The 226,313-nt window shown below is 37.7% G+C and overlaps 10 protein-coding genes across 32 annotated transcripts; 5 read left to right on the forward strand and 5 right to left on the reverse strand.

Moving 5' to 3' along the window:
• Positions 1-27,507: 27,507 nt before the first annotated feature.
• On the forward strand, positions 27,508-30,772 carry LOC113049161 (uncharacterized). 3 transcript variants are annotated; one of them, XM_026211250.1, is made up of 9 exons: positions 27,508-27,613; positions 28,439-28,741; positions 28,834-28,893; positions 28,988-29,038; positions 29,143-29,214; positions 29,318-29,395; positions 29,499-29,639; positions 29,723-29,806; positions 29,948-30,772. In XM_026211250.1, exons 2-9 carry the CDS (start codon positions 28,456-28,458, stop codon positions 30,115-30,117), a joined length of 942 nt encoding a protein of 313 aa, XP_026067035.1. In that variant the 5' UTR covers positions 27,508-27,613; positions 28,439-28,455; the 3' UTR covers positions 30,118-30,772. The 3 variants fall into 3 exon arrangements, with proteins under 3 accessions (XP_026067035.1, XP_026067036.1, XP_026067034.1); XM_026211251.1 differs by lacking the exon at positions 27,508-27,613 and adding an exon at positions 27,833-27,848; XM_026211249.1 differs by lacking the exon at positions 27,508-27,613 and having other exon boundaries at positions 27,855-28,741.
• Positions 30,773-34,351: 3,579 nt separating this feature from the next.
• On the reverse strand, positions 34,352-50,331 carry si:dkey-65b12.6 (IgGFc-binding protein). Of its 2 annotated transcripts, XM_026211253.1 has the most exons (26): positions 50,319-50,331; positions 50,174-50,224; positions 47,357-48,538; positions 46,904-47,244; positions 46,231-46,804; positions 45,441-46,045; positions 44,771-45,341; positions 44,054-44,652; positions 43,400-43,964; positions 43,042-43,238; positions 42,797-42,935; positions 42,088-42,692; positions 41,373-41,943; positions 40,668-41,263; positions 40,030-40,594; positions 39,672-39,868; positions 39,440-39,578; positions 38,719-39,323; positions 38,003-38,573; positions 37,298-37,893; positions 36,660-37,224; positions 36,319-36,515; positions 36,096-36,234; positions 35,684-36,012; positions 34,790-35,348; positions 34,352-34,705 (listed from the first exon to the last, which is right to left on the reverse strand). In XM_026211253.1, coding segments are annotated over exons 2-26 (11,058 nt in total). In that variant the 5' UTR covers positions 50,223-50,224; positions 50,319-50,331; the 3' UTR covers positions 34,352-34,703. The 2 variants fall into 2 exon arrangements, with proteins under 2 accessions (XP_026067038.1, XP_026067039.1); XM_026211254.1 differs by lacking the exons at positions 38,719-39,323; positions 39,440-39,578; positions 39,672-39,868; ... (1 more) ...; positions 40,668-41,263; positions 41,373-41,943.
• Positions 50,332-57,622: 7,291 nt separating this feature from the next.
• On the reverse strand, positions 57,623-63,595 carry LOC113049163 (uncharacterized). 2 transcript variants are annotated; one of them, XM_026211255.1, is made up of 8 exons: positions 63,396-63,595; positions 63,021-63,111; positions 62,538-62,903; positions 62,315-62,434; positions 61,520-61,576; positions 61,281-61,349; positions 60,158-60,226; positions 57,625-60,016 (listed from the first exon to the last, which is right to left on the reverse strand). In XM_026211255.1, exons 2-8 carry the CDS (start codon positions 63,088-63,090, stop codon positions 59,916-59,918), a joined length of 852 nt encoding a protein of 283 aa, XP_026067040.1. In that variant the 5' UTR covers positions 63,091-63,111; positions 63,396-63,595; the 3' UTR covers positions 57,625-59,915. The 2 variants fall into 2 exon arrangements, with proteins under 2 accessions (XP_026067041.1, XP_026067040.1); XM_026211256.1 differs by lacking the exon at positions 61,281-61,349 and having other exon boundaries at positions 57,623-60,016; positions 63,021-63,595.
• Positions 63,596-67,783: 4,188 nt separating this feature from the next.
• On the reverse strand, positions 67,784-69,753 carry LOC113049166 (uncharacterized). The gene is made up of 4 exons (XM_026211275.1): positions 69,240-69,753; positions 68,769-69,134; positions 68,546-68,665; positions 67,784-68,221 (listed from the first exon to the last, which is right to left on the reverse strand). The coding sequence occupies exons 1-4, from the start codon at positions 69,310-69,312 to the stop codon at positions 68,166-68,168; spliced, it is 615 nt and encodes a 204-aa protein (XP_026067060.1). The 5' UTR covers positions 69,313-69,753; the 3' UTR covers positions 67,784-68,165.
• Positions 69,754-69,902: 149 nt separating this feature from the next.
• LOC113049164 (nuclear receptor corepressor 1-like) lies at positions 69,903-168,681 on the reverse strand. Of its 15 annotated transcripts, XM_026211258.1 has the most exons (49): positions 145,725-146,008; positions 144,223-144,258; positions 136,928-137,135; positions 130,137-130,228; positions 129,607-129,808; positions 129,277-129,456; positions 126,077-126,190; positions 125,118-125,174; positions 124,972-125,024; positions 121,986-122,052; positions 120,324-120,496; positions 118,545-118,635; positions 117,657-117,835; positions 117,518-117,572; positions 117,212-117,313; positions 107,839-107,969; positions 106,984-107,174; positions 105,887-105,985; positions 103,294-103,356; positions 97,295-97,434; positions 95,567-95,642; positions 92,751-93,210; positions 92,443-92,641; positions 91,881-92,064; positions 90,454-90,618; positions 86,823-86,983; positions 86,586-86,706; positions 86,310-86,405; positions 86,117-86,199; positions 85,858-86,041; positions 85,404-85,508; positions 85,214-85,294; positions 84,306-84,532; positions 83,874-84,204; positions 83,490-83,732; positions 82,347-82,544; positions 81,551-81,700; positions 78,737-78,892; positions 78,487-78,646; positions 76,313-76,779; positions 75,337-75,450; positions 75,057-75,199; positions 74,739-74,977; positions 73,953-74,093; positions 73,574-73,692; positions 73,367-73,420; positions 73,033-73,245; positions 72,115-72,288; positions 69,903-72,021 (listed from the first exon to the last, which is right to left on the reverse strand). In XM_026211258.1, exons 3-49 carry the CDS (start codon positions 137,033-137,035, stop codon positions 71,813-71,815), a joined length of 7,350 nt encoding a protein of 2,449 aa, XP_026067043.1. In that variant the 5' UTR covers positions 137,036-137,135; positions 144,223-144,258; positions 145,725-146,008; the 3' UTR covers positions 69,903-71,812. The 15 variants fall into 15 exon arrangements, with proteins under 15 accessions (XP_026067043.1, XP_026067044.1, XP_026067045.1 ...); XM_026211259.1 differs by lacking the exons at positions 144,223-144,258; positions 145,725-146,008 and adding an exon at positions 168,601-168,681; XM_026211260.1 differs by lacking the exon at positions 144,223-144,258 and having other exon boundaries at positions 107,839-107,966.
• LOC113049165 (N-acetylglucosaminyl-phosphatidylinositol de-N-acetylase-like) lies at positions 146,203-168,510 on the forward strand. The gene is made up of 7 exons (XM_026211274.1): positions 146,203-146,773; positions 147,035-147,134; positions 159,023-159,113; positions 162,527-162,594; positions 164,529-164,560; positions 166,412-166,545; positions 167,075-168,510. The coding sequence occupies exons 1-7, from the start codon at positions 146,440-146,442 to the stop codon at positions 167,201-167,203; spliced, it is 888 nt and encodes a 295-aa protein (XP_026067059.1). The 5' UTR covers positions 146,203-146,439; the 3' UTR covers positions 167,204-168,510.
• A 3,745-nt stretch (positions 168,682-172,426) lies between the features above and the next one.
• Positions 172,427-174,798, forward strand: LOC113049167 (polyubiquitin-B). The gene is made up of 2 exons (XM_026211276.1): positions 172,427-172,629; positions 173,769-174,798. Exon 2 carries the CDS (start codon positions 173,769-173,771, stop codon positions 174,690-174,692), a length of 924 nt encoding a protein of 307 aa, XP_026067061.1. The 5' UTR covers positions 172,427-172,629; the 3' UTR covers positions 174,693-174,798.
• A 3,574-nt stretch (positions 174,799-178,372) lies between these two features.
• Positions 178,373-197,677, forward strand: LOC113049168 (P2X purinoceptor 5-like). 4 transcript variants are annotated; one of them, XM_026211279.1, is made up of 16 exons: positions 178,373-178,968; positions 183,502-183,603; positions 183,740-183,798; positions 186,629-186,727; positions 186,864-186,922; positions 191,366-191,516; positions 191,954-192,025; positions 192,231-192,306; positions 194,229-194,313; positions 194,471-194,551; positions 195,517-195,658; positions 196,158-196,297; positions 196,598-196,691; positions 196,785-196,850; positions 196,962-197,047; positions 197,135-197,677. In XM_026211279.1, coding segments are annotated over exons 5-16 (1,290 nt in total). In that variant the 5' UTR covers positions 178,373-178,968; positions 183,502-183,603; positions 183,740-183,798; positions 186,629-186,727; positions 186,864-186,920; the 3' UTR covers positions 197,430-197,677. The 4 variants fall into 4 exon arrangements, with proteins under 4 accessions (XP_026067064.1, XP_026067063.1, XP_026067065.1 ...); XM_026211278.1 differs by lacking the exon at positions 178,373-178,968 and having other exon boundaries at positions 182,706-183,603; XM_026211280.1 differs by lacking the exons at positions 178,373-178,968; positions 183,502-183,603; positions 183,740-183,798 and having other exon boundaries at positions 185,974-186,727.
• Positions 197,678-205,182: 7,505 nt separating this feature from the next.
• Positions 205,183-206,453, reverse strand: LOC113049169 (ER membrane protein complex subunit 6-like). 2 transcript variants are annotated; one of them, XM_026211283.1, is made up of 2 exons: positions 206,397-206,453; positions 205,183-205,944 (listed from the first exon to the last, which is right to left on the reverse strand). In XM_026211283.1, exon 2 carries the CDS (start codon positions 205,923-205,925, stop codon positions 205,593-205,595), a length of 333 nt encoding a protein of 110 aa, XP_026067068.1. In that variant the 5' UTR covers positions 205,926-205,944; positions 206,397-206,453; the 3' UTR covers positions 205,183-205,592. The 2 variants fall into 2 exon arrangements, with proteins under 2 accessions (XP_026067068.1, XP_026067066.1); XM_026211281.1 differs by lacking the exon at positions 206,397-206,453 and adding an exon at positions 206,047-206,271.
• Positions 206,454-211,842: 5,389 nt separating this feature from the next.
• Positions 211,843-222,747, forward strand: LOC113049170 (transient receptor potential cation channel subfamily V member 1-like). The gene is made up of 16 exons (XM_026211284.1): positions 211,843-212,201; positions 215,019-215,244; positions 215,333-215,490; positions 215,975-216,127; positions 216,308-216,445; positions 217,983-218,281; positions 218,722-218,892; positions 219,039-219,212; positions 219,478-219,573; positions 219,651-219,721; positions 219,929-220,094; positions 220,258-220,324; positions 220,889-221,208; positions 221,352-221,473; positions 221,549-221,652; positions 221,728-222,747. The coding sequence occupies exons 2-16, from the start codon at positions 215,057-215,059 to the stop codon at positions 221,838-221,840; spliced, it is 2,340 nt and encodes a 779-aa protein (XP_026067069.1). The 5' UTR covers positions 211,843-212,201; positions 215,019-215,056; the 3' UTR covers positions 221,841-222,747.
• Positions 222,748-226,313: the final 3,566 nt, after the last annotated feature.

Genomic DNA, 226,313 nt, shown 5'->3' on the forward strand with positions numbered 1-226,313 from the left:
GCCTTCACTAACTGATATTAGTGGTTGTTTGCCACAGTTATGTTAGAAAGCATCTCATTCTTGTTTATGTGGCGGTGCGTCGGTCTTGTCATGAGGTGCCCAGTCCGGAGTGTTGTATGACTGATGCATCAGTTAAATTAAACTTTACGCCAAATATATGAACTTACCTGTTTTAAATACTTTATATTTAACATGTTTGTTTATGTCCAATATTAGTGTTAAACTGTTGGACTTGATGAATTGATTTTCACCGTTTCACCATTATTGGTGATTCCATCGACTCTCTCTCTCGTGCACCTGCGCGGTTTAAAACACCAAATAGTTATTTTAAAGAGTCTCTCTCTTGCTCCACACAAGCATGATAATATTGTGTACCGTCGATCTCACAGATTTGAAAAATGTCCAGTTATGAGGTCATAGTAAATACATATAAATAGGCTACATATACACATAAATACATATATTGTATTGCCGCTTTGACTGTCGGGTAGAAGTCTGCTGCGGGCTTGGCAGAACTGCGGATTGAGGCCGTATAACGACGCAATGGGCCTTCTGTACTCTAAAATGACAAATAGGACACCATGCGGTCTCATGGACTTAATGGACACGCGCACACGGCGGTCATTGTAATTCAGGGTAGAATTAAACAATATCTGTATTGGCACAGAATGGAATGGTTAAGCAACAAGAATGGTTTGACCTGACAGTGGAAAAGCAGCTCAAGTCTTCAGAAGAGCCATGATTGTTATGTGCTCAACTTTCTACAGTTATGGGTAAATAGACATTGAGCTGAAGAATAGAAATTTGTCGTAATACAAATGATGCATTAAGACTTGCATTTACTGACCTAATAAACTCTTTTAGAGTCAAGCAAAATGTCACCAGGCCCACTCATCATTTTAATCATACACTAGATTTAATTATATCACATGGAATCGATCTTACTGCTATAGATATCGTGCCTCGAAGTGATGATGTTACAGACCATTTCCTTGTATTGTGCATGCTGCGTATCACTGATATTAACTATATGTCTCAGTGTTACAGTCTGGGCAGAACTATTGTTCCAGGCACCAAAGACAGATTCGCAAATAACCTGCCTGATCTATCTCAACTGCTATTTGTACCAAAAAATACACATGAATTAGACGAAATTACTCACAACATGGACACTATTTTCTCTAATACATTAGAAGCTGTTGCCCCCATCAAATTGAAAAAGGTTAGAGAAAAACGTACTGTGCCATGGTATAACAGTAGTAATCACTCTCTCAAGAAAGAAACTCGTAGTCTTGAACACAAATGGAGAAAAACTAACTTGGAAGTTTTTAGAATTGCATGGAAAAATAGCATGTCCAGCTATAGACAGGCTCTAAAAACTGCTAGGGCAGAGCATATACACAAACTCATTGAAAATAACCAAAACAATCCAAGGTTTTTATTTAGCACAGTGGCTAAATTAACAAATTACCAGACGCCATCTGATTCAAATATTCCACCAATGTTAAATAGTAATGACTTTATGAATTTCTTCACTGATAAAATAGATAACATTAGAAATACAATAGCGAATGTAGATTCTACAGCATCTAACACTTCAGTTTCATCCCTCGCACCCAAAGATAAACTGCAGTGCTTTACAACCATAGGACAGGAAGAGCTAAATAAACTTATCACTGTATCTAAACCAACAACATGTTTATTAGATCCTGATTCCCCGGGAACACATGATAGGTAAAAATTGTTAGCCTGAATGCACTGTAAGTCGCTTTGGATAAAAGCGTCTGCTAAATGCATACATTTAATTTAATTTTAATTTAAATTACTGAAAGAGTTGTTACCTGTAGCCGAAGAACTGCTTCTCAATATTATTAACTCATCGTTATCTTTAGGTCACGTCCCAAAACCATTCAAGCTGGCGTTTATTACGCCTCTTATTAAGAAACCAAAACTAGATTCTAGTGAACTGGCAAATTATAGGCCTATTTCAAATCTTCCATTTATGTCTTAAATTTTAGAAAAAGTTGCGTCTGCTCAATTGAGCACCTTCCTGAACAAAAATGATCTGTATGAAGAATTTCAGGTCAGCTCAGGTCAGGTCAGGTTTCAGGCCCCACCATAGCACAGAAACTGCACTTGTTAAAATTACAAATGACCTGCTTCTTGCGTCAGATCAAGGCTGCATCTCATTTCTAGTTTTACTTGATCTTAGTGCTGCGTTCGACACCATAGATCATGACATACTCATAGATCGATTACAAAACTATACAGGTATTTAAGGGCAGGTTCTAAGATGGTTTAGATCCTACCCGTACGATTGCTACCATTTTGTTTAATGTTTACCCTTCTATTTTCAATATACAAGTTTTCCCCTTGGTAATATTATTAGAAAATATGGAATTAGCTTCGACTGTTGTGCTGATGATACTCAGCTATATATCTCAACAAGACCAGATGAAACTTCTAAATTGTCTAAGCTAACAGAGTGTGTTAAAAATAGCGGTGGGCCGTTATCAGCATTAACGTGAGACTCTTATTGGGCGATAAAAAAAAATATCGTTGTTAATCTATTCTCAAAGTTGGGTTGGGAGCTGGGTCTATACTAAGCAAGCTATGATGACTTTCACCTTGATATTTTATGTAACCGACTGGCTGAGGCCAGCCTTAAAAGATGCTCAGGACAGTTGACGGGCCACTGCTGCGCATCGTCACAAAAGCTAATCTTTTTCACGTGTTTTTAAGCCTTACCGCTTGTCGATTTAAACATTAAAGCATCCAAAAACAAGACGTGGAAAAGTTGAACAGAGTAGCTGGTTACTTGCGCGCTGTGTTCGGTGCGGAGAGAGAGAGAGAGAGCCACATATCACGGACAGTGACACTGAACCGAGCTCTCTTCTGCAAAGTTCTCCTCGAAGTCCCTGCTGCACCTGAACAAACAAATACAAATCGCAGTTTGAACAAACAAAAAGATGTGAAAGAGCCCAATTCAGTACTCGCGCTGTTCTGGTGTTCAGGGCTCATGCAGAGAGAGGCGTCTCAAAACACTTGAACATCGAATTTGCTTATTTTTGCTCTTGTGCCGACAAATACCGTAATGTTACATACAAAATATGCCAAAATATCCACCTTGGAAATTATGCTAAAAAAAACTGTATTTCTGAAGTAAAAGTAAAAAGTAAAAGTTCAGGAAAAAAATGGGATGTGTATTATATTGGATGCGTTCATCTTCTCTTAAAGTGGCCGCGCCTAATTTAGCTACTGCCTTCTGTAATGTTAATCCAAGAAAACGAAAATGAAAATCACTGCTCTTGACTGAATTACTTTGTAGTTTTAACAGTCAAACCAAAAACTATTCAGACACCAGATATAATTTTTGATATATATAGCAAAACTTTAATAATGTGAGAAATGTTGAAGGTGTCTGAATAAATGTAGGTTTGATTGTATTTTTCATTTTTACATTGAAGACAGGCGTAAGGTTGTTTGCACCTTGTGCAATGTGGAATTAGTTTACAGCTTCTCAAGCAATTTGTGATGCATTTGGAAACATGAAATGAGCCCTTTTTCTAATGGACCACCTAGCTTGATAAACCCCTTCCCAAAGACTTACTGTTTGTCAATTTTATTTGGGTATTACACATATTCTGAATGCCTTCAGCAGAATTCGAATGAGCCATTTTAATCTAGATTAATCTAGATTAATTTCAAGATCACAGTGAGATTAATCTTGAATCAAAAAAATTATCTATGCCCACCATTAGTTAAAAATGTAAAAGATTGGGTGACAAATAATTTTTCCAATTAAATTCGGATAAGACAGAGATATTAATTGTTGGACCAAAAAACACTAAACAGATCTGGGTGTTATATTAGACAGCAACTTGTCTTTTGCAAACATATTTCCCATGTTACAAAAACTGCATTATTCCATCTTAAAAACATTGCCAAGCTACGAAACATGTTTCTGATGCAGAAAAGCTACATCAAGCATTCATGACCTCTAGACTGGACTACTGTAATGCACTTCTAGGTGGTTGTCCTGCTTCGTCAATAAACAAGCTACAGGTAGTCCAAAATGCAGCAGCTAGAGTCCTTACCTGGTCAAAAAAGATTATATTACCCCAATTTTACAGTCCCCGCACTGGCTACCTATTAAGTTCCGTATCAGTTACAAATTATCATTACTTACCTATAAGGCCCTAAATGGTTTAGCTCCTGCATACCTAACTAGCCTTCTACCACGCTACAACCCATCACGCACCCTAAGGTCACAAAACGCTGGACTTTTGGTCGTTCCTAGGATAGCAAAGTCCACTAAAGCAGGTAGAGCTTTCTCACATTTGGCTCCCAAACTCTGGAATAGCCTTCCTGATAATGTTCGGGGTTCAGACACACTCTCTCTGTTTAAATCTAGATTAAAAACACATCTCTTTCGCCAAGCACTCGAATAATGTTTCTTTTTAATTGTGAATGTAGTTGCATCTGATCAAAGGTGCATTTTTATTCATTAGCTTGGGTTAAACTAATTTTACTTTGTTGGATCAGCAGCTATGCTAATGATGTCTGTATTTTGTTTCTATGTTTCGCCACGGGATTTACATCTCGTTGTAACTAGGATTTACACAAGCTCCATTCTGGATCCAGAACACCTGAGAAGAGATGATGCTGACCCTCAGAGGACCCCAGATGATGCTAACCCTGAAACAACATACAGAACAACAGTCTTTAGGAAGTCTTGCTTTTAAAAGTCACACCTGATGGTGGATGTCTAGATGTGCACTACTATCCTCATAATCTGGTGGTCTAGATATGGCAACTACAGTCAAATAGTCTGTAAATGGTCATTATTCCATCTTATATAGCTATAGATATTTTAAATAAATTCTATTTAGATTCAGTGATTTTTTTTTATTTTTCAATGCACATCCAAGATTTTTGTCAAGTCAATGCTTCTTAGTTCCTTAGTCTTTTCATATACAGTCTCTAACAGGACAGTAATAATCATCATTCATCCTAAAAGCCACATTCATGCTTTTGTTGTTTAGGACCCAATCGATAGAATTCCAATACAAAGAAAAATACTTACAGGTGTAGTCTATTCAACTGAAAATACTTGTATCATCCTCACGTCAGTAAATGGTTTGTTTTGCCTTAGACCTATAAAGGCCACAATACACCACAAAAGTATACTACAATCATTAACTAATTTTTAGAATTATAACTTAAAAAAAAGGGACATGACATACGGCAAAGTCAGTGACCCATACTCAGAATTCATACTCTGCTTTTTTCATCCAAACTGCACACTGCTCCGTGGTGTGCAGTTTGGAAACCATCATGGCAAACCTGAAGTATGGCAGCAGCATGGCAAACCATTTATGCTGCGGAGCCCAGGGAGCAATTTGGGGTTCGGTGCCTTGTTCAAGGAAGGACACCTAAGTCGTGGTATTGAAGGTGGAGAGAGCACTTTACATGCATTCCCCCACCTACAATTCCTGCCAGCCCGAGACTCGAACTCACAACCCTTCGATTGCAAATCCGACTCTCTAACCATTATATACTTCAACTATATACTTCTTCTTAACAACTATAATTTTTCAGGTGTTCATTGTAACTTGGTTCCATGAATAGGGAACACGACGCTGCATATTTTTAATAGAAGTGAACCTATAAAAGGAACAGAAGAATATAACCATCAAGGATCGCTTGTTAATGTAACACTCCCACCGTGTGGGCTGTTACGGGATTACCACTAGTAAACCTGCACTGACTCTGAAGGCACAATCGCCATGTCATTACTTGTAATCTTTAGAAAAAATGACTGGGTCTGACTTATAAAGCATTTAACCTTTCCGTCATGTTTATTTGCACTGTTAAATTGATGTAAAATTCAGGTACCTTTGGTATACTCATTTCAAATTTCAACGAACTGTACTATGAATTGGGACCATAGACTGTAAAAAAATGGTACTGCAGTGATTGTGTGAATGGAGTCAATCCCAGTACACCACTGACACCCAGCGACCACACAGTGCAGCGCCATCCTCGTTCTTCCTGTGAGATACTTCGAAAATAGTATATGGCATGCCACAATGCAGGACATTACATTATACAATCGTTCAAAAATAACTATAATTATGATTTAATAGACCACAGTTGCTGGAAATATTCCATTGCAAAGAAGATTAGGGAAGGAGAAAGCAGCTACATCTTAAAAAGGGGTCACATTATGCTTTTTAAAGATCATTATTTTGTGCATTTGGTGTAACAGAATATGTTGACTTTAAATTAATTAATTATGTTTATTGAAATCAGTTTTGTTAATTGCCATTGTCCTCTTGTGATTTTGAGCTGGGTGTTAAAGGTATAGTTTACCCAAAAATGAAAATGCAGTGTTTATTTGCTTAAAATACTTGTAGCCAGGCATTTAAGACATAGGTGACTGTTCTTCAAAAGAACACAAACAAAGATGATAATATATCCATCATAAAATGTCTTCTCTTTCTGATTTCCTATTCTGTGTGAAACCTCAGAAAGCAGTTGCTGGTGGATGTAAAACAGAGGTGAACATCACATTTCCGGCATTTCCGTGGCTTTTGGTGTACCTGTGCACCGTGGTACCTTGCATCTCCCCTTCTTTTTTAGCCATAATCATCCAGTGGGCTGTGGCATCCAGGCGCACATCAGGGACTGGAATTGGAGCAGCGAGCGGGTCCTTTTCTCCTCTTTTCCTCATACTCACCAGCAATTGTGGAACAGGGGCGACCTTTCTGCATGCTCTCCAGGCTCTTTCAACTTTTGCAAAAGCATTCAGCAATGTAGGATTTGAAGGTATACAGCTTCATATGTTCATTCTTTCTCATGCCAGTACCTTCACAATCTCTTCAGTAGAGCAGCCATGTGGTCATGATGATCATATCCAGAAGTTGGAACACCAGCCAGTGGTACCACTTCTTTGATCTGATTTTGATCCGATACAGTGCAAGCAGTGAGTCAAGAAGATCCACCCCACCTATATTCTTGTTGTATTCTTTCACCACAGCAGGGCAGGGGACTTTGGTGATCATCTTTTACTTGCAATCCCACCTGTCAACCTCGGTGACTGGGTGGGCTCCAGTGTAATCACTGAGAAGGGTCACTGAGCGATTATCGGACCACTTTACAGCATACAAGGTGGTTTCTCTCACCTTGGCCATCTTCTGTTCAAAGGATCCACGTCCTGCTCTTTTCAGCTCAGCATCGCACATCAAGTTGACACCTGGTAGTCTGCTGCCCACGAACAGTACCAGTGCAGTGAATTCCCTGCTGAGCCAGTGTAAGCACAAGAGGGACACTCGTAAACCAGTTGTCGAAAAAAACCTTGTAGTTCTTATTTTCACTCTCCTCAAGCTCACTGTCCTCACTGTCAGAAGGAATGACCCTAACTGCTCGATCACGTTCCTTCCGCCCGTAAAATTGTCTTGTGTCCATTTTCTGTAAGTATCAGTAGATGGTAAAAACACTGATCATGAAAAATGCATTTCTTAATGCTGACTGTTCAATGTAATTTGTACACATTATGTGTACTGTTAATAAAGAAGAGAGATAAAGTTTGCCAACACTACTCATTTAGCCAGATTATGAGATGATAGGCAGCATCATCTCTGTGGCAACATAATAATATTATTATTAATAATAATAATAACATAAATTGCACATATATGGTGCATTCACAGAGCTTCCCAGGAGAACTTGAATGCACCATGTGGTCCTAATTTTGCATCCGATCACATCTCCCCTATTTAGCATATTGGCCCCCAAAAAAGTGGTCTAACTGCACAGTGTTGCCCTCAGGCAACAAACAAAAAACCACAGTTTTAATATATAAATAAAATCAAAATGTGTCTTTAAACAATCAAACATACTTCTTTACATACTGATGCACATACATATATATATTTTTTTGTATAAAGTTATTTAATTTTAAACATGTTAAAAAGTGAAATTGAACTTACCAATTGGTGGCACTGTGTCCCATGCGACTTTGCTTCCGGAAAGGACTGCCCCACCCCCAAACAAAAGGCTACAACCACTTTAGTCCCTCAATTTATTGGACAGACATGTCAGGTGATATTATACATTTTTTTATAAAAAAAATTAAAGGGGCAGTGTGAGGTCCAAAAAGGTAGTTTGTTGCCTGAGGGCAACACCATGCCATAGAGGGTTAAGGGTAGGTGTAGGGAGGGCTTTATTGTCCCAATAAGGTGGCATCCATTAAATTAGACTCAATAAGTTATTATTGCACACCGTTTTATAATGTACTACAATACTGAAGTGCAGATAATTGCCACTATTTGTAGTAAGTAGTATAAATAGCAGAAAATACTGCTATTTTAACATAGTATAAAAAGAATCTATAGCTATTTGCACTTAGTGTAAATAGCCGTTGCCTTTTTTGATTACTGCCAGACTAATGCAATGTTGCCAGAAGTTGCTATTAAAATGAACAAAAACCTATAAATATATAAAAAAAAACAGAAATTATTTCAGATATTTTGGAAATTAGATAACATGAAGTTATCGCTTACCCTAAACCATAACTTCCTACTTAAGGGGCTCCGTCTCTCGCTCTCTCGCTTACACTCTGAAGACTGTTCACTTCGGAAGCGTACTCTCAGCGATCATTTTAATACCACGGAAGAAAACATTCTGAATTATACATGCAGACATTCATATGAGGAGTCTAGCAGCCAATTAGTCAACCAGAGAACACATTTTATTTTCAAACATGAAACATTTACCGATGTCCGGTGACCTCGGTGACCTCATAGCTGGCTACGGCCATCCCTTAACTCGTGTAGTTCTGTCAAATTTGGGTTCTAAAAAAACAAAGTTTAAGACATCCAAAAATTATATATAATTTCTTGATATGTGCATGCTCTACAAGAAAAAGAAAGAAAATCTCAATACATATCTTCTTGAGGCCTCAGTCCTAAAAGAAGTTCAGGTTCTGTTTTCTGACTTCTGTTTACTCTGTACTAAGTGTTCCAACACAGCAAACAAATAATTACTACAAGACTAGGAGCTCATTCAGTTTAAACCTTAAATGTGTGATCACGTAATGACTATGATTGTGATGTATTAAAAATGTTGACAGTAAAATTGTCGACTTTATAAGAAGTGGCCAAAGTCTCACAGTGTTATAAAATTATAGAGGGAAGTCAGGTAACATTGCAGAAGATTACTTTAAATAATTAATACTATGAGTGGCACATAAAGATTGACTTAAAGCCTACTGTGAGCTCATCTTGGCGACTTTTGTCATGTTCTTGAACTGTATGTTACCTTGTAATTGTATATTGCTTTAATTTTGAACTAGCAACACATTTTCAATTTGGGAAGGTCTGATGCATAGGGCACACAAAAGAGGAAACACTTCAGGAGTTTCGAAGTTGTCATCGGATTGGTTGGATTATACAGGATTTCCAGGAGACCTATGTGTTGCCGCCTTTAACATTTCGCCTGGAAACTGATGCTGTGACACCAAACCCCCTCACGAAAGAAGAAAGCCAACATGTTTACATCTGTGACAACGAGCACTTATCAGGATCAACTAAACAGTGGATTTTCAAAGTATGTGAAAAAATATAAAGTTTGCGGCACATAGTAAATATGTCTGTTTTTACACAGTGGTCTGTGGTCATGTTGGTCAAACGGCCTCATGGGCCTTGGCCTATGAAAGTTGCCATGAATTCCAAAACTCCAGCCGTCAGTCTGAGGGTCTGGCTATGCGAGACTACTCTCTAACCTACCTTATTTCTTCTTATGTTGTTTTGTTGCACAATGCAACACATTAGTAGCCTACACTGCTGCCTTTCACTGGTGAATTTTAATGTCATCGGTTTTGTTATGGCTTCTTGAATATTTTAAGTAAGAGTTAATCATTGCAAAAAGTTGTTATATTCACCTTAAAATTTATTTAACTTAATAAAACTTAGTAAGTATAACAACTAAGAAAATATAACAAATTAAATCTAAGGTAAACTATTGATTACAGTGTGACTGCAGTCGGTAACTTTTGACGCTCTAGCTGTTAATAAACAGAACTGCTTGCGTCTTGCGGAAGAACATCGCAGCCGGAACTACTTCTCTCTGTTCATGTCTATGAAGAATCATAAAGGTACTGGGTTACTCCGCCGCGGTCTCCCCGAAGTAATCTAAAATAGTCCGAATATAAACACTTATTATAGGTGCACCCTAGTGATTCAGGACAAGCTAAAAACACGGTTTGGAAAATGGATTCATGGAGTACTCGCTTATTATATACATTTTTCTACATTTTGAACACAAACAAAGTTACGGACCGCAGCTCTGATTGGTTGTTTCTTACCGGGAGCGGATGACTTTCTGCAAATGGCAATAGGGCCACTGGGAGGAGCCAGAGGAGCTTGATTTTTTTCACAGATTATCTGTCTCATATTGTACTGTCAGGACATAATGACAGGTTTAACAAATATGTAAAAAATATATTTTTACAAAAGTTACCTACTGCAGCTTTAATATCTGCCAAAGGAAGATTTTTCATATTTTCAAGACAGTTTGAACCGGAATTTGCATTAAACCTGTTTTTCCCACCAGTCACAATAGTGACCATAAAAAGGTTTTCATTTATAAAGCTCTAAAAACCTTACTGACTGATGTTTTAGTGCACTTCCTGCAAATATGGAAAAAAATAAAGGGTGGAAATCAGTGGTTAAATTGTATTTACAACACTTTTTTTCAGAACAGTTCAACCCAAATATTCAGATTTGTGCAGTGCATTTTATGGAGGATAAGGACTGTTTACTCTGAGAGTGGCCTACAATTCTGGTGTGGGGTAATACTTTGCAAGGCCAGCCTGACGCTTCTGACTCATAGTCTGCGAAAGTCAGACAAACTAATGTTTTCATATTTAAAGAATTTGCTACTGATGACTTAAACGCAAGTGTTGAGCAGTGTAGAGTAACTGTTAGAGCTTGTTGTTTGTCGTTTCTCCAATCACAAATGCAGGCATGGTTTTATGTTTATGCAGCACGATATGCATAAAAAGACAGTATGGTAAGGGGCATAACATTTCTGTCATATGCTTGAGGTATTCGGCCAATCAAAATGCACTGGATTGCTGTCAGTCAGAGCACACCTCGCTTTTCAGAACGATGAGCTTTGTAAATATCGACGCATTTCAGAAAAGTGGGCCACAAAGGAGCAACAATAATGTGCAGCATGTGGAAAATAATGTGTTTTTTTAAACTTAAACTACATAAACACATTGCAATATGCCCAATAAATAATTTTAAGCAACATCATATGACCCCTTTAAAATTTTCCTGGCTCTTCCAAGCGTTAGAATCGGAGTAGGTGGGTGTTTTTGTTCAACAGTCCCAAGTAAAGTGCATGGATGATTTATAATAAATTATAATAATTTTCTAACAAAAACGCCTAGATTCAAAACAGGTATTTATTCATCCCCCAGAGCAGTGTGAGGCACTTTTTAATATGGATGGTTGTACTTTTTTTACTACTTTTTTTACTACTTTTGCACTGTTGAACAAAAACTCCTGCCTCACCTCATTCTAATGCTTAGAAGAACCAGAGCAATTTTTTATAAAACATGGATTCGTCTGAAAGAAGAATGTCATATACACCTAGGATGCCTTAAGGGTGAGTAAAACATAGTGTAATTAAATTTTTGGGTTAACTAAACCTTTAATGCAATAGTTTCACAAAGCTATCATGTTCTACAGTTAGCCAAATTTTTCAATCTTGACATACAATGAAAAAAGGTGATGTAACAAGGATAACAAGGAACAGAACTAAAACACTATAAACTGTGAGTGCAACTGAAAACACTAACATAATTGCTAGAAAATCAAGATCTGCCAAAGTACGAGGGCTATTTTTACAAAAGAGGGTAATGAATTAAAATGACATGTTCACAAAATAGAAATGATGAGTATAAACAGGAACGGAACAGAAGAGTCAACATGATACATACAGACTAGCACAGGATATGACTCTTGCTTGTACTGCATCTGTGGTCATGTCTATTTATTGTGTATAGGTAATAATACAAGTAGTGTGGTTGCATCTGACACTACATACTTGGGTACAGTCTCTGTTCAGTGCAACTGACCCAACCATACTTTAAAACTGAAATTTTGTACCGTCATCTTACTGGGTGCAGCCTGTCTGTTAGCACTGATGAGAATGTGCAATAGGTTGCATAACTATAATTCTGCTTTTTCTGTGCAGCCCCAGTGTTTGATTCAACCTTTAAATCCAGGTGTTGCAATATTAAACAATAATGCATAGAGAAATCTGTAGAACAACAGGCTAAAAAGTTCATTTTTTTTATCTCACATTTTAAAAATTGTGATGTTGTGTTTTTCTTTTCATTTCCTGTCTTTGACGGTTGCATATAAGACAGTATCTGATCTGACACAGCCCGAGTCCTCAGTAGAGCTGTTAATAATGTTATCATGCACAAGATCTAGTGAAAGAGACAGAAGCTACATAAGATGCATATCAAAAGAAATAAAGGGTATTGCTATAACTTTACAAGATTACCATTGCTTTCATTGGAGTTGTGTGACCTATAGTTAACCGATGCATAGGTTACTTCATCAGCTGTTTGGCCTGGAAAAAAATAAGAATATTTGTAATTAATAAAAGCCATATTAGGAACAATTTACTTAATCATTAAATCACTCAATTTAATAAATAATCCAAACAGTACAAGAGTACTGACTGCTAATACTTACATTTAAAAACTTTCATTGCGATTATGGTGATTACAATTAGCACTGCTCCTCCAACTGCTGCTCCAGCTATGATCATCCAAGGCCACCGGAAATCCACTGAAACAATGTTAATTGGATTATATGTACTTTAATTGTGCAGTTGCAATCAAATTTATCAAATCCCTTTGACCTGCAAGACATTTTGCTGCAGAGAACAACATTTTATGAAAACAATTTAATAAAGGCATTGGTAAACTACATTAGAGAAGGTTTATTAAAACACATCTGAGTGATTCTGAGAATATAAAGTTAATCAATAATGAAAATAATATTTTATTCTTTATAACCTCCAATAAACAATGCCTGTAAGTGCTTAGAAGCTCCTGTCACCTCTCTACTGCAATCTTAGCCCATTCCTCGCCTGAAAAAGCTTACAGATGATCTTTGGTCAAACTCAACCAAATATTTTCAATGAGAATTAAATCTGGAGACTCAAAACATTCTACAACCAATCCCTGAACACAGCTCGAGTAGATTTGGATGTATACTACGGGATGGCTGTCCACTGATTATCAAGCATCCAAAGGCATCACAATTCTTGCCAAAATGGCCTGATAGTATAAATAATCCATGATGTCATTCATACGGTCAACATTTCCACTTCATGGAAGTGCAAAAATTACCTTTAACAGTACTTGTCCACCTCCATGTCTGACCATGGAGATGATGTTCTTCTGCTTATAAGCTTGGCATGTTTTGCACCCAACATACCTCTCATTCAGTAGATCCAGAAAGTTTATTCACATCACTCCATAAAACATTCTTCCAGAACTCCACAGCTCTATCCAAATTAATTGTAGCTTGTTGAAGTCAACCTTTTATGTTCTTCTCAGCCAAGAGTGGCATTCGACAAAATGTCTCAACATGAAGGTCATACTTGTTTAGTGTTCTTCTTGTACTCTGCATTGAAATGTTTCTCTATCCTTTCATCATGTAATTTTGCTCATCTCTAGCTGTATAATGCAGGTTTTTCTCAGTTGCACTGATTACACATTTTATGATATTGTGATTTTTTTCCTTTGAGGGTTTTCTATAGTAATACATATTTTATGCTTCAGAATAAGGCTGCCAGCTGTGTAGGAACTCTTAATGTCTTGGAAATCCTCATGTAGGCTCAGACTTCTAATGTAATAAAACTATTGTTTCTCTACAGCCTTTACCATATTTGCTACTCAACTACAGCACATGCATGGGCTCACTTTATGTATCTGTAACAGCTCAAGTTAATTATGTTTTTTTTATTTTGTTCCCAACTATACAAATAAATAACTTTAAAATAGCAATGCTGAATAGGGGTTGAATAATTATGACATAGTTGTGTTATTAAAAAATCCTATAACTTAAAAATGTAAAAATTAAATACTGACACATTTACTTTCAATATACCAGTAAACGGTTGCGGATAGAATTTTATTAAATTCTGAATCTTCAGAAAAGCTTGTATTTGTAAACTCCTATAGTTTCTGAATAATTTTGATTGCAACTGTACTTATTTTACAATATTGCCACCAAATGTAGCATGGTTTTGCAAACCTAATCTTAGATCTTGAAAAAATAAAGTACAAGCACTGTGAACATGCACATATTTAGACAGACTCATCAGCTCTCATGGTGATTTGTCTCGCTTGACTGTGAAAATAAAACTTTTTAAGGTAGCATTTCAAGCAGTAGATGCAATTAAGACAGTATATTCTCATTTACCGTTGTGTAGTTCAATCCTCTTATAGGCTAGACGACAGTTCTCTCTGAACAGAGAGCAGTGGTAGACACCTAAATCAGACTGCTGCACATTACGAATCTGGATGGAGAAGTCCAGCAGTTCAGAATCTTGTAATTTTGGGAATGCCTTAATCCGTCCACGTCGGTTATTCCAGAATTTAGCCTCACCATCCAGACTGATCTCCACAATTCCTCCGTTTGTTGAATTGAGGTGAGTCCACACCACACAAGATTCATTTGTCTGGTTTGAATCCAAAAAGTTTGTTTCAAAGACGCAGGGCAGCAGGACTTCAGACTGAAGCTCAGTAGGTAAACTGACATTGCTGATTTGATCTCCCTGACATTCATTCAAACCTGTAATTACTTCTCATTACCATCAATACTGAAAAAATTACAAAATAATTACCAAAAAGTTACAATACACTGTTTGAAATGTGTATTTAATTATTTAATTATAATTTGAATGATTATTAAAAAAACAAAATCTACTGAAAAACTGGTGATATTATACATACACTGAAATAAAATACTCATCTTACCATGTGTACATGTAACTTCAAGGATAAGCATCCTCATCATCCAGTAAATAAGGTCAGTTTTCACGCATGCCATTTTTCAGAAGAGCAGCAGCAGTGTTTTGTGTTATAGTCTTTACAAACAACACTATAAGAAGTCAATATTTTGGGGAGGTATCATTTTACTTCCGTTCAAGGACAAACTGCAGTAGCTGCAGCTGCAATAGCTTGTGTTGCTTTATTCACCTTAAAATAAGCTGTGACTTAATAAAACCTAGTAAGTATAACAACTAAGTAAAGATAACTTATTATACCTAAGTGAGGTAATCTATTGGATTTTAAAGTGTGACTTCAAATCTAAATTTGTATTTTGTTCATATTTTCAAGACAGTTTGAACATGATTTTGCATTTGAAGGGTTAGTTCACCCAAAACATGAAAATTTGCCCATCTTTCACTCACCCTAAAGTCATCTTAATATATACTTTCTTATTTCAGACGAATCCAATCAGAGTAATATAAAAAAATGTCCTGGCTTTTCCAAAGGTTAGAATGGGAGCAGATGGGTTTTTATGTTCAACAGTCCACAGAAGATAAATAAAGTGCATGGATATCATTGATAATTTATATTATGGAAAATAAAAATGGATCATTTTCTAACAAAAATGCATAGATTTGTAACAGGAGGCTTTTATTCATCCCCCAAAGCAGTATGAGTCACTTTTTAATATGGATGGTTGTGCTTTATTTAACTGCTTTTGGACTGTTGAACACCAACACCTGCCTCACCGAATTCTAATGCTTAGAAGAACCAGGGCAATTTTTTTTATAAGATTAGATTCGTCTGAATGAATAAAGTCATATATAGCTAGGATGCCTTAAGTGTGAGTAAAACATGGTGTAATTTTATTTTTTTGGGTTAACTAAACCTTTAATGCAATAGTTTCACAAAGGTATCATGTTCTACAGTTAGCCAAATTTTTCAATCTAGACATACAATGAAAAAAGGTGATGTAGGTGAAGTCTGAGGTAAGGAGAGACCAGAGACAGCGTCTAAATTTAGATAAAATAAGGATAACCACAAAAAACAAAACACTACATAACAAGGAACAGAACTAAAACACTATAAACTGTGAATGCAACTGAAAACACTAACATAATTGCTAGCAAGCCAAGATCTGCCAAAGTACGAGGGCTATATATACAAAAGAGGGTAATGAACTAAAACAACACGTTCACAAAAAAGAAATGATGAGTAGAAACAGGAACGGAGCAGAAGAGTCCACATGATACATACAGACAAGCACAGGATGTGACTCTTGCTTCTACTGCATCTGTGGTCATGTCTATTGTGTATAGGTAATAATTCAAGACACTGCTTCTTAGACATTACAAACTAGGGTACAGTCTCTGTTCAGTGCAACTGACCCAACCATACTTTAAAACAGAAATTTCTCAAACAGTACACTGACTGAACTGCTGTGAAGAGAGAACTGAAGATGAACACCGAGCCGAGCCAGATAAAGAAACAAAAGATTGACTCGTTCATGAGTGAAGAACCGGTTGCATCGGTTTTCGGGTTAACCAGTAGTTCTTTCGGACAGTTCGATTCAATAAACCGGTTGAAGAAAATGGTTCACCAGTTCTTTTGCGCACGATGTAATGGCGTCATTTGCGATGATTGCCCTTCATTCAAGCCTTCGGTTTACCTGGGCTCATAACATTAGCACAGAATCAGTTCTGAATCAATCACCAAAAGAATCAGTTCGGTTCAGATGCTCTGTGTGTCGGTCTGCCTCACGCTGAATCACACATGCGCAGTATCATCAGCTCCTCAGTTCTCGAGATGTATAAAGTCATTCTTTCGTTCATTATCTGGCTCGGCTCGGTGTTCATCTTCAGTTCTCTCTTCACAGCAGTTCAGTCAGTGTACTGTTTGAGTACATTAATTACTCCGGGATATTGGTTTGTTTTAACTCAGAGGGAGTGTCAGCCACTTTAAAAAAGTTAACAGCTTAAGTCATTTTTTGGATTCAGTTTACCTGGGCTCATAACATTAGCACAGAATCAGTTCAGAATCAATCACCAAAAGAATCAGTTCGGTTCAGACGCTCTGTGTGTCGGTCTGCTTCACACTGAATCACACATGTGCAGTATCATCAGCTCCTCGGTTCTCGAATCGGACGCGTCTGACAGAAACGGTTCTTGACTCAAAAATGAGTCAATTGTTTTAATTCAGAGCGAGTGTCAGCCACATTAAAAAAGTTAACAGCATAAATCATTTGTGGATTAATACGTATTGGAGACGCGAACTGTTTAAAACGATTCAGTTCGATTTGGTGAACTGGTTCAAGAAGATCTGGTTACATCGAATGATTAGTAAGTGAACTGGATATGACAAACTGCTTTGTTTTGAAACCTCTCTCACAACAGACACAGAAGAGAAGAAAATGAAGAATAAAGTCATAGTTTTTGCTATTTTTGGACCAAAATGTATTTTCGATGCTTCAAAATATTCTACCTGACCCTCTGATGTCACATGGACTACTTTGATGATGTTTTTCTTACCTTTCTGGACATGGACAGTAGACGTACACACAGCTTCAATGGAGGGACTGAGAGCTCTCGGACTAAATCTAAAATATCTTAAACTGTGTTCAGAAGATAAACGGAGGTCTCACGGGTTTGGAACGACATGAGGGTGAGTTATCAATGACATAATTATGATTTTGGGGTGAACTATCAATTTAAGGGTGGCAGAAGAGTTTCTAGATCACATCCTCATTTTATAGCTCAAATATATTTAGACTTTTTGTAAGTTTAAGTCAAGTATACTTGTGATTTTGAGTATATTTCTGAGAAGTACATAATGCGTATTTCAATCAATCAATCAATCAATCACCTTTATTTATATAGTGCTTTAAACAAAATACATTGCGCCAAAGCACTGAACAACATTCATTTGGAAAACAGTGTCTCAATAATGCAAAATGATAGTTAAAGACAGTTCATCATTGAATTCATTGATGTCATCTCTGTTCAGTTGAAATAGTGTCTGTTTTAATTTGCAATCAAGTCAACGATATCGCTGTAGATGAAGTGACCCCAACTAAGCAAGCCAGAGGCGACAGCGGCAAGGAACCGAAACTCCATCGGTGACAGAATGGAGAAAAAAACCTTGGGAGAAACCAGGCTCAGTTGGGGGGCCAGTTCTCCTCTGACCAGACGAAACCAGTAGTTCAATTCCAGGCTGCAGCAAAGTCAGATTGTTCAGAAGAATCATCTGTTTCCTGTGGTCTTGTCCTGGTGGTCCTCTGAGACAAGGTCTTTACAGGGGATCTGTATCTGGGGCTCTAGTTGTCCTGGTCTCCGCTGTCTTTCAGGGGAGTAGAGGTCCTGTCTAGGTGCTGATCCACCATCTGGTCTGGATACGTACTGGATCCGGGTGACTGCAGTGACCCTCTGATCTGGACACAGACTGGATCTGGTGGCCACGGTGACCTCGGAACAAGAGAGAAACAGACAAATATTAGCGTAGATGCCATTCTTCTAATGATGTAGAAAGTACGGTGTTGTGTGAAGTGTTCCGGTTCCAGTTTACCTAATTAATGCAGCCTAAAAATCCTTTAACGGATTTGGATATTAAAAGCATATTAGTATGTTATGTGTATGCCAGGTTAAAGAGATGGGTCTTTAATCTAGATTTAAACTGCAAGAGTGTGTCTGCCTCCCGAACAATGTTAGGTAGGTTATTCCAGAGTTTAGGCGCCAAATAGGAAAAGGATCTGCCGCCCGCAGTTGATTTTGATATTCTAGGTATTATCAAATTGCCTGAGTTTTGAGAACGTAGCGGACGTAGAGGAGTATAATGTAAAAGGAGCTCATTCAAATACTGAGGTGCTAAACCATTCAGGGCTTTATAAGTAATAAGCAATATTTTAAAATCTATACGATGTTTGATAGGGAGCCAGTGCAGTGTGGACAGGACCGGGCTAATATGGTCATACTTCCTGGTTCTAGTAAGAACTCTTGCTGCTGCATTTTGGACTAGCTGTAGTTTGTTTACCAAGCGTGCAGAACAACCACCCAATAAAGCATTACAGTAGTCTAACCTTGAAGTCATAAATGCATGGATTAACATTTCTGCATTTGACATTGAGAGCATAGGCCGTAATTTAGATATATTTTTGAGATGGAAAAATGCAGTTTTACAAATGCTAGAAACGTGGCTTTCTAAGGAAAGATTGCGATATCAGCTGCGTATCATCAGCATAACAGTGAAAGCTAACACCATGTTTCCTGATGATATCTCCCAAGGGTAACATATAAAGCGTGAAGAGTAGCGGCCCTAGAACTGAGCCTTGAGGTACTCCATACTGCACTTGTGATCGATATGATACATCTTCATTCACTGCTACGAACTGATGGCGGTCATATAAGTACGATTTAAACCATGCTAATGCACTTCCACTGATGCCAACAAAGTGTTCAAGTCTATGCAAAAGAATGTTGTGGTCAATTGTGTCAAACGCAGCACTAAGATCCAATAAAACTAATAGAGAGATACACCCACGATCAGATGATAAGAGCAGATCATTTGTAACTCTAAGGAGAGCAGTTTCAGTACTATGATACGGTCTAAATCCTGACTGGAAATCCTCACATATACCATTTTTCTCTAAGAAGGAATATAATTGTGAGGATACCACCTTTTCTAGTATCTTGGACAGAAAAGGGAGATTCGAGATTGGTCTATAATTAACTAGTTCTCTGGGGTCAAGTTGTGGCTTTTTTATGAGAGGCTTAATAACAGCCAGTTTGAAGGTTTTGGGGACATGTCCTAATAACAATGAGGAATTAATAATAGTCAGAAGAGGACCTCTGAGAAGTACATAAAAAGTAAACTAAAAGCATACTTTCCTATTTTTATTTTAAATAAGTATACTAATAGCACACTTTAATGATCTTTTTTGTAAGGTTAAGGTTACATTTTTAGGTAAAGGTAAAATTTTTAAAACTGCTAGACCTTTGTCACATATTTATCATTCACAATTAATAATGTAAACATGAAAATAAAATATTACAAATCTATATAAAGAGACAAAGAAAATAAAAGCAAGTTAGTTCTGTCATCTAATCTTAATATTGGAAACTAACTACAGTTAGTCAGCTGCTTTAGGGGATGTGGTTTTGTGGTAAGATGTTTCAAACTTCTGTAGGCCCAAGAGAATACACTCATACAAAAAATGATGCTAAATATAACCACTTTAAGTGCTATATTGTGAAATGGTGCTATGCATAAACATAAGAGGAACCTCATTCTCTTCCTTGAATTACTCCATTTTCATATGTTTGCTGAATGGGAATTTATTGCAATGGCAAAAGCTTTTCTGAATTATTTTTGCTTTTCCGAGGTCAAAAAGTCTGATGTGGTGTTCGTGAAATATTTCCTTTTAGGTCTCCCTATGCAAATTGCATATTTTTATTATCCTTTCCTAAAACTAAACTAAGAGGGAGTTATAGAACCTTTAAAGAACTATACAGGGGCTTAACAGGTTCTTTCTATGACAGTTGCTAGCACCTTACCCACCCCATAACCGCTGAAGAACCGTTTGTGTGTTTGTTTTGTCTTTGTGTGTGGTTTATCACATTTATAGTTTTACTATAGTTATTCAAATATTTCACTTCACCATTAAGTTAGATGTCTAGCGCACACTGCTGTGTTATCTAATGTGAATTTCTGTATGACAAATGATGTAGCTGTTGCCTATTGATCACTGAGAGTTTTGAAGCCCTTAAACATTTCCATCAGCAGTAAGCAACAATGCCGGGCAGATGTAGCTAATATAACAGTGATGAGCATCCGTTTTGTAACACCTTTAAAATGTTTATGTAAATCATCAGATAATATCTGATCATTTCTACGAATCATTATGCAGCTTTATTTTAACACCCTACAAAACTCAGAACCCAACTAGCCTTATTTACATATTTCTGTTTTTCTTTCAGTAATCAGTCATCTGAGTTTAGTGGGCATTGACATTTCATCTTTGTGGTGATGGGCTCAATACACCTCTTCTGTTGCACCAGGTTTAGTTCATGTCCTTAATGGTAAGGTCATCAGACACAAATAGTATGCTGTTGAGAAGCCTGTTTCAGTGGCAATGCACCATGTATATATATATATATATATATATATTTTTTAGTATAACTGGATAGACTGCCTGTGTCCTGCTGTTGTGTGTCTAAAGACAAAAGTTTGTTCTGTGCTGTTAAATTTTTCTACAGAGAGCCACTGTTTGTGCATAGTATTTACTTAGTTTATGATGAACAAATACTGATTCAGCAGACTGCGTGTAATACTAAAAGTACAGCACACACACTCCAGACATGCAAAAATAACAGTATCTTTGGTATTACAGCAAAAAGGTTTCCTGTGACACTGAGGAACATTATGACTCTTTGTTCATTACTACATTGTAAAATCGTAGGATTACACGGTTGCTTAAAAAGTACCATTATTTTGTGTTGGATAATGTACAGCACGTGTCTCTTGATGCATATAGATTAAGTTCAGGGGACAAGCGCCACCGTGAGGCAGCTACTAATGTACAAAATGGAAAGGTGGATTCGGTTCAGTTAACATTGCATTTGAAGAAAATCAAATATTTGGTCCACTGAACTTAATGTGCAAATTCCATTGTTTTACAATTTCTAATTTTCTTTAAAGAGTTTATCCTCATCTTCAGCAAATAACACTAAATGTAGGTCTGTTCTTCAAAAAGGCTATCATATGACATCAGAAAAATTAAATATAGTGCATGAGTGGCGTTCAACTACTTTTATAATAGGCTACTTTAATTGTGCATATAATGTTGGGGCTTGAAGTTTTTCCTTCCACATTTGTATTGCATGTAAAAGAATGGCTTCTATAAAACTGCTTTGTTCCACTGAAGAAAGAAATGAGACATGAGGATTTCTTTTTTCCTTTAAATATTTTAAGTTAGTATAAGTGGCATTTTTATTTGCTGCTTGTAATGTAATTTGCATGTAATGAACAGTCACATGCAAAAGAATGAGCAAATACTCAAACACAGCTTTCCTCCCACATGCCTTGAATTATTGACATTGCTGAACTCCACCTTTTAATAAATTTCTGCCCGTAAGTTATTTTCTCCAAAACCCTTAATCGTTACATAAATACACTGTCAAATTTTTTTAGCTCAAGTGACGTAAAAGTGAATGTAAATACACAACGAAGATGTACATACTGTTATGAATCAAATTACAAATTACCATTATTTCACTATACACATATTAGTCACATCAACCTTTTATACACAGTGTAATAAATGTCCAAATGATGCATTAGTAGCCATCCATAAATTTATTCTCAGCCAGACATGTTGCCGTTTTTTAGTGCGTGTATGTGAACAATAATAAGATCAAGAGCTTAAGAAAACTTTTCAGTCAGATGACTGGTACAGTGTACATTTTTTCAGTACTTACCCAAGTTACTTGGCTATTTAATTAACTGTCACTCACAGTTTTGAACATAGACTTTATAGTGCATGTTCCAAACTAACATTTTTATAATTCATTAATGAAAATATTTTGTAACATGATATTGATGTACCATTTACATGGTGATGCAATGTCTGATTTTAAAATGGGTTTAAAAGGATGAATTTTGAGATTTTAAGTTTTCAGTTGAAATATAATTTCTGATCATTTCTAAAATGTGATAGAGAAAAAGGCAATGAAGAAGTCCTTTTTTTTTTAAACAAAGGTCAAAACTCTGGTTATAATGTAGATTTTTGAGGGTGCACTCATCATAAATTAATCTATTACTTTTCCTACATAATTTTTTACAAAAAACATTGGTAAAATATATATTTGGGAGTCTTGGACCTTTCCAACGATATATAGTTTGTCAAGATTAGATTAGATTTGATTGTAATATGGTGAAGTAAATGTAGGTGTCCCGTATACGGGACGGGGTTGACAGTTAAAGGGTTAAAATCATAGGTCAAATTGTATTTCACTGTGGATAACAATATTGATACTGATTTCTCATAAAAGCACCAAATAGTTTATATTATGGTTTATGTAAATATCTACAAAACAATCTATCTACTATTATATTGAATGTGTGGTTATGCTAGATAAACACTGCCTGGCAGACTGTATGACAAGCAAACTGTATAACTGCAGTTAATTAAAAAAATAAATAGTCATTAAACACAGATGCTTTTGATATGAAATATTATATAGCAGTGGCCTTTAAAAATCATTCCAGGATAACAGAAGCATCTGATTTAGCTTAATTTATATGTTCATGCACTGAACATACTGAACACATATATAATTATTTTCTGCTTACCTCATTTTCTAATACAACACGTTTTTTTCATAATTGAGTGCACACTATTTATACTTGCAAAAAAGATATTGTGTTGGGGTTACAAGAATTCATTTTGTTCATTGGTCTGGATGTGCAAGTAAATGGCGATGTTAAGGGTTAATTTATGTTTTGATTTTAAGTTGAGATTCCTATAAGATATTCCCTAAAATGTTAATGAAAATAAAAGAAAACTTTTCTTCAGCTTGTTGAACTTTATTTTTGTTGTATACTGCAAAATGAATGCTGATTACCAAAATGTTTTGAACTGATCTCACTATGTACTCTAGGCAGGAAAGTAGTGTATTTATTAGGTTTTGTGTGTCATACAGTATGAGGAAAAAAATGTGATTTTGCCAAAAAAGAATAATAATGTTTTTGACAAATATTTCATGTTGACATGGAAGCTTGAGGGTGCGAGCTGCTGTGTAATTTTGACATTGTGTTTATACTTGTGAGAAAATGGTCAATTGTTTCATGCTTTGTGTTTTAGCAACTGAGAAAATTATTTTAATTATATTATATTATAAATATAATTATATTGTCTTTATCTTGTGTGTAGCCTACTTGATTTGATCAGACGACGACACGATTATAAATCAGGAGTTTTGTGCAGATTAACATCTTGAAGGATTACTAAACAGTGTTTATCGCACTGGATAGTGGATGCAATTTCTCTTGCATATTCCAGTAAGGGTATTATGCCTCTGTCTGGTTTACATGCTCATTCCCCGAGAGGAATGTTAACAATATGGGCCCTCTTTAAAGGGGTTACGTTACAAGATAATTGTGATGCGGCGAGTTGGTCTTCACCGACAATGCAAAAATTTAAAAATTAAAAAATTTAAAATCGAATGTGATTTTCATGCACATCTCATCAGTAAAGACGCTCCTGTAATTAGAAGTATATCTCCAGCATTTGCGTTCGGATCAGGGTTGCCAGGTTTTCACAACAAACCCTGCCCAGTTGCTTCTCAAAACTAGTCCAAAACTAGCCCAATCGTGCTTCCAGGAGGTTCCCCGATAAAAAATTACTTCCCGGGGTTAAAATATACGTTTTTTAGCAGGGTTGCCTTGGTAAAATTAGCATTTTAAGAGCTAAATATCACGTATTTGTATTGGGGTCGCTTCGACCCACAGACATGAAAAACAACCACAAACTTGGCAACACTGGTTGGCATTTACTACACTGTGCCATAATTCAATGATAATCTACACAAAATCGATGTTAAAATCGCAGACGATTCTTTGTCGATTTTGAAAATGATTTTGTGTTAGTTGTTGGTAGACTACGGCTCTGTGTAGTAACTGTCGCTCCACCTGTACCAGTGTTGCCAAGTCTTCGATTGTTTTTCATATCCGCGGTTTGAAGCAACCCTGCTTATTTTATTTTGAATTGAAAAACGTACACAGACCCTTACAGGTTAATCAACATTAGTTCAGGAGGAATGATTGGGTTAATCAACATTACCGTATTTTCCGGACTATAAATTACACTTTTTTCATAGTTTGGCTGGTCCTGCGACTTATAGTCAGGTACGACTTATCAAAATTAATTTGACATGAACCGAGAGAAATGAACTAAAAGAAATGAACCAAGTGAAAACATAACCATCTCCAGCCGCGAGAGGGCGCTCTATACTGCTCAGTGCTCCTGTAGTCTGCACTGAAAAAATAGAGCATCCTCTCGTGGCGGTAGATGGTAATGTTTTCTCTTGGTTCTTGGTTCTAAATAAATGCGACTTATACTCAGGTGCGACTTATAGTCCGAAAAAATACATTTAGAAATTATGTGATGGTAAATTAAACCCTGCTCACTGGAATGCCCAACCAGTAAAAATACCATAGATTATATAGATTCCAGATTAGTGACTGTACTGGCTGCTAAGATGTCTGCATATTGGAAATGTTAAATACATAGTTTATAATTCATGTTGTAACTATGTAGGTTAACGTTCGTCGTTGCATCGTTTCAATTAATATTGTTTTGTTCAGTCTCATTCAGAGCTGAAATATTAACTGAGTCTAACAATTCCACTTACTACAAAGTCACAAAATATGCGTGCTTGTGTCTTGCTATCATTTCAGGTTTCCTAAAGGAATTAAAGTACAATTTTTTGCTTTTGATTTACACTCAGGAGTGAAGAGCCAGTTTTCAGTATCCATGGCCTCTACTCAAGCCACGATTCAGGCCTGTTACAGGGTGGGTGGTTTTAGTGTGTGTGTGTGTTAACTGTGTGTGTGGGCCCATACCTATTCATATAGTGAGCACTTAAGAACTGTGAGTATTCAGAGTAATATTTTGACACCCGAAGTGAGTTATTTGGTACATTTAATTTCAAGTCTGTTAGTTTGCTCAATTAACCCTCTGGATCGATTAAAGCATATAAGCGTTATGAGTCATTTTCTCCTGATAACCTCGAAAATAAATTAAATTACACTTTCAGTTTTAATCGTACAGATAAGAGCAATACATCAATCGAATCTACTTTTTTTGGGATACAGACATAATAACAACAAAACTTTGTGCACTTATAAAATAAAGATAACAAACAAGGTGTGCTGTCTGCAGCCTTTGTCTGCACTGATCTTCATTTACAAACACATCATTAAAATGAACTGTAACTCTGTGAAAAGGCTACTCAACGAAGATACATGAGAGATATCTATAGAATGCTTTACATGTCTTTTAAACTAAACAAGTGCCGGCGAAAACAAATATTCTGTGATAAAGTAATCCATATGAAAACAACGTGATGTCCGTTTCCACGTCTCACTTCTTTATATCTAATGTGACCACACCCATGCGCTGAACGCGCTATTCAGATTCTAGCATAGCCTCTTCCCAGCTAGCAAAAAATATCCGCACGGCTTCTTTTTGCCGCCGGCCCTAAGCTGTCGGCTATAGGTGCGTCCCGCTGGCGGGGATGAAACGTTTGCCGCCGAATACGTCACTCCCATTTCTTGCGAGATGCCGCCGGCGAAAAGCCGGCGGGCCGACTGCTTCATTTTCTTTGGCGGTTGCCTCCGTCTAATGGACCGCGGCCGGCTGGCGGCAAGCCGCTTTGAAATACAAGGATTTCTACTAAAATCGACCAGCAGCCAAGGCTATGTTTAGCATGTTGGGAGTTAGAATGGAAGTGGAACTGACAGCATTTTAACTACTTTTCACATCTGAAGCGATTATAAAATCATAATAGCCTATATGTGAATTAAATCCCATATTATTATTATTATTATTATTATTTTTTTTTTTTTAAGCCATTAGGGTTTATTCTTGACTCTTGATTCCATGATAAGGTACGGTTTAGGAAATTACATTTAAATTACTTTGAAACTCTGAAGCGATAGAGTAGCCTAATAGGCTATATGTAAAATTATTTTATGCACTTAGGTGAAAATTGTTTACATTTCTTTGATTTATGCACAATTGAGACATGCATAAACCAAAAATAATTCCTTTTGTAAAACTTACTTGGCAATAAATATCTTTCTGATTCTGATTAGGTTTTAAAATAGATATTTAATTCATGGTATGAACAATTTAGCTGAATAAATTGATGAAGTTAGACTTTTCACTAATGCCTGGCTACATCAGTGAACAGTGAAAGACATCTGCAACATGGCCAAAATCTTGGGTAGGTCTATACTTTATAATTTTTTATTAATTTGCAACCATGGTAATAGCCTATCATAAACAGGAAAATCTCTGTTTTGACCTGATCAGAAGGATAAACTAAAATCTAAAAGCTCCTCTGGTTTCACTGCTGCACTGGCAGATTTATGAAATATTTAGAAATATTTCGTCTTTCTGCCATTCCAGGAAATGTCATTTTATGTCTTTCATTTTTTTCCAACCTCGATTTTTTTTTTTTTTTTGACTTTTTACATGTATAAGGGATTAATTTGCAATTGCGACCTGTACAAATGTTTAAGACAGTAAAACACTTAAAAAAATGTAAACACATTATAAATGTTAGAAAGTATAGGTTTTCACCATTGCTGTGTTCAGGATTTTTTTGGGGGCGGAGCTAAAACGGTGGCTCGATGACGCACTGGAGCCACTGAGCTCCTGGCCCCTCCCCAAACAACATAACTAGAGCACACATTTGCGTCAGTTCGCCGTTCAATCGCGAGTTTCTGTGGACTACCATCGTTTAAGTAAGTACATGTTTCCTTAACGCAATATTATGTTTACATTGTTTTTAGTTTATCTTTGTAAAATCTGTAGTCATCTTTGTTCATGCCTTACTAGTCAAGCTAAAGTAAGGCTAAAGTAAGTTAGCCTTGTTTACAAAGTTGCCGCCATGTTACAATTAACTTTCTGTAATAGCTACTTTGTTTCTTCCAGGCGTTGAGTTTTTCTTTCTTCTAAGATACGTATGTTTATACGAGTGTGAGTACGTATGTGTTTTAAGTTAGTTTTGGTCAGTCGAATTAACTACAGTTACTTGTATGGACAATTATGCCGCCGCCCATGTGGTAATGTGGTTCCAGCAGTAGGTAGCAAAATCTACGACAAGACTGATCAGTATAACTTGTGTTGTTTTCTAACTAAACCGAATGATGATACCAGTAACGTTAGGTTGTTTTCATTTGTTTGTTCCGACACGCACGCTGCTAGTCTAGTTCAGAGTGTTAGCTAACACATGCTGTTTCGCCTTTTTTACACTGTTCAAGCATGTTGAAATGTGTATAGCTTCAGTACGTAGCAAAAGCTTTACATCTAGTGTTTTCTTACAAAACTAACGTTGTATATAGGTTGTTTAAATGATTTTGTTTGTCTGAACAAGTAGCTGCTAGTCCAGCTAGCAATTGTTAGCTAACACATGCTGTTGTGCCTTTGTTACAGTAACTTACACACTGAGGTTAAGCAATGTTGCTTGGTTCTGACTTATGCATTTGATTTTCCTGCATTTCATCTGTGTATTTTCTTTGTCTGTTTATGGTGGATAACTGACTTTCATTCATTATTCCCTGCTCTAGAATGTTGGCAAGAGGCGATGAGATATTTGGTGCGCTTCCAAACAGGTTCTAGCGTTGAAACGACGGACGATGACAAGAAGAGAAAGAGAATCTCAAATTCCAAGTACAGACCCCAGGCCTCTTCTGATGAAGAGGAGTCTAGTCTTCCAGATGCACCAGCAGTGCTGTCGTTTGGACAACCTCTTTTGAGCTTTGAAAACATTGTTCCTGGTAACAAGGTTTCAGTGCTGCCCGATGCTCCAGAAGTTGCATCGATTCCAGAAAACCAGGAAAATGTTGTGCCATCTGTAGACTTCAGAGGTGGTATGTAAAATTGCTGTGACGCTTGATTTGTGATCCTGCCACTAAACTATACCCTTTGTTAGATTTTCAAATTTCTGTTTCCTCTTTCTCAGAACCAGGTTTCTCCCCAGAAATTCAGACTCCACTTCACAGAGCCAAGAGTTTGAGTACAAGTAAGTGATATTATTTGTGACGTTTTTTTGTCTTGGAAACTATTGCTTCTATTTAAGATAAGGAATCCTTTAATCATAATCTGTTTTTCATTAGGACACTTGACTGGTTACTCGCCGCAGCAGTTTCTGGATGAAAGGTGTCGAGGTGTGTTGTACATTCCATTAGCATTGCACAGTTCAATTATAGTTTCATTACTGAATATGCAATACTCTGCACTGAAGTTAAAGCTGTTATGTTTGCTCTTCCAGCTCGTCAAGTACTAAGCTTTACACCCCCAGCAGCAAATTTACCCTGGCAGCATATGGGTGAAAACGCTGGAGGTATGTAATATGTTGCGCTAAACTAAGTGTTCCATTTTAAGTCCAATTCATTAAATGTATGCAATAACTTCAAACATATTTTTACGTCAATGATTATCAATAGGAGAAAGTCATCGCTCTGTAATTGGCCCTTGGACTCCCCTGGCATCTCGTGTACAGCATGAAGTTTTCAGCTATGAAGGTATATTTTAGGCCTATGTCTTAGTGTCCAGTGTTTTAAAAGTATTGAAAATAGTGCCTTTAGGTGTTTTTTTTTGTTGTTGTTGTTTTGTTTTTTAATGTAGATTTCCAGAGACTCCAGAATGAAAAACAAGCCGTGATGGAGGAGAACCAAGCCCTTAGGGAGGAGAACCAAGCTCTGAGGGAGGAGAACCAAGCTCTGAGGGAGGAGAACCAAGCTCTGAGGGAAAGCACTGCACGAGCAGGTAAGAACATGCACAAAAAAGTCAAACTTAGGAAAGAGTATGTGATGTATGTACAAAATTACCATATGCCTTTCATTTTGTAGCTTCGGATGACAGCGGCTCACTTCAAGAGCAGGTGAAGCAAGTTGGGACAATGTTGAAGACGTTTGCTCGCACTGGGCAAACAGGTACAACTTTCAAACAACACCTGTGGTTGTTGGTTTAATTCCCACTGGGGCCACCTATACATGTAGTAGACCTAGATATAAATGTCATAGTTTAGTAGTTGAGGGACCAGGACTGACTATTATTTTATTTAACCCCTGTAGGTGCAGATCAGACCTTAATGCTGCGACGTCTTGGAGAGTTTGGCGTGAAGGCGGAAAAAGGCGCCGCACAGCTGAGAGGGACCCACAGCCGACCCCTTAAACCTAGGCTGACTACTGACATCCCAGCATCACTGACAACTGGAACCCTTTCTTTATCCTGCAGTCAGTAACATCAAGACCCCTAAAGAAGCCAGAAGTGTCAGACTGCACCCCCCAATCCACACTGTTCACTGTGGATATTATCATAGTGCTTAACTTATTATATTGTTAAATATAGCTTGTAAATCCTTGTGCCACAGGTCAGCATTGCAGTTATATCTGTTCTACTACTTTTTTTACCTCAGTATTTTTTATATATATTTGAAGATGTTTATCACAGATACAAGAGACATCTTGTACCCCAGGTCAGCAATGCCATTATAATGGTCTATTCTACTCCTGAGCTTTATTCTAAATTATTACCACTTATCTTATTGTTAGAAATGGCTTGTAAATGTGATGTTATACCTGAATTTTTTTTGGTGTCCTGCACATTCTTTGGTACCAGATATACTCATTACTTATGTTTACTGGTAATTCTTTTCATGCCAGAGCTGACCTCTTTATATTATTAACAATTATTGTAAGTGTTATAATTTGCTTGTAAGCTAAGGCTGTTTTTTTTTTTTTTACAATTTAATTGGAAACCTGCATGTGTGTGTGTGTGTGTGTATTTATTTATTTTTTTTCTCTTTTTTTCTGTTATTTATATTTCAGGGATCTGACATCATGTTTCAATGACAGTTACTGTACTTTGAAATGTGGAATTAAAACGTCAAATGGAAATTTGTCTGGTTTGATCAATCATTATTCTTGATAAACTGCATAATATATATATATATAATATATATATAAATAAATAAATAAGCAAGCGGCGACCGATCGCTCGAAAATAGCGTTTGCCTCCGACGGGCCGTGGAAGGGTCGCCTTTGATATAACGGCGGCGGGACGGCGGTTGGCCCGCGGGCCGGCCGCGGAACGAAGGCGGTAGGAAGGCGGCTGCCGCTTCTAAAAAGCGGCTGCCGCCGGCGGTGCACCGTCAAACGTGTTTGCGATTACGCTATTCTGACGCTTCTACTGCCGCCGGAGCGCCGCCGGCGGTCCGCCGACTCATTGCTATCTGGGTTGTCACCTAGAAACTGTGATAGCTGATGTAGACGAGTGACAGTAACATTGTACTTGAAGTAGAGCTGAAGATCTTTGCCCGAACCCGAGGGTTCGGTCGGGTTCGGGCTTAATTTCTATCATCTTACGCGGGCTCGGGCCGGGCTCGGGCTTGCGCTCCGGTTTGCGAGGTAAACGAGCAGTCATGTAATGTGTTTCGATTAGCGTGAGAAAGATGCAAAAATGAATGCTGAGCAGGTGTAATGGAGGCTTGCCTCTGGTGATTACGTCTTGGTTGCACCAGCAGGCACCAGCAACTAAAGCAAACTCGTGAGCGAGAAGTGGAAAAGTTTTGACCATGTCTATAATGAGAATAATGAGTGAATAATGACGCACCATCAGTGAGCGCAGGAACGCGCTGAAGACATCTACAGTGGATTCAATCATTTTCCTCCACAAAAACATGTAGACCTAGCCTAATCTCTGTGAGTAAAGGTTTTACAAATGATAACTAAATATTCATTGAGTCTTAAATGCATAATGTTGACAGAGTATTTACCATGCGCGTAATTTGCAGGGGGGTTAGGGGGGTCATGACCCCCCCAAAAATCAGATCCAACTAATATAACCCCCTCAATATCATCAAACCATTCAGATTTAAATAATATGAAATATTCAGAATAAACATTTTTGTTCGTTTTCTTTATTAATTTCATTTGCCAGCAAAGATAGTATCATATTTTAAATAATCTGTAATGTACCCCCCGCCCCCCGCACCGACTACTTGGTATTACCCAACCTTCTTTCTCTACCAAGTTTGTTCACTATTTTGCGCAGTCCCTTGGATGAATGGGTGGGAAAAGCTGACGGAAAGATGAAAAGGATACTGAAAGGCAGCCAGACAACAATTTTTCATTGTTTGTCGACACCAGCCAGAAAAAAAAAAAAGAAAAGAAAATCCTGATCAAACGGAGGTACCCCGCTAAATTGGCTGTTAAGTTAGCTGAGCGTTTCTCATAGTGCGGGGAGTAGATACATGACAAACATGTTTTGTGCCCATCTTTTTAATTACTTTATTTATTGACCATACACTCAAAACAAAACAAAGACACATTTAAAAGTAAACGTTACTTAACCTTTTCACACGTAAGTTTAAAAGTTTTTCAAGGCGACCGTTATTGATCTTAGTATCGCTTTATGGTTCCCATGGAGACAAATCATTCATTGCTTGTCAGCGCTGATGACTGATGATCTGCTATTATTTCCTTTTTTATTCTAATTTCACAAATTTGTTAGCTATAGCAGGATATATCTGATATTCCGATTGTCAAATATGTGGAAGTGGATGTGTTTTGTTGTTCTAACACCTTTATAATGATCGCGTTAATTGAGTTGTATGCGCAACGTATTTTAGGTATCTATCTTATTAAAATACCTAAAAAATTACGTAACGTTAATATATTATTAGGAATTTACCACCTCCAGTTCAATTTGAGATGATTATAATATATTATATATATATTTTTTTTTTTTGCATGGAGTTTGCAAAGTGACAAAATGAATCAAAGCACAACTAAGGTTAACGTCAGTCCACACTTGTATTTTCTCAGTTTCTGAATTTAATGTTATCAGAGGCTAAATGCAAACACAATTTGAGTCTTATTTCATGCAAAGTGATTATATAATTGCACTTTAATTTTCTCTATTTGAAAGTTTTTAATGCTGTTATTTTTGTTTTTGTTATTATGCTGTTTTGTTGACTGGAGTTGGCTGGCTAGATATTGGTTTGCCAGTGTCCTGTGAGGTAAAGCCAGAGGGTGCCAGGGACTGTGTAGAACCAATGTCACAGAATTGTAACTTAAGTTGCTGTTTGCTCCAATACAGTCACCCGTTTTTTTTTTTTTTTTTGGGGGGGGGGGGGTGTTACATAATTAAATTATGCAAATTAGCATGTTACCTTTTACACAAGAAAATTATTTTAAAAATTAATTAATTAATAAATATGCCGCAAGTTTAACCCCCCCAATGGTAGACCCAAAGTTACGCCCTTGGTATTTACGCTAATGTTGGCATTATTCTTTTATTAAATAAAGCAAATCCGGCGGAGCCTTTATCTTAATTTCGTTATTGCCAAATACCCATCTTAATTTAAAATTTATCTTAATTTAATTTTTTTTAAAAGACTCGTTTTTATTGGTGCGTTGGTCTATTTATAGGTTAAATGAGCCCATATGTCTAGAATGCTGAGATGTTACGATATACAGAGGACTTATTTTATTTCTTTATTCCAACTTCCAAGTGGTCTAGTCTTCGTTAGTTATGAGTAAATTGTGTTAAAACATGAATAAATTACTCATTGTTGACAAAAGGCAAAAGAGCTGTGTGCGTGCGCACATTTGAATAATGTCGGGCTGTAAACGGGTTCGGGCTTTAAAAAAGCTGTCAATCAAAATGTACTTGTCGGGCTCGGGCCGAAACCTGTCGGGCTCGGGTCCTGTCGGGCCTAACTTTTAAGGCCCGATTACAGCTCTAACTTGAAGTGTATTTGGCACAGAGGTCAATTCAGTAATTATGTTTTAAGACATTTGTGATATTTCCCTTTTGGGGTTAAATTGTTTTAAACTTGAGATCAACTTGATTGTGTTACTTCACAACTTTGAAATTTGAGCTATTTCTACTAATAATTAAGTCATTAATATTTTGCTACTTATCAAAGTGTTTTATTTATTCAAAACTAGTTTATTCTTGACAAATATAACTTGTGTATGTCTATAATCTTTTCTGAGTACTGTAATTTTCTAAAAGAGAAGCATTTCATTCAGTGACATCAGAGGAGCCATAATACAGCATCTCTTTGGCATTTGTTTATTAAACCTGGTGCTGCTCCTTACTAGTCTGTTATAAAAGAAGGTAGGGCGCGCTACACTAGTCAATAATAAATATCATTGATCATCTAAATGCCCTGATTCTTACAAATATAGCTGCACAGTCTTGTGGCATTTTCAATAAAGATGTATTGGTTTCTTAGTGTGAGTGATGAGCAGGATCTGAAATGTTGACCATTGTAAAATGGTGGACATCCAGACGTATCCGGAGCAGTCAAATGTGGCATCTACATATATCTATTTTCTATAAATACATATCTACATATATCTATATCTATACTTACTAATTATTGATATGACAATATAAGAGGCTGACATACGGTTGGCATAACCTACATTTCTGTTATGATGAAACGACACAGCTAAACGAAATGATGCAAGAATTTAAGAAGTTTAATAATAACATATATTTAAAATATTATATTTTTGAAGACATTTGAAGGAAAATACAAAACAGTTTACAGTTTAACCCAAGATTAATTATAGACTGATTTGTGGACAGCACAAGTTGACATCCATGAATATATTGTCATTTAAAAAAAGAAACTTGCTTAAACATCCATTTAAAACACCAAATCACAAATGAAGTAATATGATATGAAGCAATGACAGAAACTGAGATACTGTTATATTTCAATATATTGTGAAATGCACCAGTTAATTATTTAATCATTTTAATTTTCACTTCTTTAAGGGATACACAAAACATGGTGGAAAAAAATCTTCATCCTGTTGAGAATAAAAGACAAGGAAGGTGTTAGCATTAATGAAATATCCATTTAACAAAGATCTTGAGTCAAAGTCATCACTTACAGCAGTTGGTGAGTTGCTTCCACTCTGGAGACACGTCAGCCTTTACAGATGAACAAGTGGACACATAATTATTGAAGGCATTGCAGAAAGCGTTCTGACTTCCATTATTGAGACACATCTGGAAAAGGCAGTCAGCAGCAAATCGCCTCTTTGATATTATGTCATGGCACTGGGCAAATGGGCCTGTTTCATTCTCTAACAAGCCACAGTAGCTCTGTCCCCTATATAGCGATTTCTTTTCATCTGAGCAAGGGGGAAAGTGCCAGCAATTGCTGTTGCTTTCAGGGACATTCCAAGACATTGCCCATTCTGTGATGTCTGTCATGCTGTTACCACTCGGTGTGACATAATCATCCTCCAAATCATTGTTGTAGGTTCCACACATCCCGACTATGTTATTGTAGTAGCTGCTGGACAATGTCACCATAAGGGTATCTGCCCAGTTAAACTTGACCTCCAAGCCAAAATCTGTCTGCAAGACCCCTATACTGCCTGAGAGGGTGATGCTGATCCCCTCAGAATTCAAACTCACAGGAAGGTTGGAAACTGTGCCATCAATCTGGATAGGAAAAAAAGAGAGGAAGCAACAGATGTAATTTCCAGAGTGTAGAGGGGCCAACCCTGCTCCTAGAGGGCTACAAACTGTAGATTTGAACTCTACCCCAAATTACACACACGTTAAATGTTAAATCAAGATGTTAATGACTACTTAAGGAAATAACAAGTATGGGTGTTATAGCAGGGTTGTAACTGCAGTCTGCATGGTAGCCCTCGAGGAACAAGCTGGCTATGTCTGGTGCACATTATTACCACTGATATGTTTTAATATTGACTTAATGGATATTATGTCTGGATGTTTGATCTTTCTGTATTTTATGTTATGTACTGACTTACTGTCACACGATTGCGGTTGCCTTGGATGAATGTGATTTCATGTCCTTTGACTGTAATGGTGGCTGACTTGACGTAAGATCCACGTGTGCCTTTGAGCATATCATTCTTGTTGACAATGTTGAAAGGTGTCAGTGTTTGGTCTTTGCCTGAAGTTTTAACTAAAGTATAGGTGCAAGTGCCCTGGAAGGAGAAGTGGTTGCCATCAAAGGTTCTGTAATGAGGGTCTCCCTTGGCAATGCAAGAGGCCTTTGATTTTGCAATGCACATTGCCTTGTCGTCCTTCACAGTGCAGTACTCTTTTTCACGACACTCATGGTTACTGCAAGGATCTAAAACATGGATGCACATCTGTATTATAGTTTCATTTAAAACCTGCAGTACTTGGGAAATGATGTACAAAGTTTGTACTTACCTTTCTTGTAACACCCAGTGACTCCTTCTTTTTTGTCACATATCTGATCGGCACTGCATATCAAAGGTTCACAGGAGAATACTCCAGCTCTGCAGAGGCATTTTTCAGTACACTCATCCTGAATGGTTGTCTCACCAGACTGCAAAACAATCAAGACACAATTAGTTTCAGTGACTTGTAGGATGTTTGACTACTGCAGGAATGAAATGGAATGTTTTCTCACCTTGTAAAATTTTCCATCTACTTGACAACCACAATCCTGGAAAGTCTTACATTCACCTCCATCAAACAAGAAGCCATCATCACACTGACATCCCTCCTGACATGGTGGACATCTCTTTGAGGTAGTCAGACTGGCACAGGTTGAGGAACAGGTGTCGGCGCAAAGCTCATAATGACTGTTACCTGAACACTCAAGTGCTGCAAGAATACAAGATTGTTTTAGGGACTGCTCAGGAATTTGTTTTGAGGGAGAAAACTGCACTCTACACCTCATTAAAGGCCACGTAAAGGCCAGCAATAGGATAAGAAAAAAAGGTTATTTTGCAACCTGCAGCCACTTACGACAGAAGGTGTAATTCCTCCAGATGTTGATTGACGTCCCAATCTCTTGACAGCTGGCAACATACCTTTGTATGTGGCGACAGTGCACTGTCTTGTCATTTGGTTGGGCTGCCACATCTTTCACACATTCATCAAAGAATGTCTGAGGTGGTATTTTTTCGTAACAACCAGAAAATGGCCCCTTCTCTGAGATTAGTATACTGCAAGCTGTCTCTGCCTTTTTCTGTTGGTCTTTGTCGGGATTGAAACAATTGAAGGCACAGCCGGTTTTACACATCATTTTGTCTGATGGTGAAACCCAGGCCTCGGCAAAGTATTCCACAGAAGAAGTCTGAATGCCACCTGGCAAGAGAAAATCATCTGCACTGTTTCCATTGTAGTTACCGCAGAGACCTTTAACTGCATTTTTAAAAGTGGATGGGATCTCGATTTTGGCCATGGAAATAGTATCATATGTCAGTTTCAATCCAGAGTCTGTTTCCACAACAATATTAACACCACTCTGAAAGACTTGGACAAATCCTCCATTTAGAGTCACTGGGAGATTGGTTTGAACTTTGTTCACCTGTAAAAAAACACAATACCTTTTAGAAAGTGTTTTTGATTTTTTAAACTATGGTCAGTAACGAGTACATTACCTGAACCTCCCAGATGTGGCCAGGCAGCAAAGTTATGGTGGCTTGTCCTATTTGTATTTCAACTCTTCGAGTGAAGACAGTCTCAGAGGAGGACTGCTGTTTCACTAACACACTGAAAGAGCTCTCCTTATTTGTGTTCTGAGCCGTCTCTGCCAATCTGTACTCACAGTCTCCTTCAACAGTAAAGGATTTCCCATCAAATGACTGATAAAGCCCTAAACCTGTCACTGAGCAAACTGCTTTGCCATCAGGGAAACAGCCCTGAACCCCATTCAGGACCTGGCACTTCTCGTTTGGTTTGCAGGTGAATCCATCATCACACTGAACTCTTCCGTTCTCTTTGCACACACATTTCTGATTGCACTTGTCTTGAGGGAAGAACTCCTGGCCCAGCTGGTAGTACAGGCCCTTGTAAGTACAGCCACACTGCTGCGCAGCCACACAATCACCATCACTCAGGATAAAACCTTTGTCACATGTGCAGCCTTCAACACAGGGAGTGCCCTTACAGTTCTTGGGCTCAGTGAGGCCACGGCAGGTCTGGGGGCATCCTGTTGCACAAACCTCATAGTGGCTGTTTGCCTTGCAGGTTGTAGCTGTAGATATAGCATATTAAGGATGAATGTCACGATGTCTTTAATACAAACCAGTAAACTACTGTAATGTGGATTTCAAATTACTTGAGATAAACAATGTAATACTAACGGCAGAAACTGTTGGTTCTCCAGGATTCCACTTGGCCAAGTGCCTCTTGGCAAGCAGCTGTGTATGCAGTAAGAGCACTGCAGAGGGCAGATGAATGGCCACCGTACATACACATATCATACACACAATCTTCATAAAACTGATTTGGATTCACTTTATCATGGCAACCTTTAAATGGTCCCTGTTTGTCTGTGATCTTGCTGCAAGGCTTTGTAAAAGTGACTTGGTTTCTTTCTGTCGCATCACATTTAGGACATGCTTTGCCCTGACATGCATCTGAGCATCCAGGGTCATCTTTGACTTTCCAACTGGTTCCAAAAATTGTTGGGTTTGAAACAAGGGTGTTGTTAGGAGTCAGCAAATCATCATTGGCATTGCCGTTCCAGTTTCCACAAAGCCCTCCCAACTCACCGGAGTAAGTGCTGGGGAGAGTCAGGACTACATGGCTATCCCAGTTGAATTTTAAAGTCAGATCAAAGTCAGTTTTTATCACACCAAAGTTCCCGCTGTAGAATATTGAGAGCCGGCCATCTTCTAGTTCAAATGGCAATTTCACATACAGATCATTGACCTTAAAGAAAAATGTATTCCATCAATTATGTTTTAACTCAAGCCTTTATTTTTTCTTTTGGAGGTGAGTGTATAGTAAAATTAATTCAATGTATGGATGCAGTTATTCATATTATGGTGTAAAAGTGTGTTTTTGAAGAACTGACCTTTACTTTGCGTGGGCTTTCCTTACTTAAGACAATTGTGTATCCATAGACAGTTAATGATACAGTCTTGGTATAAGCAACTGCCATGTTCCTTCCTCTGTTCTCATTCTTGACCAGTACCTCAAAAGGTATCAGTGATGGGTCAACTGTATTGAGTAGTTTGGACAAATAATAAGTGCAGGTTCCTTGGAAGTCAAAGGTTTTACCATCAAAAGTGCGGTAGTGTGGATCCCCTGCACCCTGACAGGTACTATAGGACAATGGGTAACAGTCTTTCACTCCATTCTGTGTGCCACACACTAGAGAATTCTTACACTTTGTTGGTGTACATTCAACATTTCCAGTTTGAGGGTTGCACACGCATTTCTCTGTGCATTGTTTCTCGCCCCAAAATGTCTGCCCAGGTAGATACAGTTGGCCTTTGTATTCGCAGCCACACTTTTTCACAGGTATGCATTCAACCCCTTTAAGGACAAAACCTGCATTGCAGAGGCAGCCGTCTACACATGGCAGTGTGCACACATTTGGACTATCTCGATTAGCACAGGTCACAGGACAAGCTGAGCCGCAGGCCTCATAATGCATGTTGACTGGACAGTATGTGTCTTTTAGGGATTAAAGAAAGAAAAGAAAGAAAAAAAAATGAAAAAAAATGAATGAAACATCTGGCATATATGCAAATATTCTGCTTTTATGGTACACTTATTATAATTATTAATACCTTTGTTGTAGCATCCGATGGCACCATCTTTTTTGCCACAAATCTGATCTTTAACACATTCCAAGGTTTCACAGGAGAACACTCCAGCTTTACAGGTGCATTTCTCTTTACACTCTCCTCGAATTACTGTCTGACCAGACTGCAAAATAATATTTTGGTGGGAAGGACAAAAAGTTACAGTTTGATTACTATTAGCAAAAAACAAAAAATAACTGACCAGATAGGTTCTCACCTTGTAAAATGTCCCATCTACATGACAACCACAGCTATCCAAAGTCCTACATTCACCTCCATCAAACAAAAAGCCATCATCACACTGACATCCTTCCTGACACAATGGGCATTTCTGTGACTTTGTCAGACTTGCACAGGTCGTGGAACAGGTGTCAGCGCAGAGCTCATAGTGACTATTTTTGAAACATGTGAGTGCTGGAAGAAAAGAGAGCATTTTAAATTATCCAGTTCAAGGTAGGACAATTTATATTCCAAATCTCCATTGGCATATCTTACAGGAAATGTAAAAGTATTAAGGGGCATTTAGATAAGCTAGAGGAGAGTTATTGTTAAACCTGAAGAATGCAGTCACTTACGACAGAAGGTGTTATTCCTCCAGATGTTGATTGACGTCCCAATCTCTTGACAGCTGGCAACATACCTTTGTATGTGGCGACAGTGCACTGTCTTGTCATTTGGTTGGGCTGCCACATCTTTCACACATTCATCAAAGAATGTCTGAGGTGGTATTTTTTCGTAACAACCGGAAAATGGCCCCTTCTCTGAGATTAGTATACTGCAAGCTGTCTCTGCCTTTTTCTGTTGGTCTTTGTCAGGATTGAAACAATTGAGTGCACAGCCTGTTTTACACATCATTTTGTCTGATGGTGAAACCCAGGCCTCGGCAAAGTATTCCACAGAAGAAGGCTGAATACCACCTGGCAGGAGAAAATCATCTGAACTGTTTCCATTGTAGTTACCGCAGAGACCTTTAACTGCATTTTTAAAAGTGGATGGGATCTCGATTTTGGCCATAGAAATAGTATCATATGTCAGTTTCAATCCAGAGTCTGTTTCCACAACAATATTAACACCACTCTGATAGACTTGGACAAATCCTCCATTTAGAGTCACTGGGAGATTGGTTTGAACTTTGTTCACCTGTAAAAAAACACAATACCTTTTAGAAAGTGTTTTTGATTTTTTAAACTATGGTCAGTAACGAGTACATTACCTGAACCTCCCAGATGTGGCCAGGCAGCAAAGTTATGGTGGCTTGTCCTATTTGTATTTCAACTCTTCGAGTGAAGACAGTCTCAGAGGAGGACTGCTGTTTCACTAACACACTGAAAGAGCTCTCCTTATTTGTGTTCTGAGCCGTCTCTGCCAATCTGTACTCACAGTCTCCTTCAACAGTAAAGGATTTCCCATCAAATGACTGATAAAGCCCTAAACCTGTCACTGAGCAAACTGCTTTGCCATCAGGGAAACAGCCCTGAACCCCATTCAGGACCTGGCACTTCTCGTTTGGTTTGCAGGTGAATCCATCATCACACTGAACTCTTCCGTTCTCTTTGCACACACATTTCTGATTGCACTTGTCTTGAGGGAAGAACTCCTGGCCCAGCTGGTAGTACAGGCCCTTGTAAGTACAGCCACACTGCTGCGCAGCCACACAATCACCATCACTCAGGATAAAACCTTTGTCACATGTGCAGCCTTCAACACAGGGAGTGCCCTTACAGTTCTTGGGCTCAGTGAGGCCACGGCAGGTCTGGGGGCATCCTGTTGCACAAACCTCATAGTGGCTGTTTGCCTTGCAGGTTGTAGCTGTAGATATAGCATATTAAGGATGAATGTCACGATGTCTTTAATACAAACCAGTAAACTACTGTAATGTGGATTTCAAATTACTTGAGATAAACAATGTAATACTAACGGCAGAAACTGTTGGTTCTCCAGGATTCCACTTGGCCAAGTGCCTCTTGGCAAGCAGCTGTGTATGCAGTAAGAGCACTGCAGAGGGCAGATGAATGGCCACCGTACATACACATATCATACACACAATCTTCATAAAACTGATTTGGATTCACTTTATCATGGCAACCTTTAAATGGTCCCTGTTTGTCTGTGATCTTGCTGCAAGGCTTTGTAAAAGTGACTTGGTTTCTTTCTGTCACATCACATTTAGGACATGCTTTGCCCTGACATGCATTTGAGCATCCAGGGTCATCTTTGACTTTCCAACTGGTTCCAAAAATTGTTGGGTTTGAAACAAGGGTGTTGTTAGGAGTCAGCAAATCATCATTGGCATTGCCGTTCCAGTTTCCACAAAGCCCTCCCAACTCACCGGAGTAAGTGCTGGGGAGAGTCAGGACTACATGGCTATCCCAGTTGAATTTTAAAGTCAGATCAAAGTCAGTTTTTATCACACCAAAGTACCCACTGTAGAATATTGAGAGCCGACCATCTTCTAGTTCAAATGGCAATTTCACATACAGATTGTTGACCTTCAAGAAAAATGTATTCCATCAATTATGTTTAAAGTCAAGCATTTGTTTTTCTTTTGGAGGCGAGTGTATTGAAAAATTAACTCAATTTATGCATGCAGTCATTCATATTACGGTGTAAGAGTATGTTTTTGAAAAACTGACCTTTACGTTCCGTGGGTTTTCCTTACTTAAGACAATTGTGTATCCATAGACAGTTAATGATACAGTCTTGGTATAAGCAACTGCCATGTTCCTTCCTCTGTTCTCATTCTTGACCAGTACCTCAAAGGGTATCCGTGATGAGTCAGCTGTATTCAGTAGTTTGGACAAATAATAAGTGCAGGTTCCTTGGAAGTCAAAGGTTTTACCATCAAAAGTCCGGTAGTGTGGATCCCCTGCACCCTGACAGGTACTATAGGACAATGGGTAACAGTCTTTCACTCCATTCTGTGTGCCACACACTAGAGAATTCTTACACTTTGTTGGTGTACATTCAACATTTCCAGTTTGAGGGTTGCACACGCATTTCTCTGTGCATTGTTTCTCGCCCCAAAATGTCTGCCCAGGTAGATAATATTGGCCTTTGTATTCGCAGCCACACTTTTTCACAGGTATGCATTCATCCCCTTTAAGGACAAAACCTGCATTGCAGAGGCAGCCGTCTACACATGGCAGTGTGCACTCATTTGGACTATCTCGATTAGCACAGGTCACAGGACAAGCTGAGCCGCAGGCCTCATAATGCATGTTGACTGGACAGTATGTGTCTTTTAGGGATTAAAGAAAGAAAAGAAAGAAAAAAATGAATGAAACATCTGGCATATATGCAAATATTCTGCTTTTATGGTACACTTATTATAATTATTAATACCTTTGTTGTAGCATCCAACGGCACCATCTTTTTTGCCACAAATCTGATCTTCACCACATTCCAAGGTTTCACAGGAGAACACTCCAGCTTTACAGGTGCATTTCTCTTTACACTCTCCTCGAATTACTGTCTGACCAGACTGCAAAATAATATTTTGGTGGGAAAGACAAAAAAGTTACAATTTGATTACTATTAGCAAAAACAAACAAACAACAAAGAAAATAACTGACCAGATAGGTTCTCACCTTGTAAAATGTCCCATCTACATGACAACCACAGCTATCCAAAGTCCTACATTCACCTCCATCAAACAAAAAGCCATCATCACACTGACATCCTTCCTGACACAATGGGCATTTCTGTGACTTTGTCAGACTTGCACAGGTCGTGGAACAGGTGTCAGCGCAGAGCTCATAGTGACTATTTTTGAAACATGTGAGTGCTGGAAGAAAAGAGAGCATTTTAAATTATCCAGTTCAAGGTAGGACAATTTATATTCCAAATCTCCATTGGCATATCTTACAGGAAATGTAAAAGTATTAAGGGGCATTTAGATAAGCTAGAGGAGAGTTATTGTTAAACCTGAAGAATGCAGTCACTTACGACAGAAGGTGTTATTCCTCCAGATGTTGATTGACGTCCCAATCTCTTGACAGCTGGCAACATACCTTTGTATGTGGCGACAGTGCACTGTCTTGTCATTTGGTTGGGCTGCCACATCTTTCACACATTCATCAAAGAATGTCTGAGGTGGTATTTTTTCGTAACAACCAGAAAATGGCCCCTTCTCTGATGTTAGTATACTGCAAGCTGTCTCTGCCTTTTTCTGTTGGTCTTTGTCAGGATTGATACAACTCAAGGCACAGCCTGTTTGACACATCATTTTGTCTGATGGTGAAACCCAGGCATCTGCAAAATCTACCACGGAAGGTGCCTGAATACCACCAGGCAAAAGAAAATCATCTGCACTGTCTCCATTGTAGTTACCACAGAGGCCTTTGACTGCATTTTTAAAAGTGGATGGTATCTCAATTTTGGCCATGGAAATAGTATCATATGTCAGTTTCAATCCAAAGTTTGTTTCCACAACAATGTTAATACCGCTCTGATAGACTTGTGCCAGTCCTTCATCCACAGTTGTGGGGAGATGGGTTTGAACATTGTCCACCTGCAAAGAAAACACCAACATAAAACTTAAAACTCTGCAGGCAGCAGTTCCTGATCTCCTAAAACAATGACCATTAATGAGTACATTACCTGAACCTCCCAGATGTGGCCAGGCAGCAAAGTGATTGTGGATTGTTCTATTTGTATTTCAACTCTTCGAGTGAAGACAGTGTCAGAGGAGGACTGCTTTTTCACTAATACACTAAAAAAGCTTATATCCTCATCTTTGCCTTGAACCGTCTCTGCAAATCTATACTCACAGTCTCCTTCAACAGTAAAGGATTTCCCATCAAATGACTTATAAAGCCCAAAGCCTGACACAGAGCAAACTGCTTTTCCATCAGGAAAACAACCCTGAACCCCATTCAGGACCTGGCACTTCTCGTTTGGTTTGCAGGTGAATCCATCATCACACTGAACTCTTCCGTTCTCTTTGCACACACATCTCTGATTGCACTTGTCTTGAAGGAAGAACTCCTGGCCAAGCTGGTAGTACAGGCCCTTGTAAGAACAGCCACATCGTTCCATAGCCACACACTCACCATTGCTCAGGACAAAGCCTTCATCACATATACAGCCTTCAATGCAAGGAGTGCCCTCACATGCCTTGGGCTCAATGAGGCCATGGCAGGTCTGGGAACATCCTGTTGCGCAAACCTCATAGTGGCCGTTTTCCATACAGGATGCAGCTGTGGAGAAACAGTATAGAAAATTAATTTTACAATATTTCTTGCATCAATCCTGAGTTATGTATAATTCAAAATCTTAAAGAGAGGTAAACAATGAAACAATGAAATGAATACTAACGGCAGAAACTGTCAGTTCTCCAGTCTTCCACTTGGCCAAGTGCCTCTTGGCAAGCAGCTGTGTATGCAGTAAGAGCACTGCAGAGGGCAGATGAATGGCCACCGTACATACACATATCATACACACAATCTTCATAAAACTGATTTGGATTTACTTTAACATGGCAACCTTTAAATGGTCCCAGTTTGTCTGTGATCTTGCTGCAAGGCTTTGTAAAAGTGACTTGGTTTCTTTCTGTCACATCACATTTAGGACATGCTTTGCCCTGACATGCATCTGAGCATCCAGGGTCATCTTTGACTTTCCAACTGGTTCCAAAAATTGCTGGGGTTGAAGCAGGAGTTTTGTCAGGAGTGAGAAAATCATCGTTGTTGTTATTGTTCCAGTTGCCGCAAAGCCCTCCCACTTCACCAGAGTAAGTGCTGGGGAGAGTCAGGACTACATGGCTATCCCAGTTGAATTTTAAAGTCAAATCAAAGTCTGTTTTTATTACACCAAAGTACCCACTCCGGTATATGGAGAATCGACCTTCTTCTTGTTCAAATGGCAAATTCACAAACATATTGTTGACCTTTAGGACACAAATTACCAATTAATTAACAATTTTAGTTAAAAGTATTTTGAAGGTCAGTCTGTAATGAGTTTTTAAACACAGTTTTAATGTACTTACCTTCACTTTCCCTGAATCATCTTTACTCATGACAATTGTGTATCCATAGACAGTTAATGATACAGTCTTGGTATAAGCAACTGCCATGTTTCTTCCTCTGTTTTCATTCTTGACCAGTACCTCAAAAGGTATCAGTGATGGGTCAACTGTATTGAGTAGTTTGGACAAATAATAAGTGCAGGTTCCTTGGAAGTCAAAGGCTTTACCATCAAAAGTGCGGTAGTGTGGATCCCCTGCACCCTGACAGGTACCATAGGACGTTGGATAACAATCTCTCACTCCATTCCGTGTTTCACACACTTGGGATTTCTTACATTTTGTCACTGAACAATCAACTTTTCCAGTTTGAGAGTTGCACACACATCTCTCTGTACATTTTTGGTCCCCCCAAAATGTCTGCTCAGGTAGATAATATCGACCGTTGTATGTGCAGCCACACTTTTTCAAAGGTATGCATTCATCTCCACTGCGGACAAAACCTGTGTTGCATTGACAGCCCTCCACACATGGCAGCGTGCACTTGCTTAGGGCATCTCGATCAGCACAAGAGGCAGCACAGGCTGTGCCACAGTCATCATAATGCATGTTGACTGGACAATCCAGTGCTGGGAGGAGAAGAGGAAAACCAAAATATAAATAATCTGATTATCTAGCACATTAATTGTATGTCAAATTGTTAACTCTATTAACAAAACCACAATTTGACAAACAGTACCATGTAAATTTTCAGTTCACATTCATAAATCCAAATATGAAATGAATTTAAACGTATACCCATATACACACTTACGGCAGTTGGAAAGTGTCCTCCACTTTCCAGGAATCTTGATTCCAGCTGACATGCAAGCACCGACGTAGCTTTGAATGTTATTGCAGAGGAAGTTTCTCATGCCATTATTAATACAGACATCATAGACACAGTTATCTACATACATCTGAGGATCGACAGTGTTGTGGCAAATAGCAAATGGCCCATCCGTTTTAGCCATGACACCACAGTTTGTGTCTTTTTTGTACTCCTCTTGAAGACTTAAAGAGCAACTTGGGCATTGTCCATTGCAGTCATCATTGCAAAACAAATCATTATCTGGAACTTTCCAGGTCTTAGCGAACGCAATGACATTGGAGAGCACTTGGCCTTTGGGATCAATAAGTTCATCTCTTCGGTCACCATTATAGTTTCCACAAAGACCACCTAAAGTCTGGAAATAGCTACTTGGAGCTGTAATGTACAACATCATATTCCAGTCATATTTTACCTCTAAGCCAAAATCCGTCGATATAATGACATTCCATCCCCTCTGATCCACTTTTATTTTGCCGCCATCGATAGTTAAAGGCAGGTAAGTGTTTTCTCCATCAAGCTAAAATGAGAAACACCAAAGAGAGAGATTTATTTATTCTTCAGAATGGTTATAATTACATTAAGTATGTAAAAGTTGTGAAGTGCTTTTCATTTTTACCTCTACTACTCCCCTTTGGCTGCCAGCCACCACTTTATGATTGTACACAAGGACAGAAACTGTCCTTACATATGCCACCCTAGTGCTTCCCCTGTGATTATTCTTTGCCAAGATGGTAAAAGGTGTGAGGCCTTTTTGAGGCTTTGTATTGTTTACCATGATGTATGTACAAGTTCCCTGAAAGTCATACAGTTTCCCATCAAAAGTTTTGTAATGGGGATCACCAACTGCATGGCATGTGGCAGTGGAAGTGGGAACGCAGACACCCTTTCTGCACTCCTCCTGCTGACGGCATTTAACAGTCTCACAGGGGTCTGGTGGAGCCGGAATTGTCGTAAAAGCTTAGGGAACAAAGACATTGTTTTTTTGTTTGTTTTTCACCCAGATTTAAGTCAGTTGCAATTCGTACGCCATTACTCAGTCATTTGTTGTTATTCAGCCATGATTTCTTACCTGTGTTGCACACTCCTGTTGTGGCATAACCATGCCTTATTTTTCCACCAAAAACATAAGCAGCCATCAGCGAATCACCAGATACAGTGATGGGACCTTTTCGTGTACCGAGTGACTTGGTAGCCCATACATATTTTTGATTAGCAGGGAATGTTTTCCACTTCAATGAACCACTGATAGTGGAGGCTGATGCTGCTTCAGCAACAACAACAAGAGTGTTATCATAGCCATCTTGAGCATGAATGGTCCATGATTTCGACATCTCAGAAGTGGGTATGACATTGGTTAGAAACTCGTCATTGGGAAAATTGCTACTGAAATACATAACCATTACGTTTTTGCTACTTTGAATGAGCTTAGCATTTGTGCTCACATCAACCGCTAAAACGTCTCCAGCATTTAGCTTGTTCTTGTTGTGAAACCAACTATTCCCACTGAAAACTGACACAATAGTGTTGTCCTCTGGAGCAACCACATAGGCTGTGTCCTTGCTGGAGGTCTGATGCATTGCAGGGACCAGGTATTCATTGGCGAGAGACTCAACTGGCACCAGCTGCTCAAAGACATGCTCACAGGTGCCTACAAGCATGGAGCACTCGTGTCCTGCCAGAACAGCCACTGGAGACGTGGATTTAATTTTTGTTCCAGTCAAAGTTTCAAGACTGCGAAGCTGATAAACTTCGTAGGGAGCCAAACTAATGGTTCTGGTCTTTCCAAAAATGGCGTTCAAAAGATTTCCTGAATTGGAGGCAATCTCGACTGTGTTCATATAATTGCCATTGATTATGGCTACCAGCTTTTTATACGGACTTGGACCCGTGTTCGGAGTAAAAACTACATAACGCTGGCCTAGTTGATTTATCGGGAAGATCACACTGCTGTCTCCAGTGAATTCCTTTATGTTGGATGAAACGACTGAGATATCAGCAGTGGAAGAGATGTACACGGTTTTGCGGAACGTTCCATCACCTTCAATCTCAGTGTTTTGTGGGAGGACAATCCATTTGGTTTCACCTTGTCCAATATTCACTGTTTCACTGTAACTCAGTGCCTTTATCTCAATTTTCACAGTGGCAGGGGAATTATGTGCTGTTATGGAGAGAGTCAGACTGGCTTTTCCATATTGGTAATTTGTCATGAAAGCAGTGATGAACTCCCGACCTATAGGACACCCGCTGACTGCTGTAGTAAAACAGGAAGACAGGTTATATATTAATCACTGGGGTAAAAAACAAACAAACAAACAAACAAACATTGTATGGGTCAAAATGATGGATTTTCTTTTATCCCCAAAATTATTAGGATATAAAGTAAAGATCATGTCCCATGAAGATATTTTGTACATTTCCTACCATAAATATACCAAACCCTTATTTTTGATTAGTAATACGTATTGCTAAGAACTTCATTTGGACAACTTTAAAGGTGATTTTCTCATTATTTTGTTTTTTCTGCACCCTCAGATTACAGATTTTCAAATAGTTGCATCTAAGTCAAATAATGTCCCCCCACATGAAAAGAACCTATATGAGGATATATGCGCATATATGAAACTTATATGCAGTTTATATGCACATATATGCTGCATATATACAGCATATATGATAATATATATGCTGCAAATGTGCCTATATATGCCACATAATGGCATCAGTCAGAGCGACAAGTACCAGTCAGGTAAGAAAATCTAAAGTTTTCCTTGTGTTAAGTCAAAGTCTTTAATTTCTCTTTGAGTGTCTGTCTTGGGGTTTTGCATTCTAATATTGTGTACTGGTAATTTGTTTATTGCGCTGTTAATAGATGATTTTGAGTGGTTGGGAGATGTGAAAGCACATGACTCTCTGTAACAGTGGTTTGATCTAGTATCTAATGTGTGAGCCTGGAATAATGCGGTTTGACCAGTGTGGCTCTGTAGCGCAAAACTGTATTACAACTCTCCTGATTCAGTTGAAAAAAATAAGACAGCGCTTCAGTTAACCTGAGAACCTGAGGCTGAGCGGTGTTTGGATGAATATTTAAATATATACTGAGCTCCTACCTCTCAATAACTAAATAAACACAACAAAAACTGACTTCGATGTAAAAGCAGCACTTAAGAACACATTTGATTACAGCAATGTTGATGTTTGCATGAACTCTGAGGTTCGGCACTCCATTAAAGAAAAGTCCACCCACATGGAAATAACCTATATAAACATATATTTTAGTTTTGATATAGTTTTTTTAATATATGTGACATATATAAAATTGGCCATTTTGTAATATAGGAAAACAGACAATTTTATATATGTCACATATATTAAAAACATATATCAAAACCTATATTAAAACATATATGTTTGTATAGGTTATTTCCATGTGGGCTGACATAATACATCAACTGAAAGCTTATTTATTTAGCTTTCAGATTATGTAAAAATCTCATTTTCAAGAAATGGACCCTTGTGATTGGTTTTGTGGTCCAGGGTCACACATACTTATATATATCTATATATATATATCTATATATATATATCTATATATATATATATATATATATATATATATATATATATATATATATATATATATATATATATATATATATATATATATATAGATATATAGATAGATATATATATATATATATATAGATATAGATATATATATATATATATATATATATATATATATATATATATATATATATATATATATATATATATAAAGCACACATTATTAGTAATAGTATAGCTTATCAAATGAAAAAAAATATTACTTTGCACTGAACAATTTTATGGAGTAAAAATATATTACCAAAAAAAAAAAATAACTTACCAGTTACTGTTAAAACTGCCAGCCAGAAAAGAAAAGATTGTTTCTCCATGGCTGTAAAAGAAGAAAAACATATTTACCCATCCTAAGGATTTTAGTTTTAAGTCTTACAAGGAAAACACAATTCTCAAGAGAGAGCAATACTTACCTGTAGGCCAGGTTTCTTGTGAACAAAATATTCGATAAAGGGAGGGCTTATATAGTATTGCTGTGATGGGAAAAAAAAGTACTTTCCGGAAACAGGAACTAATTTTTAATGTAAATAAAATGTGTGTAAATTAAAGCTAATAAGCGTTCTGCATCACAGCTTTTGCAAACATGAAACTGATGACAGAAAGGCAGAAATAATGTTATTTCACACAATATTTGTGTGTTTCTAAAACAAATATACTTAAAGGAGGGAAGGATTCATATGGTTTGAAGTGTGTGTATATGGATTTAACTGAACACACCACTGTGTACATTTCCTCCTCCTAAAACCAACAAACTTAACCATGTGTTCGCTAAATACATTGAAGATTCACGAAAAACAAATGAGCTGTCACTGGGATGCTAGAACAGTCATTTTGCAGTGGTGGCTTCAGAGAAAAAATTTCCCATCAGTCACATGCTTATCAGAGTGTTCACATTAATCAATCAATGTGGGTGATTATGTTGTAAATGCATTTCAAGTTTATTTGCACATATGCATGTTATGTAATGTGAGTTTAGTATTTAATTTCTACAATCTTTGTCAGGGATTGAGTGTACTATGACACATTGTTCACACAGAAACAAGGCAGATGACTTGGGGTAGAAGATATTTGCGCAACTTTCCTGTTGAAATGGATTGTATGAGCAATTCTGACAGTACAAACAGAAACTGATGTGTTTTAATTATTTTGTTTGCCTGACATGTTTGCCTAGATAGTGTCGGTTGATTTTTTCCAGTATACTTTTTCTAGTCAAACTAGTTAATCCTCCACTTGAAGAGATCGAACTCCTCAGAACTGCTTCTGTTTATTTCCCTAATCCAATTCAAACCTGCCTCCAGAAAAGTTAATGAGTTCATGTCACCTGTCATTTGAAGATTAATATTACAAGATATTCGGTAGCACTCTTATTTAGGTTGGGGCCAAATAACTGAATAATTTGTGAATTCAACTTTTAATGGAAATCATTTATAATGGGAAGAACAAAGTGCCTTGAATCTGTCCATAGTATGATGACATCATAAAGAGGGTATTTTCACACTTGGTCCTTTTTAGGGCTCTGAGCGCGTTCACGTGATTTTTGGCCCATACAACCCATACGGTTCACTAAAAACACAAATCAGCCTGGGCTTGATTTTTCCATTCACGAATTCCGTTGTTGTTTGGTCATCGGATGTCTCCGTACATTCAGCTGTTCATAATGGTCAGATCTCTACAAATTATTTACTCACAACGTACGCTGGTTTATTTTAATTTCAACCTCTTCCGAGAGAGACGCATCTGTGCGTCCTGCCATTTTTGATATGTGGTTCTATATATGGTTCTACAACTACAAGCACGCACATCCTAACCTGGGGTTACTGAACTATACTACTCTCTATTATGATTAAACTTTCAAAAACACCCATAGTTCACATTAACAAAGTTGGTTTTGTCTCAATCGAATGTACACATCTGGGAAAGAAATCGCATGTGTATCAATAATGATCTGTGCTTTACTGTAGTTCTACTACAACAGCCTATGACAATCAGTAAAATCTATATTATTTTATCACTAATACGCTGTGTGGGAAGTTGTGGCCTAGTGGTTGGAGAGTTTGACTCCGTGGGCTGAGTCTCAGGCCGGCAATACCACGACCACGGTGCCCTTGAGCAAGGCCCTAAACCACCAACTGCTCCCCAGACACCGCAGCATTATTGGCTGCCCACTGCTCCGGATGTGTGTTCACTGTGTGTGTGCACTTTGGATGGGTTAAATGCACAGCAAGAATTCTGAGAATGGTTCACCATATGATTGTTCCATACTTGATTGCTGCTTTTAAGGATACATCTAGGCCTACCTGAAAAATTTAAAGCAGTTGAATACATATATATATTTTTTTAAATTTTCTTTTCCCCCACAATGTCTTCCATGTGGTATAAAATAGACTCAATTAGGCTACATAAACAAGGAAAACAATTCTATTTTATATTTATTGTTACAACCGCTAGGGGTAAGCCGTAACAGGCAAAGGAAGAGAGTCTCAGAAGCAGAGAGATGTTGAATAACAATAATTTATTTAAAAAGATGGGACTTAGCATCAGGGGCAGACAAGGCCAAAATAACAAACAAAGATCCTCTTTTTGTTAACCCTTTACACTTCCTAAATCAAAATGAAAGAAAACAAGTTTCAACATACCTGACTCTCTAAACCCAAAACAATGTGAAAAGTGACATCAAAATAAAATGGCATCTAACCCGCTACATAACTTAAAAAAAAAAAAAAAAAAAAAAAAAGATTAACAAAATGTTTACAAGAGATATATACAAGTTAAGAACCAACATTGTACAATCGGAACCCAAAATCGTAGTCAATCAGGCTTGGGTCAAGTTAACCGGGAATATCACAGAATAGAGGCAAATAAACAATACAACAGAATTCTCACAGAACACAATCACAATCTTATACAGCAACACACTATCTCTCTGGTAAGACACAAAAAGATATATATCAAAAATTTAAACAAACAACAATAACTAGGCAAACGGCACACTATCGAGTCACACACGACGGCACAATCATGGCCCCGATGAGTGTTTGGGGCAGTCCTTATCTCTGGGTCAGGTGAATAAGAGAACCAAGAACGCAGCCTCCAACAAATTATCTCCAGGAACCGCCCATCTGAAGCAAACATACACAGAGAGAACACAGGGCACAGGGCAGAATGGAAACAACCAACAAATGTCTTAGGTTCATAACTATATATATATAGTCTAAAAATGCTGTACCATTTTGTGTACCATGAAAGTCCAGTAGAAACACATGATATATCAGACATGAAAGTATATATATATATATATATATATATATATATATATATATATATATATATATATATATATATAGTATGTGTAGATGTTAAATAAAACTGATCAAGAATGTCTGAAGATTCAGTTCTGCATCTTTATCTAAAACCCATTAACATGACTGTATGTTAAATAAATAAACTGTTACTTTAAAAAAAAAGTTTTGTCTTGTAAGTCCTACAGTTGCTAATTTCTAATCGGTTAAACCGCTGGTGCTAGAAAACTGTCTAGTCTCTCCTACATTGAAAGCAGTTATCATTACTACATTTTTGATCATATGTGCCACATCGGACTCGTACACATCCCTAGTAGAAGTAATACTGTATATTATAATGTTATGTTGTCATTTTTTAATTACAAAAATGTATTTGAAATAACCCAGTAAAATTATAAAACATCTTACCTTTGGGGATTTTAAATAAGTCATCCAAACGTATGATTGTTTTATAGAACACTTTGAATTTGAAGAAGTGTTTTGAGGAGGGGTGTGAAGGGCATACAAGATACTCTTAACGTAACTTAAGTACAAAGACAAGCAGCAAACATCAGCTGAGAAAATTTTTATTCTAGAGCACTTACAGTAGTTCTGGTTAGTTCTAGGAGTCAGTCAACTATAGTAGAATCAGAGGTCATTTGCTCTTACCTTAAAGAGATTCAGAAGTTATTGACATTTATGGCTAGGTTGTGAGTCACAACTTGTGGCAAGAATCAGAAAGACATTGGCGCCCCCTATAGGGAAGGTAAAGTCGTGGGAAACCAAATTTAGATAAACTGCAGTGGGATGTACTGTAATGTATTTTATCCAGTCTTCTATACAGACTCTAGACCCATATTGTAAAGGCCCTATATAGGTGTAATTTAAAAGCTGTAATGTATCCAATTTATCAATGTATCAAAATAAGGCATCTAGGTAGTGATATCAAAATAAAATCTCTGTAATGACTGTGGTTTACAAAGTTCATGTTACCTGTAAATCATTTTAGACATGCTGATTTTTTTCTGGAGCACCTTGAGCTGGGTGTCTATGAGGTTTTGAGCAAGGCAGGTGAAACTACATCTTAAGCCATGTCTCACAGATTTGTAAAGTGTGAACCATCATAACACATCTGCATTACCACATTTCTGTCAACACTTCACCACACAACCTAAGAAACAAACAACAGAGGATATATGATTCCCATGTCTAGATAGATCTAACAATGTGAAGTTATTGCTGAAATAAGACCCAAACTCCCAGTTTATGCAAAAACGGAATAATCAGTTTTAAATTAAGTGAACCATTTAAAGTGACAAAAACATTACATTGTATTCCTTTTAGGACTTCAAATTAAGCACAAAACAATTGTGTGTGTGTGTGTGTGTGTGTACTGTATTCAGTCAGTAGCTGTGTTGGCATCTACATACTTTTATGAGAATTTTGGAATATCAGATTTAAAAAATGCTGGATAGTAATATCAATATGTGCATAAATCCTAAACGTGCTCTAAACATGTGCACTAAAGACATATGTGCTCATTTGAAGTGAAAAATCCAGTGTTCCAGTGTTACTGACAATGAATTAGTGGCATCATGCACTTATTATTTTTGAGGGGGCACGAGTGGGGAGTGACGGGTGGTGGTCAGGGCCACTGCTGGCCAAATCAGTGCCCTAAGCTGAAATGTATTGTTGTGCCCCCTCCCCCAAATATTGTAGAAATTAAAACACACACACACACACACAGCTACTAAAGGGGTCAAAATAGAACTTTAATAAAAAGTTAATTAATTAATTGTAATTAAATTATATTATTTAAAAATTACAATTGTAGCTCGACAGAAAAAAAATACAAACTAAAATTACACACATTAAATAAAACATTTAAAAAGATTAAATATCAAAATAAACAAATAATAAATTAAATCAAAAATCAACGACAGTGGCTGGAGGCTATTTACACTATGTGCAAATAGCAATTAGTTACTATTTACACTAAGTGCAAATAGCTATGGATTCTATTTACACTAAGTGACAATAGTAGTATTTCTTTGAGATATTCTATTCACCAAGTGCAAATATCTATAGATTTAATTTACATCATCATCATCCCCGGTGCTACAGCTCTCAGAGAGCCTCGGCCTGCAACAGTCTGCCTCCAGAGGTGCCTGTCCTTTGTCAAAGTCCTCCATCTTCTGACTCCCATATGTCTGAGGTCGTCTTCCACCTGATCTTGCCGCCTCAGTCTGGGGTGTCCTCTTAAACGTCTACCTCCTGGCTTTCCTTGGTAAACCTTCTTTGCTGCTCTTTCATCCAGCATCCTTTCTACATGACCAATCATCCTCAATCTTCCTTTGCAGATCTCACTGACTATATCTGACCTCCCGTAGATTCCACTTCCATTATGATGAAATAGCAGGATTTTCTGAAATGTATACTACTTATTTCAAAAGAGTGGCAATTATCTGCACCTCTGTATTGTAGTAAAATATAAAACACTACGCATTAATAACATATTGAGTGTAAATTCTGATTTTAATAAAAATAAAAAATAAAAATGGATGCAACCTTATTGGGACAATAAAGCCCTCCCTACACCTAGCCTAAACCTACACGATACTTTATTTGCAAACGAAATAAATTATTTTCGAAAGAACTAAAGTTCGGCAAAAGGTGGATTCGAACTCGTGTCTTTTGTAGTGTTGACTATACCAACCACACGAAGGTGGGCAGAGTTAGTGTAAATAAATAATTTTTTTTTTTGTGAATTGTTAGCCTTCTGGAAAGTATGTTAATTTACTATACATGTACTCAATACTTGGTTGGGGCACCTTTTGCTTTAATTTCTGCCTCAGTTCAGCGTGGCGTGGAGGTAATCAGTTTGTGGCACTGCTGAGGTGGCATGGAAGCCCAGGTTTCTTTGACAGTGGCCTTCAGCTCATCTAAATTTTTTGGTCTCTTGTTTCTCATTTTCCTCTTGACAATAGATTCTCTCTGGGGTTCAGGTCTGGTGTGTTTGCTGTCCAGTCAAGCACACCAACACCATAGTCATTTAACCAACCTTTGGTGCTTTTGGCAGTGTGGAAAATGAAACCAGCATCTTCAAAAAGCTGGACAGCAGAAGGAAGCATGAAGTGCTGCAAAATGTCTTGGTAAACGGGTGCAGTGATGTTGGTTTTCAAAAAACACAATGGACCAACACCAGCAGATGACATTGCACCCCAAATCATCACAGACTGTGGAAACTTAACACTGAACTTCAATCAACTTGGGCTATGAGCTTCTCCACCCTTCCTCCAGACTCTAGGACCTTGGATTTCAAATTTAATACAAAACTTGCTCTCGTCTGTAAAGAGGACTTTGGACCACTGGGCAACAGTCCAGTTCTTCTCCATAGCCCAGGTAAGATACCTCTGTGGTTCAGGAGTGGTTTAACAAGAGGAATACGACAACTGTAGCCAAATTCCTAGACACGTCTGTATGCCTTGACCCCAGCCTCAATCCATTACTTGTGAGGTTCACGCAAATTGATTTTGCTTGACAATCCTCATAAGGCTACGGTTCTCTCCGTTGGTTGTGCATCTTTTTCTTCCACACTTTTTTCTTCCACTCAACTTTCTGTTAACATGCTTGGATACAGCACTCTGTGAACTGTGTGTTTGTGGCTTACCCTCCTTGTGAAGGGTGTCAATGATTATCTTCTGGACAACTGTCAGATCAGCAGTCTTCCCCATGATTGTGTAGCCTATTGAACCAAACTGAGAGACCATTTTGAAGGCTCAGGAAACCTTTGCAGGTGTTTTGAGTTGACTAGCGAATTGGCATGTCACCATATTATAATTTGTTGTTTGTGTATTGGTGGGTATTTGTTAAATGAGCCAAAATCATCATAATTAAAAGAACATCCAAAAAGCCAAAAAAGCTTCACCGGATTATTAAAGTACCTGAAATGAATGCACTGTCTTCATCTGGGGCTTTTTTTACTTTTTCTTTTCTCTGCGCCGGACTGCCGGACTGCTGATGTTTTTTTTCCCAGGGCATAGCTGTCCATCAATTATGATTATTTGCAGTCAGAGGCAAACATGAGGAGAGGTCGGGCGTGGACATCGATGCGGGAATGGTGCGTCATGTGTGCTTAGCCTAGCCTACTGTGTTCACAGTAAAATGCATTTTTTATAATTATGTATATATGTTCATGTTTATTTTTTATATTCATGTATATGCATGTTAATATTACTATAGAACAAAATTATAACAACATAAAATTGATGGTATTTACTAGTTGCCATATCAACACTTTGAACTTCTGAGACATACAATAGACACACAGTGCATTAACATGCAGACATCTGTTCCCACATCTCACAGAAAGAAAATGCAGGAAAACACCTCTCACATATGCACTGGATAACTTCCCCTCACCCAGCTTCTTCAAATCTGTAAGTAGTAAAATATAATGTTCTACATGAATGCAAGTGCTATTTACAGTCATGTTTGGTGTCATTTGTATTGTCTCAGGGCATCTGGTACAATGGTCTCAGTTTTACAAGTAGACTAAAAGGTGATAAAGATCCTAAGAGTTAAGAGATATTTTGCTCACTGTAGGAGGTGTGCCATTTCTCAATGTCTTTCGTGCAAATGTCAGAAGAAGAACAATTAGAGACAGACAATCAACCAATTTGCCTTTCAACCTAATTTCAAGGTCATACTAAAATAGAGTCAGATTAAACAATAAAATGGAGTCAGATTAGAATTTAACATAAATTGAATAACTTTGCACACTGAAAAGACAGAACACACAAGAATCCTTCAGCCAGCACCGGATACCTTCTTTGGACCGAGTGCGTGGACCTTACACACTTAACATGAAAAAAGTGTATTTCTGGCTTAAGTAAATTTTTCATCTCAGTTTTTAGTATTAATTTAACATGAGGCAAATCTGCTATTATTTTACTCTCCAATCTGTTATTTATCAGTTTTAGTTTTTTAATGCTTCACTAACTAGCAGAAGACACTTTAAATTCCAGTTGCACAGATGGGGCACCTTGTAACATTGAATAAAATGTTCTATTCTTTGACATTAGCAATGCAATTTACACTATTTAGTTTAATGAAATGTAATAAGAAACCACAAGGAAGAGGTGAATAAAGACGGACAGTCAATGTTTAATGTTTAGAAGGTATTGTTTCAAGAAAAGTAAAGAACTTTTGTTAATTTATCAAAAACACCTTTATTGTATTTAAAAAAAGTTCATAATTTATCTTATTTGACAAAATATTTTAGTTTGTCTTGTATATTTGTCTTGTATCATTATATAATCATGTTTATTGTAATTATCACATTAACTTATTCTCTTAAATGGCCTGGGTATGCAGAGAATTCACATCTTATATGGACGAAACACCACTAGTAATCTTTTTACATAGCTACCACATATTGATGGTGTCATGCCATAACATATTTTTAATGTGACTGACATTGTAATTAAAGTGAATTTAATAAAAACAATGCAAGTTACTAATTACACTTTCATTGCACAGAAAGATAGTAAAGAACATTTAGGCTACATTACCAAATAACATTATAATTTCATTATCAGAATTTCAGTCTAACCAGAGTTTAAGCACTCTCAAAATCTCTCATTTTAATCACTGAAGCCGTTTACACTGTGAAATGCATATCTTACTTGCATCGTATGCACTTTGCTGTTTCTGATGAGAGAATTCAGTAAGTGAGCGTGCACACTGAAAACAGGAGTTACAGTGATGACTCATCAGAACGCTTCTGATTGGCTATTGCATTCATAAGCTCAGAATCGTGTGTGATTGGTTATAGTGCGCAGAGCTCTAAAACACATCTGTGCCTGGCTCAGTGGCAGCAGTGAACAAAGTTATGAATTTAGCAGCTGGTGATGTGACGCACTGAATGTTCTAATCAAATATATTCATTAAAAAAATATTAATCAGCTATTTTTTGTCTTTTGCAAGCTGAATTCAAAATCCACTTGGCTCGGGTTGAATGGGCATGATGCCTCTGAATTGAATAGTTCAACAACTGTTCTTTGAAGTCAGGTCTATTGTAAATCTAATGTACTGGCACAATTGACAATTGTAACGTACACATCGAGCTTACGAGCTTAATCTCAAGTATTTTCACACAACTTTTCACACTATGTGACAAAACAGAAGCTATAACTTATTTGTGAAGAAGCTGATGGATATGAGAATTTCCACTCGTTTCCTGTGAGCATCTTGGCCTCGAGTAGCTAACTACTCATAGACACATAGACACAGTTTATCCTGTCTTACTGTTGCATGTGAGACTCTGTCACGTTGTCTGCAAAGAATTCAGTGGTTTAGGTGATAAAGTAGCTTAGTTTAGTTTCACACTCTTCATCTATAGTTACAACAACCAGTCTCATGCAGCTGAGCCAAGAAAATTATATATTATAAAATTACAAAAAACAACCAAGAGATAAATATAAAGCCAATATACATGAAGGATATATATTAGACTCTTTCCACAATTACAACTACAAGGGTATGAATTAGTTTACTTTGGTTTCCCTAGTGCTTTAGAAAATGTCCTAATGATGTTAATGAGTTACTGTAACAATATCAAACATTAAGTATTTCTTGTCAAATAAAATCAAACAATACAAGCTGGGAGTTCCATAAAAATATAGTGTATTTCTTGAGTGCTTTAATTTGTCTGTTTTGCTGCTCTCTTGCTCATCTTCCCTCTCTTTGCTTGAGGGTAGAGTAAAGGACCGTCTCTGGGTTGACCATGGTTTCTGATGCAGAGCCTTTTACAGGTTTATTATTCAGAAGAACTGATGAGGAAGTAGATAAAAAATAAGTAAATACAAAAATGTATCGTGAGAAAAATGTCTCGCAAAAGAGAGACTTTTAGCTGTCACAAGTTTGATGTAGTGTAAGCAAAACATCTGTAATAAAACATAACTGACAGTTACCTTCACTGTCATGGCAGTTGTGTGATTTAAGAGCAACTGATGCATAGGTTATTTCATCATTTTTTGGTCCTAAAGAACAAAGAAAACAATAATGCCTTTATATATTTAAATTCCCATTTATATTTATATACAATTATATAAATATATACGGTGCCTTCCGTAAGTATTGGAACAGTAAAGACAAAATTGTTCTGTTTGCTGTGGAGTCAAGAAATCTGTAAATATGATTAAAAGATGAATATCAGACAAAACTACAGAATGTCACATTTTATTATTGGGTGATTCAACACAAAGATGTTTTACCAGCTAAGAAGATCAGCACTTTTAGAGTTTCATCTCCTTATCTGATGTGAGCATACGTAATGGAAAAGTTGCCTCACAGGTCTTTCTGTGTCCTAAAGTCTATGATGGCAGTAGAAGAATGAATTTGGAAGGGTACAAAATCATCTTACCAATATTCAAGAAAATGCCACCAAACTCATTAGTAAGCACTTTATATTAGATCAGGACAATGACCCAAAACACTCCACCAGTTCAGTCAAGGACTTTATCAGGGCAAAGAAATGTCAAGTCTTAGATTGCCCAAATCAATCTCCAGATTTCAATCCGATTGAACCTTCATTTCATCAGCTGAAGAGGAGACTAAAGACAGAAACTCCCCAAAACACGCAACAGTTGGAATTGGCTGCAATAAGGGCTGGAGAAAAGCATTTCAAAGCATAAGACCAAGAGTCTGGTGATGTCTGTGGGTTGCAGACTCACTGCTTTTAATCTTTTACTTAAATTCAACTTTTCCAATATTTATGCTCAGATCAAATAGTGGGATGAACTCTAAAAGTGCTGTCCTTTTATTTGGTAAAACGTGTCTAAAACCTTATAATAAAAGGTGACATTCTGTAGGTTTGTCGCATATTTATCTTTTAATCATATTTGCAAATGTCTTGACTCCACAGCAGAGAAAGCAATTTTGTGTGTATATATATACATTATTGAATTGATGTAGTATTCGAGCATTTCTCAAGATTATTCCATCACAAAATATCCAGACTCATTCTAGACCACAACAGGCATCAGTTTATATAACAATATACAGTATTCTGAATTTCTGAGAAATAAGATTCACCTTCACTGTTATGGCAATTGTGTGACTTAGGAACAACTGACGCATAGGTTATTTCATCATTTTTTTGTCCTGAAAGAACAAAGAAATCAATACGGCCAGTTTCAATCTTTTTTTTTTTTATATAATTGAAGCATTTCTCAAGATTACTCCATCACAAAATAGCTAGATTCATTCTAGAGTAGACCACTGGCATTGGTTTATATGACAATATACGGTATATACTGAGAAATAAGACTTACCTTCACTGTCATGACAATTGTGTGATGTGTGGTTGACTGATGCATCAACTGTTTGTCCTTAGAACAGAAAATATTCTTATTTGTTTATAAAGTATAATACAGTAATCACCAAAATTACATGGGGAGCTTAGGCACACTTATTTAATCATTAATTACTCACCCTCATGTCGTTATAAACCAAACCATTTTGGAACACAAATTAAGATATTTTTTAATGAAAAAATTACTGTCTCTAACACTGTTTTCTTTGTGCATAAAAAGTATACTCATAAAATTAAGGTTGAACCGCTGATATGTTGTTCTTACCTTTCTAGATCTTGAATGTGGTAGTTGCTTTACTGTCCGTGTAAGGTTAGAAAGCTCTCAGATTTGATCAAAATGATCTTGTGTTCAGAAGACAAAAATATTCTTATGGGTTTGGAATGACATGAGGGCGAGTTATTCATGACAGAATTATCATTTTTGAGTTAAGGACTTGAGGTGTCGAAAATGTCACTCTGGTCAGTTTCTAAAGATTACATTTTATGTATGTGCGGTTCAGCAATGAAATTAATAAAGTTTCTGGAAGAGCAGATCAAAGAGTTCATTTATAATTGTTTTTTCCCTATAATGTGCTACCTTATAAAACGCCATTTGTTTTAACAGGCTTCTCAAGTAACCATTCCAGAGAGACATGATCACGTGTTGAATATTGCCTACTTATAATTACTTTCACCAGCATTTGTAACTAGCTCAGCATATTTATTTACATTTATATGGTTTGCTTTAACATCATAGCAGAGTGGTTTGACTCACGTTTTGTCCATGTCCAGTAAACACACACGGTGATCAGACAGAGAAGAAGGAATCCTCCTCCTCCTCCTGCAGCAACTATGAGCTGCCAGTTATTGAGCGGTGAAAACTCAGCAGCCAGACCTGATCAAGATCATAAATACATCCACTTTATAACACAATATCAGGTTTTACACACCAATAGTCTATTAATGTCCTTGTAAAGAGTTATAATTTAAATACTCACTGATGTTTATCTCTTTATAGCCCAGAGAACAGTTGGTATCTATGAAATGTTCACAGCGGTAGAGCCCCAGATCAGACAGCTGCACATCTTCAATCAGGATGGAGAAGTTTCCAGATGCAGCAGCAGCACCGAATGCCTTAATTCTATTGCCTCTGTTATTCCAGAAGATTTCATGATCATTTACTTTGATCTCTACAATGCCGTCAGTGGTTTCAGTAATGTGATTCCACACAGCAAGTGAACTCATGTTCAGGTTTGATCCAATGAGAGCTGCTTCAAAAAGGCACGGCAGCAGGATTTCAGACTGTAGTTCTGTGGTTAAATTGATTCTGGTAATGAACTTCCCTACACTGCACACACCTTGACCTGTGTGAAAGATTGACATAGACAAGAGCTTGATAAAGTGGAAAAAAATCAAATAAGAAGTGCAATAAAAGCAGTATAGGTTATAATACAGATAATAAACAGAAGACATCTACTGACCTCTGCCACACACAAGACAGCAGCAGCACAATATGCACACAGCAGAAAAACAGAGTCCAAACGGCTTCATGGTTTTATCTGATCACTGAAGCTGCAACAGAAAAGAAGAGTGAGCTCCAGAGCAGCGAGGTGAGAAATTGTTGAGCATGTCACTTCCTGAAAAAGCTGAAAAAAATAGGTTTACTTGGTAAAACCACAATGATGATGCTCAATTAACAATTGATTTATTGAAAACAGTTTTCTGGTTTCTTTTTTTAAACAATTTCAAACAAATCAAACAGCAATTATAATGCTGTTCAAAAAGTTTATATATTTTACATGGTATGTGTTCAGACAAGTGCATTTTTTGGTTTTCAATCTTCATTTCATAAAAACCTCTTCATAGCAGCAGACACTGATGTTTATCTGCTTCAGGAACTAGATGCCTTTTCAGTAAAGGAATTTTGATTCTGTTCTTCAAGTGAAGCTGTCCGTCTGTCTGTGTACTGATGCTGAAGCACAGCTGGCTCATGCTGCAAGACAATGATCTGAAACGTCTCAGGCCTCAGAATAAAGGTTTGAAAACAGGGCGCTTCATGTTTGCACTTTAACTCCACTGAAATGCTGTGGCAACCCAAATCATGCTCAAAAACGACAATGTCACCGAGTAGGACTGAGACACAGCAGAGTGAAATGCATAAATAACTACAGGAAATGTTTTCTGCAGGTATTGCTGCTAATTGCGTTGTAACCAGTTCCTGAGTAATCTAAAGGAAGCAACCACTGGTTGTTACAGAAATACATCAAAGATGAATCCCATTGTATTTGTTCATTTGTTTTATGCATCCATAGGTTTTGCTTGGGGAAAAAAATACAGAAAATCTGTCAAAACAAAAACAAAACCATTAAAAAAAGTTACTCAAAATAAAGTAAACATTAGCTTAATTTTATATATATATATATATATATATATATATATATATATATATATATATATATATATATATATATATATATATATACACACACACACACACACAAAGAGTTTTCTTTATTTTCATGACTATGAAAATTGTAAAATTGATTCACACAGAAGGCATCAAAACTATGAATTAGCAGATGTGGAATTATATACATAACAAAAAAAGTGTTAAACAACTGAAACTATGTCATATTGTAGGTTCTTCAAAGTAGCCACTTTTTGCTTTGATTACTGCTTTGCACACTCTTGGCATTCTCTTGATGAGCTTCAAGAGGTATCACCTGAAATGGTCTTCCAACAGTCTTGGAGGAGTTCCCCGAGAGATGCTTAGCACTTGTTGGCCCTTTTGTCTTCAGTTTGCGGTCCAGCTCACCCCTAAACCATCTCGACTGGGTTCAGGTCTGGTGACTGTGGAGACCAGGTCATCTGGCGCAGCACCCCATCACTCTCCTTCTTGGTCAAATAGCCCTTGATGCCTTCAGTGTGACTCTACAATTTTCAGAGTCATGAAAATAAAGAAACTCTTTGAATGAGAAGGTGTCCAAACTTTTGGTCTGTACTGTACACATATAGATATATAATTTTTTTTTTTTATTAAAACCTATAACAGTATATATTAATGACACTGAAATGTATTTTTGGTTCAGTTGGTTTAGTTTTTTAGCTTCATAAACATAGCATAGAAATAGTTTGATAATGTAAAAAAACAGTAATGGTTTTAAAATTAGTTTAACTACAAGGAACCAAGCAGTTAGAAAAGAAAAGTGAAATTTATTTTGAGCATCGTCTTCTGCAATTTTGTTGCATTTGAACAGCTGGTGAAACGGAGTACATCTCACATGACACTTCAGCTGTTATCTCCACAAACAGCCTTCTGTCTGTCGCCTTCACCACAAAACCAATTCACTGACAACCATCAAAAGCAGAAAAACATCATTTTAGACCTACAGGTATAACACTGCTAGACACCGGGAACATGGATAAAGTAATCAGAAGTTATCAAACTATCCGTCTTTGTCCAAAACAATTCTGTATTTCACACTTCATCATGATGAGCATCACAGAACGATTCACACATGAAGAATAAAGCATTTTATAGCTACAAACAAAAATGAATTCTTTGTATTCTTTGCTATTCACCCAAAGGATAAATTAATAAAAATAAATTATATATAAATATAGAAGAACAGTTAAAATAAAGCCAAGTAACTTTCTGTCTGTATAGCCTGGCTATGCTCATATTCCAAATTTGTATCCCTAGTATTTGTCATACTGAAACACACACTGGTGTGTTGAGAAAGACAGGTACGAATGAGAGACTTAAGGGACTCATCTCTCAGGGAAAATAAAATATTTCAAAGGGTAATTAGTTAAATATGATATAAAAATAATCACTGTCCAACAGCAAACTGACACTTCAATTGATCTACTCCTGTTATTCCAGAAGTTTTTCTGTCCGATGGCGATGTGCTGTGGAGGGTAACATGGTTTAAGAAGGACCATGGGAACATCACCTCAGCTTGCCTGTTGCAGCTTTATGGTTAAGGTGATGCTACTCATTCACACCTACATCTTGCAAAGCATTACTCTAACTGTGAGCTGTGTTCAGACCCTGTGAACTCAGGCGTTTTAACTCTATCTTTTGGAAATTGCACAGACTGGCTAAATAAAAATAAGCACCATCTCATCGAGGTTTGATGCCAATGGCTCCTCTGTGTTCACAGTGAAAGAAACCGTTATTCTAAACTGAACTCAAGAGCTTTAAAAACGATCAACATACATTTGATGGAATATCCATTAATGTTAGTTTAGTTTATCAGTATGTTAGTTTTAGTTTACAGTGGTTGCCAAAATGAACACTAGTGTTTTCACCAGCTAAAAATGTTTAAGTCAGTAATTTCTATCTTTAGCTATAGTGTGTCAGAAGATAATACGTTTACATTTCCAAACATGCATTTTGCCATTAACTGTAATAATCCAGTGAGATTTTTGTCTAACAGCAGACAGTGCTCCACACAGAGATCTGATTCTGATCATCATCAGTCTGTCTGGAATAACATGAAGAAACAGAACAAACTGAGATGGACTCAATCCAGAAGAACTGTGGCAACGTCTCCAAGATGCTTCAAGAGACCTGCAAAGCTCCAGTACTGTTAAACCTTTTAGGCACTTGTGTAGAAATGCTGTAAAACGAGGATGTTGTCAAAAATAATGTCATAGATTTCCTTTATTAATTATCTTCTATTAACTAAATTTAATCAACATTTGGTGTGAGCATGCTTTGCGTTTAGAGCAGCTTTTGCCCTCGGTGCACTCGTGCACAGTATTTCAGGTAGCTTTGCAGACAGGTTTCTTGGAGACGTTGATTGAGTCCGTCTCAGTTTGTTCTGTTTCTTCATGTCATTACAGACAGACTGATGATGATCAGATCTCTGTGTGATGCACTGGCACTTAGTGCAAAATAATAATAATAAACTAAAATGGATTGTTACAGTTAATGGCAAAATTAATGTTTTGAAATGTAAACATATTTCCTTCTGACACACTGCAGCAAAAGAAAGAACTGACTTAAAACCATTTTTCAGTTGGTGAATATACTAGTGTCCTAATCATTCTGGCCCTCTTCTGTCGTTTTTGACTGAACATTTCTATATTTTGAAATTTAAAAAAATCTTTTAAAAAAGCTTCATCGGAATGAGATGACACTTGTTGACTTTTGTCACATTAGCAATATGAACACACAAAAAAATCATGGACATGATTTGGATATGTTAAAGAGTCAAAAAAAAAAAAAAAAAAAAAAAAAAAAAAAAACTTGGTGTATCTTTTGGTGGTACAAACTACAAATCAGCCACTGGTCAGGAAAAAAGTGTGCAGCAATCAAGGGGTGACTCCAGAATATAAGGAGTGCAAAATAGACACCAATCAATAAATGGAAAATATACAAAAGGGTCTCTCTCTCTCTCACACACACACAGAAATGAACCGGTAAGACTGCAAGAGAGCACATTGTGAGAATATGTGAAATCAATAAATGAGGGGAAAAAAAGGCTTGCTTTCTCTCTCTCACACACAGAAATGAAGACTGCAACGTTAACATTTACTGAAGTACATTGAATGAAATATTAATTACAAAATGTACAGTGCTTTGAATGATCATTTTTCCTTCCTTATTTTGTTAGATTTTTTTATTGAACAAATACTGAATAACAAAAATGCTTTCTCTGTGTTCCCTTTCTAACAAGGTTTTATTGTTTGACTGTAATCATAATGTAACCAAAAATATCTTAACGTTGACAAAAAGTAATCTTTTAGAATGTCTAGATATAGATCTAAATGCAAAACCTAAAAAAATAAAAAATGAGATGAGGTCTAAAAAACTATGGGAATCCAAAAGCCTCTGTATATATACGGTGCTAATACAAGAGGTTATGCAACATTACACAAGTTTTAATCTTTTTAATGCCTCCATATTGCCCAATTCTCACATCAAAAAATGGATTTTAAATATTTTCACTCTATTTTAATGTGAAATGCTGCATTTATTAAAAAATTTTAAATAAATGAGATATAAAATATATATATTAATTCTAATGGAGAAAATAGTTGAAAATAAAATTTTATAAATATTGCATAGTATCATAAAATACCATAAAAATCATAAAAGATTATAAAAAAAAATATTATTGAACAAAAATATATTACATAGGTTTTCCTGAAGAACTGAAAAAAAAAAAAAAAAAAGTTACATTTCAAGGCTGCGAAGAAGGTATGTGTGACTCCTAAACGAAGAGGGCCAAAGGGTTAAACATAGTTCACTTGACAGTTCTAAAATAAATGATCCTGTGAGTGGAAAGAAAGACAGAGATTCTGAGAAGTATTCATAAACTTCATGTATTCAGCTGCAACATTTATAATATATGACACACAAACTGCTGATATTTATATACCCTGGTTTTGCAGTTTTATTTCCATTATTCAGGAAAGTAAGGCTGGAAATTAGAAATGTGTTGTGAAATGTAGCCTGCCCCCACAGCCATGTTATAAAGATACAGTACAGTACGTCTCCAAGTGTCAACTGAGTTTATATGTTATACAAACAATGCTTTTTACACACAGTATATAAATCTACTGTACAGTCTACTGTATCAATGCATTTAATTATGACAAATGCACTCTTGCTTTCATGGCAGACCCTCATAGACAACTGTTGTGTAGGTCAGCGCATCAACTGCTGGACCTGAAAGATGATGTGAAGAGAAAATGTTAAAGATATGAAGCTTTGCACATGTTCTTTAGATTTAAGCATGTGCATTCTAGAGCAGTTTTGCATTGAAAACTATTCTATAGTGTCATGAATTAAATCCAGAATCATATTGTCATCACACAAATCGTTTTTTTTTACTTGTTTTGTTTGTCTTCACAACATGTGACTTTCACTTCATTTGCTGTATTGCAGTAGCATGTGTGTGTGTTGTGTGAATTATTTTACATTGTTATGGTTTGTTTTATAATATTAATAGAATTTACTCATCAGGTCTCATAGCAGATTTATGACACTCACGTTTTGTCCATGTCCAGTAAACACACACGGTGATCAGACAGAGAAGGAGGAATCCTCCTCCTCCTCCTGCAGCAACTATGAGCTGCCAGTTATTGAGCGGTGAAAACTCAGCAGCCAGACCTGATCAAGATCATAAATACATCCACTTTATAACACAATATCAGGTTTTACACCCCAATAGTCTATTAATGTCCTTGTAAAGAGTTATAATTTAAATACTCACTGATGTTTATCTCTTTATAGCCCAGAGAACAGTTGGTATCTCTGAAGAGTTCACAGCGGTAGAGCCCCAGATCAGACAGCTGCACATCTTCAATCAGGATGGAGAAGTTTCCAGATGCAGCAGCAGCACCGAATGCCTTAATTCTATTGCCTCTGTTATTCCAGAAGATTTCATGATCATTTACTTTGATCTCTACAATGCCGTCAGTGGTTTCAGTAATGTGATTCCACACAGCAAGTGAACTCATGTTCAGGTTTGATCCAGTGAGAGCTGCTTCAAAAAGGCACGGCAGCAGGATTTCAGACTGTAGTTCTGTGATTAAATTGATTCTGGTAAGGAGCTTCCCTAAACTGCACACACCTTGATCTGTGTGAAAGATTAGAAAAGAACAAGACTTTGATACTTTGCACACTTTAAAGGGTCAAATAAGATAAATGTACAATTGATAAACAATTCAGAAAATGTACTGACCTCTGCCACAGACAAGACAGCAGCAGCGGCACAATATCCAGACAGCAGAGAAATACAGTCCAAACCGCTTCATAGTCTCATCTGATCACTGACGCTGCAGTAGAGGTGAGAAAGGGTGTATTTTCCTCACAAATTGAACACATTAAGTGTTCACGAATGCATAAGCAACAGTATCAAATAGTCTTCTCACATGATGATGAATGTGTGAATGCTGCGTCTGACAGTTTTTTGTTCAACCAATGAGATTCTAACTGGCATGTAAAGCTATGAACAGATATCTCAGTATTAACCTCAGGCCAGTCAGATACTTAACTGACTTTTATCTACATTGAAAAAACTAATTCTACCAACCCCAAAACCCTGGTTGGATTTTTATATTTTTAAGGTGGTTGTGTACACATCGCCAACACAATTTCAGTTCAAACACCTTGTAGCTACCTTGTGCATGTAGCTTTATATGACCCCTTTAAGTAAATGATCTGATGCTATAATAATCAGTTCTGTTCTGACTAATGCAGCAGCATTCAGAAGCAGAAGTGATGCTGGGAAACTTAAAAGGGGAAGTATACCCCAAATTGAGAATTGTCCTCCTTTATTCTCCATCTCATTCCAGAATCTTATTTTCTTTATTTGATTGGAAAGAAACACAGTAGAGACAGGAAATACAGCGCTGTTTGTTTCAGAGAGGAGGAGCTCTGTTCTACTTTATTGATTGGTCTGCACATTTCTCATCCACTACCAAGGAGACAGTGACACAAACACTGGATTTTCAAAACCAGGGGACAAGTTACTTTTTTCCAAGTCTTGATTCAGAACAGACCAGAAAAAAAAAAAAAAAAAAAAAAAAAAAAATGAAAGTCACCCTTGCAAAGCTGGACTGTAAAATAGACTTGACGCAATGAGAAATTTTAATTTTCTTTAAGATTCAAGTTTCACCATTTTTTGTCAATGCCATTGTAAACACTTGACATCCCGTTAAAACAGGATGCTGAAAAATATAATAAAAGAACAAGCAAAAAACCAAACATGAGCTCAACATTTTTTTAGACTTCAGAAGAAAACGAATCCATCATATTAAAGGTGGTGTTATTTGAACAAAGCAGAAGCACATGAAGTGGGGAAAAAAGCAGGATCAAGAGATGCCTCCATTAGCTTCCATCACATTGAACTATTTCTGCAAGTAACTAAAACTGAGCTTATTCACTTTCAGACTGAGACATTCAGATCTCCGATCGAGTGCTGCTACTAAGACAAATGGTACCGATTTTATACTAGCTCAGATTTCCAAGAATTGAAAATGCAGATGGAGTAAGAGACTGAAACATGAATATATCTGAAAGCGTCCCAGACCTCTTTATGACATTGAATAACTTAGATTACAGGTAGTATGATTTTTAAGCTTCTCAAAATTACTAAAGAAAAAAAGTGCAACAATGGTGCAGAGATGTATCAAGTTTGGTACTTCCTCTTTTTATCTTTGTATTTTTGCTTTGTGGTCTAAGAAAATCACAAGTTGATAGAACATACACGTCATACGTGCTCCTTTATGATTAGTAAAAGAGGATTTACAAGTATATTCTCCGCAGAAACAAATGCATCTTCAAAAAGCAAAAAGGTTACAGGTGATGGGTGGCGGACCTTGTACAACCTCTAAGAAAACAAGGGCGTAAGAACAGTTAGCAACCACAAAAAAAAAAGCCAAACACTCCGATCAGATCTGCAACAGGCCACTACTGAAAACTAGAATTTGAAAAGAAAAAGAGAGAGAAAAACAGAAGAAACATTCATCTCATGTCTGAAGTGATCCAGACAAGCTCCTACACCAGAAAAGGCTGATGTTTTGTCCTCCTAATACAGCTGACGAATGATTGTGACTGCCTCCCTAAAGTAACAGGGCAGAGAACATCTCAACAGTGCTGCACAGACAGGCTCCGGATCTGGAGGGACAACGGTAATCAAGTCCTTTTTGCGTTTTATTTGGAGTAGTTTCGATTAGATAATTACTGTCAGATGCTGGAAGCTCAACGCTCTTCGCCCGACTGACCACAAAAATCTCCACAGTGTCTTGTTGCACCCACCGATCCATCCGACTGGAATTTAAAAAGCAATGTTAAAATGCAGAAGAAGAAAAAAAAAACGAGCTAAAGGAAAAACACAGCAAAAGGTTACTCTATTTACAGACATCGATTTTCTTTTTTAAAGACAAAAAAAAATCTTTACAAAAACAAATTTTTCAGCAAACAAGTCTCTTTCTTTACAAGTTCTTCATCCTTTTGACGTTCACGTCTCTATTCACTTGGGATTCGTCTAGTTCTCATCCCCAAATGGGCCAAAAAATAACGAAATAAAAATCATAGCATCGGATTTAATCCTGAAAAATCAGTGGCTCTCTGCAATGCTCGCTCTGACCACCGATGGGCACCAAAGTAGCACCAAACGTGCATCCTCCTTCCCAGCAGAATCTCACTCTCAAATGGCAGTGAGTGGGATTCAGAAAAACAGCGGAAGGAGGTTGATGGTGAACAGGAGTGGGGCGTGGACTCTTGTGTCGGAGAGGGAGGCGGTCCCCTGCCTCAGTCGTCGCTGTCTGAGAGGGTCTCGTACTGCTCTGAAAGAAGCGGTGGCTCTCTCTCCCATGCACGTGTTGAGGCCACGGGGCCAGAGGTGCCACCCTGTTGCTGCTGCTGGGACTGCATGGAGGGAGATGGGCAGGCCATGGAGGTGGGAGGGGTACTACTGAGCATACGCATCGTCAGGGGGTTATAGGGGAACTGCATGGAACCTGAAGCAGGATGAAAGAGAGAAACATCTTAATTTTCAACTAATGTCACCAACAAAACAATTTCATCTAACAATACACAATCAAGGCGGTCACCTGTGGATGAAGGCCGGTCCTCCCAAGCCCAGGTGGGAGCCTGTCTGTGGTAATCACCCTCCGAATGAACCGAGGACACAGAAGAGGGCCGCTCTCCAGCAGAGTACGCCTGGCCTGGGTTAGGAGACTTTGATTTCCTGCTGCTAGCTTTGCTCTGAAGCTTCTGCTTTCCTGCTGTGGAAGCATAAAGATCGACAGAGATGTCAGCAGTGAGGTTTATGTCCTAGACACAGATTTGGTCGGGTCTTGAATGAAAACATTCAGAGCAGAGGTATCACAATATTTGACTCTCTGGTTTTCAGAGTAGCCGGTGAGATCACACCTTGTCGCTGGTTGCCACCGGTTACAAAACTGAAAGACGACGGTGACGCAGTTTGTAGGATCTTACTGACGCACCAAAGCATGCTGGAAGTGGTGACAGACAAAAGCAAAACACTCTACGGGCATCTAAAAAAAATTATCTTGCTAATGTGGGGTTTTTTTTACACTTTTTTTTAACAAAAACAAAAGTTGAGACAGTCTGTAGGAAGAGCCAATCAACAGCAGAAACTTTTATATAGTTTCAAACACTCTCTCCACCTCCCCAAACTCATATCTGGAGTGCGATTCATTCGTCAAGAAAGAAGAAAACAAAGATAAATGTGACAGATCATCATTTGGCATGGCATGATTTATATCTTTTCTTTTCGATAGATAAGATGAAAATATGATTATTGTGAATTCTTTTGTCTGTGATAACCGATGTGACTGCCCAAATCCAGAGTGATAACCCACAGAAGACCAGTGTTAGCTGGGTATTTATCACACACAGATTACACTTTTCTGTGGCCATTAGCCAAACCACAAAGCAATCTGTAGAGAGTTCAGCATGTTAGTAGGGAAAATGTATGTTCATAGATTTGAATGTAGAGTATGAACCTGTGTTAGGGGACGGGCTGGCCTCCTGTCGGCCGTCTGAAATACTGCTCATGCTGCCTGAGCTGTTTCCTGTCCCCAGCTGGGCTTGCTGCTGCTGCTGTGGCTCCTCCTGCTTCTCCTCCATGTTCCCCATCAGAGCCTTCCTGATGATGTCCTCCAGACCCAGATTACTGGCTGGATCACTAAACGAGTGGTTTCTGGGGTTTACACTGTCTGTAGAACAAACACATATGCACGTAAGGGAAGCACAGAAAACCAGTTTCAGTGTTTAAACTATAACAAACACAAACAAATGAAAATACATAAATCATACTGATGATGCTGTGAAACTCACTTGACGATGTTACTGCTGGGAGATTGAAGATCTCTGTGCCTGGCTGAGCATTACCTGTTGAGAAAAGGAGCAAATGGGAATAAGAATTAGGTGCTAATCAAGTGGCAACTGTCTAAATAAATGACATCAGTGTATCAGTGCAGTGAAGTACATTTTCTAAACTTGAATGTCAGTTTCTGAGAAAATGGGCTTGCTGTTGTCACTCACCGACTTCTGCCTTCCGGATGATCTCCTGCTTTTTGGACATGACCATAGGAGACGTGCTTTCCAGTTTGGTGAAGAAAGAGGGGAGGTAACTGCTGCTGCCTGGTGACCGCGAGTCAGTCCTGACACAAAAGAAAGGTCTAAAGGTCACAACAGTGCATGTGTCATAGGAAATCTGGGTAGCCCAAAATAACAGACAATAAACAGACAACAGTTTCAGGTATATAGGCAGTCCACATTGCATTTAAACTGTTTTATTACATTTTCACTTTAGTATTTTTTCTTCACCGTTCTAAACAAAAGCCTGAAAAATGACATGTAATAAAAAAAGAAAGATAAATAAAGCCTTATACTTTGAAGTAGAACCACCATTCATTTGTACCTCTGTTCAGGGAGATCCTGCTCTCGTCTCTGACTCTGAACTACAGTGGCGTCCTGTTTATCCAACCCAGAATAACCCTGAGGGGGAGAGATGGGCTCATAGCTCTCTGGTCCTCGTCCTCGATCAGGAGACCTACCTGGCCTACGAGAGACAGATGGATAAGAGGCTGCTGTTTTCAGTGTGTAAAAAGCATCTCATGCATTTTGGAAGGATTTGCGTATGTGACCAAAAGATCTCAGATCAGGTTTCACCGATTATTTAAAGAGATCGTAAGCAATGTTAGTCCTTCTAGAACTTCAGCCAGACGTGGTCAATCAACTTTATTTTTTCAAAACCTGCCAGTAAAGACACTGTTGTATGAATGACAATGTTGTATTTAGAGACAGGGCAAAAGAGCAGTGTTGTCACAATTGTACAGCTAAAATGTCACTGATCTGATTTAAATATTATGATCTCAGCTTCCTACTTTAGGTAAAAGCCCATGAATGCCTTTCCTGTGAATGAGCAAAAACTACAAGATTTGTGATTGACTAAAAGAATCTAACTTTAACTTTGAATTGTTTTTTTTTCTTTTATTATTTGGCAGATTACAAAACCTTTAGCATGCATTAAGGGGCATTTAAGTGAACCTTTACGGTGTTTTCAATAGAAACCGTTTGTTGGGTGTGCCCATATACAAATATTTACATACACCATAATTTAAAAGTTTGGGGTAGAGCAAGACCATTATAATGTTTTTGTAAGACTGAGTGAAATGTTTGGAGGTGTGTTTGTGTTCATATGTACCTGGCTCTGGGTTTATCGGAGGAGTTCTCAGGGGAAACTCTGCTTGGTGGTCTCTGGTGGTGTGCAGTAGGAGCTGGGTTTTCGGGGCTATAGCGGTTATGGGGTTTAACTCGACCTACTCCTCCTCCCATACCAGAGCTGAAAGTGGAGGAGAGCGAGGAGGAGGATGAAGAGGAAGGCAGCGAGCTGGATGATGGGGGAAGATCTTGGCTCTTGGCGAAGTCTTGCGTAATGATATGCTGCAAGACAGAGAGAAAAAGTGAGGGCAGTGACAGAGGAGTGACGTGACAAAGCATCCAGAGTATAAGTGGGACTTACCGAAATGTGGTCAGCTAAGGTCATGATGCGGTGCGTTTTCGGGACAGGCCCATAACTGTCTGCCTGCGAGGAAGGGGGCTGTTGAGGCGCAGATGGTCCTGAATCTCCCGACTGCCTGAACCGGTTAATGTCAAACCTTAATCCTATAAAACATAAGATCAGATAAATTTCTTAAATGTTTTCTGTCATTTTTACAATTTACTAATTTTGTTCTTTTTGTTGGTGAAACCTGGGTGTGTTCCTGAAATATTTAACAAGATTCAGGGATCTGAAGTCTCACCTGAGCTCTTTTCTGATGGGAAAGGGCCTTCGTTCTTCTCTTCTCTTAAGGCTGGAGAGTTAGCTGGGCTGATCACCTCAATTCCACCCTGAGCGTCGTAACGACTGGACGACACTGAACGACAAGTACACATGATGTTACAGCCTTTTAAGTAAATAAAGTTGGTTTGTTAGTATTTTAAGAAGAGGTTGTGCTATCTACACCCTTAGCACACTGTCTTCAACCTGTATCTAAATAAACACTAGCTAGTGTTCAACAGAAAAACAAACTAGTTTAATTAAATCCATCTATTAATATCTATGTTAATATTGAAACCTTAAGTGTGTATCATGGCATCCGCACAATGTGGCATAAAAAATGAGCAGATTACCCTGAAGTTGGCATCGATTTGATTCCTGTGCTAAGAGCTACACTCCCTTTAATGGAATTCCCCAGTCAAATCTGAGGTCAGGGGTTTGTGACTGTTGTCAGTCTCCGTTCCAGCTGGGTCACAGGTTGTGCTATCCAGGTTTGCTAAGACTATTAGGTCTCATGGCCTCAATGGCACTAGCAATCCTATTAGGTGTCCTGTCAATGCCCTCTGTTAGCAAATCCCTAATTATATGCCTTGACTTTGTTTTTTATGTTGTTCAGTTTCTTGAATCATTCGTTTTGCCTCTGAACAGGATATAAAGATGCTGGTGGCACTGTGACCAAATTGCACAAATCCTGCATATGGTGAAACATATCACTTCCTGTTTGCTCTGCTTTGTGACAACTACTGCTCAAAAGTTTGTAGCCAAGAAGATTTTTCTTTCTGAAAAGAGGATACTTCTATTTAGCAAGAATGCATTAAATCAATCGAAAGAATATCAAAGTCTGATGATATGTACTCAAGTCATAAACTGTACAGAGTTACGCAACCTTGTTAGTAAACGGATCATCATTATTATTACTCAACATATATAAAATAAAGAGTCTATCTGATGGCACTCACTGCTGCTGGAGGAGTCCGAGCTCTGTGAGCCTCTCTCACGGGAATCCTTATCTGGGGCAATCTGGCGCGTGATGATGACATCAATAAAGTTTGCAGCAGTTATGGTGGTCTTCCCATGTGTGCGTAGCTCCTCCTCCATGCGTGATTTGGTCGGTGGGGCTTTCTCTTTGCTCCCTGCAGCTCCTCCACCCTCTGCATACGCAGGATGGGGAGGTTTCCCACTAGGATGTGACATGTCCCCATATGGAGACTGCACGGAACGACGCTCCACCTCTTGCGACTCCTGTGCTGCTCGCCGTGATGTCATCATGTCCTCCTCCCGGGAGCTACTGTTACTATGCTTGCCCTCCTTGACTTTTGCAACCTCCATCTGCGGGGCAGAGGCAGCAGCGTCCACCAGGGCGGCGAGGGCATCAGCTGCACTGTATCGGCTGGCTTGAGATGTAGCTGCTTGTGGGGGCATTTGCCTGGACAACCAAAACAGGAAAGAAGTTTAATAGAGCTTTAATAAGTGTAATATATATATATATATATATATATATATATATATATATATATATATTAGGGCTGGTAAGTGATTAAAATTCTTTAATTACGATGTGGTGATTAATTAATCGAATAAAATCACAAATTTGGAAAATCACAAAATTACTCTGAAAAGATAATTTAAAGTCATTGTTGTGCAAAGCATCAAACAGAGATTACAAAAAGTAGGGTTCAGCAAAGAAATATTTTGTTTGATAAAATTTATTACATATATTCTTTTAGATCATATGAGTAAATTATGACAGAATTGTTTTTTTTGTTATGTGAACTATAACTTTAATAATTTTCTTAATTTTATTATTATTACTGTGAAAATATGAAATTATTTCTTTTATGAAATGTTACTCTAAATGATAAACGAAAACTGCCAGTAGGTGGTGGTAAATGTCTAAATGATTAAGTCATCGAGTCATTTATTCATTCGTTTGATTCGTTCAAATGGCTGATTCATTCAGGAGTGAAGTAAATGGTTCTTTATGAATGGTTCATTGAATCATTAGGCTTGTTCGACTTGAAGCAGGTCATCAGCATCAGACCGATCTGTGTGTGACATCAAAGAACCGCAAGAGCTTTGATTGCAGACGAGTCCTTGTGCTTTTGGATCGCTCTCGCAGTACTTTAATGTCATACACCGATCGGTCTGTGCAGCACCACTTCAAATCCAACGCGACTATGGCCAATGGTTCAACCCACCAAATGGTTCACCCAATTCGTTCAAAACATGGATTAAGAAATTAAATGCGGCTGTGTGTTGCTCAGAAATGAACAATTCTGATTCGTCTTTATCTTCTGGTTGGAAAAATTGAGAAAACGGATAACATTTTGTCTAAAATAACACAATATTTACTTATTAATAAACTGTTGTATGAGTATCACATTTGCACTCATGTGATATTTTATTGTGTGATTTTTCTTAACAATGTGGTCTAAATATGAGAATTTCAAATGGGAATTTTGCTCCATATCTTGAACATTTTCTAGGCTCCATCACGCAGTAAGTTGTTGCTCTGCCTCATATTAGTCATCAGTTGACTGTATGAAATGGCAGATGATCCACATAGGTCTGGGGCGGGGACAATTGCGTTAAATGCGTTCATTTTAACGCATTATTTTTCTTCATAATCTAATTAACGCACTAAATTACCAGCCCTAATATATATAAATATATATATATATATATATAAAATGTTCATTAAAGTGACTGCATAAGAATTGAATGGTTTAACTTAAGTGTTCTGAATAGGTATGATCACTGATGACCAGATATTTAGGCTTTTATTAACATGCACACATTAATCAACAAACATGGAAAGCAGAAGGCCAACTGTACTTCCTTGATGTTTGAGAACCAGTGAGGTTTTATGCTTCGAGCAAGTTAAAAATATGCTCATTAGTTCATTTTCACACTTTTTTTTTGGTTTGGGTGAACTATCCCTTTAAAGCCAAAAAAAGTAAATAGATAAATAAAAACAAATTAGATAAAATATAAAATGGTTTATAAGTTTATAATACAGTAAGTTAATATAAAGTATATATAATATAAATAAAGTTAATATGAGCATGTAATTATTCATAATAAAACTAGTAAATGATTATTAGATTGCGGTCATAAATAGTGCATTGCTCACATGAGTGGTGTAATGACGCTCTTGGAGTTGGTGCCCTGGAAGATGCTCGGCCGCTGTTGGACGACGCCTTCCTGTGATCTCACAGAAGGTGAAGTGGAACGCAGAAAACTACGGCTACCTGGTCGGCCAGGTTGCTCAGAACCTGCAAAATAAACAAGTCCTGAAAATTTTGTCAGAACACATCAGTTTGTTACATATCAAGATGAAAGAACATTTATTGGTGATATAATTTCCTTCAGAGTAGTCTTACCTCCACGCATATATTCCACCGCTGCGCGTTCCCGTTCTCTCTGATCCATTTCTCGCACCCGGTCTCTTTCCCTTTCCCTCTCGCGTTCCTTCTCTCTCTGACTCTCTCTCTCCCTCTCCACAATAGCTGCAGTGGCACTGTGATGGGCAGGATGTCCTGTGAAGTGAAGAACAGGAAACACACAAAAAGTGGGGTTACAACCAAAAAGGCCCTTTACACTTGCTGCACTTTGAGAGGGCCAGCTGTGCTGCTGTTAGGATTACCAGAATGATATCAGTGATGTAAAATTGCACAGATATACAAACGTATATGAATAAACAAGGCACTAATCCATCAACCAAGGCATTCTCTTTAGTACATGTTTGCATGTATTATTACCCCTTTTTGACTGAAATGGCTAGTTCCCATGGGTGGGGGGAAATGCAAAGCTCTCCAAGACAATGACATTAATATATAAGTACAAAAGCTGCCCACAAACAAACATGCCTCACCTTTGTCTTTGTTTAGAAGTATTACAAAAACACCAGAGTATTCACAAGTTATTTTCAGTGTTTTATGCAATCACAATCTACTTTTGTTACAACAGTCAAGAGGTTACAACAAATACAATTCTAACCAATCGATGGACACACAATATTTGTAAATAAAATCAATGTGTTACATGCAACACGACATATAATGGGATGTCTGTGAACTGTGCATCACTGCACCAGGTTTTTCATTGGTTAGAATCAAGCCAGCTAGTTTCCTTGTAAGCCAGCCTTGCCAGATGGAGAAACCTGAATTGAAAAACTAAGGTGCCTTCCATTCAGAAGTTTGGTGTCACTTTAAAACCTTTTATACATTATGAAACAAATTGTGTTTTTGTGAAGAGTCATTTAAATGGTGAATACTCAGAAGAGATTAGGACTACACCGAGTACTATATTTCAATCACACGTAAAAAAGTTTGCGCCTCTATGTACTTAACCATGTTAAAATATGTTTTATTGAACGTTAAAAGAATCCTCGTGCTTATTGGCTGCTTCCTCTATAGGAGCGTAACTTTGTGTGGTGGAGTAAAGAGCAAAAATAAACATGGACTATGCAGACGCTTATTACTATGCTTCACCAGCAGATACAATGGAAGAATCAGTACCTGCAGAGCCGAACAAAAAATGAGTGAAAATATGGGCAACACTACTCAGGATTGTCTTTAAATCTTAAACCTTAATCTGACATTAAGCTTGCTTGTTTAAGTTCAGCAAGAGAGCTGCCTTCTTCTGGAATCGCCAGCAAATGTGGTTTGCGCACCAGCACCTTGACGGTTTAAAACGAGTACAAAGCAAAATATTAAACTTGAACTATTCTTGTGTATATGTGTACTCGTGTACAAGATTCAAACCATATGCAAAGACAGCACATGGAATGATGCTAAAGATCAGCACAGGACTGGTGTTGTAGAATAACAGACACAGGAGCCATTAAACAGTTCGAAAAGCATACTCACACAGATAGCAAATATATCCAGCAATATCATTTTTTTTTAGATTCATTTGTCAAAATTCCCCTCAGCTCTACTTACCTTCAGATCACCTGCGCTCCCAAGACAATCTTTAAATATGACACTACTGAGCCAAGGCCAATGCTTGCCTTCAACTCAATATGATGTTTGAGAATAAGCGGGCAGTAAAGGCAGCTTCTCAGGGAAGAGCAACAGAGAGGGCTAGCACTTCAGTTGACTAATATCCTACGTGCACATACATCTTAAGATCAGCAGCTCTCTTCATTCTTTGTAACTGCTAATATGCTCAATCGAATCCCTTATGTGTCACCACACAGAAAACCCAGCAGGAAGCCAGCCAAGTCGATAAACTGATCTGAACAGATTGTGCATCTTCTTGATTGATTCATTAAAATAATTTTTTGTTTGTGAATTCAACTAAACTAGTGCTGCATGTTTGGTTTCGCTAGTAGCCAGTGAAAAAGAATATAAACTTGAGCCCTTCAGAGTCGCACTAGATGGGTGCCTTATGGGTCGTGTGTGATATTAGTAGCCTTTTGTTCCAGGTAATTTTAAATGACTGTCCTGGAGATTAATATCAACAAATTTCCTTGTCATTTGATGTGTGATTGACAAATTTGAAAGTTAACGAGTGGTTTATTTTTGTGGATTTGTGGAAAAACCCAAAATTATATCATAACTGTACATTTTTGTATTTTTTACTTACACAAAGTATTACAAAGGCTACATTATTTGCCAAAATGAGTTCAAATCTTAGAATTTCATCTACAAATAAAGGAAGATGATGGGACCACTTCTAAACCTACACATGCTGTGCGGTTTCTAATTTTGGTCTTGGGACATCGCTGATTTTTGCATTCAGCTCCAAGAAAATAAAATAAAAAGTCCGCCGGGTCAGTTGCACTCGGGTTTGTCTGTCACAAACCGGGTTTTTCTTTTTAAAATAATAAATGATGCACATCTGGTTCGGGTAGGAAGCGATTTTGGTCAGGTACTGGTTTTAGGACCAAAAAAGATTGTTGTTTTTTGTATTGTAACACAATAAATCGCAGCAATCAATTCAGACAAGCTCATACATCAGATGACATGTAGTTCCTTTTGCCACAATGCTGTAGATTTAGTAGCAGAGCATTGCCACCATAGTGATGCAGAAAACAGCTGTAGTTAGTTTTAGGTGGAAGAAAGAGCCTCGATTAAAACAGCAAAACTGATCTCAGAGCAGCAGCGAAGGGCGAGTTTCTAAAGCACCACCTCCAGGACTAGAAGGGGAAGTTCAGGTGTTGGATAGGAGAGGCGGGGTGGGATCCTCACCTGGAGATATGGAGGCAGGGTTGAATGCCCTAGGAGGGAAAGGGGTCTGAGGTCCAGGGATGTAGGTGATGCGGTCCAGGGAGGGGGAACCTGTCCCCCCAGGGTGAGGTAACAGGATGGTAGGTGGCATCTGGGCTAGATCAATTATTCCTTTTACAGACAGAAGCAAAGGGCCAGAGGGTGAGCATCCAAAACCAATCAGCCTTAACTTTAAAGAGCCAACACCCTCTACTGATCTTCTAATGACTAAGAGACTAGAAGAGGAATTGAAAAATTTGAAGTAACTCATTAATCATCTATATCTTATCAAGAGCTTAGTTACTAAATATAACAAGATACCAAGGCTGAAAGCTGGTTTCTACTAAGCAAAACAAAATCAAAACTAGAAAAATGGTGCAATGTGGATTGGAGATGTATGCAGCAGGACCTGCTAAAGGTCTGAGCTCAAACTCCTTCAGATTGAAACTGTACAGTTACTAGGATTTATTTTTTCAACTTTTAACAGGTAACCTTGTTCCTGTAGATGTTTTTGAACATGCATAACCAATAAAAAAAAAGTGAGCCTCTTTAACAGATGGGTTTAGTGGATGTTTAGGGAACAGCCCCAGTCCTGGATTTAAATATTGTTTTGAATTAAAAACAATTTTCACGTGCAATGAGAATTGGCTTGAGGGTCATTTGCTTCTGATGGTCTGGAAAAGGATGCCACTAGTTCACACAAACACAATATTTACAGACTACACTTTTAATCACTTTCACAAACAAACATACACATTCAGACAATCATGCCCCTTACCTCTAGCTGGTGGGTATGGGATGGCAATGGACTGTTCCCGTGGGGACAGTCCCCTCGTGACATCAGGGCGCGGTATGACCTGCATCTGCTGCGAGGTGATGTAATCGTTCAGAATGGTCTGCCGAGTGTTTTCCATGGTGTACAGCTGGTATGTGTTGGGGTAACCGGTCGGCGACTGTTGCCGTGGGAACATGTACGCTGTTGAAATGTACAGAGGACAACAAGGACGAGTGGTGAAAAGACAGCTGTTCTCGTCTTGACGTCAATGCTGCGGATTTGCCACAGTAGTGGAGAGTTGAGCAGGAAATGCTATTATCTAATGCATGAGAGCAGGTTGAAAAACCAAAACATAATGTTTACCAATGAGATAGGAATAGTGCTTTTAAGAGAGAACCATTACACGGAACATCAATCAATTTTGTGTGTGACGCATGAACTGTTTTTCCTGCGAGCCTGTTTGTACAAAGCATGGTTTCAGAACAGAACTAATTCATAATTCACAAATTCTCCATTCCTTGGCAAAGCGTAGCCCACTAGCCATGTGCTCTGAGCCCGATTAAGTCATGTATCAACGGGTCAGATTTAAAAAACAACTTTTTTTTTTTTTTTTTTTTAATATAGTAAAAAAGTTATAATAATAATAATAATAATACAATGTTCCTTACAGAGACTTTAAATGGAGACTGTTCTATAAGAGACATTTTTAAAATCAATAAGAATGGTCCTTATATTTGTTTTCTTTGTGCACAAAAAGTATTCTTCTAGACTCAAAAAATTAGGGTTGAACCACTGATGTCATATGGACTATTTTACCAATGTCCTTGCTATGTTTCTAGACCTGGGAACATAGCAGTTGTGTTGTGGTCTATGGAGGGTCTGAGAGCTCTCTGATTGAATAAAAAGTATCTTAATTTGTGTTCTACAGATGAAAAGGTCGTGCAGGGTTTGGAACGACATGAGGGTGAATAATTAATGACAGCATTTAACATTTTGGGTGAACTAACCCTTTAAAGCTTCTTCCAGGAAAAAAAAAAAAAAGAAAATAAAAAGTTTTTATAAAGTTTTAAAGATCAACATGAACTACATTATTAATCCAAATAACTTTATTTGTTCTGAAGGAGATTCCATAATGCCTTAAATTACCTGGGTCGAGGACTCGTGAAAAAGATGACTGGTGAAAAGCGAGGCTGGGGTCCAGGTGTGGTGGCAGGTGAGTCCTGTACACTTCTCCAGGTACCACAGGTCTATGGTGGGGGTCAAATGGGCTGTGAGAAGCACGAGGTTCACCCCCAGACACCGGTGACTTGGCGGGCACACTGTCCCTCTGGGTTGGAGTCAGTGTGTTCTTCCTCTCGTGAGAAGCTGGTTTACCTGTTGTTATACTTCCTGTTTGAGAAAAAAAAAAAAACAGTTCAATGAGCTGTACAATTGACTGCTAGGCATAAGCTAATGATCAGGGTTTAATTGTTATAAGAACAACTGTCTGGGGACAATTGAAAGGGTAAACGAGAGGTGCCGCATTCATACCGTCTTGCCCTCGCAGCAGAGGTGAACTTCTGGATATGGAGGTGCCGGTGTATGTAGGGGTTCTGCGTGCATTGCTGTCCTCATACATGATTGGACTGAGCTGAGATTTTCCCGCTTCTGTGTGTGTGGAGCGCAGGACAGATGTGGAGTTCACTACAGAGGTGTGCCGGACGCGTTCGGACGACTTCACATCATCGTACTTGGCCCTCTCACGCTCAGCTGCCTCCATGGCAGAGTGTGAGATCTTCATTGGGCTTGTGATCAGAGACTTAACATTGTGCTTGATGGCGGACGGGTTCACAGTACTGCCCTCGTACTTCAGAGGAATACCCTGGAGAGATGCACATTAAGAAAATTAGGAGAACGATAAACTGTTGTCTGAAGGCATCTTTCATTTTGTGTGGGAAACACTAACAGTCTCAAATCAAGTACCTGAGTAATGGATCCTTCCAGAACAGGAGTTTTACGACTATCTTGAGTCTCCTTACGGGGAATCTCGTGAATTGAGCGGCCCATCTCCTTTATGGTGTTCACCGCCTCATACGGTTTACCCTTTGTGATGCCTCCCTCAAAAGAGCGTATGGGTGGACTTTCCCTCTTGATCTGTTTACCGTACATGGACGCCTCATCATAGACTTCAGCAGAGGCTCTTGGTGTTCCTGAAGCATGGCAGAGAAGATTAAGCATGATGCAGAGATTTCCTTACATTTTCTGAAAAATGTGCAATTACCGTATTTTCCGGACTATAAGTCACACTTTTTTTTCATAGTTTGGATTGTCCTGCGACTTACAGTCAGGTGCAACTTATTTATCAAAATTAATTTAACATGAACCGAGAGAAATGAGCTAAGAGTAATGAACCAAGAGAAAACATTACCGTCTCCAGCTGCAAGAGGGCGCTCTATGCTCCTCATTGTCAGTGCTCCTGTTGTCTACATTGAGGACATAGAGCGCCTCTCGCGGCTGTAGACGGTAATGTTTTCTCTTGGTTCTTGGTTTTAAATAAATTAGACTTCTAGTCCAGTGCGACGTATATATGTTTTTTCCTCGTCATCACGTATTTTTGTACTGATGTGACTTATACTTAGGTGCGACTTATAGTCCGAAAAATACGGTACTAAAATTATAGTGGTTATAGTTTTCTCCTTATGTGGCTCTTTAAGCTGTCAGAAATATTTTGCATTGTATTATTATTTGAAATGATTCGCAATCATTTATGCTAATACATACTAATCAACTACAGTTGAAAACATCTAGTCTTTATATTTTTTATTAAATTAAAAAATAAATGACAATTTCAGAACGGAAGTAAGGAAGTGTGATGTCATCATCAGCATTACCTTGCATGATGGATCCTGTGAGTATGGCTCGATCCTTGGACTCGTGAGGACTTTCTCTTGGCAATGCTCTACTGATCAAACCTGACAGTAAAACAGGAAAAATGTCTTTAAAAGATTCTCTAGTGGCAAACACACTCTCCACTTGAAATCTTTTGTGCTTTACTATTCTCAGATAAACAACATGACTAACCTTCATAAGGTGCGGTATCACGTGTTGGGTGTCCACGGGACCCCTCCATGATGTCATATGGGCGCTTGAGTGGGCTTCTAGTGCCCTCTCTAGAGTTCTTAATGGCTGTTGGAACACAGAGCGAGATTTATTATGGTAATACAATGAACTAAGAACATCAATAGAGCATGTCAAAATAAACTCCTGGTAAGCTCTGGCACTCCATAAAAATAGAAACGGCTCTTGTTGTACTGCTAACAAACATGTTATTTAGCCCTTGAAAAGAAGCACTTCACCATCCCACTCCACTTGTGCCGGGAAATACAGCAGAAACTGATCAGTGATCACACTATAATTTTAGCCTTTTGACAAAATAAAATATATAAACCATAAAAAGCATATTAAAATAACTAATTGTCACAAAAACAACTTAAATATTCAATATCATTGGGGTATACTGTTCTCGCAAGCACACCAGAAAGGAAGCAGCTCTGGCTCTGACCATCAAAAGAGAGGATGTGTCCGCTTTTGCCTTCGTAGATAACGCGAGCTTCAGCTCGGCTCTTCTCTGGGCTGCTCAGGTCCTCTGTGGCCAGTTTAGCAATAGTGCCTTTCAACAGATCTGCTGCTACACTGGACTGAGTCAGGGCAGGAGTGCCCTACAAAGACAGAGTGAGAGTGAGAAACACTACAAAATGACTCAAATACTAGAGCAAGGCCTATAATGAAGATACCTGCGTAATGGAGCCTCCTCTGAAAGTCATGCCCTCGGAGCCTTTTCCAGGTGGCCCTCTCATGTCTGGAATCTGTATGGGTCCTAATGGGAGCAGAGGAGAGGAAGAAAAACATTGTTTGGTTTGTGTTTGAATGCTTAGACTGTTTACAATGAACCTTTAGAAGTTTATAGTATATTTTTAGTCATCTCACCTCTGACAACTCCATCATACTGAGCTCTGGATAAGAGTCCCTCCGCCTGAGCGCTCTGTCCACGTGGAGAACACTCCTCCTGCTTAATATATGACACTAAGCACACACACAAACACAATCAGGTGTTTAGATTACACATTTCATGCACCACATGATGTATTCATCTTCTAAACTTCATAACGAAACTCAGGCACAGAAGCTATGGCTGAGTCTAGTTAAGCTGAGTTTAATTGCGGGATTAAGATGTATTTATACTCTCAAATCTCTCTTGCTCACCAGGTTTGGCAGGGTCCTGCTGTCTTGGTAAACCGAGTGAGATTGACCCTCCAGTGGTCTTGACTACCTCCGGTACGTACACAGCGTGCGTTTGAGAAGGAAGGTACGTTCCTGGCGTTCCCTGCAGGGAACACACAAATCTTGATCCCCTGCCTTGATCCCATTACATGTAGGAAGTATTTAAACTTAGCAGAAGCACAGAGAGTCTTAAATAACACTCAAAAGCAATTCTCTTACCTGTGAAATGGAGCCTCCCTGAATGAAGGAGGGCTTGTCGGTGGGTTTGGAAGTGGGAATGAGGGGCGGAGGAGACGGAATGTTGGGCGGCCTGTGACGGGAAAACGTCATGCGGACATCTGAAAGATTCTGAACCGCCTGGTTTGGTGCCGGCTGGAGAACTGTGGGAATAAAAGGATAAGAGGCACAAGGGATGAAAAGAGGCGGGGAAATAGGATCACACTTTATCCTTGCACAGTTGACAAAAGTCTTTCTCTCTAAAGCCCAGAATATACTATGGTTTTTATGTGTATGCTAGGTAATGCTTATATTGCTAGTGTCATACATTTCTTGCATACTGCAACCACACTTTTTTTTTCTATCCTGGCCTGCATACATTGTGCGGTTAGCACATGTGCCTCGATTTTTTTGCACTAATTAGTTTGTGCACAAAGCAGAAACACTGCCCCATAGTTTCACAGTCCAAAAAACACAAACAAAACAAACAACAACAACTAACTACTGGGGCCTTAACGATGATAGATAGGCTAAATCAGTTTTATATTTTTGGGAACAGTTCATTTATAACAGTTCATTCAGGGGAACAGTATATTTATAACAGTTCTATTATGGGAACCTATTAAGAAAGACTTACATTTTTAATATGATATAGTGGTCACAAGCTGTCAAATGTGGCTTTTTCAAGTACTAGTGGAAACCGCAAACACAATATTGCTTTGTTTAAGGGCGCTTCAGTGGTACTTTAAGGTTTATTATACTAAGTAGTTCAGTTCCTGACTTCTGATTGGTCAGCACACTGTTAAAAAAAGCATGGAAAAATCCACAACACCGTACCAGCTCTGACATCAGACACTGTATCACTGCAGATCTCTTATATGGTATTGTTATGTTTGTTGCATAGCAAAAATCTGTTATGTCATTGGCTGGATCTGGAAGGACACCACTTGAGGAATTTTCTTAACAGAAAAAAAACAAAAACCCCTAATACAACTATATAAATCAACAAGTCACTCAAGGCTGTGCTTTCCTTTAAACTGCATTGAGCATCGTACTTAACAGTGACCTTCAGTCGTGACTATTCACACTACCGAATGGTGACTCTTCCCTTATTGCTTAAATGTAGACTCCAAGTCTCACAGGTCAGATTCACTGCTCTGTACTTCTGACCTTCTGCACACAACCTGCCAAACTTGTGTAGGACCTGCAAATGACCTTTCTCAAAACTGACTAGCTTACAAAAACTAGACCACAAAAGACAAAGAGCAAGTTAAAAGCTCACCAAAATGGAGAGTGCCTCAAACAAAAACCTGTGATTAAAGCCAGACAAAGAAACACAGACCTGAGTCTAACCTGAAGCTCTTAGCATGCGAGGAATGAAGTCTTCCTTCACTGCTGCTCACCCATGACTCAGCCCTACTAAAAGCACCTCTCCCCTTTTCAGACAGCCCAGCCTCTCACTTATCTCTTCTGAAATATTGAGTCGTGAACTCTCGTCTCCTCCAGTGTAAAAAGCCTAGAGTGTAGAGGTGAGATCGGGTGGTCTCTGCGGTTCTGTACTGCAGGGTGTGATGTTTTATTAATGTAATCGCTTAACTGTTGTTATCATGCGTTTCCTGACTATTCTTATGCACTCTTTCTATTAATTACTGTACAGGACAACATTATAATTTTTCATTATAATTTTGAAAAACGTCTCCATTTTGGCCTTCTGTCCACACTGTGATGCTGTTTTTGAATGTATACGGATTAATGTTGTAAAGTATAAAAACAATCGACAGGCCATTGGCGCCCTTCTACAGGCATTTGATATAATACATAATGTACCTAAGTTTTTATTATATTATTACATTATATTTTTTTAATGGCTTTGTTCAATAAAACTGTATTATTACTTTGTTTTGATTCTTTTTATCTGAACAGTTATTGCCTAATTGCTATTATATAACTATATTAAGTACTTTTAAAGTCTATTGTCTATTTTTAAAACCAAAAAATAAAAAATAAAAAATAAACCTTACCGACCCCTAAATGTTTGAACGGTAGTGTACATTTTGATTGCATGATAATGTTTACATATTTAATTTAGATTTAATTAGTTTAAAATAATAAAACAATGTTTATACAGACACAGTAATAATGATAATAGTAATAATAATAATAATAATATTTATTATTATTCCTAAGGTTGTTTCCTATTCTACAAAACCAAAGTGTGATATCCCTCGTTTTTCTGAACCTCCAAGTAAGGTAATTCCTTGTCAATTACAGCTGCCGCATCATCAGTAGCGGTCATGTTATTGATGTAGCATGCATGTAGGACACAGAGGTCAGTAACGCAAACAGCAGAGGTCACTGAAGACCAAAGTCTCAAGCCAAAAGTTAATTATGAAACCTGATCATCATAAAACAAATAAACCTGCCGGAGTGACACAGTCCTAACGGAACATTCCATTTACTAAATGGATGCTGTATTTGTATTCTCTCCCTAAGAGAAACATCTAGTGTCTCATATAAGTGCTTGTCTCCATGAGAACAGTTTCCAGGTTGTAAGGGTAGGGCTGATAAGGGAATCAGTCACATGTGCTGAGCCTCGTGAGAGCTTTAAGATTTCCTTCAGGGAGAAATTCACTGACCTGACTCGTAAAAGCCACGCAACTTACAAACAAATGAGAGCTCCTCTAAAAGACGAAGAAGCACAGGGTGGGTCTTAATCAGTTTTCTAGTGACACAAACACTGTCAGGTTATACCAGGTGTCAAACTCATTCCTGTAGAGTTTTGTTCCAACTCTGCTCCAACACCCATACCATGTAGTTTTCAAATAAGCCTGAAGGAGGACTTATTAGGTTTAATTAGCGTTAAATCTAAATTCTGCAAGGCAGTTTGACCGCCCTGGGTTACACGATCCAGACAAAGTTACTAATGACTGAAATAAAAAAAAACTTGTGTACTTAATTGTTTGCAGGTCTAAAACACGGAGGCAAAAACATTTCATATGGCTTGAAAATGTATGACAAAGTAAAACAGAAATGTATTCTTTTTATTATAACTATTACATATTTTTTTGTTTTTGTTTTTCAAAGTGACTTCCAGCAATGCATGCTTCAAATTTTCTTGTAAAAGCCAACAATCTTTTGAAGTGCAATGTAGATTAGTACACATTCCAGAGAAGATATAAAATCCAGAAAAGTAGACATACAGTTAACCTTTTAAATTTTATTTTAAATAAAAATCAACATATTTCTATTTTTATTATTTGTGTTTATTATTAATAGTTATGTTATAAATTATTTATTAAGATATTTTGAAATTTTTCTATCGTAAATATATCAAAACTTAATTTTTGATTAGTACTATACATTGCTAAGAATTAATTTGGATAATTTAAAGGCGATTTTCTCAGTATTTAGATTTTTTTGTATCTCAGCCAAATATTGTCTGATCATAATAAACCATATATCAACGGAAATGTTCAGCTTTCAGATTATGTATAAATCTCAATTTATTGGCACTCAAGACACATCTTACTCTCATTTGGTGAGTGTGGCTGAGAGTTTATATTGGAGCTCAAACCTTCTTGAAAAAAAGGTTTCTAACAATGTGGCCTGGATACAGGGTGTATAGAGTGCTTACCTGGAGGTACACTGTAGCGGTTGGCGTTACTGGCATCGGGCTGGGGTGAGGCTTTGTTAGGCTCACGAGGAGATAGTCTGTACGGAGAACCCGGTCTGCCCACTCCACCGTGAGATTCCTGCTCCATCAGCTTCAGGTCATATGGCATATAAGTGAATGGCTTACCTGGGGACAGAACAAAGAAAAAAGTCAGCTACTCAAAGACACCAAAGACGACAAGTGTCCTTTCTATTGGGGATCAAGAAAACATCTTATTCAAACTATACAGACTCATCATGCATTAATCACAGGAATAGAAGATATAGAAAGGTTAATGGAGTGCTATTCATTGCAAATGCACTGGTAAGAGAAATGTCAAGGCAGGTTTTTATAGCTACAGGCTGTAAAGGTCTGTAAAGACGAGGTCGACCAAAACTTGGTGTTTCTAATGGATATCACTACAAGAGAGTGACCTAATGTTCCTTTTGGTTGGCTGCGTCTGTCTGGCTCTATCAAAAACAGCACTGTGTTTCTTAGCTGTGAAGAGCAAAGTCCACCGTCTCTCTCTCCTGTGCGCTCGACACCCTTCAGAAATCTGTTTTGGAGACCCATTATAAAACAGAGAGGAGGAGGAGGAAAAACAGAAAAGCGTCTGTCTTTGCTCAAACTTCCTGGCATGTAAAAACTGAGCGAGAGTGCATGGGAGGATAGAACAGAGGCACTACAGGCACATCACAATCTATTTGTTTTGCAGCGGTCCATCTGCTTGTCTTTCAGTCTGTTTGTCTCAGGGGTGATTCTGTAACCTCAATTTTATATTGTTCACTGCTCTCTTCCCTTCAGAAACAGTTCCTTTGGCCAGGAGTTCTCCAAAACAAAAAGTGACAAATGCTCCATTCGGATGAGATTACTTTCATATTGAGGAGATTAGGTTGATGCCATTATTACCAAAGCTTCTCTGTAAACCCCTTATTAACTGCCCAAGATATTAAAATGTCTGGACATTATATGAACACACACGTAATGCATATATATGAAATGCATATGAAACGCATGCAATTGATAGATTAGGTTATCAATGATAGATAGATAGATACTCTTAAAAATGAAGAAATGCCCACAAATAAACAAATTCACATGTTGGTTCAATCCATTTCGTTATTGTGAACTATTCATCCATGAATGCATTTCATCTTTTAACAATTGCTTTGACCTCATAACTATTATCCAAACATTACTCAGCCTCCTGATGAAAACAACGTCTCTCTGGTGGCGAATGCTGGATTTCAACAATCATTTAAACAATCAACTGCAAGCTCACATTCAGATCTGCTCCATCTAATTAACCATTTGGTAGATCCAAAAGAAATTTACCAATTCCACTTCTTCATGACATTATAAGCTTGTGAATCTACTCGGTCGGAGTATTTTTGGGCGTTATTTCTCACCTTCTCTGTCCACTACAGTGGGGCTGTGGGTAGTGACCCGCGGTCTGCGGTCAGACTCGTTCTGATCCAGTCTCTGCTTGTCCTCCTGCACCGACTCATGTACAGCTTTGATTTGGTGCTGGAACATAGCAAAGCCGCTCAACGCTCCTCCGGGAACGTTGCTGTGACCGTATGGAGCTGAAACCTAAACAAACCATTCAGGAACAGAGAGGATTCAAATGGGGGCTACATGCTGGACTAATGTTCACTGCTCCATTAGAAAATGTTTAATGATTAAATATTTAAATGCATGACTATTGTTTGCTGTGCACCAATGCTACATTTTCATGAACCTTGTGAATGGCCAATCAGGGCCTCAGTTAGATTAAATCCATTTCACAGCCACACCAAATCGCCACAACATACACCAACAAAAAGCACAACTAATCAGCCCAACAGAGCAGCCAAACGTCATCATTTCAGTGTGGAAAATCAATTGGTATTTGCTGATTCGTTTGCTGATTGCCGCAGAAGCGAATCACAGCGCGGGATCTGCGGAGGTGTAGATGGAGGCAGGACTCACGTGGCGGGGTGGCTGGGCCCTGTCTCTGTCCAGAGGGGCATATCTGAATGCTAAGTGGGGGTAGAGGCTATGGGGACTGACCATAGGGGGGATGGTGGCGGCCCGATGCTGTAGCTGCTGCACGTTGAGGAATTTGGGTGAGGACACGACCACTGAGCCTGCAGGGCCAAGCAATGACGGCTTCTCCAGAGAGAAAAGTCTGCCACAGGAAGGAACAACATAATCAAATGTATTAGCTACTGAAACTCTACTGCTAGTCACATTTAAAGAGGTTTAACAGAACATAACATAAGCGTTGGCGTTTTCACCTTTGTCGGTCAGGTTCAGCCTCCACATCCTCATCCGCACTGCAGGTGGCGCTAGAGTCATTATCGGAGTGGTGTTGCTCCACCTGTTTTTCCTCCTTGTCCTTGACCTTCGGCTCGGTCTTCACCTGCACCTGTGCTCTTTCGCTGCTCGGAGTGGTCATCTCCACATCCTGTGTCTCACTTTTCGGATGGATCTGCATTTCGTATGCAGTGTGTGCACGCTCATCCTGAGGAAGCATGTCTTCAGCTCCTCCTTCTGGACTCTTCTCAACTTTCACCTGTAGCTCACCATACGGAGGCTCCTGGCCCTTGGCATCTGCCACTGGGCCTTTGTTTGCCGTGACGTCCTGGTCTGACACACCATCCAGAGCTGAATTGGGATGAGTTAGCCCGTCGGATTTGGTGGGATCCGTTTGAGTTGGAGAAGGCGCACTCTCTGTGTCAGAACTGTAATCGGGACCTGAGGAAAGGAGATGATAAAGCGTATGATTGAGCCATCACATCCTCTTTAAATTCTTCACAAAGAGTATCAAACCTAATTTGTCAATCTCTGCTACAGAAACACAAAGGACGAGCAGCAGAGAACCCAAACAACCCTTCCGTGGCAGAGAAGAGGCAGCATCTGAGGTCACCATCGCTGCACATGGCATCACACAATCAAGTTAATGGACTTAAACAGCAAACATCTTTTGGCCAATCACTACCTTTCCACTCTTGCCATATGATGACACACCCTCCAGGGTCACAGGAAGTGCAACATATAAAATACATGAAGCACTGCATAAACATACCATCCAAATGTTTAGGGTTGGTAAAAAAAAATTTGATGTCTTGGACAATTCTGTTAAGCTCACCAAGGCTAAATTTATAAAACTTTGCACAAACATTTTACAATTAACGGTTACCTATTTTAATTTTTATTCCTGTAATGGCAAAGCTCAATTTACAGCAGCCACTGTTCCAAGTCTTTAGTGTCACATGATCCTTCAGAATTTACATGTTGATTCACGGCAGTTATTTGAAACCGAAATCTTTTGCAACAATGCAAGTCTATATTGTAAATTATTCAGTGACCTTGGTGAATAAAAGTTTTTTTTTTCTCATTCTTACTGATCCCGAAACTTTTAAAAGTAGTGTGTATACATATATAACCTACAGGCTAACTTACATATCCACATCACAGGCAAAAATCACAGCGGCCCACAGGCTGCAAAGAGCCAAGTTGCCTCGAGAGTAAAACACATCCAACCACTAGGAAGCAACTATCCTTTTCTCTGAAAATGACTCCTCTTCCTCATCTATAATTCCTCCCTCCTCTTGCTGTGTGGACCCTCTCTGCCACTCTCACAGTCTATCTGTTATCTGTCCCTCTGAGAGGGGGATGAAGGCTAACCTGCTTGGCTTCAGGTGCCTGTCAGCAGGTGCTACTCCAAAAACAGACATGGAGAAAAAGATTTGAGGGAAGGAGAACAGAAGAAAGCAGCATCTAGCACATGACAAGGAAAGCAGACTAGGGAAGCAGCCTTGCAGGTTTCTTTTTTAGAAAGGAGAATCTGAATAAAGTATATAATGCACCAAGGCACAGTATTATGTTAAGAGGAAAGAAAGTATACTTTACTTTTATTTAGCAAGGATGCACTGAATAAGTTTTACAAAAGATTCTATTCCAAATAAATTATGTTCTTTTGAACTTTCTATCCATAAAATGTTTCCACAACAATACTAAAAAGCAAAAACGTTGATAAAAATTGGAAATGTTTCTTGGGCACCAAATCAGCATATTAGAATGATGTCTAAATCATGTGACAGTGAAGACAGGAGTCAATCTGCTTTGCCATCCCAGGAAGAAATTGCCACCAAACTTTTGAACGGTAGTGTAGATGGGCTGGAAGAAGGTGAAGTGAACAAACGGGCATCCAAAGGGAAGGAAAGAGCTGACGTGTAACTAATAATTACTCTAATTTAAATGCACAAGTGTTGTTCCAAGAATGCCGATACAAAGTGTTGGACAAGACAGGTATCGCTAGGTCTGAAATGATTTTTTTTTGTGTGCAAGTAACTACTCTTATGTTTAAAAAGCAAGCTACTCAGTATGAAGCAATTTGGTATAGAATCAAATAAACACTTGAAGCTGTGTTGTAGCACTAAAAAAAAAAAAAAAAAAAAAAAAAAACCCACACAACCATATCTGAATAAAAGCACAACAGATCAAACATGCTCAGCAGGAGCACTTGGTTTCCTTACAGCGTACTTTTTTTTTTGAGGCTTTAAAGCCAGGGAATGCTTACATAAGAGCTAGTGTGGCAGACAGAATTAGACCCGATCTCTTATCCTTTCTGTACATTCCCCCCATTTCCACGCTCTTTTCTTTGTGTTTCTATCTTATTCACTTGTTTCCTCTCCCTTCCATCCAGCTCTCCCCCACCCGTCTGGTTCTCTCCTCATTTGCTCCTGATTCCCACTCATTAGGCGTACAGACAGAAGTAGAGGGAGGATGTTGACCTCTGTGGCAGTGCAGAGCGGTCTGGGGTTTTGCTGTCAGATCTAATCAAACGCACTGCAGTCAGACAGGTCAGCACACTGCTACTACTGCTCCCTCACTTCATCCCTCTTTGTGTGTCAGTCTGTCTGTTTCTGTTCTCATTACATTATGGCTCGGCTGCTTCTCTTTCTCTCCGCTTGATCAGACTCTGGGTTCATGGGTCACAGAGCAAGAGACTGACAGCGATGGGTTTTAGGGTGTTTGTTTAGGCATTAGAGCTTATGTTGGAAGCAGCCGGCTGTAAAAGACTTTAAATCACAGCGAGAGATCATACCGTCACTCTCCTCATCATCATCAGGCGCAGGATCGCTCTGTGATGGGTCTCGATTTCCACGGAGCCGCCGGGAACCCTGCACACAACGACACAAGAGGTGCAAATCATAAGATACATGTTAAGAATAGTTCAAGACAATAGATGACACCACAGTCACATGCGTTCGCAAGACATTTTTCAGTTTTTGTCTCCCTACAGCACCTTTTCAGTGACGCGACTTTCTGATGCCTTTCAAGTGTCATGCTTAAAAACAGCAAAGCCACTGTTACTAGTAGGAAACTAGTAACTAGGAAAGATATATATATATACTATTTTTCAAAATTTTGGGGGTCAGTAAGATTTTATTTAATTTTTTATTTCATTTTATTCAGCAAGGAATTTTCCAGAAACTTTCCATGGGAACTTCGTCTGGGGAATTTTGGAAATATTCCAAGTTGTAAACTTACCAGGAATTCACGGGAAATAATTGGAAATTTGGGGCAATTTATAAAACTGTGTCATATACAAACATAAATATAAAAATTTTGTTTGATCATAAGCTAAATTATTATTATTTTTTTAAGACAACATTTTGGGAATTTTGGGGTGAATCTGTGATGCTTTTTTCAGGATTTATTGATGAATAAAAACTAAAGAACTGTTTATTCAAAATAGTATTTTTTTCTAACAAAATGCCTTTACTATTACTTGTTATTAATTTTACATCCTTGTTGAATAAAAGATTTAAAAAAAAAAAGATTAAAAAAATTCTGACACCAAACTTTTGAACAGTAGTGTATTGTTTAAAAAAAGATTTGTATTTTAAATAAATGCGGTTCTCTTTATTCATCAAAGAGTCCTGAAGAGAGGATCACAGGTAATAAAAAAATACTAAGCAGCACAACGGTTTCCAAAATTGGTAATAAATCATTTCTGAATCTCTGAAGAATCATCGACACTGAAGACTAGAGTAATGATGTTCATTTTTAATGGGGGTCATTTTAAAACTTGTTTTATTATTATCATCACCTAAATGTTTGTTCAGTCAGTATATTTGTTTTTACAATTTTATAATTTAGTTGCACAGTATATTAAACATAGCACTAGGAACTTTTTAAAACTTTTTGTAATATATTCACCAAGATGGACATTTTGATGTCTTATGTGCAGGATTTAAGAAATTATCTGTGCAAGTCATGGAGGAATGCACAGTGCATGCAGTGTGCATCTGATTAAGCAATATGTAGGGTAGAAATTAAACTGGAATAGTTTTAACTGAGATTACGCAGCAAGATTTTTTTAACAGTTTATTCCTGTTAACTCCCATAGAAAGTTTCCAGTCTTGAAAATTCCGGAGCATTAAATTGATCGAAGGGTGACAGTAAAAATAAAGTACAAAGAATATAAATGAAATGCTGTATTTCTGAACTTTTCTATTTCTCAAAAATAATAATAATAATAATAATTTCTGAAGGATCATGTCATGCTGAAGACTGGAGTGAAAATTCTGCATTAACATCACAAGAATAAAAAAAGAAAATATGCACTAAAATTATAATAACATTTTGCAATATCACCGTTTATTATTGTATTGTTGACTAATTAAATGCATATTAAATAAGCAAAAGAGACTGCTTTCATAAATCTTTCTGACCTCCAATTTTTGTACAGTAGTTTAAAGATCTAAACACAGAAATATTGACTTCCTAAAAAAATGTTTTTGTTTGGATGTAGCAGATAGATCTGTACCTGTACCTTGTGTTGCCGTAGTAGATTGTCTAGGCTGTATCGTCTCTTGTTGTTGAAGTAAAAGTTCTTACACTGAGCTTCACTTTTAGTGCCTACCATCTTAGCAATGGCTGTCCAGTCCCTACCATGTTCAACCAGCCCTGTGCACAAGAGAAAGGGGGAAGGTTATGAATGCGCAGACTGGTCACTGATGTCAAACAAAACTCTTAGTAATTAACTGTTTACATGTATTACTAATGGTTTTCTAGATGGATGGAGCCTAATATTAACCACAAGATCGTTCAACAGGTCCCGCTGTGAGATGAAAATAACACCCTCTATCAGCACCACTATTTAAACACATGAAACATGTCGGGGTTTTAGTTAGCAATGACTGTGCCACTCCTCCTGCCTCAGCGGTGCAGATAATCCTGCCAGCTTAGCTAGAATGGATGAACCAGTTAAGGATGGATGTGCAGGGCACCACAAGGTTGAAGCAGCCCGATTAGCTGAACTCCTGATGAGCATTATCATGAGACTCAGCCTGATTTTACAATATCCCAAAAGATGACACGCTATTGATGATTCTTAAGGTTGCAAGGGATGCAAAATAACTTAGCATTAGGTCAAGAAATCAGAAAGGACAGTTATTTACAGATATCTTAACAATAACTCTCTTAATGTGATATCACATTAGTTAAATATCTACTAAAGTTGGTACAAATGCCCATTATCAATAGATCGAACCTAATCTTAACAGCCTGACAACAGTATGAATGGCAAGACTACGGACTACTGGTTTGGAAAAATGTGTTTGATTCTGGCTTTTCTCAGGTTCTTGAAATGTCCCAATTTGGTAGCAAATTAAAATGAATAAATAACTGAAAAAGATCAATTTTAGATTAAATTAGTAAAGGGACTTTACCCTGCGAATGTGTATGTCATCTGTATTTGTCTATTCAGGGTTCTAGTACACATGACCAGGACCACACGCATGCCCAAAAGCAGTTGTCAGCTTCAGAGATCAAATGATTAACACTGAATAAACACACTGTTTTCCCCATGTATTCCTTCTTTATTATGATATTGTAAGTGATCTCCATAAAGTACTCGAGCTACGCAAACAGCACAGATAACAAATGACGTCTGTGATGCTGTATGTGGCTTTGTGTTCACAAATCGAAGTTTGGACCAGATCAGAGCAGATCACGTCACTGATCACAACCATGACCATGCATGAGATATTTACACGCACAAATGTCCTGTGTATGTGTATATATATATATACACACACACACACACACACACACACACACACACACACACACATACACATTTAAAGGAACACTGCTTTTTTTTGAAGATAGGCTCATTTTCCAAGTTAAACAGTTGTGTTTTAGCGTTTTCAAATTCATTCAACCAATCTCTGGGTCTGACAGTAGCACTTTTAGCTTAGCATAGATCATTGAATCTGATTAGACTGTTAGCATCTTGCTCAAAAATGACCAAAGTTTTTCTATTTAAAACTTGACTCTTCTGTAGTTACATTTTCAGGCGCTGAGTAATATCACTGTGCCTGCTGCACTCATGGTACTGCAGCAAAGTTCCTTGATTATTACGCCAAAATGAGAGTATAGTTCCTAGACATATCAGTCTACAAAATCTTAACTTTTTATTTTCCGTTGGCCTTAGTACACAATGTATGCAAGTTTTAAATAAGAAAAAATAAATAAACTCTTTGGTCATTTTTGAGCGAGATGCTAATAGTCTAATCAGATTCAATGAGCTAATCTAAGATTAAGCAAATAATAAAATGGCTCCAAAGGCAACATGCAACTGTACAGTAGCAAGTTGTGGAAAAACTTTGTATCACCTTCCTTATATTCCAAACATTAGAAAAGATTGCATACATTTAAATTTTATCATGGATTCGTTTACAAACAAGGCACAATTCTACACAGGATTCAAAACGACTGAAATTAAAAGATGATATCGAGCCGAATATATTGGATCGTACTGTAATGTTGCACCACACAAGTGTGAGTAATTGTTTTTATTACGTGGTCGTTATTGCTTTATCTGTTATTATAGATTGTTCGATATGTACGGAGTATTTGTGTTTTTAACCTAAATTACAGCGGCATCCATCTATGAAGGAGGTAGGCTGTGAAACATATACAAACATTAGCCAATCACAGCAGTGGGCGTTTACTTCTACAATCTGCCACGGCTATTCAAACAGAGCGTTCTGATGATGGGGTTCAAAATAGCCTATTATTTCTTAATATGATGTTTTATGATGTACAAACCTCGATAACATTAAAAATGGACCTCAGGGAACAGTACAAAATAACAGAAAAGGTTCATAAACATTTACATTTAGTCATTAGCAGATGCTTTTATCCAAAGCAACCTACAAATAAGGACAATGGAATCAATCAAAAAGAAATGAGAAATGATATGCAAGTGCTATGAAAGTCTCAGTTAGGTCAATGCCATACACATAGCAAGCTTTTATTATATAAATTAATATATATTATATATTATATCATTGCCCAATTAATGAATCTACCAAACATTATACAAACTGTACAAATGCTCAGTAAACAAGCGGAGATGGAATTCAGATGACATCTTCTCCACCTGCCACATCTCTATCTATATGTACGCATATCATCTTAAAAAGCCCACCAGTGGATCTTTTTAGCCGCTAACCGGTCAAAGCTCCTCGATGTCCTACTAAGAACCAAATGTCCTGAAATGACACAGGTTTAAAGAGTGTTTGTCATTTGTCAAGTCCTACATAAAAAATGCCACGGTTCTTGACTTAATCTGTAATCGCACGTTGTAGAAGTTGGCCACAGTGTGATGGAAAGGAGGCCACAACCAGCACCAAAACTCATAATGAAAGTGTGTGGGATGTACTGATTGAGTACTCATGGTGTCACGAGTACTGAATTAATCACTGCAAACATCATGGTTCAAGATCAACCGCAGTGGTTTACCTTGATACGCTCCTAACACATTATCTTTTTTCACTGGCCCTGTGCGACAGAGTAAAACCTGGCTTATGCTTGATGTGATAATACAAACAAGAAGGTGAGTGATTAAATGAACTAAATAAACTTCTGATGAGCTGTATATTTTCTGCTCATGGCCACCTGTGTTCCAGCAAACAGAGCAGCGCTTCTCAACAGAATACGAAACACTCAGTTTCTCTAAACAAATACTCAAGCTCAGTGTGCAGTTCCCCTAGTCCCCAATCCGTCATGTTAAGACTGTCCTCCAATTAAACTGAACTGTGCAGCGACATTGATGGCTCACCTGAGGTCTGTGCAAAAGATACAGGGAGAAACACACACACACACACACACACACACACCTTCATGTTTGTTCCTCAGTGGAATGAACTTCCCCTCCACTAAAGAGAGGACTAAAAAAAGAGCACAAAGAAAGAGGAAGCAAAAGGAATGCACTCAGATGACTGCAGTCTGACCTGAAAACACTTCTGCAAACTCCGATGCTTTAAAGAGTCCTAGGGGTAGGTTGGTACTTTAATGCTTCTGTGAGTGCTTTTAATTTTTTATTTATATAAACATTTACTGCACTTAAATTTGTGTATCTGTCAATATGTGTGTGTCAATGTTCTTAAAAATATAAGTGTGCCTTCATCTTTGGATATACATCCATTTAAATTTCAAAAGTGATATATAAATAATAAACAGTCCACAAATCCATAACGACCAGGTCTCAGAAGGGTTGATTAACAAATTCAGAAAAACGGTTTCACAAAAGTTGTGGTTTTAATCTAAATAAAGCTAATTTCTACTGTCCTCCTTTCCAGACAGTTAATACAATCAGTCAAAAACAACAACCAGTAAATTACCAGTGTTTGGATTCAGTGCAAACAAGGCAAATATTATTTTCCTTCATCAATTTCTGCTGTGACACTGACAGTGACTAGGGATGCATGATATTATTGGACTAGTATTGGAATTGGACAATACTGGCTTTAAATGAAAATATCGGCATCGGCCCGATATGAAAAATTATGCCAATATGTCTTGCCGATAAGAGGAATACGTTAACTCACATGTGCTCAGGATGTGCTAGCGGGGAGATCACGTCAGCAGTATGACTAATACCTGAAGCAAAGTTTTGCCTGAATGATGAATGATCATTTGAACTGAGAATGCACATACAGAATGAAGCCCTTGGTGTGAGATTTAGTCAGTTCAATTCAAGATTACTGGTATAGTGCTTTTTACGATACAAATCGTTGCAAAGCAAATTACTTTTCTACAATATTTAGTAGTAGGAGTAGTATCAGTGGTGACTGTCAGTTAATATACATGTCAAATGTATGGAAAAATAAATGTAAAAAACGTAAACAGTAATTATTATATGATGCAATCGAACTATAACAAAATTTGGTATTTCTTTATGTTGTTTCAGGGTTGGCTTCTTCTGAGGTCCTCTGATATAGTCAACAGTAATAGCACATGTAGCAACAGCCTCCCCAGGGTCCTAATGCCCGTTTGGTGAGGAGATTTAATTCCGTAGGGGGTGCTGTTTGCCTACTTCGAATAAAATTAAAGTAAAATACACATAATATTTAGTCTTTCTGATTAAATGGAGTAACTGATGCCATAAAATCATGAGTATGTTTTGATTTAAAAGGTCAAAAGCTATAGCCTTTGTGTTCTGAAGATAAACGGATCTCTTAAGGGTTTCAACGACATGCAGGGTGAGCAATTAATGACAGAATTCACAAATCACAAACATAGCACTCAATTAAATAATCTGATTTACACAGACTTATTAATTAATGTGTAACATGTTGTATTTTTTAAACAAATTATGAGTTTTTAAATATTTTTTGAATTTTAAAACTCTTTTGCTTTAGACCATTTACAAATATTAAATAAAAAAATACAATATTAAGGTTACCACAGCATCTTTCTGAGAAAAAAAATTGCAGTGATTAATATATAGTTTATTAATAGTTATTTTCAAAACTTCAATGTACTGTAATTATAAAATAACTTTATTCATGTTTATTTAATTCTAACAAATAAGTTATTGTTACAAACTAACAAAAATTAAAAATAATTATATATCTGTATCGGCTATCGGTCAAAATGAGTTGCAAATTATCGGAATATCGGGAAAATCCAATATCTTGCATCACTAACAGTGCATACTTGCAAACTGAACCCCAACTTGTTCAAGAGAATCTTGTGAAAGCTGTCAAGATCATGTCCAAGTCATATTTCACCAATAAATCTAGAGGAGGAAACTGGAAATTCTATTCTCTTGAAAAAGTGAACCACATTTAAAGACCTACAAAAAAATAACTCATTACTGCAAATGCAAAAAATACACCATGTTAGTGTCTTGCAAATATGAAGAAAATACTGTAATCAATTTATTTTAGCAATCAAAATTAAGGAGATTCACTATAGAATAGTTAGTATCTTGGTTACATATAAATGTGCAAATAAACACAGCTGATTGAGCTGCACTCCTCTGTGCTCGATAAACAATGCAATGCATTTAAAATTTTGAATGCAGTAATAAGAATTTAGTGAACTGTCATGAAATAATGACATGTAACCTGGGAATGTTTTCAGAGAGATTTGCAAAAAAAAAAAAAAAAGAACACTTAATTAAAAACCCATTAAACTACAAACTCAAGACCTGGGGGTGAATTCTGTATAGAAATGATTGGTTGTCTTGTAAAGTTTCTAGTATGTCAAACAGTCACACAGTTACTTCAGTTTCTTCTGTACAATCCTAATCTGAATAATCACTACAAAGAGGATGCTCACAAATGCAACCACAACCCACTTCCCCCAACATGAGAAAACATGCAACACCAGAGACATCAAATAAGCAGAGCAAAAGTGAGGTGAAAAGTTTGTGCATGTGTGAAATCATACGAGATCAGACAGAGCCAATTGAGAACCAGAGAAGGAGAGGGGGTGGGGGAGGGAGATGAAGTAAAAGTCAAGCAGTACCTTTTTTGGCGATCTCCATCTCCTCCTCCGTCCAGCGAGACGTCTCTCCAGCTTCAACTGCGCCTGTAGCGACACACACTGTCAGTGTCAGTGAGGAAAAACTCGAGCAGAGCTACACGACACGGCTCATCTCACACCCTCCCTTTCTATCTGTTTACACATGAGCACTGCGGAGACCTCCAACCTCCCACAGTCTCGCTCTCTCTCCGTCCTCAAATGCTTTCTGTCCTTTTCTCTGTTTATTGCTTTCCCTCCCTGGTGCTTACTGGACTCAACTAGGCAGGCTCACCTCTCTCTTTCTCCTGTCTCTCTTGCTCGGTCTCTAAGAGAGTCCAGTCAGCTGATCTCAAGCAGACAGTGGAGGAGTGCAGAAGCACCACCCTTCTGGGTCTAAGACCAGCACACACTCTCACTCCCTCACCCATATCATTAGGCAGTCTGTCTTATAACAGTAGCCAAACTGAAGCGAGCAGCGCAACAACCCCTCCCTACATAATTTCCACTCAAACTACAGCAAGAGTGAGAGTGAGAGAGAGAGAGAGAGAAAGACAGAGACCGAGAGAAAGACAGCATGGTAGAGAAAGACAGCCTGTGCTCTCCTCTCCCGCCCATCCCGAGGTTCTCCTTGAAATTGACTAAACACTAAGACAGATTTAGCACAGTGTGAACCTCTGACATTTATGTGAGAGTGCGTGTGTGTCCCCGCAGTGTTTGGATGACTTGTGCGGCGAGTCTCTGCTAAAACTCTTCAAATAAACGTCTCTTTGGTGACCCACTAGACACAGTTTGCGTTGCCCCATGACCCCTGAACACGTGTGTGTGTGTGTTACATGCATATGCTTGTAGTCCACGGTTTTATCATGTTGATGGTGGCTTAGACATGGAATTGGTGCATTATGGCTATTGAGCACAGAATGATAAGAAAAAAAAAAAATCAAGCACAGACAAGACTTTTCAGGCAAAGCGAAAATAATATCTGGGCCAATGAGGGCTTGAGGTTTAAAGGAAAAAGTTCAAACAAAAATGGAATTTCTGTCATTAATTACCCTGCATGTCATTGAAACCCTTAAGAGATCGGTTCGTCTTCAGAACACAAATAAAAATACTTTTGATGAAATCCGAGAGCTTTCTGACCCTCCATAAACAGCAATGCAACTGACACGTACAATGCTCAGAAACTTAAGATCATCATTAATCAGTGGTCCAACCATAATTTCAAGAAGCTACGACAATACTTTTTGTGCACAAAGAAAACAAAATAACTTTATTCAACAATTCTTGTCCTCCTCATCCCATCCTCCGCCATTACTGAGAATACCACGACACATGTGCATGCTGCTGCTGATGTGGAAGAAGCATACACTGCGCCTTGTTTACAAGCAGAGGAATTCAAGCACAGGAGGAGAAAAACCATTGAATAAACTCCTTAATATTGTTTTCTTTGTGCACGAATTTCTCATAGCTTCATAAAATTAAAGCTGAAACACTAGTCACACTGACTACTTTAATGATGTCTTTAATACCTTTTTGGGCCTTAAATGTGTCAGCTGCGTAGCTGTCTATTCAGGGTCAGAAAGCTCTCGGATTTAATCAAGAATATCTTAATTTGTCTGCTGAAGATTAATACATTTCTTACAGGTTTGGAACAGCATTTAGGTGAGAAATTACTCACAGAATTTCCATTTTGGGTTGAACTAACCCTTTAAACAGCTTTACTGGTCCATCAGATCATAATACAGAGGACGAAGTCAGCCTCTGAGTCTGAGTCTAAAGTTTAGTTACCAGAAACACACCTGGTGACTAAACTTCAAGGTACAGCGTGCTAATCAGCTACAACCGCTCACCAGGACGCTGACTACGTTCAGGGGTAAACGTAAACACGGTTTACAGAACAATGAGGTCTCTTAATTCATTTTAAAGTGGCACCGAAAGCTAAATGAAACAAACAGGCCGTTCTTTCATTCCTCTTTTCGCTCTAATCAAACTCCTCCTGAGACTCGCCGAGTTTACCTGCCTCTCATTACTGTCTCCATGGCGATCCCTCCACCCGCTGTCACCACGGCAACACAAACTCAGAGACCTTGAGTCTGGCGTTGGGTGGCAGAAAGAAGAGAGGGACAAACAATCTCACAGAAAAGTGCGCGAGAGAGAGAGACGGAGCAAAAGAGCAGCAGCAAAACGAGGAAACAAAAGAGTGCAAAGGGAATAAACAGTAAAATGAAGAGAAACAGTCTAGATGTCATAACAGTGAAAGAACAGAAGAGAAGTATTGGTGATTTGTCAGCCTCGGGGATCAAATCCTCAGTGTTTCTGTACTGCAGCCCTGCGATCACGATAACATTTGAATCAAACACTACTAGTGCACACGTAGACCACATTGCGGCCAGAGAAAGCAGCAAACTAGGTGACATTCAGGCTTTGTAATGAGGTCACGGAGGAACGGCTCACAGACTGACCACATGATCAGCAGACAGACAGACATCACGGCACAGATGCACCTTTCTGAGAGGTGACCGTGAATGAGTGTGTTAATGTGAGAAGCTATTTGAACAGAAAGAGAGGGAAAGTATGTGGGGAAGAAGGCGGTGCTTACCTCGTGTCTCTGTGCTGGCTGCAGGTGAGGGTTTTGCAGGCTCTCGTGTTGGTTTCTGCACCGGCTCGGGTTTAGAGGAGGGTGTGGGCTCCGGCAGAACTAAGTAACACAGAATAAACCACAATGACTTGGCCTCATTTGTGTGTATGTGTACGTGCCCTATTATTGGGAAGTTGGATGCATTATAAGCAAATCAGTTTGTTCGGACTAATCATGAAAAAAAGAAACAAAAGAAAGAAAAAAAAAGAAAATTTCTAGTTCTCAGTTGGTCCCCTGTTGTTATTTTTTACATTTCAGTTTGTGAAACTGTTTTACTTAATAAAAATGAGTTAAATTCATACAACAATGTAAGATTAAAAACAAAACTTTTTACTTATGTTTTTTCCAGCTAGATCTCAGAAACTCATGTTTACTTACAATTTTACTGGCCCCATATTTGTTTTGTTCGCCCTTAAATTTTTATTTATAATTCATATTTATGTGTTCATTTTCTTTTAGAATTTTTTGGTCATAAAATCATTTAACAGAACAATTTATTAGGTTTTTGATTAGCAAATATTGCTAAAAGTGACAGTAAAGACCTTTATAATTTTAAGATTTGGTCTCACTTTATTTCAAGGTCCAATTCTCGCTACTAACAAAGCATTAACCATTTACTTTTTCCTCAAACTCACGATTTGCTACTTATTAATAGTATTAGTAAGGTCATTCTTAAGTTTAGGTATTGGGTAGGATTATGGATGTAGAATATGGTCATGCAGAACATGCGCTTTAGAAGTACTAATAAACAGCCAATGTTAATGCTGATAACTAACTACTTAATAGTGAGCATTGGTCCCCTATACTAAAGTGTTATTTAAAATTGCTATTTTTTTTTTTACATTTTCATTTAATTTCTATTCATCAAAGAATCCAGACAAAATGGGATTTACACACATATTAAGCATCACAACTGCTGATGTAAAATGCTGATGTAAATGTAATTGTAATGTAAATGTAAAAAGCTGATGTAAAATGAATAGCAAAAATATTAAATGCAAGCCAAATCTTTAAGCTTGCACGTCAAAAAAAAAAAACACACGCTCAACAAATGTTACCTGGTTCAGGTGGTTGTGGAGGTGTTTCCTCTGCCACCACAGATGCAGCTTCGTTATTGGCCATGGAGCGGGTGGTGATGCGGCCCTTACGGCGTCCCTGGCTGTTTGCGGTCTTTCGGCCGCGTGCCGTGCTTTGCTCCTTACCCTCTTCCTCCTCTCCCTCACACTTCTCTTTATCTTTACTGATGTCCCTGCGGAGGCAAAGGTGAGGAATAAAGGCTCTCCTCCGCACTGAACTCAATTCAAACATCTATTCAGATGGTCAGAGCGAGTAGAACACAGAGTTACGAATGCAGATCCTGTGCGAGTTTCTCCCCTGCTGATGTATTAGGTCTTTTAGAGTTTATCACAGAGCTTCCATAACATGAGCTCTCACAGATCTTAAAACCACTTCTGTATGGTTTTGTGTGTTCACAGAAAATTCAAAAATCCCATTTTTTTCATAATTAATTCAACTTTTTGTTGAATTCTTGGTAGTGACATAACAGGTCCCGAGTAAACATGCAGTCTCCTCCAAACCAAATGAGTTAATGAGGTTAATCTTAAGCCCATGTTACAATAAGGCTCACCTCACAGAAAACAGATCATCTCACCTACTTTAACCACTGCACACTTAATAAGAGAGCAATCTATCCATTATATGGGTGGTTTTGGAGAACATTGCAATTTCATTATTTAATCGTGCAGTCTGTACCAACATAACAATAAATGTGCTGTTGTCACTTACATTTTCAGTGTGCATGTGCCCTTTAAGATTTCACAGTGGGATTGGAGCAAAAAGGGGAGTTGAGGCCAGTTCATCACAACTATCTAATGAAAACGGTAGGAAAACAAAGACAAAAACCTGGGACTTACTTAGAGTCCTCTTTTTCATCTTTCTCCTCCTCTTCCTTCTTCTCCTCGTCCTCTTTCTTCTCCGATTTCTCCGCTTTGTCCTCTTCGTTCTTGTCGTCTGTCTTGTCTTCCTGTGACGGTCGTGTTATCTGCTTTAAAAGGAAAAGAACCACAATGAAAGCAGCACGTAGACAGCTGAATTTAACAAGAGCACAGACTTGTGACCAGGTAGCCATCACTGGAATAATCAACAGTTCACTTCAAATAGTGTCAGAGGGGGCACGTTCCCCCTCAGATTTCTGACCCAAGTATATTTTAAACGCACATTCCAAAGAGACAAAAATAGCAGAATAATATTTTTTATATTTGATACAATCACACCGGTGTGATTCGATCGTTCAGTGCAGCAAAGCATCAGCTGAATTCAAATCTGTGCTCACGCTTTGTTTGGCGCTGAGCCAGAGACAGACGTTTTTGTACAGCGCTGCTGCTTTATAACAAATCACACACGATTCTTTTGATCTTATGAATGAAATGGCCATTTATTAATTTATTAGTTAAAGTGTTTTTACATACACCCGTACGGCTTTTACTAGGTGGGCTTTTCTTGCCAAACTGAAATGTATTGTTTAACTTTTCTTAAGCTTTTTTGTTATTCAGATATGTTGTTATTCAGAGTATTTCTATTTGTTAACCAAACAAGGTTAATTTTTTATAAAAATGTTTAAGTATAACATGTTTTATGTTTTAAAGCTAAAAGGCTAAACTAGTATATGTTTAACTCAAATTGAAAGAATTAAGTTTAATTTCTATTAAGGTTTATAGGGATTTTAAGATGTAGCCTAATTAGCGATTTGAATAATTAAGTTACTTTTGAGACAGAGTAATTAGTAATTTCAAATACAAAATTGATGACGTAATTAGTAATAGTAATTAATTACTTTTTGAAAAGTAACTTACCCAACAATGTTTTTTTTTTATGTGAAATAAACTGGAAATATATATAATGGCACACAAAAATTTGTGCAGATCATTTTAGAAGAATTCTTTCTTGACTATAGTCAGACTGCCATTTGCTTAGTTTGGAAACTTTGTCCAACTTTTGGGAGGACCCAAGTTTTCTACATTTCATTGTTTGCTACTGTGACAGAGCCCACAAAACGAATCTCACTTCAGTTTAAAGCCAGACGGCAAACCGAAAAGCATGCTCCAAATCGTTCCTGCTCTGGACTGAATCAGACAAAATTCCTGTCTGGTTACTGATGATCTATCTCCGTCTCTTCCTCACTTTTTTTCCATGAAAAACGATCAAAAACAACATTTCACACACATTCGATCATCACATCCCTTCAGGCCTACTTTCCTAACAAGGAAAGTAAAAGCATTGCAATTCTACTTTTTTTTATGTTCTGAAAACCGAAATGTAAAAAACAAATATGTATATGAAATCAGAATTACTGTGCAGTGTGATGATAAGCACAAAAAGGAAGGACTAAGAAGTGGTGGAAATATATGAAGAGAGAAGAGGCAGATGAACAAGTGAGAAGTGAGTGAAAAGCTAAACAGAGCAAGTACTGGCCAATCAGAACAAACTCCTGTAGGTGGAAACACCATCTACACACACAAAACACAATGAGCCCAATGTTTTATGCTGTTAGTGTAAGTTTAAAGAGTTGTCTCTCATAGCAGCAGAATTCAGGAGTAAAATCTATCTTTCTCCAATGTTCATGAACATGCATAAACAAACGTACCACAGACCTGTAGAATTAAAAACATTTTCATTACAGATGTTTAAGTCACAGTTTGAATTTCATTTTTCATGTAATTTAAATATTCTTTGTCAAATTCATTTGTTATTGAACCATATTTATCCATCATGTGCAAATAACATTATACAGCATCAATAAAGTTGATACTGTACTTTAAAATATCTGAAGGCCAGCATAGTCAGTGCAGAAACGTTTAACTTTATATATATAAAAAAAAAAAAAAAAAAAAAAAAAAAAAAAGCAAATCTGATTTAACTTGACGTTTCACTTCCATTTAAACTTTCAAAACCATCTAAGCTTTACAAAAAAATCAAGAGAGAAGTATTAGGAAATTAAGTTTGCAATTTAAGTTTGCAATTTAAGTTTACTTGACGGCCTTCCAAACATGAGATCTTGTTATTAACACACTTATGTACATTCACAAAAATGCAGGTTACTCATAAAAACAATATAAACAAAGCATCGTCTAAATACTAAATATTCAGGTTTTTAATGTGAACATAGCCAGCGTCTAGAGCGGCGTTTCATATGCAGGCTGACAGTCAGACGATGAAGAGAAAATGTAAATAATTTTACTCACTATTAATAAAACAACCTGATGCTTTTATGAGCTGACCAATTTTGTGAAATTCAGCTCAAAATAAGTAACACTATGAAGTTGCGAATTTGGTGTTTTCTATGTTTAGTTTTTCTCCAACACGCTTTTCCATTCTGATGCTCAATTTTTACAAACTAATGTGTGCTGATGACTATTTGAATTGAATTCTGCTAAAGTGCACACTTGTAAGTGTTCGTTAAATGCTTAACGTTAAGTACGTGAGTACAGGTCTGCTCATGTCTGAAAATAATACATTAAATACAAAATTATTTTACATAAAACATCATAGCTTATATTTGTTTAGTACATTTTCAATTAATGTAAAATCTTAAATGAATTATAAAACAATTATATTTTAAATTGTTTTCAGTATGAAGGGCTGCATATGAATATTTCAGGGGCCGCGGGTTGAGAAGCACTGGTCTAAGTGCAGGACTGCAGTTGGTGGAGACGGTCTTTGATGAGGGATCCAGTGTGCTAATGGCCCAAAGTTCTTTATCATGGTTGCTGGCGCGGACAGAGGAACTGAAGCCCCTCCTCCTGCTCGGTCTGTTCCACGAAAGAGAAGCAAAGCACTGGAACAAGCAGGGCTCAGCCAACACAAACAAGCTGTGCAGCTGCCAGATGGGACCAAAAAAAAAAAAAAAAAAGTCAGAACCTCTGCCACAGAGACGTAGAACAAATAAGGGGGGGGGAAGGAAGCGAAACGGAGATAATTCAGGTCAAAACAAAAATAAAAATGACAGAGAAAGAGGCCAACACATGAAAGACATATAGCAAGCATGGAGCGGACACAAGATCAATCACTCATTCTCTAGGCTGAAGGGCAGGAGGAGGATGTGCTTGTTCCAGTGCTCTCTTCCAGTTATAGCACATCGACAAACTGACACATGGATCACAATAAAAGCCCATTTCTGCCATTCAGAGCTCAGTTTACAATGACTTTACTTTCCATCTAAAGACTTTCTTTACAGGCGAAGTCAGTTTTTTTTGGACAGCTTATATGGGATTTTTGATTTACATTATAAACTTAAAAGCAAAGCAATGTTATTATTTAAAAAAAAAAAGATTTAACTGAAATTAAACTGAAATTTAGGTTTCAGGAGTCAAGCGAGGATGGAAACGGTACGGGTGACGAAGCAGCTTCAGTAGAACATCAGTAAACTGTGGTCAGATGAGATGTTATCAGGTCATATGTCAGTAAAAATGAATCTTCCTGTTCTGTCAGCTGATATACTGTGCTCTTGCATGTGCTCTTCAATCGCACGCACAAAAATGGCAGCGTGTGCTGTGTCATGTTCAGCAGCGGCAGCTCTTAAAGTAATAGCAGCAAAACAGTTTACAAAGAATTTGACTTAAATATTCACCTGAACACATTAAACTGTGAAATGGCTTCAGAACACTTAAAATATAGTGCACAAAAACTTGAATGTGCTTTCTAAATGCTTTCGTGGGGCTTAATAATAATGACACAATAGTATACACACTATGTCGGATTTGGCTCGGTCTCGTCTGACTGATACCCCGATCCCACAGAAAATGCCAGTATTGCCAGTCAACAAATCGGTCTTTAGGAAGAATGTAATTAGGCTGGTTTAGGGTTCATAGGGACATTTTCTTAAAGACCCCTTGTTTTCAAAAACAGCTGAAGCACAATGGAAAAGAACAGAATGCAGGATATCCTGAATCTGAAGGAACACGCAACATGCACCAGGGTTTTTATAAGCAGTTATTAACAACACTTGCACACTTAGCACGTACAACATCTTATTAAAGTCTGCATGAATGCAAATATTGTTTTCACAAGCTTTATTAACAAAAAGGATTTTATTTTTTTAAGCAGGATAAATCTTTTCAAGAGAGAGATTACGAAGATAGTAAGAATTGAAAATTAATCTACCGTCAATATTCTAATGTCACCTTATCTTTTATTGAAAACTTTAGCTTCACAGCTTTCAGTGAACCTTTGGACACACTTTATTTTGTATCTGTAGGGTAAGCAGTGGTTACGACAAACTGCACTACAAATAATTACTGCAAAATTCTGCATTTGATCAGATCACAAAATGTGATATGATCAAAACATTCTAAGTTTTTCAATTCCCAACAAAAGTGACTTACTATATGGTGACAAATGTGAAGAGTGGAAAAGAGGCTGATTGCATTATAAATTACTCTGAATTTAACATGTGCAGTGAAAGATGCAAATCTAATACAAGGACAGTTCAGTAAAAATATTATCTTGATTTTCTTAATCGGGTAAAGTCACACGAAAGACGGTCACAAGCTCCTGCTGTAGCTCAGATAAACCAATCAAGAAAAGGAGAGAGAGGAGACCAGGCCAAGAAAAACTAACTTGCAACCAAAACTGAGCATCAACAACTCTAGCAGTTTGGGGGGAAAAAATAAAAAATTAAAATATATATTTTGATTAGGTTTGATTCATAAAATCGATCTTCCTTTTAATCTATGCTTTTATTTTGTTTTCAATAGCTGCATGAAAATTTGCTCAAATTTGTTAGCAGCACACCTCCCATCCTGTAGATGTCACCAAGTCAATAGCACATCCAAGCTAATCACCGCCGCACACATCTTACGTACATGGTATGCTACTATAGGTAAGATGACAGTAACTGATAATGGTTATTAGTTTAAATAATAATAATAATAACAACAGTTAAACCTATATTCCCAAAAAAAACTAAAATAATAATAATAATAACAAAAACAATACTATTAACCAAAAACAAAATACATAAATGTTCTTTTATATAGAATAAACAAATAAACCCTAGCAAGCAAACAAACCTTACCCATGGTTTGCATCTCTAACCAAAAACAAGAATGTAGCTCTACAAATCTCTACAAACAGCCTCCATAAGCACACAAAAACTACTCCACATTCACTCATTCATACAGTACCTTCATCTAGGTTTATCTGCCCCTTATGAATGTCCTTTCTTTATGCCATTATATATCCCAGAATGCAGTGGCGCCGAGGCCAGAGTTAGTGACAGGAACAGGCTGAGCAGGAGAGTGCGCCTCGGGCTGCCTGACAGCGGCGTTGCCCTGGAACAGATCCTCAGATCCGGGACCCGGCTCGCAGATCAATGGCGCATATTCTGAGAAAGCGTGCCACGGGGTTGTTTGAGCCTGCTAAAGAAGCGGTGGCATCTCCATCTCACTCACACACACAAACGAGTGCGAGCGCTAGCTAATCTGGGTGCTAGGGTCAACCCAGGTAATCCCCGCAGGGTGGAGGGGAAAGGAGACTGACCGATCTTAACCCAGCCCCGTCAGGATTTTGATTGGCAGAGCAAGCTGCTCCACAACTTTCTCACTGGTGTCGGTACAAATGGCGAATACCACTGCGCAGCTAAGGAGGGGTGTCTCGCGTACACACATTCTCCAACCCTCCCTCTTTCTCCGAAAAAGCTCTAGAGGGACGGCAGAACACATGGGCTGCCAGTTTAAGATGGAAAAAAAGGAACAAAAATGTGTTCTTCTCGTTTATGCATATTTTTCTGGCTTGTTCTTTCGCTCGCTTTCTCTAAAACATTCTCGGGGGACTCTGGGAACAGAAAGCTCGAGCAGAAGTTTGTTTGGAACAGTGTTCAGTACTCCACGTGAGCTGAACTCGACTGACACAAACACTTTTATGGGTCTCTAATGTGGGGCAGGGTTATACACTCCACCCACACACAGGCAAGTTCGGTTAACAGACTATACTGCGCACACACACACTCACACAGAGCACTTTAACGATAAGATAAAAACTGAACCTGCTTGCCCTCTCTTTTTAATCATTACGTGAACATAAGAGTCACAGCAGGTGATAAAGAAAACCAGGACTGCACTGTATATATCCAGGTAGCTAAAGGAGACACCAGGAAACAGTTATGGTCACATATGCAAACAAAAACAGCTGCGTATACGCCTGCTTGCTGAAAGCGCCAGGGGCTACTAGGGGCTGAAGGGTCAGGCAGCGTGAGTGTGTGTGTGTGTGTGTGTGGAACAGATCAGATCATCTCCTCATTACTGCAGCTCAACTCCTGACTCAAAGACACATGCTTTCAATGAGCGGCAGCTACAGCTTGTGATCTGAAAGCAGCGGTGCTCACAGAAGTCCTCTGTTACACACACTCTTATCCAGCGCTGTGTGCACTGTTTAGATTGAAGCATAACTGTTATTAATGCCGATTCTGTACAGCAGCTGCTCACACACACACACACAGGCGACAGAGGGGCTAATCGAGTTAGACCAGCCGTGTAGATGCTCATCTCATATGTATGATAATATCCAAGATATATCATATGTCCATCAAGCAGCGCTTGTTAACTTAGTTTTTCTGGCATTTGCCAAATGTTAAACACATTTACTCATAATCCAATATTTTTTGTCAGAAAAAGATATGCGATTTGGTTTATTGAGTTTCTTAAAAAACATTTTCATGGTAAAGGATGCTAGCATGTCAAACTTTATGTGGAAAATAAAGTTTTAAAGCACCCCCATGAAAACAGGCCAGGATAGAGAGGATTTAATGGGAAGTGGGGGCTTAAGGGGATAAATGATTTATGGGATATTGTTCATTAAACTAGATGATCCAACTGCAATACCACAATCCTAGTGTCTATAGTATTTCACCCATTGCAAAAGCAGAATACCAAGAAAACACAAGTGCGTAATAAGACTACAAGAGCAATCTTCTTGTGGTATCAATGCATCCTTAAAATAATGAACATTACTTTATTTTACTGAGTAATGAAATGATAGCTTGCAGTTTGTCGTTCAAACCAGTTGTTGTTAAAAAAATTATAAACAGAACTTTTTAGTTCCACAAGTTTAGTTCTCACATCTCTCAATCCTTGAATCTTTATTCAAGGGAAAGTTTACCCAAAATGTTTGCACACTGATGTGGTTCCAAACCTGTATGTTCTGTGGAACACAAACAATGATATTTTGAAGAATGTTATTATAAAACAGCTTTTTTTTTTGATTCACAGAAAAAAGAAAGTCATGCAGGTTTGAAATTACATAAAAGTGAGTAAATGATAACAGAGGTTATATTTCTGGTTGAACTGTCCCTTTACTTTCACTTGAATGTGTTTTGTCAAGTCCAGGTAGGTACAAACCAAAATTCAAGTTCAAAGCAGACTATTGATTATTTATTTTTAATGACTTAAAATGCTAATATTGAGTTTATTTTGGTGCTGTCAAATGATTAATCAAGATTAATTGCATCCAAAATAAAAGTTTTTGTTTACACAGAATGCATGTGTGTACTGTGTAAATTCATTATGTATATATAATGCCTGTATATATATAAACATATGTTGCGTTTATATATGAAATATATTTATATGCAATTTCACCATTACAGTTGAATGAAATATTCAGAACCAAAACACAGGTGTAATGTTCAATTTTTTTGTTGTCTTAAAAGTTAAAATGATACATTGCATTAGCAATGCATTTGACTTCCATGACAAATACAAACTTTTTGACTAGGACATGGAAGCTGAAGGTCAAGCTGTGCACTGTCTAGAATGACAGAGAAAATAAATGGGGTTTAAATTTTTACTTGAAATCATCTATCCATCAGATAATCACCTTGTTTGGGTGTCATAGCCAGATTAAAACACTGTCTGACTAAGTAGGCATGTGAAAATAAGGAGCCTCAGATACTATGCTCCAACCGCTTTAAAGTTGGAGTTCAAAACTCTCATGTTCGCTTCTTTTCCCTCTGTGGTCCCTGACAACAGCATGGAGCCTCTCGGCTGTGCCAAACAGATAAAACAGATTCCTGGAAAGCTGTGCAGCCCTCCATAAATCAGAGAGAGCTAGAGAGAGAGACTCTCAAAGCACAGATGCATTTTTGCCTGATAACCGGCGCACACACAGTTCTTATAAGACATCGTCAACAGCTTACAAAAGCAACCACAAAACACACCCTCTCATAAAAAAGAAAAAGCACAACCTCACATTAAGCATGATTCAAACACACCCCCCTCATAAAAAAAAGTCAAAACACAGAGTCATTTAAAAGCACACACTTTCTCAGACTGAGCTGTTGAAACAGTGCATACCCAACACTAGGGGGCTTCTTGAGCACTTAAACAGTCCTTTTGCTTGTTTGCAATCACAAGAATGAATGCAAATTCAACTTATCCCAACACAATAGCTTGCAATTTTGAAGTATATTTCCAAAAAAAGAAAATTCTGACTTAAAATTCTGTCTTGCAATGAATGCCAGTCTTGAAACATGTCAGTTGCAAATTTACAGTATGTAGCTGTTAATATTGACAATATGCATTCAGTACTGTCATTTAGTGCTTACTTTGTACAGTTCAAAAGTTTGGGGTCGTAAAACTGAAATGTTTTATGAATGTTAAATTTTTTTGAAGGAAGTCTCTTATGATTAGGGCTGCACGATTAATCACGTGATTGTCATGTGTGTGCTTCACCTGCTTTCAAATGGAGCATATATATATATAAAAAAAGTTTTCTTTTCTTTTTTTTTATTCTTATGACGCAATACTGCATTTTCGTCAGCCATTACTCCTTCAGTTTGGTGCTTAAGAAACATTTCTTACATTTATGTGTCATTTTCATACATTTTGTTCAGGCTTTTTTTGATGAATATCAAGTTCAACAGAAACTTCTGATCAGCAGTGCAAGTACAAAAACACCGACATAATATTTAATTGCATAATTATTATTGGATATCCACTGCACGATAACACAAACTATTACGCAAACAATGTCTGAGAAAAGTCAATGCAAATGCAATCATTTTGGGACCACAATAATCAGAAACAAATTCTCCAAAATCCTAGTGCTGCTTAAAAACAAAGGCTATATTTAATAGCTTTTACATTTCTTCTTAAAAATTCCTGCAGTTTATAGTATGTGTACTGTATACAAACTTTCTTTATCCAAAGAACAATTGGATAACAAACTTTGTCATATCTATGCTTAGACGAGGTGAAAAGTGCATAAGTCAAGATCATTTCTTTTTTTAAATACCTGATTCCTTCGTCGCCGATTCCCAAAATTCCGTCTGACAAGAGTTTTATAGTTCTGACTCTTCTTGGTCAAATAATAGTACAGCACACAATCAGACACACACTGCAGAGAGAGAAAACAAATACAGCTGTATCACTTGGGCTTGAATTTGAAAAGAAAATACCATAATGCACTGGGTGTGGAGGTGTGATCTGAGTCAGTAAAGCGGTTACAGCGCTTCAGTTCAAACATCCACTGATGAACATCCAGGGACATTCTGGGTGTGATAGCAGTCCATCATACTCAGTCACAAAACCGAAAACCCACCTTTCTCTCCAGAAATGAAGCAATGAACCCAAAGTTTTTTGGATGCTGCACAAACCTATGGTCACAGGAGAGACAAAGGTGAGAAAAAACTGCAGCACATTCACTTAACATGGCAAAAAAAAAAGCCACTGCTACTCACTTCTCCTTGAAGATCTCCTTCTCGTGTTCGGTCCAGACATTCATGAACTGGCGGGATTTGTAGACCTTCATTGGGTCGTCCATCAGACCGTTCATGTTGATAAACTTCACTCTCCGCTGTTCGGAATCGTACATCATGGGAGGAATGACAGACAACTGCCTCATCTGTTTCTCATTGTTCTACAAGAGACAAAAAGGTGTCCAGGATGCTTCTGCAGTGCTAGTTTATATTACTCTATTCTCAGTCTCTGACAGAACACCCACAGTCCATTCACTGCCCGTCCGATGCATACTGCACGCAAACTTGCAACTTACGAATAAATCACAAAGCTCCAATAAGATTACTCTGTTGCACCACAACTTCCAGGACTAGGAACCATTTTTTTATCAGGCCTCTAGGAAACAAAACTGCACTTTTTCAAAGGATTTGCCAAGTAAATGGCATCAAATCTTTTATAGTTTTTCATTTACACTTTTAGCAGACGCTTTTATCCAAAGCAACTTACAAAAGGCAAGAAAAAGCAGTTTTTCAAATAGCCAACAATATTAGTGATATTATAGAACGGCTAGATTCGGAAGCAAGCTTGAAAACAGTAAATGCAGTAATGATATTAAACTAAAATCCTCAATCAGAATTGTATTACCTGTGTCGTTTTCTTGTCTGTAAAATAATCAGTACTTATTTTTCGGACTAATATCAGTTATGATCACAAATCTATGTATATTACTGCTAGTTATTCAGTATTTTTTGGATGATTGTTTTAAGTGTCTCTTTCAGGTAGGTGAACCCAGTGAAGCTCTACAAATCTGCTGGCTATTACCTTGTCTGTACCTGGGGTAGACTTTTTCTTTATTGATCAGATTTCAGATATATTAATCAGTGGTTTACCTCCTGCTCCGAGAGGCCATCAATGATCTCAGATATCTCGTGTTCACTTCTTGCGATGGTGGCAGACAGGCCTGTCCCCCTCTGGCCCACCCTAAAGACAAGAACCATGAAGCAAGGTTAGAGAGTTTGTCTGTTCCTGGCTTTGTTGTCTCCGTACCATGTAACAGCGCTTTCCCAAGCAAGCTACTAGACCAGAGTCCCACCCTGTTTCTTCTCCCACAAAAAGCCTTTGAAGCAGTGGTTACAGCTATTGGCAAGATTCCTCCGGGTCTATTCATGAGCACTGGAGCTCTGAAGTTCTTTGGTTTAGAGACTCTTCCAGCAACAATAGCTACATACTCTGTCTTGTCTAAACAAACGACTGACAAATAGTGCTCACTATTCAAGTTGGATGGTTTGATCTGAAGGAACAGAACTACAGACGTGAGTCCTGCAACGTTTATGAGGTGAACAAGAAAAAACAGTTAGGGGGAAAAGAATGAATTGCCAGAACCAACAAGAAGGCCTGAGATGGACACGCAGAGGGTTTGAGAAGGAAAATTATTATTCAAAACTGAATCCATTTTATAAACAATGGCTATAACCAAATGATTTATGACATTTGACTTCTGCTAATGGCTTTCAAATGTGCATTTTACTGTACTGTTCGGATCGAATATAAAATGTTACACATCAGATGTTTTTCCCCAACAGTTCCCCAAACCTTTACTTAAAACATAACAGATTACATCTGCTTGAATAGTCTACTTAAATACTGTAATTCTGTGTGTAGGGGATTGTGGGCTGGTGGAAGCGCCTTTATGTGCGTGATTAATATGTCAGTCAGCGGCAGCACGAGAAGCCAGCAGAGACAAAGGTTCTCCTCTCAGAAAACGTACAAATAAAGATCATTTTAGAGGTTTAATTACTATTTGGACCATTAGGATCGCTAGACGAGGCCTTAATGAATACATTTTTGTGAAAACCTGAAAATCGACACTTTTCACTTTTTTTGTCTGTAGCTCAAAATTAGCCCGCACGCATTCTGAATGATTTTGCCAACAGTTCACATTCACAGAAATCCGGATGTGTATCAGTATATTTTAGTCCATGTATTCGGTCTTAAAGTGACACCAGCTTAATATACCTGCTGCTGGCTGTGTCCTTAATGTAAATCAAACAATAAAAGAAAAATACAAATTGACAACATTTGTGGATTTAATAAGAATCGATGTATATTTAAGGCGTACAGAGAAGATTACCAGATATCAATCTTGATCTGATTTATTTTTAATTAGCCTCACTCACTCACTGACTGGATCAGTCGGAGCAGTTCAGTTCTTCAGTTTTCATCTTATGTTTAGGTGAAGTCTAAGGCGGAAAGCAACACTGGCAAAATCTTGTGCAATAAATATTTCTGTATCTATAAACAGACTACTTTGCTTGATAAGATTTTGTTTTATCAGCAAAAACAACAGCGTTTGTGTTTCTGGTTAATCAATGTCAGCGGTATGCGATGTTCTTCTGTTCTGCTTTAGTGCTGTTCCAGAAAGAGTTCCCTGTAATTCAGGGAAGCCCTGTAACCTCTGTACCAGGAACTGTCACAGATTGACCTCTGACCTTAGCACCCACGCGATCCTCAATGCTGATTGGCCAACTGCTGAGTCAGGACAGAACACAGTGCCTCAAGTGTTTACACAAGATGTTACATCACATCTGTGTCAGGGAAACGCAATAGTGTTAAATGTGTATGACAGAGCGTTCATTGGGTCATCATAAAAACTGAGGAGCCTGACTGACCTCTGGAAGCGTTCTTGTTGCTCGCGCTGTTTGCGGATCTCAGGAAACTGCCTCTCGTAGTATTCACGTGTGCGGGTTTCCTTGGCTTTACGGCGTGGGTTGTTTTCCATTCGCTCGACTTTTTTCTCCCACTCCGTCATCAGCTCATCATACCGCTGGCAAATTTTCTGTTCCTAAGGCCCGTGCAGAAAACATTTTAGCAAAGTAAAACTAAATCAGTATTTGACAGTGATTATGAGTTATTATCCAAGTAAACAAAAATTATATTCACTTAATGTTTTTTTTAAATGGCGTCCAAAAGCAAAAAAAAAAAAAAAAAAAAGAAAACATAAAAAATAATACTGACCAAAGCATGAATTTTACTGATGGTACGACTAGAACTATTTAAATGAACTCCTATTTGCAAATTGATCTGTTTGATAAAGGTCTCAGTGTGACATATAAACCTGAAAGACAGACAGAAAGAGGCAGACGAAGAAGATATAGTGAGCCAGAAACAGCGAATGAACAAGAACAAAGAGGTTCAACAAGCGGAGCCTCAATAAAGACCTGCAAAGAGAAACAAGTGCACTTGTGTCTGTACCACAGTACACACAAAACAAAAAACAACTTGTTTTTCCTCTCTCTGAACAGTTAACCTTCCTCTTGGCTTTTGGCCATGTCACCAGTCTGACTGTTCTTGGTCCAGAGGGTATGACCGACCCGGTCTACTAACAAGCAATTGCACTGAACCATAACTTCCTGAGAACAAACCTATATATATATATTATTATGCTTCCTTGCAGCTTAAGAAGGTTATTTTTAGCACAGCAGTTAAAGAAAACATCAACCATTCAATAGTCCTGAACCACAAAAGGAAAAGAAAGAAAGAAAGACACACTCAGAGGGAACAGGCCAATCTTCATAACCATGGGCGATCTATAACAGGTCCCTAAACAGCACAACACAGTGCTGACAACACTTTTAGTGACAATACTTTTTTTCAGTCCACAAAAAAAGATAAGAGGACATGATAACAGCAATGCAGAAGACATAATATTTCATAAACAGTTACGTGGAGCAGAATTTCTACAGAGCACGATGCCACATAACATGAAGCATTTTTTTCTTCTTCACTGTGCCACATGTAGTTAGGCCACAGATTTAGAGGTATCACAACTGTTATAAAGAGACATGAAAACAACCTCTAACCTCTTCTGGCAATGAAAATCCAGACACAAATGACAAATCAAAAGAAAAAAATGGACTGAAATGCAAATGAGGGCATGTGCAATAAGCTATAGAGATCAACATGGATCTCCTTATTTGTGTTTTAAATTAGTCTTGAAGTAACATCTCCATAAAGCCTAATAAATATTTGCCCCACACATACACTTAACTTCTTTACCATAAGCACAAAGTAAACGTGATCATAAAGTGCACATAAGCAGATGTGTTTGTATGCTTTCAAAAATGCCATTTATGAAGCATTGTCTACAAGGTCATTAACATAAAATGGTGTGGAAATGCACCTGCAATTTTGTGTTTACTCCATTCTTGATTTTCCCACAAGTATTCTAGTTGCTGTTACTTCAGTCACCTCACCTGATGGAGGAGCGCTTACTCAACACGCACTCATACTCATGCGTTCACTGACACAGCACAGGAATGAGAGACACTTACCCTCTGTTTGCGTGCATGGTTCCTCCTCTTGAAAAACAGAATCAGTTTCTTCCTCATCATCTGATTCCTGCAGCAATAAAAACCAGTGTGTTTACATTCCCTCTCATAAAAGCAGCAAACACTGCCCACTGACAAGCAGGGTGAATAGGAGTCCTGCCAACTCCATCAGAAGAGCTGAATGGCTCGGGACGGTAATTCGTATAAGCTGTAGGACATCGGCTGGGCTAGGGCCGGAGCATCTCGGGCCTAAATTGAGGCCCGTGCAGGGCTCTAAGCCCGATTATCCCACCACCAGGCAAGCGGATCAGAGTGCAGATCAAGGGCTTCCTCCTGCAAATACCTTGCGACTTCAGTGTCTGCGCGGATTCTTTTTGGTACCAGATTGGATTGATATTGTGTATTTATTGAATATTATTTGTAGACATACTGAAACCTATCCTGGTAACTAAAAATAATCTCACACACACACACAATAAACCTCCCATGTGTTTAATGGACTGTCCCTCTCCCCTGCGTGGGAAGCGTTTTGTTTTTTCTCCAGCAGCCCCTTGAACATCGCAAGGAACAGTGGCATCTGCAGATGTACGGATGTGAGTGCTGCAGATGTGAGCGCTCAGAACTGAGATAGGGCTATATATAAAAGCAATTTTTAAACCATTTGCTGTATGTATAAAAAAAACAGACTAATAAATATATTCACATATCAGACAAAATTGTGTTGCAGCTAGGTATTCAGAAGAGCAACATAAAAAAATCTGAACATACAAGCAGCTATACAATTATATGCCAATATAATTTGTGTTTATTTTTTAATTGTACCAAATTCTAAAATAAAACACAAATTTTAATTTCCTTATTTTTATATTTCAGACATCCATCAATTATGGTGATGAAAAAAAAATGACTCGCCATCTCCTCGATGGATATGCCTTTAGAGAGAAATGCATGCATTACACAATGAAAGAGATCCTTTTTATGATTTGAATTATTTCAAAGTAGTAATTTAACGCGCTCTTGTTCAAGCCAGAGATGGCAGAAAGTGTTTGTTTTCTTTATTTTATAAAAGCAACGTTTTGTTGATATTGTGAGTGTACACAAACAAAAGTAGACCTTTACAGTGACATATTACTCTTACCTTTATGAGCAAAAATGACTGCCTATTTTCCGCTGTTGGAAAAAAATTGCAAGTGATAGCCCTGGCGCCTCACATTTATCTAGGTTAAACATTTAAACTAACATTGTGATATGCGCAAACTATATCTATAGATTCTATTTTAGGCAAGTCATGATAATTTGAGAAGGCTAAATTGATCAAAACATAGGCTATGATCAACTCATTGTCTGCCGCTGGCCGCTTGGTCATTACTTTAAAAAACAAAAACTTACATTTAACGAAAAAAATAAAATGCTCCAAACGTTTTTCTAAATTAATTTAATAAAAAACCTAAACGAAATAGAATCACTTTTCCATTACACACAAAACTGAACTACTGAATAGCTGAAACAGTATAATATAATCTGTTTTGGGAGATGCAGAAAAAAAGATTGGCTAGGGCCTATATTTGAGACCCATGCAGGGCTATAATCTACTTCGTCCAACGCCATTTTGTTCTCTGTTGTTTTCGCTCTTGATATAAGCATTTATATAACTTTCACGAGCCAAAAAAAAAGGTGCAGTGATGGTGATGACTTCAACACCGTGGTTATGCGGTAATGCGGTTATCGTCACAGCCCTATTAAAAAATATAGAAAAACAAAAAAATTTAAACAGTACAATTTCAAAATAACTTGCCTATTTTTAAATATTTTGAAATGTCATTTATTTCTGTGATGGCAAAGCTGAGTTTTCAGCAGCCATTTCTTAAGTCTTCAGTGTCATGTGATCCTTCAGAAGTCATTCTAATATAATGATTTGGTGCTCAAGAAACTTTTATTAATACAAATATTTTGTAAGATTATAAATTGTCTTTAGCCACTTTTGATCAATTTGATGCATCCTTGCTTAATATTCATATAATTTAAAATAATTTACTAAAAATCAGATCTTTTGAGCCAAAACATTTTTGAATAGTAGTCTACGATAGAACGGTTTCTTCTGATTCATGATAATTGAGGGTTTTCTACCTCACATACACACCTCCTATGTGTGGAAGACTGTCTGAGTCGACCGGATGCAACACACAAACAGACTGACCGACGTTGACCTGTCTACATACACACAGTAGTTTCACTTTAACCCACCTATGATTAGCTGGCGAGTCACTGTTTGCCTCATTTAAATGACTCAGCACACACCATACCACATCAACTGTCTGCTGGCTGCTTGAAGGTGACTGACAACCAAGATGAAGTGGGTGAGAAATTAAAGCTTACATACAAGCACCTCAAAGTTCATGCTGCTTTTTTGAAGAGAAAAAATAAAATAAAAAATTGCACCAGCTTCCAAACAAAATAAATCTGCCTTCTATTCAAAACTCCAAGGGAACACAGACCATTTTCAGAGTCTGCATTGTGTATTGACTTTGCATTGCACTGCATTGACAATAAGCATCATATTTTTACATTGTGCTTTTTGTTAAATCTCACACACACTCATATCAGAGATCATTTACAGTCAGTCTGGTTGATGCAATAAACATAGAAGGTGGCAGTCTTGCACCTTACACTTGCTGGTTGCCACCTGTCATAAAAAGACAACCACAATACAGTGTGTGGCTGTTACTTAATGCATTATTGATTTATTTAATCAACATTTCTGTAGATACCATGATAATACCTTCAATGTGATTAATTTTCAAGCAACAGTCATATGGTGAAAATATAATGTGACTGCTCTAAATGTGACCCCCAAACAGTAGGTAATAATAATAATTCATTACATTCATATAGCGCTTTTCTAGGCTCTCGGTATGATTACTTTAGGAATGTATGGTCAAAGCCACTTTTAGAATTATTTACTGTTAGCTTGCAGAAAGCAGATACTCACGTCTTAATGTTGTCATGGTAGACTTTAGTATCAGAGGGCTGGTTGTACAGAGGCTGTGGAGAGACAGAGGAAATGGCAGCAGATTAGCTAAAAAAGCAAACTCACACAATTTATTGCATCAGAAAATCATTTCACGAAGCACTCACCAGCTCCACTTTAGGCCCCAACCCTTCCAGTATCTTATGGGCTTCTTCTGCCTTTTTCTGTAGCACGACAGAGACCGAATGTTGGTAAAAGAGACAGATGTATGTCCTTGTGGTTAGATCAACACCACACTAAACGAACGAACTGTGCTCTCATTTGTTGACTTCTAGCTTTGATGCAGACAGAATGTGTGAGGCTTTGTGCGTTTCAGCAGCAGAAACACAAATTGTTTAAGCTGACAAACAATTTATCACTTGTTTGGAAAACATGTTCTCCTCCAGGGTGAAAGGGAGTAAAAATAAACATGCCAAAAATCACCATTTCCTGAGCTGTAATGTTCTGTCTGGGAAACGCCTCCATTACACAATCCCACAATTCTTTACACTCAAATCTACAATCTGTTTTTGTAACAGCTGCAAGCACCTACCAAATATGTGTTGTGTGTGTGTGTGTGCAACTGCTTCTTGATGGAAGCAGGGAGTCTAGTAATGTTCTCAGACCAGGGTGCTATAGTTTTGCCTCAATTTCCTCATCTGGACATCAGTACTTCTTTCTCTCTCACCCACTTTACCTAAGTCTCATCCGTTATTGTTTTCAGTTAACTTTCCTTCCAAAACAAGCAAACAAAAACCACATATGCAGATAGCTAGCTGTAAAGTATTATACAGATATATACCAACTTGTGGAAAATGGGCATCAGATGTCCTCTTTAAAGTTCATACTTTGCCTTGTCTACTATTTTAAGCCATATGCTCTTAGACAGTCGCATCACACACTGTCAACAATAAAATGAACCGAGTTCAATTAGTCATTGATTATCTTCCCCCAGAGGTGATCAAAGACTCTCAGGAAACTATTTGCACTCTGTGACATGATGGCACAACTGAACATGATCTGTAAAGAGCACACCCTGCTAGGTTTCTGAGTGTGAGAAAGACATCAGGTGTCAATGGGTTCATACCCGGTTTTCATCATAAATGATCTGGACGATGCTGCGATGTTTGTGTTCCACAGGAGGCGGAGTCACCGGCTTTTCTGGCTCAACTGGCTTTGCTGCCTCCTCTTCCAGTTGTTGCTAAGACACAACAGACATGACAAATATACCTTGAACCTTGAAGCATATAAACACAGACATATACAGTAATAAACATTTTCTGAACATGCAATCATTAGGAATTCACCCATTTTGATAGCTCAAGTTAACTCACAAAACATATTGCTTTGAAAAGTAAAAACAGACCTTTTTAGCACACAAATTGAAGCATCATTCATGTCTTTAGCAGAAATGGTGGGGGAAATTGGTTATAAGTATGGTAAAAAGTATGAGCAATAATTACAGTGATACTTGCCTCAGTAAGCACCAATAATAATAGGGATGAATGATTACAGCAGACCCAATAAAACCTTCTCACAAATATCAAAGTGATGTGCAGAGGTGTACTATTACGTTCATATAAGTTCTCAACAAATTTCCTCTGTTGACCTCCCTTTTAAAACTGCAGTGCATAATTCAAGTTCTGTTGAAGTGAGACTTTCTTCATCTCCAATACCACAAGTGAACAAGCATGTAAAAGACAAAGATCTTTTAAGACAATAAAGGCAGTGGTATACAAGGTAAGATAACTGTTTGTTGTTTTTCTGTCACATTTTCACCATCGGGTCAGAAGGGAAAGTACCTGAAACCAGCATGCTAGTTTCTCTATAATCAGAGATTTAAGAAAAAGAAGATAGTAGACGGAGTGAGGAATTGTGACGAGCAACATTTCACCACAAGGCTTATTCAGTCCCTTCAGGATTTCGTAGGACTTTTTAAAGATTTTTGTGGCCAAAAATGATTGCTGCTGCTTTTCTCAAAATGTACGGTGATAATTGCGGCATTTCTTATTGTTTTGCAGTGAAAATATACCACAGACAATGTTCTTCTAACATTGTTATGACTTTTCTGACTTTGAGAACCATTGTAGGGCTCCAGACTAACATTTGAGGACACCATCACCAGTGCCATTAAGTTCTAGAGAAGGTGGCACCAGCACCTGACAGTAAAGCACTCACTCTAATCGCACATGAACATCTCAGAGATGTCTATTTGATGTCTGCATTTACTAGTGATGTAACGATTAACCGCGAGCCAGTTGAAAATCGATAAAAACAAAAATGTGACGATTAAAATAGATTGAGATGCTAAACAAATCAATTAATTTAGGGGTAGGAGTTTACATGAAAGCATGTCTGAGGGGAACTAACTATATTATATACTCTGTATGATGTATATTAAAATTCATAACTACAGCACTGCACTTGTTTACAGTGGAAACCAAGGAAACACTTTAAGCTCCACCTGCTGGCAGAGAGTGAAGCTGCATCTCATTCAGCTCGTCTGCTGCTTTCATGCAAATATTTTTTATGAATAGTTTCACAAAACTGATTTTCACAAATCATTCTGATTTTGCTTCAAATTTCGAAATTATACAATCCTATTTAGGTAAAAAACTGCTCATGTTGCAAGTATGCAGCATATTTGTTTAGATCATGATTAAAATACAGTGGTTGCCTAAATGGGGGCAATACTTAAATTCGGTAATAATTAAAGCTTTGAAGTGCTGGGAAAAGTTTTTTGAAGCATTTAAAAACACTCAAAAATATAATTTCCTGTTCCTGTAGTTTTAAATCCATTGTGAATGGTGGTGATGTGTTTAAGGAACAATGTTTTTCCTTATTTCCACATCAATGGCGTGTGTTCTGATATCTGTAGCTTGAACAGAATTCTGCACAGAATTTGAATACTTCTCTTTCTCACAAGATTTCAGAGATTTTATTGATTCTGCAGTGAATTGGACTATCTCCAAGCGCTGTGTATCATCACGGGATGATTCGATGACGTCACGGGACATATGTCTAAACAAAAAATCTGCGGCAATTCCGAAAATGTATGAGCTCTTGCAAAAATTGCAGTGTATGCTTAATTTTGTGATTTTCTGATAAATACAGAATCAAAAACCCAGTCTGTTTCTAGCGGTGAAAACCAGAGTAAAGCCGCGTTTACTCAGGAGCTAGGGACTTTGGGCTGGTACCAGGAACTAAATTAAGTTCTGAGTAAAAAAATGCCCCTCAGAAAGTCCCTGCTGGTGAGGTAGTATTTTTTCAAAGTTCCCAAACTTTCGGGAGCGGGACTTGGGTGCTGAGCATCCTGATTGGTTGAGTTCATGCAGCATTGTGATTTCAACCACCATTTATTTGGATTATTTTCAAAATATTACTGTTATTGTGTCATGAAATGTAATTTTAAATGTATTTCAGGCGAGAATATAGTTGTTTAAAACTCAAATCTGTGGTTTATTTATAAAGACAGAGCCTATTTAAAAATGTGTTTTGCCGATTTTGGAGACGGTCAGCTCCATGCTGTCCTTCTGACATTTGCCACTGGCTCTGATGTCTCTTTAGTGGTTAAACTTAAAATATCATTTGTTTTGGGTAAATCTAACAGGTAATCTGTCTGTATTAATCAATTAAAGTTGATATAATATACATTTTCATTGTAATGGCTGTATATATACACATTTCCCTGAACTAATCACATTTCTGCGGCAATTATGTTTAAATGAAAACGAAAGGAGGCAGTGGTATTTCATATCATATTTTGTTTTATTTTAAATATACAGTGAAGAAAATTGCAGTAGCCAAGGCGAGCTGACTGATGTTATCAAGTACGCTGCTGTTTGCAGAATTACCCGATGTGTGTCATCGCGGACATCACACTCCCGAGTCGAACGCACAAAGTCTGAACTACCGAGGATGCAAAATATACGTACTTTGCATTGAGAAACGCACGCAGACGTACGTCACCAGACTATTTGCCTAACCTTCACGGTGCTTTAGACCTCGGTGGAAATGCAGAAAGCAACAGGTCTGGGGAGAAAATAGTTTCTGGGGGAAAAAAGTTCCTGGTACAATTGATCCGGGTAATTTTGGTGGAAACGCAGCATAAGGGAGCTTCAAACAAACAAACAAACAAACAAGTCTTGTCATCACACAACTAGCAACAAAATTTGCCATTTATTTGCAAAATGAACTAGCGGTATAGCTTAGAGCTTAAAACAAGTAGTTCTTGAGTAGTTAAAGTTAAAGTCTCTCTGTGCATCTGTGTTCAGTCAGGGTACACACCTGTTTCTTTTTCAGTTTGAAAATCTGCTGCTCGACCTTGGCAATCTCACGGTCCACGCGGTCCATGCTCTGAATCAACTCCTCTTTGGAGAGTTTGGAGGGCGATGTGTCTGCATCCTCACCCACCTGTGTAACTCCACCTGGGGACGAGGCCTCCACCTTCACACTAAACTGGGCTTCCTGTCCCAGAAATTGAGGGGAAAAAAAGAGAGCACACAAGAGTAAGTACAAACCTTCAAATAACCTTTAAAAAAAAAAGCAAACAGCAGTTTGTTTTATGGAATGAGGACATATTTAAATCTCTTACATCCACACACACACACTTATTACCTTCTTGACCTCTCCAGTGGTCCTGATGCTGTCCTGTATGCTATGTGGAGGGTGCAGTACGATGCCGGTGGGCTGAGTTCTTGAAAAGTGTGTTTCAGATAGGTTTTCGATGCGGGGACGTTTGGCCTCGAGAGTCTCCTGCTCCTGCTGAGCCGAGATGGCATGAAACTGTTGCTCATAACCATGTCTGCGCTCTGGTGGCCTGCGGGATTTGGAAGAGATACTTATAATGACAATTATTATGCTTCAAAAACCTCAACAAAAACACAATATTACTGAAATTTTTTTTTTTTTTTATCTCAAAACAATTGAATCGCAACATAATGCACTTATATTCCAATCACATACTGTCAACCAAGAACTGCATTTCTCTGGGATTTGGAATTAGTAGCATATTAAAAGAAGAAACACACTCACATATTTATGAAAGAAAATATGGTAATTTTTATCATACGCTATCTTTAAATAGGGCAGAATTAAATTTAAAACCATGATTATGTTTCAACCCAGAGGGGAGGCGGTTGTGTCACCTCTCAGTCCCAGGGTGGAATTCGGACAGAAGTGAAGGCCTGCGGCGCTGCTGGTCCTGCAGAGGGGTACGGTAGTCAGGTACCGGGAACTCCTGAACAAACGCAGACACACACATCAGATAGAAACACTGGGCAAAACAAATGCATAAGGACCTCATGGATAAGGACTCAGAAGCCTTAAAGACAAATGACAAAGTGTGTATGTGAGAAAGTATGAAAGGTATAAAGAGGAAAAAATACACTGTGACAAGACAGCTACCCCAGAGAGTCATGAACACACCAGCTCAAGTCTGTTTTACATTCTAGTAGAACATGGTGTCAAAAAACACAGACATACAGCTATCTGTAACACATTCACTGCTATAAAAGAGATTGATCATCAAACTCTCAATTCAACATTCCATTAGAAAACCACAGACACCAGCAAACTCTCAGACTAAAGTTCAGTTTTAAAGAACCAGGCAAAAAAAAACAACAAAAAAAAAGCAAAAGCAAGCTAAGTAATTATTTCCATTATCAATTGTGACACTATCAAGCATTATAGCGCTCATGCATCACAATTATTCAGTGCAAATTTTATATTTGAAACTCACCAGTTATGGGTTCTTAGAACAATTTGTTGGTCTTAAGTAATTCCTGTTTGAATCAGACTAGCTATGGCCATGTATATAGATATTGTTAATCGTACACTTGATCAGATACATTTCTCAGAAATACGCTACCATTCAAAAGCAGTAGGTAACTTTTGACGCTCTAGCGGTTCATAAACAGAACTGCTTGCATCTTGCGGAAGAACATCGTAGTCGGAACTACATCTCTCTGTTTATGTCTATGAAGAATCACAAAGGTACTGGGTTACTCCGCCGCGGTACCCCCGAAGCAATCTAAAATAGTCCGAATATAAACACTTATTATAGGTGTACCCAAGTGATTCAGGACAGGCTAAAAACACTGTTTGGACTCGCTTATTATATACATTTTTCTACATTTTGAACACAAACAAAGTTACGGACCGCAGCTCTGATTGGTTGTTTCTTACCGAGAGCGGTCCGTAACTGCAAATGGCAATAGGACCACTGGGAAGAGCCAGAGGAGCTTGATTTTTTTCACAGATTATCTGTCTCATATTCTACTGCCAGGACATAATGACAGGTTTAACAAATATGAAAAAAATATATATTTACAAAAGTTACCTACTGCAGCTTTAACTTGTGCAAGGCTTTAAGCTTCCAGTTATTATAACAGCTTGATAATGCAAACTGGTATTTCAACCCTCTACGGACACCTTGGCAATTGAATCTACATTAGCTAGTACATTTTTTAGTTTACTGGCCAGTCAGTCAAGCTTTATAATAATCAAGTATTATTTAAGAATAGAAGTTTAGTAATTAGAAGTAAACTTGAGAACCATGTTTGATTGCTTGTTAGTCGTTTTAACTGAACATTTTAACTGGACTGGTGGTGGTGCTTTTTTGGTCATTCAGTGTCTCTCAAAAAAAGAAAAAAAAAGAAAGAAAAAAATAATCCATTACAAATATTGGGAAAAAACTGTCAAAAATACTGATGAGATAACAATACGATTCCTACTGATCGAACTATAAAACTTATTAAGGATTAGTGAGCTGCTGGATTCATGAATACTAATCAGGTTTTGTGCGTTCGCTCGAACTGATTTGCTGAAATCAGAACAGGTACGATAATAGGTGAGCACCGGCCAATGAGATTGCAATCCGCACATTAACTCCACCCACTAACGGAAAACCCGGTAGTTGGTGGAGTTAATGCGTGGATGGCAATCTCATTGGCCGGTACTCATTGACCGGTACGGAAAACCCGGCAGTTCTTGAATGCTGAAGACTTCCATAGGAACACTGTTATTTTGACAGGAAAATACAACAAAGAATATTGTTTAAATGTAGCGTGTCAATTCTCTCACTGTGTGTGTGAGAGAAAGCGACGACGATTTGTGCGCCTTAACACTACAGTTTACGTTACATTAAATACAGGTGCGCTGCGCATCTATTGAGATGAACTAAAAAAAAAAAGATCATCTGACGAAGAGTGTTCGCGAGTGAAAATATATCTGTGCTAAACTTATACTTAGCCTCCAACTAACACACTGGTGAATAAAATCTGAGAATTGATTAGCCATTGGCTAATATTAGACATCATTTAGTAGCCAGAAGGAAGATTTAGTCGCATATGTGAGTGATTTACTCGCAATGTAGATGGTTGTATTTGTTATATAATTTTAAAATATTGTTCTTAAACCATCCTTAAAGCCAAAGTATACTTTGGATTTTACAAATACTTGCAGGTCTGCGTACCTTGCGAGTGATGCAAATTTTGTCACCTGAATAGAAGTTTTGTTACCACACGTACCTTGTATGACCAAGTCGCATACAGGTGCATCTTAATAAATTAGAATGTCGTGGAAAAATTTCATTTCAATAATTCAACTTAATTATGATAATTTTTGCTCACATTTAACAGAAACCCACAAATTCACAACAAATCTGAATACTTAGACCAATAATAATAATTAAAAAAAAAAATTTAGTGAACAGCTGACCTTCTGGAAAGTATGTTCATTTCCTGTATATGTACTCAATACTTGGTAGGGGCTCCTTTTGCTTTAATTACCACCTCAATTCTGCGTGGCATGGAGGTGATCAGTTTGTGGCACTGCTGAGGTGGTATGGAAGCCCAGGATTCTTTGACAGTGGCCTACAGCTCAGCTGCATTTTTTGGTCTCTTGTTTCTCATTTTCCTCTTGACAATACTCCGTAGATTCTCTCTGGGGTTCAGGTCTGGTGTTCACTCTGTGAACAGTCAGCTTCTTTGGCAATGAATGTTTGTGGCTTACCCTCCTTGTGAAGGGTTTCAATTATTATCTTATGGACAAATGTCAGATCAGCAGTCTTCCCCATGATTGTGTAGCCTAGTGAACCAAACTGAGAGGCCATTTTGAAGGCTCAGGAAACCTTTGAAGCTGTTTTGAGTTGATTAGTTGACTGGCATGTCACCATATTCTAATTTGTTAAATGTGACAACGGGATCACAGTTGTCTGAGTTGGCTGTGGTACAGCAGGATTACTGCAAGATCTGCTGGTATGAGGTCACCTCACAGAAATAGACAGACATCAGATTTCCTCTAGAAGCCACACACACTTCATGACCATCTGTGTTAGAGGCGCTTCTAAACTGCTAACAACCCCAGAACAAGCATGGCCATGTCCGTGTCTGCAAACAGGAAATGTGTAAAAAAAAAAAAAAATGTTTTTGTTTTATCTTTGTGATTATTTTCTTCATGATTTTGCTATAATTTTGCTTTCTTTCATGTAAAGCACTTTGAATTACCATTGTGTACGTAATGTACTATATAAATAAACTTTTAAAAAATGTTAGTAATGTGAAATAAAGAGAAAAGGCGTAGAGAAGAGAGAACAGCTGGGGTTTGTTTATTTCTGCTTTTCTACAGTGATAACCAAATTGATTTAAAATGTTGAGGCCCAGCCATTTCTGGCTTCCTTTCATTTGAGACAGAAAGGGTTGTTGAGGAAGAAGAAAAGAGAGAAAATAAGCATAGAGGGGCGTTTACACATACAGCATTGCCTATCACTCAATATCAATGAGAGCTGGCGATTTCCAGAGACCTGAGCAGCAGAAATTGTTGACAATGCATTCACTTTTATGCCAATTAGTATACATGATGTAACCACTACTAATAGGAGTGAAGATACTGGAGAAAACTTGATCATTATCTCCTGAGAGACACTGTTGTTGACTAAGAAAAGACAGAGGAAAAGCTAATGTCAAAATTACTGCTCTACAGTTTACTGGTGCCATCAACAAATCATTCTGCTTACTAAATTAAGTCGCCCAAAAAACAATTTCACTAGCTAAAAAGTAAAAATTAGGGGTACTCAGACTTATCGGTTACCGATCACTATCGGCCGATAATCGCTTTGGGATGTTTTATCAGCGGTCTCTAAAAAGGCAGATCTTTTTCATCAGAGGTTTGGCATGACGTGCAGTAGCGCCGTCTCAGTCTCTGTCCAGCACTGGTAAAATAATTATAATGCAGAAGGTGATGTCCAATCCAGATTTCTTCATTAAAAAAGCAGTAGAGCTGGCTGTTTCTGCAGTGGTAAGTTTTAATTTAGAATGTTTGTGATCAAATGTTTTGCCACTTCCTTGAGAAACTGTGTTGTGTGTAAGCTATTTGCAACAACTGCATGAGTGTCACTTGCCATTTTGGAGAGTATCACATACGTAAACAAGGCATGTATGCGGATACGTTGTTTACATACAGATCAAAGTGTAAACAACGTAAATAATGTATCCGCGTACACACGTCATACGCTGCATACGTATGTGAAACTCTCCATAAATGGCACTACAGGGTGACAAGAAGACGACGGATTGCTGAATAAAGTCATTTTTGCTTTCTTTGCACACAAAAATATTCTCGTTGCTTTATAAAATTATGGTTGATCCACTGATGTCACATGGATTATCTTAATGTCCTTGATACGTTTCTGACCCTTGATCGTGTTAGGATCCTTGCGGTCTATGGGAGGGTCAGAGAGCTCTCAGATTCCATCAAAAATATCTTAATTCGTTTTTTTGAAGATGAACAAATGTCTTAAGGGTTTGGAACGACACGAGGTGGAGTAATTAATAATTTTTTTGTGAGCTATTTCTTTAAATTGAGGCTAATTAGATTTACTAATTCATTTCTTAGTTATGTATTTTTTCTGCAGATCACATGTGACTGCATATGGTATAGTGCAGTAACAAGCTGGTCATTCAGATTAACAACTTTCAATATAAATGTCATGCTTGTGCAAAAGATCTAATTTGCTTTTCTGGCCATTTACAAACAGTGCAAAATCAAGTGCATTGTAATATTAGGAGAAAATAAGAAGAGACAAGAAATGGGCTCTGTGTCTGCCACTCTAGACCCTTTCACACTGCAAGTTGGTCTCGGAAAATTGCCAGAGTTCCTTCTGTGTGAACGCTAACAAGTCCCAACATGGGTTTCGGGATCGATCCCAGGTTGGGGACCTAGTAACATCGCCGGGTTCAGTCCCAGAATAAGCTCTGTGTGAACTAAAGCCAGAACCAATGCCTAGAAGAGTGTGTCGGACTCTTTAAAAGGGTGCTCAAGGTTCGCAATGAAAAAAATATGTGCAAACTAATGAAGCAGAGATCAGTTAGCTCCTCACTATCTGTGCTGAAGCGGAGATCTTTCGCTAGCTTAAGTGAAAGTTAATGTGCGTAGTGTTTTCTACTCGTACATTACACTTTATGAGTTGTGTGTGAATGCATGCACAGATTCAGGGAAATCACTGGCAGTGTGAATGAACCAAAATCTCATGATCCGGGAACAATTGCCGGGATCATTACCCATGTATTATCCGGAATCTCAGTGTGAAAGGGGCTTCTGCCAACCCTCTCAAAGGACAACGCAGGATATATGATGATGCATTTATCTTTGTCCCTGTTTACACTTGGTATAAAGATGCGTTTTGGTCCATCGGCTCACAAATGGACAACGCTAAATACAGGTGTAAACGGGGTGCGAAAAGTTTTGAGCTTGTCCACTTTCGACCACTTCCAGAGGTAGTTGAAAACACATTTGACTGAATTGCCTTCGTGGTGTAGACATTGATGTGATCAAATGCATTCAAGCAGCCAAAAAAGTCCACCTACTGACCTAATACACACGTAATCATTGCGAAACATACAAGGACGCATGCTTATCAGATGGGATTTAAACTTAAATGGGCCAAATCAGAAGTATTATTATCTGATAAAACAAAAAAGAAACAAGCAGCTGTAATTAAATCAGTAAAATCATTAAAAGCCTACTTTGTATATTGTGAATACATTGTATGTATACAATCATGTAGTGTATTCCAATCCAAACTCTAGGTTTTGCAACCAAATCCTAGCTTATCCTATACCTTGCATAAACGTTAAATTATTTGATCATTTTAAAGAATAAAAATTGCTGTATTAAAGTAACATTTTATTGTCTGATAGGGTATTACAAACAGCTATTCTGTGTGGTCTGAATCTGATTCAACTCAACAGGTGCACTGAACTGCTCATAACACCAGCATTGCATCTCGTTTGAGGTCGTATTTTCAAAGGTTGTGGGCCCATTAATAACTTAAGATCATTGAGCAGTGGAAATGCTTACTACAAATAATAATACATTCACTCTAGCAATAAAACGTCTGTACGTGTGAACGCCCCATGACACAGCACTCGCGATACAGAGGTGAACAATTAAGTGGGATGGTCTGGCTGTTAGGAGAAAGGAGTTAAGCTGTGTGCAGTAGCTAACCTTTTTGTCACATACATCTCACTTTTAGAGAGCAAATGAGACAGTAGGATATCTGCATGTCTAGAACTAATGTGGGTTTAAAACACATGGGTTGGTGGTATTAACATCCTACACAAGGTGTTGACATTTCAGGCTAAACAGAGGATGTTATGCCCTTTTCCTGTTTATAAACTTTACAAAAAACAGCTCTGATTAAACTAAGGATGTGTAATAGCTGCTTGCAGCAATATTTAGGACTGCTCTGTTGCAAAGAATAGATGGTTCAAGCCTAGTGGTTCAGGATCTGCACTGTACACACAAAAATTAACAAGTTCAAAGTGCGACTGACACTGGAACAGCAACAGCAGTTACAGATCTACTTTAGCAGCATTCTTGTTATGTGGTTTGTCGCAGCGTAATGTGAGGTGCAGGTAGGAGTGTGTGTGGTACTAACCGACGGGTGGCGTGAGGAGCTGAAAGTGTACTGCACTGAGTGAGGAGGGTAACGGCTCTGCTCGCTGCTGAAGGACCCCTGGCTGGGGGGAAAGCCTGAACTAGACATGCTGCAGCTGTCTGGTGGGGTGCTGGAGGCTCAGACGGGGCCTGGAGCACTGCTACTCAATCACGGGCTCAACGTTGCCATGATTGTGCTGCTAAACCACCTGAGGAAGAGAGAAAGAGAAAGAAAGAAACATCAGAATATTTTCATGAGCCAAATATTCTGAAGGAGTCTTGAGTACAATGAGTACAGTGAGTGCGACCAATTGGCAGCCATTTCTATTGACGGAACATGCTTTGTTTCACAGTATGCTATACAAGTGTTCTGCTTGGTTTTCCAGAAAAAAAGGTTCTGGCTTCCTGAACAAAAGACATTTTGATTCTCACAAGCCCATGAGATTTGTAATGATGTTAATATTTAGACACCATCAAAGACAACATCAATTTAGACAACATCAAAGAAAAGGACTGCATCGTGTGGCACCGGTCTTCAAGAATGACTCAATTCTCAATGACTTTGCCTTTCTGCTGTTGTTTTTTTAATGACTTTTAGGTTCCTTAAGCTAACTTCAATTCTCATGGAACCATACAAAAATTTCAGTAATCAATAACAAAAGCAGTGAAATTTCTGAATTATATGAATATTAAATTCTCTCATTTTTATATTATAAACCTCATGTCATTTACACATCTATGACATGGAACACATACGATGATTTTGGGGAGAACAGTTTTTGACTTGCATTGTATGGTCCACAGAAGATTACGAATGAAAGTTATACAGGTTTGGAACAACATGAAAACAAGTAGCATTTTCACTTCTGAGTGAACCTTTAAAATGTTAATGTAAACATTAAAACAATGTCATCTATTTCTCAAATAAACAAAGCTTGAGCAAAATGCAACAACAGAACATGCTACAGTAAACCACACAAGCACAATCCAAAAGTTTAATATTATCATAGTAAACCCAATTACAGCTGGGATATTCCAACTCCTGTTCCTCTATTCAAGTCAATGTATTAACATCACAGCACACGCTGAACCATACATGTGCATGTATTACCATTTAGTTCAACTACTAGCTAAATGCATTATTTTGTCTATCCCCAAAATAAATATTTAGTGGGTTTCACGAAGACCTTTTCATATCAGTTCAAAAGGTCAATAGCAGTTATCTGCCTTTAAGAGATCATGGATAATGCTTCTATATATAAGACCTCGGTCCCATCTACCAATACATGAGTATGTTTGCATATCCAAATCAGTCAGCAGGAATCTCTATGACTGGAGCAGGCCGACTGCTTCTCCATTCAGAATGTGTGTGGATGGGATTTTCCATACACACTTTCAAATGCTTATCTGTCAGAGCCTGAGCAAGACCTATTCAGGAGGAAATACAGTAGGCAGACATAATGTTTGATATGTCCACGCTTCACTTTTATACCTTTCAATCATTCTTTCATCAACACACACCTCCATCTTATTGCTTCCATTCATGCCATAAATATAACATTTATATTTATCACTTCCCCACACAATATGTCTCAGGCTAAAATAAAAAGCAATTCACAAAGTGAATGGCACTAAACTAGCACACTAACTTAAAGCAGTCTTCGCCAAAAACTGAAACGTCATCTATAAATTAAACCTCACGATGAAACTAAATGGCTAAATATTCGGCACAGGAGAGCAGACAGAAAGCAGGAGACTCCCACATCCTACAAAATCCAGGATTTGTCATAAACACCTGTCACACGGAGATCATTTGGCCCCATCAACACCACTATAGAGAAGAATCACTAAACTTCCTTTCTGGATATGATGTGTCAAGCAAAGACAAAACTCTTCATTAATAATAAAAAAGTAACACTGAAAGATCCACATTCATTCATTCTGCTTTCTGTATAAATTAACTACAATAATGAACTGAGATCAGTTTGGATGCTCAAGATTACATTAGGGAAGAGGAGGATCAACATAGATCAGCATTAAATGGCAAACTCGCCCAGAGGGAAATAAAGGGATCTATTCCTTTAAAGGGAAAGTTCACCCAAAAATTTTAATTAAATCACAAAACTTACTTTTTCAGCAGAACATCTCAGTGTCTTTTCCTTCATACAATTAAAAGCTAATGCTGTCCAATATTCTTCTAAAGACCTTCCCTTATGTTCCACAGACGAGATAAAGTCATACAAGTTTAGAACAACATGAGGCTGAGCTAAATGACAGCACTTTTGAATGAACGATCCCTTTAAATGGGTCATGAGATGGACAATCAAAATGTTCTTGATATTGAAACATATATAAGAAGTTAATCAAAAACATACTGCAAGCTTCAAAACTACAAATTAACTCAAGTTAAAATATTTATTATTATTTTAATACCAGTATTTGAAATCAGGAGAAAAATGACATGATTTTCCTCTCCAATTAAAATGTGTCATTGGTACTTTCCTGAAGGAAAAAAACGTTGTATTGGAGGCAGACATTAAGGTCTGGACCGGAATATCCTGCTATGATATTTTTTTCATGAAAAATTAAAAGGTTGCATTAACACTAGAGCTGAAACAACGAATCGATTTAATCGATTAAAATCGATTATTAAAATAGTTGTCGACTAATTTAGTTATTGATTCGTCGCTAAATAAATTTTATTTGCCATAAGCGGCTCATTTCGTGCATATTTCAAATCTGCGGTGACCAAAGTGTGGCAGTAATGAGCCACCGGAGGTTTTACTCAGCCAGTACAGCAGGTGAAGTAGCGAATAGCCAATAGCTGGCCTCGCTTTATGTCACGTGCTTCCCGAACAGCGTCTCTGCAGCATTCAGCGGGAAGTGGGAGTACTTTACTTTGAGCCTTCAAAATGAAGAGTAACCTGTAAACTCTGCACTACTGAACTGTTTAAGGGGCCGTTCACATATCGTGTCTTTTGCGTGCTCAAGTTCGTTATTTCCTATGTAGGCGCGCAGTATGCACTCTCATAATGGAAGCGACGCGGTCGCGACATGCACGCGGTGCGATGCGCCCGTTTTTCCAGGCGCGTCCACACCGCATCCATTTATCCTTTGCTGAAATTTCCGGGTCTTCATGGAGAGGGCACGTCATGGAGAGAGCACGTCATGGTTGCTTAGCAAAGGCAGACGCCTCAGGGGCGCTTCTGCCCGAGCGCTTTGGAAAGAAGGAGAAAGCGGCGCGACTAGCGTTTTCCACGCGTTTTTAGGTGCGATATGTGAACGGCCCCTAAGAATTTTATTTGTGCAGATTCTCCAGTACAAGGTTGTTTGCAAATGTTTAGTCGTAAAAGCTGATAACATTGCTTTTTAACAATTAACATTTAAAGCTTTACACACATGTTATGTGATCAGTTTGTCGTTTACCAGTTCATAATTCAGACTTGCAGCCTAATTATGACTGAATGAGAGAGGTAAATGTTTGAGTATATTTAAAATGCACTTCTTTTCTAAGTATTCACTGCTCTTTTTCACACAGAAGGTTTTTTGTGTGTGTCCCAATTTTTTTTCTTTTTCTGGACAACCTTCTGATGGATTTTACTTTGAATTGTGAGTTCCATTCAGGTTTCATGCCATTGGCACTTTTTTTCAAAGGATTGTTTACAATTTCACAGCATAAGCTTTTTCCCAGTAAATAATAAAATACAATGCACTGCAATTTTATTCTGTTTTATCCTTATACTTGATAATAAAAAATGTTAAAATATGAAAATATGTTCTCAAAGATTACTTAAGCTTTGTTTGGGATGTTAAACTACTTTAGGAGCTCTAAGGACTGCCATGGTGAAAACAATATTTGAAATCTCCTTGTGAATTTTGCTAGAGTATGGGTCAGTGTTTTGATTGCAGAAGAGTTCGACAAAGGATTACTAACATAATACAACTCCAGGTATATTTTTGATGAGGATATGACAATGCAAAATGGTTAAAATCTCTTAAAAATCTATGCTGAATGATAAAGACCCTTTATTAATAATTTACTTGGGGATAAAATGGAAAAAACTAAAATATAAGTACATAAACCGATTAATCGATTAATCGTAAAAATAATCGACAGATTAATCGATTATCAAAATAATCGTTAGTTGCAGCCCTAATTAACACAGAATAAAGAAAAAAAATGAAGAAAAAAAAAGGAAACATATGAATGAATCAGAAAACAGATAGGGTGAATTTCCATTTCACACTGACTTGAACACATTTCTTGGTATCCATGTAGGGCTGCACAATTTATCAAATTTTTTATCCCAATTACAATTATGGATGCCACAATTACTTAATCATTCAAAGCATCAATTAATCTTTCATAGTCCACTTATGCTATTCTGCATGCTTAAGACGTGCTTTTATTTTCTTTCTACATTATCTTAAGGGTTTTCCCCCATTATTTTAATAACATAAAAAAAGTGAACATATGAATGGTATTATAATTAGGGCTGAAGTTAGTAACTTGTGTAACTCGATTACAAAAAATAATCAAGGCAAATTCCTCTGCCTCGAAGCCTCTTAATTTATTTTAAATTTCATGTCAGGTCCTTTCGCAATGATTTTTTTTTTTATGTGACAATGCGTTTACGTCACCCACAAAGCGGAAGGAGACACGAGCGCCAATCACATACTGCAGTGTTTTGATTTGAGGGCGCTGGCAAACGTAAAGAGAATGTTGTGCCGTGTGTCCATTACAAGATAGAGCTCGCATACCACAACTAGGACCCTATGATTTCGGCGATGCAGAAAACGCGGACGGAATCGTGGAATCCATTCATATAAACGGAATTTACAGTTTAACAGGGAATGGCACGGAATTTGACAAATTTTGAATTAATTAATCAAAAATAGGTCATAGCACTTGAATTCTTCATGTTCTGCGTGTCTGTGTTAATGAATTTAGCAGAAGCGTGACTTCCTTTATCAGTGCGGTGACACACTGGATGTGTGGCGTAAGCGTCTCAGATGCGTGTCGTGTCCATTTTTAATTCGGCTCCCATGTTAACAGGTTAGAGCTTGCAGACTGCCTGCGTGAGACGCGCGGCTCCAACCGTGGGGAAAATGCGTGTTTTCTAGAAATAGAACCGATGCCTATATTTCATATTGGAAGCGTTTTCAGGCAAAATATGTTTATATGTCATTTTGTACACAAATACATATTAATTCATGACATTTTGATGTTTGAAAGTCTATAGGCTGACATAAATTCAGATATAAATTTAATTTAATTTTAATATAATTAAAAAAAAATTTAAATGATTATCGATTTTCAAATATTGCACCTGTCAAACATAGCTTTTGACCGTTTGATTTAAGTAAAACTAGCACATCACATACACAGAACTGTAAAGGTACGTCAACCCATCAAAATAAAAGTCCAGTGTCCAGATATTTTATCCTACCCGTCAGATTTTCCTACCCGGGTTTACTGCGCATGCGCACATCAATATCGCATCAATATAATTAAGCAAAAACACATTTTATCCGATTACTCAATTAATCGATTGAATTTTTGGTAGAATACTCGGTTACTTAAATATACGATAGCTACAGCCCTAATTATAATAATTTAAAGAATGTACCAATCCGATTTATAGCTGACATTAGAGGCTTAATACTATAGAAAAGCACTAAAAGTTTTTCAGTTAGAGTGATAAGTTGTTTATTTACATAAAATAATATGGCATGCAGTTGCGTCAAACAATGGTATAAAGATAATTCAATGAAAATTGTGATTTTTGATTAATCATAATTAATAAATCGCAAATACAATTTTAAGGGAATAATCAACAATTATGCAGTCCTATGTCTTGTACAGATTTGGAGTCCTTGAACATCTCTACAAACCACACAAACCACAATAGCCTTCACAGGCACCGCTCTGCAACAACACAACCCACCAAGTGTAGCCCTGTCATCTGAACATGATAATTAGTTAACTGATAATCAGATCATTAAAACAACAACAAAAACAACTTTATCAACACGGATGAGTGAGAGGATATATAAAAGTCATAATAGGAATGAAACCCCTCCAAAACTCAGAGTCAACGTGGCAGCTTGCCTCTTGAGCATTTTCTGGTGCTTGCTTGCTCACTAGCATTACTGTGCCACGCTTGGCCACAGACACGGCAGCACAACAGTTACACGTCCTGTGTTCCACTCCACTGTCCCCCAGCCAGCACATTAACCAACGCTTATAAAACCAACTGCATTGAGAAATGGAAAAAAAACACAGGCCTGGCACTCTTTACAGGCACACTGTATCTCTCCTGATGGAAAGCCTAATTAAGCTGCAAGTGGCGACGCAAACAAAGCTGGGTTCTTCTGCAGGGTCATGATAGAGAGGGGCATTTTATAATCATCCAAACAGCATTGCTCTAGAAGTCATTTATGAACTTTTACACACTAAAGGCAAATCAACTAAGTCTGTCACCTTGAACAGAACAGTACAAAGTCTGGGCTGTACGTGTGAATGACAGCAACTTTTAGGTTTTTTTTTTATCCTATGCACGTTTACTGTGAACTTCTGCTTTAATGGCAGTCTAGCCTAATTAACACATTAACAATAAAAGTGTTGAAACCACGTTCAGGTGGTTTCTGCATGCTAATCGACATTTAGACATGCCAGAAGTTGACACTCACCAACAACAAAAGTTGTTCTCATGAGAGTACCTTTCACACTGTACTAACCAGACGATTGTGGATGATAAAGATGCATCTACGATCTGGTTTTGGAGAAATATCATAGAATGGTGCTATTCTATTAGCTGCAGTTCTGGCACCGCCGTATCAATCTACTGTACAACGTGAAAAAAACATTCTTCACATCAGTGTTAACTCAGCAGTAGTTACACTCATAGAACACTGCACTTATTCATAATCACAAGAGTACATGATTTGTATTAAAGCCTTGCAGGTTAAACATTTCATATGCATACTGTTCTGATGCGCTTTTCCAGTGCATACACCTGAAGCGCTCGCACACTAAAAGCCTGTCAAATAGAGCCTAATTACTGAACTAAGTTATGCATCGCATCTGATTGCGCTAATACTGTAAGGTTTACATATAAACACAGTTGCATATGTCTAAAGTGAAAGTAAACAACTGAAAGAAAAAAAAGTGTGTGTGCCTATATATTCGATGAGCGCAGCCCTTAAAGGGATAGTAAGATATGAAACATGCTGCCGCTTGTCATTAATGGGATAGTTCACCCAAAAATTATAATTCTCTCATTATTTACTCACACGTTGTCCCGAATCTGCAATTATTTCTTTATTGTCCTAAACAAAAAATAAGATATTTTGAGTAACCAAACAATTTTGACTTTAATATAACGTTCAACTGAAAAAAAAAAAAAGAATATCATTCAGGTTTAAAACAACACGAGAGTCAGTAAATTATGGTATACATATAAGACACTATGACAGGATTGACAGACAGATGACAGAATTTTCGTTTCTGGGTGAACTATTCTTTTCATGTACATAAAACAACAAAAAACAAAGAGAATAATCACTCACTGATCTTGACTGAAGGACTTTAATACAGTTTCTTTCATAAGAATCAATACACAATTGATGTATACATTGTTTAAAGTATATAGTTTCCCTTTTTATATTTTATACTCAATACTACTAAATGCACCTACTGTAAATGAAAAAGCAGTTTGTTTTATTATTATGTTTATTGGTAATGTGTATCTTTTTTCTTATTTTTGTTTAATAACAAAGATAAAATGATGACGAAGATTTTCATCTTAACTCATTTTGGCCTAAATATCTGCTATTAACTAAGGGAAATTAGTTTGGCTGTACTGCTCAGACAACTTCCAAAAAGTAAAACCAACATGACAAAGAATCAGATAAAATCTTGATATTTGTGCCATATCGCCAACCCCTACTGACCAGTCATGATGGGTTGGTGGTTGGAACTAAAATACTGGAAGGTACTTTCCAGTTAATATATGTGTCCTATAATGAACCCACTGTGAAAGCAAACAAATCTATCTCTTATACATTACGTTTGTATAGGGGTGCTAAACTTAAACAGGAAGAAGGGCAATATATGAATATTTAGATATATGTGTATAAACTTTTGACTAACTGATTATTTCTTTCAAGCATGACATGTGTAATCAGCGTCTGTGATCTTTAAGGTTGATAATTACAACATTACTCCCTAACAGACAACGGTCATTAGTTGTGAAACATATATAGGTGCACAAGTCCAAACTTTATGTGATTACCAGCCAGCAAAACTGACACATGCAGCAGGTTTTATATTCAGCATTCAATTATTCCACGTTTCAAGCTTGAAATTGCAGACTGTTTAGTTTTACATGCAAGAACAGGATACCACATGTATGAGAAGCCCCAGCTCATGTTTTATTTGAAAGAGCAGACTTCATTAGTGATGATTTTCTGTAAACTCCAGGCTGTGGTATAAACGCACATTAATGGCGTTAGCCAGGAAGCTACTGAAACTATTTAACCGGAAACCACATTCATAAAATAAATGCCTTGGCTAAACAGGAATGCAAATCAACTGCAAAACAGAGCATCTAAATTAATATTAAGTGTAGAATGAGACGGGAGAGAGTCTAAGGGAAAGCGCCGTTAGCTGAATGTTTCACCTTTGCTATCAAACCCGCGTCGCCATCTTGAGCATAAACGCTCAGCTCTTACTAGCCTGCGTGTAATTCACCATTAAGCACCCGAAATATATTGACATTAAAAAATACACTCACCTCATGTCCTCAGAGACACCCCAAATAAGCACTGAAAGGTGAGTCTGGGGGGTTCAAGCATGCGGTAATGTAATTCGTCGGCAGTGAGACTGCGCGAGCACTCACACACTTCAAACACAGGCGAGTTATTTGTCCTCACTGAGTCGTGGATATAAATTCAAGTCGCTTTCTGTATGATTCTGCGCCAGAAATTAATATGCATCACAAGTGTACAGGTTTCTTCTTGTTGAATGCCCGATGACTTGCATTTTGCGCAGCTCTGGTGCACCTGAGGTGACGAAGTGAAAGAGTTTTTCTCAAGCAAACAGGATGAAACGGTGTGACGTTCAAACTCTCCCCACAGGCGGCCTTCACCCCACCCAATCCTCTATCTCCGTATATTACTGTTATACAATAATTACAGGAAATATGTTTCATTAATAATAATAATCTTTTAGAAAATAATCAATTCCCTTATTAATAATTGTTTTACATACGCTTCCGCCTTTGAAATTATTCCGACCATGATGTTCGTTAAAGATAATTTAATAAATTATGTCATGCAATTGTGCCTTTTTTGGGACATCAACATTATATGCGGAATGTATTTTGGAAACAGAATTAATACAAAGTCTTCTACAATATTTTTCCCCCCTTGTAAACAATTCGCTCTGTCTGCAGGAACCATTGGTCAGGAAACGATGTTTCACACGGACTCTTTCATGGCGCGGTCGAGATGTTTGTTTTCATTACCATCATATTTGTCTTTGTGGCTTACACTATTTCCATTAAGTTTGTGTATTACAGATACAGTCAGTTATGGCCAGACTTACGGAATAAAATATCCACCCCTTTATACACCGTCGGAAACGCGAGTTTTTGTCCAACTCAAGAGAGGTCCAACGCGCTCTCACGGAACTCGGAGGAAGACGCGCTGCGCGTGACCGCCAGCGAGACTCGAGCTCTGTTCGTCACTGCACATCCAGATGATGAATGCATGTTCTTTGCACCTACAATCTTAAAACTTGTTGAATCACAAGCAGCTGTTTATCTGTTATGTTTGTCGACAGGTAGGTTCACTAGTCCCTAAATAAAACCATAACCTGAATCTTTTTTCAGTTGTAATGAAAATGATTGGTTATTTATATAAAAAGATATATATATTTTTTTACTTTGATCTTGCAATTATATGTTGTTTAATAATGCAATTTGTACAAATACTGTACTTTATGTTCTGAACGGATTAAATAAATAAATATTTTGCACTGTTCAACTATTTGGGATGCTTATAAAATAAAGAGAGATGCTTAAAATCTTAATGCAATGCTCAGGTAATTACAACAGTGAAGGACTACAGCGCAAAAGGGAACTGCTGGACAGCTGTGCAGTTCTAGGAATCCCAACTGAACATGTCACCATCATAGATGACAAGTAAGAGCAGCACACACAGGTTTCACGTTAAAATGTATAATCATGTCATCATTTACTCACCCATGTGTTGATCAAAACTGGGGGGGTTAATATTAACTGTCCCTAATATTATGTCTAAGCTATTTTTTTGTACCACAGAAGAAAGAAATGAATATGAAAGAAACAACATGAGGATGAGTTTTTTTTAAAATATAGAATATTTTACCATCTTCCTCAGAAATCATCTGAAGAACTTTTAAATTGGAAATCCAGATAATTAAGATTTTCATTAATTATCTTATGTTCAACAAGGTTGCATTTATCTGATCAAAAATACAGTAAAATAGATATATTGTGAAACATTGTTACAATAAAAAAGTTTTATATTTAGATTTTAGTTTTTTTTTCTAAAAGTAAAATAAATATATTTATTCTATAAGGATGCATGATTTTTTTTTAAAGTGATAAAATATTTATATTTCAAATAAATGCTGTTCTTCTGAAATAGATCAAAGATTCCTGACACAAATGCATAATGGTTTCTACAAAATATTAAGCTGCAACTTGTGTGTATAAATATTCATAAGTATGATGATGCAATGCCATTATGTGACAGATTCACATTTCTTTTTCCCCACAATACAATTGCTTCTAATAAATGAAATGAATATTTCCATTAAGATAATAAAAACAAAAAATCAGCTACTAACACTGACAATAAGCCCTACTCTATTCTTAGTGGGGGTGTTTCATTAGTCCTCCAAAAAGAAACATTCAGCTCCAGTGTGGCCTTCCCCCCAAGGCTTTAGCTGCAGTGAGGACACCCATTAAGTGTGTACCACGCTGGGTCTGGCCCCTCCTCTTCTCCCCTGGCTGCCCTGTGAGCAAACAGTGGCAGATCTACAAATGAAACACCTCCATTCTTGTCACAACAGAGGCACAGACAGCTCAAGCTGATGTATGGATGCTCGCTCTCTGTCACTAGAGGAAATAAAAGACCAGGCTGGGAGACTAAAGAGGGTAGTCCTCCACCCGCCTGAGAACTCGATGCTGATACGGCCTGAAAAAAAGAGTTTGGATTGTCCAAAATGGTCGATGTGATTCTACAATATTAGTTCGAAGATGTTATGAGCTCCTTCACATCTTAGTCACGGTTGAATTTTCAGTGTTTTCCTGAATCATCAGCTGTTTTTCTCATTCAGTATAATAACTGTCAGCTATATTACAGATTTCCAAAATACAGGCCGCCTGAAAAAGTTTTCCTGCTACCCACATATTCCATCATTGCTTAACTGTGCCACAGTCTGGCTGAGCTACAGATTGGCAGCAGTAGTCTTAAAGAAACACATAGCAGTAATATGTAATTTATGTGTAATATAAAGTTTGGGGCCAGAAAGATTCTTCAAGTTTTTTATTGGATTTCTATTTCATATAAATGCTGTTCTTTTGAATTTTATTCTTCAAAGGATGCTGGAAAAAATTTTAATCATAGTTTCCACAAAAATATTAAGGAGCACAACTTTTTTTTCAACATTGATTATAGTAATAAATGAGCATTAAATCAGCATAATGGAATGATTTCTGAAGGCTAACGAGACGCTGACTGGACTGATGGCTAAATTTATTAAAATAGAAAACAGTTGTCATAACATTTCACAATATTACTATTTTTACTGTACATAAACAAAGCGTTGGTGAACATAAGAGTCTTCTTTGAAAAACAAAACAATTCTCAAGGACCCCAAACTCTGAATGTGTGCAAGTCCTGAATGCCAGTTGTCCCATCCATGGTTCAGACATACACATACACAGGATAAAAGTGATCTTGACAACAAAAAAACAACAACAGTATTATCAGTGCTGTCATTTGCAACAAGGGACCTGGATAGATGAGTTTTGCGTGCATTCCCATTGAAAGTATCATGGTGATGTGTTCCTTACATCATGAGGTTAGTAAGGCAAATGCTTTTGTCCAAAGCAACCTACAGGTTATTTATTCCAAGGACAACCTATAGTTTTAAGTGCCTTGCTGAAAGCCACAATGTGAATGGGCTCAGAAGAAAACGGCAGACTTTTCTGTGGTGGTTTTAGGGGAAAATCTACAGACAAGAGTGAGTTAAAAGGAGCTGTGAGTACATTTTGCATCCTAATATTTAGGAAACACACAATGCGTTGAACGTATGGCAGATGTTCTAGTTCTGCTAAAATCTGTAGTTCTTTCTGTAGATGTCTTGACATACAGGGCCTGGCGATGGCTTGTTCGAAGCCCTGCTATGAGCTACTTCACCACCACCACACGTTTATATGTCTGTATTTTTGGTAACTGGCATTCGCCACCATTGGATGTTTTTATGTGACTCAGATGTTGTAATATCACCTGAAGTTCTGCCAGGCAATGTGCTGTCATTGCATTTATGCAAACCAGCTGTGTGTGAAGGAGAGATCATTTTAGACCTGATTAAAAACCGTTGTCTCTTCACAGCATACTTCTACTGCAGTTTCATTCATTTCATTTTTTTTTGTGCTGAATAAACTCAATCCCTTTTTATTCCCAAAGTCCCTAAATCCACATTTGGAAAAAAAGTGTAAGGAAGTAATCCTTCAGCTTTTCAGATACCACATGGATTTGGATTTTAGCTTGCAGCTGGACTGAAAAAGTAATTTTCTTAAATGTTTAGATGTTTTACTTGAAAACAGTGTTCTTTGATCTAACAAAGTTTAGTGTGGTTTATGCTGAAAATGTGGGAAAAAATTGCCAGTGGGTTCAGAAAAATTAACTTAATGGAACGGACTCTATGCACAATTTCTATTGGCTCCAACAGGACAAAACAATCTTGATATGATCCACCTTTACACTATTTACATATATATAGTGTTGTCAAATGATAAATCGCATCTAAACTAAAAGTTTTTGTTTACATAATATATTTATGAGTAGTGTGCATCAATACGAAAACATTTTATATTATATTAAAAAATATTCAATATATAAGCATACTTAAATCTATACATGTATGTGTATGTATTTACAGATATATAATAAATATTCACAGTACACACACATATATCATGTAAACACTTTTTTTATATTTTGGATGCGATTAATAGCGATTAATCGTTTGACAGCACTGATATATATATATATATATATATATATATATATATATATATATATATATATATATATATATAGTTTTATATGTTGTTATATATGTTTTATGTTTTAATATATTCCACAGAGGCTATATATATATATATGTTTATTTGTATTACAATATAACATAATTTGTTGCGATCAACAGTTATTAGAAATACAACAGAATGAGATTATTACATCCACAGCAGCTTCCTCTGGGGGAATACTATACTCTGGAAGCTTTGTTTTTTAATATCTTAGATTTGTTTGAGTTCCCTGAAAACAACTGAAAACAACACTTAATATCTTGCATCTAAAAAAAATACATTTTTTTCCTTCTACCTACACTCTAGTAAAAGTCCATCCCAGTCAAAATGTTCATTTAGAAATAGGTTTTATGGTTATTGTAAAAGATTTTTAAAAGTAGGACAGGATGATAATAAACTCCAGACAGTTTATACTCATAGTCTTTAGCTGGTCCAGATCCTCTGGAAATTATTGCAAGCTTCTTGATGAAATAGCATATGAAGGCATTTTACATGGGGGATTTTTTTTCATAAACTTTGCTTCAATGGGTTTTTGTTAAATGACATAAGCCAGAGTTTTCCTGTCCACCCAGGGAACGGCAAGCGAAAATATAATGCATGTGTCACAAATTCAAGTTCTCCCAAAAGAATTTGCAGAGTCATGGTAATGTGTTTTCCAGGCTGTTTTCCAAGTGCTGTGACTCACCCTGCCTCCAGCGCTTCCCTGCATGAATCTGTTCCTTCAGTAAAGTGCGCTCTAAGCTTCCTTCATGCCGTTCGTCTTATCGTGCTTAAAGGCTGCAGAGCCCAAGTGGTCCCAAACACCATCGACTGGCCGAAACCTTTCCACATTTAGAGATTGTTAGTTCTTGGAAGCATGGAAAAACTAAAGCATAATGGATTGACTAGCAGTCCCCTGAGTATGTGTGTGACTGATTGTTTCAGAGATTATACTTTTACTTGGACTGACATCTAAGCATTCTCAAATTTAAAGAGACAATATTTCCTGGCTTGCTGTATGATCGGACACTGAGATACGCCCTTGTTTTGACTGCTTTGGACATGGATGTCAAATTTACATCTATTTGGGTCATCAGCGCTAACATATGAAGTTACATGCAAAACCCTGTGTGTGTGTGTGTGTATACGAACCCTTTGTGTAACTGCAGGGTCAATGACCAGTCGTCTTGTTTTAGACTGCTCTAGTGGCGGTACGTGGAAGCAGGGTGTGTTCTGAGAAGCCTGGGAGAGTTTGTGTGTGTGTGTGTTGACTAGGTCATAAGTATCATGACACCCACCTGGAACTTTCATAATCAGCTGGCAAGACTCCCAATCCGCCTGTATCTCTCTCTCTCTCTCTCTCTCTCTCTCTCTCTCTCTCTCTCTCTCTTTCTCTATTGCTTGCCCCAGCTTTATTTTTTTAACCTAATATACACAGAGAATAAACATTGATCCTTTCTGACTCACTCTATCTTTTCATGGCTCACCTTTCCCACCATATCTCATTCTTCGTTAACCAGGAGCTGACACTGTAATCTTTCTGATCCTTTCCTCTAGTCATTCACAAGCACGTACACAAATACGCAAGGTTTAATCTTACCCAAAACCCAGATCATGAATGACAATAAGTACAGCACAGATCGCTTCACTCTTAAATACTCTGTTCGGGGTCATCCTAATCTGTTTTTCTATTTTATCTACAGTATGTTACAGAATTGGCTGGAGATTCCAACCAAAGCATAGTTAACTGACAACTGCAGGGAACTGATAATGCATAAATTTGAAAGATGAGCTTCTGGGTCTTGTGTTTGCATGGCATGACCTCAGCAGACTGTGGTAATCTCTAGCTTTCATGTGCACGTTTAAGCTTTTGTTTGTGTGTGTGTTTGAGCATCTGAGTCCAGGCAGGGTCATCTGGGCTCTGAGCTGGTTCAGGAAAGGTTGCTGTGTAGTGATCAGGATTGGTGTGCATGCAGTGATCCTATTCATTCCCTGCTGTTAGCAGCACTGGACGCTGTTGTACAGAGAGTTCTGAACACACACACATAAACACTCTAGCGAGTAGATGAAGGTTACATAAGTGCACGTAGTTAGAGTGACAAAGACTTGTGGACTTTAGTCTCAGTCTCAGACAGCATGACCACAGACTGCTCACTCACTCACTCACTCACTCACATACATTGTATGCAGAACTGGAAAAAACTGGTTGAAGCTCTTAGTTCATCAGTCCACCAGGAAACAAAGTTGTTTTTGCAAGGTGCTTGGTCTAGTCGCTGGATTTACAAAGTAACAAAGAGACATTCCATTTAAAATAATTCTTCCATTTAAAACAATTACTGTTCTTTTGGACATTTTATTCATCAAACTTGTCTACAAAAAATTAAGCAGTGCTTAATAATAATAAATGTTATAAATAAAGTCATAATATATATTTCTAAAGGATCAGGATACTCAAGACTGGATTAATGGAAACTGAAAATACACAGGAATAAATTACATATGAAAACAATATTGTGTTTTTAATACAGGTTTGGTCAATACTAGATATTTTTTGGCATATTTATTTGTTTATAACTATTTTAGCCTATTATTAGATTTGTTTTGTTTTCTAGTTATCTAGTGATAACAGGAACAGTTTCTTTCATCTCATAATGAACAGTTATCCATAATTAATTACATAACATTAATTTGACATTAACTAATCTGCTGATTTTTCTTTTAGACAAAATACAATTGATTTTCGTATCAGCTTATCATTATCAGCTAGAATTTTCTTTTCGGTGCATACCTACCCTTATGGTGAAGAAAACGCACAGGCTTGACATTGTACGTGTTGATCAGACAGCCTCTTCCTGTTTCCTGTGTTTTAGCCAGAATCAACTGCAAAGTGAATCAGACTTTATGCCAACTCTCAAAGGTCTGAAATGTGAGACTGTGTAGACCTCATGAACTTGTGGTTATCATCTCTAATTATATCTGCATAGACTTGTTTGCTGGCAATTTAAAGTTGTGTTTCTGATTCAGTGAATTGTAATGGCATGCACAGCATATGTGAGTGTGCGTGATATCCATTTCATTTTACACTCTGATTGTAAAGTTTGGTTGTAACTTAACTTGTGCCCTCTCAGAGTGTGTCCTTGTGGGCTCTGAGCTCCTTTGGTCTCTCCAGTGCACAGCTGCACTGACCGCCTACACTCTGACTGAGGCAATGCATCATGGGAGTGCTTTTGTGATAAGAGCACATCTGAACACGCTTCACTGAACTTGTACTTAGTCGACCCCCACACTCTTTTTCTCTCTTTTTCTGTATTATTCAGTGAGGCAGACAGATGTACTCTCCGTTTCTCTGAGCACAGACCACACAGTCCACCTGCCTGGCAGGGTGACATCAGGTTGGGTGCCTGTCCTCCTTTTACTTCCTCTGACAGATCTCTCTCTCTCTCTCTGTCTCTATCATGTGTTGAGAGCTTTCCGTGGGTGTTAGTTTAGTTTTTGTAAGATTATCCTGCATGTTTTCCTTTAACTTGGTGGACATAAGTATGGTTTCTCAACAAAGAGCTCTTGCATTTTTACAGATGCTGTCTTGAGGTTGGACTGTGTTTGACAGCAAATATTTGTTTCTAATTTGATTTCAAATCAAATGTAATAATTCAATAAATAAATGTTACTTTAAAGAATTGTACTACTAAAGAAAATTACTATTATTAATATGGTAGTATAGCAGTCAATTTCCAATAAATAGAAGAAAAAACATGCTTATGGTAATATGTTAATAAAATAACCATAATTCTTACAAAAAGTATACGACTAAAAGTTACAATGAATAGATATTAAGTAGCACTTTATTTTACAGTCCTGTTCCTCATGTACAAGCTATGTACTTATTATAGTAATTACAATAACTATGTAATAACTAGGTACTAACCCTGAACCTACCCCTAAACCTAACCCTACCCCATGTAGTTACATTGTGTTACCAGAACTTTCTTAGATAAATACACTGTAAGTACACTATAAGTACATGCTAGTACACGTACTGTAAAATAAAGTGCAACCGATATTAAAGAGATAGTACAAAATATAAAATTTATCATTTTATTACAAAGCTACAATAATCATTTTTGTTGCACAAAAAACTAAAATAATGACTTTATTCAACATTCTTTATGTTAAGATCAAAGTACAAGCATACGTCATGGTACTAGTTTTTACCAATCTCAAAAAATATTTTTTTTTCGCACAAGAAGTATTCTTGTAGCTTCGTAAAATTACGGTTGAACCACTGATGTCACATGGACTATTTTGTCACAAGTTCTTTGACCTTGAACATGGTAGGACCCTTGCTGTCTATGGAGGGTCTGAGAGATTTGTGTTGCTGAAGATGAATGAAGGTCTTACATGTTTGGTACAACATGAGTTGAATTTTGAGCAATTAATGACATAATTTTCATTTTTGAGTAAACTATCCCTTTAAGTCAGAATTATTATTAAGATAAAAAGTAAAAAAATAAAAATAAAATAAAAACCTGAGATAATAAGTGAAAGTTATGAAAAAAAAACTGATAACAGGCCATTGAATCACTGAATAATAATGCACACCTGAGGTGGTAATGCAGCCAAGAAGTGACTCTCAACAGTGTTCAGCAAATAATAGTTTAGCTGTAAGTTTAACTGATTCAAAAAAGTGACATTACCACAACCTTGCTAATGAGAAATGTCTTCGCTTTCAGGTCACAAACTATTTTATCGAAAAAGTTGATGTTGGGGCAGCAAGTTTCTGTGTCCTGTGTTCTTTATGTAATTATGATTTTTTTTTAACTAATTTTGACTGTTTGTCTCATATTATTACTTTGTCATAGTATGACTGTGTCATAACTATTACTTTTTATTTCATAATTTCATTTTTTATCTCATATAATTGGAACAGTTTTGAGTATCAGTGGCTTAATTATGACTTTGTTGTTGTACTTATTATTTACCAAAGCATGATTTATTTTATGCTGTGGAAATGGACTTCCATAAAATAGCTATAAAACAACCAACATATATTAATATTTGAATAAAATGAAAGTGCATAACTACTTTGAACTGTAGTGACGAGAAGAAAAGAATAGCATTCATTGCCCACCATGTTTAAGTATAAATTGATTCTGCAAGGAAATGAAACCGTGTGATTTATAGGCTGCAGGAAGAGGACAGAAAGTCGGGTCGGGTGGGTGTCGGGGCTGATGGCAGGTCAAGACCCTCAGAGAGATGAGCTCTGTTAACACAATTACCAAACAGCACTGCAAATGCACTGCCTGCCAAGAGCTTGTCATGGAAAACTTTGGGAACATTTGGGGTTTCTATGTCTCTTCCAAGGCAGAAACATGCTACTGATGTGTTCGCTACCATTTGTCTTGATTTTCTCTCCCTTCTTCTTTTCATCATAAAGCAATGTTCTCTGTATTATATCTTGGAAGCCACAGGGCTGTTTTGTGCCAAGTATTTGAGATTGTTATTCCATTTTAGTGTTCTAAATTTGGCTGAAATAAGCTGTTTGGCTGCCCCTGAAAATCTAAATGAATGGAGAATATAGCTTGAGCTTTCCAGCTTTCTGCACTAAAGAGCTACCGACTGATAAAAGTGCTTCTTAAACTCCATAAATCTGTGCAAATATGACTGCGAACCTGGGCTCATTTCAGTCAGAACTTGTTTGTGCCAGAAGGGTTAACTGACGTTCAGCAGTTCAGCGTTTCCCAGCATGCACTGGGGCCTGTAACGGAAAGGCAGCCAGGGCCCCATGTGACCAGACAAAACAAATGCTGCCAGACCCCCCATCCCCCCACCCCACCCTCTCTACACACACACACACACACACACACACACACCACCTCCTCAGTAGGCTAAAGTTCATCTGCTGCATTCAGATGCCTGCAAGCAATTACACATCCACATGCAGTGAGCGAGCAAGAGAGAGGAGGGAGGGAGGGAAAGGAGAGGTTACTATGGGGCATTTGACACTGTTGCTATAGCGGGGCCAACACTCTGCCTTGATCCATCCTGAAAAAGGTCAGATAGAGCATGTGTCTCTTTTTCTTTCTTTCTTTCTTTCTTTCTTTCTTTCTTTCTTTCTTTCTTTCTTTCTTTCTTTCTTTCTTTTATTGTTCTTCTCTCTTTCTTTCATTAGCAAGTCTAATGTGTGATTTTTGTTTTACTAGCTGCAAAAAATGGTCCAACTGGGCTGGCCATAACAATGGCTTAATCAGTGGTGTTTGGGACAGGACTATCTGTTTGCCTAAATTCACCCACAAGTTTGTCATCATCAACTTATCATCATGTTGTATTGATGCTGCATGACTGTCTTTTTTCCTTTGGACATTGAATGTGAAGTCTTGAACAGTATCCTGGCAGTTCCACAATAAAAAAGTGAAAGGGTCCAGGTTGTCAAGCTCAAAAATGCCAAAAAAACCCATTATAAAAGTACTGTAAAAATTGCCAATATCACTCATGTGCTACATTACATGTCTTTTGAGGTTATATGATATCTTTATTTAAAAACCAGACCACTGTGATAGACATGTGAGAGCCAAAGCAGTTTGACATCACTGATCAGAACGTCATCATTTTTTTGTTGAATGCGACCTATGCAGTCCATTGAGAGCTTCTGCTGAGGGAAACATTAGCAGTTAGTTAAGACTGGTCTATTCACACAAATGAAGACTTGATACTTTGTGATGCTTTGGGCTTTTCTGTAATTTGGAGCTTGAGGTAACCAGTTCTCATTCCCTTTTTAATTATGTGGGAAAAGAGCAGCTAAGATATTCTTCAGAAATTCACCTTTTGCATCCCACAAAGTAGAGAATGTAATGTTGTATGGATTTAGAACTGCTGACCTACAAGCTTAGAATTGTACTTTTGCTTCAGGTGTGCTGCAAAATATATCATAAGACATCAATTCATGACATTATTTGTATAAAATCAACCTTTTCTATAAATTGTGTAAGATAAGCACATAGAAAGTCGTCCTGGCATTCATATCTCTTTTACTTAATATCTACTCAGTCTCTTTGTACATGTCCATACTCTCATCTCCTCATATCCTAACTGCTACTGCACCCGTTATTTCCCAGTCAAAGCCTTTTCTATAGCCATCACATCACCTCACACGCACCCCACCTCACTCCTCCAGAGGCGACCCCATGACCCTGACCAGCATTTGATTTGTGTGCAGATCCATCACAAAAGAACAGAAACAACTGTCAAGCCCCATTGTGAGTATAGGAGAGGAGAGAGGGAGGTGGCCTCAATTCAATTCTCTATCTTTTTATCTGTCTCTGCCTCACTCTGACTTTCACTCCCCCTCTTCTCGTCTTACCCTGTGACCTTGAGCTGGGATTTTGCTGCTGGCTGTCTTTAACACATTCAGTGCCAATGGTATGCAATGCCAGCTCCACTCTCTCAGCCAATCACAGTCCACTGTACCCTGCCATGTCCAATATCTGACCACTGAATCCATGTAGATAGAGTCCTCTAGTGGTTTTGTTTGCCCTTCAGCCAGTCAGAATCCATGTTTAACCTTTATAGCTTCTTCTCTTGGTTTCTCTGACTCTGTTTCAAAAACATGATGTTAAGCTACTGACATGAAACAATAACATTAATACTGTAATAATATTACTGTATTTCTAATCAAATACTGTAGATGCAGTCTTAGAACTATATATTCTTCCTTAGAATTTGGCAAAAATGCTTTGACTTCGCCTTCACTTCTCAAATGCACCTACAATGACTAAAAATACTGTCTATGTAGGCAGCCTACTATGTTTTGGAGCTTGTGTCTCTTGTTCTTGACCTTCAGATGTTCTCTTTATCTTTCTGCTCTTCTAATATTTGATCTTTTATAAAGGTGTCTAGGAGTAAAATTAGCTAGAGAACAAAAAAAAAACATGCTCTTAACTGATTGTCTACAGTGGGCGGCGCTTCTTCTGACCCCAATACATTACACAGCAGCTATGTGGGGTGTTCAAGTGAAAGTCGTGTGTGTGAAAAAGAGGAAAAAAGAAAGAGATTGATGCATGGCTCTTGTTTTCCCTGAGCTGTAGTTACAGATGAATGAGAGGGAAAAGCCCAGGTGACCTTTGATCCCAGATTTGAGAGAGGACTGTGGGATGCTTTCCAGCTGAGCGGTAGTGAGACTGTGGCAGTAAATCAGACAGAGAGACTCTCGCTCACCAGTGCAGCCCTCAGGCCAAAACCTGCCCTTCCAGGACCTTGCTGTTTTGTTGCAGCTGTGTGTGTGTTGGCCATAAATGCTTTTTGCTCAGTCCAAATCAAACTTAGACGTAGGACATGGACAGAGCTGTATATACACACACCTGATCATTTGTCTTTAGTATTATATATAATGCTACTCATTAATTGTGCTTGTGAAGACAAAAGTCTGTTTCCACACAGATGGAAAAATTGATGTGCATTGATAGAGAGAGCCTGTTTCTCAGTAAAAAGATAGTAATTGTGACTTTCTCCCAAAGTGGCTTTATTTATTTTTTTGCAGTGTCATTTTATATCTCGCAATTGCACATGAAACTGTATTTTTCACTTCATTGCACAATAACTTTTTTACTTTTTACTTTACAGCAGAAACAGAAATGTAAAGTGCACACAAGTTGCCTACATGTCTCAGTTTTTCTTTTTCTGTGTAATAAAAGTGTGTGAAATCTCCATATAATGCTTTTGTGTTTTCCCCTCCTCTCCTTTTGTTCATGCAGAGAGCTTCCAGATGACCCCACGGTCCAGTGGAGCACTGCACTGATCTCCTCTCTGATCCTCAAACACATCCGAAACTACAGCATAAGCGTGGTAGGAAAGTTCTAGAATGTTGATAACAACCTTACCCAGAAGACTGATGAGTATGTGTACAATTTAACATGACAGTGGTGAAGTTGAGAGCACTGAGAGGCCTTGGATCTGTGAAAAAGCAGAGTGCACTAAAAGATTCTGAAGAAACAGGAAACAAGTGTGTGCTTTTTTTGTAGAACGTTCCCAAAGGATTTCTAAAATGTTTGTTTTGGTTATTATTAATAATGAATTGAGAAAGAATCAGTACTTAGACAGAAAACATGGTTGCAGATGGACTTTAGCACGCGGCGAAAGATGAATATATAATCAATGAACATTTTTAGACCTTTCTAAATAGTGTTAAAGCAATAAGCCCCAAGAAGCCGTGGTTTTCAGTGAATTTATAACAGCTGAGGGGCATTGCTAGAAACTGCTTAGCTGTTATAAATTCACTGTAAACCACGGCTTCCCAGGGCTATAGGTTTCACAGAATAAAACAGAGCAAATAAAGTGTATAAATAGAAATAAAAACAGTATTCTTTCACCAAACAATGTTCCTCAGAAACCGTTGTGGTTCCAACAAAGTGGTTGCAGATCAACACACAAGTAAACAAAGGTGTATGTTTGTAGTGTCATTTACAACAGTTTCGAATGTGGCTCAACCAATCAGAATCAAGGACCGGAACTATCTATTTTATAATAAGGTTTTTAGTTAAGCATAAAAAACTGAAACAAAAATTCTTAGCCTTAAAATCTATTGTTTCTGTTTATAAAAAAATATTTAAAAAATTAGCCTTGTCATAACTATAGTTGAAATATCTTAGCCTCTATGGTGGGGGGCTTGAAAAATATGTTGGACAATGAGTCAAAGAGGTTGAGAACCACTGATCTGAGCGTTTGCTGCAGAGATTTCCATAGACTCCAGCTTTTCACTGTGCTTACTTTCCTATCTGATAGTCTTTCTCATGAGGTTGCTTTGAGTGAGACTGTATCAGTAAGATTAATACACTCAGGCCGACTTTTCATTGGCCCCCTGAATTTAGCCCTAATTACACATGCTGTAATATCCCATAATACCGCTGAACTCGGCTGAAGCAGACACATGCGGTTCCCCAGGGTCACTGCTGGCAAGCTAATGCACAGATATCTATCAGCCAGCACTAAGGACTTCCAGAAAAGATCCCCAAAAAATACATGAACAAATATTTTCCCTCTTGCACCTCCTCTCTCTTTCTCATGTGTACTGTTAAGAGTTTTCTTTCTCCTTCCCTCTCCCTCGTTCTCAGCCTGCATGCCATGAAATTCCCAAAGAACGCCAAGACTAGCATAAACAAGCCTGTAAACAAGACACTGTTCTTGCAGCATGACTTGGTTTACCTCCATCGACTATGATCCATAAGTGTTAATGCAAACACCAACTGATATCCTTCCTGCCAGACTTCCAGCTACACCAACACACCAGTCTGCCTTTAAACCGCACCTCGCTAATACAGGCTGAATCCAGTGGATCTGCACACGGTTCTGCTGCACCCTTAATTTCATGTTTGATTTAAGCCGGAGAGGCTGTGGGGATGGAAATACTGATGTTGTGCTATAACATTACACTCCAATTTGACTATGGTTTTCAGATGTGTGGGAAAAGAGTGGTGGCCATCTTGTGCGCTTTACCACTCTCTCACAACGAGCAGAAGATTGTAGGTAGGGCTCTATTACACAAATAGCCTCCTCTGAATTAAACAGATGTGCATTACTGCTGTTTGCACCAGATTTTGATTCTGATTCAAACTAAGTCTTTGACTCCTTATGCTTACATTAAAATGTATATGTATGTGCACACACGTTTACCTCATTCTTCTACTGCAAATGTCAGTAAGTGTGCTTGCATGCACTTGATTGGACTGAAGCAGTGATTTATCACTTTAAAGTGTTATGTGAACGCCTTCATCTGAATGAAACCGTACCAGTCCGATTTTTGTTTACATGAAATCAAACTAACAGACACAGATAACGGAATTGTAGCTTGGTTTCGTCCAGCATGTACACGTTATTAAAACTAGGATTGGCCATCATCCGAAAGACAGATTTTATCTTTTAATTATTACAGATTGGTGGTTTAATTTCACTGTAGCTCGATTATTACCATGTATGTAAACATATTTATATTCGGTCTCTCTGCTGTTCACAGCATTTGGATTTTTCCTCCCTCTTGTTCAAGCCAATAGTCTCTTCTGAAAGCTGACTCACTCGCCTTGTTGTGTTTGGCAACAATCTACTTACCTGCCACAATCTATTATTTTGTCAACCATATTTTCCTCCACCCTTGGCACTCTCAAGCTATGTGCAGCAGCCGCTTGGAAAGCACCCATTCCCAAAGACAGAATCCCTCGTCTGGTGACACAGCAGACGATACACAGATAGAAGTGTTTCCACACAGTTCTGGCAACAACTCCCACCAAGTCCACTGCTGAATCTTCAAATTACTGTTTTTCTTTGGCTTGTGTGTCATCTTATTTTCAAGTTCTTTTCTTTTGCTTGTTTTTTCATCTTGTGTTCACCTTTTCACCCACGTTCTTCAGTGGGAAGAAAGAATGCAGATGGGAAAAAAGCTTTCAAGTCGGGGTGGGTGATATGGCAAAAGGTTTTTTTATTTTTATTTTTTCAATATATATAACAAAAATTTCATATAAATAAAGAATGGCAGACATTTAGGCCAAAGTGAGCGAATATTAAAATATTTCCATTATTTTATCTTTGTTATTAAAAAAAGTAAAGTTTTATAAACAAACGCATATACTGTAATATACCATTAAAACAAACAGTGCTTTATTTTTAATTGAATGATCAAATATAAATATAAAAACACCATATACAGGTCACTGTATAAATTATACATTGATTCTTATTAGAATAATATTGTGAAATAATTTCCAGTCAAAACATCTGATTTCTATTTAAATATATTTAAAACGTAACCAATTCCTATGTTCACAAAGCTGAATTTGCAGTAGCCATTACTCCAGTCTTCATTGTCACATAATTTTTCAGAAATAATTTTAATATACAGATTTAATGCTCAAGAAGCATCTATTAATATTATCAGTTTTAAAAAAGTTGTGCTACATAATATTTTTGTTGAAACCTTATTTGTTTTGATGAAAATGACAAATATTTAAAAGAACCACATTTATTTGAAATAGAAATCTTTTGTAAAGTTACAAATGCATTTACTGTCACTTTTTTTTTTTTTGGTATGCATCCTTACTGAACAAAAGTATTAATTTCTTTCGAAAAAATAAAGCAATAAACTCTTACTCACCCAAACTGTAGTGTGGGTTAAAGTATTGTTCATTGTTAGATCATGATACTTTGTTCATTAACAAATATAAACAAATTATTTGATTTATCTTTCTCTGTTTTATGTCGTGTTTCCGCAGGTACTGACATTTGATGGCAGCGGTGTGAGTGGACATGCAAATCATATTGCCATCTACGTGACCCTCAGGTAACCTTATGCTGATGTCATAATGCAAGAATTAACTCCACAACAACAGGATGTGAGAAGGACTTGCATGTTACAAAAAAAAAAAAAGTTGTAACATTCTAAAAATAAAGCTAGTTAAAAAAGCTTTAGCAAGAACAGACTTTCTGACATTACATCAGCTGTATGATGTGTACATATTGTTAGAGTTTCAAAAAGGAAACAACCTAATATTGCTTATTTAACATGACCTAGGTTCTTTTTATTAGAGGTGAGTTAAACCAAGTATATTAGGATCCAAATGAAATGGCAAAGAGCTGATATTGCCCGCATACCCTGCTGAACAGAATAGCATCTCAGCTAGTTATTTTAGCCTCATCAGCACAATGTTTTTGTCAAACAGCTTTACCATCGAGATTTGGCTGATAAACGGCAAGACTGTATTAGCCCACAAGTTAAGCTATTACCAAACCAGATATACCCAACATAAACCAGCCAGGACCAGCATAGACATAGATACTGGTCTCACAGTAGGATGGTGTGAAGATAGTTCATGTTAAACATAAACCATAAACATAAAAATGTCCAGGCTCCTTAATACACACTTATATTTGGCATCATGTAGAGCAGTGAAGTTGAATGCAAATGCACATTCTAAATAAAAAATGACATACGATTAATTTGGATCTCTTATTTTTGTAGAAATTGTGAGGGGTTTATACAACTATAGTTGACAAAAGGGGTGTGCGAACATATGCACTCAGCTGTTTCTAGGTATAATTCCATTTCTACAAATAATTGCTCACATTACACACATTCCAGCAGAGCAGCAAAACACTGAATCACTTCAGCAGGAGAGGGAATCCAAACCTTTGGTCTCGGATCAGACAATTTGTTGTTTAAGTGTTTGCAACAATTCAGTGTGAAGCCGGACTCTGCCCCATACCTTCATGCTGTATGAATCTCAATCCTTTCTTCTGCGCTAGGGTATCAAAGCTTAAATCATTAATACGGGTGATAAAGGCATCTAGACAACAGGAGATAAAGCTTTCTGCTGGTGTGAGGCAATGACTTGCATGAAGCTTTGCAGTAAAGCAGCCAGAACAAACAACGTTCAGTTGTTGAGCAATGTTTGGTTTTAAGAAACAGAGCCAATCTTTTCGGACATCTGTCTCTTCTGGGCTGTTGTAGATGAATTTATTTGTCTGTGTGAGAAGGAGAGCGAGAGGAAGCAGTGGTGAAGTTGGCGCTGGGACTGGGTCATCTCGGGCTGAGCTCTGGGCCAACACAGGTGGTGAGACTGGGAGAGCCAGGCCATGACAGACAGTTCCAGGAACTGCATATGGATTTAGAGCTCACTCTAATCTGAGAAAAACCCAGACCTCAGGAAGTGTGTGTGTCCTTAAAACAAACACACACACACACACACACACAGAATAATGGGAGCAAGAGAGACTCTTCAGTTTCGGTATTCAGAAATCTTAATGCTTTAGCATTCCAAGACATTTTGGACAATGCTTCGCTTTGTGGGAAGGCCCCTGTCTGTTCCACCATGAATGTGACCCAGGTCCATAAACACATGGATGGATGAGTTTGGTGTGGAAGAATTTGACTGGCCAAGACAGTGCCCTGACCTTAACCCCATCAGACAGCTTTTATATATATATATATATATATATATATATATATAGTAAATCTAAATCCACAAAATGCTTACAAATGCTTGTCAGTGCTGCAAGACACAACACACACACACATATATATATATATATATATATATATATATATATATATATATATATAAATCATTTTCTGAAGTATTTACATTTTGTATGGTCTGTTTATCAGGTTAATTTATTTTCTCATAAAGAATTTGTTTTTAGAGTATATGCACTTATGAGTTTGGTGTGTTACTTTTATCATATTTGGGTGATTCTCCTTCATGTCTTTGGGAACAGGCATCTAGCTTCTGCTGGACGACTACCTGAAGGTGAGTCTCGTTTTAACTATTGTTTTAATGATTAATTATTGGTAGAGTAAGTAAGAATAGACCGTCTCCTTCGAATCTTGCTGGTATTGTTTTCTGGGCAAAGTACTCCACCCACTGGTCACTTGATTAAGTGCACTCTAGAAAACACTTCCGGTATACTTCCTGACCATTTTCCCAGAACAGACCTCTGAACTAGACCAACCCTCTCTTACTTCCGAGCAAGGAAATGTCTGAGGTCACAGTTCTTCTGTGTCTCCATTGTGTCTAAAAGCAAAGAATGATGAAGCTAAAACATCTGATAGATTAGAGCAGGAGCAGAAGCAGATGCGAATGAAACGGTCAGTTCATGACTCAGACCACTAGGGGTCGATATGCTCTCACACAAAGAAGTCTCTTATGCTCAGTGGTCTAAATATTTATTGAACACTGTTCTTTCTGACTCATTCCTAATTTGACATGCCACATTTAAAAATCGTATTTGACACATTAAATTCCCAGCTGAATTTCTTTCTCAGAGTCAGTCCAGCCATAATAAGGACAGGTTAGTCCTGTTGATCCGGTGTTTTCCATCTGGTAGATAGATGCTATTTTACATAACATATACTCTACACCATAACATAAACACCATATACGCCCTAGTGTTTCTTTAATCAGCCAGATATACTTTCTGATGACCCTATCATTAACTGTCAGTATTAAGTCAGATCCACCACCCCACCATCATTAATCCAGGAACATAAAGCCTCAGAAGCATATTTTTGTCCCGATCTATCAACTGAATAGTCAACAACAGCATTGAAATAAGCACCTATTGCTAGTTTGAAGTCAAAGAGAACTTTCTATATGAACACAACTGTTATTCTGCCTTTGCGATCTGCCCAAGTATCCAACAACTTAGACATAGGATTGCCACACCTTTCGATTTGTTTAAAGCTGACGAGCAAGCAACTACCTGGAAAAAGCGATTAACCATGCGATTTGAATCCCTTTTTTAACAGATAAGTCTCTTGTAGGAAGGCTATATTAATTATTTGTTTCTGCAAAAAGTCCAAAACAGCAACTCGTTTCACTGGGTTATTCAGGCCCCTTGCATTGAGGCTGAGAATATTCAACTTGGCACCATCAATCATTTAAAAAGTAATAGCAAGGTAAACTATGCAGTAAACAATAAAAACAAACCTTCCATAGGGGAAAAAGATGACGAGGAAATGGGAACTTCTCTGGTTCAGGCTTTGAAAACCTGTTCAAAATCCCAGCTTAAATCAAAAACTTCATTTCATAATAATAATGGTTTACACGTGAAATCTCTCCCATTCCTTTTGGCAAACACCCATCATTGAATGACAATTAAAAAAACTGCAATATTCTTTGATTAATAGAAAGCTCAGACAGCATTTATTTAAAGAGGAATCTTTTGTAACATTATAAATGTCTTCACTGTCACTTTTGGTCAGTTTAACAAATACTTACTGAATAAAAGTATGAATTTCTTTAAAAAAATAAAATAAAATTGTTTAAAGAGTCCCTACAAAATTTAATTTAAAAAGAAGAAACAAACATATGAGATGCAGGTCAACCTATTAGTATTTTTTTCTTAATCATTGTATTACTGTATATTTTTCCAATTTTATTTCATAAAGCTCCTTGGTAGTATGCACAACCTCATAGTCACAGCACTGCTTATCGTGAAAACAGTCTTTATGAAATAATTAAATCATAATATATAAATCATTATAATAAGAAATGGCTGCAAAAGCCATAAAATTGTCCAATTCATTGATGAAAGATGTGGAAACCCTGCATTAAGTTGTAATTTAATTTTTTTTTCTATCTGTCTGTCTTTCCCCACAGGTTGTCAGATCTTGTCTCTTCACTCCATCAGCTTACTCAGAAAGTACGTGTCAGTCCTAGAGCTGCCGGTCAGCTGGCTCCTCCCCTCTGATTTCTGCTGCATCATTGGTTGGAAAGAGTATAAACGTGCCAAGGTGCGTCATCATTCATGTTTAAACAAAGAGCTTAAGGTCTGATTATACTTAATGACCCCTGAACTAAATCAAGACACCCTGAATCAGTTATGATCAGTTATGACTTCCAAACATTACAATAATTCAGCTGTTCTCAGGTGAATACCCAAATACATCCCAAAATTATGAATATAGAGCATTCATAACTTGCGTGCATAACTGAAAAGCTCCTTCTCAAAAAACAGTGACTGTATTGCTGATCAACACATTGGTACTTTGAACCATTACTGTGAACATTAACTAACCTTCTGAAAGGTTCCTGTCTGACCTGCCGAAGCCTGAACTGGCTCTACCAGTCAGAAGATAGCATGTTCAGTTTGTCATCTTGAGTCAGGTCATCCACTTAATTTCATTAAGTTGTATTAATATAAGTAATGTATAAGTCATATTGAAAAAAGATAAAAGTCCTCAGAGTTAGCTACTCAAAAACTGCATGTCATTGCTCTTGTGTTACAGTCTGTTCATTTGTTCTCTCCTCTTCCTTCCTCAGAAAGCCATGCTCTGTCATCGCTCTCAGCTGCTGTGGTTCCGCCGGCTCTACATACTTTTCTCACGCTACATGCTTGTAAACACTTTCCAAACCATCACCGTGGAAACAAAGAATGTGAAGATTTATTAGCTAAGATTGTCTTGGGCACCGTTCCTGTCCTGAAGTTATGCACTGATTTTATGCACTGAAATAAAGGTTTACTTCATGTTTCTTAACTTAATTCCAAATAAGATGTCATTAAATTACTGTACAGTGAAAGCATATATCATTGGTTCAGTCAGTATATCCAAACTGCATACACTAAAGGAGAACTGCTGCCATAAAGAACCTTAGAGAATGTTATACTAAACAATACAAAGTTCTGAAAGCCGGATTTCTGGGGAGGTGTAGGTTTTGGGGAGTTAAGCGCTTTAGTAGAGTTAGTTAAATCCAAAACACAGATTGTGCTGTTGAGTATGCAGGGGATGAAGGACAAAATGTGATTCTGTGTATTGTTTACCTTTTCTGTTACCGTTGTTATTGGACTTTGTTGTTTCTGTCGTTATTGGATTTATTAAAGTAGAGTTCCAAGTAAAGCACTGTTCCAAATGGATCAATAAGTAATGTACCAAATCTTATGATTCAGTACGGTTTCAAAACTGACTTGTATTTCTGATTTTTCTTTGAGCGAAGTCTGAAACTCTGTTAGTATATGTTCTGTGATGACTTCAAACTTATGCCACTGTAGAGCAATGCAATACTTTTGTTTAATATAAATTTGATAAAGAGAAAAAAAAGACTGATTTTTTTTAATAAATACATTATTTTTACTTTAAACCTGACACCCTCAATACAAACAGACATTAACACAATACAAACATATATCATATATCAACAATCTTCATTAATCTTCAACAAATATCTATATTGTCCAAATAAACACCAATTTGCATTTGCCCTGAAGAAGGTCTCGGAGGCCGAAACCTGTTGGCATGTTTTTAATGGATAGCCGAGTTTAAATAAAGGCTTTTTAACTTCTATTCCTTGTGAGTGCCTCAGAACTGCTGTTTATTTGGAAAACATTTGGGATCTCCTAGCTGAAGAGCGCCAGAGGAATAAATCTCTCAATACCCAAGTAGCACTCCCACTAACTCATTTGTGGAAATATCTATATTACTATTATTTCCATTCAGTTTTGCTAACTTTTTGTCCTGTGATATGCAAGTTGGTACATTTCTTAAAGGAAGAAATATATAATTTAGGAGGAGTTGATGTGTTCATTCTAGACTAAAATAAGCTATTTCAGAAAGTCTGTGTATACCGGTGCTGTGTATACAAGATGTTTCATGAATATTTTTCCTCCAATTTCTCAGAAAATAAATATTGTAAATGTTTATATCTGTTAAAGGTTGATTCATGGTGTCACTGATATATCAATAAAACTGCCTTGAGAAGTAGTAGTGTACAATTTAGTCTTTTATTACAATTTAATCTTATTCGGCCAATAGAAACATTGAATCATGTGTCTGTTGTTTGTTTTGACATACTTCTTATAGTTTGAAGCTTCCACATACTTTCCTCCCAGTCCTGCCCACAGAAGTCTTCCACAGTGACACTGCTCACTGTTCCAGGGTCCACTCCTGTAAACACATGGCAGATTTATAACTGGTAAAAAGACATATATAGAACAGAGCAAACTTTTTTCTTCAACAAGAAAATGTATAATTTAATAGAAAGCAAGGTACTGTATCTATAAACAATTTTCATGCAGTAAAAATTAACTATAAAAATTACAATGAGTAAATCAAATAAAACTCCCAAAAAGGCTTTCAGACCAACTCCACAAATCCATCAGGGTTGGAGAGAGCCGTGCAGAATGTGTGCTTGGCCATGCATGGATTAAATGTGTATGTGGTTAAGTTTTCTGATCCCTATGAAACATGATAATTGTATGATTTAGGATTATATGCATTCTAAACAAATTCTTCATCTATTCTACATTCAGCCTCTAAAGCTCCAGTGTACAGTACATGCTTCAATCCCATACCTGCTGAAGGGGAACTGAGTACAATGATGTGCTAATTCTGTTGCTTTTTACAAATACTGCAACTGAGACACAAGAAAGTTAAACAATCATGTGGGTTACTTCATGGAAAAGGGACTTTAGTCTCTTAAGAAAACAATGACTAACTATGAAAAGCCGACACAGATTGATAATTTCATCATCATCATTAATTTTCATCACATTTTCGTCCTACATCTGTCTGTGATGAACTATTTGAAATAGTTAACTTGATCATAATTTGTAAACAACTGATTATTTACAATTGAATAGGTTTTTTGTAGAAAAAACTATATTTTACCTAGTAGTGCCCTGACATTAGATGGCAACAACTGATGGCATTAACATTTAAATACATCCTTTGCCTAACAGAATGATTTAAGGCTCTTGATTTTGTAAAAATATCACCATTTCATTTGAGTGACCCAGATGACACTTTCCACTTTAAAGTATTCAGGAAGCCATCCACGTGATCACACAATCACCCATTTTGACCATTGTACAGTGAGTGTGTTAATGGCTGTAGATGGTCCTTCCTTGAAACTAAACACGTGTAAATCTGAAGCGCTCAACACCTCAAAACCATAGACAGTAAAAAAAAAAAAAACGCGCCACAGTGGCAACCTCCGGTGTGTTTCACAAGACCATCACCCTCCCTGGAAAAACAAGTTGATAAGTACTTGAGACGATCTGTACCTCATTGGCTAATGTATTTACCAATGTATGCGATCAAGAGACTTTAAATAAATATAGTTATTTAAGGGATACATTTAATTATTTAAGGGATTGTTTTTTAGTTGGGCAGCGATATAAATACCCTTGTATGTTGTGCTTAATGTCGCTTTTTTTCGATCTCTCCTTAGGTTCACAACACGGTGCATGACGCAGGGAATGATAAGGTTACCTAAAGCCTACATTTTGTCTTTAGTTAGTTACGTACGCCATTGGTTTAGCACCTCTGACTTACTGTATGATAAACTGTTTGCTTATCATCTCCAGTCTAACCAGTTTAAACTGTTAAGTCACGCTCTCCTGTAGAACATTCCATACTTTGTTGATAACCATCACTACTGCTTGCAAAACAGAACAACCACTGTTGTCCGGCTGAGCCTGAGTCACATGCTTCAGCCAGCTCATTTTGCCCTTGGCGTCATCTGGTTCCACCCGTTCAGCTGTTGAAATACAAGCCCAGACAAAGTCCAGGATAAGATCAGAGCAGAAAAACTTGTTTTCTTCGAAACAGGCCGAACTGTAATATATAAATAAACTGTAAATATAGACTAAGTAATGTATTCAGATGGTCTATAAACATTAGTCACATGACTTTTCTGGGGTGTTGTTAAATTAATAACAAGAATAATACAGCATGGGTTGTTATTGATATCCAAAATGAATTTAAACTGATTTGTTCCGACAAAGTTATGTCTTATATATAACTTTATATAGATAGATAGATATACATTTGATGTGATGCCAAAAGTCTTCCATCACTGACAAAGATATTCAAAAAATATGGTGAAACTTTTTAACATAGGCCAGTTATATAAATATTAGCATTGCATCTTATTTCTTAACATCTTTTATTTGTATTGTCTGGTGTAAATATCAGATTAAATTATAGGCAGGAATATATTGAACGTTTTTTAAGTGATACGCACACACTCCTGAAAGTTCAAGGTACACAAGATCTGGATCTGAACAAACACTCTTTTGAGTACAGTGATGTGGCAAATCATGTGACATGTATCAGCACGTGTCAGGCCATAATAACCAGGAAATTTCTAGTGAATTTATGTTATGTATTTCCTGTAATTTCCCGTTCCTTCAATAGAAAACACATCTTTGCTTTTAAGAACACTAGAAGAGCAGTGAGGTAAAAAAAAAGAGATCTCAAATTTTTATTAACATAAATGCTGACCAACCCGTGATATTATTAGATCACTTTCATATGCCAAGTGTCAGTGAGTTAAGATGGAGACCCAAATGTAACAGCAGACAAGACCATATCTATAATCCTAAAAACATACTGATGACACCATCTTAAAGATCTAAGACATCTTAGATAAAGACATCTTAAAGTCTTCCTTTACCTCATTGTTTTTTCAATATGGGAGTGAAATAAGTCTATAAAATCTATTTTCAAGAAAACTTGCTTAGTTGGGTGATCTAGATAATCTTGTAACAGCTGTTCATGCTCACGGAAGAAGGAACAGGGACCTTGATTCCACAGTGATACTAATCCACTAAGTGGATGACTGTCCAGATAAACAAAGCTCAAAAAATGGTTTCACAATACAGTCTCCTTTTGAAGTCCAAGCCAGTTAATGTTTACTCATCTGGGGTAATTATTTTATGGTAACCTATTTTATTTTAACATCGCACCCACAGTACTGTACGTTCTGGTAAAAGAAACAAACTGCTTACAGTGGGCGGTAACCAGCAATACCTCAGGGAAACCTCAGAGCATAATTAGAGCTGGTTCAACTAGTTTGTAGTTTTGTTCAAGCATGCTTGTCCTTTGCCATGGTAACATATAGTCAGATGGGTGTACAGTATAGAAAAATTAATGAAGCATAGAAAATTATAATAACTTTAGTATTAGACCTTTCTGTAATAAAAGAGGATAGTGCCAAGACTAACAAAGTAAAACTAACAAAATACCATCATTTTTATTTATAAGTCAGGTCCTACTTTGTAACAGTGGTGAATGTCAGAGAAAATGACCTACATTACTGCAACAGATACTGCAGGCAGCACGTCTGAGGTCAACTTGTTTCAAAGCAATGCCATCTGTGTCACACATTGCATTCTATAATAAGTGCGCTGGTTGACACAACTCTTTAAAGTCTAGGCTAAAACTAAAATGGAAGCACAGCTACAGTGAAGCTGATTTTTGTAAACCATGTTTTTGAGCAAACACGTTGGGGACAACAGCTTGTCATTTCTGAGCTATAAGTATGCTTTAAAAACACAAAAACAAAAACGTGCAGAACTGGTCATTTAATAACTTTAGCAAGGGATTGTAGTTTTTGATACAATTATTAGCAAAAATATTAAATCTTCCAGACTATTCTATTTGTGTATTACTGCATTACATGGCCCTGCTGTTTGCCTGGCCCAGATTCCAAAGATCTGAATGTCCAATAGCAAAGCGAACAAACAACCCAACCAGCCAATCACTGCCCGAAGCGTGTCCCAAAGACCAGCCCATTCTAGAACGTTCTGGAGACTTCCTTCTTTGATACGTTGTGGTAATAATTATACATTTAAAATATATATACAAAACATGTAATTCTAAAAAAAAATCATATAAATTTATTGTTTTAATCGTATTTGAACGTTTTAACAAATAGAAGTTTTGACTGCGGAAGGATCTTGTCATGTGACGTACCATGAACGTCACTCCCCTGGGTTGTATAAATACAGTAGCACTCCAATCCTCCGGCAGATTTTCTGCGAAGAGGAAACATACATTTTGTGAAGAAATATCAGAGTCTACAAGCTTTTCTAAAAGGTAAGAATGAATATACAATTGGTTTGAGGATATTTTTCAAGACGTTAAGAAGATATTCTTAATGTGTCGTTTTATTATACTGCTTATTGTCGGTATTTTTAGATGTATAAGTTAGACAAACTGTTATTAAAAATTATTTAAATCAAAGTTAGAAGCGTAACATCATAGGTTACGTTAAACAAATTGATGTGTTTGCTTTTTATCAGTGAAGGTATTATATTCGTGCTTTAAGATCGGGTTAAGTTTCGTCAGATATAATTTTGCTGAATCATAGTACTGTTTGAACAAAGAGCCCGGATGTTACTGTACCGCAGCCATGTTAGAGAAAGGAAAGGTTGTATGGTGTTGCGCAGTACAGTTTTTAAATGAAATAAAACATACTTTTTGAAAACCATTTAAGATTATTATTATTATTAGATAACCTACTGTGTTATACTTTGATTATATAACGTTAGTATATAATAATTCATAAGACAGTTTAGCATTATATTATTAAATATTAATTAATAAAATATTATTATTATTATTATCATTAAACTTTATTTAGTGCACCTGTAGCTCAAGCGGTAGAGCATTGCGTTAGCAGCGCGAGGTTGTGGGTTTGATTCCCAGGGAACACATGTAAGATTAAAAAAAATGTTTGCCTGAATGCACTATAATGTTAAATCGCTTTGGATAAAAGTGTCTGCTAAATGATTTATTTATCATTTATATAGGCGTTTTCTACTGCCAGTATTAAAGTAAAAAAAAAAAAACTATTTGAAAAAAATTTATCAATTAAATTTTCATGCTAATAGTGTAGTAAACGGTAAACCATGATAAACTTATTATGTAAGACTTATTACTTCTGCCCTGAATTTGTGCCATTATTTGCGGTTGACCGAGCTGCCTTCAAGCTTTTCTAGTTGACCTAATACAATTGAGGTGTAATTAAATACTTGACTTGTTCTAGCATAAGTGTGTTTTTTTTTTTTTGTTTAGTTTTTTTCTTCTGAGTTTTGTTTGGGGTTTAAAAAATCTTTCAGAAACTTAAATCATTCATTTATGAGCTCTGCTTTCATTTTTCTGTAAATTAATGTGTACCAATAGGATTAAATTAGTTGATGCATGTTTAATGTGTTTTTATTTTTTATTAATAGATGCAGATCTTTGTCAAAACCCTCACTGGCAAGACCATCACCCTTGAGGTTGAGCCAAGCGACACCATCGAGAATGTCAAAGCCAAGATCCAGGACAAAGAAGGCATTCCCCCTGACCAGCAGAGGCTGATCTTTGCCGGCAAACAGCTGGAAGATGGTCGCACACTGTCTGACTACAACATCCAGAAAGAGTCCACCTTGCATCTGGTGCTGCGTCTCAGGGGAGGCATGCAGATCTTCGTCAAAACCCTCACTGGCAAGACCATCACCCTTGAGGTTGAGCCAAGCGACACCATTGAGAATGTCAAAGCCAAGATCCAGGACAAAGAAGGCATTCCCCCTGACCAGCAGAGGCTGATCTTTGCCGGCAAACAGCTGGAAGATGGTCGCACACTGTCTGACTACAACATCCAGAAAGAGTCCACCTTGCATCTGGTGCTGCGTCTCAGGGGAGGCATGCAGATCTTCGTCAAAACCCTCACTGGCAAGACCATCACCCTTGAGGTTGAGCCAAGCGACACCATTGAGAACGTCAAAGCCAAGATCCAGGACAAAGAAGGCATTCCCCCTGACCAGCAGAGGCTGATCTTTGCCGGCAAACAGCTGGAAGATGGTCGCACACTGTCTGACTACAACATCCAGAAAGAGTCCACCTTGCATCTGGTGCTGCGTCTCAGGGGAGGCATGCAGATCTTCGTCAAGACATTGACAGGCAAGACCATCACCCTTGAGGTTGAGCCAAGCGACACCATTGAGAACGTCAAAGCCAAGATCCAGGACAAAGAAGGCATTCCCCCTGACCAGCAGAGGCTGATCTTTGCTGGCAAACAGCTGGAAGATGGTCGCACACTGTCTGACTACAACATCCAGAAAGAGTCCACCTTGCATCTGGTGCTGCGTCTCAGGGGAGGTTCAGATATTTAAAATGACAGTCTCTGAAATGGACATTTAATTATTTCAGCATCCCCTGTTCATGCACTCAACACATTGTCCCCTCTTCTCTCCATACTTTATTACTGAATCCAGTTATTTTTTTTTTTTTTTTTTTTCTCCACCTGTTTTTTTTTTTTTTTTATGACAAAATAAAAGCATTGAAATGTATGATTGTTTGCTTGTTTTTGTGCACTACTAGTACAATATCTGGTAAAAATGTAAATGAGTGAAAGAAGACATTTAGTTTTATGAAAAGAACAACAAGCACAGAATTGTTGTAGCATGCAAAAGGGACCAAGCAAGTCATATTTGATGTAAAATTGATTAAATTAGAAGTGGTTTTATCTCCTAAGCCTGTTAAACTATACATTTTTGGATCCTGACACTTAAATAATAACTAATAATAATAGATAATAACTAATTACTAGACATCTTGTTTTTAAAACCATTTTTTAAAAGCTACATGGCAGCTGCCTAATTTCTTGCTGGTATTTGGGAGACTCTAGGGTGAAAATCTATTCTGGGCGTGTCTGTGATGGGCCTGTTAAACAGCTGCTACTATAAATGGAAAAGTGGTAAGATGGTGCCACCAAGTGCCTGTTCTTCTAACCTGGATAAAATTACAAGGAAGCCTTGCATAATCATTAACAAATTGTATAACTTGTATGCTGCACTTGTTTGCACCTTTGTTGGTTCAGTGGTCCAGACCTAAATCAATTATTTAAAAAAGAAAGTAACATTTTTAATAAAGTTATATAAATAATTGTAATATTAAATCGAAATTTGGCCAGCAATCTCTATAAACAGGGCTTGACATTAACTTTTTTGCTCCCTAGCCAATGTGGCCAGTAGTTTTCCAAAGTTACTAGCCACATAGCATTTTTACTAGCCACATTTTTGTTGTTTGAAATTACCTGATAAAAGTTTACTATGACATGCTAATATTTACTTGAACTAGATTTACAACCCTTTTAAATGTAAAACCACTGAACACACCCAAATCAAGACTACATAGATGTATAACAATACAGGTCTTTATCATTAACTCTGATAAGGTTGTGTGTAAAGCTCCCTTTTTTAAAAAAATAAATAAAACGTATTAAAATAAAGACATAAAAAATAGCTTCTTATTGCATAATAAAAGTGGTGCATGGATGTAGAAGATTAATAAAAAATATAAAAAACTTAACTGAAAAAAATACTTTAGCATTAGAAACACTGTCTGTTAAAATATCAGACTCAAAATTACTTTATTGAACCACACTGGGAGATTCTTTGTTACAAGTTGCAATAGAAAGTAGGTCCGTTTCGAAACACCACGAAAAATGCATGCCATAGTTTGGACAAAGTTGCTTTTATCTTCATTAAAATTTGAGGGGAACGTTCCTCTCACCACAAAGAACACCTTTCAGTTTGTGTCATTTTTGTGCTAAGGCCCTTATAATGACTACTGGTTAGGGTGCAACCCTCTACGGACACCATGGCAATTGAAATTGCCATTGGCTAGTAAATACTTTAGTTTATTCACCAGACAGGTATACATCTGTATAAGTCGGGGTTGAGAGAAATAAATATGGAAGCAGAAAGGAAGATCCCATAATATCTAGGCATCGAATAGGGCACACATGCCTTAATTACTCACTGTTTATCATAGGAAAAAGAGAATCTGAGAATTGTGATAAATGTGGATTGTCAGAAACAGTTGAACGCGTGTTGATTCACTGCACAGAATACAACAAATAAAGAATCAATTTTACAGAAGCATTAAGCTACATAGGTATAAATACATTGTCAGTAAATGTATATTTCAAAACACACAGAAAGAAACAAGGATTTTTAGTGCTTTAATGAGGTATCTAAGAGAAACAGGATTAATAAACAGAATATAAAAATGGGGAAGGTAGTTTTTTTTTTTTTAAGAGGTATTTGATTATTTGCTTCACTCATTTAACGCTTCACTCCTGTCCAGTTGGTGGCAGTGAATGCACCTTTTAGATGGTTTGCCGACCGCCATAAAACTCTGAAAGAGAAGAAGGAACGCTGTTATTTTGAATTTGAAAGGAAAATACCATAGACAGTAAAAGAAATGGACACAGCGACCCCTTTGGATTCAACGGAGACAAGTGAAGTCAATTAGAAGAATGCACTTCCTGGGGGTTGAGCGTACTGCGCAGACTCAAACTGAACCTGATGACATAAATCTCACGTGAGCAACCTGTACCCAGCAAACATGCCCGTGCGGGCCCACTGCGGGTTTTCTGTGGGACAGTGTGGGCAGAGCAAACCCACACTAAACCCACGTGGGCCCCTTGCGGGGCCCACAGCAGTTTTGCCCACAGGGGGCCCCAAGCGGGTTTTGTGTGGGCAAGCTCACTGTGGGCTTACCCACACGAAACCCGTTTGGGGCCCCTTGTGGGTTAGCCCATGCGGGCCCACAGCGGGTTGCCCTTTTGGGCCCCCATGATGGTTTTCTGTGGGCAAGCCCACAGTGGGTTTGCCCACACGAAACCCGCTTGGGGCCCCTTGTGGGTTAGCCCATGCTGGGCCCATAGCAGTTTGGTCATTTGGGGCCCTATTGGGATTTTCTGTGGGCACTCTGGGTTTTTATTTTTTTTATAATATATGTGTGTGTTAAGTGTATATTTATTATGTTTAAACATAACATATTTTTCTTAAATATATACATGAAGGTGTTTGTATTTATATCCATTTACATTTAATTGTTTAGCAGACGCTTTTATCCAAAGCGACTCACAAATGAGGATAATGGAAGCAATCAAAAACAACAAAAGAGCATTGATATATAATTGCTTTAACAAGTCTCAGTTAGCTTAGTACATGTAGCAAGTTTTTTTTTATTTTTTTTATTATATAATAAAAAGAAAACAGGTAGAATAGAGCAAGCTAGTGTTAGAGGCCTTTTTGCTTTTGTTAATTGTATAATAAATAACAAGAAAATAGATAGAATGCAAAAATAATGGAACAGTTAGTGTTATATATTTATTTTGAGAAAACAAGTAAGTAAATTTATAGAGTTTAAGTCTAAATGGGGAACTTGTAGCATCTTGTAGCAGAACTTCACTTGCGTTAGCATCCCATTGACTCCCATTTCTTTTTGGCGTCACTTTGACAGCGAATAACTTTACATCTGAGGCGTTTAAAGACTCCATTTGACCATTATTTATTTCTAAAGATACACGACAATGTATAAAGGGCTCCATTACCTTTTATGTTAAATTATGGCCCCGTAGAAACAGTTTTTGTAAAAATAGGCTAACGATTGCGTCATAACCACTCGACTCTCTGTCCCACGAAAGAGAAATTACCGTACAGACAGGAGGAGAAGCTTGCAGGCAATTTACTTAATATGGCATACTGGCGTTACATTTTAAAATACTATACAAAATAATTAATCAAAATACTTACTCCTGCTCACTCACGCCAAAGAACTCCCCGCTCAAGCTCACCGTCTCTGCGAGATTAACGATGGCAGTTTGCACGCACACCTACTAGAAGATTTACATCTGTCAGACAGGTTGCCGACGTCATCAAGCTTAGTTTGAGTCTGCGCATCAGAAATGCTAAAAATGGGCTTAACTTGTCTCAGTTGAGTTCCAATGGGGTCGCTGTGTCCATTTCTTTTACTGTCTATGGGTGATTCAGATTTCTCTTGGCACAGCAATTAGAAGACGTACAGGTTGCTCACGTGTCATTTACGTTATCAAGCTCAGTTTGAGTCTGCGCAGTACGCCCGACCCCCAGGAAGTGCTTGCTTCTAATTTACTTCATTTTTCTCCATTGAATCCATATACAGGTTGAATCCAATGGGGTCGCTGTGTCCATTTCTTTTACTGTCTATGATACCGCCCAGCTCCGCTCAACCAGGTAAGCTTTTTAAATTTCTCAGTTAATTTCTTAATTTTTCATTACAATTTGTGAAATTCGTCAAAATAGTTGTGAATTAATTATTTAATAGGAATTAATTAACACATTTTAATTTTGATTAACAATGTTGCTAGTGGCGTTTTTAAATAACCAACGGTTTTAACGGCAGACTTCCGATCGTTTTCTGAGGTAACGTAATCTCTGGTAATATATCCTTTCAAATTGCACATGAATTCATTAAATTATTTTCATTGATTTCAGCCATTGCGTTGTTAATTGGGTTTTGTTTACTTTTCTGTCTTCATGTTGTTTTACAGTGAGCAGTAACATGTGACAATCGTGCACCAGAGAGACACAGGGAGAGCGAGAGATCCAATTGCAGGTATTTATTAAGTATAATCCAAATCCTGGTCGAACAAGCCAAGGTCAAAACCAAATAAGCAGTCCAAACAAATAAACAAATGAAACAAAGTAGGGAACTGGAAAAAGAAAGGAACGGGAACAGGAACTCGGAGGACGAGAATACAAGAAGGCTGGCTACATGAAGGATAAGGACATACAAACAACAGGAAAAGACTGGAATATATAGGGAGGCTAATGACAATAGAGTGCCTGCACCTGGTGCAATTAACAGGAGTGCAATCACTGTGAAGACAGGATCAGGGGGAGGGACGGAGGGCCAGATAAAATGGTAAAACAGAGACAAGAGGACCAGCTAGAATGGGGAAACAGAGACAAGACAACCAGTTAAAATGGGGAAACAGAACAAAGAGAAGTGCAACACAAAACAAGGAGTCCTGGAGGGTGGTGGACCGGCGGAGGATCAGGGGGAGAGATGGAGGTCCAGGTCCTTAGAGGGAAACAGAACAAAAGACACAGACAAGAAACCCAGGAGGGAGGTGGACCAGCGGAGGATCAGGGGGAGGGACGGAGGGCCAGGTCCATAGGAGGAAACAGAAAGAAAGACACAGACAGAAAAACAACAAAAAATAAACACAAAAGCACAAGTCCAAGAAGGACATCACTTGACGCCCACCAGGGCGGAGCAGAAGACATAACCATGTGGTTGGGACGGACGCCCCCCCAGGGCGGAGCAGAAGACCACCACAACTGTGTAGTCAGGGCGGAAGCCCCCCAGGGCGGAGCAGAAGACCACCACAACCGTGTGGTTGGGACGGATGCCCCACAGGGCGGAGCAGAAGTCCACCACGTCCATGTGGTCGAGCCCGGAGTCTCCAGGGCGGAGCAGAAGACCACCACAACCGTGCGGCCGAACCAGATGGCCCCCAGGGCGGAGCAGAAGACCACCACAACCGTGTGGTCAGGACGGACGCCCCCCAGGGCGGAACAGAAGACCACCACAACCATATGGTCAGGGCGGAACAGAAGACCACCACGTCCGTGTGGTCGAACCAGACGCCCCCCAGGAAAGAGCAGAAGACCACCACATCCTTGTGGTCGAGGCAGACGGACCCCAGGGCGGAGCAGAAGACCACCACATCCGTGCGGCCGGACCAACAGGAGGACAAGTCTGGTTGGGCAAGTCTGAAACATAGAACATGAACATGTTAAGGGTAGCCTCTGTGGCCACAACAGGAACAGACGGGTGCTCAGAGAGTTCGACTGAGACATGACAAGTCTCTGGAAGTCCGCAGAGGCGAGGAGAGACTCTGGTAGTTTAGCAGAGACATGGAGCAGTTCTGGTAGTTCATCAGAGATGTGGAGAGGCTCTGATAGTTCAGCAGAGATGTGGGGAGGCTCTGGTAGTTCATCAGAGACGTGGAGAGGCTCTGGTAGTTCCACAGAGAAGTTACGAGACTCTGGTAATCCCATGGTGTTTATACTGGATCCCAGAAGATCGGTGCTGACTTGACTCTGCTCATGAAGATTATTGGTGACTTGCATTTGTTCATGAAGATCATTGGTGACTTGTATTTGTTCATGAAGATCGATGGTGACTTGCCTTTGTTCATGAAGATCAATGGTGACTGGCCTTTGTTCATGAAGATCAGTGGTGACTTGCCTTTGTTCATGAAGATCACTGGTGACTTGAATTCTCCCATGAAGAACCCCGGTGACTTGACTCTGTCCTTGAAGATCACCAGTGACTTGACTCTGTCCTTGAAGATCATCAGTGACTTGACTCCGTCCTTGAAGATCACCAGTGGAAGGTCAATGGTGACTAATCCTGACTCTGGAGGGTCCACGAGCACCTGACTCGACTCTGGAGGGTCAACCAGAACCTGACTCAACTCTGGAAAATCAACGGGCACCTAACTCGACTCTTGAAGGTCAACAGGAACTAGCCCTGACTCTGGAAGGTCAACGGTGACTAACCCTGACTCTGGAAGGCAGACGGTGACTAAAGGCGGTCGCACACCGGACGAGACGCGCCGCGTCGCGTCGCGCCACATGTAGGACAACTCGAGGTATCGCACACCGGACGCGCACATTCTATATGCGTGAGCTCAATTTCGCAGCAAGATGGGAGAGTTTTAACTTCATCTATTATTTTAATTTTAAATATATGATTTTAATTGATAAAAGCTGAGTTTTTAACGTTAATTAATGAAAAGAATCTGTGTTATTATAATAAGTCTGTTATTGTTTTGTTGTATCTGTTGTCTAGGCAACTGTGCTGCTGAAAACGTAACCAAACACTTTGTAATGTTTTATTTGAATGAAACAAGTGTGCTGTACTTTAATTTCAGTTCCAGTTTATAACATCTGGGTTTTTTAATATAAAACTATGCGGATGGCGCTCTGTGGCGCGGCAGAAATTTGAACAACGTTCTGAGTCGTAGCTGGGCGCCGCGGACAGACGCCGAATGGCGCCGCCGGTGTGTGTACTCCCATAGAGAATAATGTGTTCGAATTTTAAAGACGTGGCGCGACGCGACGTCCTTCTCGTCCGGTGTGTGACCCCCTTAACCCTGACTATGGTAGGTCAATGGTGACTAACCCGACTCTGGAGGGTCCATGAGCACCTGACTCAACATTGGAGGGTCAACCGGAACCGGACTCAACTCTGGAAAGTCAACGGGCACCTGACTTGACTCTGGAAGGTCAACAGGAATCTGACTTGATTCTGGAGAATCAACTGGAATCAAGTCAGATTCCTGTTGACCTTCCAGAGTCAAGTCAGGTGCCCGTTGACTTTCCAGAGTTGAGTCCGGTTCCGGTTCCGGTCAACGGGAATATGACTCGACTCTGGAGGGTCAACAGGAACCTGACTCGACTCTGGAGGGTCAACGGGAATATGACTCGACTCTGGAGGGTCAACAGGAACCTGACTCGACTCTGGAGGGTCAACGGGAACCTGACTCAACTCTGGAGGGCCAACGGGAACCTGACTCAACTCTGGAGGGTCAACGGGAATATGATTCGACTCAGGAAAACCCACTGTAGCTGCCATCCTCTGCAGTGGCTCTGGGCTGGCGGCCACCTTGTGCAGTGGCGCTAGGTTGGTGGCCATCTTGTATTGTGGTGCTGGTTCAGCAGACGTGACGTGAACACTCCTGGGAATCTCTAGGATCTTTGACAGCATGGAGAAATAATCCAAAAATGTCTCAGCGTTCATCTTGGGCGTTGGCGCTGAGCTGGCGGCCATCTTGCACCGTGGCGCTGGGCTGGTGACCCCTTTGTGCTGTGGCGCTGTGCTGGCGTCCATCTTGCCTCGTGGCGCTGGGTTGGCGGCCATCCTGTGCAGTGGCGCTGGGTCAGCGGCCATCTTGTGCAGCGGCACTGGACTGGAAGCCATCTTGTGCAGCGGCGCTGGCTAGACAGACTTGCGCCTCCTCTCCCCTCTCCATCCACAATGGGGAGACGGCGGCTCGCATCCTAACTCAGGGTCGACGGGAGGCCACAGTGGAGAGCGATGTCGGATCTCCTCTCGACCACTCACTCCTGAGCGACCTCCCCTGGTCGCACGGAACACGACCAGGCAGGTACCGTCAAAACCATTCCTCTCCGGCTCGGTGGCTGGGGAGGAAATATGAACAGACATACCGCTGGATCTCGTAGATGGAGTCCTTCTGTGACGATCGTGCACCAGAGAGACACAGGTAGAGCGAGAGATCCAATTGCAGGTATTTATTAAATATAATCCAAATCGTGGGTCGAACAAGCCAAGGTCAAAACCAAATAAGCAGTCCCAACAAACAAACAAAGGAAACAAAGGAGGGAAATGGAAAAAGAAAAGAACGGGAACGGGAACTCGGAGGACGAGAAGACAATGAAGACACTCGGAATACGAGAAGGCTGGCTACAAGAAGGATAAGGACTCCATACAAACAACAGGAAAAGACTGGAATATATAGGGAGGCTAATGACAATAGAGTGCCTGCACCTGGTGCAATTAACAGGAGTGCAATTACTGTGAAGACAGGACCAGACTAGAGGAATTCTAGTGCCTACGGTGAAGTGCCTAAGGGGAAGTGAGCCCAGTAGTGGACAACCAGAGAAACAGAGACTAGACAGCTTGACATAACGTTAGGCCTAATGTACATAACGTAGTCTAATGGAGTTAGATTAAGTCCTTATAATGTCTCTTATAAAGTCCTTAATAGCAACATAAACGAAGATTAATATAGCATAATACAATACCTCGGCCACACACGCTTATCAAATCTCGTTGTCATTAATGTATGGCTGTTAATTACTGATAGTTTTCTCTTGACTGTATAGTTAATTTTTATGTACATTCATTCATACAAACCTATGTAATATTTAAGTGATTATTTATTTTTTCTCCCTTATACATTCTCAGATATTAAACCATATACCATATATATATTTTTTTCAACTTTAGTTTTAATCCATTAACATAATGTTTGTCTTCTCTCTTTTGAGTATTGATTGCCATCTAGTCCTGATTTCAGAGTTAAGCTCCAGTCTCAATCCTATATTGCTGAAGCAGGTGATCGAGGTCTTCAGGATCACCACACACTTCAGACAGGTGTGTGGACAGACTGCAGATAAACTCGGCAGGACGCTGGTCTTCCAAGACATCACTGTTGTAAGTGATCAACCTAGCAGTCATCCTGAGTCTCTTCTCAATGGTGTAAAAATACAATAAAAATACATTTTAATTTGTATTGATATATGCAATATTTCACTGATATTCATTGATGTTTCCTCTTTTTTCCATTTAGTTTTGTGTCAGATGCAGATAAAGAGTCACTAGGAACAGGTCACTGCATCTTTTTGTAATGTAAGTACACTTTAATTTGCTTAAAGCTGCATATTCATGCATCAAGTTAAAGTCATTAGTTAATTTTTAAAGTGCTAATTTTTCCAAAAATGAAAGGTCTGTCATTTACTTATACCTGTATCACTTACTGTATTACAATAATAAGCTATTTTTATCTGTGACTCAGACTCAGTGAACACCATTGTCTCATCCTGCGAAAAACGAGACCTTTAAAAAAAAAGAAAGAAAGAAAAAAAAAAATTACTGACCCCAAATTACTGACCAGTAGTGTATATTGTTATTACAAAATATTTATATTTTAAAAACATAGCTTCCATGTGGTCGAGACCGGAGTCCCCAGGGCGGAGCAGAAGACCACCACAACCGTGCGGCCGAACCAGATGGCCCCCAGGGCGGAGCAGAAGACCACCACAACCGTGTGGTCAGGACAGACGCCCCCCAGGGCGGAGCAGAAGACCACCACAACCATGTGGTCAGGGCGGAACAGAAGACCACCACGTCCGTGTGGTCGAACCAGACGCCTCCCAGGAAAGAGCAGAAGACCACCACATCCTTGTGGTCGAGGCAGACGGACCCCAGGGCGGAGCAGAAGACCACCACATCCGTGCAGGCCGGACCAACAGGAGGACAAGTCTGGTTGGGCAAGTCTGAAACATAGAACATGAACATGTTAAGGGTAGCCTCTGTGGCCACAACAGGAACAGACGGGTGCTCAGAGAGTTCGACTGAGACATGACAAGTCTCTGGAAGTTCCGCAGAGGCGAGGAGAGACTCTGGTAGTTTAGCAGAGACATGGAGCAGTTCTGGTAGTTCATCAGAGACGTGGAGAGGCTCTGGTAGTTCCACAGAGAAGTTACGAGACTCTGGTAATCCCATGGTGTTTATACTGGATCCCAGAAGATCGGTGCTGACTTGACTCTGCTCATGAAGATTATTGGTGACTTGCATTTGTTCATGAAGATCATTGGTGACTTGTATTTGTTCATGAAGATCAATGGTGACTGGCCTTTGTTCATGAAGATCAGTGGTGACTTGCCTTTGTTCATGAAGATCACTGGTGACTTGAATTCTCCCATGAAGAACCCCGGTGACTTGACTCTGTCCTTGAAGATCACCAGTGACTTGACTCTGTCCTTGAAGATCATCAACGGTGACTAACCCTGACTCTGGAAGGCAGACAGTGACTAACCCTGACTATGGAAGGTCAATGGTGACTAACCCGACTCTGGAGGGTCCATGAGCACCTGACTCAACTTTGGAGGGTCAACTGGAACCGGACTCAACTCTGGAAAGTCAACATGCACCTGACTTGACTCTGGAAGGTCAACAGGAATCTGTCTTGATTCTCGAGAATCAACTGGAATGTGACTTGATTCTGGAGGGTCAACAGGAACCTGACTAGACTCTGGAGGGTCAACGGGAATATGACTCGACTCTGGAGGGTCAACAGGAACCTGACTCAACTCTGGAGGGTCAACGGGAACCTGACTCAACTCTGGAGGGTCAACGGGAACCTGACTCAACTCTGGAGGGCCAACGGGAACCTGACTTGATTCTGGAGAATCAACTGGAATGTGACTTGATTCTGGAGGGGCAACAGGAACCTGACTCGACTCTGGAGGGTCAACGGGAATATGACTCGACTCTGGAGGGTCAACAGGAACCTGACTCAACTCTGGAGGGTCAACGGGAACCTGACTCAACTCTGGAGGGTCAACGGGAACCTGACTCAACTCTGGAGGGCCAACGGGAACCTGACTCAACTCTGGAGGGTCTACGGGAATATGATTCGACTCAGGAAAACCCACTGTAGCTGCCATCCTCTGCAGTGGCTCTGGGCTGGCGGCCACCTTGTGCAGTGGCGCTAGGTTGGTGGCCATCTTGTATTGTGGTGCTGGTTCAGCAGACGTGATGTGAACAGTCTCTGGATCAGCAGACGTGACGTGAACACTCCTGGGAATCTCTAGGATCTTTGACAGCATGGAGAAATAATCCAAAAATGTCTCAGCGTTCATCTTGGGCGTTGGCGCTGAGCTGGCGGCCATCTTGCACCGTGGCGCTGGGCTGGTGACCCCTTTGTGCTGTGGCGCTGTGCTGGCGTCCATCTTGCCTCGTGGCGCTGGGTTGACGGCCATCTTGTGCTGTGGTGTTGGGCTGACTTCCATCTTGCCTCGTGGTGCTGGGTTGGCGGCCATCCTGTGCAGTGGCGCTGGGTCAGCGGCCATCTTGTGCAGCGGCACTGGACTGGCAGCCATTTTGTGCAGCGGCGCTGGCTAGACAGACTTGCGCCTCCTCTCCCATCTCCGTCCACAATGGGGAGACGGCGGCTCGCATCCGAACCCAGGGTCGACGGGAGGCCACAGTGGAGAGCGATGTCGGAGACTAGACAGCTTGACATAACGTTAGGCCTAATGTACATAACGTAGTCTAATGGAGTTAGGTTAAGTCCGTATAATGTCTCTTATAAAGTCCTTAAAAGCAACATAAACGAAGATTAATATAGCATAATACAATACCTCGGCTACACACGCTTATCAAATCTCGTTGTCATTAATGTATGGCTGTTCATAACTGATAGTTTTCTCTTGACTGTATAGTTAATTTTTATGTACATTCATTCATACAAACCTATGTAATATTTAAGTGATTATTTATTTTTTCTCCCTTATACATTCTCAGATATTAAACCATATACCATATATATATTTTTTTTCAACTTTAGTTTTAATCCATTAACATAATGTTTGTCTTCTCTCTTTTGAGTATTGATTGCCATCTAGTCCTGATTTCAGAGTTAAGCTCCAGTCTCAATCCTATATTGCTGAAGCAGGTGATCGAGGTCTTCAGGATCACCACACACTTCAGACAGGTGTGTGGACAGACTGCAGATAAACTCGGCAGGACGCTGGTCTTCCAAGACATCACTGTTGTAAGTGATCAACCTAGCAGTCATCCTGAGTCTCTTCTCAATGGTGTAAAAATACAATAAAAATACATTTTAATTTGTATTGATATATGCAATATTTCACTGATATTCATTGATGTTTCCTCTTTTTTCCATTTAGTTTTGTGTCAGATGCAGATAAAGAGTCACTAGGAACAGGTCACTGCATCTTTTTGTAATGTAAGTACACTTTAATTTGCTTAAAGCTGCATATTCATGCATCAAGTTAAAGTCATTAGTTAATTTTTAAAGTGCTAATTTTTCCAAAAATGAAAGGTCTGTCATTTACTTATACCTGTATCACTTACTGTATTACAATAATAAGCTATTTTTATCTGTGACTCAGACTCAGTGAACACCATTGTCTCATCCTGCGAAAAACGAGACCTTTAAAAAAAAGAAAGAAAGAAAAAAAAAATTACTGACCAGTAGTGTATATTGTTATTACAAAATATTTATATTTTAAAAACATAGCTTCTTTTTTTTTTTTTTTTACTTTTTATTCATCTAACCCTAAAAAAGTATCACATGTTCTGAAAAAATATTAAGCAGCAGAACTGTTTCCAACTTTGATAATGAAGCATCAGATTAGAATGATTGCTTAAGGATCATGTGATAATGATCCTAAAAATTCAGCTTTGCATCACAGAAATAAATGATAATTTAAAGTATAATACATTTAAAAACAATTATTTTAAATTGCAATAATATATCACAATATTACATTTTTTTCTGTATTTTTGATCAAATAAATGCAGGCTTGATGAGCAGAAGAAACTTCTTTCAAAAACATTAAAAATAATTGTTGTTTTCTTTCTCAGGTAGATGCTGGAATAAAAAGCAGCCATGCTACAGCATCTAAAATGGAGACTTATATTAAAGTGGCTCTGTAACATAAGAGACTTGGGACGGTGGAAGGAGCAGAAGATCAGAGATCAGGCAGAGCTCTACTGGTGCCCCTTAGGGGATCGATTTATCTATAATTATCTATAATATCTACTTAATGTTCTAATGAAGTTATAATTGGTCATTATTCTGTTTTATAAATCTTTACAATATATTCTAGTGTTCAATAGTTTGGGGTCAGAAAGTTTTTTTTTTCTTTAAGATATTACTTGTATTCAGCAAGGGTGCATTAAACTGATAAAAAGCAACAGTAAAAACTTTTACATTGTTGGACAAAAATCCTATAAAAAAAAAAAAAATGCTGCTCTTTTAAAACCTCTAAACTAACCTGAAAAAACATATTAATGTAACCAAAAATGGAGCAGGACAACTGTTTTTGAGATGCTAAAAAATAAAAATAAAAAGTTTATTGAGCACCAAAACAGAATATTTTAATAATTTCTTTTGGATTGTATGACACAGAAGACGAGTAATGGCTGCTGAAAATTAAACATCATAGTAAAACAGTATTTTTTCCCCCAGTTATTTATAATTGTAATATTTCATAATGTTACTGCTTTAACTGTATTTCTCATCAAATAAATGTTTTGGTGAGCATAAGAGACTTGTTTCAAAAACATTTACAAATCTTACCTAGCCTAAACTTTTTTAAACTGTTTTTCTTCATTTATTACATGGCCGTGAATAAATCTAAGTATTTGAAATTTATGACTCTTTAATTTATGAATTATAATTATTCTGCTCGTGATTTAGTAGTAATATTGCAGGTACAAAGTTTTATTTGTTAAGGCCACAAAGGCCATACACAGGTTTATGTCCACATTTCCCTCCAAAGTGTGGGCATACTGTGAGGACTGCTGGGGCCCTAGATCCACATTTTCAGCTGGGACGCTACTTAGGATGAATAGAGGGCACACTTTTGGCCCACAGTATTCCCACACTCTCCCCACTCTCCCCACTGTGCCCACACTGTGTACAAACCTGTGTTCATGTTATGGGCACACAATTGGTCCTATTGGGCCAGCCCACACTCAACCCACACTTTTGGGCTGTCCCACTTGGGCCCCACACGGGCCCCGCAGGGGCCCCAAGTCCCCTTGATCGCTTCATAGACAGTAAAAGATTGCCTGCGAGCTTCTCCTCCTGTCCATGTGGTAATTTCTCTACTGTGCGACAGAGAGTCGTGGGTTATGACCTAATCGTTAGCCTATTATTACAATAAACTGCTTATACGGGACCATAAAGTAAGATACAAGGTAATGGGGCCTTTTAGACATTTTCGTGTTTCTTTAGAAATAATGAATGGACAAATGGAGTCTTTAAACGCCTCGGATGTAAAGTTAATTGCTGTCAACGTGACGCCAAAATGAATGGGAGTCAATGGAATGCTAACAGCAGGTGGGGTCCGCTAATCAATGGTGGCGCCCAGGGGTCTTTCAATAAAATATGAAACCCTGCCCCCCTGGGAAAATACAACAAAGAATATTGTTTAAATGTAGTGAGTCAATTCACTCATTCACTCACTTACTCAATCTCCCTCTCTCTCTTTCTCGGTCTCTGCATTTGTGTGAGAGAAATCGACGGCGATTTGTGCGCCTTCACACTAGAGTTTACAGTACATCAAATACAGGTGCGCTGCATATCCATAGAGATGAACTGAGAAATATCACAGATCGCTTGACGGAGAGTGAAACTCTGAAGCCCTTCTCAGTCAGAGTGTTTGCGAGTGCAAATATATCTGTGCTAAACTTATACTTAGCCTCCAACTCACACACTGGCAATTATTCAGCCCGCCAAAGTAGCCATTCGGAGTCAATGTGTTACCCGCCATGAGCAGGCCATGAGCAGGGGTTGATATTAACATTGTTCATTATTAATATTGTTAATGTGAACCCCAGACCAGGGGCGACTGGGGGTGAAACCAGTACTGATTACCATGGCCCCAAAGGAAGAGAGGGCCCTTGAAAAGTCTGGAATATATATTTTCAAGAGGGGGGGGGGGGGGTGCATTAGGACTGTATATGCAAAGGGCCTGGGATCTTCTGAAGCGCCCCTGCCACTGTCTAAAGTATGATCTAAAAATAAATCCAGTAACGACTGAAAACGTTGTGGAAAAGTCTTTAATTTTCTCAAGTCAAAATGCCCTGCAGCCCTGGACATAGGAGGACTAGAGCTAATAATATGAAAATCAGTTATAGCAACATTTATAATATGAGTTTAATGAGATAGCATTCACCGCATTTATCTAGGTTAATGTCAATTTTTATAGTTTATCATAAATGATAATCCTTAAAATACCTACTAGTATGATCTAATGTTTATCCGTTAATTTTGGTTTTAAACCTAGTTTAAAAGTTTAATGTTTGGTATTAAACCATGTGTTAGTACATTATATATAGACCAGCATTAACTAATGCTAATAAAACGCGCCTCATTGTTCAGTGTTCTCACGACTATAAATATATAGGCTATGGATATTTCCTGCGCAGAAATAAACTAACGTTAGCTCTTGTCTGAAAGCTCCTTAAACGTTACACTTGTTTTGTCCGTAAAACAGCTTAAGCACGTACTGCTCGAATCAGAGGTTGCATCAGTGATAGTAAAACTGTCAACATAAAGAAATATTTCCGGAACGAAAGAAAAAAATCTGATGAATCAAAAAGCACAGGTTAGACACAGCATTTCGGGGAAAGAACCGGCTGCACCGCCGTCTGCGCAGAGCAGTTGACAGCTGCTTCGACGCGGTCACTTACACAGGAGCATGGCTCAGATCTTCGGGAACTTTTTCTTCTCTCTGCTCGATTACAAGACCGAGAAATTTGTCATCGCTAAAAACAAAAAGGTCGGAGTACTGTTCAGAATCTTTCAGCTGGGAGTGATTGGATATCTGATCGGGTAGGTGTCTCGTGCTTTCTCTAAATCACGACGTTGAGGTGAACTAGCGGGCTCTGTCAGTGTTTCGAAGATTGACTCTTTAAAGCACATATTATAATAGGTCATTAAGTGTTGGTTCATGTTAAAATGGTTATTGCAAATGAATTTCAACATACAGAATGTAAGCCGACAGTTAGAGCACCATGTCTCGGATGTTATTTATATCAAAGGAAAAACTGAAAGCATTGCAGTGTCCCTGCACTGTTCGACTTGCTGGTGCTCGGTTTTTTTAACATACATCGGTTTTGGATGTATGTTAAAAAAAAATACTTTTTTAATTTTTTTATTCAGATTAGTATTCTCCATTTAGTCTATAGATTTACCAGAACCAGAAACCAAAAACGTTATACCCATTTTGTTTTTAATGTTCAAATAGTGTTTGGGGTTCTTACACGATGAAAGTGCAACAAAAGCTGCTGGATGTAAAATGACACGGATTACATGTGCTGTGGCCATATGCTACACACAAAAGCACCAACCTGATTACATAATTGGCCTTTAAAACTGTTTAATAGTTGTCTTTCTGCAATAAATAATGAATCTAGAACTTTAACTTAATGATATCTATAAATTACAATATCGTCCTTCGGGGTGTGTTGGTTGGCCATACTGTAAGACTTGTGATTTATAGGAAATGAGACAGCATTGCTCTCTGTAGCTCACACACAGATCCTCTTCTTTACACTCTAAATAACCAATAAAATGTATTTTTATACTTTCCACAATCCCAAGATGTTATTTTTCTCACCGTTTATTTACTTTTGCTTGTGCATCTTCTTAAAGGTGGGTTTTTCTTTGGAAGAAAGGATATCAGGAGACCGACGAAGTCATCCAGAGTTCTGTGATCACCAAACTCAAGGGTGTAGATCTCACCAACAGCTCTCAGTTTGGTCTGCATCTATGGGGTGCAGAGGACTATGTCATTCCCCCACATGTAAATACACCGCTTTCCTGTATATTCGCTTTGGCGGAAATATATTTGAAAACCACCTGTTAACGGTCTTTCTCAAGATCTCTGTTTTATATATTTGATAATGGATATTCCTACAAACAGTGACGGGACAAAACTTTTGCTTTGAATTAGAACACTGAACATTTAGTTTGTCAGTTCTGTTAATTCTGTTACTCAACGAAACATCTATTTTCTGTTATTTTAATATTAGTAGAGCTGTAAATTAACAGCTTTCAGACATTTGTTAGATGACAGGTGAAGATTGTTTAGATGGAAGAAGATTAAAAAAAATAAGGATTGAAAAAATAAAGTTTGTTGGTTCTGTCGTGGAAAACAAGCTGAAGTGAGAGCATCATATTTGACACAAATGTCAGTTTTCTGATCAGTTAATTTGCTGTTTAAAATGTCTTTTGCAACAGGGGGACAGAGTCTTCTTTATTGTGACAAATTATGTAGTGACACCCAACCAGAAGCTGGGTTACTGCCCTGAGGTAAGAGACAGGTTGTTGTTTTATTTTATTATTCCCAACAATAATTATGCAAACAAAGATATGAGGCATCTGTTGGAAAGAGCAGTAATGTCTCTCAATTAGAGAGCTGTGTTTGTATAGCAGTTTTTTTTTTTTTTTTTTATCTCAGTACATTTTAAAACCACTGAGTTTGTTGTATATGTTTGGTTCCTTTTACTTATTTCAGAGTCCTAAAGTGCCAGATGGTTTTTGTACTCATGACAGTGAATGTGTGGAAGGGGAAACTGTCATAGCAGGCCATGGTAAGCACAAAACCTATATGAAATACCAAACCTTTTGTTCTCTTACAACCATGGCTCGAATTGCAGGGGGATGGCATCCACTGGTGGAAAAAAAAATTACAAAAAGCATCCCCCCTAACCATTCCCTTCGGATTAATAATGTTGTGTCTTATTTAAATTTATTGTGCAAATTAAATATTAAAGGGGTCAAATTGTGCTTTTTAAAGGTATTATTTTGTGTGTATTCGGCCCCTTTCCATAATCGCAAGCTTCATCTTTCAAAATAAATGTAAAGACAATTAATAATGTTCTTATTTTGTAACCAATGCAGTCTGAGTTGGAAAGAGACTTAATAATAATAATAACCAACTCTTTATTACTTTTGTTACATCATTCAGTGTATGGAAAATAACCATCATGACAGAAATTCGCACATTTATAAACTGTCAGAAGTAAAAAGCTACAATTTGAGACCAGAAACGCAGTAACTGTAAATGCATCTACTTTCCGAAGGCCAAATAAAGTGCTTTTGCTTTCGCTTAGATACACACAGCATCTCCCTGACATGGCTGCTTCAACACTAACTGCGGTTACTGAAACCACGCGTTCTTTCTTTGCATGAACATTTGGGCGACATTATGCAAATATTTCCACATAGTGACGTAGACATTTGGGGGCGTGTTTGAATGAGCCGCTTTAGGGGGGTTGTGTTAGAGTCTTAAGTTTGATAAAGAATATCTCTTTGTATTTGAGACTTTAGTCTTTGCAACTTTACAGATCTTCTTTATGCACCAAGAGCTTGCAACACTCCAAAGAGAAAGAAAAAAATTTAAATCGTATCATATGACCCCTTCAAAATTGTCAAATTATGATTATTCATGAACTAAATAACAGCGATTGGCCAATCAGAACTAGTTTCTGTAACAAGCTGCCACAAGTTAAAGCAAGTTTTCTAAAATGTTTGTGCAAAATGGTTCAAGTGCAACTTTTGAAGTTCTTTAAAAAGAAGACAACAGAAGGTATGATTTTTCCTTTATCAGAATTTAAAGACATTCCCCTGAAATATGTCATTGTGACTGTGAGGGACTGAGAGACGATAGGAGAGCTGACGAGTATGTCACCAACTTAGCCGAAAAACAAACAAAAACACAACTTGAGAGTCCATAAACGTTCACTGTGCGATGAAGTGTATTAAAATGCAGTTAGAATGCTCTTCTAATTCAAGCAATAAATACCCATGTATGAGTTTTTATATGTTTATATTCATTGCACAAGCAATGTATTTTTCTGAATATCAGCACATAAATATGCTAATTATTTTATACAACAGTGTAGAGCAACACAGTGCTTTATTCCTTGAATAAATCTGTTTTTGAATGAATCATGTGAGTCAGTGATTCAACGGTCCATTTACTTTTTTCGTTTCTAGTTGAATCAGCTGTTTTGAGCGAATCGTTTCATTTGAATGATTCAGTAACTCATGGGCCATCTATGGGCGGTTTTATTGTCATATTTATTTATCCATGATACCCCTAAACCAGCCAAGGGGCCAGCACAGAAACACATTCAGCAAAATATTGTTTAATTAGCAGTATTGGCTCAAATTTCTCCATTTTAGACCCCAGAAGAAAAGAAAAAGAATTGTTTTATAAAGCTAATTTTTTATTTTAAAAAAAAAAATTTTTTTTAGACAGATTTTGTAATCATTTAAAAATGTAGCTATGGGACAAAAGAAACTGACCACACTATCCCCCCCGCTTTTTTTTTTTTTTTTTTACAATTCGTTTACAACTGCATTCCTGAAGTTATATAAAAGAACAACCTTTGTTAAAGTGCAAGATTCTTATTAAAAAATATATGTTACATTGTGTTTTACTATGACCCACTGGCATGTTTAAATTACTGAGCCTTAAAGGGACTACATTTTATTGTTGTTTATTCAGGAGTGAAGACAGGTCGCTGTATAAACGACACAAGAACGTGTGAGATTCATGCCTGGTGCCCTGTTGAGCATAGCAGAACACCATCGTAAGAAAACAGTTTTTACCAATTTCTTTCAATCCATGTTCAGTTGCAATACATCTACCCTAGCTTTTTGCACTATTATATATTATCCATGCCTAAATGAAACTATTTGAAGAAGAAAAAAAACGTTGTACCTGTTATGTTTCAAATGTTGTAACAGGCAGCCATTGCTGGCAAAGGCAGAAAACTTCACAATCTATGTAAAGAATTTCATCAAGTTTCAAAAGTTTGCCTTCTCCAAGTAAGTCAAATTAATATTAAGTCAGTCAAAATAAATGTTATCACTTTTTTAAAACTAAATCATTGTTTATACTCATCTGTGCATGATAGAACTGAACTAACATGCAATAGTCTTTTTTAAGCTTTTCGTCTAGTTTTTTCTACAGCTTAATATTTAGCACGTTATTTCCTTTGCAAAGCACAGTCTTAATTTTAGGTGAAGCAACTATAAAATGCGTAAAACATCTTTACCCCCACAGGATGCTACTGTTAACACCCTTCCTTGTGAAACCTCCAGGTCATTACAAGAAATTCTAGTTTGTGTGATAACAGACACCCACTCTAGTATCATACATATATGACTTTAGTTTTTGCACTGTCCTTTTAGATGCTGCAGTGAAACAGGTTTGTTCCTGTGTTAGCACAGGATGTTTGGTTGTCATTTCAGACTCCTGCAGAATAGTAAAGTTCATAGTTCACTCACAAGTGCATAGACAGGATCATTTCTATGGCTTAAATACAGTGTCATCTGGCAAGCTGTTATTTAAAAGCCAGTACTACGCTTTTAAATGAGCACACAAACTAATCAAAACTGAGCTGCCATTGCAATATACCAAATATAATGTGGAAAACAAATACCAAACAAATGCTATATACAAAAAAATCTCTAAATCTCCCACCATGGAGCGGTGTGAAAGAGCAGACTCGCTTGCTTATGTTGGGATACTAATGGCACAGTATGATAGCACGAGCTGCTCTGAATACCTCTCACTTACTCATCTCTATTTATACCAGCTCAGCGTGTGGTGCATGAACTGAGACTTATAATCTTGCTATCCTGTGCCTTGCCTGTTCCGCTGACAGAGTGACAGTTGTTCCTCTGTCCTTACTGGCATGATCTCTGCGAAGTCATCACATTGTAGATCAAGCAAATGGTAGGAGCTGTTTCAGATACTGCTTCTAAGTTTTTTTCTCCCTCACTTTAAGATCGAACCTCTTGCCTACAACCAACAGCACTTATCTGAAAATGTGCAGATATGATAAGGACCATCACCCCTATTGTCCCATCTTTGGTGTGGGAGATGTGATTAACTGGACTGGACACAGTTTCCAGGATTTGGCAACAAAGGCAAGTGCTTAAAAAGACACAAGTTAAAACAAAGTCTCCATCACTGTAAACGCACAGGTAGTTGAGATTCAAGCAGCAGCTCAATGTAAGTGAAAGTGAAAGTTGTGACATTTGCAAAGTATGGGTAACCCTTACTCGGAGTTGTTGCTCTGCATTTAACCCAACACAACCCAACCCAACCACAAGAACAATTTTTTACAAGAAAAGTGACCTGTGAAGCATCATTTATGGATTTAAAATTCTAAACAAGTTTGCACTGTATGCCAATATTTCCAAGCAAAAGTGTGTACTGGCACTAATATGAATACAGTATTTAATACGAATGCATTATTTATTTATGCTATCGTACTTAACAAACTTTAATGACTTGGAAAAATGGAAAAATTTAAAATGGAATGGAAATGTGAATTGCCAGAACAGCAAAGGAATATCATAATGCCCTATATTTAATGCTGAGGGTAATTTTTGACTGATATCATTGTTTTCTATACACACACAGGGTGGTTCAATTGCAGTTGGAATCGAATGGAATTGTGATTTGGATAAAGATGAATCTCAATGTAACCCTGAATATAGCTTCACACGCTTAGATTCCTTTAAAAATTCCAAGAACTCTGCCATTTCGGGATACAACTTCAGGTATTGATTTATTAATTTTATCTCATAAAACAAGGTTCTGTAAGTGATTCAGTTGTTTTGCTTACTTTGCTAACTGCACATGATTTCTTAAAAACTCAACTCAATAAAAAATGCCAGCAAAGCTGAATGTAATAGAAATGATTCACTGACAGAGGATTTTGGATTTGCTAGTTTTTTAAATAATTGTATTTATTTAATACTATAAAATCACTTAAACCTTTATTTTTTGCTTTTGTTAAAAGCAATTAGATTTTGAAATAGTATCATAACATTGGGTGACATGTTTCTCTCTTTATTCAGATTTGCTCGATACTACAATGATGCAGCAGGTCAAACCTATCGCAATCTGTTTAAAGTGTATGGCATTCGCTTTGATATATTAGTTAATGGAAAGGTAAGAAATACAAATTTTCCTTAAAATTCTTAAAGATTCCTCTGATTAGTGTTATGGTGACATTATAAAAATATGGTGTTAATCTGTTTTTAGGCTGGGAGATTCAGTATCATTCCTACAGTGATCAGCATTGGCTCTGGGCTTGCTTTAATGGGTGCTGTGAGTATATAAGCTAGTTACAGATGTTGTCGCTTATAACTGAAGTATAAAAGGCACAAAACAAAATCTTTCTGAGAATCTTGTGTGATTGGTGTTCGTCTCATTCCACAGGGGGTTTTTGTCTGTGACATGATTCTTCTTTACATGATGAACAAAAGCTCCTTATACCGAGAGACAAAATTCGAGGCAGTCACAAAGTAAGTGTGTGTCATGTCTTCTTAAAAAGATTTACCTGAAAGATTCTAAAGATGCAGTGGATCATTATATATGATTTGCCCCCACAGAAAGCAATCTGGAAAGCAGAGAGAGAGAAAGCATGTGAGACACCACTGTCATCATCACCAAGATGGGCGGCACAAGAGAGAGGAGAAACAGGGAACAGAGATGCAGCCATTGACATCAGTGTCATGTCAGCCCAATAACAACCCAGAGAAACAGATCCAGCCCATAGGCTCAGCACTCAAAACCCACAGTTCTGAGAGAAAGCCACAGGGCACAGTGTCATTCAGGACTCAGCATGCTACCGAAAAACAGACCATTTCTCCCGTTTCCACCCTGAGAACACCACGCAACCAGTAGAGGATTTTTTGATGCTGAATCCCATTGGATTTACTGTATGTATGAAAGGAGGTATTATAGCGGGTCTATTCTCAGTCATACCAAAGAGGAATACTGCCAGTTGTGTTATGTTCTCCTAGTGTTTTAAATGGCAATGGAAGTTTTTGTTACAAAGTATTTGAAATAAGATGAATATAAATGATTTAATAAATATGGCCTGACATCAAAAATTGTCAAAGCAAGGTTGAATAAATGTTAACATATTTGACAAAAAATGCTTGGGTCATTGTATTACTTTCATCTTGAGTAAATGTGAAAAGCGTACAACAGAGATGCAAACTGTGACTTGGACTTGAGTTGCACTAAAGTTGCATAAATAAAGACTTGGTACTTGACTTGAACTCGTGAACAGCTGACTCGAGACTTGACTTGAACTCGTGACTCATGAGACTCGTAAAAAAGTAAGTAATTTGGTAAGGGCACTACCGCCGCTCTATATACGCAAAATATGCAATTTGTGTAGGGCACCAACTCTCAGGAAGGACCATCTCAGTTGCTGGGATGCAAAAAAACCCCCAAAACCTTTAGTTATATATTAATATTAACATAAACAACAAATAAACATGAACATACATATTAGGGATGTCATGATTCACTCAACTCACAATTCAATTAATGATTTAGATTTTACTATTCGATTCAATTAAATTATTTTTTTTTTTTTACAAATTAGAAATTAAAGGGTGTTCTTTTATTATTGCTTGGACAAAATGATTGCATATTATTGCTTTTTGTTGGTTTTGATTGCTTCTATTTTCCTCGTGTAAGTCGCTTTGTAATGTAATGTAAATGTAAATAATAAAACTTAATTGAAATTTTAAAACAAGCCTCAAATCAAATAAATAAGTAACACAAATAAATTAAATATCTTCATATAAACAAACCAAGGTTTTGTCTGTGCTCTTTCCATTTAAAATTTACAAGTGACCACTGCATATTAATCATGATCCAAACAATAAATACATTCAAACTGAATACATTCAAAATGAGCAGTTTTTAATCTAAATTAAATTGTATAATTTCAAATTTTTAATCAAAAACAGAATGGTTGACTTCAATTTGATTAGACTTTACATAAAAATATCTGCATGAAACCCCTGGACGAGCTGAATGAGATGCAGATTCACTCTCTGCCAGCATGTAGCCTACTGTTTACACTATAAACAAAGCAAAGCTGTACTTATGAACTTAAATATGCATTACACAGAGGCAAGATGAAAAGAAAAAGTACCATCTACACTTTTATAAAGACACTTTTATATAAGTTCTCCTCAGACGTGCATTATTATAAACTTCTACCTCTAAATGAATCACGATTTGTTAAACATCTTTACCGATTTGAATTTTCACACATCTGAATCTATTTTCAACTGGATATATATATGTTGAAAGTGACACATTTTGAAATGTCATGCCAAATTTTTCATTTTGGATTTCATGAGAGCTTTACAATCCAAAAAAGTTGGGACAGGTAGCAATAAGAGGCCAGAAAAGTTAAATGTACATATGAGGAACAGCTGGAGGACCAATTTGCAACTTATTAGGTCAATTGGCAACATGACTGGGTATAAAAAGAGCCTCTCAGAGAGGCAGTGTCTCTCAGAAGTCAAGATGGGCAGAGGAATTATTATTATTTATAAAAAAAATAAAATAAAAATCCCTCCATTTTTTTCTCTTAAGCTGTGGGTGGGTGGGAAGATTGTATTGTATTGTAATTGTAACTGTTAACACCAAAAAAAAAAAAAAAGATGGGCAGAGGATAACCAATTCCCCCAATGCTGCAGCGAACAACAGTTGAGCAATATCAGAAAGGAGTTTCTCAGAGAAAAATTGCAAAGAGTTTAATGTTATCATCATCAGTGTCCCATCTACAGTGCATAATATCATCCAAAGATTCAGAGAATCTGGAACAATCTCTTGTGTGTAAGGGTCAAGGCCAGAAACCATACTGGATGCCCGTGATCTTCGGGCCCTTAGACGGCACTGTATCTTATACAGGAATGCTACTGTAATGATAATCACAACATGGGCTCAGGAATACTTCCAGAAAACATTGTCTGTGAACACAATCCACCGTGCCATTTGCCGTTGCCGACTAAAACTCTATAGGTCAAAAAAGAAGCCATATCTAAACATGATCCAGAAGCGCAGGCGTTTTCTCTGGGCCAAAGCTAATTTAAAATGGACTGTGGCAAAGTGGAAAACTGTTCTGTGATCAGACTAATTAAAATTTGAAGTACTTTTTGGAAAACTGGGACGCCATGTCATCTCGACTAAAGAGGACAAGGACAACCCAAGTTCTTATCAGTGCTCAGTTCAGAAGCGTTCATCTCTGATGGTATGAGGTTGCATGAGTGCGTGTGGCATGGGCAGATTACACATCTGGAAAGGTATATCAATGCTGAAAGGTATATCCAAGTTCTAGAACAGAATAAATGCTCCCATCCAGACATCGTCTCTTTCAGGGAAGACCTTGCATTTTCCAACATGTCAATGCCAGACCGCATACTGCATCAATTACATCATGACTGCATAGAAGAAGGATCCGGGTACTGAAATGGCCAGCCTACAGTTCAGATCTTTCACCCACAGAAAACTTTTGGTGCATCATAAAGAGGAAGATGCAACAAAGAAGACCTAAGACAGTTGAGCAACTAGAAGCCTGTATTAGACCCAAATGGGACAACATTGCTATTCCTAAACTTGAAGAACTTGTCTCCTCAGTCTCCAGATGTTTCCAGACTGTTATAAAAAGAAGCAGAAACTTTTTTGATATGTGTTGATGCCATGAACTCATTTTTACCTTAAAATGTAATATGGTTTAAATATGGTTTCACTGAATTACTGTGAAAATACATAATATAATACAAAATAAACCATTATTACAAATGCTTGCAAAGGGCACCGAAGATTGATGTTTTTTACACTTACAGGAAGATCAGATCCTTGTTTAATATCAGAGGCAGACAAAGTACACAACTCCATTAAAGTTAGCCTATTTAAGTGAAAGTAGCCTACAGAAACTGCTGATCAAATATTAGGCTACTCCATTACAAGTAACCTTAAAAGTTATAAAGACAGATTTTTACTTAAGTAAAAGTACAAGTTAGTTACCTCCTTTTAAAAGTACTTCCGTACCAAAAGTAAGTTTCCTTTTTCATGTCAATGCACTGTCATGTCAAAATGTTTTATTATTGTGACATGTTAAACTTTAGGGTTGGGCCGATAGGCGATGATAACTGACAGACATCAAGATGTTAAGCTCACATCTAATTCCTTCACGATGTGATCTGCAAATTATTCGCCATTGTCCTATCAGACATTTCTCCTTACTCTGTGTATGTGGTACTGGCAAGTGAACTTTCATGTACAGGCTACCGTTAGCAAGCGGCTAACCTTTTAGTGGCTCTGTTACCCCTAAAACCCAGCAACATAACTGTATTGGACTTTCTGCTTTGAGGATCTTGATATAAATGTAGTGGAGTGAAAAGTCCAATTCAATACATTCATAAGTTTCCAAAGAAAAATAATACTAAACGTACAGACACTCAAAGTTTTACTTGAAATGGAGGGGTTCGTTGGTGTATTCATTTTGGGGCTGGGAAACTGTAGGCAGTCTGACAGGATTGGGAGATGGTTTCTTGATTGTAGAGAAGCACTCATTGGAGTTGGTTGATGTCTGCTGCCCTACAAAGGCAAAAGATCTTAACTTGCTAAAGTGCAACTGAGAAAAATTATTTTAAACATTTTTTATTTGTCCAACCAAAATAACTATAGGTAGGACACTGGAAATTTGTAAATTAGATGTTTTTGTGATTAAAATGATCTACATTAAAAATTTCTGAGCTCAAACTTTATTTTTACCACTATTTTGAAGTTACTGTACTCTGCATTTGCATTGTCTACAAAATGTGAGAAGTCATGCCAAGTCCATAAAAGGCAGTCACTTCCACATTACCAATATTTGGTTGCTGATCACCATTTACAAAATTGTTACAGTAACACCTGAATAAAATCTAGTGATCATGGGCTATATCATATAGCCTACTGCATCTAAAAATGTAGACTATAATTTTTTTTTTTGACCATAACAAGGAGACTAAAAGTTGATTTCATATAATACTGTAAATGCAAACTCATTACTTGTCTGAATCTCTGTAATGGAATATAAGCTACTAGTCATAAAATGAATTAGGGCCCTTGACCAATTAGAATGAAACGCATCCAAACTGGATAAAGGGGCCTCAATATTTTGCACCTTACAGACATTACGTTTACACTGAAGCAGAGACTTTTATCCAAAGCGACTTACAAATTAGAAGAACAGAAGCAATCAGACCAATGAGAAAACAACAACAGTATGCAAGAGCCATGACAAGTCTCATTTCGTCTAGCACAGAAACATGTAGCTTGTTTTTTTTTTCTTTCTGGAATAGAATAGAAAAGAAAAGGTAAGTGCTAGTATTAGTTTGTCAAGTGTTGGTGAAAAGGATATGTCTTTTTAGATGTTTTTTGAAAATGGGTAAAGGCTCAGCTGTTCGAATTGAGATTGGGAGGTCATTCCACCAGCTGGGCACAGTCCAGGAAAAGGTCAGCGAGAGTGATTTTGGGATGGCACCACAAGGCAACGTTTACTTGCGGAATGCAAGCTTCTGGAGGGCACATAAGTATGAACCAGTGAGTTTAGGTATGTTGGTGCTGCACCAGTGGTCGTCTTGTAGGCAAGCATCAGTACCTTGAATTTGATGTGAGCGGCTACTGGTAACCAGTGTAACCTGATGAGGAGAGGAGTGACGTGAGCTTTTTATTGGCTCATTGAAGACAACTCTTGCTGCTGCATTCTGGATCAGTTCCAGAGGCTTGATGGTATATGCAGGAAGGCCCGTCAGGAGAGCATTAAAATAGTCCAGTCTGGAGGCTATTAGAGGACTTACAATTGTCAGACAGGTTGCTCATGTCACGATGTCATCAAGCTCAGTTTGAGTCTGCGCAGTACGCTCAACCCCCAGGAAGTGCGTGCTTCTAATTGACTTCACTTGTCTCCGTTGAATCCAATGGGGTTGCTGTGTCCATTTATTTTACTGTCTATGTTTAGAATAGACCACCAGTTTCTACGGAGCCCCGCACATGGCATGCAGGGAAAAAAGGCTAAATCATGTGCCTGATTTACTATCTCATTCCCTCGATTTATAAATTGTCAGCACGATTTACTAATTCATTCCCTCAATTTGCTAAATCATGTTTTAGGACATTGAGGGAACTAATTAGTAAATCGAGGGCACTATTTTTTTTTCCTTGAAGGTCATGTGTTGGGCTCCGTAAGTTCTAAAGCGTTTTATATTGTTTGTGTACGTTAATAGTGGGAGAGACGGGACATACAGTAGTGTGCACCGGTGGCTCCTCTGTGAAAAGATCCAACAAATCAATGCATTGAAAACACTGATGGACAAAAATAAAGTTTATAGTGTTTCACTGATGATTAAAAAGAACAGGTTTTCTCAAATCCAGCACTGGAGGGCCATTGTCCTGCAGAATAAAAACTCAACTGCCTGTAGCTTTCTAGTAGCCTAACTCTGAATACGTCGATTAGATTGTTTGTAAACTATTGGCATGTTTAACAAGATTACATCTTTAAAATTAATGTATATAAACATGAATATGAATTAATACATTTTATATATATGAGTTGCACGTTTTGTTCAATTGTAAAATGTATTTTATTTTCATTATTAAGAGGTTTGCACAAGTGTTAGCTGCAAACTGTGCAAACATTCAACATTGCTAAAATTAAATGTCTTGCTTTTGTCTAAACTGGAAGTCATCCATTAATTCTGCTAAACTATAATTACTAAAACTAAATAGAAATGTGTTAAAAAAAAACTAAAAACTAAACTTTAAACTTACAAAACCATTAATGAAACTAACTGAAACTAAACTGAAATTATTTGAAAATATTAAAATAAAAAAACTTATTTAAAAATTCTAAACCATAATATTCTTGCTGCCTACATTTCCAATCTTGCATCCCCATTTGCAATGATCACTTTATTAACTTTCAAGAGGACTCTGTGGCTGCCGCTAACGGTCTGCATACAAGATACCTATTGTGGTACTCACAAGACACAAGGTTTCCTTGGGTTCAGTCTCAGCATCAGTATTCACAGCTAGGTCGTGCAATATAAGCAGGTGTTTCCTGTTGCAGGTCTTGCACAGAACCTCCTGTTATCATCTAGAAGCATGATGATCTTGAGGATCCATGCCTCTTTCTGTTCTTTAGTCAGCTCCTTGAAGTTTGGGTGTCATTGTCACGATAAGGACAGTAAGCACGTAAGTACAATACTCAAGTAAATGTACTTAGTTACTGTCCGCCTCTGTGTAATATTGACAAAACGTTTAATTCAAATATCCGCTTAAAGGGATACTCCACACAAAAAAAAATTGTTTTTCATTCATCACTTACCCTGTATGACTTACCCCCATGTTGTTCCAAACACTTACAAGCTTCTTTACCAATGAACCACTGATGGCAGATGGACTATTCTGACAATGCTTTTCATTCTTTTCTGGACTTTGACACAGTTATTTACTTGGCAATCTATGGGACAGTCTCAAGCCTCCCAGCCTTTATCCAAAATATGGATAGGCCCCCACATATCTACAATGTGGGAAGATTTGCATAACACTGCATGTTTATATTTCTATGAAGTGGGGCAGTTCCAACTTTGCAAGGACAGTCTGGCACTTCTGACTCACAGTCTAGAAGTAAATTTTTTTTATATCACAGTATGGCAAGGGGCATAACATTTCCGTCACATGCTTGAGGTATTCAGCCAATCACAACGCACTGGATAACTGCCTAATCAGAGCACACCTTGCTTTTCAGAAGGATGATCTTTGTAAATATCGATTATTTCAGAAAGGTGGGGTGAATCAATAATGTATATTAGTTGGAAAATGTTTTTGTTTTAACCTTAAACCACATAAACACATTGCATTACACCAAATACACAAAATAATGTTATTTTTAGCAACATCATATTCATCATATTAAATCACATCATATTAAAAGAATTAATTAAATTTCATTTAAATTAATTTTGTCCTTTTTAATGTTTTTGACCTTTTAAAGTGAAAGTTGTAACATTTGCCAGGTATGGTAACCCATACTTGTGACATTTGCCAGGTATGGTAACCCATACTTGGAATTGGTGCTCTGCAATTAACACACACAGCCATGAGTAGTGAACACACACACACCCGGAGCTGTGGGCAGCTATATATCCAGCACCCGGGGAGCAACTGGGGTTCAGTGCCTTGCTGGTGCTCAAGGGCACTTCAACCATGCGTATTGAGGGTGGAAGAGAGTGCTGTTCATTCACTCCCTCCACCTACAACTCCTGCCAGCCCCAAGACTTGAACCAGTGACCTTCTGGTAACTAGTCCAGCTCTCTAACCATTAGGCCACAGCTGCCCCTGTTAATAAATGCATCTTGACAAAATATTTTTTTGAGCATTAAATCAATATATTAGAATGATTTAGGAAAGGATCATGTCACTTAAACTGTTCAGTTTGAAATTACATAAAACTAATAATCTGAAAAAAAAATAAATAAAAAAATTGAGCACTTAAAGAACTTCAATGATAGGCACATTATAGGATGAGTAGTAACCTATTAAAAACAAATAATTTAACATCATGTAAGACACAAAACAATTTAATACACCAGGTGAATTATTTATTATCTGAAATAAAAAAGTTGGCATTGTGTGTTTTAACATGGTTCTTATTGATGAGTGTTGGTGCACATCATACACAAAGCAAGCTGAAAACGAATTAGTTTCTCTGTTGGGCTGTCACACTAGATCCAAACCCAGCTTTGCCTGAATAAGCATTAGAAAAATATTAAATTACAAGAGGAAAGAATAAGATGACACCCCATTTTTAAATCTCTAAATTTCAGTGCAATTAGTAGTAACTCACTCAGAAATCATTGTAAGCTTTATAGGCTAAACATAAGTAAGCTCACATATAAAACCTGTCGTACATCAATCAGCACTCTCTACCCTGAGACATCTCTGTCATTATTCTACATCTACACGGCTGCTTGTAATGTCCGAGTCCATTTAGTACACATGCACCATTCCGTAGAGGAAAGTCCAGAACAGCACGTAAGTAAACAGGCCGCCCACGAGGCCCCCGGTGAAGAGCAGACGTCGAGATTTGAAGCACTTATTCCACCGGCGACCGGCTTTGAGAATCAGGAGCAAGGACAGCAGGAAAGAAGCAAGGAAATAAAAGACGAAGCCGTAGAGTCCGGTCAGGCCGAGGATGCCCGCCGTGGCGCCGGAGAGCGCGGATACGGACGTGCGGCAGTAGTCGAGCACAGCGCTGTTTCCTCTGACGGCCGCCTCGCTGATGAACTGCGGTCCCTCGCGTTTGGATGCTACCGTGGCCATGATGTGATGCTGAAACACTCTGAGAGACAAAACACAACAAAGATGTGAAACACAGATCATCAGTTGAACCAGAACAATACCTCATACTTTAGACTGACGTTAAATCCCCTCCTCCACTCACCGTTAGGATCAAAATAATGATGAACACAAATCACGCTTCTGCCTCCGTGATTCAAGAAAGCATCGTTTGTTACTTCAAACGCTCAAATATAATACGCTATGTGAGTAAGTCTGTATTTCAATAAGGAATGTATTATTCAGGAAAACATGGCAAGTTTTGGATAAAACACAGCTTGTGTAATTCTCGGTCAGCCATTATCTCGCTAAGCATCATGGGATTTAAATGTAAAATTTAATTTAATCTTCATGACCATCTTGTTCTTAATTCAAAGCAATGGTGTGTCTATTAATACACATTTATTTGTAAAAGTTTAAGAAATATTATAGTTTTATTATGTTTATTGAATTTACCTTTAACCCACACTACGGGATCCGCGAAGGCTCAAAAGTAGGACTCGAAAGTAGGAATCATTTGAAAGAATCGGTTCTTTCAAACTGTTCGCTTCGGAGAGCTGATTTGAACTCCGTAATGATTATTCTGCATGCGTTACGGCATGCAAGTAATCACACAAAAATGTGAAAAATAAATAAATAAATTCGTTTTGTTTGTTTCATTTGTTTATTTCATATTATTATTGTTTGTTTTTGTCTTTTATCAAATAGTATTCTCTCAACTGTTAATTACTTAATGTAATTTTGCTCTGTATTTAACTGTTAGTACTTGACTAAATACTAAATGCAGGTTGTTTTACTTTTTTTTTTTCTTATTGATTAGTCTTATTAATAAATGTTTATCAAGATACAGCTCTCGGTTCTCTCGAACCAAACTAAATAATCCGTCGAATCATTCAGAACAGTTTTATACAAACTACTGAAAGCATGTTTGATGCTTCTTGCATTGCAGTGTGAAACTGTGGTGAAGGCACTCATCTTCAATCATAAATCAATCATAAATAAATATTTGGGATGGTATCGATAACCGTACTGTCATACTGTCATTCGTCTCTGTTAGGCTATGAATGGCTGAGTTAATGGCATTCATTCCTATATATATATATATATATATATATATATATATATATATATATATATATATATATATATACATATATATTAAATGTAAATTAAATATATATATATATATATATATATATGTATATATATATATATATATATATATATATATATATATATATATATATATATTATTTATTATTTTCTTTCTTTATGAAATGTCACTGAATCAGGCTGGAGTTCCTGTCAGGTTTCATTGATGCTGGTACCATCCAAGACTATGTGGTCTCCATTCTGTGTGACCTTGACAAATGTGTCATGACTGGACACAACACAACCAACAAATGGAAAACACTTGTGAGTCAAGTTAGATATTATGTTTGTTTTAAGAGCAGTTTACTAGGGATGCAAAATGATTAATCAATTCAAAATAAAAGGTCTTGTTTACATGTGTACTGTGTTTATTTATAGGAAAAATGTGTTAGATTTTATATATAAAATATTTATACATAGTAGTAAAAAATTAATGTGAATCTTTGAATTATGCAGTTTACACTAAGAACAATGACTAGTAAAGTACCTATATTAGCATTCACATCGATGGACAATAATTTACAGTTTATTATAGGGTGTGGGGGACTTTACAGTTAAAACCAAAGGACCAGTTATGATGAATGAATAACAGGAGTCAGAGATGCGATCAAATACCGAGAAGAATTTACTGAAGAAATTAGTTTGCAGTTTCATCCACAGAAGTCAGCTTCAGTTTGTAGAATGCTCTGTGTACATGTTCAAGACACCAGTAGTTCTAGTCCAACAGAACTACATCAGTACATGGATAAACTAAGAAATTCTACACAAATGGATATAAAACTTGGATCATATATGGTGACAAATAATAAGAAGTCCGAGGCTATAGGTCTCTCTAGAGACGGATATCTGATACCCTGGACATCAGGGTGACAGCAAATGACAGTTATCTCCTAGGACTGTCTAGTTAAAAGGCAGACTAAATATAATTAATTTATTTTCTAACATGCATAAATGTTATAATCACTCATTGGTCACATAAATGGGAGGTCCCGATAACCTCTGTGACATGGCAACCATGACCCTGAGAGCAGAACTCAGCATGTAAAAGCTTACTGTCACTCATTCCAACTCCTCAGCTATAAGGTATAAAGATATTCAGATACATACATTTTGATGTCTAACTACTAATATATAATAACTAATAACTTATGAATAATAATCATTTGTCCTAACTGTTGTACACTCGCTCACAAGAGAGTGGCATTCCAGTGAATGAAGTAGGCGAAGGTGTAGCATAAGCGCCATTGAGATGCTTTTCTTGTAATAAATAAGTTTTGTTTACAGCAAGGGAAAACTCCTGTTGGCTTATATCCAAAACTCCAACATTATTTAATTTATTTACTAATCCTTGTTTTATACTTCTAATATGTGATTGGTGTTTTGTTTCACTCTCTTCTCTGCACTTTCGTTTGTCACTTCTCACCGGAGCTTACAACACGCCTACATCCTACGTCAACCACAGGAACACCACTCTCTTGAGAACATGTTAGACATTTAGCAGAAACTAGGGATTGTGGTTTATAAAGTTTTAAATCAATATTTAGAGAGATAATTGAGAAGCAGATTCCCTCCTTTAACATCTTTAAAGAAACTTCAAAGATGTTCTGATAGACGACATTCAACTGGAGACTATTCTTCAGAAGTATACATCTATTCCATTAAAGTTGGAGTCTGTATTAAAGGCAAATGGTGTTAAACTATTGCCTATTTCCTAGTTGTTCATTTTATTTTGTCCAAGCCCTATAGTTTTCATTATTGTTATCATCTTTGGTGTAAATGGGTCATTACTCTTGACATGCGAATTCTAACTAATCAACTATGATGTTTAATATTACACTTACTCTGTGTTGAACTGAATGTCTGTAATTGACTGTATTTATGTCCTCGGGTCTGAAGGATGCATGTTTCCCTGTGCAGCTCTTGCCTGTCATGCTGGAGTCCGGAGCTGTGGCCGGTCACACTTCAGGTATAGTGGGAATTAGATGCCTCTTTTTAGCTTTGCATGTAGCATTATTATATTTTCCTAATATCAGACGTGGTCTGTAAATGACCCACAGTCAGACTGTAGTTCTGTCAGCTCAGCTACAAACAACAATCATTATGCTGTATACTCATCCTGAGTTGAGTTTGTGTTTACTAGTTCGACCTCCAGGTGGAGATGTTATGCGAATGCAGTGAGCACATTTAGACATGACAGATCTTGCACTCAGATTTCAATGTCTTCTCTCAAGGCCAGGGCTGCTGAAGAGATACTATCTGTTTTATGGGCTCTTGTAAAAGAGATATTTTTGTGCTGCAGCTTAAGCTTAATTTAAAAAGAAGGCATATGGTATTTTAAATATTTCAACCTTTTTCTTTGTTCAGCCGTAAAATGTTTTACACATTTTGTCTAAGGTGTTATCAACCATCTGTAGATGGTCTGGATTTCATATTCTAACACATTTCCTGTTCACAAAAAAAAAAAAAAAAAAAACCTGTACACAAATACATTTGAGATAAATTTAAGATTTAAGATATGTACTTCATGCTGTGTCCACATCAGTGTTGTGGACTGTAGCATTTTCTCTTATACACTTCCATTCAAAAGTTTTTTTGTTATTATTATTATTATATAAAGAAATAAGTATTTCAGTTGGGCATGATAAGATGAAATGATAAAAAGTGGCACAAAAAAATTATGCTACAAAAAATTTCGGTAACACTTTCGAATAGGTAACACTTGTTAACTATTAACTACGACATTTCTCAAATAATTCTTAATTTGCTGCTTATTAATAGTTAGTAATGTAGTTGTTAGGTTTAGTTATTGGGTAAGATTAAAGATGTAGAATAAGGTCAAGTAGAATTAGGCATTAATATGTTCTTAATTAGCACTAATACATGGCTAATATTTTAGTTATATGCATGCTAATAAGCAACTAATAGGTGTTACCTATTCTAAAGTGTTACCAAGATTTCCATTTCAAATAAACACTTTTCTTTTGAACTTCCTATTCAGTAAAAAATCTTTAAAAAAAAATATCACATTTCCACAAAAATATTACACAGCAAAACCGTTTTTTTTTTAGCATTGATAATAAAAAGAAATGTTTCTTAAGCAGCAAATCAGCATATTAGACTGATTTCTGAAGATGATTTCTAATGCTGAAAATTCAGCTTTGTCTTCACAGGACTAAATTACATAAAATATATTAATAGAAAACCTTTTTTTAAACTGAAATAATATTTCAACATATTCGTTTTTTTTTTTTTTTTTTTTTTACTGTACATTTGATCAAATAAATTCAGCTTTGTTGAGCATGAGACTTCTTTCAAAAACATTAATAGATGTCACTGAAAACTTTTGAAACTTTTGAATGGTAGTGTACATAAGGCATATCATGCACTAATTAATTGTGACTTATGTTAAATGTAACTTGTGCTGTGTGCAGGGGTATTATTGAAAACGTGGCCACTAAGATGCCCCCTCAGAGCCTGCGGGCCGCTGGAGTGAGGTGTATTTTTGGCAGTGGCAGCACTTTGTCATGTAACAGTTCTGCAACAGGAAGTGGAGAGAGCTTTCCATTTCCTGTAGTCTATGGAAAATATGTTGACTTAGCAGTTGGAGTTGCCATGGTGTTCAATAACCAAACATAAGATATAACATTTAAGATAATGTCTCTGAGACATCTGACCTGCGAGAATGCTGGTAGTGCCAATCTTTTTTTCTGTATTAAAATTTATACATTTTTCACACTTTGTGCTTAAGTGTATTTAATTTAAAAATATTTTAAAACTTTATCATTGATCAATTTAAAAATATATATTTTAATTTGATTCATTATTATTATTTTTGGCTAACATGGATCAACTTTATGTTTTGTTCAATTTACACACATTATTTGACATTATTTATGTAACTATAGTTTAATACAAAACCATTGTGTTGTAAAATAGAAAACAATATGCAACCATGGGCCACAAAACCAGTCACAAGGGTCAATTTTCCTGAACTGAAATTTATGCATCATCTGAATAAATAATCTTTCCACTGATGTATGGTTTGTTAGGATAGGACAATATTTGACTGAGATACGACTATTTGAAAATCTGAAATCTGAGGGCGCAAAAAAATAAACAAATAAATAAATAAATAAATAAACTAAATACTGAGAAAATCACATTTAAAGCTGTCTAAATGAAGTTCTTAGCAATGTACATTACTAATCAAAAATTAAGTTTTTATATATTTATGGTAGAAAATTTACAAAATATCTTCATGGAACTTAACTTAATATCCTAATGATTTTTGGTATAAAATAAAAATGTATCATTTTGACATATACAATGTATTTTTGGCCAGTGATTTAAGACTTGTTTTGTGCTCCTGTGTCACATATGTATTAAAGAATATTTCTGAATGCCATTAAATGACTGAACAAAGCCTTCAAATTACAAAATATTGTTTACAATGTTCAGTCCCATTTCAAATGTTAATAAACAGTATTTATTTTCATCATTTGTTATAATTGAGCTTATGTGGTACATTTCATGTTTCAAAAGAGGAAAAGGAGGTACAGACCAGCTTCATCTCAAAGGAGTAAATTCTTATGCATGCACCATGAATCGACTGCATGCTGTTTCATTTTGTTCACATAATCTATGTGCCCAAACCACTATGCATGTGTCAAAACCGCCTTTCTATCTTGCCAGTGTCATACAGGAAACTCTGCACGCTAGGAAAGTGAAATTGCTCAACAGAACAGTCTCAACAGACAAGTGTAGGTGACCTGAATGCTGCTTTTAACCAAACGTGTGCTCCTCAGAGGTTCTTATTCAATATTAAATGCATTCCAGCACAAAAAGATGAGAAAGAAGCATTTTAAGAAGGAGCTTGATGACTTCTAGTGCATTGTAAATATGGATGATTATACATGAGATACAACAAGGCGTGGACAACATAATCAAAAAAATAATACAACCCGCCTTTCTGTAAGGCTCTCAGCAACCTCAAAACATCTCTTCCTCTCTGACACAAACACACAGAGAGAGAAAGTTATCGTGCTCAAGGAATCAAGCTCATTAATACTGTATACTTAATCTAACAGATTGAAAAACTGAAATTAACTGGTGAGTACAAATGTTTCATACATACTCTTACATAATAAACAGTCTAAAGCAATATTTAAATAAATGCAGATTTTGCTAATGTATTAAATCATATTAAAACCTGTGTTTTTGTTTTGTTTTTTACTTTAATCCATATTTTTACAGAACTAATTTAATGTTTGTCTTTTTAAAGCTGACAAAAACCTTTTATTGACTGTTTTTGCTCAACCCAAAACATGCTGATGAAGTGTTAAATCTCATAATAAGTGAGATGATCTAAAGATGGTGTCTTGAGAACCCATTAACAGAGATGCCATGTCATAATATTTTACTAAATAAGACTATCTAGCTTCTTGCAGTTGCACATTGGCATCCTTGACACCCTTTCTTTACTTTGATATGCACAATAAAAAATAATGCATAATTACATTTCCCTAATGATTTTAACCATTTAAGTTATTTAATGCTCAAATGTTCAAATAATATATATATATGTAACTAGTGAAACTAATTTTGTATTTCCTTTGATACTGTGACTTCCTGTCACAGAGTTTCTATCTGAATTGTTTTTGATCCCTTCCTCTTTTAAATGGTTTTTGAACTATAGGCATATTAAAATGATCCATTAGCTCTTATTCTCACAGCACTAGCTGTTAATACATTTACATTTAGTCATTTAGCAGATGCTTTTATCCAAAGCGACTTACAAATGGAAGCAATCAACAATAGAGCAATGAAATGCAAGTGCTATAACAAGTCACAAGTTAGCTTATTGAAGTACATGTAGCAATTTTTTTTAATCATATAATAAATAAAAAGAAAAAGAAAAAAAATAGAATAGAATAGAATAGGAAAAGAATAGAGCAAGCGTGTTAGAGGCCTTTTTTGCTTTTGTTAATTGTACAATAGAAAAACAAAACAAATAGAATACAAAAAGATTAGAGAAGCAAATGTTAGTTTATTTCTTTTTAAAGACAACAAGCTTTTAGTAAATAGTGTGCAAATCTAAATGGGGGATGATTTATTTATTAATTTTTTTAAGAATAGGATTAGAATATAGTGTGCTAGAGTTAGAGGGTCAAATGGAAGACATGTTTTCAGATGATTCTTGATGGCTAAAGACTCTGAGTTGGGCAGGTCATTTCCACCATGAGAGAACATTTATGCGAGCAGCTATTGGTAGCCAGTGCAAATTGATAAACAGAGGTGTGACGTGCATTCTTTTTGGCTCGTTAAAATTTGATCTAGCTTTTTTCTGAATTAATTGTAAAGGTTTGATAAAACTCACTGGAAGACCTGCCAAGATAGCATTGCAATAGTTCAGCCTGCACTGAACAAGAGCTTGAACAAGGAGTTGTGCAGCATGTTCCAAAAGAAAGGGCCTGATCTTCTTGATGTTGAATAAAGCAAATCTGCAGGACTGGACAGTTTTAGCAATGTGGTCTGAGAAAGTTAGCTGATCATCAAACACAACTCCAAGGTTTCTGGCTGTTTTTGAAGGAATTATGGTTGGTGAAATTGTGATGAAACAATGGGTTTGAAGGAACCTCAAGCAGTTCTGTTTCGGCAAGGTTGAGTTGAAGGTGATGGTCTTTTATCCAGCAAGAAATGTCTGTTAGACAAGCTGAGATGTGAGCAGCTACCGTCGGATCATCAGGATGGAATGAGAGGTAGAGCGGAGTGTCATCAGTATAGCAGTGATATGAAAAGCCATGTTTCTGAATAAAAGAACCTAGTGATACCATGTAGACAGAGAAGAGAAGTGGTCCAAGAACTGAGCCCTGAGGCACCCCAGTAGATAGATGTTGCAACTTGGACACCTCACCTCTCCAAGATACCTTGAAGGACCTATCTGAGAGATAAGACTCAAACCACTGTAGTGTGGTTCCTGAAAAGCCCTTTGCCAGTAGGGTTGACAGGATGATGTGGTGGTTAACCATGTCAAAAGCAGTGGACAAATCCAGTAAAATAAGTATTAAAGATTTGGAATCTGCTCTTGCCAGTCTTAGGGCTTCAACAAAACTGAGAGCAATGCAATAATAATCATAATCATAATAATATAATTATTTTTTAAACTAAGTGTAATTTAAATGGTATTAGCAGAAGGAACAATCACTGAAATAGCATTCAAGCATAATTACTGATGCTAACTGTTATTAAAATGTCACATTGACTTATAAAAGCAAAATTTGTGCTCTTGTCATCTTTAAAGAAATGGATTCATTTAAAAAAAGAACTGTCTTTTAAAAACAAAACAAGCTTTGTTAGAGATGCAGGGTAAAATGTCACAAGATCCGGAACCGGGTCTAAACAGAGATGAGTGTTAGTAGCTTGTTTCTATGGACATTAATCTCTTTCAAATTCATAGACGGATCTGCATATCATCACATCTCTTTAATTATTCTATTTGTTTATTTATTTATTCATTTATTTGAAGAGTTCTTGCAATGAGATACACATAAAAGTAAGCCATATGTAACAATAGCAGTAGTTCTGCATTTCCTTCAACTTAAACTGTCACAGAATTTCCATATGGATCATCTCTGACCCCTTCCTCTTTAAGTGGTGTTCAAAACTAGAATGCTGAAATGTGATGATGCTCCATTAAAACGCTCAAGCAGCTTCTGCTCTACAAAAGCTGCTTTTATTCTACATTACATCATAAATCAATTTGACTGGTCACAAAGGAAGAAATATTAAGTGAATTAGTGTAAGGCTGTCTCATTTGCTTATAAATGTAAAATCGGCATTTGTTATCAGGCTCACATTTCCTAGAGTTTATCAGATATTGTCTGAGATAGAAACCTAATGTCCTGTGTCTGTGAATGATACCACTAGAGCTCTAATATCTGCTGTATGACTAAGAAGACATCACCATGAGTAAATCAAGAGACAGCAGCCCCACATTCTTCCTGGAGACGGATGACCAGACACAGGAGCAAAGGGAAAAGGCCAAACAGACGAAGAAAGGTGTCTTAAAGGACAAGAGGCCCATGGATTCTAATTACCTGGATGAGACAGATGACCCTGCACACAAAATTAAATTTAACCTACACTTTGACAGGTGAGCCGGCCTCCTTAAACCACACTTGGGGTGTATGATTAACATAATGCGAGAAATCCTTACTTTATCAGATGCATTCTGCACACAGGGGGATCAGAAAAGTGAAAGAGGAACCGTCTCAGCAGGACAGTGAGAGGTTTACCCTCAAGAGGTTGTTTGATGCCGTGTCCAGTGGTGATGTGTCTAAACTGCAGGGTTTACATCAGTACCTGCACAAAAACATGAAACGGCTCACTGACTCTCAATGTAATGCTATTCAACAACAGATACACTAGCCTTTAAATGTTTGGGGTCGGTAAGATTTTTGAAAGAAGTCTGATATGTTCACCAAGGCTGGATTTAATTGATCAAAAATACAGTAAAAACTATTATACTGTGAAATATTATTACAACTTAAAATAACTTCTGTATATTTTAAAATGTAATTTATTCCTGTGATGGCAGATCTGAATTTTTCATTCACATCATCATCATCACTCCAGTCTTTAGTGTCACGTGATCCTTCACAAATCATTGTAATATGCTTATTTAGTGTTCACTGTGCAAACTTATGAAAATCATGACTTCTGATCAATTTAATGTGTCCTTTCTGAATAAATGTATTAATTTCTTTGGTAAATAAATCTTACTGACCCCAAACTATTGAACTGTATAGTATACAAAGAGTACTGTGAATTCATAACAGATATTTATTAAATAATGAAACATTTTTTTTTTATGTCCTCTTTAGATAAGTCCAATGGAAAGACAGCCCTGCTGAAAGCACTTTTAAATTTAAGGGAAGGCGAGAATGACACTATTGAACATCTGCTGGAAATTGCAGAGAAACTTGGAGATTTAAAACATTTTGTCAATGCTGCTTACACAGACAGTTTCTACAAAGGTCAGAGACATAGCTTCATATTACATTATGTTTTTATTAGCACAATTATTATTAGATCTAGTTTTATATTAGCTAACATTAGTCATTTCTTTTTTATAAATCAATACAATACTGATCATATTTAACAGGTTGTCCAGCATACCCATTTTATAATGTCATCGACTGATCTCTTTGAGACAGGTCAGACAGCACTCCATGTTGCGATCGAACGGAGGAGTGCAAAATTTGTACAGATGCTGGTTAAGAAAGGGGCTGATGTCCATGCTAAAGCCTGTGGGAAATTCTTTCAGCCCAATCAAGAGACTTGTTTCTATTTTGGTAGGTCTAAGGATGAGGTCAAGCTCTTTCAAGACTAATATAATGGTCATTCCATGAAATCGGTGCCTTTTTACCTTGGTAAAATTTTTTAATAAAATAACTTTATTTAACATTTTGTAAAAAATACATAAAATGAGGACAGCTTGAGGACAAAAGACAAACAATTGTATTGTGTCATCTCAGGCTATATGATTTCTTATTTTGTTAATTTTTTCTACTCTTTTTTTATTTTTGTCATGCCTGTTACAGACACAATCCTTAGTATATACTTTTCATTAACTGTGTAATAGTTTTCACATATATGAGCAGTATTTTAATCTCTCTCTCTTTTTTACCTTATCACCAGGATTGTTTAAATTCTTTTCAATCTTATATTTGTCATTCAGACAGATCACTAAGAACATCCCATTTTTACAAGAGCAATATTAAAAAGGGCATTGACCAAAATACAATAAAGTATTCTTATAGCCACAATAAAAAATAATAAAATAAATAAATACAAAACACCGGAAGGCCATATAAAAGAAAATAATGTCAGCAACAGGATTAATGTCTTAGTTACAAGACTAACCAGAGTAAAAGGGATGACAGGACATACATTATTCGGCATCCACTGCACATATTTGTTTACATTATATTGTAAAATCTTACCTTTTCAGATTGCATTATATTGTTTTGCTTTTAGCATAGTTGTATAAGTGAAGCATATTACTTCTCTAAGAGATTTAATGTTTATGTGTATTGTAATTAGATAATGTTTCCATATGCTTGTCTTCAATTATACTGATCTGGTTCAGTTATTATGAAAGATCTTGGTCTTGGCAGCCTCAGTCTTCCTATGATCATCTGAAACCAGACCAAAATCTTGTTGCTAATATGGTTTGACTTTAACATAGCATGATTGGGTTGCATTTTACACAGATAACCTTGTGGTTAAGGCTACACGTAATCTAAGTCATCCCTGTTACCCACATCAAAACCTGTTAGTCTGAAAAGTAACAGGGATGACAGTAACAGGTTTGAAGATTTAAGGGTAGTTTGATAAATGCTAGGTATTAGGTGAAGGTCACAAAAGGACAGGCAGTACATTTTGAAAGGATATTACTTGTAGATACTGATTATATTAAATACAATAATTGTTTAAATTTACAAGTTGAAAATGGTAACAGTATTGACATTCAGTCAAACCTCATAAATGATCAAAAATAGAACATAGAATGTGATTTTTGTTTTTGCCTTCAAATTAGCCATATCACCCTAATAAAATTTTATTTAAACATGTTATTGACTTTAATATTGATGAAAGAATGCATAGCCTATTTATTTTTATTTGTTTTTATAGTATTTCTATGTTTTATTATTTTTTGCTTATATTAAAAAGGCACACATTTCTTGGAATGATCCTTAATTCTGATAACAGTTTATACAGTAGAAATTCAGCGTTTTAAATCTCTTTTCAAATTCAACTCAATGTTCTCATTGTACTGCCCCATTTTGTGGGTACCTTACCTGCATTGTATACAAATATTGTGCACAGGTGAGCTGCCCTTGTCGCTGGCCGCTTGCACTAATCAGCCAGACATTGTGGACTTCCTTCTGAACAACCCTTACCAGGCGGTGGATGTCAGGGAGAGGGATTCTCATGGAAACACAGTGCTTCATGCATTAGTATCCATAGCTGATAACAGTCCTGAAAACACAGAGTTTGTCATCTCCATGTATGACCACATCTTATTCAAAACTGACCAACTTCACCCCAAGATCAAGCTGGAGGAAATTGAAAATAATGAAGGACTCAACCCACTCACACTTGCTGCCAAAACTGGAAAACTGGGGGTAAACCTTCATTTTATTTTTTCGGTGCCTACTGACTTTAAAATATCCATGAATATAAACAACTTCATTATGTCTTCCAAAATACCAGTATTTATTTGAAGCAGTTCGTTTGAAACGGTGTGTATTTCTAGAGTATCAGTTCTGTTTTCTGTTTTCAGATGTTCCTGATTTTGTTTAGATGATTAGTGCTCATGTGATGTTATTTCCCTTCAACACGTGACATTAAATCAGACACCACACATGTAGTCTACAGTGATTATCATGACCTTATTAAACCAAAGTCACAGTTGTCACAATGTATTTGTTTATTGTATTGCCTTTGTTCTATATTTTAGCTGATGCTGTTACTGACTTGGCTTATTAGTAAAATGAGTGTATCACCAAAGGCAAGTGACTAAATAACACATATTTGACAGATTTAATTTTCCCCTGTCGACTAGCTGTTAAAGCACATCGTGCAGCGGGAGTTTAAGGGGCGGCGACATCTGTCACGGAAGATCACGGAGTGGGCCTACGGTCCAGTGTGCTCGTCTCTGTATGACCTCGCCTCTCTCGACACCTACGACAACAACTCCGCGCTGGAGATTATCGTTTATGGCAGTGAGATTCCTGTGAGATGACATGCTACTAACATGATACCAATTCATTCTAGAATAATTGGACTTTACTTCTTCATTGAAGCAAAATTTTAATTTGTAAAGAAACTATATGGATTTTGATAAATGCTGTCATGTTTGGTTATTTGATCTGATTTCAGAATCGCCTCGAGATGCTCCATATTGAGCCCTTCAACCGACTAATTGAAGAGAAGTGGCAGAGATTTGCGAAACGGATGTTCTTGTTCAACTTTATTGTTTATGTTATCTACCTTTTCATCTTCACTGCAGTAGCTTTTAACCGAGAAGCAGGGAAGGACATAAACAACAGCCAAGTAGGTGTACAGCCCTAAGATAGGGGCTACAAAACGGGTGCGAGATGGGCAGGGGTTTGGCTTTACATCACATTTCATGCTAGACACAAATATTTCTGGCAATATTGTCTCAGAGAAAATAAAAACAACTTTTCTGGGATAGTTGCATACTTGCAACTAATTCCAGTTCAATCTGTGATTTAAACTATACATTGTGCATGCTTAGTGTTAATGCTTCACTATTTAATGCCATGTCTCATTCCCACTCTTTTTTTTTTTATTAAAGCCCCCATTTCATTATAGAAATAATAGGCAAGACTACTTGCTTCTGACAGGACATGTCATAAGTACCATTGGAGCACTTTACTTCTTTATTAGAGGGGTATGTTCATTTAAAATGTAATTTTCATGTACATTTGTTTTTACAGAAATTTATGAATTCCTTTTTTTTTTTTTAAGTTGATAGATTTGTTAAGAAAGCGTCCAGGATTTCAGTCCCTGCTCATAGATGGATACACTGATCAGCTTTTGTGAGTCCTTTGACTTGTTTTATTTGACTATTAATCATTTCCTAATACAGATTAATATGCTTGAAAGTTCATTCTTTGTCAATAAAGTTTTTGAAATCACTGTATGCACAACGCACAGTTAAATTGCACGACTTTGACTCATTTTTCCTACAGAAACAGTAACCATTAAATGCATACATTGTTTATTTTTGCATTTTGTTGCATTAGTTTTCTGCAGGCTGTGCTCTTCCTGGTGTGTGCTCTTCTGTACTGCTTGGGTCAGGACCAATATGTGGCCTGGCTAGTTTTGTGTCTTGCCTTGAGCTGGGTAAATCTACTCTACTTCTCTAGAGGGTCCAAAAATATGGGAATCTACAGTGTCATGATACAAAAGGTGAGGATCTTCTTTATTCATCATTCTGTAGAGTTTTAGTAAAGTATGGTTTGTGTAGCAGTGTAGAAAGATGCCTCATTGTAGTGTAGACTAGTCTTCACAGTTCAGGCTTTTTTATTTCATGTTTGTATGAGAAACTCTCACACTGTTTAATTGTTATCAGATGGTTCTTGGGGAAATCCGTCGGTTCATTGTTGTGTACATGGTCTTCCTCATTGGGTTCTCTACAGGTACCCTTGCATGCATTCATGAATGCCCTTGACTCTTTATTACAGTTAATTTAATATTTATCAAAACACAACAAACACTTCCCAATTACACTACTTTTCAAAAGTATGGGGTCAGTAGATTTTTTTTAAAGAAAGTAATGCCTGTATTCAGCAAGTATGCATTGGGTTGAATGAAATTGAGAGTAAAGACTCTTACAAAAGAGTATTTCAAATTTTGTATTTCAAATACATTTTTTTCAAAAAAAAAAAAAAATCACAGCTTCCACAAACTGTTTTTAACATTGATCATAATAATAAATGTAATAAATCAGTAGCCTATATTAGAATATTTCTGAAGGATCATGTGTTACTGAAGACTAGAGTAATGGTTGCCGAAAATTCAGCTTTATCATCAAAGGAATGCATTACATTTTAAAATACGTTAACAAAGAAACACAATATTACTGATTTGACCAAATAAATGCAACATTAAGCATAAGAGACTGTCAAAAACATTAAGATATCCTACAGAACCCAAATGTTTAAATAATATTGTGTGTTAATGATTTGTTTCTTACTCAACAGCCGTGGTAACTCTGCTTGAAGAGGAGTCAACCAAAGAAAATCAAAGAACAAACAGTTCTGAAAATCAATGTAATGAAGGACAGTCTAATAAGAACGAATTCAAGAGCATCTACTTCACCACTCTGGAGTTGTTCAAGTTTACGATTGGCATGGGAGATCTGGAGTTCACCGATCAATATCAATATGCAGAGGTCTTCTATGTGCTGCTGATTCTGTATATAGTGATGACTTACATTTTGATGCTGAACATGCTGATCGCTCTGATGAATCAAAGAGTGGATGAAATGTCCGTAGAGAGCGCCAACATCTGGAAACTACAGGTGAAATCAAAGGAAAAGTTAAAGCTGTCTTGTGTCTGACTCATCACTTGAAATGATACAATGGGCAGCTGTTTGCGTATGATATGTAATGGTTTTCAATTTTAGTTGTTCAATCAGTGTATAAATATGATTGTTATTGACAGCGTGCAATCACCACCTTGGACATGGAGTGGATGCTTCCCCAATGTCTGAAGATAAAGTGGCGTTCTGGGCAAGAGAAGGATCTAGGCGGGGGGCAGGAGCCGGATCGACGCTGGTGCTTCAGGTGATCTGTTTACTTTCAAACACATAGAGTGAAACCAATGAGCAATATTTGAAGCATGTGTCCTCTTTCTTTCAGTGTGGAGGAAGTCAACTGGAACCAATGGAACAGAAACCTGGGTGTAATTACCGAGGACCCTGGGAGACACCTGTCTGTACCTTCCCCAACTAAACTTCAGAAAGGTAGTCCATGATAAACAAATGTGTGTGTGTCTGTTTTTTTTAAATCTTACATCATATCATGTGTATTGGTTACAGATCCCAGCCAGCGTGGACTCATGCAAACGTTCAGTAAACGTTGGACACAGACAGAACAACACAGAGATGTCCAGGAGCTGAGTCCTCTAGCTGAGGCATCTACCTCGGTGTGATGCTTTTATAATCCATAATCTATTTTGCAGTTTTGAAATATTAAAATTTGTGTATAATTATTTATTTAATACATTAGCCCTTTAAAAGGGGGGCATAAAGGTAGGCCTACCCAAGTAGCCCACCTATTTTCCAATAGTCAAAAATAATATAATTTAACGTCTCTTTAAGTCATTCAAATGTTTCTCCCAGGACTGTGTTTTTCGGCTTGTGATCGATGTGGCATAACTGAGACCTACAGTAGGCCTACCTGTGACAAATATCACAGGATGATGTAAAGTCCAGACACGATTAATCCACTGTGCTTAACATCAGTATACTTACTGCCACTATAAATGAATGTCCACAATTTGATCCATATTTTACTTTCCAGTAGCGCACCATTCATCATGTCCTATCATGCTAATCATCATGCTAATATTCTAATCATGATAATACTTCACTGCAGAGCAGAAATTCTGTGACCCTCGATTGTGAATGTCCTGCTGTGCGCTCATGTAAGATTTACATCCACACTAGAATTTTTTTTTTTTTTTTTGATAGAACAGAATATCAAGACAGTCAATACACTTACTATAGAACATTTCTCACATGCTAGGGGGAGATATAAACATCACAGGAATACATTAAGGAGTGTACAAGCTTGCCAAGTGTATTGCTTTTTGTTTCATCGAGTGCAATATAGATTCAATATGTGTTCTCAGAAACTACTGAATGTTGTTTTACTCAACAGAGTTAAGCCATGGTCCCACTAGATTTTTCGTTCCATTGACTTCCATTCATATGCATACACAGCTTTACTCTTAATGGATGTATAAGCCTTGTAATGTTGTTGTGAAGTATTTATATTGTGAAGTGAAATACAAATAAATTCTCTATAAAATTCAATGGATTATGTAAAACTGTAAACCAGAATTGTGTATTATGGATGTTTAAACCCATGGCAAGAGTCAAAGATATGCTGAGGCTATTTTAAAGGGGCCATCGGATGCTACATGCACTTTTACAAGTTGTCTGAATTGAAATGTGTGTTGGCAGTGTGTGTACACCACCAAGTGTATTTTTGTTGTTGTCATTTTTTTTATCTACTAAAATCTCTACCCCTTCCTCATATTGGCCGATCTCAGATGTCTTTGTGACGTCACACAGTAAGGCCCCTCCCACATAGTTTGATTGACAGTAGCGTCTCAGCACAGACTGGACTGGCATATTACTTTAGACCCTCCCTGGGTGAGCTGTCATCAGTCCACCACTGTTTCACCGCCGGAGCAGATGTAGACAAGAATGTCTCCTAAGCGATTGAGGTGTTTTGTTGTTGGATGTAATAATAAACAGCAGTCGTCAGCACTCCCTACATCTGAGTCGCTGAAGATGCAGTGGATTACATTTGCATATATCTTCGCACAAATCATTTGTGATCCAGCTTCACCAACATAAAAAGGTAGAATAATTTTTTTTTTTAATGAATCTTTGCAAATCACCTTTTCTAATAATGTGCTAATTAGCGAGTTTCACAATGAATGTGGCTAATGTAAGCAGTCTCTCGGAGAGCAGCTGGAAGAGAGGGGCGAGGTCAGCAGAGCTCATTAACATTTAAAGGAAAATGCTACAAACAGGCTTGCTCTGAACAGAGCTGTTTTTTGACAGGGTCAAAAAGTTTGTTTTTACACTACCATTAAGAAATTTTAATCAAACTATGTTACAGACTTTTCATTAAGACCCTAAAAAATCATATCCACTTGTAGAAAATGGGCATCCGATGACCCCATTAAGTTACTGGCTGTGTTAAATAATAAGTGGACTCATGTATAAAAGAATCTGGTAAATCAACAAAAATCAAATGTGACCAAGAGGAACCAGCAGTAGTCAGTACTCTTGGGATTACTCCCTCTGGTTGGAAGAATGGATGGAGATTTACAGAATCCCCTTGGTCTGGGTGTAGTTTGATTGGAATGTGCCTGGTGGAAATCCTGAATCAAGGATTCTAAGGTCTAAGATGTCCTTGGCAGCCACCCATGAACTCTCCTCTAGTCTAGATCATAGCCCTCCCAGTCCACCAGATATTGCAATTGGCCCCATGACACCTGGAATCCAGGATATCCCTCACCAGATAGGCCAGAGCTCCAACAATCTCAAGTTTTGGAGGGTGGTCCCGTTCCTCATTAAGTGGAGGCAGGGAAACAAGAAAATACAGTAATGAGCAAGAAGCTCTAGCTTGTAGGTTCTTGGATTACTTTGGCATACAATGCAAAACGGGCCTACATTCCATGGGTTGATAATCCATAACCGCAGATCTCGGGGCGGACAACTAGAAATTAATGATTTGAATGAGTACGCCTCCTCTGGTCAGCCTCGATTCTATGAGCTCTGACTGCCCTCTGCAGCCTCACACGAGTGCCATACCACACCCATTCACTTATTTTGACCCACTGCAGGCACTTTAGATTTTTGTTAAATGTGATGCAAAATCATCACAGTTAAAAAATCCAAAGACTTAAACTACTTCAGTCTGTATGCACTGCATTTATTTAATAAACGAGTTGCACAATTTGAGTTGAATTACTGAAATAAATGAACTTTTCCACAACATTCTAATTTATTGAGATGCACCTGTATTTAGATTGGGCCACTAGAAGGAGTTACTCAATAGTCAAATCACATCATAGTTCCTTTCAGCAGTAGTTAACTTTCCATGTCTCTGAGATAAAACTCCTCCGATACCAAAGTAGAAGGATCTACATCCTTGATAGGTGTCAGGATCTGGATGTTTCAGTATTGGAGCTGAGGTAAAGCTGGATTTTAAGGCATCCAAGGCAGGTTGAGTCAATGACAGTTTCTTTGTTTTTCCCTTGAGTAATGAAGTTAGAGGTGCCAAGATGGTACTGTAGATATAGACAAATCTTCTATAGATGAGATTCAAAGAACCTCTGTAATTCTTTTACTGTGACGTGACCACTCGGTGACCACCCTGACTTTTGCTGTGTCCATCTCCACTCCTCCATTTCTGATCTTATAGCCCAGGAAGGTTGTGCTTGAGACATGTATTTCACATTTCTCAGCCTTAGCATACAAATTGTTGGTCAGTTATTGAAAAAGGACAGTTCTTACATGAGGGATGTGTTCCTCACTGGTCTTGGTCTCATTGGTAGATCAAAATGTCCTCAATGTAATGACAATGATTTAAAATGTCACAGATGATCTCATTAATAAAGGATTGGAACACAGCAGGCCATTAGTTATAAACAAGTATTCATAGTGCCCTCTTGTGGTGAGAAAAGCTGAAAAGTATTTACAAGAACAATATTTCATAATTGCTTTACCACAGCAAGTGGGAGCTGTTAAGAGCAAAAAGAAGAAAAGCACATTTGAAATTGGTCATTATTACGGCAGCAACATGTAGGCCTATGCAATACAACTTTAAAAACTGAATTGTATAGGCCTCCAATTACATATGCCTAGATTTACTTTATTTGAATAAGAGGTTGCATTGACTTATTTCTGCTTATCTCCACATTTTAAATGAAATCCATAATTTAGAGAGATAAAATGCAAGACAGAAAACTATTTCATCTGTATCACATTTTTACAGAAATAATTACTCTTATTTTGTCCTCTCAGAGCCTGCAGGCTACTGGAGCAGTGGCAGTGCTCTGTCATGAAACAGTTCTGCAACAGGAAGCAGACAGAGTTTTTCCATTACATGTAGTCTACAGAAAAGATGTTGACTCAGCAGTTGGAGTTGCCAAAACTATAAAAAATACAACACTTTAGATCATGTTTGTCACTGCGATATCTGACCTACCATAGTATGATTTGACCTACAGTTTTGGGGCTATTTATTTATTTTTGTATTAAAATGTATAAATAATAACACTTTGTAATTAAGAGTATTTTTTTATATCTAATCATTCATCAATAAAAAAAAAAATCATATTTTTTGACTAACATGGGTCAAATTTATCTGTTGTTTATTATGTAACTATTGTTGTTGAGTGCATTGTGTTGAAAAATTGTCAAGTCAAGCGACCTGTTATACCTGTTAGCGCTTTTAACAGTACAGATGGTGTCAAAGCACTCTACAGTATTATATAGTATTATTATATAATAATGCAAAATGACAATAGTAAACACTCAATTTTCAGAATTCAGTGATTTCATCGTTCAGCTCAGTTCAGTCTAAATAGTATCTGTGCAATCAAACAATATGTATTGTAAGAATATTTCTGAATTCCTTTAAATGTCTGGACAAAATCTCGAAAAGACAAAATATAGTTTACAAAGTTTAGTGACATTTTTAAATGTTAATAAACAGTTGGAATATAACAGCACATTTCATCCGAATTGACTGCATGCTAAGGTTTCAGTTTGTTCACATTATCTAAGCACCTAAACCGCATTACCCTGCTGCAGTCCTCTAGTATCATACAGGAAACTCTGCACGCTAAGAAAGTGAAATTGCTCAAGAGAACAGTCTC

The sequence above is a fragment of the Carassius auratus genome, chromosome 30 (genome assembly GCF_003368295.1).
Source record: "Carassius auratus strain Wakin chromosome 30, ASM336829v1, whole genome shotgun sequence".
Lineage (NCBI taxonomy): Eukaryota > Metazoa > Chordata > Actinopteri > Cypriniformes > Cyprinidae > Carassius > Carassius auratus.

Coding starts and splice junctions, on each gene's coding strand:
- LOC113049161 (XM_026211249.1), top strand. CDS start 28,282: ATGCTGTTGTGCCTTTGTTACAGTAACTTACACACTGAGGTTAAGCAA. Junction 29,640..29,722: donor GGAAAGCACTGCACGAGCAG/GTAAGAACATGC, acceptor TTCATTTTGTAG/CTTCGGATGACAGCGGCTCA. Junction 29,807..29,947: donor TGCTCGCACTGGGCAAACAG/GTACAACTTTCA, acceptor TAACCCCTGTAG/GTGCAGATCAGACCTTAATG.
- si:dkey-65b12.6 (XM_026211253.1), bottom strand. CDS start 50,222: ATGGAGAAACAATCTTTTCTTTTCTGGCTGGCAGTTTTAACAGTAACT. Junction 46,805..46,903: donor GCCAAAGGGGAGTAGTAGAG/GTAAAAATGAAA, acceptor TTCTCATTTTAG/CTTGATGGAGAAAACACTTA. Junction 36,516..36,659: donor GAGGAATTACACCTTCTGTC/GTAAGTGGCTGC, acceptor GTATTCTTGCAG/CACTTGAGTGTTCAGGTAAC.
- LOC113049163 (XM_026211255.1), bottom strand. CDS start 63,090: ATGAAGCCGTTTGGACTCTGTTTTTCTGCTGTGTGCATATTGTGCTGC. Junction 61,350..61,519: donor CAATTGTCATGACAGTGAAG/GTAAGTCTTATT, acceptor TTGTTCTTTCAG/GACAAAAAAATGATGAAATA. Junction 60,227..61,280: donor CAATTGCCATAACAGTGAAG/GTGAATCTTATT, acceptor TTTGTTCTTTAG/GACCAAAAAATGATGAAATA.
- LOC113049166 (XM_026211275.1), bottom strand. CDS start 69,312: ATGAAGCGGTTTGGACTGTATTTCTCTGCTGTCTGGATATTGTGCCGC. Junction 69,135..69,239: donor CTGTCTTGTCTGTGGCAGAG/GTCAGTACATTT, acceptor TCTTTCACACAG/ATCAAGGTGTGTGCAGTTTA. Junction 68,666..68,768: donor CTATAAAGAGATAAACATCA/GTGAGTATTTAA, acceptor GATCTTGATCAG/GTCTGGCTGCTGAGTTTTCA.
- LOC113049164 (XM_026211259.1), bottom strand. CDS start 137,035: ATGTCTAGTTCAGGCTTTCCCCCCAGCCAGGGGTCCTTCAGCAGCGAG. Junction 120,497..121,985: donor ACCATGCACGCAAACAGAGG/GTAAGTGTCTCT, acceptor CACGGGCCTTAG/GAACAGAAAATTTGCCAGCG. Junction 73,693..73,952: donor CAGGATCTCCCTGAACAGAG/GTACAAATGAAT, acceptor CTTTTGTGTCAG/GACTGACTCGCGGTCACCAG.
- LOC113049165 (XM_026211274.1), top strand. CDS start 146,440: ATGTTTGTTTTCATTACCATCATATTTGTCTTTGTGGCTTACACTATT. Junction 147,135..159,022: donor GTCACCATCATAGATGACAA/GTAAGAGCAGCA, acceptor TTGTTCATGCAG/AGAGCTTCCAGATGACCCCA. Junction 166,546..167,074: donor AAGAGTATAAACGTGCCAAG/GTGCGTCATCAT, acceptor TTCCTTCCTCAG/AAAGCCATGCTCTGTCATCG.
- LOC113049167 (XM_026211276.1), top strand. CDS start 173,769: ATGCAGATCTTTGTCAAAACCCTCACTGGCAAGACCATCACCCTTGAG.
- LOC113049168 (XM_026211277.1), top strand. CDS start 190,410: ATGGCTCAGATCTTCGGGAACTTTTTCTTCTCTCTGCTCGATTACAAG. Junction 196,692..196,784: donor ATATATTAGTTAATGGAAAG/GTAAGAAATACA, acceptor ATCTGTTTTTAG/GCTGGGAGATTCAGTATCAT. Junction 196,851..196,961: donor GGCTTGCTTTAATGGGTGCT/GTGAGTATATAA, acceptor CTCATTCCACAG/GGGGTTTTTGTCTGTGACAT.
- LOC113049169 (XM_026211283.1), bottom strand. CDS start 205,925: ATGGCCACGGTAGCATCCAAACGCGAGGGACCGCAGTTCATCAGCGAG.
- LOC113049170 (XM_026211284.1), top strand. CDS start 215,057: ATGAGTAAATCAAGAGACAGCAGCCCCACATTCTTCCTGGAGACGGAT. Junction 215,491..215,974: donor ACGGCTCACTGACTCTCAAT/GTAATGCTATTC, acceptor TGTCCTCTTTAG/ATAAGTCCAATGGAAAGACA. Junction 221,209..221,351: donor CCAACATCTGGAAACTACAG/GTGAAATCAAAG, acceptor TGTTATTGACAG/CGTGCAATCACCACCTTGGA.